Consider the following 288,358-nt stretch of genomic DNA (forward strand, 5'->3'; position numbering starts at 1 on the left):
CTGGTACTTCAAGATTTAACCTTGGAAGTTACCTGACCCTCATGTAATAGAGAGAAATCATTCCTTATGAATATAAGAATGAGAAGATGAAATATGTTTTAAACATAAAGCACCATATTATTTAAGAAATGAGAGAAAGAAAATGTGGCATCTTTGTTCAATGGAAGGACAAATATTTTATTTTATAGATTATTAGGGCCGGGCATGGTGGCTCCCAGAACTCTGTGAGGGCAAGGTGGGTGGATCACCTGAGGTCAGGAGTTTGGGGCCAGCCTGCCCAGCACAATGAAACTGTGTCTCTGCTAAAAATAGAATAAAATTAGCTGGGCATGCTGGCTCACGCTTGTAATCCCATCTACTTGGGAGGCTGAGGCATGAGAATCCCTTGAATTCGGGAGGCGGAGGTTGCAATGAGACAAGATCACGCCACTGCACTCCAGCCTGGGTGACAGAGAGAGACTCTGTCTCAAAAACAAAACAAAAAAAGATTGTTAAATGTAAGGAGAGCAGATAGATTAATTTATGTCTGGATCGCAATTTTCCTGTACCAGAAGATACTTAATCACCTTTAATGTAAGTAAAGCTTTGTGATATTCAAAGTCCCATGCTCTTTCAAGAAATAATTCAGTTTAACTTATGACTTAAAAAGAAGACTCACTAGCATTGTTGGAATAATTTGGCGAAGTGGTAGTTTCCAGTACAACTTTTATTTGGAGGACACCGAAAGGTCAGCTTGTTCCAAAATATTTCTGTATGTCATGGCAAAAAGGGATATTTCAGCAGAGCATGCCCGTCTCCTATTGTGATTATATAAATTATTTAATTATATGAGCTATTTATCATCTTGATTTCTGTAGAGACAAAAAATCTGACAGGTCTGTGGGTCAATAAAATTGAATGGAAACCAGCAGAGACAAGATCTTGATGGCAGTAGAATTTTTGATCATAAGATGACACAGTTGGGGCAATGTCACAGAAACCAGCTACTGTGGAAATCTCAACTTTTCAATTTTATTTGGTAAACATAAAATATGCCAGTGTGTTTTATGCATTAATTTTCTGGAGTTTTTGAAAGGTTTCAGATAGGGAATAAAATAATCAGTATTCTAGCTTTCCTAAATGCTATTTGATTTCTTTTTGAAATGGTAGCATTCCATTTAATTAAAGAAGTAGATTGTGGTTAAGGGAATCAGATGAAGCATGCATATTAAATATACAACTTCTATAATCTAGTGTAAATTTTTTCTCTTCAATTTGAAATACACTGGAGAAGTGCTTGAAATGGTTGTAAGAAAGAAAACCCAATTCAAACAGGCTGAAGAATGTATTGGCCTAGACAACCTAATTTCTTCAGGTTTGGCTTGATTCAAGGGCTAAAATAAATCAAGTTATCTTTTTCAACCATGCTGTCCACTGTGGGGCATCATTTTAAGGGCTCAAGCAGTGGTTTCTTGTATCTCCAGGCTTGTATCATCCCAGATTTAAACCTATGTAAAAAGGGAACATGTCTCTTACTGGTAACTCCAGCAGAATCTTAGATGCTATTTTTACTGGACCAACTGGGGTCATATTCCCATTCCAAATCAAATCATTCCCTAGGGGAAATTAGTAGTCTGATTGGCCAGGCCTGAGTCATATGCTTCATCCCTGGAACAAGAGATGAAATTGTACCTGAACCACATGGATGCAAGAGTTGCAGATAAATGGGAACCCAAAAGAAGTTCAAATACAAAACTGCTAGCAAAAGCAGGGTAATGACTTAAGAAAATCATTTGGAACCTACCCTTTGATTAACTTAACATCACTACACATCTTTCTTCATGTAGATAAGCTTCCAAACATGTCTTAATTTGCTGCGTAATGACACACTTTCATGTGTACTCATGCCTTCCCGCAAGGGAGACAACTCAGCATTTGGTACAATTACTGCATCTAACTATAAATCTATAATATCTGGGTTATGCATGTGTATTAGTTCATTCTTACAGTGCTATAAAGAAATACCTGAGACTGGGTAATTTATAAAGAAAAGAGGTTTAATTGGCTCACGGTTCTGCAGGCTGTACAGGAAGTATGGCAGCATCTGCTTCTAGGGAGGCCTCAGGGAACTTACAATCATGGGAAGGCAAAGGGGAAGCAGGCTCATCTTATGTGGCCGGAGCAGGAAGAAGAGAGAGAGAGGGGGAGGTGCTACATACTTTTAAACAACCAGATCTCACAAAAACTCACTCACTGTCACAAGAACAGCACCAGAGGGGAAACCTTCCCCCATGATCCAATTACCTCTAACCAGGCCCCACCTACAACATTGGGGATCACGATTCAACATGAGATTTGGGCAGGGACACAGATCCAAACCATATCAGCAGGTTTAGATCTTAATATAATTCTCATTGTCTAAGAACTTATAGATAAATGATAAATCTAATCCCTCCCAATACACTCAAAATGCAATTGTAGATAGAAATAGACTAGTATCAACTGAGAACTCTTTTAGAGAGGAGGATAGAATGGGAAACAACTTTAAGTGGTGACTGACTCAATATTATCTATCATGTCCTGCAGATGAGGAACTTTTTGACTGGGCGGTAAAAGAAAATTTTTGGACAGCGAATTTAGCTGCCTCTTTTCTTCCCTCTGGAAAGCTCTCCCAAGTCTGGTATCCTCCATAGATAATGAGTAATAGGAAGGAATCCCCTTGTGGTGGATGTACATCTTTACACCCCACTTCCTGGTACAGAGGAGACAGGAGTGTGAGAGCCAATTGTATACATCACTTCCCAACTCTGTATCCAGTGAAACATGTTAATAGCTTGAAATGGCCATGAAGGGACTATTTATACCACAGAAATCAGCAACTATGAATCAAATGCTCCCCATAGCCAGTATTACCATTCTACCAGGACATCACTGAGAGGAAGTGAAGGGATTACTTAGGACTTAGGGGTCTAGTAATTATCAACTTTTGTTTATTAATCTTGGAATTTCTTTGGCAGAGCAGTTTTTAAAAGAATTTAGTTAGCTCTGAGTCTGTAAATTCCATGGGTTAGTCACCAAATCTGTTGATGTAAAGTTAGAGTCTTTCAACATAGAATCTGGGCAGGGGATTTGTACTTCTTAGCAACTACCTTCAGTTCCTTCTTTATTTGCCTAGACCTCAGTTTCAGGACCTTTATCTTGGCCTTTGTCTCCCAGCACAGTGAACATATGGTCTGCCAGTGAAGAGGCAATGGCTAATCGACTTTTGGCCCCCAAGCTGCAAGCCCAATGAATATTTGCAATTAAAATAATTATCCCCTTTTGCAGGAAGAGAATTTGTAACAAGTGATGCTAGGTAGGAACCTGACCATCAGACTTCTTTTAAGTGCCAGTTTCATCTCATGCTAGGTTTCCCACCTCCTGCTTTGTTTATATTTCTCTAGTTTAGTGCAGATTATTTTATTTGTATAATATTGCAAACCTTCAGATCACTGAACCCTCAGCCATCTTGTATTATAGGGCATTGACAAAGAATGTCTTTCTGAGAATATTTTTAAAATCTTTCAAATGGGTCAATTTCTATGAAGTTGTTCTCTTTCTTGTAGGAGAAAAATCAAGAGACTATTGTATCTTGCAAGCCAAGTGAAGAATATGTATCAGAGTGAAAGAAATGCTCAACTGTGTCCATTGTCAAGACTGATTGGCCACAAAAGGGTAAAGAAAGACTGAGTACTGGATTTGGCAATCTGCAGACCTATGATGACCTTGAGCAGTTTCAAAGGTGTAATGGGGACAAAATGAGATGAGCTTAAGTGAAAATAGAGGAGAGAAATTGGAGAAAGTAAGTAAGTCTTTGACAGGGTTTTGGTGTGAAGAAGAGCTTCCAATATTATTTCTACCCCAATAAGCTTTTCACTGCATGCCCCTCCATATATTTCTTTCAAAGAGAAGGGTATTTTTCTGCTGTCACATTCCTGTAACTACTCTAATGAGCCTAACTTATTACCACCTTATGGAATCTATAGGTATTACAAAAATGAGGTTTGTTTTTGCTTTGTTTTGTTTTGTTTTTTTTAAAAAAAAACGCTTTTACCTTTTTGCAGTTAGTCAATAGTATAACAAGGATCACAGTTAGGGCCATTTGTTGAGAATTTATGACAGCTAATATATGTAGTGACTTGAATTACTCAGGATCCCTGAGTTCTTTTTACTTACCTAAAATGATCAAGAAACAGCTTCCCATATATATTTTTAGTTTTATTGTTAATAAAATGAAGATTAAAAAAATACAGATACAATACTGCAACATAAATAAAAAATAGACTTAAAAAGTAGTTTGAGGTATAATGAACAAAATTATACACATTCCAGGCATTATTAATCTATTTACATTTTTATCCACTATATTTAATTCCACTTATTAATACTTCCTGGGAAATCTCATTTTACTTTGTTAAAGTTAGAATAATGAATTTTAAAGCTATCATCTGCTGGAAGGTCTAAATTTGAGAATGAATGAATTTATGCAGGCTTTTCTAAGAGCCTTGAATTTTAAAAAGCCTTACAGTTTATATATAATGAGGATCAAACCCCTCCCCCACCGCTCATTTGTAGCTAGAATGTGCATTTGGAGGTAATACTATCCTGGCTATTTGCTTGACATTTCTGAACAGAGCTTAAGTACAGGAAGTAATGAAGAGCAGTGATAATGGAAGGAAATGCTGAACAATATTATTATTCAGCTCAGTTCCTACCTTCTGCCTTTCACATGCTGTTTTTCAGCAGTAGGGACTGTCTTTGGTGGGGTATTTTTGTTTTTTGTTTTTTTGCATTTTCATGTGGGGAGGAGGAAAATATCTCCAGTCCTTAGAAGACAAAGAGGTTGGCATGTTTGGGAGAGACAGGATTCATTTTTGCTGTGTTTCAGGAACACCCTCCAGTCCCCTGACTTCTGACTTTACTCCACACAGGCACTTGTCCTTCATTCAGCCACTGGTCCTATATTCAGGACTATGGCTTCAGGACATTGGCAGCTGATTATTATTACTGTCCAGGGCTATAAATAAGGTTAACCTATATCCAATCAGTTATCCAGACCAAATTTTTCCTTATAGCCTAGTTTGAAACTGCAAAAGCAAAATGTTTCAAGTTCCTTGTCCTGTAGCAGGAGACAAGTCTGATTCTACGCAGAGTTCCTTTGCCTTATGTGAGCCTGCAGATACATATTTTGGAATATGTGTGTATATATATATATGGGTGTGTGTGTGTATAAAAATATTTTTAAGTAAACTATTTGCCATGATTCCTATTTTTGCCATTAATCACCATCTCTAAAGATATTAAGTAATATATTTTGAATCTTTTATATATAATAAAACAATATTTGTTAGAATGGTAATAATGGGTCCATTTTCATATATAAATGTAAACATATTAATTTAAATGCATTCAATTAATTTAAATACACTTCATATTAACAAGGAAAAATTATGGGGAAATACATTTAGTGTAATTGATAACTATTATGATGATGGTCGCGATCATTTTGTAGTTTTGAAGATGCCCTGGGACAGATAAAGGTATCGACTCAAATGATGCCTCTAGGGATTTTTTTCATTGCTTCTTACGATGCATTGGTGATTTGTTTGGTAACATTCGAACATGTAAATGAAAAAGTACACGAAGTTCTTTTGATTTGTTTGGTAACATTCGAACATGTAAATGAAAAAGTACACAAAGTTCTTTTAATCTAGAAAGGATGAATGCTATCACTACACTAATTTCAGTCTGATCTAACCTGGCATAAACATTTCAAGTTAGTTAGATGATGATACACATTTATCACATTCAGTGATCTGTGTTTATTGAGTATTTGCTGTATAACGGACACTGTATGTGTATTTTATCTCATTTAATCCTCAAAGCAATCCTACCAAGATGGTCCATGAAAAGATAATGAGGGTTTAGAGAAGTTAAGTAGCTCTTCTGGTATCACACTGCCAATAAAAGATGGTGCCAAAATTCAAATCTGCGTGTCTAACTTTCAAGCTCTGTGACCAGGCTGAGTAGTAAAAGGATGAAATAATGGTTGCTGACGTTAAGCACCTCACACCTCAGAATTGAATGCATAAATACATAAATGATATCAATGTGGTACAGTGAGAACTGTAGAAAATGGATATACAAAATGGCATGTGACCATAGAAGCAGGAGGCAGCAATTGCATCTGGGTAAATCAGGCAAGGGTTCGCAGAAGTGATAGCTGAGGCACAAATGAGAAGAGCAGCATTCAAGACTAAGGACACAATCAGTAAAAAGCCACCAAAGAGGAAAAGGCATTAGCACATTATGGAAATCATGCAAAGTTCGATATTGGGGTAGAGGTGGTTGTGGCAGGAGCATTGGAATTAACTACGGCGATGCTCTGAATTTACTCTATTGAATAACTGAATATTAAAATAGTCTGCGAGGATTAGAGAGCATAAGTTAGAGGTTAAGTGACTAAGACAGGACTTATGACTTGCTAAGTTTTTAGCTAGGTCTATTTCTCTAGTTATTTTAATTACTTTGTCAGCATCCTTCAGAACACATCCTTTCTGTGGATTTTTTTGTTTTAGGTCAACAATTCCATGTGCATTTCAGCTAATGCCTCATTATTATGCTAACTGTATTTTCTTTGTTGAAATTCTATATTACTGTGTGTTACTATATATGGCAGGGTATGATTTGGCCTTGCCGAACTTTGGGCCATTACCAGTGGCTTCAGATTGAACAGGGTTATTTTGAGGTCATTCACTGATGCTATAAAGGATTGAATTATTTATGACTTTAATATTCACCAGTGTTTCTAGCTGAAGATCCAATATACCACTGAATATTATCTGTCAACAAAATGCTGCATCTGTTCCATTTGTTGATGACTGATAAAACAAAGCAGTTGAATTCTGCTTTGAACTAAATATGGGTAGAATTTCCACCCCAAGCATTTTAATAAAAATAATATTTATAATTAATAGTAATAATATTTATGTCTGATACTAACTGGCACCAATCATAATGCATAAAAGTAAACATATATATCACTATAATATTGCTTTATTACTATATTTACTATTTTTACTTTTGCATAACAGAGACTGATTGGGGTAAATAGGTATCTCACTCAAATACTAGCCATAAAACAGCTACATTTCTGTAACAAAAGTCTGGCATAAAAAATTATTTTTTAAGAATTAAAAAAGCAAACACCTCTATATCATTTGACCACATTTTCCTTTTATTTATTACCTTCAGCAAAGTAAGAAAGATAGATATTAGTTAATATGAGAGAAGAGGTAGAAGAAATATTTTAGAGTAGTGACTAACATTCCCTCTTTTTAAAAGGCATCTGAAAAATAAATATATTGATAATTTTATAGAATTAAACCTTAGAGATGGAAGGCAGTTTACAGTTCAATTTTAATCATTTTAAAAACAGGTTTTTTAAAATTGTCATTGTCAAAACATTTATCTGTAAGCATCAACCCTGAAGTAGGTCTTCATTACCTCATGGTAGTTTTTCCTCTGTACTAATCAGACAGTACCAGGCATTTCTGGGAACGGCACTAGGAAATTTTCCCAAGGGACAATGATATATCTGGGAGTTGCATTACTGACCAAAAACTTGGCATATAATAAATCAAGATATGTCCAATAATACAGCATAAAAGCAAATGTTGCGGCATAGTGCCGACTAAGGGAAATGATGCAAATAAAGGTCCAGCAAGAGTGCCTGGATATGGGAGCCAAACCAAACGTGTTAGTTTCTCATATCCCAGACTAAGGTTATTTTGGCTGCCTAAGAAATTTCCCCAAAACTTAATGGCTTTAAATAGTAATAATCACTTATTCCCTTTCACAGTTCCTGTGGGCCAGGAAATCAGACAGGGCACACAGACTCAGCTTTCCTCTGCTCCACAACATCTGAAGCCTCAGCTGGAATACTCAAAGGCTAATGGCTGCTTCATGTGAAGGCTCCTTCACGCACATGTCTGGCAGGTGATGGTGATTTTTGATTGGGGATCTAACTAGGGCTGCTGGCTGATACAACTACAGGTGGCCTCTCTGTGTCACCTGAGATTCCTTACAACATGGTGGTTGGAGTCTAAGGACAAGCATCAAGATGGCTTAATAGATGATAGATAGATAAGACAGAGAGAGAGAGAGAGACAGAGAGACACACTACACAGGAGTTGTTTTGCCTTTTATGATCTAGCCTCAGAAATCAAGCAGCCTTACCTCTGCCACATTCTTACGGTCAAGGAAATTACAATGATCCAAAAGGAGGAAATAGGAACTCCACCTTTCACTGGAGGCATGTGGATGCCACACTGTAAGTAGAGCATGGGAGGAGATATATATTGGTACAGCCATCTTCGGAAAATGCAATTGCCTAACCTATCAATAATATGAAATAATACAATTACACTTTTATTATTTAAAATCATAGAAAGTAGAAGGTTCTAGAGGATTTTTATTATCCACCTCTTCCAGCAGTTTAACCCCCTGAATGAAAAATAGAGTCTAAGAGAAATAGATTATCTGAATGGAATCATTCACCTGGTTATTCCAGTGTCAAGAGTTAAACCCAGGTTTGCTGAATCTCAATTTTATAGTGATTTACTTATAAATATCCTATAAAATATGTCTGAGTTTGTTCATTGATTTAAAAAATGGCTTAATGTATTTTAAACTATCCATTTGTATAAAAAACACAATCCTTATATGAAAAATCTGAATTACTAAAACTAATATTAGAGGAGGATATTCCCCAGCTGGGATTTTTAAAGATGTAGGTGTGATCTACAACCATCTGATCTTCAACAAGGTCAACAAAAGCAAACAATGGGGAAAGGACTCCATATTCTGTAAGTGATACTGGGATAACTAGCTAGCCATATGCAGAAGAATAACACTGGACCCTTATCTCTCACCACATACAAAAATTAACTCAAGATGGTTTAAATATTTAAATGTAAGACCTCAAAGTATAAAAATCCTAGAAGAAAACCTAGGACATACCCTTCTCACGATTGGCCTTGGCAAATAAATTTTTGGTTAAGATTCCAAAAGCAATTGCAACAAAAACAAAAATTGACAAGTGGAACCTAATTGAACTAAAAAGCTTCTGCACAGCAAAGGAAGCTATCAACAGAGTAAACAAATGACCTACAGAATGGGAGAAAATACTCACAAATTATGCATCTGACAAAATTGTAACTTAGAGGAATTAAATCAAGCAAAAAGTAACCTTATTAAAAAATACACAAAGGATATGAACAGACACTTCTCAAAAGAAGACATACAAGTGGCCAAGAAACATACAAAAAAGTGCTAAACATCACTAATCATCAGAGAAATGCAAATCAAAACTACAATAAGATACCATCTTGCACCAGTCAGAATGGCTATTATTTAAAAGTCAAAAACAACAGATGTTGATGAGGTTGAGAGAAAAGGAAATGCTTATGCGCTGTTGGTAGAAATGTCAATTAGTTCATTTTACTAATGAAATATAAAACAGTTTGGAGATCTCTCAAAGAACTTAAAACATATTTACCATTTGGCCCAGCAATTCCATTACTGGGTATGTACCCAAAGGAAAATAGATTATTATACCAAAAGGCACATGTACTTATTTGGTCATTGCGGCACTATTCACAATAGCAAAGACATGGAATCAACCTAGGTGCCCATCAGTGGTGGACTGGATAAAGAAAATGTGGTACATATACACCATGGAATACTACATAGCCATAAACAAGAATGAAATAGTGTCTTTATTATTAATGCAGGAAGAGAAAACCAAATACCACATGTTCTTACTTATAAGTGGGAGCTAAACATTGAGCACACACAGGCATAAATATGGCAACAACAGACACTGTGGACTACTGGAGAAGGGAGGTGGGGAGGTGGGTGTGGGTTGAAAAACTACCTACTGGGTACTATGCTCACTACCTAGGTGCAATATACAAAGGTAGCAAACCTGCACATGTACCCCTTGTTTCTAAAATAAAAGTTGAAATTTAAAATAAATAAAAATCCAGACTTAACTTGAAAAAAAAAATGTAGGTGTGTCTGACAAACAGCCTAGCTTGTGATCTCCCTGACATCTACTTGTATGAGCTGGATGTATGGGTCAGTTTCAGCAAGACCGAGGAGTGGAGAGGACAGTACGGTGTCTGTTCCTCAACCCTGTTCCATGCAGTTTCTTGTTTGGGTTGTAGGGAACCAGAGGGCTGAAGCAAAAGCTGTTCCAAAAGGAACTTGTGAGACCACAGAGTAAGATGAGCTGCCCTGGGTCCCAGGTGACTCAAATGCAACTGGGATTTGGAGAGGGGCAGTCCTCATTTCATGCACAGAAACAGGAGAGAACACATTGTCACTTGACATATTGAGATTGTGTCAGTAACAATCTTCTATGCAGAGAAACAGCATTTTCAAAGAAGTCACTGCAGCATGATAATATCCAGTTACTTCTCTTTCTCTCTCTCTTATTTTTATTTTTTTGAGACAGGGTCTTACTCTGTTGCCCAGGCTGGAGTGCAATGGTGGGATCACAGCTTACTGCAGACTTGATCTCTTGGTTTCAAGCAATCCTTCCATCTCGGCCTCCAGAGTAGCTGAGACCACAGGCATGCACCACCATGACTGGGTAATTTTTGTACTTTTTGTAGAGATGGGGTTTTGCTGTATTGCCCAGGCTGATCTTGAACTCCTGGGCTTAAGCGATCCACCCGCCGCGGCCTCCTAAAGTGTTGGGATTACAGGTGTGAGCCACTGTGCCTGGCACAGTTACTTTTCTCTAGTGGGTTTTGAACGGTGGATAGATACAAGGGGTTGGAGCAGAAGACAGTGGAGGACTGTTACTGTCCATGTTTACACAGCCCCTAAGGAATCCTTGCAAAACTATAATAAATTATTGTGAGAGAGCAGGGGTTAGGGGGATGATGTTTAAATCCTGCAGTTATGTTTTGAAGAGTGACAATAAAATTGAGTATAAATGCTTATGTAGCCTCAGTTGAACCTGCTGGCAGATACAGCCTGTGAATATTGGATCGCACTAATAAATTATAGTTAACACTTAATTAGCAATGATTTTATTTGATTTAGAATTCTGAAGGGTATTTGAGGAATCATTTGGGTAAGTTTTGTCTAAAAACACCTGAACTGTTACCTTTTCCTCCTTTCATTCTGAGTCAAGCTGAAGCATTATAAAATTACCCAATTTATCACCCTTTACAAAAACATTTACTGAAGAATCTATTTGAAATCATTCTTATAGGTTTCTTTCGTTGTTGTTGTTGTAATTTAGAGATCCTCAGCCTCTGTAATCTGGATGTCTTGTTTACTGTCTCAGTCTTTGCTGTTCCCAGAATCCTAATTTTCCCTAAGTTCCAAGTCTCCTCGTGCCACCTAAAATCCAGAGTGGTTTGGAAATTTACAAAAATCACAAAAGCGATGTTGGGATGGTTTGGAAATTTACAAAAATCACAAAAGCGATGTTGGGATGGTTTATGGAAGTGGAGACAGGGTTGAGTAGGTGGTTGGAGGGTGGATAATGTGTTATCCAAAGCTTAGGCTCAAACCCCAGCTCTGCCACTGACCAACTATGCATGCAAATTTGGGCCTTAGTTTCCTGATCTGCAAAATGAGGACTTTAGACACACACACACACAAACACACACACACACACGCATCTCTAATAGCTTTGTTGCTAGGATTAAATGATCTAATACATAAAAAGGTGTGGCTCTCATTGCAGGAACTTTCCTTATTTAGGTCATGGAAGAGCTATGTGCCAAGTTTTTTCAAAAAGTGCTAACTGGATAAAGCAATCTCCACCCAACACCTCCCTTAATCCCTGCTTACATGATACTCCTCTACATGAGCTGATTTGTTTTTAAAGGTCGTTCTCAAGAAGTAGAGCATAGATGTTAATTGGACAGTTTTGAATGTGCAGAGAGGTTTAAAAAAAAAAAGCTTTGAAAAGTAAAAATAGCGTTTATTTATTACTGAAACATTTTAGGCATAAAAGTGAATGTAAACCTGCTTCATTTCGTCTGTGCTTAGAAAATTTGCCCCTAAGTCCTTTATAGCAAAAATGAGCAGAAGTGACCCCTTGCTGGTGATTCAGAGGTCTCATATTTTTAGCCCTAAAAAGTAAGTGAAGAGAGTTGGACTGTGAGAGCAGGGTTTCAAAGCTCAGCTCTACTTTTTTGGCCTACAAACATCCCATCGAAGCTCAGTATGACAGCTAGTGCTCTGACAACTGGTGAATAGGGATTTTAAAAAAAGAAAGAGAGAGAGAGAAAAAAATCTACTATGTGAGAGAGATAATCACTTGGAAGGTATTACTTGGATCAGTGCTATAGTGAGTTATAGCAATGGAGAGTGGAAAATAAATAATTGATCTTTGGTACCAAGTTTATGATTAAGAATTTCACAGAAAGAAGGAAGATAGTTAAGATAGTGCAGTTTTCCCTAAATTTTAATTATCCACAAGCCTCCCTTACAATTTTGTCACATCCACACACTTCCTGTATTATCGTTTGCTTAATATGAGTTTTTGAACAGTTACTTTAAAAAATCTTATGTGTATTTATTATTATTGTTGTTATTTTAATTTAGAGACAGGCTCTCACTCTGTCACCCAGACTGGAGTGCAGTGGCATGATCATAGCTTACTGTAGCTTTGAACTCCTGGGCTCAAGTGAGCCTCCTGCCTTAGACTCCTGAGTAGCTAGAACTACGGGCATACAACACCATGCCTGACTAATTTTCAATTTTTTTGAAGAGATGGAGTCTCGCTATGTCGCCTAGGCTGGTCTTGAGCTTCTGGCCTCAAGTGATCCTTCTACCTCAGCCTCCCAAAATGCTAGGATTACAGATGTGAGCCGCTGCAACTGGCCTTGTGTGTATTTAAACAGAAAACTCTATTCACTACTGTTAATGAAATGTCAAAATAATGTGTCATAAGTATAAAACATAAATATAATAAAAATAAAATAATGTTATTAAATTATAGCTAGATATTGTAGTCTACAGAAGATTCTGACCTTGAGGCCTGCTATCTTTTTGTTAAAAATGGAGTTTGGCAAGTGTTAAAGGGATGTTAACTCACTCCAAACTGACACCTTCTCTTTGAGGCTGTTGGACAAGTGGAAGGGGAAATAGCTTTCTCATTATGGGATCGATCCAGCAATATTTATTGAGTCAATGTTATTTAATGTCATGTTACAAACACGTAGAAATGCTGTTTATCTCTACTTGTCCCACATTTTGGGAATAGTGTACTGGTTAAGAGTGTGGTATGAGTGTTGGACAGACATGAATTTAAATCCCAGCTTTGTCACTTAACGACAAAGCTACCTTAAGATGGTCATTTTACTGCTATCCTCTTTCTTCATTTTTATTTAGAAAATATTTAGCACATTGAATAAATTTTGTTGCAATCATGACGTTAATAATGTGAATATTGATGTGCAAGATAGGCTGAGGAGGCTTGGCTGTATACATAAATTGCCTTTTTATTAAGGCTTTGTCTATAGGTTGTCAAGCAAATACATTCTAACTAATTTAGCTTATTTGTTTTAAAAACCCAGTCATATTATTTGTCCTTCTAGCATTCTAGTTCTCCTTCTCGAAATCTGAGTATGGCTTTTCTATCTTTTTGTGGCTTCTTCTTCCTCCTGCTGTTTACTGTGGTTGTTCCTTAGGCTGCATCTTTGAGCCTCTTCTCCATTTTTATACAACTCCTCAGAAGCCTATTCATTTTTAAAGCTTTAGCAATGTCTTATAAAGTGACTCCTAAAATCTGCCCTTACCTCTTTCCAGCCCAAATCTCTATTTGATAATTGCCATGTCTTGTCACTTTAGATTCAGATTTAAAATCAGCACATTCATTTCATCCTCGGTTCCTTGCCGATGATCCTATCATATTTCCAGTTCCTTATGAATATAGGAGCTAAGTGCATGTGTTTTGGAGTCAGAATATTCTGGAGTCCTGTTTCTACCTTTTACCAATTTTAACAGAAAATTACTTATCAACAAGATGCCATTAAACATATGAGATCAAAACTTCCTCATACTTCAAGAGAAGTGGAGAGTGGCAGAAATAGCCTGTAAAGAAATAGAGCTAACATATTTTTTTAACCTTGAATTTCATTACTTTATTGACCACTCTAAAGGAAAATGTTAACGTTAGTTGAAAAAAGGTGAATAATAAAGCGTACATATTTTTTCTTTTACATAGTTCCTCGTGAAGTGTTAGTTCTAAAATTAATTCAAATTAGTTAGATAAGAATCCTTTCAGTGTGCTGAAAAGTGGCTTTGTACTAAAGACCATGGATAAGTGACAGTGGTTGAGCTCTTCAGGAGATCTGAAGAGGGGACTGCATGTTAGGCCAAGTGTTAATGGTAAGCTTCAGAGAGAGTAAGTGATTTGTAGCATATTTAGACTATGGTAATTTTGAGTGTGAGACATAAAGTCACCTGTCCAAATCCAAAGAATGGACTCAGAGACCTGGAGAACAGTGAAAGTGAGACTTTTAATGATAGTCTTGCAAGATTGAGTGTCTGATGAGCAGGCACACCCAGCACAGTTTTAACAAGCCGTTTATCCTCTAGTGCACAGGTCCTTCCCCCGGTTCCTCATAGGGTGAGTACTATGGGGTCACAATTTTCCTGGACATTGCATATTGATTGTTGGGTAGGGGCTTTAGGTGGTTTTTTTTTTTTTTTTTTTTTTTTTTTTACGGTTGTCTTGCTGCATTTTATTGCAGCCCACAATGCATTGCAATCTAGTTAGCTCAGAGGCTCTTCAAGTATTTGACTTAAGTAGCTGGGCAGGCTGATAAGAACAGAAAAAACGAGCTATTTTGCAGGCTAGTAAACTTTCGTCTTAGACTAAACTTCTTTGATTCAGGTGAGGGCAACTAAGTAGGGGTGGGGAAGGCGGGAGGGGAGGCCGACACGCAGGCATCAGCTATCCAAACAGGAGCTTAGTACATCCTGTTTCTTCTGTAGTTTGTTGACCTAAGCCAACTTAAGGCACTTTGTCTTGGAAATGGACCACTGTATATATTAGTTCCCCCATGAGGAGGGTGAGAAAATATGGGACATAATCTTGCAAATTTCATTAACTATGAAAATTACACCAAAAGTTTACAAAGTTTTTTGGGGGGTCATTTTCCACTTCTCTTTAAAAAACAGACATTCCTGCACACTGTATCATGCTGTAAACACAAAATAGACGTAGTCTTTCTTTATCCTAAATAGCTAAAATGGTAAGTTTAATGGCTTTAATATGGCAAAGTTTAGTGCTTGAAATGAATAACTAAAATATATACAGCTGTATCTTCTGATGTGAAAGCAAAAGAGGCCAATTCCTCTTGTATATACTTATGAAAAGACACATGGTAAAACTGTTGGAAAGTGACTGATTTTTACTGAAATCAAAGTGAATATAGGAAACTAAAATGTATCCAGAAGATACATTAAATTGTGATGTTTCATTTTATAAGTGAGTGCAACTAGCATTCTTTTAAATTACAGGTTCTTCAGGTGATTTCAAATATAATAGGGCCCTCTGGCACTGGCTCATCTGTCATTCATAGGTTATTTTAGTATTCTGTAGGATGCAAATGGCTTACAGTCACAAGATGTAATTTGCCTCAGAGGGCCAGGCACTCTTATCATCTCACTTTTTATTGTAGCTTCTATTCTTACTTATCCATATTCTTTTACCCTTTTCAGTCTAAGAACCTTTTCCTTTACTAAAATGATAGAGGCGAAACAGAGGAGAATGGATTTTCAGTCTCTCTCTTCTGTTAATTTATACCACAGACTCGAAATAGATTTAATTCCTTGTTTTTGTTTTCTTGGACCTAACAATTTTTTTTTTCCACCCTTAGGGTTTCCCCCAACTCATTGTAGACTTTCTATTTTCTGTAAATCAATGATTTATCTAATTAAAAATGGAAATTCATTTTATCTAGTCAGCTATTACCATTTTTCATGGCACTAAATTATCTATACAGAACGTAATTCCAATTTAAAATTTTGATGTGAAATTAGTGTAATCCACACTTCTTTTTATTTTGGAAAATTTCAAACCTAGAAAAAAAAATAAACATGTGGACCCTCCTCCAACTGATTCACCCATTTTTAATATTTTGCCATATTTACCTCCTTTCTCTTTTTTCTATATATTTTTTTTTTTTTTGAGACGGAGTCCCACTCTGTTGCCAGGCTGGAGCGCAGTGGCGTGATCAGGGCTCACTGCAACTTCCGCCGCCTGGGTTCAAGGGACTCTCCTGCCTCAGCCTCCTTTCTCTTTCTTACCTATATACATGTATCAATGTTTATATGTTTTATATATTTTACAAATGTATTTCCTACTCATTTACAAATCACTTGTAGACCCAATTCTTCTTCATCCATAAATGTTTTGACATAAAATTCTCAATTTAAGGACAATAACATTATCACATTTAAGAAAACCATATTCCATTATACTATCCAATATCCAGTCCAGATTCAAATTTCTGCAATTGGCCACCAGTAATTATTTTTTTCATTTTTATTTTTTAGATCCAGGATTGAATTTTGTTTTCACGTCTCTTGCATCTCTTAAATCTGAAATAATTCTTTTTTTTATTTTATTTTTTGAGACAGAGTCTCGCTCTGTCGCCTAGGCTGCAGTGCAATGGCGCGATCTCGGCTCACTGCCAGCTCCGCCTCCCGGGTTCACGCCATTCTCCTGCCTCAGCCTCCGGAGTAACTGGGACTACAGGAGCTCGCCACCGCGCCCGACTAATTTTTTATTTTATTTTTTTTATTTTTAGTGGAGTCGGGATTTCACCGTGTTAGCCAGGATGGTTTCGATCATCCCGACCTCGTGATCCGCCCGTCTCGGCCTCCCAAAGTGCTGCGATTACAGGCGTGAGCCCCCGCGCCCGGCCTTTTTTTTTTTCCTAAAGAATTATTTCTGGCCGGGCTCGGGGGCTCACGCCTGTAATCCCAGCACTTTGGGAGGCGAGGGGGGCGGATCACGAGGTCACAAGATCCAGACAATCCTGGCAAACACGGTGAAACCCGGTCTCTACTAAAAATACAAAAAATTAGCTAGGCGCCGTAGGAGGCACCTGTAGTCCCAGCCACTCGGGAAGCTGAGGCAGGAGAATCGCTTGAACCGGGAGGCGGAGGTTGCAGTGAGCCGAGATCGTGCCACTGCACTCCAGCCTGGGCGGCAGAGCGAGACGCCCGTCTCAAAAAAAAAAAAAAAGTCTTAAATTACATTTTAACAGTCTAGGCCAGAGGAGAATATGCCTCATTGTGGATTTATGTGCCTGCATCTTCATGTTTAACTTGCTCAAATATCACCTATACATCCTTTACATTTCTTCTTACATCTAGACCTTAGCATTACTGACATTCTGGGCCATATCATTCTTTGGAGTTCAGCGATGTCCTGTGCTTTGCAGGATATTTAGCAGCATTCCTGCTGCATCCCATGAGATGCATAACAACACTCCTACCTCCTCAGATTGTGACAACCCAGGCATTGCTAAATGAATTTGGGGGTGTGGGGGTTGGTTTAGGATCCACTGTCCAGAAGCTTGGTTAAATTCAGGTTAAATAATTTTGGCAAGAATACTTCTTAAGTGATGTGTATGTCTAGTTGCATTACATCAGTAAGCAGAATACATTAGATTGTCCCATTATTAGTGATTCTAGCTTTGATCTCTTAAGGCAGTGATTTTTTTTAAAGGTAAAGCTACATTTTCCCTTCTGTAATAAGTTATGGCTTGATACTTTGAGACCATGTGAAGATCCTGTACTCCTAGTCTTTTACCCTGTGGCTTTTAGTATCTTCTGATAAATTTTCCTGAATCAATTGTGGTTGACCTGGAAAATTGTGATTTTTCTAATTCTATCATTTGTTCTACATTTACTATCTTGTATTCCTCTGAAAGAAAAGGTTTTGTCCTCCTTACCTTTTATTTTTGGTGGCACTCCGAAGAAATTCAATGTGTTTCATCAATTATTGTCACCATTTTTTGGATGCTCATGTTGTCCCACATTTCTCCAGTAAAAAACCAATTCTTTAAGAGAATTTAGTGTTTTGTGGAGTATTTTATTATTGTAAGGACCATGCAGTGGTAAATCCTTACTGAATCACACGACATGTGAGAACAAATGACTTTATAACCAGTGAGAAATTCTGATGATTGGTACAACATATCATTTTCATAGTTAACAGGTGACACTAACAGAAAAATGTAAATAATTGGTAAGAGAAAATTCTAACCGCCAATAAAAATTATTGGCAATTTATTTTTGAGTCATCTATTTACCTTTAAAATGGCATATCTATTCCTGGTTCCTGGATATGATGGCCGATGACTATAAATTGAAATATACCTGTAGCATACGTATGACCTAAACACTGCATACTATACTGCACATTGCAGCGAAAAGGATGGAGCTACTTCTGATCTAAAATTATCTAAACAATATGCTTGGGAGCAAATCTCAATAGCATTCCATCTAACGAAAGCATCGCGATTTTATAACTATGACTTTTGGGAAGACCAAACGGAACACCCCTGCTGAAATGAGAAAAATCTGTATTAAGGAATTTTAGCTCCACCCAGGGCAATTATCCCCTTCCTTCCGTAACTGCCAATTTCCTCCCCAAGCCCAAGAGCGCCTCTGCCCAGTTCCGCAGTCTCTGCTCTAAGTCTGTTTTTGATGATGCCCTTAGAAGCAGCAGCAGCGGCAAGCGGCGGAGATACGGGTTAAGTTTCTAACAGTCTTCTTCCCCTGACCTGGCAGATGGGGACAGTGCCCCTTAGAAGCCTCTTTCCCCGCCCCACGGGACGCCGCAGAAGTGAAAGACCAAGAAGGTGGAGCAAACTTTCAGGGAGCGCCTTCTTCGGCCCGCGTACCCTTCCGCCTGTTCCTCTCTGATTGGCCAGCGTGAGTCACGGACGCCCAATCGCGCGGCAGCGTCCGCCGTGCCGCTCGGCGACGGCGGCGCGCATGCCCACTCAGGGACCCACCCCGCGCCCCAGCCCTCTACAGCGCGGGCGAAGAGCACCAGTGGGGAAGCGGCTGTGGTTACCGGGTCTGGCAGTACAGAGCCAAGGTGGCAGGGCCGCGCTGGGACACGGATGGTTCCAGGGGGAAGGCAACAGGAAAAACAAGCCCTGACACAACTGCCCCATTTCCCCATGTCCCCTAAGAGCAGGTTTTCTTGGGCTGACCAGTCATTTTCACTGTGGTGTACGACTTGGGCAACTCGATCTGTCCGCGGAGACTCAAAAAAGCCTGAGCTGCATTTATTCTTTGCGTCCGGGCGGACCAAAAGGCGAGGCGAGAGGAACGAGTCTTTATAAGAAAGTAAACTTTTGTGCAGAATGGGCTGGGGACACCTCTGAGTTTTGCTGCCCGCAACGTGACCTTTTTAGCGCCGTCCTGGACGCGCTCCCTCGCAGCCAACCCGTCAGTCTCCTCAGGCCTTATCCTGCCCTCTCTGAGGTGGCCGCCTGTGGGCGCTGCAAACGCCACACTTTCGCTCTACGAAGAACCTCCTCGCGACTTTCCAAGGTGTGCAACTCAGAAAAGTGCCCCCCAAAACAAGTAAAAGCCTTCGGGGAAGAGGCAAAGTCCCTGAACCGTCCTGACTCCAGCCGCCAGCCGGCGTTTGGTGGATCAGGCCCCGGAGCTCCGCAGCTTGGGAGCCCCACACCAGGCCGGCCCCTACGGCCGCTCAGAAAACGCGGCGAGCGGAACCCGCACGCGGAAGCGCCAGCCGCACTGAGCATGCCCAGTTGCAGAGCCGACCAGAGGAGTTTTTTCTTTTCTTTTCTTTTTTTTTTTTTTAGGGGGGGGGTCTCAAGTAGGAGGCCTCCCCACCACCCCCACCACCCCCGGCCTAAGCAGCTACCATGGCCCAGGTGGCCGACGCGGCGTTGTCCCAGGCGGGTTGGTAAGTGGCGAGTCCCGCCGGCTGCCGGGCCGCGGGCGCGGGCCGGGGCCCCAAGGAGGTTGGGTTGGGGGCGGCGGGGTGCGTGTCGGGGTAGGCGGAGGCTGCCGTCCGCCCCCGGCCTCTCCCCGGGCCCTCCGGGCCGGCTCCGCCCCCGGCGCCACGCGGAGCCCTGCGAGTCCCCCTAGGTCCCCTCGAGGCGGCGGCGGCGGCGGCCTGGGCCCCGGGCGGCGGGCGGCGGGCCTGGGGAGAGGCCGGGGGCCGCGAGCCGGGCGGGTGGCGGCCCAGACCCCGGCCGAGCGGAGCGCCGGGGAGGACCTGCAGCGCCGTCCGCGCCGCTGCTCCGGGGAGGGGGTGTTTCTGCGGCGGGATCAGGGGAGGCGAGGGCTGGGGCTGGGAACGAAGTGCGGCGGAGAGGGACGAAGGCGGCCGGAGCCTGCGGGCCCATAGGAAGTTGAGGGCAGAGCAGAGCACAGCCCGCGCTGCGGCCGGAGCCGCCTATTCTTGCCCCTTATTTCAAAGTACAGTGTGGACCAGTGTGAAGCTTCCCTCCGCGGCACACACACAACTTCTGGAGCTAAGAATGACCGCATTGTCAACTCGTGGGGGTGCTTGGTAGAACTTTTCTTGAAAGGATGGTGTTCTGATTTTAAGAGGCCTTTCGTGTCAAGATTTTCAGGATTTGAAAGCAATACAAAATTATGCGAAATTAGGCAGTTTCTGGAATTGCGGCCATTACGGTTGTAATCATCCCGTTTAATTCAGTAACGCTTTTCCCAGGCTTGAACAGGCACATTCTGGGACGAAGGGTAGGAACGGGGATGAAAAAGATTTGCCTCGGCTCTCTGCAATTACTGCTTTAGAAGAAAGAGTGAGGCATTAAAAGACCAAACAAAACCAGGGGGAATAGTGATAAACCGTACGTACAGAGAAACAGATGAGTGCACTGTGGAATGGGAGGGAGAGTTAATTTCCTAAAGTGGACTTGGAAAGATGGTAAGGAAAAGGCTTTCTAGCACAGAGCTGCTGGAGATGAGACAGGGAAGCGCTTATTGTTTTGCAGAACCTACACAAGATCTATATGGTTCTTGAAAGATGTGGATTTGATTTTGTGAATAAAGTTTTTCATCAGTAGAGGGATATAATCACAACTGTGCTTTGAAGAAGCCCCTCCTGGTTTTAAAGGCATTTGTGTTATTATACACCCCATTTTACAGGTGAGGAGACTGAGGCAAAGAGCTGTTAAGTAACTTTCCCAAAATGACGTAGCTAGAAAGTGGTGGAGTTAAATGTTGAGCACAGAGGGCCTGGCTCTGGGCCTGGTTCCTTTAACTCTTATGCGTTATTGTTCTTATAGTTTTTTCGCAGAACAGCATTGGCGTAAAAGATTGTAGAGTTAAAAACTCACTGTCTTCAGTTTTGTTTTTGTTCAATAGGAATCTCTTCTTTTAGTTTTTTTACCCACAAGGGTGTCCTGAATAATCTTGGATCACTCTTTTCATTTGCCTTTCTCCCCATTTCTCATTAGATTGAGCGTTGATCCTTCACACTAGTAATATTTTCATTTACAAACTCAGTATTTTACTGCTTTCCAACATGACCCCGCCTCCTTTGGAAAGATTAGTCTCATTATTTAGGTCCCGAACACATGTTGACTTTGTTTTCTCTGGCCTCTTATGCTCTTCCAGGGCAGGGAACTGAGTCTTATTTTTCTCCTTATCTGGGTTGTCAAGAAGTGCACCAGACTGTAGGTTCTCTGTAAAGTCTAATACAGTTGACCTTGGAATGCCCCCTGCCAGTCAGAATTCTCTGGGCAGGGCCTCTGCAGAAGCTTAGGTAGAGTCCCACCCTGCTTTATTATATTGTTATAAATCTTCAGCAATGTTATATTGTAGCATTTGCTACTTTGTATTGCAACTTAACTGTTTATGTTTCTCCCACCTGTCTGTGCTGCTTCTGTATGGCAGTGACTCATAAAGGCAGTAGTAATCTGCAGGGCTAATAAGACTATCTTTCTAGGAATTGTGAGTTTCATGTAATTCCTGCTGGGTCTTGAACAGACTAGGCATGAGGATCTCCTAGGCTTTCAGGTGGCTAGGTCTTTAATTGGGGACTTACTATGTTAAAATTTAGAATCACAAAGGTTTAAAGGCAGAAAAGAGCACTGGAAGGAAAATTTCTGACTGAAGGGCTTTCACCAACTCATTTTAGTTCTTACATCCTGAGTTTGCTCTTACACTTGGGGTTCTCTGTTACTGTCACTGACAAACCATTTTTCTTAGTATTGAAATCTATGTACTTAGTTACTTGTAGAAGCTAAAAAGAAGTAGATGCTAAAATATGCAAACACGATTGTTAAATCTGTTCTATAGGCTTCACCTAAAATAGATTAGGGAAATATTTAGTGCTGAAAAGTTTACAATTCTGAAAATGTGATCTTCAGGGGTGTACAGAAGATCTATGTAGACCAATCTGTTCAAATTTACATTATTTTTAAGTGCAGTTTTTTTCCTTCTTAAGGTTTTAATCTTCATTAGAACCCCTATACAAATCAATACTTTAAAATATAACTTCAAAAGTAGCTACCTGGTGGACTTACAATAATTTTTGCTCTTCAATGGCCAGTAGCACACAAACTATTAGATTTTGCTGATTTGAACTTAAATGTTCCAGGGCTTTCTACAGAGTAGTGATTATGTTTAAATAATGCACTAAATGGTACCTTGTAAGGCTTAATTATATGCATGGAATAACTTCATGGGGAGAAGAAATTTGACTCTGAATTTACCTAGATAACAATTTTACTCTGCATTTTTGTTTTCTCTCTTCAGAGATTCATTCTCCTTTAGGATGATATCCCTGATCACTGTGAGTGGAAATATAAAATTCTACTCACAGGAGAAAGATTCAAAAGGTTGATCTCTGAACATTTTGAATTTTTCTCTTCCATCTCCATCCTTTGTTTGTTTTTAACAGAAACCTGTCACGGGGTACCTAATCAGTTGTGTTTTTGTTTTTGAAAAGGTATCTTCTGGCTGGGTGCGGTGGTGGCTCATGCCTGTAATCCCAGCACTTTGGGAGGCTAAGGCGGGTGGTCAGGAGTTGGAGACCAGCCTGGCAAAAATGGTGAAACCCTGTCTGTACTAAAAATACAAAAAAATTAGCGGGGCGTGGTTGCAGGCTCCTGTAATCCCAGCTACTTGGTGAGGCTGAGGCAGGAGAATCGCTTGAACCCAGGAGGCGGTGGTTGCAGTGAGTCAAGATCACACCATTGCACTCCATCCTGGGCGACAGAGTAAGACTCTGTCTCAAAAAAAAAAAAAAAAAAAAGTGTCTTCTATGGAATTAGTGTTGCATAGCTTAACTCTCTCTTTGTGCATATGAAGAAACTGAACCACAGAGAGTTTCAATAATTTGCTCAGTTATAAATGGCAGAACCAAGAATAGAGCCCAGATGTCTAGAATAAAGATTCAGTACTCATTTCCACCAAAAATTAACAGAAGTGACCGCATCTAATTTAAATTATTGATCAAAAGTGGCACATTTAAAAATTGAAAATTGGGTTGAAGCATTTTGTGGTGTGTAAATTTACTTTCCTAGTCCAGGAAAGATAAAGGGTTTATTCTGAGGGGTGATCCTATTAGAATCAAATACATCTTTGCCTTGCAGTGAATCAACTAATTGCATACTAGGCTTATCTGAAAATCTGGTAAATTCTGTATTTTTTGAGGTTTAAGAATACAGTTGCCCGTCCATATCTGTGGGTTCTGCATCCTTGGATTCAACCAGTCACAGATCTAAAATCTTTGGAAAAATTAAAAAATAAAATCAAAATAACAATACAACAACAAAAATAATACGAATAAAAAATAAAATATAACTGTTTACATAGCATTTACACTGTATTAGGTATTTTAAGTAGTCCAGAGATGATTTCAGGTATACAGGAGGATGTGTGTAGGCTATATGCAAATACTACACTACACTATTTTGTGTCAGGGACTTGAGCATCGGTAGACTTTGTTATCTGTAGGGGCCCTGGGACCAGTCCCTTATGGATACTGAGGGATGACTATATCTGAAAAAGTGGGACACTATATTGTGTGTGTTTGCTTCTTTTACCCAGTAGTTTGAGTTGAAGATCATTTAAGGTAGCATATGAAATAGCATTTCCATTTTGTTCTGAAAAAACACGTAGTCTTAAGAAGCCCAGTTTTCTAACACCCAGGGGTTAGCCATGGAGTACTCCAGGTTTTGTTTTGTTTGTTTGTTTTGGGGGCAGAGATGGGATGGAGAGGATAAACAAAGGTCTCCTTCTTACCTCTTGAATTTCACTTTCCCCTTTGGGGTTATCTCCATTTGATTATTGGTGCTATCAGCATGCTGACATCCTCTGGCCCAAGTGCATACATAACTCCTTTCCCTTCATTTCACCTTTGAACAACTAAGAAAGGCTACAGCTTATTAAGGTCTTTATCAAAATGTAGAACTGGAAAACAACCATGGGATAAATAGAAAAAAAAAGAAGCATAATGACAGTATAGGTTATAAAGTGATTATTGCACTCTTGTATTCAAGGGCCCACTCTATTCCACATTACTTTGAAGATAGCTACTACAAAGATGTGGAACAACTTCAGGATATTTTGCTGGAATTTCTAATTCCTAGTTTTTGACCTGTCCACAGATGAAGGGCTTCTCTTCACATTCCATTACATAGAGGCTTCTTCTCAAACACATTAATGATCATGACTAAGAAATTCAGATGCCCAGCCTGCAGCCACTGCTGTGCCTTTGTTTGTTTGGTTCTAGTTTTCTTAGAGACACACCTTTTTTCCAGGAGATTGCTGGTGAATGATCTCACTCTTCAGATGAGAAACATTGTGTAGCAGCATCAGTACAACCTCTGCAGTAGCAGCAATGTAATTATACCTTCTTATACTAGTGGTAATAGACATAAAATATGAGTTTAAGCATATAATAAGAGGGTATTAGAAGTTTTGCTCCCTCACCATTCCAGTACATCTCTTAGAAATAGGTAAATATTTGTAGAGAATATTGGTAGTTCTTTAGAAGGTTTAATATTAAGTGCAGGGATTTTAAAATCTAGAATTATGATATACCTTTAATTACCATACTTCATGGCCTTTAAAGTAAGTCACATGTACAAGACAGGCAGATGTAAATAGCTTGGTATACTCTTTTGGAAAGGATTCAAATCATTAAAACACTTTTTTAGATGCTGAAGAACGTTAGAGGAAACCAATTGCTTTTTTTTTTGAGACGGAGTTTCACTCTTGTTGCCCAGGCTAGAGTGCAATGGCGCGATCTTGGTTCATCACAACCTCCACCTCCCAGGTTCAAGCGATTCTCCTGCCTCAGCCTCCCAAGTAGGTAGGATTACAGGCATGCGCCACCATGCCTGGCTAGCCAATTGCTTTTTAATCAGATTTTAGTGGAGCTTATTGGAGACATCCTTCTATTTTGAAATATTTTCTATTTCTTTAATGAACATTTGTAACTATCTCTTTGGCTTATATTGTTTGTGAAATTAAGATGTTCAAAGGTAATAAGCCTTGTTGACTTTCTGTCTCAAAATATGTTACATATTGCTTTACAGCTTCTACTGATACTGTAAACTGTGAAAAATGAGTGGATGTTCTGTTAAACTGTGCAAGTGTTCAGGTTTCAAGGTGCTGTTTGCAGTGATTTTTTTTTTTTTTTTTTTGGTGACTAACCTATAAATCTAGTTTCAACTGCCTGTAGACTTGACTGCTTTAAGCATAAAGGGGGTATAAAAAGAAACTTGCTACCTCAGCAGGTTGAAAATAATTTTCTCCTTTCATACAGCAACATTTGCTAAATCAACTAAAATTGCATAGTAACATTTTAAGAACCATAAAAATATGACGATATCAACTTTTTTGGCTTATATTTTCTCCTTTTGACAAAAGAATATTGGCGTTTTGACTTACCATGTTTCAGTTAAGTGCCATCAGTCTAGAAATTGATTCTTTCTGAAAGGTGTAGGATATAGAAGTAGCTGAAGAACAGTATTGCCAGATAAATTTTGGAAGAAGAATACTGAATGCCCAGAAATTTTCATGTAAAAATTTGAGAAACATTTGTGAAGTCATAGCACAACAAAGAAAAGCAAACAAGATGGGGCAAAAATATATGGTAATAATGTAAAGTATTAAGAAGGGTGTGAAATCAAAGACACTGATAGCAGAAAAGAAACAGGTTGGTGATGGACAAAAGGAGGAAAGAACTGCATGGTGCTCTAGGGCTAGACAGAGAGCCTGTATGTACCATAGCACTGGAACCCCGATGGGTTTCACATCTCTATTGGATGGGTGTGAGTGTGTGTATGTACTTCTCACATGTAGTGCAATTTTATGGCCTTAAAAGTAGAGACAAATAGCAGTATAGTGCTCTTGAATTATAATATCTTTTCAATAATAAGTGAGGCATATACAGAGAAATATGTAACTCTATGCAATAATATGTGCACTGAAATACATTTAGTAAATATTTATACCTCCTGTATACAAAGCACTGTGTTGCTGAGCTATGATGTACAAGACAGGCAGAATTTAAACATGATATACACTGTTATTTTACTTGCAAGGTTTTGTTGAAACACGTCTGAGAGCAATTAACCCAGACTTGGGAAGGTTGGAAGCCTTTCCAGTACTGATGATGTATAAGCAAGGTTTTTGTATATGTCTTCTTTAAATATCATGTCTTGTGCTCTTTGGCTAAGGAAAAAACAAGGCACTGTATATGTTTTCTTTAAATATTGTGTCTTCTGATATGTGGCTAAGGAAAAAACAAGGCACATTTGTCAATGCACTCATTCAACAAATAATTCGTTTTTGTTGTTGTTGTTGGTTTGTTTGCTTTTTGAGATAGAGTCTCACTCTGTTGCCCAGGCTGGAGTGCAGTGGCATGATCTTGGCTCACTGTAACCTCCACCTCCCAGGTTCAAGAGATTATCCTGCCTCAGCCTCCTGAGTAGCTGGGATTACAGGTGCCCACCACCACACCCAGCTAATTTTTGTATTCTTAGTTGATATGGTTTGGTTCTGCGTCCCCACCCAGATCTTATCTTGTAGCTCCCATAATTCCCACGTGCTGTGGGAAGGACCTGGTGGGAGATGATTGAACTATGGGGACGGGTCTTTCCCATGCTGTTCTCGTGATAGTGAATGGGTCTTACAAGATCTGATGGTTTTAAAAACGGGAGTTGCCCTGCACAAGCTCTCTTTTTGCCTGCTGCCATTCACATAAGATGTGACTTGCCCCTCTTGGCCATCTGCCATGATTGTGAGGCCTCCCCAGCCATGTGAAACTGTTAGGTCCAATAAATGTCTTTCTTTTGTAAATTGCCCAGTCTCAAGAATGTCTTTATCAGCAGCATGAAAAAGGACTATTAGAGACAGGATTTCACCATGTTGGCCAGGCTGGTCTTGAACTCCTGACCTCAAGTGATCTACCTGTCCTGGCCTCCCAGAGTCCTGGGATTACAGATGTGAGCCACAGTGTCCAGCCTCAACAAATAATTCTTAAACACCATATTGTGGCAGGCACTTTCTTAGTATAGTCAGATATAGTCTTATAGAAAAAAAAAACCATTAATTACATTTTCAAACATGCTGCGTCTGTAAAAAATACTAGACAGGAGAAGAGACATCATTCCAAATGCACATACTAAGGGGGAATTAGCCTTTTCATGGTGGTCAGAGAATAGCAGAATTACTGAAGGGGAATTAGTCTTTTCATGGTGGTCAGAGAATGCTACCCTGAGATCTGGACAATGAGTGGTAACTAACTAAGTAAGGGGAGCAGAGCATCTGCAGAAGTCATGGGGCACTAGGGAGCATGGTGAATACAAACATCTGAAGGACCTGGGTGGCTAGAGGGCAAGACAGAGGGACAGTGTAGTGAGATGGAATTAGGAGCTACTTAGGGACAGGTCACATAGCTTGGACCTTGTTGGCCATGTTAGGATTTATTTTTATTTTGAAGGCAATAGGAATCAGTTGAATAGTTTTAATCATGATGTGAGGGTTATGGTGGGGATAACATCATGGTTTTGAAGTATCCTTGGACTGAAGAAAATGGAGCTGGGCAGGACTATGAAATAGATGGTGATGGTTGAGATAGAGAGCAGCAGATCGACTTGACAGATATTTGGAAGGTAAATGGACAGGACTTCTTGACGGATTGGACATGAATGTGACACAGGAGTTGTCAAAGGCTTGATTTCTAGGTTTTGGGCTTGTATCCTCAAATCAATTACAATTCACTTAGATAGGGACTCTTAGAAGATGGTCGCATTTTTTGGGGTTGGGTCATGAGTTAAGTTGGTCATTACTTGAGTGTGAGTTCCCTTTAAGTCATCTAAAATAAGATGTCAGGCATTAAGAAATACCAGTCTTGCACTCAGAAGAGAAGACTGGGCTAGAGATAAATTTGGAGTCATTCCAGTATAGGTGGTGATTGAAATGGTGCATGGATAACATCATCTAAGGCTGCAGCTGTCCGGTATGGTGGACGTTAGACAAATATGGCTACTGATCACTTGAAATATGTCTAGTCTAAATTCACGTGTGCTATAAATGTAAAATACACACTAAATTTGGAAGACAGTACTAAAAATGAGTGTAAGGATCTCGGTAATTTTTATATTGATCATACTTTAAAATATATTTTGTTAAAATAATTATTAAATTAATTTCACCTGTTTTTACTTTTTAAAATATGGCTACAAGACAATTTAAAATTAAATATGTGGACATTATATTTGTTGGACAGTACTGATGTAAGAACCAAGCTTTGAGTAAGAGGCTAGGTTCAAGTACTGAGAAATTTTAGCATTTTTAGAGGAGAATTAGCCTTTAAGGAGCTGCTAGTTAGGGGAAAAAGCTTTAGAATGCATTATAAAGTCATTGAGTTTTCTAAGAACAGAAAATGGACATAACTTTTGGAGTTCTTTGATAAGACTATTTGATATGGTCAGTATTAGTTTATTGACTTGCTGATATTGGAGACTCAGAGCACCTTTTAAAACATTCTTTATAAATTTAGATATCTGAAAGTCTTTTTAAAAATTCCCCACAATCTTTCCCCAAATTCCTCTAAATATATAAAATACAAATAAAATTTAGCCGCAGCTTTTCAGAAGGCAGTCTGTCATGGATATTACATGAAGATGTTAAGAAAAAAAAAATTTAGTTTACTAAATTTCTAAGTGGGACCATGAAGAGTTTGAAAATTAATAAACGTGGATTTTGTAAAATACCTAATGTGAAACAATAAGTATTGATGGAAAAACTTGCTAAATAAATTAAGCCAGTATTTTATAATGAATTTGGAATTGACTCAGTTCAAGCTTTGTTTTGAGAGAGAAATAGGGACATATGTTAAGTTTAGGTGTCCATAACGTTGATAGTTTGATTGATGCCTTATGACTTTGTAAGCTTCTGTAAGGGAAAGATCAAGTCTTTTCATATTTTTGTAGTATTCCAAGCGTTTAGCAGGATGTAAGGTGCACAGTAGACACTTAAATACTTGTGGAATGAGTGTTACTCTAATCTTAGTTGGTCTTGCTATCATTCATCATTTTGCTTTTGTGTCCTCAAGGGACATGAAACAACTTCAAGCTTTTTGTAGAGTAGAAAATTGTTATTTCTGAAATGAATGTTGTGAAATTTAAACAAAATGTTATGAAAAATGTGATCTCCTCAGAAATGCAGGAAATAGCCTGTTACAGAAAGCTTTCTCTATTTGTTGATATTTTCTACCTTGTTTATAGAATTCAACTGTTAAGAGATATAACTAGTGATAATGAAGATAATACACTTAAAGGTATATGTTTGTATCTAGTTAGAAGAAAATTTTGAAATATGTTGGTAACATTTCTTTGCCTGAGACAACCAGCTGTTTCTTTAGGGTCTTTGAAATGTTCTCTCTCAAGGTAATATTAGTAGAAACTGTTTTCAGAACTATTTCTTTCACATTTGATGTTTTATGAGATAGCAACAAATTCTTTTCTTTTTGATATTTCAGAATTGCTTATAGCTTAGTACTTCAGTGATATGGTGTGGCTGTGTCCCCACCCAAATCTCAACTTGAATGGTTTCTCCCAGAATTCCCATGTGTTGTGGGAGGGACCCAGTGGGAGGTAATTGAATCATGGGGGCTGGTCTTTCCCATGCTATTCTTCTGATAGTGAATAAGTCTCGTGAGATCTGATGGGTTTTTCAGGGGTTTCCGCTTTTGTTTCTTCCTCATTTTCTCTTGCTGCTGCCATGTAAGAAGTGCCTTTCACTTCCCACCATGATTCTGAGGCCTCCCCACCCATGTGGAACTGTAAGTCCAAATAAGTCTCAGGAGGTCTGATGGGTTTATCAGGGGTTTCCACTTTTGCTTCTTCCTCATTTTCTCTTGCCAATGCCATGTAAAAAGTGCCTTTCACCTCCTGCCATGATTCTGAGGCCTCCCCAGCCATGTGGAACTGTAAGTCCAATTAAACCTCTTTTTCTTCCCAGTCCCAGGTATGTCTTTATCAGCAGCATGAAAAAGAACTAATATAGTAAATTAGTACCAGTAGAGTGGGGCATTGCTGAAAATATACCCAAAAATATGGAAGCAGCTTTGGAACTGGGTAACAGGCAGAGGTTGGAACAGTTTGGAGCACTCAGAAGAAGACAGGAAAATGTGGGAAAGTTTGGAACTTCCTGGAGACTTGTTGAATAGCTTTGCCCAAAATGCTGATAGTGATATGGACAATAAGATTCAGGCTGAGGTGGTCTCAGGTGGAGATGAAGAACTTGTTGGGAACTGGGTGACTCTTGTTATGTTTTAGCAAGGAGACTGACAGCATTTTGCCCCTGCCCTAGAGATTTGTGGAACTTTGCACTTGAGAGAGATGATTTAAGGTATCTAGCAGAAGAAATTTCTAAGCAGCAGAGCATTCAAAAGGTGACTTGGGTGCTGTTAAAAGCATTCTGTTTTAAAAGGGAAACAGAGCACAAAAGTTTGGAAAATTTGCAGCATGACTATGTGATAGAGAAGAAAAACCCATTTTCTAGGGAGAAATTCAAGCCAGCTGCAGAAATTTGCATAAGTAGCAGGGATCCTAATGTTAAACCCCAAGACCATGGAGAAAATGTCTCTCCAGGCCATGTCAGAGATCTTCACAGTAGCCCCTCTCATCACAGGCCTGGAGGTCCAGGAGGAAAAAGTGGTTTCGTGGGCTGGGCCCAGGGTCCCTGTGCTGTGTGCAGCCTAGGGATTTGGTGCCCTGTGTCCCAGCCACTCCAGCCTTGGCTGAAAGGGGCCAACATACAGCTTGGGCTGTGGCTTCAGAGGGTGGAAGCCCCAAGCCTTGGCAGCTTCGATGTGGTGTTGAGCCTGTGGGGACACAAAGTCAAGAACTGAGGTCTGAGAATCTCCACGTAGATTTCAGAGGATGTATGGAAATGCCTGGATGCCCAGGCAAAAGTTTGCTGCTGGGATAGAGCCCTCATGGGGAACCTCTGTTAGGGCAGTGCAGAAGGGAAATGTGGGGTTGGAGGCCCCACACAGAGTCCCTACTGGGGCACTGCCTAGTAGAGCTGTGAGAAGAAGGCCACCCTCCTCCAGACTTCAGAATGGTAGATCCACTGACAGCTTGCACTGTGCACCTGGAAAAGCTGCAGACATTCAATGCCAGCCCGTGAAAGCAGCTGGGAGGGAGGCTGTACCCTGCAAAGCCACAAGGGCGGAGCTGTCCAAGACCATGGGAACCCACCTCTTGCATCAGTGTGACCTGGATGTGAGACCTGGAGTCAAAAGAGACGATTTTGGAGCTTTAAAATTTGACTGTCCCACTGGATTTCAGACTTGCATGGGCCCTGTAACCCCTTTGTTTTGGCCAACCTATTTGGAACAACTGTATTTACCCAATACCTGTACCCTCATTGTCTCTAGGAAGTAACTAGCTTGCTTTTGATTGTACAGGCTCATAGGTGGAAGGGACTTGCCTTGTCTCAGATGAGACTTTGGACTGCGGACTTTGGGTTAATGCTGAAATGAGTTAAAACTTTGGTGGACTGTTGGGAAGGCATGATTAGTTTTGAAATGTGAGGACATGAGATTTGGAGGGGCCAGGGTTGGAATGATATGGTTTGGCTGTGTCTCCACCCAAACCTCTACTTGAATTGTATCTCCCAGAATTCCCACGTGTTGTGGGAGGGACCCAGGGGGAGGTAATTGAATCATGGGGGCCGGTCTTTCCTGTGCTAGTCTCATGGTAGTGAATAAGTCTCACAAGATCTGATGGGTTTATCAAGGGTTTCTGCTTTTGCTTCTTCCTCATTTTTCTCTTGCCATCGCCATGAAAGAAGTGCCTTTCACCTCCCGCCATGATTCTGAGGCCTCCCCAGCCATGTGGAACTGTAAGTCCTGTTAAACCTCTTTTTCTTCCTAGTCTCGGGTATGCCTTTATCAGTAGCATGAAAATGATCTAGTACATTCAGTTAGAAAGGAGTTAAGATGATGAGATTATATTTCATGCTAGGGCCTTTAATGAGGCAAAGAAGTAGGAATCTAGGTATCTTGCAGTCTAAGTTGTCATAGAGTGCAAGTCCACTGGGGTTTTACCTGAGGACTCTGCTAAACAGAGTTTACTCTTTTGTTATCTTGCAATTATGAGCACCAAAAAGGACGTGTATGTGTTACTGTTAGGACATAAAGCATGTAAAATGGGCTCCTCAGTATCCTTGCTCAGTTCACTGTACTCAGAATGGCAAGTACTGGCAACCCTTTGTGTCTGTGCTGAGAGCGCAAGTTGATATTCAGGGGCCTCTACTCCTAGGAATTGGTCACGATCTTTTCTCTAGGCTGCCTGCTGATTCCCTTAGTATGTTCTAATTTGAGTAATAATGAGATTTCTCAGGATTGTTTTGATTTGACTTCTTTCCTCAGTTTTGCTTCTTGGGGATGGATAGGGTAGGGTTAGTTCTCAGGCTACATGAGAATCTTCTTTGGTTGCTACATTTTGAAGTTGTACAACAGCTGGATGTACCTTTTCCCTTATTTTGGTTGCTGCTGATAAATTTTTTGACTCCCTTTTCTGGTTGTGGATTTTTTGCTTTGGTTTTATGTTTTTTCTCTGTTTAATTACTCATTCATCAAAAGTCTTTATAAACATATTAATTAGATGTTTCCCTGGTAAAGTTGATACATAATGAAAGTATTTATGTGCATATATTAAAAACATAATGGCTGTACAATATCATGAAATTTCAGTGACCATTTTTGTGCCTGTGTTTACATTGTTGTTAGTGCAAAATGGCCACCCAAAATATTTAACTTTGTTAATAAACATATCTAGCTGCTCTTTGCAACATAGACACCTGCCATAGTACTCATTAAATTTTCTACTAGTTATAAAGACTTACTTAGCTGTGATAGTTCACAATTAAAAGACACTCTCATATAATTAGATGTAGTTTCTTAACAAATTGAGAGTTTAGCAAGTTGAATTAAAAATTCATGAAGAAAAGAGTGCAGTGTAGTGGTATATACTTTTACAGTTACAGGGTAATGAGAATGGACTTAATACTTAAATAATACATGACAGAAATTATGGTGTGCCTACTGAAGTTTGATTATCTTGAAAGTGCAACAGAGCCTTGACATTTTTACCAGTTTCTACTTATGTGAATAAGCATTTATTTTGATATTATTTTAAGCAAAATGCAAAAGCAGATTAAATACAAAACTGGCCTGAGCTACATTTTTCTAATGCTTAAAAAAAATGCCCTGCCTTAATTAGGTTGAAGGCTAGGCTGATGTAAGAGAGGCCTGAAGAACATAGGTTTTTTTTGGTTTTTCTTTTTTTTTTTGGTCACAAAACAACCCAGAATAGTTAGACAGTTCTGCTTTGTGCTGTCATTTAAGGACCCAGGTTCCTTTCATATTATTGCTTTGATGTCCACTCACCCCTTGCTACTCCAAGTGTGGTCCACAGACCAGCAGCATTGACATCACCAGGTAGCTTTTTAAAAGTGTAAAATCTCAAACCTCACCAGCATCTTAATTTTAGTAAGATTCTTATTAAAGAATCCTATTGCACATTAAAGTGATTCTTTTGCACGTTAAGGTTTGAGGAGCAGTACTCTAGGGTATTGTCATTGTCTTCATGGTCATAGCAGAGTAGCTGTCAAATTTGGGTTTCCCTAGCTGGAGTGGGAAGAACAGCAGAGAGCCATAGAGTCAGTTCCCTGAGGAAGAGACATCATATCCTGGTTTCTAAGAACTTTAATCTGACATCTACCTGAAAGGGATTCTGAGAACTGTGGCCTAACTCAGTGATTCTCAAACAATCAACTAGTTAAATCTTATAAACTATAAAACTCTGTGGCAGTGTGAGATTGCTCCAGAAGTTTCTGTACATATCCAATCATGTGACAGTAACAGAGTTTGTGGATTGGCATTAATCCATGAACCACACTTGAAGTAGGTCATATCTGACATATTTGAATTTTTCATTCAGTGATATTGTTCAGCTTACGGTAAATTTGAGTGATTTGGTGTGAGTAAATGAGGCTCTATTTTTTTGGCCTTTGAAACTTTTTGATTTAGTTTACTTAATATTCTTCTACTTTTTTAAAAATAGTATTTTTAGTGATAATCTTATGTTTGTAAGGACTTTTCAGCTTGCAAAGCCCTTTTCCCTACATTATATGGCATTCTATAATAATAGGTAGTATGGACTGTATTTGCTTATAAAAAGCGATTACAAGCCTTGTTGGTTTAATCATGCTGATAACTAGTATGACACATCAAGAAATGGATGCTTTTTTTAATGAAATGATGCCTTCTTTTTATGTATCTTGTAACTTTCTTATACTTTTAATTATGGATTAATATTTGTTTTGAATTGGTGTTATGAAACTTATCTGGGCCATTATATTGGCCAACTGCTTGATTTTTTTTTTTTTTTATTATTCTTGCCTTGACATGTTTTCATGGAAAATAAAATTGAATTGGACTGTTGGTGGTCTTTTAAAATGGTTTACCTTATCACAGTAGCTTTCATTTCATGTGTAAATTAAATTGTTTATCGTTATTCGTAATGCTTTAAGCAAAAGTATATGTAAAATATGATTATAGATCTCTATATATCTAAGATGTGTACTTTAAAAGTTGAAAAATAGGCTCATGTTTGACTGAATGTTTTTGTTATTTTCAACTTGCTTTTTGCTGTTATGGCCTGCCTGGTATTCCCTGCAGTATCCCTGTACCCCCAATTTTTTTTTTTTTTTGCCTAAGTACCCAGTGTATATGAACTACTAGGTCAACAGGAAGTTAGCATGTGAAAATGCTGCCAAGGAATGGGCCCAAAAGCTTGAATCACTTTGTGTTTGAAACTGAGATGTGTGAATTAAATGATTTTGAATAAACATTTATATTAGAATTAATTTGTTAATTATAATTAATTAGAATTTCATCACAAAACTGAATTATTGTGAGAGATTACTGAGAAAAAGAAAATAGTTACAAAAACACTACCATGTACCTTTTATATTCAGTTAGATTTATGTCTGCTTGAGAAGCTGTATGGCTGGTGCTTACGAGCATGGGCTCTTGAAGACCAATTCTCCTGAGCTGATATTAGTCCTGGCTCTGCCACAGATTAGCTATAACCTTGGGCACATTTCTTAACTGCTCATGTCTCAGTTTGCTTATCTATAAAATGGTGTCAATATTATACCTACTTCATAGTATTGTTAGGAGGATTAATAAGTTAATATACACAAAGTGCTTAGAATACTGCTTGGCATATGCTGAATGCCCAGTAAATACTTAATGCTCTTGCTATCATATGTCAAGACTGGACTCACTTAAATTAGTGTTGTCAGTTAAATACATTCATGTTACTTGCACACATGAATTTCTGATCTTGTGTCACCTTTGGAAAAAGTTGATGCCCTTTACTCTGTTTTAGATTACCTTATATAGCCTGTGAGAGTGTTACTTCGATAAAAATAAAATCTTTATATCTTATGAATATTTAATCTCAAATATATATATCATACCATTAGCATTTTATAATCTTATAAATATTAGTATCTCAAATTAAAGATAAAAGGTACAGGTAGACAGAATATTTCATATAATATTACATTATTTCACTTGTACAGGAAGAATAGAAATTTGAGAGAGGAAACTGTCAATATTCAGTCTCTTAATATGGACATGAACTTAAGTCTCAGCTGAAGGGAGGTATTTTCATATTCTTGTTGAAATGTTGCATTGTTATTAAGTATTTGCCTTATATTTTTATAAATAAGGATTTCACTTAAAAAGTAATGTGTTGCCCTCCTCAAAAATTAAATGTGTGGAACCAGTTGTGCAATATGTAAATTTATGAGACAATGTACTTTTTTTTTTAAGTCCAAATACATTTTTTTTTTGAGAGAAGGACATGTCTTTTAAGTCTAGTTTTTGAAGAAAGAAAGATTATATAGCTTTATCCTAAGGAGTTGGCAGACTATGAGCAGTGGACCAAATCTGGCCTGCTACCAGTTTTTGTAAATAACGTTTTAGTAGAACACAGCCAGAACCACTCATACACCTACTGTCTGTGGCTGCTTTTGTGCTACAGGAGCAAAGAGTAGTTGTGACAGAAGTCAAATATTGTAGGAAAGCCTGCAATATTTACTATCTGGCTCTTTACAGGAAAAGTTTGCCAATCTCTGCCCTAAGTAATTAGTAAAGTAGATGTATTAATTCTTTATTACTTAGAAAAAACTGAAGTTGGAACAAGTAGCATAAGCTACTGGTACCAGAGTTTATCAAAAATAACTTGCCAAGAAAACCACAATCCTTGTTCTTATCCTTATTTGTAGTGACTAGTATGAATGGAGCTGCCTCATAAATTAGTAAATCCTAACTATTTGATAGGAATGTGTCAGTACATGCAGTGGGGGCTTTTTGTCAAATACAGAGTTATCAGGTGTTTTGAAATGGTCTACTAGTTTTAATAGAACTTTCCATTATATCCTAGGGCAGATAGAAATCCTTCATTGGTTTCAGTTGAGCATTCCTATCACACTTGGACAACTTTTGGATTCTGTAGAATACCTAGACAACAGACAGTGTTTTTTTTTCTGTTTTTGTTTTTAAAAAGTAAAATCAGTACTGCTTAAACAGAGGGAAAAGAGTGAATATGAGGTTGAAAAACCTGTTAAAACACATCAGTCTTGAGTAAAATATAGGAGGAGTTTGTTCTTAGATATCAAAATATATTTGGTAGCCAATCATATTTAAATTAAACTGATTGGTCATCAGCATACTGATTATTTTATATAAGAAATTGAACTTATGAAAAAAAAATTCATGTGTCGATTTGACCAAGATTGATGTTTTATAACAGTGTTTAGGGAACTAGGCATGAAGGGCCTAATGAGATCCTGTTTTACAATATTCATTGCCATTCTCATTCATATTTTTCCTTTTTAGATTTGTGTTCTGAAACTTTGAGAATTACCAATTCCACTCTGTGGACATTCATATTAACTGAGATCCAGTGCACAATTTTCATTTTTGACATTATTCTGATTATATTATTATTTTATTATCTGATTGTATTATTCTGATTACATTACTATTTCATCAGAATCTTTACACTTCATCCAACCACTTTGGTGTTTCAGGACTATAATTAACATATTGGTAATTAGCAAACATACTCATTTAACAAATGTAAGCAATAATAGGCAAATGCCATTATTGGGAAAACTAGGCCCTCAACGTTAGCTAACGAAACAGACCAATGCAATCTTTATTACTCATTCACACACTTAAAGAATATGAGAATTTTGAAGAGTACATTAATTTTTCTGTAAAACATGATTAATATTAAATTGTAAGATGTATGCAAATAAAATTGCTTTCTTTTCTCAAATGGGCAAGCTTTGTGCAGATGCCTTGATGGATCTTCCGGGAACTACCATGTCCAGAGATTTATTGAGTTTTAAATAAGAGCCATGAAAAGATCAGATTTGCCAAGTTTACAAAGATAGTTCTGGCCTTTATTTCAAGGATAGGTGAAGAGATCAAGGCTCAGGCAAAGACAATTTACAGAAAAACATTCTTTAGAGACAAACTTCATCAATATATCTTTTTCTTAAGGAAAATTGAAGAAAGGGAGAACTCTGGTTGGCTGTCAATGTCCTTGACTTGTCTCCTTCCCCTATTTAAAAATAGAATCAGTTAATAATGTTTATTAGTGTTAATGTTGGACATTTTAAAATACCCTTTGCTTAATAATTAATAACTTGGTTGGATGGCTCAAAAATTGTGTTTTGTAAGTTGATAAGATTGATTTTAGATTTAACATGGTACAATATCAAATCATGGCAAAAATGATCCACTTTATGATTTCACTGACTCTTTTCAATAATTAAGGTTTCTCTAAGTGTAAAGTGTAAAGATTTTTAGAGGAAGATGTGGAAGTACTCATAATATAGTTCTTAGTATAAATTTCTAACGAGATTTTTTTTTTTAACTAAGGAAGTTTTAAGAACAGATTTACAAAACAGTGATTATTGAAAGATGGTAATACTTGCTCTTACCTTTCCCATGATCAGTTGAGCTGATATGGTCAACTACGAATTCCATTCTTAGTGCAATTTCCAAAGCAGTATGTGAATGAAGCTGTATTTAAAACGTTCATTTACCAAGTAGATATTTATTAAGCAAGACTTTTTTCTCCAAAATCTGAGTTTCCTTTTTTAAGAAAATATTTTATGAATGCCTTTTCTCGTTGTTGTAATGTTTAGCACATGTATGACTGTGTTCATGTGCACATTTGTTTGCATTAGTCCTACTTATACCTACTGTTTCTTTGGGCTGTCTGCTACAGTCTGGCTTGTGCTTCTTCCACACTGCTGAAATGCTTTTGCTAAAGTACCAGTGACCTTCCAGTTGTGACATATCTTTCAGATTTTTCCTTACTGGCTCTGTTACTTTGGACGGTTTATGTCTATCTTGGAATTCACTGTTAAGACATTATACTGTCTTAAAGTTCACTATTCCTTGTCTCCCCTAACACTGTTCTCTTCATCTTGTTCTTGTTCTCTTCATTCCTTTCTTATTATTCATTTGTTGTCTTTTTATGATATTCTTATTGTACCTTTCCCTGGCTTTTCTTAGTTTCCTTATTGATACTAACAAAGTTCTATCTTTGGTCCACTTTCTTGTTCTTCTGACTTTAACTGATCAGTCTGTCTCTCTCTTTTTTTTTTTTTTTTTTTTTTTTTTTTTTTTTTTTTTTGAGTCCAGGTCTTATTCTGCTGCCCAGGCTGGAGTACAGTGGCATAATCATAGCTCACTGCAGCCTCAATCTCCTTGGGTCAAGTGATAAACCCATCTCAGCCTCCCAAGTAGCTAGGACTACAGGCACCCACCACCCCACATGGCCAATTTTTTATTTTAGTAGAGATGGGCTCTTGCTATGTTGCCTAGGCTGGTGTCAAACTCCTGGCCTCAAAGGGATTCTCCTGCCTCAGCCTCCCAAAGTGTTCGGATTACAGGTGTGAGCCATTGTACTTGACCCAGTCTCATTTGCTTTCATGATTTAAACTAATTTCTTTTTCTTTTTTTTTTTTTGAGATGGAGTCTCACTCTGTTGCCCAGGCTGGAGGCTATCCCAGCTCACTGCAACCTTTGCCTCCTGGATTCAAGTGATTCTCTTGCCTCAGCCTCCCAAGTAGCTGGGATTACAGGCTCCTGCCACCATGCCCAGCTAATTTTTGTATTTTTAGTAGAGATGGAGTTTCACCGTGTTGTCCAGGCTAGTCTTGAACTCCTGACTTCAGGTGATCCACCTGCCTCGGCCTCCCAAAGTGTTGGGATTACAGGTGTGAGCCACCACACCCGGCCGATTTAAACTAATTTCTATATACTGATGATTCCTAAATCTTCCTGGGCCTGAACTTCAAAATACAGCCTTATGTATGAAATACTCTGCACAATTCGAACTAGGTATCCCAGGGGCACCTCGAACTCCTTATGCCTCTCACTGTACTTCTCTTCCCTTCCATCTCCCAAGTTCTTCTTCTCTTACACTCTTGTTTTAGAGGTGGTACACTCATCTCACCATTCATGAGTAATTTTTTTCTTTTTCCTGTTCACTCATATTTAAATTAAGAATCAGACCTGCCAGTTTTACCTTCTAACTATTTTTCTACTTCAGGCCTTTATTCTTGAGAGTAGCCTCCTGATTGGTCTTCTTGCTTACTGTCTCAAATCTGTCTTTTCTATAGGTGTTAGAATGAGTTATCTACAAAGGTTGTCTAATCTTTAGATCTTTTGTCACCTACAGGATGAAGTCTGTCTTACAAAGGTATGCATAGCCTCTTGTTTCTTTGTGGCATCCATTTTTGCTCCTACCTCTCTAGTAGTTTATGCTCTAACAAGACCAACTTGCTTGTGGGTCTCTTATGTACATGGTATTTTATGTCCACTGTACCATTTCTGATCTTGTCCTTTCTGCTTGGATGTTTTTCTCCATTTAAGTTAGTTAATTCTTGTCCATCATTTTAAAACATAGCTGTCATCTGTTATAAGAAGTCTTCCCTGATAGAAAGTAGGTACCCTTCTTCTGAGGTCCTTTAACATTCTGTCTGTAGCTTATTGTGCTATAATTGTTTATATGTTTGTCTCCTCATGTAAACCAAGCTTCACTGGGACTAAACTTATTTGAGGTCAGTACCATGGTTTTTTCATCTTTGAATTCTTGGGACTAGTACAGTGTCTGCCACAGAGTAGATAGAGACTCAACAAATGTTTATTGAATAAATAAACTGAATGGACTTGTCTTTTTAAATTGCAGCACAATTAATATACATTAAAATGCACAGCTCTTAAGTGTTTAGCATGATAGGTTTTGATAGCTGTGTACGTTTAGGTAACCCACATTCTAAACGTGATACAGAATGTTTTCATCACCCAAGAAAGTTTTCTCCTGCTCTGTTCCTTCTGTGCCCACAGATAGTCTTTTTCTGACATCTGGCATCATGGATTCACTATCTTATAATTGGATATTATAGAAATGGAAACCTTATTTCTTCTGACATCTTAGAAGTGTAATGATTTTGAGATTCATTCATATTCTTGTCTGTATTGGTAGTTCATTTTTTATTGTTGAGTAGTAGTTCATGCTTGAGTATACCATAATTTGTTTGGTCATTCTCCTTTTGATAGACAATAACCAGTTTTTGGTTATTATGAATAAGGCTTGGAGCATTCATTTATAAGTATTTTTTGTGGACATATGTTTTCATTTCTGTTAGAGGATATCTAGGAGTGAAATTGCTGGGCCATAGGGCAGATTTTTGTTTATAGGAAACAGCCAAACGTTTACTTCCAAAGTGGGTGTGACATTTTATACTCCAACCAACAGTGTATGAGAGATCTGGTTTCTCCACTTCCTCACCAGTATTCTGTTTTCAGTCCTTTTGATTTTAGCCATTCATGCTGGTGTGAAATGGTATCTCATTGTGGTTTTAATGTATATTTTCTTGATGACTAAAGATGTTGAGTACTTTTTAATGTGATTATTAGCTCTTAATAAAGTATCTATTTGAGTCTTTTGTCCGTTAAGAATTTGGATTGTTGTACCCATCATTGATAGACTAGATAAAGAAAATGTGGAACATATACACCATGGAATACTATGCAGCCATAAAAAAGAATGAGTTCATGTCCTTTGTAGGGACATGGATGAAGCTGGAAACCATCATTCTCAGCAAACTAACATAGGAACAGCAAAACCAAACACCATGTGTTCTCACTCATAGGTGGGAGTTGAACAGTGAGAACACATGGACACAGAGAGGGGAACATCACACACCGAGGCCTGTTGTGGGGGCGGGGAGCAAAGGGAGGGAGAACATTAAGACAAATACCTAATGCATGTGGGGCTTAAAACCTAGATGACGGGTTGATAGATGCAGCAAACCACCATGGCACATGTATACCTATGTAACAAACCTGCACATTCTGCACATGTATTCCAGAACTTAAAGTAAAATAAAAGAAAGAAAGAATAGATGGATGAAAGGAGAAAGAAAGGAAGAAAAAGAATAATCTAAAGTAAATATGGTAAAATGCTAATATTTTAAAAATCTAGGTGGTGTGAGCAGGAATTTTTAAAAATTATTTTTAATGTTTTTCCTCTAAGTAAAAATATTTCATATTAAAAGACAAAAAGAGATGAAAAGGTATTTTCAGCTCTTTTGTAATTATTGTGATTATGTGTTTTATATGTAATACATCATGTAATGATAGATATACTAGATTGTTAATATCACAAATACAGACTTAGAAGAAAGATATCATTTACATCAAGTTAATCAGTGTATAAGAAGTATGATTTTTTCTACTTCTAATTATTTCCGTAAAGGTTAATGTTTTTTATCTAACAACAACAACAACAAAGAGAAATTGGATTGTTGGACTTCTTAATGTTGATTTGTAGGAGTTGATTATATATTCTAGATATGAGTCTTAAAATACATACACTATGAATGTTTTTTACAATCTGTGGCCTTTTTGTTTATTTTATTAATGGTATTTTTTGATGACTAAATATTTTTAATTTTGGTCAAGATCAGTTTTATCAGGTTTTTTTTTTCTTTTATAATGAGGGCTTTTAATGTCCTGTTCAAGAAGTGTTGCCTACTTCAAGTTTGTGAAGATACTTTCTTATGCTTGCTTCCAGAAGCTGTGGGATATGGGTTTTATATTTAAGTATATGATCAAATTATGTTGGTTTGTGCAGTGGGAAAGAAGCATGTTATTATTTTTATTTTTATACAGATATTCAGGTATTTCAGTAACATTTGTAAAAAACTTTTTCTTTATTGGATTGACTTGGCATTTTGATCGAAAATCTGTTGACCAGGCCGGGCGTGGTGGCTGATGCCTGTAATCCCAGCGCTTTGGGAGGCCGAGGTGGGCAAATCACAAGGTCAGGAGATCAAGACCATCCTGGCTAACACGGTGAAACCCTGTCTCTACTAAAAATACAAAAAAAATCAGCTGGGCATGATGGCGGGCGCCTGTCGTCCCAGCTACTCGGGAGGCTGAGACAGGAAAATGGCATGAACCTGGGAGGCGGAGCTTGCAGTGAGCCGAGATCACGCCACTGCGCTCCAACCTAAGTGACAGAGCGAGACTCTGTCTCAAAAAAAAAAAATGAAAATCTGTTGACTGTATTTTGTGGATCTATATTGTTTTATTATTCTATTTGACTGTCCTCATGCCAATATCACACTGTCTGGATTAATGAAGCTTTATGATAAGTACTGATAACAATTAGTGTGAGCCCTCATCTTTTCTTTCAGGTTAATTTGGGAATTCTTGAGCATTTGCATTTCCATATTGTATTAGTTCATTTTCATACTGCTGTGAAGAAATACCTGAGACTGGGTAATTAATAAAGAAAAAGAGGTTTAATGGACTCACAGTTCCATATGGCTCAGGAGGCCCCACAATCATGGCAGAAGGCAAAGGAGGAGCAAAGGCACATCCTACATGGTGGCAGGCAACAGAGCATGTGCACAGGAACTGCCCTTTATAAAACCATCGGATCTCATGAGACTTACTTACCATCATGAGAATAGCATAGGAAAAACGTGCCTTCTTGATTCGATTACTTCCCACCGGGTCCCTCCCATGACACATGGGGATTATGGGAGCTACAATTCAAGATGAGATTTGGGTGGGGACACAGCCAAACCGTATCACATATGAATTTTAAGATCAGTTTGTCTATTTGCTGAAGAAAATCCTACTAGGACTTATGATAACTAGAAAATGGTGGCAGTGTAGTAAATAACTATCCAAAATCTTTCCCCCAAACTATACGGATAACTTCACACCTAAGCAAAATCTGTGTAAAACGATGCTCTCAACCTTATGTGAGCACAGAGAATGTGGAAACTATCAAAGACCTGTGAGTAAAAAGAAAAAGTTAAAAGCCAGCCCCATGGTTCCACACACTCCTATGCCAATCTTGTCCCACTTGTGGGGCTTTGGTGACCCAAGGCAGACCTCGAAAAAAACTACAGAAAAGCAGAGGAGAGATGCAAATCAAGTGACTGGAGGGTGGTAGGAATGACCACCAGAAAGATCAAATCCACCCTAAATGTGAAAAATAAAAAAATTTGGCATATTAGGAAGATATTTCAAAGTAAGGACAGGTGCCAAGTAAAGGGCCAGAAAGAAACAGATGAAAAACAGTGGGTCAGACATGTAACTTAAAATAGACACATGCCATATAAAGGAATTGGTGTGTGAATTAAAGGGATAGATTCTATTTAAATGGGCAAGTCTGATTTCAAAGAATAGGTACGATTTAAAGGGTTCAATTTTTGAAATGCATAGCTTCTGGGAGAGAAAAAAACAAAAAGGAAGGAAGGCGTTTCCTTTGGCAGTTGGATAATGAAGAGGAAAAGAAGGAAAAGGGAAAAATTAAGGCCCTGTGAGACAAAATAGAACTACAAAGGTGGAGGATTCATAATATGCCCCCTAATGAAACCAACCACTTCATTAAAGTATATAGCATTGATTGACTGGTAGGAAAGGGTGACATTGAACGAGAAATACTGTAAAACAGCCCCATGTCACAAAAATGAACAAAAATATTTCTAAATCAGGAAACAAATTTGCACGCAAACCGAGGAAAATTCTTTTCCCCCAAAACAACCGTGAACTATAACTCTAAGTTCATACTCCAACAGAATTAAACTTAATCCAACAAGCATTTGGAAGTATGAAAAATCACTTGAGTCAGAAATTCAAAAACTGAAGACAGAAGTGGACAACAAACAGGGAAAATGGGGGAAAAATGTTGATGGAGCTTTGGAAAGAAATGGAAGAAGAGATCAGAATTATTTTAGAAATAATATATTGCAAGGTACCCAACGGAAAATGGACTAGAATGAAAATTTGATAAGGAGCATTGAAGAAAGAAAAACAACTATGAAAATTTAAATAAAGAAGAAATGTCAGAGAGAAAGTAGTTCAATATTATTCCTTTGGAATAATATTCAAGTCAAGGAAGGAATAATATTTGTTTTATTTGAGTCCCTAAGGGGAAAAAACCAAAACAATTGAAAAGAGCTGATATCTAAAACTATAATTCAAGAAAACTTTCCAGATAGAAAAAGATGTAAATCCACACATTGAAAGTATGCCAAGTGCAATGAAAGATTAATCCACAGTAATTAACTCCAAGACATATCCGAGTTAAAAATTATTAGATTATTAAGATAATAAAATCCTTAGGACCACCATGAAAAAAAGTCAAATAAAAGCAAAAGAATTATAGTAGCATCAAGCTTTTCAAAACCAATATATAAAGCAAGGCAAAAATAGAGCAGCATTCAAAGAAAAGTCAGTGGAAGTATGAATTTGGGATTTTATATCTAGCCAAGCTGCTTTTAAATATTAAGGCTATATAAAAATAGTTTTCATCATACCAGAACTTTTATGCATCAAGAAACAGAGCAACTGGCTTTCTGAAACAGAAACTTCAGGAGTTTGCAGGGACACATATATAGAAACATACCAGTAACAGGATACTTCATTATACTACTTTCATTACTAGTAATGATAGATTTAAGTGGACAAAATATAAGGAGGTAGAAGATGTAAACAATATAGCCAATAAGGTTGATCTTCTGGGTATACTGTATATTGAATGCTATACCTTGATAAGAGAAAATACTCATTTTCTTAAGTGCCTATGGCACATTCACAAAAACTGATTATATATTATGTCATAAGGAAAACATTAATAACTTCCATAAGTAGAACTATTATAAACACTCTGATTATAGTGGACTAAAACTAGGATTTACTAACAAAACCAAATACAAGCCCTTTCACCTAGAAATTAAAAAGTTTGACTAAACAGCTTTTTAAAAAGTATTTTAAAAAATCGTAAAAGGAGAAATACAATTAAATGTATTTAATTGTAAAAAAAAGTAATGACAGTGAAGACACTTTATATCATAATTTATGTGGTGTATTTAAAGCAGTGATTAGAGGAAAATTTATTTTACTGCTTTTATTAATACAATGAATAAATGATAAATGAACTAAATTTTCAGCGAAACTAAAAAAGATCAAGGTAAGTCAAAGGAAAGGAAGAAAAATAGTAACTATAAAAGCAGAAATTGATGAGCAAAAGAATAGAAAAACAGTAAATCTAGCAAATAAGCCAAAATCCTGATGTTTTCTCTCCCTGGCCATGCAGTGTTTTTTTGTTTGTTTGTTTTTGTTTTTTTGAGATGGAGTCTCGCTCTCTAGCCCACGCTGGAGTGCAATGGCGCCATCTCGGCTCACGGCAAGCCCGCCTCCCGGGTTCACGCCATTCTACTGCCTCAGCCTCCCGAGTAGCTGGGATTACAGGCGCCCGCCACCACGCCCGGCTAATTTTTTGTATTTTTGGTAGAGACGGGGTTTCACTGTGTTAGCCAGGATGGTCTGGATCTCCTGACCTCGTGATCCACCCACCTCGGCCTCCCAAAGCGCTGGGATTACAGGCGTGAGCCACCGCCCCCGGACAGTGGTTTTTAAAAAACAACTTTATTGAGTTATAAATCAGAAAAAAAAAAATTCACCCCTTTAAACTGTACAGTTCTGGCTGGGCGCAGTGGCTCACGCGTGTAATGCCAGCACTTTGGGAGGCTGAGGTTGGCAGATCACTTGAGGGAGGAGTTCGAGACCAGCCTGGCAAACATGGCAAAACCCCTTCTCTACTAAAAATACAAAAATTATCCGGGCATAGTGGGATGCTCCTGTAGTCCCAGCTACTCCGAAGGCTGAGGCAGGAGAATTGTTTGAACCCAGGAGGCAGAGGTTGCAGTGAGCAGAGATTGTGCCACTGCACCCCAGCTTGCGCGACAGAGGGCAACTCTGTCTCAAAAAATAAAAAATAAAAAAAAGATAAAGCATGTATAATTCAGTAGCTTTTCGTATATCCACAGAGATTTGTAATCATCACTACTATCTAATTCAAGAACATTTAACCCGATATGCATTGCCATCACTCCCCTTTCCTCCTAGACCCTGGCAACTTCTCATCTGCTTTCTGTCTCTGTGGATTTTTTTATATGACATTTCATATAAGTGGAATCATACAAAATGTGGCTTTTAATGTTTGGCCTCTTTCATTTAGCATAACATTTTTATGGTTCATTCGTGTTGCTGCATGTATCAATCCTTCACTTATTTTTATGACAATAATATTCCAATTTATGGAAATAGCACATTTTGTTTATATCCATCTATCAGATGAACAATCTTGGTGTTTTTGAAAAAGTTAACAAAATAGACAAACCATTAGCTAACTTATTCAAGGAAAAAAAGCATAACTATGTAAAATAAAAAATAACAAGGAGAAGTCATCTTTGAAACAGAATACATTAAAAATAACTTGATTAAAAAATGGGCAAAGGACCTGAATAAACTTTTCCCCAAAGAAGACATAAAAGTGGCTAAGAGGTGTATGAAAAGGTGCTCAAGATCACGAATGATCAGGGACATGCAAATTGAAACCACTATGATGTATCACCTCACACCTATAAGGATGGCTATTATCAAAAAAGATACGAGATAACAAATGTTGGCAGGGGTGTGGAGAAGCACCCTAGTACACTGTTGATGGGAATGTAGATGGGTACAGCCCTTATGGAAAACAGTATGAAAGCTCCTAAAGAAATTAAAAATAGAACTACAGTATGACCTAGCAATCCCTATTCTGAGTATATATCCAAAGAAGATGAAATCACTACCTCATAAAGATATTTGCACTCCCAAGTTTATTGCAGTATTAGTCACAGTACCCAAGCTATGGAAAAAATCTAAATGTCCATCGATGGAAAAATGGATAAAGAAAATGTGGTATATACAGTTGATCTTGAACAGTACGGATTTGAACTGTGTGAGTTCACTTATACGTGGATTTTCTTTGATTTCTACCATGCCACCACTGAGACAGCAAGACCAACCCCTCCTCTTCCTCCTCCTCCTCAGCCTACTCAACATGAAGACAATGAGGATGAAGACCTTAATGATGGTCTGTTTCCACATAATGAACAGTAAATATGTTTTCTCTTCCATATGGTTTTTGTAACATTTTATTTTTATTGTAGGAATATAGTACATTATACATATACAAAATATATATTATTGACTATGTTATTGGTAAGGCTTCTGGTCAGCAGTGGGCTATTAGTAGTTAAGTTTTTAGGGAGTCAGAATTTATACTCAGATTTTCAACTGCGCAGGGGTCGGTGCTGCTAACACCCGAGTTCAAGGGTGACTTGTATTTACAATGGGATATAACTGAGCCTTTAAAAAGAAGGAGATCGTGCCATTTCTCACCCACGAATGGACCTATAGGATGTTATGCTAAGTGAAATAAGCCAGACACAGAAAGAAAAGTATTATGTGATCTTACTTATATGTGGAATATTACAAACAAAAAAAAGAGCTCAAATATAGAGATAGAGAATGAAACAGTGGTTACCACAGGCAGCGGGGAGGGTAGAGGAAATGGGGAGATGTGGGTCCAAGGACACAAAATAGATATGTAGGACAAACAAGTTGAGAGATGGACAACATGAGGACTGAAGTTATTAAAATTAGAGATTTTTGTTAAATAAGTAGATATTAGCTGTCCTTGTCACACACAAAAAGTAACCGTGAGATGATAGATAATGTTAATAAGCTTCACTATGGTAACTATTTTACTATCTATATGTATCCTGTAACATGATGTTGTAAACCTTGAATATACACACAAAATTTTTTTTAAATGTCATGAGACACTTTGCAAATACTTCTAAAAACCTATATGAAATGGGTAATTTTCTAGGAAAGTACAGATGACCAAAGTTGCCCCTATTAGAGTTAGAAAGCTTAAGCAGACCAATGTTATAGAAGAAATGGAGAAAATTAAGGAGCGATTACTCCATAAAAGCACCAAGGGACAAATGGTTTCACAGAGGAATTCTATAAAACCTTCACATACCATATACTGTCATTCACTTTATGGGGTATGTTCTAGAAATGTGTTCTCAGGCAACTTTGTCATTGTGGGAACATCACAGAGTGTTCTTACACAAACCTTAATGGTATTGCCGACTACGCGCATAGGCTATATGGCATAGCCTGTTTCTCCTAGGCTACCAACCTGTACAGCATGTTATCGTACTGAATACTGTGGGCAGTTGTAACACAATTTAGTATTGTGTACGTATTTATGTATTTAAACATATTTGTATATTTAAAAATACGTAAACATAGAAAAGATACAGTAAAAATACAGTATTTTAATCTCAGAGGACCACAGTCATATATGTATCTGTCATTGACCAAAATGTTATGTGAAGTGTGACTGTATTGAAAACTTTTTTTTCTTAAGTGCAAATAGCTGTAATATCCACTTTAAATCTTTATTATTTTCAGCATCAGGTTCATCTTGGCATCAGACAGATTTGATTGATTTTATTTTTTCTGCAGAATGTGTTCCATTTTTTCGTTCTTTGTATGTTGGGTAATTTTGGATTTTGTACTGCATATTAATAGTGTTAAATTGTAAAGATTTTTGTTCTGTTGTTTTACACTGATGATTATTGTTTCCTGTGTTATTAAAGGTACTTTTTTTTGTGGGGAGGCTGGGTTTGAACTGCAGTTTCGTTTCTTATGCAGCAGCTCCATCCTCTTTTCAAATCTTTTGTCTTCAGCTGGGATGTTTGGAGTCGGCTTCACACGTGTCATTTGGAGGTCAGTCAGGTGTAGGTAGACAGAGTTTGGTGATCCCCTCTCTACATCTTTCCTTTGCCTGATCTCTCCACACTGTTCAGTGCTCCTGGTTTACCCGCTTTCCTTTTCTGTATAATAAGAAGGGCCACAGTCACTCTGTGTAATTTGTTTTTTCTTATTTATAGACTTAAACTAACCAATAAGGTTCACTGAAAGTATTCATTCAGGAGGAGATAATGAATCAAGGCATTTTAAGTTGAATAGAAAATGTCCTTCATAGATTCTAAGCTAAGGGATGGATGGCCTTTCAAAAGAATGTTTTTTATTTAATTAAATCAATACTTCTCAAGTAATTACTGGAATTTGTCATGGATATATTTATTTCCTGTGGCTGCGGTAACAAATTACCACAAGCTGGGTGGCTTAAAACAATTGAAATTTATTCACTTAACAGTTCTGGAGATCAGAAGTCTGAAATCAAAATGTCTTTGGAGCTGTTCTCCCTGCAGAGGCTCTATGGGAGAATCAGTAACTTACCTCTTCAGCCTCTATGGTTACTGACATTCCTTGGCTTGAGGCATCATCAGTCCAGTTTCTGCCTCCAGCTTCATATGGCCTTTGACTTTTCTGTGTGTCACTTTACCCTGTGTGTTTGTTTTTAAACTCCCTCTGCCTCTCTCCTATAAAAACACTTGTCGTTGGATTTAGGACCTGCCTGGATTATCTAGTATGATTTTCTTATTTCAAAGTTCTTAATTTAATTACTTCCGTAAAGACTGTCTCTAAATAAAGTAACATTCACAGATTCCCAGGCATTAGGACATAAGCATATCTTTTTGTGGGCCACCATTCAGGCTACTATGAAGAGGTATGGGGGATGTAGTCAAATTATGTTTTCTAAGTTAACATAGGGGCCAAGGGAAAACTTTCCCTTCTCCCTCTGAAGGTTTGCTGAAAATCAGCTGAAGAAAGGCCGATTAATAGCAGAGGCATACAAAATTAGTTTTATCGTGCATAGCACAAGGAATTACAAGAGAATGATTGTTTATACAATAGTGCAGTGGGGGTACAGAAGCTTATATACTCTTCACAGAGGAGAGGGAGTTGTGGATGATTTTAAGGGGGATAGTAAATGATTTTTAGGGGAATTCAGTGGGCTTGGAGAACATACATGCTCATGCATCCTGAGACAAAGCCTTGTGGGCCCACAGAGAAGACAGTGGTTCTGTCCAGGTGTGTTGACAGACTTCAGTCTTTATTCCTGCCATATGAGTTAATGAAAACTCAAGGAAAAGACCAGTGGTAATTTTCTTCTTTGAAGAGTCTAGAGTTTAAGCAGATAAGGGAGTATCAGAGTAAAGCTTCTTCTAGTATCTGCCAGTCTCCAAGGGCCTTTAATTTAAAATAATCAGCATACCAGGGTGCCGTATTTTGGGGTGAAATTTCCTGGTCTCCTTCAATAGAAAAAAAATATCTAATTTATTTGCAGCATTTCTATTTCAAAAATGTAAGCAACACTAAGCACTTTGTATTTAAGATGCATTTTAAAGAAATGGAAATGAGAATTACTAATTCATATTTATCAACTGACATACATGTGGGACTATTTCACTCTTTTGACAGAAAATTTATTTGTTTAGTATTTACCTGTTTAGTGACACATTTAAATGGCTGCCCTTTTTAATTGTAATATTGTGCTTTTTATATGCCTCTTTCATTTTTTACTTCATTTGAATGTACAGGGAATCGTTATGCTATTAGATTGTAAGACATATGATTGCATATACTAGAAACAAATAGGTATTTGTCTTAATTGCCTATGATAATTGAAGTAGATTTTCATTTTTAAGATTTTGAATGACATTAAATACATTTTAAATGTAAATTGTAAAATGACTAATTTTTCTCTGCAATATAATTTTAAACTTTATTGCTTACTAGCCCTTTCTCGACATTATTGTTTTAAATTTTGACATAAATGGCAGATTGAACAAAAACGATAGCAATTCATTTTGCATTAGAAATTCTGTTCCAGGCAGAAACAGTTGCACAGTCTAATGGAATAACTTATTTTCTTATTGTTAAAAAACTTTCAATTGTAAAACTGAATGATTTAAACAAAATCAATAATAAAAGTATTTCCTTCTTTCTGATACTTTTCTTTAGTTCTCAGTGAACTCCATGTGAGTAGCCTGCTAGAAATATGTAGTCAGGCTTACCAATAAGGAAGCATATACACTTTTGACTATTAGCTATAGCCTTTGAAGAAATTCCCTTTATCATTAGGTAAATTTTATTCTCTTTCTTTCTCATTAGAATCCAGATTTTTGAATATCATTATGTTTTGAAAATGTTTTGTAGAATAAACAAGGGCACCATGTTTAAGGAGGAAGAAAACTAATACTTATTTAGCATCTACTGTATTCCAAGCATATGCTAGGTATTACATGCTGTCTCCTCATTTATTCTTAGAAAAACTCTGTAGATAAGTATTTTCAGTACTGTCTTTTTTGGCAAGGGGAAACTGAGGCACAGAAAGATGAAGTAAGTTGACTAGGGTCCCACATGTATTAAAAGGTAAGGCTGAGATTTTCATCTAGTTTTCACTAGTTTCACTAAAAAGTGATAGTCTCTCCAGCTACTCATGAAAATGCCTTCCAATTTTTATAATACCTTACATTTATAAATAGCATTTCTTATGTAAACTTAACCAAGTATGTGATCTCTTTGGGGTTAATTCTGGAAGGCCTCACCTTGAAAGACCCTCAGCATGGACTTTGTAGGCACCCATGCTATGAGTGCAGTAGTGAGTGTAGTGTTTAGGGCATTAGGCTTCATGTAAGCCTTTTGACCTGATGTATGGTTTTATAGCCACTACCTTTGTGCTGAGAAAAAGAGGACAGAAATATTAAGTAGTCTCACATCTTAAAATCTGATTTATTAAAAAATAACCCCAGTTCTGCTTCTGAATTAGTGTATGAAGATACAGAATTAGAGGAAGGCTGTAAATTATAACCCCAATGAAAGTAAAAATATCTAGGCCTTCATTTTCTACTTTTAAATTTATGTGAAGTCATGGTTTACAAAGATGAATAACAACATAGTTAGGTTACTATTGCCACTGTACTTTGTAATATATCAATTATGGGATTTCAAGGGAATTATTTACAAATTTTTACTTGCTCAGCTGTTACAATTTTTTTAATACCAAATAAGCATTCTAGGGTGAATGCCTTCATGGATTGGTTTATGTATGGGGAAAATATTTTAATATTTTGAATATGAGTCATAAAAATAGAAGTTTGTTGTTTATTACCTATCATGATTATTTTAAAATTGTCATGCTTTATTTTGATGTCAGAGAAAAGCAATTATTGAAAGAATGTTGAAAATGCTTTTTGAAACTACAGCAAAAAAGCATTAGTCTGTAATAATTTATGTGTACTTTATTTTTATAAAATCATCTATTTCCAGAGGATATAGATGTAGAAGAGACGGGAAGAGAAAATTGTCTGAATATATCTAATGGTGAGGTATTTCTTGAATGCTTACTAAATGAGTTTTTTTTTTAAACCCTGAGTGATCTTTATATCAAACACAAATTCAAAATTATAATAGTCTATTTTATTTTCTTTGTTATCCCTACTCTCCAACAAAAAACAAATGTCAGAAACCTTTAAGCTAGTTTAGTATCTCTTCAGGGTCTTAGCTTCAACAGGAGTATAATATTTTACTTGTGAAACAAGGTTGTCATCTAGTGGTGCCTTCAAGTAGTACAGCTTTCACAATTAGCTACCTGATAGTCTTCAGCTTTTTAAAGGAAGTGCTTAACAAAAAGCTATCTAGGTTTAACTTTTCAGAATTTAAACACTTTTGAATACTGTTAAATTAGATATAAACTTACAAAGGACTTTCCCTAGAAATTTTTTAAATTTCCATCTCAATTTTTAAAATAAATTTTTTGTTTGGCTACTGAAATACTGATATTTGACCAGTGTGGATGTTAACCGTGATGTATATCAAGGCATTTCATATTGTTTTTACATCATCAGAAGTTGTTTATTTAGAAGAAGATTCTTAAATAGTGTTAAGTAATTAAAATTTTTTTTTGCATATTAATCCTTTCACCAGCCTGAGCAGCAAAGCAAGACTATCTTTACCAAAAAAAAAAAAAAAAAAAAAGGTGGAACTAATGTATATTTATGATTGCAAAGAAATCATAAAAACTAAAAACCTAAAAAATGATACATATCAATAGATAGTTTATTAATGAGTAAAATAAATCTTGTATTGAAAATAGTTTACTACATTAAGATTAACACTACATGCTGGTACTTAGAAGTACTTTAAATAGTACGTACCTTTATTTATCTGATCCATTTATATATAAGCCACAGAGAAAATTAAATTTTTAAGCTAGCATTGATTCAAGTCCTGGTTTAATTGTTGGAATACAGATTGTGGCATTCAATTTGGGATAGGAAGTGGCTACTTTGCCTAGACAAGAAAAGAAAATGTGGTAATATTAATAGAAGAGGTACTTAGTTGTTAAGGGAAACAAAATAAAAGACCTCTTTTTTCATTTTCCACCATTTTTCATAGTACTCACTCCTCTGAATTACCTTTTGTAGAATTCTGATCCTTCTGTTTATTATGCTTAATAGAGCTTTTGCCATGGAATTCATGGATTCATTTAACTAACTGCTGGTGTTCCATTTTATATTCTTATGTGCTATCCTTCCAATATATCTGTAAGCTGTATTGAATATATTGATTTTATTTTTAACAGGTTATCTGAAGAAAATCTTGTGCCCCAATTCTTACTAGCATTTTTACCTTACTAATCTTGTTATTCATTATGGCAAAATACTGTATTTTCCCAGGTTATATTCATAAACAAGAACTTGCAAGCCATTTCCTTCTGCCCTAGAGGAGGGAATCGGCAAGTTAATTCTTTCAGTGTCTCTGGCTAGGTGTAGTATAGTAAGAGTCTATAAGAATAATATATAAAATTTTTGACAGGTGTATTACAATCAGTTTACACTATGGAGAGAGAAACAGTTTAGGCAGAGTGAACAGAGAGATCTTTGTATGGGTAATTTTTAAAAAATATCTTTACAACATTAAAGTTTTGGGAATTTGCAGTAGGTCAGGAACTTCCATGTTTGCTAAGATCAAAAATATCCTTTAATAGAAGTTATTTTTTAATTATCTTTTATGTTTTTTCCCTCTCTTGTCCCACCTTAGCTTGGGTAATTGGGAATTAGTTATCTTTATTTTCTTTGTGGCTAAGCAAGAATTCATTTATCAAACTCCCATTTTGGTATTTGGATATCACGTGCGGGGGCTAGTAACCTCAGTGTGGTGGCAAATAATCAGGTGTAGGTTAGAACCCCAAAAACCACATGAAGCCATTTGATTTGGGTTTTATTCAGGGGCAATTAAGAACACCATGTACCAGTCACTGTCCAGATATCTTCTTATTTTTTTTGACATAGTCCCTATCCATTTGTGAAGAATGTTTTCACTCTTGGTTTTCTCATTGGCATTTTAAAGACTTTTCATGTGTCATCAGCCTAGTTTATATCAATGTGCAATAATTCTGTATTATTTTAGGAAGTCAAGTTGCAGTTCAGATTTGAATGGACATTCATTATTTCAATGGGTGGCAGTGGGTAAAAGAGAATAAAACTTTAGTGTTTGCTTTTATGGCTCACTTTCTGGCCAATTAAAACATTCTTCCTCCTTAAAAATATAAGTAGTCCTCAAAGTCTGAAGTAAGCATGGGTTCTTTATATGTCCAGTTTGTAAAATATTTATGTCAATGACCAGACTGAATGATTTGATACTTTTTAGTGTGATGTAAACAACTCACCAGAGAAGGTTTGTTACAGGCATAATTGTGTTCTTTGCTCTCCCAGTGTGTACAAAGTGACCTAAAAGATACTTGGTTCTTTTCTTGCTTGGAAAGGAAGTTGGCTATGAATGTTATACTATCTGAGGTACACTTACGGCACAACACTGTATGTCAAAGACAACTTGGAAGTGAACAGGAGCAAATAATTTAAATAAACTAATGTGTTTAGTGAGTACAAAGTGCATGTACCACATGCAGGCTGAGCCCTGTTTTGTTTGGCTTGTATACTGCTTTACAGAAATCTAAAAGCTAAAAATCAAATCTGACGCAGTAACTGCTTTACCAGTCCTCCTGCAGACATGGCTGCCCCCTTTAGCTCAGTCAGCTGATCTGTAGTTTGCCTTGCTCCTTTTCATTATCTATACGTTATAGCCAGTGAGTAAGTTAGATTTACCGACATTACCTGCTTTCAAAGAAATGGATCAAAAGAAAATTGGCCCTCTTTCCTTACTGATGGTAAAGGGTGGTAATGGAGATCTACTATCTGGGACAATGAGTTTAAAACAATAGTGTTTGTTTTATCACAGTTTTCTGCCAATTGAGATTCTTGAGCTATGGTTTGGACATGTCTGTTTTATATGCCAAATGACTTCTGAGCACGAGGTGAAGACAGTTAAGTGATTCTAAGACAGAATTTTGACATCTTCTCACAAATAGAAGCATTTACTAAAGGAAGCATTTTCTAAAATCCCTTTTTAAAAAGTTTTGAGCACTTAAGGCTGGGTGTGGTGGCTCATGCCTGCAATCCTAGCACTTTGGGAGGCCAAGGTGGGCGGATTGTTGGAGCTCAGGAGTTGGAGACCAGCCTCTGCAACATGGTGAAATTTCATCTCTATAAAATAAAATAATTAAGTGGGCATGGTGGCGAGTGCCTGTAATCCCAGCTATTTGGGGGACTGAGCCATGAGAACTGCTTGAGCCCAGGCAGTTGAGGCTCTAATGAGCTGCATTTGTGCCACTGCATTCCAGCCTGGTGAAAAGTGAGACCCTGTTTAAAAAAAAAAAAATTGAGCACTTACTAAACTGTGGTGACATAAAAATTGCATTATTTGAAGGTAAAATTAGTGAGAAATATTTGTCTGTTCTGTGAGTATCGTGCAGAAATTTAGCCTTTTAATGCCCTGCTTGTCAGTAAAATGTATTCAGATGTTGTCATAGTTTAGATTAGTAATAAGTGGTTTTATAATATTAATGTCCAAAATCTCCATTAGAGAGTGAAAAAAAAAAGTGTGCTTTTGCTGGCTGTTTTAGTAAACAAGAACCCTCTGGTGTCCGTTTCTTCTTTAGTATCAATGCCCTTGGGTTTTAGGTGTTCAAAGATGGCACATGGGAATTGATGATAATTCTCTTCTCTCAAGGTCCACCAGGTGGGTATGCACAGGGACTGTAACTGGAGTGCCTGCTCCACTTTTCAATTGCTTTCTTTCCTGATTACCACAATTAAGACTGGTGAATCCTGTGTTGTGTTGTTCTTCACTTACTGTGTTACTGAAGTTCTTGAAGCACATTTTGGTCTTTGAGTTTTTGTTTTTTATCACTTGTTTTATTCATTGGTAATATTGGAGTTTTAAATATTTATAAAAATGAAAAGATTAATTTGTAAATCCCAAATTATGGTTAATTTAGGCTCATTCCTTCTGTGACAATCGTCCAGTATTAACAAAAGGATCAGTAAGATATTATTCAGGGAGAGCTGTGAATGAGTGCCCTATTTCTTGAAAATTATGGAGTAAACCTATAAGGCTTAAGTTTTTTGGTTTTGTTATGTTCAGAAAACCTTTTATAGGCCTCACTATTTTCTTATTTCAATAGTTTTTTTGGGTACAGGTGGTTTTTGGTTACCTAGATAAGTTCTATAGTGGTGAATTCTGAGATTTTAGTGTACCCATCACTCAAGCAGTGTACACTGCACCCAATATGTAGTCTTTTATCCCTCACCCTCTCCCAACCTACCCCGGTAGAGTCCCCAAAGTCCATTATATCACTCTGTATGTATTTGCACCCTCATGTCTTAGCTCCCACTTACAAGTGAGAACATAAAGTATTTGGTTTTCCATTCCTGAGTTAGTTCATGTAGAATAATGGCCTCCAGCTCCATCCAAGTTGTTGCAAAAGACATTATTTCAATTCGTTTTTGTGGCTGAGTAGTATCCTATGGTGTATATATGCCACATTTTCTTTATTCACTCTTTGGTCGATGGACAATTAAGTTGGTTCCACATCTTTGCAATTGCGAATTGTGCTGCAGTAAACGTGTGCATGCATCTTTTCATATAATGACTTCTTTTCCTTTGGGTAGATACCCAGTAGTAGGATTGCTGGATCAAATGGTAGATCTACTTTTAGTTCTTTAAGGAATCTCCATACTGTTTTCCATAGTGGTTGTACCAATTTACATTTCTGCCAGCAGTATAAACCACATCACGACAACATCTATGGTTTCTTTGGTTTTTTTTTTTTTACTTTTTAATTATGGCCTTTCTTAGAGGAGTAAGGTGGTTTCTCATTGTGGTTTTGATTTGCGTTTGCCTGGTGATTAGTGATGCTGAGCATTTTGTCATATGTTCGTTGGCAGTTTTTGTATATCTTCTTTTGAGAAATGTCTGTTTCCATCCTTTTCCCACTTTTGGATGGGATTATTATTATTTTTTTTTTTTCTGGCTGATTTGTTTGACTTCCTTGTAGATTCTGGATTCTAGTCCTTTTTGCATAGTTTGCAGATATTTTCTCCTGCTCTGTGGGTTGTCTGTTTACTCTGCTGATGATTTCTTTTGCTGTGCAGAAGTTTTTAGTTTAATTAAGTTCTACTTACTTTTTATTTTTGTTGCATTCGTTTTTGGGGTCTTAGTCATGAATTCTTTGCCTATGCCAATGTCCGAAGAGTTTTCCAATGTTTAGAATTTCTAAACCATGAAAATGTTTAGAATTTTCATGATTTCAGGTCTTAGATTTAAATCTTTGATCAATCTTGAGTCGATTTTTGTATAAGGTAAGAGATGGGGATCCAGTTTCATTGTTCTACATGTGGCTTGCCAGTTTTCCCAGCACCATTTATTGAATAGGGTGTTCCTTCCCCAATTTATGTTTTTGTATGCTATGTTGAAGATCAGTTGGCTGTATTTGGCTTCATTTCGAGGTTGTCTATTCTGTTCCGTTGGTATCATTGCCTGTTTTTATGCCAGTACCATGCTGTTTTGGTAACTATAGCCTTGTAATATAATTTTAAGTCCAGCAATGTGTTGTATGGGCCTTGTTTGAAAGAAATCACATATTTGACTTATGTGGATAAAGGCAAGTTTCCAAACCCTTACACCTCTGCCTTTAGAATTTTTGTTAGACTTTACCTTTTAATATTTTGTAGGGATAGAATATCTTTATTCTTCTGAAAACTTGAATATCTAATAATTAGTTGATATTAGTTTCCTGATCTTCTATGATGCAGAAGGGAACAGCATGACTGCTTTTATCAACTGAGTTTTATACCTGTTCTTGTTTAATGTACTTTGGAGCTCACCAATTGAATTTGTCTAGTTCTGCTTTTGTCTGTGTGAGTTGCTGAAGTATCTAGCTGATTAGGAAACTGATTTGGATAGCTACTGGCTTTTTTTAATGAGATTATCATATCACTAGTATCAGCATTAATTGTCTGATAAATTTTTTTTTTTTTTTTTTGAGGCAGAGTTTTGCTCTTGTTGTCCAGGCTGGAGTGCAATGGCATGATCTCGGCTCACTGCAACCTCCGCCTCCTGAGTTCAAGCAATTCTCCTGCCTCAGCCTCCCAAGTAGCTGTGATTACAGGCATGTGCCACCACGCCTGGCTAATTTTGTATTTTTAGTAGAAACAGGGTTTCACCATGTTGCTCAGGCTGGTCTCGAACTCCTGACTTCAGGTGATCCACCTGCCTTGTCCTCCCAAAGTGCTGGGGTTACAGGCGTGAGCCACTGTGCCCAGCTGAAAATGGTATGTTGTAATGGAAAGAGTGCTGAATTGGGAGTTAGGAGTCATTCTTTTTTTTAACTTTGCGTCTTCTAAATTTCTATTTTTGGGGCAAGTTTAATTTTACATTTCTAGGACTCCTTCATCTGTAAAGTTGAAGAGGTGAATTTTGGTTATTTTTAAATTAAATTAATTTATTATAATATAATCTATTATAATTTAAATTAATTAATCTATTCTAGTTCATCTGACATCCTATAATTCTTTAATTCTACAGTTTCCTTTCTAGAAAACAAAATATTCTATTAGTCATTGCATACTATTTCCCTCTTGTGTAGGAGCTTGGAAAGCTGTGTTTTTGTAATCACTCAATCAGAATTTAATTTATCACCCATATCCTTTTATGTACTGTTGCTTTCTAAAATTGGTCTCAATATTTACCTCTTTTTTCTTCTCCATTTTCCAGCCAGAAAGCTCTAGGATATTATTCCTAGAAGGTGCTTCATGCTTACTCACTTCCGTGTTTTTGATTACACTATTCCTTTTCTGTTTTTCCCATCCCACAGCCACTTTGAGCCCCTGTAACATTTTTATGGCTATTTTGGCCTTGTATGATAGCTGTTTATGTATTGTGTTATGCTGTATAGGAGACTGTAAACTTCTTGAGGGCAGGTGTTTAGTTTTCATCATTTTACTAATCTTATTATTGATTTCACACAATACTTTTCACATAAGAGGGGTATAATATTTATGAAAGTGAATTTGTAAGATGATTGATTAGAGTTACAGATGCAGTTGGACAGTTTTTCACTATTCATAGCGAAATTTAACAGGATAATAAAGAAATTATTATAGCCATTTTGAGTTAAAGCAGTATTTTAACCATCGAAATTGACTGCAGATATTTGTATTCCATGGTCACTTACATACTGTCATTCCTGCCTACCATCTATTCATTCTTACTGACTCATCTATATATTTGTATTTTCTGTCACCCATTTAACTACTTGCCTTCATTTATCATTGTGGTTTAGCAGTGTCATAGTCTTAAGCTTTTTTTTTTAAGACAGTAAAATGATTATTTATTTAGTACAAGAAAAGAAATCATGTCAAATTATAAGTTCTATAAAGCTCACAAATATTGCAAACACCACAAAATCCAGAAAAAAAAAACCCTCTTTGATTGGTTAACTGCTTAGCCTATCCCTCTATAATACTTTTTGTTTTTTCTTTTTTTTTTTTGGAGATAAACACTTTTTTTTTAATGCTTTTATTTTTTTTAAGTATTTATTGATCATTCTTGGGTGTTTCTCGGAGAGGGGGATGTGGCAGGGTCATAGGATAATAGTGGAGAGAAGGTCAGCAGATAAACACATGAACAAACGTCTCTGGTTTTCCTAGGCAGTGTTTGTGTCCCTGGGTACTTGAGATTAGGGAGTGGTGATGACTCTTAAGGAGCATGCTGCCTTCAAGCATCTGTTTAACAAAGCACATCTTGCACCACCCTTAATCCATTTAACCCTGAGTTGACACAGCACATGTTTCATAGAGCACAGGACTGGGGGCAAGGCCATAGATCAACAGCATCCCAAGGCAGAAGAATTTCTCCTAGTACAGAACAAAATGGAGTCTCATATGCCTACTTCTTTCTACACAGACACAGTAACAATCTGATCTCTCTTTCTTTTCCTCACATTTCCCCCTTTTCTTTTCAACAAAACCGCCATCGTCATCATGGCCCGTTCTCAATGGTTGCTGCTCTTCGGAGCTGTTGGGTACACCTCCCAGACGGGGCGGCTGGGTAGAGGCGCTCCTCACATCCCAGACGATGGGCTGCCAGGCAGAGGTGCTCCTCACATCCCAGACGATGGGCGGCCGGGCAGAGGCGCTCCTCCCCTCCCAGATGGGCGGCTGGGCAGAGGCACTCCTCACTTCCCAGACGGGGCAGCCGGGCAGAGGCGCTCCTCACTTCCCAGATGGGGCGGCCAGGTAGAGGTGCTCCTCACTTCCCAGACGGGGCAGCCGGGCAGAGACGCTCCTCACTTCCTCCCAGACGGGGTGGCGACCGGGCAGAGGCGCTCCTCACCTCCCAGACGGGGCGACCGGGCAGAGGCGCTCCTCACTTCCCAGATGGGGGCAGCCGGGCAGAGGTGCTCCTCACTTCCCAGACGGGGCGGCCAGGTAGAGGTGCTCCTCACTTCCCAGACGGAGTGGCCGGGCAGAGGCGCTCCTCACTTTCTCCCAGAGGGGGTGGCCGCCGGGCAGAGGCGCTCTTCACCTCCCAGAGGGGGCGGCCAGGCAGAGGCGCTCCTCACTTCCCAGACGATGGGCGGCCGGGCAGAGGCGCTCCTCACTTCCCAGACGATGGGCGGCCGGGCAGAGGCGCTCCTCACTTCCTCCCAGACGGAGTGGCGGCCGGGCAGAGGCGCTCCTCACCTCCTAGATGGGGCGGCTGGGCAGAGGGGCTCCTAACATCCCAGATGATGGGCGGCCAGGCAAAGACACTCCTCACTTCCTAGACGGGGTGGCAGCTGGGCAGAGGCTGTAATCTTAGCACTTTGGGAGGCCAAGGCAGGCGGCTGGGAGGTGGAGGTTGTAGCGAGCCGAGCCGAGATCACGCCACTGCACTCCAGCCTGGGCAACATTGAGCATTGAGTGAGCGAGACTCCGTCTGCAATCCCAGCACCTTGGGAGGCCGAGGCGGGCAGATCACTCGAGGCCAGGAGCTGGAGACCAGCCCGGTCAACACGGGGAAACCCCGTCTTCACCAAAAATACAAAAAACAGTCAGGCGTGGCAGCGCGCGCCTGCAATCCCAGGCACTCGGCAGGCCAAGGCCGGAGTATCACAGGAGCCCGAGGCAGGGAGGTTGCAGCGAGCTGAGATCACGGCAGTACAGTCCAGCCTCGGCAACAGAGGGAGATCGAAGAAAGAAGTAGAGGGAGACTGAAAAAAGAAGGGGGGAGACGGAGAGGGAGAGGGAGAGGGAGAGGGAGAGCTAGTCTTAAACTTTTAATAGTACCTAATTTTGTTAACATTCTTGGTTTGATTTAAATATATATATTTTTGACTTTTATCTCCTTGGTCTTGCTCATTGGCTTATCTATTTTAATCTTCTATTGCTCCTCTGTACTGTTCTAACTATTCACGTTTCTTTTCACTTGCTTTTTTACTTTGGAGAAATTATTCTCTACTTCTTAAAGGCACTTTTTTTGGTTGCTGTTTCTGGGTAAGGTTTACTTTGGTAAGTATCTTAGAATCAGTCTAGTGTTGAGGGTTGATGGTGGAATTGCTGTTCCTCAAAAATGAGCTTGAGTTAGATCTCTTAGACTAGCAGTCTTGGATCCTTTTAACTGTGGAAGAATGTCTGCAATGGTGATGGTACCATCAGCCATTTGGTTAAAGGGGTTGATACTGATTATAAAAAATGTGAGATATTAATCGGGGTTTTTACAAGTGGATTTTTGATGGTTGATTCCAGAATTGTTGAGTTTATCAGAGTTTCAAAATGTCCATGGGTGTGGGTAGAGATGAATTTTTTTCCTTCAGATTCAGTAATCTCTTTACTCTTGAGTTAATTGTCTCTGACAGATGCATGGTTGATTTGGACTGGATAAAAGATAAAAGGGCAAATAAGACAATGAGTAAAAAAAACTGAAAAGAGATAGGAAAAGTAAAAGATGTATTGTAAAAAGTTGCCTATCTTTGTGTTATTTGGAATTAATAGCCTTTATTGAAGGATCCTTGAGAACATTATGTGAAAGAAAAGGGACTTGAGAAGATAATGTGAGAAAGTCCAGAGAGAAGTTCTGCTGTACTAAGTTTAAAACAGTGTTGATTTTAGTTTTATTTTTATAACACATCTCAATCTCTTTTTAAGAGCGTACTGTATTAGCAGATACTTAAGTCGAGATTAAGTTTGTATAATAGCAAAGAGTAGCTTATATATCCCTTAAGTATATTGACATTTAAATAGCTTTTCTCAGAAAGCATATGAATAATCTTATTGACACAATATCTCTTTAAGGGTATAAAAGAAAAGTATGCACTCTTCATCTCTTCTATAAGACATAGTAAATAAACAGGGAATCCATATCCAAGACTCTTTCCCTAGTATTTGTAGCAGAAGCACTTTATAGTAGAAAACAAAATTGCATGTAGACTTAAAAGAATTTTGGTTAATTTTGACTTTAGATAATATTAAGCCATTTATTTTATTTTAACAGGTATCTTTCAGATGAAGGCATTGAAGCTTGCACAAGCTCTCCAGACAAAGTCAATGTAAATGACATCATCCTGATTGCTCTCAATGTAGGTTATATTTATTAACTTGTAAACATTTGAAATCTGGAAGCTATATTCATAAAAAAGTGTCAGAATAAATTGGGTTATATGATAACAAATATAGAGAACATCTTTCTTATTTTGTCCATTTTAAGTTGTAGTGATGTTTGTTGAATTTGGTAATCTCATATTAGCAAGTTATTAATATCTATTATACAGAATCCAATGAAAAAGGAAAAAATGAAATTAACATCCCTTTTTTTCACCCACTGATCAGTTATAGACTTCTTTAACATTTACAGTAGCTATGTAATAGTAGTAAAAACTGACTTCATTAAAATGAATTGCCATTTAATTTACATAGAAACTCTAGCTAGGTTATAGCTTTTTGACAGTGGTATTTATTGTTTCAAAATAACTTTTCATGATGATAGAAATAATACTTATTGTGGAATATTTCAGAAAAAACAGAAAAGCAAAATAAGAAAATTAAATCTGCTTATAATTACTATTAATGTTTTAGTGTATATTTCTTTTCAGCTCTTCCTCCACCCAACCCTTTGACTGTTTTTTTTTTTTTCCCATAATTGGATTGGCTTTTGGTTTTTTTCAAGAGTTATAAAAATTGTTTGAAATAAAAATGTAAGTAAACAGGCTGGGCTCGGTGGCTCACGCCTGTAATCCGAGCATGTTGGGAGGCCAAGGCAGGAGGATCATGAGGTCAGGAGTTTGAGACCAGCCTGGTCAATATGGTGAAACCCCATTTCTAGTATAGATACAAAAATTAGCCGGGCGTGGTAGTGTGTGCCTGTAGTTCCAGCTGCTCGGGAGGCTGAGACAGAAGAATCACTTGAACCCAGGAGGTGGAGGTTGCAGTGAGCCGAGATCGTGCCACTACACCCCAGCCTGGGCAACAGAGCGAGACTCTGTCTCAAAAAAAAAAAAGTAAGTAAACAAATATTCTTTTCTCATCCTGCAGTTATCCTCTGATTGTTTTTCTATGTAGCTTTATAATAAGCTATAAACAATCAAATTTATGTACTACGATATATGGTCAATGAAATTCCTAAGAGAACTATAGTCTGACAAATCCATCATATCACTGCAAAATCAATGTAAAGCAGAAATGATGGGCACAAGGAACATTTAAAATATAAATAAATGTATAAATCTAACATAAAAAATTACTTAAATTTATATTTATAGAATTAAACTTGGGTTTAAACAGATAAAATTTATGTCGTATGCTGAGTCATCTTTTTTTCAGCTTCTTTGGATTTTACTTAACAAGTAAGATCATTTATTTTGGTTTCTGAGCTAAGTATTTAGGTTTTTAATAAATAAAAGACTAATTTTTTAATAATAAGCATTAGCTAGAAATTATGCATGTTATTTATGACTAAAAACTGTTTTTCTTTGTCTTGCACTGAAATTAGTTAATTCTATTGCTTAAAAATATTATAAAGGACTTTTGTTTAAGAAAAACTTTATAAAGATTCTAGGAAAGAGATTTTATGACAATTTGCTGGAGTTTTTTTATTTATATACTTAGGTAAATAGCAATAAACTATAATTGTTGTGAAAATTTGAATAAAATAAATCAGGATGAAGTATTTGTGCTGTGTTCATAAGAGGTGCATGCTAACTATTATCTGAATGAGTTAATTTGTCTTTTTTATTTTCCCTGAAATATGTGGTTAAATACTGCAGTCCAAAGCTATGATGCCATATGATAGGAAAAAAAACATTTTGATTAGGGTGAAGCCTATAACAGACAAATAATCTATTTTTCCAAATTTATCGTCTTTTAATGAAATTTAGGCATTTGTAGTATTCTGTTGAATTTTTTTCAACTTTTGAGTGATTGTGGGAAATTAACCACTGGTTGAGAAAGACATGTATTATTGATTCTTATTGTGCATATGTGTACGTACCCACACATGCATAGCTAATTATATATTAGGAGGATAATCCATGAACAAGTTTTCTTCTCTTCTTTCTATGGGGTACATGCTGAGCTTGTTCCTTTATCTAACAATGAACACTGCAGTAACGTCTATCGTGTTTCTCTCCAGGGAAGCCTTCTGGAGACTAATACCCAAGGCCTTTATTGGGCTGCCTGCAAAGGTACCAAAATTTCAGATTCCTCCCAGAAAACAGATGTCCACCATAAATCATATTGTTTATATGAATAATCCATGCAGTGAATTACATTTTTAGTTGGGGAGTGGTCCAAGTGCAGGGTCCCTAGCTGCCAGCCTAGGGCTAACCTTGTTAGCTGGCCTTTCTAAAGATAACTGCCTCAGATCTGCTATGTAACTTTTAGGCTTAGCTTTTTATGTTGAAAAGGAATGTTGTTAATTTTTGCTTTTTAAATTGGGGAGTAAGAATATTAAGAAATGACATTGAAGTCCAGCATGTAAGTTTTACTTTCAAATACTGGAATTATTCAGAAAAATATTTAATGATAGCCCAGTCTTAAATTACTGATCACTATCCATTAGTAAAAATTTAAAAACAAATTATATTTTTATTTCTTTTAAGATTTTGTATCATATAAAATGATTCACCAAGTAGATATTATCTTTTACTTAAGTAAGTAAGGATTGTGTGTGTGTGTGTGTGTATGTGTATTTATGTGTGCGTGTGTATGTGTGTGTGGGTAGGTAGATGCTTTGAAAATTATTTTTAAAGTTTTACGGGCTAAAAGTTTTCCTGTATTATTATTTTTTGTTGTTCAATATAACAGCATTCTTGGACCGAGTCATCATCCTAGCAATCCTGATATAATGGCATCTGAATAATAAAATTGTCTTTATAGTATGAATTTAGGGCATTTAAAAATTTGGTAGATCATTTTCATCTTGCTAAAAACACATCAAAATAACATTTGTATATTTAAGGACACATACTATATATATGTATGGCACTTTAAAAATTATGTAAACTTTGAGCATGTAGTCTTTTTTTAGCCTGACAACAACTTTGTGAGATAGGGTTGGTGGTGTTTTTCCATTTTATAGAGGAGTAAATTAACTGGGTTTAGAGAATTAGTGACAGTATCCTAGATCATATGATTCTTTAATTACAGTTGGGATGGATCAAAGTTTAGGATTTTTGTCTAGTGCTCATTTACTTTACAGTGATGGCTCATGTTCATTTGAATTAAATTTCATAATTATTGATGAAAACCAGAAATGAGGGACCGTGATATATTATAAAATTTGTATGTATTCTGTTTCTCATTCATATTTAAATATTTCAGCTTTTGGGTGACTTCAAAATAATGTAAATGTTTTCATGAACTGTTAGTTACATTATTGATATGATGGTTATGTATGTTCAGATGATTAAAAAAAGTACATGTTTTATACTCACTAAAATAAACAGAATGGCTAACATTTATTGAGTGCTTACTCTGTGCAAGTCATTATACTGAGTGCTTCACATCTATTAATATTTAATTTTAAAAACCATCTTAATATAGGGAAGGCTGGTGTAAGAAAGTATTTTTTTACACCTGTGTTATTCAGTACTTTCCAAGTGAAAAGGTGTACAACGTGAGGTACAGTTTATATTTCTTTTAATTTTGTTATTGGATTGAGGTTGCAAAAAGCATAAGTCTAAAGCATTGTTACACGTGAGTCTGGATTTGGCTCTTAATTTGCCATGCAGTTCTATTTAGTGAGTTTTACTTCGAGTGATCCCTGCATTACATTACGGAATAAATTATGACTCACAGTAGTAAAAAACTGGAAAGAATCTGTGGTGATTATACAACTTATATTCTCATTTCTTAAGCTGACTACATGTGGATATTTCAAATAGGAGGATATTCTATTATAGTAGGTGTTAAAAGAAGATGGTCCTGCCCCTCTGTATGTATTCATTTCACGTCACAGTAATTTTAATCATCTAGTGTTTTCTCCTTAAGTCTAACAAAAATTTTTCTCTTGTAATTTATGTGGTTAAATGCACTTTAAGTCTGTTTTCTTTTAACTTGTTCTTAAGGTGATGAAGAGCTACTGTTTACTATATTATAAGGAAAAATAAAACAATGTAACTTCAGTTATTATGCTAATCTCACTATCTCAACCATCAGGATAATTTATTAGTTTAAATAATTGGATCTTTTTATGAGTACTGACAGTTTTCCTCTGAACAAATTTCTTACCATTCCTTTATATTTTCACTTTCTAAAGAGGACACAGTCGTAAAATATTCTGCTTTTTATGTAGATTGTGTACTCAGAATTTTCTTATGTCATGAATGCTATAGCCTTGTTTATGTTAGTCGTTATATTTTCCTTGCTGAGTTACAGGTACTTCTGCATTTTCATAGTCATTTGTTTACCACCTTCTATTTCTGTAACTTGTTTAAGCAAATGAAATTACTATAGTAAAGGTTACTATAACTTCTTTGGTATTCCAGTGGTATTGTATCCTGGGATATTGTATGTTATGTAGCTTTATGTTACAGATATCATAGCCTATAGGGCGATATGTTTTTATGTAATGTCAAGGTTATATGGGATTCAGTTTTTAAAAATATACTATGTATATGTATTCAAAAGCTGTCATTTGATTTTGGAATGTGATATTTTTTAGTAAGATCACAATTTACATAAATTAAGTTTTGGATTTTAATAGAGAAGAGTTAGTAAGTAAAAAGGTTACCTAAAGAAATATGACCAGGATTAAGGCCTTATGTGTTACTGTTCATCTTACTGGTATACTTTAAACAACGTATTATGGGACACTGTTACTTGAAAGATTGATAATACGTGTAGATCTCATGACCAGTTAAACTGAATTTTTGTTTCACAAACCATAAGTAATTTCATCTTTTGTTCATTAGATTAGATTTAAATTTATTCTTTTCTATAATTCCATTTTAATAATAATATTTTTATTTTAGACAGATCTGAGAACAATTGGCAAGAAATTCCTCCCCAGTGACATCAATAGTGGAAAGGTAGAAAAGGTAAAGAAAATCAATAACTTCTTACGTTATGCTAACAACAATAAATATGAACTAAATTACTGGAATTACTTTTTGTCAATAAAGACTGCAATTGCAAAATACTCTGGAGGTGAACAGGTCACAAAGTCATTGTTATGGTGACTTCCATGGAAAATTATTAAGAGTTCAACTTTTGGTGACTTTTCAAACATTAAAAAAAAACATTTCAACATTAAAAAAAAAACAACCTTTTGTTTCAGGATTTGTAACTACGGTATGCTTACACGAACCGTGAGACTTACCAGATGTAATTGGCACTCATTACAATGACCTTTTCTTATCTTTCAATTTTATTTACCTTTTTATTTTAGTTACCTTAATAAACTGTTACGTTTATTTAATGAACTTATTATATACAAATATAAGATTAGGAAAGTATTAGGAGCAATTTGGTGAAGCTGTGCATTTGTTTATTACAATCATTTTGCAGTACACACATATGTATTCGTGTTATGAATTTTTTTGTGTCAGCAAACTCAGCAAACTTTAATTATATTTTTACCTAAACTTTTTTATGCTGCAAGTTAAAGTCCATGTCTTCTTTGTCTTTCGTCAGGAGAAATGGAGTACATCTGCTTACCTTCCTTTGTGAATAATTATATACGTGAAGACATAAATGTCGCTGCCACAGGTTTCTTTTTGCTAAAGCCATTCCTTTGTTTATTCTCAGTCTCAAGCTTTACTTTCATCTCTATTGTTCTTAGAATCCTCTCCAGTTTCTTTACATTTCTTTTTCTTTTGGTTATAGTGGCTATCTCAGACTTCAGTGTGCACCAGAATTTCCCAGAGGTCTGGCTAGAACACAGATTGCTGGACCTCAAACCACCTCTATTCCCGTCTGAGTTTCTGATTCAGTAGGACTAGGATGGAATCCAAGAATTTGCATTTTGAACAGTTTTCCAGGAGTTGTAGAATTCTAGGAAGCATACTTAGAAAAGTAGGCAACAATCTTGACTAGGTCTGTTGAATGCAACAGATCTCTATAGGAAAAGTAAATAATATCAAAGCAGTATCTGTACATCCTTACATTATTTTACTTAAAATTTTGAAGCTTTCTGATTCTTGGTTTTCTGCTTTCTCTGTGTGTCCTAAAAAGATGCTGAGAACTCACCTCTGCTACAAGCTCATAGAATAGTAGTACAGAGACTCTTGTCTGTTCCCTTCACTCTTTCAGAGCGTTTTTACTTTTAAAAGTTTTGCACAGTTGTCTCTTCAAGATTTCCTTTGAATGTAGCTAGCAAGAAGATAAATAACCTTAAAACTTTCTGATCTAGATTATTCTGTCAAATTTTATCTTTTAAAACATTCTTAATGCAAATGTAACTTTTCACATGAAACAAAAATTTGATATCTCTGCTTGCTCTTCCTCGTTGATTATATTTTTTCTTTTCATTACATACTTCCAACACAATATTAATAAACTAATAGTTCTCTAGAATTATTATTCACAGAATTATTATTTTTTTTTGAGACAGAGTCTTGCTCTGTTGCTCAGGCTGGAGTGCAGTGATATGATCTCAGCTCACTGCAACCTCCACCACCTGGTTTCAGGTGATTCTCCTGCCCCAGCCTCCCTAGTAGCTGGGACTACAGACAGGCGCATGCCACCACGCCTGGCTAATTTTTGTATTTTTTAGTAGAGATGAGATTTCTCCATGTTGGCCAGTCTGGTCTCAAACTCCTGACCTCAAGTCATCTGCCCACCTCAGCCTCCCAAAGTACTGGGATTACAGGTGTGAGCCACCATGCCTGGCCTTTTCACAGAATTATTCTTACATGTCATATAAGAATATATATTATTCTCACAGAATTAATAATTGTTTTCACCAGTATTAATGAAGATGTTTTGAAAAATAATTTAAATAAACATTTTAGAAGTTGGCACACAGAAATTACTCATTTGGTTTGTCTTAACTAAAAATCCATGTGTTATATAAAAATGTAACTATCTTAAACCAAAGTACATATTCAAGGGATATATTTTTGATGTGAATTGAATTATTTTGGTTTCTTTGTTAGTAAAATAAGACTAATATAGTAAAAGCTCCTTATTTATGTCTTCATTGGAATGCTTTTATTAACCAACATTTTACCATTAATGATGACTATAAATGCATGACTCTAGAATCAGTCACTACTGATCAGTTACTTACTAACATTATGTAAATTATAGTTCTTGTTTAAATCAACTTTGTTTGAATCTGTGCATAAGATATAGGACAACAGTTGGCAAACAGTATTTGAATAAGTAATCTGCCTATCTCTTGACCATGCCAGATTTTGGTATAAAATGATATTTTCTAGTTTTCTTTTTACATTAGAAAAGAGTGAAAGAAAGAAAGAGCTGGGTTATCTAGTGGTCTTTCAAATAGGGCGTACTAAAAACCAATGTTCCAGAAACTAACTTAGAAAACTTAAAATATACAATAGACTATTTCAAGAAGCAGAAGAGTCATGGTTGTAGCATGTTTCTGATTGAGGGTGGAGGGGCATTAAATGATGGGGACCAGGAACAGATTGGAGACATCCAGACATAGGGTCATTGCCCTGGATTTAAATCTTCTTTCTCCTGCTTATTGGTTTTTGTGACTTTTCATAAGTTAGTTAATCTCGCCAGATTTTAATTTCCTTATCATTTAAATACTACTCCCTTACAACGTTGAAGACATAAATGAGATAATGCTAAATCCAGTACAATGCATATGGCAAGCTTCAAGAATTATGAGCAATTTAGGATGGTATTTTTGTCTTGAAAGTCTAAGAATATGTGAATCCTTATTATGTCAGCTAGGTATCTTGTTACTGAGAGATCTTCAAGGGGATTCAATGAATCAGGTAAGGCAAATTGGTAAATCATTATTGTCTGGGTTTTGGCCCCAAATCCCATGCAGAATTCTACTGCTTGAGGTAGGTTGGTCTCTGGTAGAACGAAAGCAAGCTAAAACCCCTGCTCTGTTTCTACTAAGTTCCAAGCCCATCTGATATTACCATTTCTGAGAGAGGAAGCCAAAGGAGAGTGAGGATTGGAGAGAATTTGGCCCAATATTTAAGAAGCAAAGAGTTAAAAAGCAACATGTTGCGGGGAGGAGGGTGTCATCTTAGTAGAAACTGCCTCCATTAACCTTGTGTGGTCCCTTTGAAAGGGCCTCACCCATGTGTTTTCCAACCACCTTGGAATCTCATTCACTAGGCCTGAGGCTCACTACAATGCATTGGAGCTTCCCCAAGACATATCAGTAATCTTTTTTGGAAGTAGATTAAAGGAGTGTAGAGACGAATTTTCAAACTTCATCTCCTGAAAGCCCAAAGTAAATGATCACACAGTGTGTATTATTATTTTTGTAATTAATAAGACTTAGATAATGCTGTTTTCAGCATTTGGGAACTTGAGAATGGAAAGGGAGAATGGAGAGCTGATAGATCTGTGATCAGGTAAGAAAGATTGTAAGTCTGCAGTTGGAAGACAGCTAATCCTGGACATATTGAATTTACAGTTCTTATTCTAAGACGCATCAGAGGCCTTCAGAAAGGCGTCGTCCTGAAGCTTTGAAACTGAAGTCTTAATAATTGCTACTATCGTTGATTATTTTGGGAGAAGATAGAATGGCAAAAAGTAGAAGTAGCTTTATTACTAATTAATATAGTAGTTTTGCTCAGGTTCTTTTCTCTTTCTTCCATTCTGTTCTTAACATACTTTTCAATTTCTGTCTTTTCTCCACAAAGTTTCCCAGAACCTTGATGCAAAAGTTTCAGAAAAATTTAAAAAGTGGTGAGAGTTGGACGATGACAGTTTTTTCCAGGCTTCCAGATTTTCTTATAGGCACTTCATATTTGATTCAAAAGCTGTAAAAATTGTGACTGGAGGGAAGTGTGGTAGGGAAGCCATATTATGCAACTTATTTTCTGAGTTTTTCAGGGCATGCTTTGTTTTTCTTGGATATTAAAAAGTCCTAGGACTGCTGTAGCAGTTTGTAAGCTAAAAATTATGGAAAAAGTCATGACAAAAAGGAAGTATAACTGTTTAATATTCTTCCCCAATTTTAATATTTTGCTGTAGCTTTTTAAACCTAGGCGTAAAAGTTAATTATAAAATACAGATTAGTTTCAAAATACTTTTTTACCAATTCAGCTACTTGAGGACCTTATGTACTGCTATGGAGTCCTAACTGTACAGTCTTTCAGTTCTGTGTTTATTTTTTCTAAGTTCTAAGAATGACAGGTTGTATATACCTTTTTAAATGTAAAACTATGATTAAGACCTAATTTTCCCAAGTAGGAGTTACTGGTCTCAAAACCTCAGCAATACTGACATCAACCACAAGATGGCTTCACTGCCTTAAAATTCAAAGTGAAGGTTCTCTTGCCCTTGGATAGTCTAGAAATCGGATGTTTTTAAAAAGAAAAGGAATTGAAAAAAGTTTTAACTTTTGATTTAATAAAATAATATGTTTCCTATATGTTAGTCTGTGTTAAGTAATACAATTTGTTTCTTTTAGTGAGCTGTATATTAAACATCTGCTTGTATTAGAAAAAATGGATTACTAAAACTCTTATGCTTTATTTACAAGTCCTTATTGGTAATTACTAATAGGACTTCTGTGGAGTTTAAATAGATAATTGAAAAATAAACTATTCGACTTACCTTTTCCTTTTTTTGGTTCCAAGGAACAAAAAGTTAGAGAAGTGAAGAATAGAAATGTGGAAATTGTCAAATGATACACTGGGAAAAGTGTTACTTTTGGCTGGTAGTCCCACATACTTTCCTTGTATTCATTTGCTATAATTACTTTATGATTGAATACGAGCAACTTATGTGCCCTACTGTTATTTTGAGGGTTAAATTGAGGCTTTTTACTTTCAGGGAATCTTAAGTTTGCAAAAACCTATTCAAGATTATGTTGTCAATTTCTTAATTATAAGGAATTTATTAAATGTTTTAAAAATTCCTAAGGGGTAGATCTTCTAGTAAATATACCACTATATTTATAATTCAGAAAGTTTTAATTTTATTATTTACTTTCCACTTAAACTCCTTTGCTGCATATGAATATCATTTGAAAAATTTGAGATTAGGATTAGGTACTCCCTTCCCTAAAGCTATTTCTTTCAATATTCTTGATGCTTTTTTCATCTGCTTCCCTCTTGATCTTTTTTGGCACAAGCACCTACCTTACCTAGGAGAACGCTGGTTTTTAGTGAATTCTAATAATTCTTGTTTTTGTTTTTCTTCTGTCATTTGTTGAGGACCTATTCTATCCTAGGTCCCATGTTAAATAATTTATGTGTATTATCTATACGATATTCAGAACAACACAGAAAATATAAACTGTTACAGCCTTCCCTTTTACTTTAGAGATAAGAGAATTGCACCTTCCCTAAGATCACAGTTTTTTGTTGCTATAGCACCTGAGTGTCCTTCCCTCAGCTGTCAGACAAACTGCTATTTATTTTTCAGATTCCAACTGAGGTGTGACCCTTCTCTTCTAATTTTCTTGACCTCTTTTGAGCAGAATTAATTTTTAAATATGAATATTCCCATTGCCCTTTATACCTACATCTGTTTTTAGCATGTAACATATTATCATACTTTGAGAATATGCACTACAAAGACAGGCTTTAGCATGAGATAGATCCGAATTGGACTAATTTGCCTCTTACTGACTGAGTGACCACTGGTAAAGTACTTTACCCTCTGTCCTTAATTTTCTTCTTTAGTATATACAAATGATCCTAGGGTACTTTATATTTCTGGAGGTAAGTTAAAGAACTTATGTAAAGATCCTGCTATATTTTCTGGTATGTATCTAGGAAGTGCTAAGTAAATTATAGTTAAAGCACTACAAAATATATTTTTTTAATCAGACGGTGTCTGAATGTGTATTTGTGCCAAGAGATAGGGATGTAGAGATCAAGATAGCCTCTGTCTTATTGGAGCACATAGCCTAATGAGAGATTGAGAAACCAGCCGTGTCAATGTAGTGAAACAAATGCTATGTCAAAGGTGTGTACAATAAAGGGGCAGCTGTTTCAGTTCAGTGAGGGTATTAGGTTGCTTTTCTTGCTAGACTGTTAGCTTTTAGAGATGTGATTTTCAATGAAGGAATAGTGGGTAGATGCCCCATATCGGGCATATTTAAAATCTTAGGTTATAGCTGTACGGTACATACACACACAGATCACACATACACACACAATATATTTAATGTTTTCTATTACACAAAAAGCTCTTTTGTAGTGGAAACTAAAGAATAGAAAATAAAGCTTGACAGATCTTGACTGGTAACAATACATGGAAGATAAGTATAGTGGATATTTGTAATTTCTAAAACTGAATTATCTCCCTGTGTTTGGGGGAATTTCCCATTTTAAGAGTTTTGGTGGTAGAGAAGAAGAAAATGCCAGATACTTTTCTCCCAGCCTCCTTTGCAGCTATGCTAGTCAGGTGTAGCTGCCTTGGAGTTGGGCCAGTTACACACAAAAAAGCGAGACCTGTGGAGAATCCTGTCAGTAATAGTTGAAGCTGCAGCAAGATTGTTTCTGGAGTAGTAGCTGCAGGAGTGCCAGAGTAAGTGTACAGAGCCATTGAGATCACTGGTACAAGGAATAGTGTTAGATGCTTGCCGTGTGCTGAATCCAGCTTGTTCCAGCTCATAAAGTTGATTGTCGGCATCTTTTTCCAATTTAGAGTGCAATAACATCCAGTTGACGGTTGTGGTTGGCCATGGAAATTGGCACAAATTACAGATTACAGTGGCTTTTCCCCTGTCCCTCTACCAGAATTATTTTACCAACACACCTCTGCACACATATAACAGTTTCCCTCAGGAATATAAACAGGAATGGAACTCTACTGCATTGTGGAATTAAGCCAGTATTCAACTTTACAAGATAATGCCAAATTATCTTGCAAAGCACTGTATCAACTATGTTACCTTCAGTAATGTATATGAGATTCAATTGAGCCATATCTTTTGTGGCACTTGAAATGATCAAAATTTTCTAATCTTGTGATTGTAAAATACATTATTCTTCTCTAGTCTATTCTCTCCGCTGCCTATACAGATTTTAGAATCAAATGATTAAGACTCTTAAAAATATCATGTTGGAGTTTTGATTGAAATTGCATTGAATCTGCGCATTAGCTTAAAAACAATTGACATCTTTATAGATATGATATTACCAGTGAAATGCTGGTAAAATGCTTCTCTGAAGAGCAAAAAAGAGCCCTGACACATAGCATTTGCCACTTTCTATGGTATAAATATTCCCTGTTTGGCTGATTATAAGCTATGTTATAAAATCACTGAACTGGGAATTAGGAAGAAATGTACATAAAAAGTTATTGTGAGCTTGTATGAGCTGGCTCCAGCACAACCCTGGGTATGTCTCTTCATTTATTTTTCCCACGAAGTTTTATAATTTATTGGAAGTATATGGGCTGTGCATCTTTTGTAAGCTTTATTCCTGGACCTGTCTATTTTTGTTATTGTAAATGGTGTTTAAAAAATTTTTTAATTAGTATTTCCTCTGTTACTGGTACATGGAAAGGCAGCTGATATTTGCATATTGATTGTAATTCTGTCACCTGCCAGTTATTCTTATTATTCTTATATATTCTATTCTTCTTCTTATTCTAGATATAATTTTTAAAACACCATTTACAGTAAGAATAATATAGTCTTACATTATTCTGTATATTCTTTTAAGTTTTCTCTATAAATTTGCCTTTTCTTGGTATTTCACGTGAATGGAATCACATGATATATAGCCTGTTGTATCTGGCTTCTTTCATTTAGTGTAATATTTTGTAGGTTAATCTATAACATAGCATATGTCGATAGTTTTTCCTGTTTATTGGTGATTAATGTTCCATTGTATGGATATACCACATTTTGTCCTTCCACTTACTATTAGGTTGGTGCAAAAGTAATTGTGGTTTTTTCCATTGAAAGTAATGGCAAAAACCACAGTTATTTTTGCACCAACCTAATAATTTATGGACATTTTGATCGCTGTCCTTAGTTCTTTTTTTTTTATTACTAAATGTATATGTCTCTTATTACTGTTACCAGTTCTTAAATTGTTGGTTTGTGCCTTTACCCTTTGCTTCTTAATCACTCTTGTCAGTTATCAATTTCATTAGTCTTTCTTACAATAGACTTTGTTAATGTTGTTATTGTATTTTTAGTTTGATTCATTTATTTTTCTTCTACCTGATTTGAACTCACTGCTTTTTTTCCTCAGCTTCTTAGTTCAACTCATTAGTTTTATTTTTTGAAAAATAGGTTTTAAGATACACCAAAGAAACTATGCAATACAAAAGTTTAACGATGAAGTTAAAATAGATAGCAAAAGCCAAATATGACAATACACATGAATAATGTATATAATAAGCCTTTCAATCCTAGAAAACTAAAATGGGAAGAACTTACTGAAGGGTAACATACATAAAATGAGGACTAATAGCAAGAAACAATCCTAAACATTTTCCCATTGACTGACTAAGCCTCAAAAAGACAGCTTAGGAAAACGAGTAACATGTCGTTTTTCTTTTCTTAGCCAATTCAGTTCTGCTTGGATAAATCTGGTTACCAATCAATATGTATATAAATTAGAGTAATTGTTTTTCTACTGAATTAGTACCAGTTTTTCTTTTTCACCTTTTCCCTAATTTTCTCTAGCAACACTTTTCCTTAGATTTGATCAGTTGGACTCAAAAGGTTTGGTACATAAAATGAATATCAGCTCTTATTGGAATAGCACTTGGGAAGTGCAATTCTAGAAAAGGCAAATGTTTAACCGAGGTGCTTGACAAAGTTAAGCATCCCATTCTCCATAAGACAATGTCTCCCATGTTAGTCACTAGGTTAATGGCTGCTCTTGGCTAGATCACAAGACCCTGCAGGATACTGGAATGCTCTCTGGTGAGGTACTATAGAGCTATGTGAACAAACACCCACGCATTTAAGCTTTCAATAAATACAAAGCATTTTAAACCATTTCAGTAGAATAAATTAAAAATACAGCATTTCTATTGGTCTGCTTTGCTTCTTGAGCTGGCTTGGAGTGCTGTTCATGATATAAAAGATGACTTCTTAATTCAACTCATTAGTTTTGTTTTTTTTTTTTTCCAGTTTTCTTTAAGGCTATTAATTTTTCTTCTAACACTGATTTAACTATACTCCTATATTTACATAGGAAATATATGTGTATTTACATATTTACAAACGTAACTTTATATTCAGGTATAAAGGTTTTATACATGGTACTTTCATTATTCAGCTCTAAATATTTTTCAGTTAACCTTATGATTACTTCTTTCGCTATTTTGATTACAGAATATTAGGTTTGTTTTGGTTATGGATTTCTAATTCAGTTACGTTGTGATCAGAATTTGGACTGAATGATAGCTGTATTTTGAAATTTGTTGAGTCTTTATGGCTTGATATGTATTGGTAAATGTCACATGTGTGCTTGAGAAGATACTTGTTCCTATTGGGTTTAAAGTTTTGTATAAATTTTCTAGTTTAGGCTTATTATTTTGTAGTCTGTGTTTGATACTTACAAATTCTTAAGTCCTTAGGGGCTTAAAATTTTTTTAAATATTTTTTTTAATGTTTCTCAGTCTTCGTAGCTTGTTTCTTTGTAAGTCTCATAATAGTTTGTTATGATTTCATTTTTCTTGATCTTTCTCTGTGAGAATCCTGGCCACTTGAATCAGAAATGCTTTTTTTTTTAGAAGGAATATGTGCTTGTTTCTGCCTTGAGCTAGTGGGGGTGCTACTGACTTACAGTGAGTTAAAGTGCTGGCTAAGGTTAACTTTGCCGCTTAGCCACCAGCCCAAAGTCGAAACTCTTAGGTGCAGTGTTGTTACTGCCAGAAGCAAACATCTTCTCTGGAGGGAAATGTAGCCCAAACTGGGGTTCACCCTAGATGCGTACATGGATGACATTGGGAATGTTTCTGAAATTTCTAACAATGTATATTTCTTTTTTTTTTATTTTTGTTTTCTTGGGTCTGATACCATACTTAGAATGGTACAGGGTGTATGTGACAAATCAGACTTTATTTTTTTCTCTCTTCCTATCCCACCTCTATTGATTGATTGGTTGATTGATTGATTGAGACGGAGTCTTGCTCTTGTTGCCCAGGCTAGAGTGCAGTGGCGCAATCTTGGCTCAACTGCAACTCCTTCCCGGATTTAAGCAATTCTCCTGCCTCAGCCTCCCAAGTAGCTGGGATTACAGGCACCTGCCACCACGCCTGGCTACTTTTGTATTTTTAGTAGAGACGGGGTTTCACCATGTTAGTCAGGCTAGTCTAGAACTCCTGACCTCAGGTGATCTGCCCACCTCAGCCTCCCAAAGTGCTGGGATTAGAGGCGTGTGCCACCACACCTGGCTTATATTTATTTATTAAAGTCAAATTGTGTTGAAATGATACCAAGAGATGTTTTGACGGAGAAAGTAGGTAAAAAAGAGGTTGTCATAAGTGCTATTTAAAGCTTATCTTTCAGGCTTTTAAAGCAGCTATAGGCAGAATTAGTATTTCTTCTTCCAAGGCAGCTTTCTTGAAACATTGCCCTGTTAAGGGCAATGGGCCTTAAGGTAAAGATGTGAATAATTTAGTCAAAAACCTCCCTTGAAATAAAATAATGGATGAAAAAATGATCCCTAGGAAATCTCCCCTGAAGCCACTGGAAATGCTTTTGGAAGTAGTGATAGGGTAGAAAAGGAAATGAATTATGACTTCAAGTAGATAAAAGAACTATGGAAGATGAAACTATTTCATTTTCTCTTAATTTTAATCTACTTTGCAATAATGGTGGAACATTGATTGGAACTGAATCATACTCATATATTCCTTTTGGGTATATGGTTTGTTTCTAGGGTTGATGGAGAATGTGATGCTTACGTTGTTAGGTATACAGATTGAGAAATTTCTTTCTCCGGAGAATTAATAAGATTACAAAAACAGGCCAGGTATGGTTGCCCACGCCTGTAATCCTAGCACTTTAGAAGGCCAAGGTGGGTGGATCACCTGAGGTCCAGAGTTCGAGACCAGCCTGGCCAACATGGCGAAACCCATCTCTACTAAAAAAGATAGAAAAATTAGCTGGGTGTGGTTGCTCACACCTGTAATCCCAGCTACTAGGGAGGCTGAGGAAGGAGAATCACTTGAACCTGGGAGGCTGAGGTTGCAGTGAGCTGAGATCAAGCCATTGCACTTCAGCCCGGGTGACAGAGTGAGACTACGTCTCAAAAAAAAAAAAAAAAAAAGATTACAAAAATAAATGGCTGGCGTGTATTTTCAGGTTAAGTGTCTTAAATGGTTTCTAGAGTTAAGAAAAAAAATTGTTTTAAATGTTTATCCAGATGCGATTATACTGTAGAGAATTAGTCCCTTGTCATCCAAACTTTGGAGAGTCTGTTGATACACAAGAATGTTATTTAGTATGATCAATAAATTAATAAATTAACACAACCATTTAAATATGATATTTCATATCAGTTGGTATGACTAGTTAGGAGTTTAGATGACAGAGGTATTCATCTACCTCAGGAGAAGAAGGAATGATGCCTGGATTAATGGCCTGAGAGAATATTTCTAGCAGATACTTAATATTATTTATTAGAGTTAGACATGCTTACCTGGAGGTGCAATGATACATCATTCTGAGCCATTAAAATTTTTTAGAGTAATTTATTTTGATTGTTTCTTATTACTAATACAAAAGAGAAAATCAGAAATTAAAGAAAACTTGGGTGATCAAGATTAATCCTTTTTATTATTTTCATTTGAAATTGGTATTTTTTCTTACTTTGAAGTTGCTCTTAACAGTAGTTGAAGAAAGGTTTAGAAATTAATTCTTGTCTATTTTTGTGGATGTTTTAGATGATTTTTTTTGAGACATCTTGTGTGTGTGTGTGTGTGTGTGTGTGTGTGTGTCACCTGGGCCGGAGTGCAGTGGCACAATCATGGCTCACTGTACCCTCCACCTCCCAGGCTCAAGAGATCCTGCCATCTCAGCCTCCCAAGTAGCTGCGGCTACAAGCACACACCACCACGCTTGGCTGATTTTTGTATTTTTTGTAGAAATGGGGGTCTCCCTATGTTGCCCAGGCTGGTCTCAAACTCCTGGGTTCAAGCGAGCCACCCACCTCCATCCTCCAAAGTGCTGAGATTACAGGTGTGAGTCATCGCACCCAGCCTTAAGATGATTTTAGATTCAGGATTTAGGATCTTAGAACCGTAACATTTAAAAAATTTTATTATGTATATTTTATCTAGGTCCATTACTTCCCTATGTTTTAACTACAGAGTATAAGAAACTGAATATTGTAAGCAGAATAATGAAAAAAATCGTTATATGTACTGGTTTACTCATAGAATATTTCTGAATTGTGGAACCACTAACTTAAGGCTTGATGATTCAAATTAAGAAGTGACAAGAGATTCTGTAAAATCTGTGGGTTTCTCAGGAGGATCTAATAAATAATACCTCCTTTTCTACTTTGCTTTTGAACCAGTTAAGAAGTACAAGAATGGCATATGTGGACCAAAATAACTTTATTACTGATTAAAACGTATTTTGAAGATGTGGCTTAGTGGGACAGCCAAATGGTTGCATTAACTGAACCACAGAACATGTAGGCTTGTACACTCACTCATGGAAGTGCCAATCCAGTGAGGAGGCTGAATAAGCGCCCCCTCTCTCATGTTCCCTAGCTAGGCTAGATCTCAAGAGGAAGATGAGTGAGGCTGAGGCCAATATACAGTAGTTTCTTCGCAATCAGGTAACTCATTCCATAAGTGGGTATAGTAGTTATCTGAGGGTGCTGTAACAAATTACCACAAACTTGGTGGCTTAAAACAATGGAAATTTATTTTCTCACAGTTTTGTGGGCCAGAAGTTTAAAATTAAAGTGTCAGCAGGGTTGGTTCCTTTTGGAGGCTCTGAGGGAGTATCAGTTCCATGCTTCTCACCTAGCTTTTGGTAGCTGTAGCAGTCCTTGGCCTTTTTTGGCTTGTAGATGCATAACTTTAATTTCTGCCTTCATTTTCAAATGGTCTTTATACTCTGTCTCTCTGTGTTTGTTTCCCCTTCTCTTCTAAGGACACTCATCATTGGCTTTAGGGCCCACTGTAATTCACAGTGTTCTCATCTTTAGAACCTTACCTTAATTACATCTGAAAAGAGCCTTGTTCCCAAACGAGGTCACATTTATAGGTTCTAGGTGGACTTGTCTTTTGGTGGAGCCACTATTTAACCCACTAAAAGAGGTGGAGAGGCCAGGAGTTGGATTAATTAAATAAGTAAACTTGCTGCTTGCTTGGAAATCAGCATTTGGGGGCAGGTGTTCCTCCTTATCCTTCATTCCCCAGATCTTTGTTCTCATAGTCAACCAGATGTACGCAATCACCAAAATAGTCCTATTCCTGCCCTGTGTTTGCATCAATGGCATTGTCTTCAATTTGTGTTCCTTTGACAGAATCTTTTAAAGTGACGTGTCCATTTTGTGAGCAATAGTGAGTAAAACTAGGTAATACAATACATATGTCCATTTAACTGTACAAAGAAAAGGCAGTTTGTCACAACACATTGAAAGCAAACAAGAGAAGGTGTCATGCCAACACCCGGGGGACGTAGAACTCCCAAAATTCCATGAAGATGCCTAGTAACCTGTGTTGTATGGATTGAATAAGGGTGTCATTGTTGCTCCAGATATCGAATATTGGTAAAGTTGGATTTTTTTGACTACTAAACATTAAATAAAAACAAATGTTTCCCTCCTACATTTGAATGGAAGTGCGGTGCCTAGGATGCATGAGTCTCATTTTGGAACACATAGGCCTAGATCATCACCAACTGTGTGATGGTTTTTTTGCAGTGATGAAAGTGGTCTAACTCTGTGCTCTCCATATATAGAACACATGAAATATGGCTAGTGCGATTGAACAATTTTTAATTTCACTTAATTTTAATTTAAGTGAAAATTTAAATAGCTACATGTGGCTGGAGGATTGTATTGGACAGCATAGGCTAGATATTTGTCAATGCCTAGGCTAAAAATATGGGATACCAAAATAAACAGAATTATGAGCTATAATAACCATAACATGCCTATGATTTAATTTAAATGTCCTTATTTTAATGGCATTAACAAAAGCCAAAGAAAAAGTTCATCCTGAATTAGCAGCTTATCTATATTTGTTAAGAGTTTTGGACTTGCTTCAACTTGGAATTTTTTTTCATAAGTGAAAATTAGATGAAATTTTAGATTATCTTTTCCAATTATATTCTCTAGGCCTAGATTTATAATAACAAAATTACTCCATGGTAAATATGGAGTAGAAATTTTTCAACTTAGTAACATCCTTGCTCAGGAAATGTAGTGTAAATATTTGTCAATCATTTCACATTTCTCTTTGCTGAAAATATAAATTAATATGCACAGAAAGATTTTACTTAAAAGCCTATTTTTAAAACAGCCTTTTTCCCCTAAGGTATGATACTACTTAAAGATATAGAAGTTGTTACTTTAGTTAAATTTATTTTTCAGACACGTAAGCAGATTTTACTGTTATTTCTCAACTTTGCTCTATTTGTTTTATTTTTATCTTTGATTGAAATTTGGCCAACACATATAATACAGCATTAGATTTAATATCGAAGTTGAATTAAAATTTTTATTTTAAGAAGGATAATGTGAAAATATGTCAGTTACAACTCATACTTCTTGAACTTTTTATAGTTTTGGTGGTATTGTATGCTTCATGTATACCAGGAGAGGGAGCACTTTAAACTTGATGTCTTTGAACAGAAAACACTCTTTTGTTGTTATTTTGAGACAGAGTCTCGCTCTGTCATTCATGCTGCAGTGCAATGGCTTGATCTCAGCTCACTGCAACTTCCATTTCCCGGATTTAAGTGATTCTTCTGCCTCAGCCTCCCAAGTAGCTGGGATTACAGGTGCATGCCACCATACCCAGCTAATTTTTGTATTTTTAGTAGAGATGGAGATTCACCATGTTGGCCCGGCTGGTCACAAGCTCCTGACCTCAGGTAATCCACCTGCCTTGGCCTCCCAAAGTGCTGGGATTACAGGTGTGAGCTACCACACCCCGTCCAGAAAGCATTCTTTTGGACTGCTGCCATAAATTTGATTCCCTTAAAAAACTGCAAAGTTCTTTATTTTCAAAATGTCCCTTAATGTAAAAGGAGGGAGAAGCGGGATTTATGGGTATGATTTAGAGTGCATAAGACTAACAACAGCAATAAATATATCCTTCATCCAGAAATATAACTGTTTTCCTAGGGTTTCCTTTTCTCATTACCTTCTGAAAATGAATTCAGAATTATTAAAACAAAATTGTTCTTCAGGAGACCTTTTTGAAGTTTTCTCTTTCAATACCAAAACAAAGAAAAAACTTGATAATATATAATTTCAGTTTCAATCTTAATTGAAGTTATTATAAATCATAAAGCATGACTGTTAAGGAAAAGAGAAACACTATAAATGAAAACACAGCCCTGAATAGAGTTTCATGACTAGAAAGTGATTTTTATTCTTTTCTGTTTTGACAGCTCGAAGGTCCATGTGTTTTGCAAATTCAAAAAATTCGCAATGTTGCTGCACCAAAGGATAATGAAGAATCTCAGGCTGCACCAAGGATGCTACGATTACAGATGACTGATGGTCATATAAGTTGCACAGCAGTAGAATTTAGTTATATGTCAGAAATAAGGTGATTGGCACTTTATATTGTGTATTTGTTACAGAATGTTGAAGGTGCTATTCAATTGGAATAATTTAAGAATTTTGAAAAGGAGGAATGGACCCTTAATTGTGTGTTACAATTTTTCAGATGAAATTATAGAGCTTTTCTGCATTTCTGCTTCACTTGTATAAAAATAGTTAAGAATATATGGCCAGGCGTGGTGGCTCAAGCCTGTAATCCCAGCACTTTGGGAGGCCAAGGGAGGCGGATCACCCGAGGTCAGGAGTTCAAGACCAGCCTGGCCAACGTGCTGAAACCCTGTCTCTACAAAATACAAGAATTAGCCAGGCATGGTGGCGGGTGCCTGTAATCCCAGCTACTTGGGAGGCTGAGGTGGGAGAATAGGTTGAACCTGGTAGGCGGAGGTTGCAGTGAGCTGAGATCATGCCATTGCACTCCAGCCTGGGTGACAGAGTGGGACTGTGTCTCAAAAACATATATATATATAGAATAAAAATAAATGTAAAAATAGTTAAGTATATAGTTACTTCTTGATTGAATGTTAATTATAAAAACAAATTTACGTTGTTCTTAAAGTAATCTTTTCAGTTTTTTCAGATATTTTAGGTCACTCAATTGTTAGAACAAACAGAATTTTTAAAAATATAGTTTCATCCTTGACAGTTCAGTAGCTGTGTGTATAATAGTGTGTTCATTACACTGTTTAATGTTCTTGCAGAGTTTTATAGGCTAATGAATTTTTCTAGGAAATGATTGAAGTCAGGGAGGTTTGTGATTGACTTTAGTCATTTCCTAGGAAATCATTGGGAATGATTTTCCAAACCCTTCGTTTGGTTATTTTAATAAGAAACTTTTAGAGCCATGCCTAATGGAATGGAAGAAAACAATGAGAAGGAAGGGAAATTGTCCCCTCTATTCTCGATATTTCCATTTGGCCATTCTGAGCTCTGTTTTCTGAGGTGGAAACTTTCACTAGACATTTGCAGCCCTCCTACCACCTGCCTTTTTTGGTCTTCTTTGTCATTTTATACACTCATGTTTGCAGCTCGGGCTCCTCTGAGCTTTTTCACTTAATGTAAACTCGTATACCATACTTTTCTCTTGAGCAGGCATTTATCAGGTGTTCCAGCCCTTTAATCCAGTACTGGAGGTACAAAGGTAAATGAGGTTTAGATTTCAGCCTGTTAGTAGCTCATATGCTAATGAAGTAGGCACATAGGCATACAAATATTGTAAGACATATATAAACTGAAAGGACTAAGAGTCTCGAAAATTACTTCTGCCTGGGGTAACCAGGAGTGGGGTTAAAATATGAGTAGGTATTTTAAGGTGCAGGGAGGGAATAGCACATGCAGAGACACAGTGTTCTGACAACAGAAAGAGTGAGAAGTTACATTTGGTGGAGCTTAGGTGATTTAGAATAGTGGATATGTGAGAGGAAATGTGGTAGGTTGAGGCCTTGTATGACCTTTTCAGTGATTTCCCTTCTTTTTTCTTCTTTCATCTGGTATCTGCCTCTGGTAAATGAGGCCCCCTCCTCAGTAGATATGTTTGTCTAAAATGTTGATTTCTATACACAAAGGGAGATTTGTTGACATTGTGATTATGTTGTCTTCTTTTTGAAGAGTAGGATTCGTACTTTTGTGTAGAAACAGCTTTTCAAATTCCTATGACGAATTCAGGCACACCCCTTGCAAGGGAGCTCACAGATGACTCAGAAGAAAGACTTGCCATGTAATGGCTCATTCTCTGATTTTATGGCTGTATATTTCTCTGAGGAATAAAAACACAAGGTCAGCCCTGAGTGTCACTGCCCAATCTGCCCAGTGCTGTCTCCTGTCATCCCTTGTTGAATTTATTGCAGCTTGAAAACTGAAAAAATTATCGTCATATGCTCTTCACTCATCATTGAAGCAGCATGCCTACTTTTGGTGCCATAAAAATGGCAGCTGACAAAATAGTTCTTACAGGTAAACAATTTGGAAGACATTATACAAAATAAGTTTATAGTTATCTTAGAAGGAAGGTGAAACAACTCTCTAGATGGGATAAACCAGGTGCTAATACGGATGTGTTACCTTACATGGGCTTTGCATTTCTCTGAGGTGCTTGTTTCCACTCTTCTGTCCACCTCCTGCCTTGCCCCTTGCTAGGTTTTTTTTTTTATTATTATTGCAATGAAGTGAGATTAAAGGAACCTTTGTGTGCCAATGAAAATATTAACTAAACCAAAATATACTTTCTGAATAAGAATTAATTATGGTTCTGAAGGTGATAGTAAAAATTGTATTAAAATTTTAGTCCCTGAGTAAAAAGAACAAAGCTGGAGGTATCACGTTACTTGATTTCAAACTACACTACAAATCTATAGTAACCAAAACAGCATGGTACTGGCATAAAAACAGACACATAGACCAATGGAACAGAATAGAGAACCCAGAAATAAATCCACATACTTAACAGCCAACTCATTTTCAACAAAGGCATCAAGAACATACATTGGCAAAAGGATAGTCTCTTTAATAAATGCTGCTAGGAAAACTAGCATATGTAGAAGAATGAAATTCCCATCTCTCACCATATACAAAAATCAACCTAAATGTGGCTGGGCATGGTGACTCATGCCTGTAATCCCAGCACTTTGGGAAGTCAAGGCAGGCGGATCACCTGAGGTCAAGAGTTCAAGACTAGCTGGGCCAACATGGTGAAACATGGTGGCACACACCTGTAATCTCAGATACTTGGGAGGCCGAAGCAGGAGAATTGCTTGAACCCAGGAGGCAGAGTTTGCAGTGAGCTGAGATCACACCATTGCACTCCAGTCTGTGTGACGAGCAAAATTCTGGCTCAAAAACAAAAAAAAGACTTAAAATTTAAGACCTAAAACTATGAAATTACTAGAAGAAAACATTGGGAAATGCTTGAAGACATTGGTCTGGGCAAAAATTTTTTGGATAAGACCTCAAAAACATAGGCAACGTAAGTAAAAATAGAAAATTGGGATTAAATCAAACTAAAAAGCTTCTGCACAGTAGTGGAAACGATGAACAAAGTAAGGAGACTACCTACAGAATGGGAGAAAATATTTGCAAACTATCCATTTGACAAGGTATTAATATCCAGAATATATAAGGAGCTCGAATAACTCAATAGCAAAAAACAAAAACAAAAACAAACAAAAAATCCAATTAAAAATTGACAAAAGACCTGAATAGACATTTCTCAAAAGAAGACATACACATGGCCAACAGGCATATGAAAAAATGCTCAGCATCACTAAAACTACAATGAGAGATCATCTCACACAGTTAGAATGCCTATTATCAAAAAGACAGAAAATAACTGCTATAGTTTGGATATTTGACCCTCTAAACCCTATATTGGAATTTGATCCCCAGTGTTGGAGGTGGGGCCTAGTGGGAAGTATTTAGGTCATGGAGGGGCAGAGCCCTCATGAATGGCTTGGTGCCATCCTTGCAGTGAGTGAGTTCTTACTTTATTACTTCCTGCGGGCGCTGGTTGTTAAAAAGAGCCTGGCACCTCCCTCTATTCTCTTTTGCTACTCTTTTCATGTGATCTGCATATACCCCTTTGCCTTCTGCCATGAGTGGAAGCAACCTGAAACCTTCACCTGAATTGGATGCTGATGCCATGCTGCTTGTACAGCCTGCAGAACTATGAGCCAAATAAACCTTTCTTTATAAATTACCCAGCCTCAGGTATTCCTTTATAGCAACACAAATAGACTAAGACAATAGCAAATGCTATTAAGGATGCAGAGAAAGGGGAATGCTCAAACACCACTGATCGGAATGTAAATTAGTGCAACCACCATGGAAAACAGTATGGCGGTTCCTAAGGAAACTAAAAATAGAAATACCATATGACACAGCAGTCCGACTGCTGGATATATATTCAAAAGAAAGGAAGTCAGTATATTGAGGAAGCATCTGCACTCCCTTTTTTATTGTAGCACTATTCACAATACCCAAGATATGGAATCAACCTAAGTGTGCATCATTGGTTGAATGGATAAAGAAAACGTGATATGTATGTATGTATATTGTTTGTATGTATGTATATATATATACATACACACACAATGGAATATTATTCTGCCATAAAAAAGAATGAAATCTTGTCATTTGCAACAACAGGGATAGAACTGGAGAGAATTGTATTAAGTGAAATAAACCAGGCACAGAAAGACAAATATTGCATGTTCTCATTCATGTGGGAACTAAAAAAATTGATCTCCTGGAGATAGTAAAATGGCAGCCAGGAAGGATAGTGGGGAATGAATGATAAGGAGGGGATGGTTAATGAGCACAAAAATACAGTTAGATAAAAGGAATAAGATTTAGTGTTCAGTGGACTATAGTTAACAGTAATTTATTGAATATTTCAAAATAATTAGAAGAGTAGATTCGTAATGTTCTCGCAAAGATAAATGTTTGAGGTAATAGATATTTACCCTGATTTGATCATTACACATTGTATATATGTGTCAAAATATCACACGTACCCCCAAAGTGTGTATAATTATGACAACACAAAAATAAAAATTTAGCCCCAAATTCCTTTTGTGGGAATAGAACTTGAATTTAATCTGGTCAGACTATCAATTGTTCCAGTGAAATTGTAGGTCCAGCTTCAAATAACTTGACTACATGGGTCTTAGGTAAATGATCTAATTCATTAGCAATTTCTTTGGAGGTAAAGAGTACAGTAGCTTGGTGTCCTTGGTGCTTATTTTTATTTATCCTTGTACATTGACTGTAAGAGTTATGAAAATCTGAATTTGCTGATTGTCTGGAATTCGGAACGCTTCTTCACTATTGTAATTGTATTGAGCTGTTGCTGATCTTGAACGGTAATAGATGGTTCTAAGTTTACTGCATTTACCACCATAGCTCTCTACTTAAGGGTTAGGTTAGGCAAGGCTGTTCATGACCATTCGTTTTGTCAGTTGTGATTGATCACTAAAAATGATTAAGCTTGGGGCCCTCAAAATAATTTTTTAATGGCTTTATTGAGATAGCATTGATGTATAAAAATTGTGTATATGCAAGATGTACGGAATAATTTTTAATATATAATCTATCTTACTCTGTATGGGCTCTTTGACGCTTTAAAATCAGACATCCTCTATTTCTTCTTCTTGTTAATAATTATTTTATTAATTATCTTTCTCCAAAAAAGGCCAGTGATAATATTAGCATTCTTACTGATTTGCTCTTGCATATATTAGCATGTGGTGAATTTTATGAGGTTTTAAGATGTGAACAACGCAAAGCCATTTCAGAATAATTTTCTAATTTATCCTAAGTATTTATCTTAGAAGTACTATTTGCAGTACTTCTTGCTGTATGTGAGAAGAGATGGGGTGGGGCTTGGTGTGTATGCTTTTATTTTAGAACAGACCTAAGTGACAGAATGTATTTCTTTCCTTGTTTTCCTTTGCCAGAGGGTTAAGAGGGTAAACATTTTGTCTCTGGTTTTCTATAAGAGGAGTCATGGTGTAATGTTTGCCCCAAATCTGATACTGTTAGCCTACTATAGAAATGTTCTTTTAAAGTTAGTGTATAAATAGCTTAAAAATTAGCGTATAAAAATCCTTTTAAAGTTAGTGCATAAATAACTTTCATTTGATCTTTGACTTGATGGTGAACAAAAAAAGAGCATTATTTTGTATAAATCACTATGGCTCATATAGATGTTAAATTTTTAGGTTTATTACTGGTCAGATATCTTCTGTATTGAAATTCAACTTTGTAACAAAAAAACAGTATTTTTTCTCTGCACAGCTAAAGCTCAGAGGAAAAAAAAGTCAAATCTTATATAGCACAGCATAGTTGAAAAAGTATTTTATATTTTTATTCTATTTATCATGTCTTTATCACAACTTAGTGACATGTGGTTATTGTCCACCTTATTTTTTCTTTTGCAAGTGGAGACTAAAGCTCATTTCTTTGTCATTGAGATAGAAAATGACAATCTTGGCCAGGTGCAGTGGCTCATGCATATAATCCTAGCACTTTAGGAGGCTGAGGCGGGTGGATCACCTGAGGTCGTGAGTTGGAGACCAGTCTGGCCAACATAATAAAACCCTGTCTCTCCTAAAAATACAAAAATTAGCTGGTCGTGGTGGCGCATGCCTGTAATCCCAGCTACTCGAAAGGCTGAGACAGGAGAATCACTTGAACTCGGGAGACAGAGGTTTCAGTGAGTCAAGATTGTGCCACTGCCCACTGCACTTGAGTAGCTTGGGTGATGGAGGCTCTGTCTTTAAAAAAAAAAAAAAAAAAAAAATCTTGTTCCTGGTCTTCTAACTTCCTCTCTGGTGGTCTATTCATATGATATAGTCAACCTCCTGAAAAATTAGTTTTGGTGTTAGTGCATTTTGAAGAACCTGATTAGGTCATAATATGAGACTGAATTCCAGTTTTGGGAAAGAGCTTCAAACGTGTGTGTGTGTGTGTGTGTGTGTGTGTGTGTTTTTAAGTTTCAGGGTACATGTGTAGGATGTGCAGATTTGTTACATAAGTAATATGTGCCATGGTGGTTTTCTGCACCTATCGACCCATCACCTAGCTGTTAAGCCCAGCATGCATTAGCTGGTTTTCCTAATGCTCTCCCTCCCACTACCTCACTGCCCAACAGGCCCCAGTGTGTGTTGTTTCCCACCCTGTGTCCGTGTGTTCTCAGCTTCGATATGTTTTTAACACTTTTCTCTTTGCTTTAGCCTCAACACACCACCTGGAACTAAAGTTAAGCTCTCAGGCATTGTTGACATAAAAAATGGATTCCTGCTCTTGAATGACTCTAACACCACAGTTCTTGGTGGTGAAGTGGAACACCTTATTGAGAAATGGGAGTTACAGAGAGTAAGTGTAAACTATGGCTTGAACTTTTGAAACATTACACTCTTTTTTATTGCATTAAAGAGCTCTTTCAATGAGTAAAATTAGTTCTTTGCGTCAGAGTTGAATAGAATGGAATATGATTATCTATAGAGAAACTATCTGTCTAAGCATATTGTTTCTCTAAAGTAGATACACTTTTTCAGTATTTGTTACATTTTATTACTTATGTTTAAACATTCTTTCCTGACAAGTTTCAAAACTGTCAAGATACCAGTTATAAGCGATGTACAATTTATTTGTGTATAATTCTTTCTGCAAAAAACAAAAGTGCATCTATGTGAATATATATATACCTGTCTTATCTACAGACACACATACGTGCAAGTAAAAGTAAGTAGAATTTCACTATAATGAAGGAGTTCTTGTTGCACTTGACTTCCTAGTCTCATTAGCTGATATTTTTCCCCATTTATATTAACAATATCTTCATCCTTCCAGTCATGTAGGTTATCTTGTAATTGTTCCTTTACTTTGCTTCCAACAACCATGTCTGTTGATCCATTGCAGTCAAATCTCGTATCACTTCCTTGCTCTCCAGTTCTTATTATTACTTTAGTTTAGGTCTTTAGTATCTCTTGCCTGGACTGCTGTATTAGCCTTCTGACTGTCTATCCATATATCCTTTCTCCATCTTCTAATTTATTTTATGTACTTTCACCAGGTTTTCTTCCTTCAGCATAGTTGAGATGCTTTTATTTCAAATGCCTTAATTTGAGATTGAACGCCATTTATAATCTAGCCCTAGTTCCAGTTTACGTTTAATTTTCAACTTTCTAAATTCTTCCACGTAGATCTTGTTGTAGCCAAATGGAGTTGCTTCGTCTTTCTTTGATGCTCTATGATTTCCTCAGTTATACATTTTTAATAAAATGTTTTTCCATTTTTACATTATTCATCTTGTTTTTTCTCTCCTGATCCCCGCATAGCCAAATCATCCCTGTGCTTTTAGACCCAGATCAAATGATTGCTTCTTCTCAAGGTGAAGTACTTGTTTCCTTATTGAATTCTTTAAACATTTTATTCTTTTTAACAGTGTATTGCTTTTTACCTAGCACTAAAATTATGTTCATTTCTCATCTCCTGTAACAGATAGTATGCTTTTGAGGCCAGAATTTTTGTTTGTATCATCTTTCTTAAGTTCTGCACGTATCTGTTGAACAATGTGTAGATACTGTGCTGGGATCTTGCATCCGTATCTCAAGTTATCCTCCTAGTAGTCTTTATAAGGGTTGTTAAATAACTTACTTTATGATTAGACAGATGATGGATCTGAGCACAATCCAAGACCATTTTTTTTCTGTTATACCAGAGTAGCCTTTTCGCAATCTCCAAAGCAGTAGCGCTGAACTTTACATGTAATAGACATTATCAAAAATACTTGTGGTATAAATGAATTACAAAGCACATAAAAATATTTGTGGAATGAATGAATAGCAAAACTGATTACTCCTCGAGCTGAAATGTATTCTTGTGACACCCTCAAATCTTGCCTGTTTTGTAAAGTCAGCCAAAGGCCTAAGCAATATTTCAAGCTTTTGGTATTTTATGATATACTACTCTCTCCTATTTTCTTACTTGGGAAGTACCTGTTTTTGGGAGGTAAATAGATAAGGACATTAGGCACATTTTTATTCCTTAGTACTAATTTCTTATGATACGAATGTACTGTGATTTGGGCCGCTGTACTATGCAATATAAAGTAATGTTCCACAACTGCATTGTTTAATTGAAAATGTCACAAAAAAGTAATTCAGAAGTAGCTTAATAGTTCTACATAAACAGCCAAGTTTGTGAACTTTGCATTTCCTAGAGAAACTTCACCCATTTCATGTGACCTTTTCATATGTTGATATAATTGTGTTTTTTTTAATCAGTAGAGATTTTTTAAAGTGTGGTAAAATGTTCTCAAGTCTAATACCTTATATAATTTTCCCACAACCCAGTCCCATAGCCAGGACCACTTTGCTAACAACTTTAAACATTCCTAGTAACCTTCTCACCAACACACACACACACACACACACACACACACACACGGACAGAGTTTAGTAGTAGTTTAATAGTTGCCCTTGAAGTGTTTAATTATATGTCTCTGCACTTGACTTCCTGCAAGCCACATTAGTATTTCTTGTTAGGGAGTGATAAAAATTTACATTTAAAATCATTTAAAAACATTTTAATATGATTATAGTTCTTTTTGGTTTTATAGTTTTTGATTTGGTAGCCACAGCAGTGTAGGAAACAGGGAAAGTGCAGTTACTTGAGCAGCTGGCAGTGGTATACATAGAAATTATAAACCATAAAGCTAATGTTGGAAGTGAAGAAGCACTAAACATTCAGTAAACTATATGCAGGCATTGTAACTGTAGCAAGTTGATACCAGATGTAATTTACAAAATACTGTAGTTCTATAAGTTTTAGTGCCCCCAAACTCTAGATTAAAAAAATTTTTTATTGTGGCAAAGTATACATAACATAAAATTTAACATTTTAACCGTTTTTTAAGTGTAAATTTCAGTGGCATTAAGAACATTCGCATTGTTGCACAGCTGGTACCACCATCCACTTCCCTAACTTTTTCATCTTCCCAAACTTAAACTCTGTACCCATTAAACAGTAACTCTGCATTCCTTCCTCCTCTCAGTCTTGGGCAACCACCATTCTGCTTTCTGTCTCTGAATTTGACTAAGTAACTCATATGTGTGGAATCATACAGTATATGTCTTTTTTGTGCCTGGGTTGTTTCACTTAGCATAGTATTTTCAATGTTCATCTGTGTTGCAGCATGTGTCAGAATTTCCTTCCTTTTTAAGGTTGGATAGTACTCTATATCTATACCATCTTTTGCTCATTTATCCATCAATAGATATTAGGGTTGTTTTCACTTTTTGAGTCTTATGAATAATGCTGTTATGAACATGGGTACACAAATACCTCTTTGAGACCCAGCTTTCAATTCTTTTGTGTGATCTAGAAGTGGGATTGCTGGACCATATAATTGTATTTTTAATTTTTTGAAGAATTGCCATACTGTTTTATATTTACTTTACACTCATTTCCACCAGGATATTACAGGGGTTCCAGTTTTTTACATCCTTACCAACGGTTGCTATTTTGTGTCTTTTTGTTAGTAGCCGTTGTAACATGGATAAAATAGAATATCATTGTAGTTGGTTTTTTGTTTTTTTTTTTTTTTTGATATGGAGTGTTGCCCAGGCTGGAGTGCAATGGCGCGATTTCGGCTTACTGCAACCTCTGCCTCCCAGGTTCAAGCAATCTCCTGTCTCAGCCTCCCGAGTAGCTGGGATTACAGGTATGTACCACCATGCCCGGATAATTTTTGTATTTTTAGTAGAGACAGGGTTTCACTATGTTGGCCACGCTGGTCTCCAACTCCTGACCTCAGATGATCTGCTGGTCTCAGCCTCTAAAAGTGCTGGGATTATAGGTGTAAGCCACCATGCCCGGCCTTCGTTATAGTTTTGATTTGTATTTCCCTAATGCTTAGTAATATTGAGCATCTTTTTGTGTGCTTATTGGCCATTCGTATATCTTCTTTGGAGAAATTTCTATTCAAGTCCTTTGCCCATTTTTAATCAGGTCGGTGATTGTTGTTGTTGTTGTATGAGTTATTTATAGATTCTAGATATCAATTCCTACTAAGATAATATGTTTTGCAAATATTTTTCCCGTCCCATGTGTTGCCTTTTCACTGTGTTGGTAGTGTCTTTTGATGCACAGAATTGTTGAAGAGTTTTTATAGGTTTAGCTTTTATGCTTAGATCTTTGATCCATTTTGAGTTAATTTTTGTATTAGTAAAGGGTCCAAATTCATACTTTTGCATGTGAATATCCAGTTTTCCCAGCACTACTTTTTGAAAATAGTGTTCTTAATGAATGATCTTGTCAGCCTCATCAAAAATTATTTGGCCATATATGAACAAATTTATTTCTAGGTTATCTGTTCTGTTTCACTGGTCTAAATGTCTGTCTTTATGCCACACTGTTTTGATTACTGTAACTTTTTATTAAGTTTCATAATTGGAAAGTGAGACCTTTTTCAGGATTGTTTTGGCTATTCAGCATTGAGATTCCTTATGAATTATAGGATAGATTTTTCTATTTCTGCAAAAAAAAAATCATTGGGGTTTTGATAAGGATTATGTTGACTCTGTTGACCACTTTGGGTAGTATTGATATCTTAACAATATTAAATTTTTCAGTTCATGACCATGAGAAGTCGTTTTCACATTGTTCTAAATTGTTAGTGTAGAGAAACACAACTGATTTCTCTGTGTTGATTTTGCGTACTCCAACTTTATTGAATTTATTATTCTAACAGTTTTTTTTTTCTTTTTAATGTGATATGTTTGGAGTTTTCTACATATAAGATCACATTATCTGTGAAGAGTTAATTTTATTTCTTCCTTCTCAATTTGAATACCTTTATTTATTTTTCTTGCCTTATTTAGCCCTGGCTAAAACTTTTAATACAGTGTTGAATGGAAGTGATGAAAATGACATCCTTCTCTTGTTCTTGATCTTAAAGGAAACACCTTCAATCCTTCACTATTGAATGTGATGTTAGTGGTGGGTTTTTTAAATATGGCTTTTATTAGATTTTAGTAGTTCCTTTCTATTTTTAGTTTGTTGTATATTTTTATTATAAAAGTGTGTTGGGTTTTATACGATGCTTCCTCTGCGTCAGTTGAGATGATCATGTGTTTTTCCCCTGCTTCATTCTGTTAATGCATTACATTGATTGATTTTTATGTCGAAGCATTCTTGTATTTTCGGAATAAATCACATTTGGTCGTGGTCTATAATGCTTTTTATATGGTGTGGGATTCTGATTACTGGTTTTTCATTGAGGATAGATTACTTTTTTCCTAATTTCTAAAATTTTGGTAAAATACACATAACATAAAATTTACCATCTTAACCATCTTAGATGTACAGTAGTTTAAAACACATTCACAAATGTTCAACATCACTAATCAAAATGTAAATCAAATACAGTGAGATATACTACCCTACAGCCATTATCCATTACAATGTCTACTGTAAAACAAACAAACAAACAAAAAAAACCCCCAGAAAATAGCAAGTGTTGGTGAAGATGTGGAAAAATTGGAACTAAGCCTTGTGAACTCTTGGTGGGAATATAAAATGGCATAGTTGCTACAGAAAACAGTATGGCAGTTCCTCAAAAAATTAAAAATGGAATTACCATATGATCCATCAATTCCACTTCTGGCTATAAACCCAAAAGAATGGAAAACAGATCTTGAAGAAATATTTGTGTACCCATGTTTACAGTGGCAGAGGGCATTAGGCTAAGTGAAATAAGCTGGGTATAAAAAGAGAAATACCGTGTGATTCTACTTATGTGAGGTACTGAAAGTAGCAAAAATTAGAGAGAGAGAGTACAATGGTGATTTCCAGGGACTGGGAGAGGAGAGAATGGGGGAGTTATTGTTTAATGAGTATAGAGTTTCAGCATTAGTAGACCATTTACTTTTAATGGAACTCAGTATGGAAAGTTTTAATTCTACTATCTTGCTATTTCTTTTGTTGTTGTTTTGCTTTTTGTTTCCTGTTTTACTCCATTTTCTGCTGCTATAACAGAATACCACAGACTGGGTAATTTATGAAGAAAAGAAATTTATTTCTCACAGTTCCAGAGGCCCGGAAGTACAATAACATGGCTTTGGTATCTCACCAGGGCCTTCCTGCTGCATCATAACATGGTGGAAGGACAAGTAAGCATGTGAGATAGAGAAAGGCTGGGAGATAAACTTCATCTTTCATCAGGATCCCACTCCCAAGATAACTAACCCATTCCTGTGATAACAGCATTAATCTATTCATGAGAGAAAAATATTCATAATCTTATCACCTCTTAACACTGTTACAATAGCAATTACATTTCAACGTAAGTTTTGGAGGGACATTCATATCATAGCACTTCCTTTTAAATGAATTGCATTTTTTAAATGATTCTGTTATCTGCATTATTTGCTTATCAGCTATATTGTGGGCGGCAAGCCACCCAGGTGTCAAGGCAAGAGACCGAGGGCACAAGCTGTTCCAGCATAATAAAGAAAACATATAGAATAAGAATAGTTATACTAGAAATAAATTATAGATATGATTATATATGAATATCATTAATTATTAGCTTGTAGTATTACTCTTTATTCCAATATTATAATAATTTTTGTTTTATAATTATAACCTAGGAAAAACCAGGCCATACAGAGATAGGAGCTGAAGGGACACGGTGAGAAGTGACCAGAAGACAAGAATGTGAGCCCTCTGTTACGCCCGGACAGGGCCACTAGAGGGCTCCCTGGTCTAGCAGTAACGCCAGCGCCTAGGAAGGTGCCGGTTACCTAGTGGACCTTGGTCTAGCGGTAGCGTCAGTGCCTGGGGAAGGCATCTGTTACTTAACAGACCAGGAAAGGGAGTCTCCCTTTCCCTGGGGGAGTTAGAGAAGACTCTGCTCCACCACCTCTTGTGAAAGGCCTGACTGATGGCAGGCTTGTCCTCAGCCATCCAGAGGCCTGACCGTCTCCCTGTGATGCTGTGCTTCAGCGGTCACGCTCCTGATCCGCTTTCATGTTCCACCCTGTACACCTGGCTCCACCTTTTAGATAGCAGTAGCAGAATTAGTGAAAGTATTAAAAGTCTTTGAAATGCATAGAAGAAATAATGGCATAAGCTGTCCTCTCTCTCTCTGCCTTGGCTGCCAAACAGGGAAGGGCCCCCTGTCCAGTGGACATGTGACTCGCATGACCTTACCTATTGTTGTAGATGGCTCACACTCCTTACCCTGCCCCCTTGTCTTATATCCAATAAATAACAGCATAGCTAGGCATTCGGGGTCACTACCGGTCTCCGTGCCTTGGTGGTAGTGGCCCCCCGGGCCCAGCTGTCTTTTCTTCTATCTCTTTGTCTTGTGTCTTTATTTCTACAATCTCTCATCTCTACACATGAGGAGAAAAAACCCACAGACCTTGTAGGGCTGGGCCCTACACTATATGACTGTGTTTTTGTTTTTAAGTGGTTGCTCTAAGGTTTAAGATGTGTACCCTTAACTTCTTTCTTTCTACCTTCAATAATATATATACCACTTTATGCATATTGTAAGACCCATACAATTATATGCTTTCATGTACCTGGTTTTGTCTCTATGCTGGTTTTGTCATATACTTTACATTCGTTACGAAGGTCACAACACATGTTTTAATTTTTTTTCCCGTAAATGGTTTTTTAAAACAATGAAACAATTTTTAAAAGATATTTTTGTCTTTCTACACATTTACCATTTCTGTCCCTCTCTCTTTTCTTTGGTAAAGATCAAGTTCCTGCGTGGTGTGTCTTTTAGTTCAGGTTAGCTGATGATGAAGTGTTTTAGTTTTGGTTTGTCAGAATGTTTTTTTTTCTTTACTTTTTAAGGATATTTTCTCTGAATGTATGTTTCTACATTGAAAGATTTTTAAAATTTTTCTTAAGTGTTTTAAGGACATCATCTCATTGTCAATTACCTGCTATACTATCTATAGTCTGTAGTAATCTTTTTTTATGTAATGTATCTTTTCTTTATCTACTTTTAAGCCTTTTCCTTTCTTTTCTTCCTATTTTTATTTTAGGTTAAGGAGGTGCAGGCTTCTTACATGGGTAAATTGTGTGTCACTGAGGCTTGGTGTATGAAAGATCCCATCACCCAAGTAATGAGCATAGTACCCTATAGGTAGCCTTCCAACTTATTTCCTCCTCCCACCCTTCTCCCTTAAGCAGTCCCCAGTGTCTCTTGTTCCCATCTTTGTGTCCATGTGTACTCAGTGTTTAGCTCCCACTTATAAGTGAGAACATGTGGTATTTGGTTTTCTGTTCCTGTCCTAGTTTGCTTACAATGATGGCCTCCAGCTGCATCCATATTGCTGCAAAGGACATTATTTCATTCTTATTTATGGCTGTGTAGTATTCTATCATGTATATCTACCACGTTTTCTTTATCCAGTTGTGTGTTCATGGACCTCTTCGTTGATTCCATGTCTTTGCTATTGTGAATGGTGCTGCAATGAACAAACAAGTGCATGTGTCTTATGTGCAGTAATAGTAGTTCAACTCTTAGTTCTTTGAGGAATCTCCAAACTGTTTTCCACAGTGGCTGGACTAGTTTACATTCCCACCAACAGTGTATATGTATTTTCCTTTCTTGGCAACCTTGCCAGCATTGGTTGTTTTTTGACTTTTTAATAATAGCCATTCTGTTATGAGATGGTATCACATTGTGGTTTTGATTTACATTTCTCTAATGATTAGTGATAATGAGCATTTTTTTCATATATATTTTTGGCCATTTGTATGTCTTCTTTTGAGAAGTGTTTGTTCATGTCCTTTGCCTATTCTTTAATGAGGTTGTTTTTTGCTTGCTGATTTGTTTAAATTCCTTATAGATTCTGGATAGTAGACCTTTGTTGGATGTACAGTTGACAAATATTTTTTCCCATTCTGTAGGTTTTCTGTGTACCCTGTTTATAGTTTCTTTTGCTGTGCAGAAGCTGTTTAGTTTAATTGGGTCCCACTTGTTATTTCTGTTTTTTGTTACAATTGCTCTTGAGGACTTGGTTGTAAATTCTTTGCCAAGGCTAGTCTCAAGAAGGGTATTTCCTAGGATTTCTTCTAGGGTTTTTATTGTTTTAGATGTTACATTAAAGTCTTTAATTCTTCCTGAGTTAATGTTTGTGTATGATGACTGGAAGGGGTCCAGTTTCAATCTTCTGCATATTGGCTAGCCAGTTATCCCAGCATCATTTATTGAATAGGAATTCCTTTTCTCATTGTTTGTTATTGTCAGCTGTGTCAAAGATCAGGTATTTGTAGTTGTGTCACTTTATTTCTAGGTTCTTTATCCTGTTCATTGGTCCGTGAGTCTGTTTTTGTACCCAGTACTCATTGTTATATTTTTGTACCAATACCATTCTGTTTTGGTTATTGTAGCCTTGTAGTATAGTTTGAAGTTGGACAGCTTTGTTCTTTTGGCTTAGGATTGTATTGGTGATATGGGCTCATTTTTGGTTCCATATGAATTTTGGAATAGTTTTTTTTCTAATTCTGTGAAGAATAACATTGATAGTTTGATAGGAATAGTGTTGAATCTCTAAATGGCTTTGGATAGTGTGACCATTTTAATGATATTGGTTCTTGCCAATATCTGTGGGCAGGGAACGTTTCCATTTGTTTGTGTTGACTCTGATTTCTTTGAGCAATGTTTTGTAATTCTCATTGTAGAGATCTTTCGCCTCTTTGTTAAGCTGTATTCCTAGGTATTTTCTTCTTTTTGTGGCCATTGTAAATGGGTTTGCATTCTTGATTTGAGTCTGGGTGCTATTGCCATATAGAAATGCAACTGATTTTTATACATTGATTTTGTATGCTGAAACTTTACTGAATTTGTTTATCGGTTCTAGAAGCCTTCTGGTGGAGTCTGTGGGGTTTTCTAGATATAGAATGATATCATCAGCAAAGAGAGATAGTTTGACTTTTTTTTATTTGGATGTCATATATTTCTTTCTCGTTCATAATTCCTCTGGCAAAGACTTCTAGTACTATCTTGAATAGAAGTAGTAAAAGTGGGCATCCTTGTCTTGTTCCAATTATCAAGGAGAATGCTTCAGCTTTTGCCTGTTGAGTATGATGTTGGCTATACGTTTGTTATAGATGGCTCTTATTATTATTATTATTATTATTATTATTATTATTGAGACAGAATCTTGCTCTGTCACACAGGCTGAAGCACAATGGCACAATCATAGTTCAATACAACCTTGAACTCAAGGGATCCTCTTGCCTCAGTCTCCTGAGTAGCTGACACTACAGGTGCATACCACCAAGTCTGGCTAATTTTTAAATTTTTTGTAGAGATGAGGTCTTACTTTGTTGCCCAAGCTGGTCTCAAACTCCTAGCCTCAAGCAATCCTCCTTGTTTGGCCTCCCAAAGTGTTGTGATTACAGCCCTGAGTCACTGTGCTCAGCTCGATGGCTCTTATTATTTTGAGATATGTTTCTTAGATGCCTAGTTTGTTGAGAGTTTTTAACATGAAGGAATGTTGAATTTTATTGAAGGCCTTTTCTGCGTCTATTAAGATGATTATGTGGTTTTTGTTGTTAATTCTGTTTATGTGGTGAATCACATGTATTGATTTGCCTATGTTGAACCAACATTGCATCCCAGGGATAAAGACCAGTTGATTATATTGAATTAACTTTTTGATGTGCTGCTGGATTAGTTTGCTAGTATTTTATTGAAGATTTTCTCATCTACGTGCATCAGGAATACTGGCCTGAAGTTTTTTGTTGTTGCATCTTTGCCAGATTTTGACATCAGGATGATGCTGGCTTTGTACAAAGAAGTAGGGAGAATTTCCTCCTTCTTGATATTTATGGAACAGTTTCGGTAGGATTGGTATCAGTTCTTCTTTGTATGTCTTAAAGAATTTGGCTGTGAATGTATCTGGTCTAGGATGTTTTTTGGTTAAGAGATTTTTTTTTTTATTAATGATTCAACTTCAAAACTTGTTATTGGTCTGGTCAGGTTTTCAATCCCTTCCTGGTTCATTCAGTCTTTGGAGATTGCTTCTAGGAATGTATGCATTTCCTCTAGATTTTCTAGTCTGTGTTCATAGAGATGTTCATAGTTTCTGAGGATCTTTTGTATTTCTGTGGGATTGGTTGTAATATCATATTTGTGATTTCTGATTGTACTGATTTGGATCTTCTCTCTTTTCTTGTTGATGTAGCTAGCAGTCTATCAATCTTTTTTTCTTTTTTCTTTTTTTTTTTTTTGAGACAGAGTCTCGCTGTGTCTCCCAGGCTGGAGTAGTGCAGTGATGCAATCTCGGCTCACTGCAGCCTTCACCTCTGGAGTTCAAGCAATTCTTGTGCCTCAGCCTCCCAAGTAGCTGGGGTTGCAAGCCCGTGCCACCACATGTGGCTAATTTTGGCATTTTTAGTAGAGGTGGGGTTTCAGAATGTTGGCCAGGGTGGTCTCAAACTCCTGACCAGAAGTGATCTGCCCACCTTGTTCTCCCAAAGTGCTGGGGTTACAGGCGTGAGCTATCGTGCCTGGTCCACAGTCTATCAATCTTAGTTTATTCTTTCAAAGAACCATCTTTTGGTTCCATTGATCTTTTATTTGGATTTTGGCATCTCATTTTCACTTAGTTCTCTGATTTTAGTTATTTCTTTTCTTCTGCTAGCTTCAGGGTTAGTTTGTTCTTTTTATTCTTGTTCTTCTAGGTGCAACATTAGATTGTTAATTTGAGAGCTTCTTTTTTTTTTTTTTTTTTTTTTGAGATGGAGTCACACTCTGTCATCCAGGCCAGAGTGCAGTGGTGCAATCTTGGCTCACTGCAACCTCTGCTTCTGGGGTTCAAGCAATTCTCCTGCCTCAGCCTCCTGAGTAGCTGGAACTACAGGCACACACCACCATGCCCAGCTGATTTTTTTTTTTTTTTTTTGTATTTTTAGTAGAGACAGGGTGTCACCATCTTGGCCAGGCTTGTCTTGAACTCCTGACCTCAAGTGATCTGACTGCCCGCCTTGGCCTCTCAAAGAGCTGGGATTAGAGGCATGAGCCACCACACCCAGCCAATTTGAGAACTTTCTAACTTATTGATGTAGGTGGTTAGCACTAAAAGCTTTCCTGTTATCACTGCTTTAGCAGCATCTCAAAGATTTATGTCTCTTTTTTCATTAATTTCAGATAATTTTTTGATTTCTGCCTTGATTTCATTGTTCACCCAGAAGTTATTCAGGAGTAAGTTTTAAAATTTACATGTAATTGTGTGGTTTTGAGAGATCTTGCTGTTGATTTCTATTTTTAATGCACTGTGGTCCAAATGTGTGCTTGGTATGATTTTGATTTTTTTGAATTAATTGAAACTTGCTCTGTGGCCAAGCATGTGGTCAATCTTAGACTACGTTCTGTGTGCAGATGAGAAGAATGTATATTCTGTGGTTGTTGGGAAGAGGATTCTGCATATGTTTATTAGGTCCAATTGATTGGGCGTTGAGTTTCAGTCCAGAATTTTTGTGTTATGTTTCTGCCTTGATGATTTGTCTGATGCTTTCAGTGGGGTGTTGAAGTCTCTCACTATTATTGTGTTTGTCTAAGTCTTTTCATAGGTAAAGAAGAACTTATTTTATAAATCTGGGTGCTCCAGTGTTGGGTATATACATATTTAGGATAGCTAAGTCTTCTTGTTTAGTTGAATTCTTCATTATTATGTATGTCATGCCTTTCCTTGTGCTTCTTAATTATTGTTGGTTTAAAGTCTGTCTTAGTTGAGAGAAAATAGTGACCCCTGCTCTTTTTTGTTTTCTGTTTGCCTGAAAGATGTTTCTCCATCCCTTTACCTTGAGCCTCTGGGTATCATTACTTGTGAGATGGGTCCCTTGGAGACAGCAAACAGTTGAGTCTTGCTTCTTTATCCAACTTGCCACCCTATTCCTTTTAAGTGTGTCATTTAACCAGTTTACATTCAGAGTCAATATTGATGTGTTAGGGTTTGATTTTGTCATCATATTGCTAGGTGGTTGTTAGGTAGACGTGATTGCATAGCTTATAGTGTCACTGGAATATGTGTTTAAGTGTGCTTTGTGATGACAGGTATCATTTCTTCATTTCCATGTTTAGCACTCCCTTTAGGAGCTCTTGTAAGGCAGGTCTGGTGGTAATAAATCCCCTTAGCATTTGCATGTCTGAAAAGGAATTCATTTTTCCTTTGCTTATGAAGCTTAATTTGGTAGGATATGAAATTCTTGGTTGGAATTTCTTTTCTTTAAGGATATTGAAAATAGGCCCTACTCTCTTTTGGCTTGTGAGGTTTAAGCTGAAAGGTGTGCTGTTAGCTGAGTGGGATTCTTTTTGTAAGTGCCCGTTTTCTCTAGCTACCTGTATGATTTTTTTCTTTTGCATTGACCTTGGAGAATCTGATGACTATGTGTCTTGGGGATAGTCATCTTGCATAGTATGTCACAGAGGTTCTTTGAATTTCTTCAATTTGCGTGTTGACCTGTCTAGTGAGATTCGGAAAAGTTATGTGGACTATATCTTCAAATATGTTTTCCAAGTTGCTTGTTCTCTCTTCTTCTCTTTCTGGAATGTCAGAGTTGTATGTTTGGTCTCTTTACATAACCCCATATTTCTTAGAGGTTTTGTTCATTTTCTAAATTATTATTTACCTCAGGTTGGGGGTGTTGTCACAGGGGAATGCCATGGGTGTGGGGTGCTGCAAGTGGGAGTGCTCCAGTGAGGAGGGCCCCACAGGCAGGGGGTATTATAGCCAGCATGATGGGGAGTGCTGCAAGCGAGGGGGCCACATGCAGGAAATGCTCCTTTGGTAGCAGCTGGGGCACTTTCGGTGGGAAGTGCCCCAGCAAGGGGCACTGCAGGCAGGGAGCCATATGGGATGGGGGTGTACTCTGGTAGGAAGCACTCTGGTATTGGTAGTTGGGTTGCCTTGAGTGGGTAGCTCTGGTGAGGGGCACCACAGGAGGGGGGCATTCTAATAGGGTGGCAGGGACTCAGCAGGTGGGAAGTTTTCTGAAGGGGTGGCAGCGAGGTCACAGGCAAACAAATTCTGGCAGGAGGCTGTCAGCAAAAGTGCTCTGGTGGGGCAGTGGGGGCTGCACTGCTTGCAGGCATGGCCAGGCAGGGACTCTTAGAGGAGTGTTTTCTTTATTACTGATTTCAACAATTCGATTGTTTAATTATGATGTACCTAACATGGTTGGTGTGTGTTTTATCCTGTTTGGTTTTCAGTGAACTTTTTTGATCTATGAGTTTATTGTTTTCATCACATTTAGAAAATGTGATTTGGCCATTATTTCTTCATATGTATTTTTTCTCTTCCCTCTTCGTGGTTTTTTTTTTATTATTATTATATCTTCAATTACACATACATTAGACTGCTGGTAATTTTCCAACTAGTCACTGAAGATCTATTCATTTTTTTTACCCTAGCTTTTTCCTTTGGCCTCTTTTTGGTAGATTATATTACTATACCTTTAAATTCACTGATCTTTTCTTTTGTCTTATTTTATTTACTCTTAAGCCCATCCAATGAGTTTTCATTGTTGGTGGTTTTTTCTTTTATAGAAGTTCCATTTGGTTCTTTTTTTGCATTTTTCTTTTCTAGTTGAATTTATGTTTTCTTTTAAATACTTACACACAGTTTTAATAGCTGTTTAACATCCTATTTGCTAGTTCATCATCTTTGTCATCTATGGCCCTGTTTCTCTTGAGTAAATTTTCACATGGTTATGGTCACATTTTTCTGTCTTGACATGCCTTGTAGTTTTTGCTGAGATGCTGGACATTGTGATGTTGGTAGTTGTTGAGAGCCTGGATTTTGCTATTTTCCTTTAATGAGTATAAGAATTAGTTTTGGTCAACAGTTAATTTACTTTTGATCAGTTTGACCCCTTCAAGATATGTATTCAAGCTTTGAAAGGAGTATCTAGCGTAGCCTTTGTTCCAAATATTTTTTAGCTCTCTGGATTTCTACTCCCTGTTCTGAATGAATGTCCACAGTTTTTAGTCTGCATGGTCTGATCTGGCTGGATTGTCTGTATACCCTTTATGAGTTCTGGGAATTGTTCAGCTTACAACCCTTAGTTGTTTTTTGCTCAGCCTTGTTCTCAGCAGTGACTCAAGGGAACTCCTATGACGGTTTCTGGAGCTTCTTTATTATGCAGGTTCTTCTTTCTGAAACAGCCCCACAACTTCCAGTTGCATCAACCTGCTTGAGCTGTGAGACTGATATTCTAAACTCAGCTCCCTCTGACCTCTGTCTGCATCATGGCTACAAGCAGAAAGCCATAGCTCACCTGTTTTTTTTTCTCTTTCTCTCAGGGATAATAGTCTTGCATTATCTGTTATCCTATGTCTTACAACAGTTGTTTCTTACACATTGTCAAGATTGTTAGTTGTTTTTAAAGAGAGAGTAAGGATTGCTCATGTACCTTTATCAGGTCCTGTAATATGTTTTTAATTATGTAACGTTATTGAGCTATGGTATTATTTGCAATTCGTGAACTTTTAAAGGAAATGATAGTATAAGTTGAAATGATTTATAGCTGTTTGAATAGTCTTTGTTTAATATTTAAATTAAGGAAAGGGCCTCTTGATAATTTTATGCATTTGTTGTTGTGAAAAATTAGATTAATATCTTAAATATAGGTTTTTAAAGAAACGTGGCACTCATATACACTTTATTATTTGCTCAATAAACTGAATGTTGTGCTTGTCATTACTCTTAATTATCTTTATAAAATATACAGTGTTTACATGATTCAGGAACTCTGGAATATGCTTGAAAGTGCACATGGTGGTTTTTTTTTTTTAAACTTTGTCACCTGCTATTTTACATCATATTTTAATCATGATGGTTTCTGTAGTGATAATGATTAAAATGCACAAAAAGTTTAAAGTTGAGATGTATTAACAACTAGTAAGACAGATGTATGTATATATTAATACCTCAAAACCAAAATAAATCAGAGGAGGAGATAACTGAAGAGAGTCCTGGAGACTCCTTATGGGATTTTAGAAAGACTTCATCATGTGAGAAATTGCCTTTGCCAGAAGATTTTCTTTCTATTTTCATAATACATTGTTATCTCTCTAGCTTTATGAGATTTCAGGAAAAAAGAAAACTAAAATTAGTTGGATTTGGAAGCTTATTTTTAGTTAATGAACAATTTGTTGAATACTTTTTCAAAATATGAATTGTTTTGCAAAACAAAACAGGAAAATTTAGTATAAGGAAAGTTAAGGAAATTTTAGTATAATTAAAAGAACCTCCATATTATACACTATAACAATCTGTTCTCTTTAAGTAATTAGAAATCACCCTTATGTTAACTAATAAATTTTGTGTCTAAAAAATTTATTTTTGAAGATAATTTCCAGGTAATATTTGTCTCTCATAGCTTTATGCTTTAAAATGGAATTCTGTTACCAAAGTTTGTTATTTATGGATTTGCTTATTAAGAAGACTGTTTTCTCCTTAGGGGAATGGCTTGATAAATATTTCTGAAAGTTATATGTGAATATGTGTTTTGGTAAGGGGAGGTGAGGAGAATCTTTGCCTAATTATTGAAGTTAAGAATAATTTTTTTTTTGTGGTTTGAAATACTTTATGGAAGGCCTTTTTTTTTCCCTATTTCTTATAAGAATCTACTCAAATAGGTAGATTCCTGTTACATTATAAATGCTGGAAATATATTTTTTATGTATAACTGCTCTTTTGTGACTGGATTTTTTCCACAGAGCTTATCAAAACACAATAGAAGCAATATTGGAACTGAAGGTGGACCACCTCCTTTTGTGCCTTTTGGACAGGTAATGACTTTTGTGTTGGCAGATGAATTTAAATTAGGAAAAAGTGTTTTTCATTAGCATTCAAGCTGTGTTTCATTATGTGCTGAACTATTTATTAAGAGGTTATGGAGTTATTTGGAAATACGAAGTTCAAGGAATTTAATAATTTTGAGGTTTTTTCCTTCACTGTAGTTATATTGTTGACATTTGGGAGAGCTGTTGACCCAAAGATTGAAGCAATTAAGAGCCATATCTGAAGAGTAACTTCTAACTAATTAAAATAGGATGGGAGAGGGTTTTTTTTTTTTTAAGGGAAATTCAAAAGTAAGAAGACAAAAATATGTCATAATTTCTCACTTGTTCATTAAAAACATTAGAGGGGGAGAGAAAAATAAAGCCACACAGAGTGATCAAAGTGCTACTTTGAAGTAGCTCCCATTCTGACCAGTATCTTGTAACTTCAGTTGTTCTTCAGCATCAAATTGATTCTCAACAATCTTCTCTAGCCTGTTTTTGCTTTATCCCTGACAATTCTAAGAATAATTCTTGTGGCAGCTTGCTCTTCTCCTGATGATGCCATCAAAATTTAGCTGTTGGTAATCTGTCTTGCGTTTGCTCTTTAATTTTATTCAAGAGTGCTGGGCTGACTAAGAGTAGCAATGAGTTGTGGACATAATAGGTAGGCAACAGATCTGCGTTTCCATAATAAGGTTTATCGTGTGTGTGTGTGTGTCTAAATTTTGGTATTTAATAAGATCATTTGACTGTCACCCTCTTTAAAAGCCTTTTGTAAGATATACTCTCACTTAAGTAAGTCATTTTTGCATCAAACCTGTTTGAAGCATTTAAAAAATAATGTTTTTTTTTTTGTTTTTTGTTTTTTTTTTTACTGAGTTTGGAAGAAGAAATAGCCAAGATAAAAGAAAGTATGAAGTCCTATGGTGTGATCCATGCTGATGGTTGATATTCTCCCAGTGTAATGAAAACCTCCATAGGGAAAACAGTATAAACATTCTAATAACTTATATTTGAAAATAATAGTATATTTGTAAAAATTTACCCTTAAACATTTTGGTGATAATATTTCTCTTCCAGAGACTTATGATCTAATTATTCTTAAGACTTTGAAGTGTGTTTTATAGCTTCTTAGGGGTTAGAGAATATAATAAAAGCTATAATTTCAATAATATTATTTGGTTATAAAGTTCATTCTGAAAAAATTCTTGTATAGCATCTTGCAGCCTTGTATGTGGGTTGAAGATAGGTAATGCTGACTGTGTATTTATTGGTGTCAATATGATATGTTTATATTACTGAAATTTTTCTGTATTTGTGGAACACATTTCTTTGAGATCTTCCCATTTTCCTTTTTATTAATGAGTTGAGAAAAAGTTCATTGTATATGATTTTTACTGGTAAGATTGGACTGGAGATCAGAATTGAGGACTTCTTTTTAGGCAGTGATGCCTTTCTTTTTACTTTATGAGACAAAAATATAAAAACTTTGAAGTCTGATATGGGGGGCGGGTATGTTTTTAGAGTGTGGTCTATAAGTACAGAGACATCTTTTTATATGTTAATATAATTGTACTAACCAATCCACATATGTATATTGTGGTATAATATGGAAATTAAGCTCTTAATTACAAAACCAAATTTATGTCTTATTGTGCATTAGTCAAGATTGTTTGAAATCTAAAATTATTTATTACCCTAAAATGAAAGCTCTCTTGATCCAGTGTATGTTTTAAATATGTGCCCTGTTTAGATGGCCACATATTTGTATAGCTTTTAATTTTATTTACTAGTTATGTTTATTGAAAAGTTACTTTTCCAGTTTTCTACTTTCACTTTTAAATATATGGGATAGAATTTTATTTGTGTAGGCTTTTAGCTATTGTAAAAGATACAAGATACTTTTGAAGAAGTATTACTTCTAATGAAAACTTGAATCTCTTTTGGAACTACTAAGTTGACTTATTCTTACTTGTTTTACTAGAAGTGTGTATCTCATGTCCAAGTGGATAGCAGAGAACTTGATCGAAGAAAAACATTGCAAGTTACAATGCCTGTCAAACCTACAAATGATAATGATGAATTTGAAAAGCAAAGGACGGCTGCTATTGCTGAAGTTGCAAAGAGCAAGGAAGTAAGAAATCAAATCATTACACGTTTTATTTCTTATCATTATGTTCTATTTAGATTATTTGTGATCGTTATTGTCTTTTCATATAAGCTAACTAATTCAACAAATGCTTAACCTTATTCTTCTTGCATATTCCATAACTAGGAATGCCCTGCCACTTCATGGGATCTTACATATTTTATTCATGTGTTCTTTTTCCAGATCTCCATGGTAGTTCCAGTAAGTTACTCTTGCTGGCAAATTACCCTCCTTTTCTCCTTCCTTTTTTTTAAACAATGTAGCAACTGAACACACTTTTTATTCTGGCAGGGAGTTTCCTATTAGTAGTTGGGCTAGTTGCCACTTTTTTGGGGATAATTTCCCCTTATTAATAGCAACTTATGAGAAATAGCAGCTTCTGAGAGATGAATAAAAATCAACGGATCTGTCACTGCATCAGGATTAACATTTTTGTCTTTATACTTAATTTTATTTAGTGTATAGTAAATAATTTTATCTTTACATTATATGTCTATTTACACACACACAACTCCTTTTTAACTGACAAATAATTACACATATATATGAGGTTCATGTGATATTTTGATACATATATACAATGTGTAATGATCAAATCAGGGTAATTATATCTATCACCTCAAACATTTACCATCTTTGTGTTGAGAACATTCAAAACTCTCATCTAGCTATTTTGAAATATACAATAAATTATTGTTAATTATAATCACCCTAGTGTTTTATTGAACACTAGAACTTATTCCTCCTAACTGTAATTTAATTCCCATTAATCAACCTCTCCCACTCTCCCTTAAAACTTCACCCTTCCCAGCCTCTAGTAACTACTATGCTGCTCTTCTATGAGACAACTTTTTTATCTCTCACATATGAGTGAGAATATGCAGTATTTGTCTTTCTGTGGTTGGCTTATGTCACTTAATGTAATGTCCTTCAGGCTCATCCATGTTGCTGAGAATGGCAGGATTTCTTTCTTTTATATAACTGAATAATCCATTATGTATAGACAGTCAGTTCTCCGTATTTGTGGATTCAACTCTTCATAACTATGGATTCAACCAACAGTGGATCAAAAATATTTTGGGGTGGGGGAAGGATGGTTGCATCTGTACTGAATGTGTACAAACTTTTTTTTTTGTCTTGTGATTATTTCCTAATGATATGGTATAGCAGCTATTTATATAACATTTATACCATATAAGGAATTATAAGTAATCTAGAGATGATTTAAATATACAAGAATGGCCAGGCGTGGTGGCTTATGCCTGTAACCCCAGCACTTTGGGAGGCTGAGGCAGGTGTATCACCTCAGCCTGACCAACCTAGCAAAACTCTGTCTCCACTAAAATTACAAAATTAGCTGGGTATGCTGGCGCATGCCTGTAATCCCAGCTACTCAAGAGGCGGAGGCAAGAGAATCGCTTGAACTCGGAAGGTGGAGGTTGCAGTGAGCCAAGATTGCGCCATTGCGCTCCAGCCTGGGCAACAAGAGTGAAACTCCATCTCAAAAAATAAAAATTAAAAAAAAAAAAGTGTACAAGAGGATGTGCATAGGTTGTATGCAAATGCTATATCATTTTATGTAAGGGACTTGAGCATCCATGTTTTTTGAAATCTGCTGGGAGTCGGAGAGTGGTGGGAGTCCTAGAACCAATCCCTCACGGATACCAAAGGATGACTGTATACCACGTTTTCTTTATCCCTTCATCTGATGGTGGGCACTTAGGTTGATTTCATAAGTTGGCTATTGTGACTAGTGCTGCAGTAAATATGGGAGATACCTCTTTGACCTACTGCTTTCCTTTCCTTTGGATAAGTACCCAGTAGTGGGATTGCTCAATCATATGCTAGTTCTGTTTTTAGTTTTTGTGAGCAACCTCCATATTGTTTTCTGTAATGGCTGCACTAATTTACATTCCCACCAACGGTACATAAGAGTTCTTTCTTCACATCCTCACTGGTATTTGTTATTTTTTTGTCTTTTTGATTATAGCAGTTTTAACTGGGTTGAGATAATATCTCATTTTGTTTTGATGTGCATTTCTCTGATGATGTTACTGAGACACCCAGGGTTCAGTCTAGATCCTGCTGCTCACTGCACAGTAAGCCAATCACTTGAGACAATGAGTGTTGCCAGGAAAGAAGGCTTTATTTGGGTGCTACAGCTGAAGAGATGGGTCGTCAGTCTCAAATCCATCTCCCTGATGGGCTAAAATTAGGGGTTTATATAGCAGAGAAGAAATCTACGTGCAGGAAAATAGGAACTAAGGAGGGGTAAGGAAGCAATTATGATGAATGAGGGGTGTGGCATCTCATTGTCTGGATGTGGTGATCTGGTGAATTTTAGTTCTTTGATACTTTTTGAAAGGCCTGAGTGTCATTTCCTGAGGAAAGAACTCAGATAAAGATAAATCAAATGAAAGTTTCAGATTTTAAGATCAGAAGGGTCAATTTCTGTTTATACAAAAAAACTGTCTATGGGACTATTGGGCTGATTTCAATGGTAAATGATGTTGACATTTTTTCATATACCTGTTGACCATTTGTATGGTCTTTTGAAAAATGATATTCAAATAATTTGCCCATTTTTAAATTGGATTGTTTGGGTTTTTTTTTTTTTTTGACAGAGTCTCGCTCTGTCACCCAGGCTGGAGTACAGTGGCACGATCTTGGCTCACTGTAACCTCTCCCTCCCAGGTTCAAGCTATTCTCCAGCCTCAGCCTCCCAGGTAGCTGGGATTACAGGTGTGCACCACCGTGTCTGGCTAATTCTTTTTTTGTATTTTTAGTAGAGACGGGGTTTCACCATGTTGGCCAGGCTGGTCTTGAACTCCTGACCTCAGGTGATCCGCTCACTTTGGCCTTCCAAAGTGCTGGGATTACAAGCGTGAGATACCATGCCTGGCCAGATTTATTTTTTGTTTTGCTTAGTTTTGTTTTGCTTTTGAATTGTTATGTTCCTTATATATTCTAGATATTAACTGCTTGTCAGATGGATAGTTTGCAATTATTTTCTTTCATTCTGTAGGTTGTCTCTTCACTCTGTTGATTGAATTCTTAGCTATGCAGAAGCTTTTTAGTTTGATATAATCTCATTTGTCTATTTTTACTTGTGTGCCTGTGTTTTTGAGGTCTTATCCAAAAAATCTTTGCCCAGACCAACATCCTGAACAACAAACCCCTCCCTCTTATATTATTGATAGCCAAAGTTCTCTTTTCAATTATTTTCAATTATTTGCTTATTTGTAATAGGTGTTTTTCCTAGTTATTTATTGGTTTCTTTTAGACTGATAAGAAATTTTAGGTCATAAATTAGTTGCTACATAGACATTTCTTAACCAGTGAGATTGAAATTGTTTCCTTTATTCAAAACCCGTAATGAAGCTTAGCTTACAATTGCTTTCCTATTTAATTTTGAAGTGTAAGTAGTAGTGTTCTTGAATTTTGGTTGTTCTTCCTGCAATGTCTTTCTGTTGTCAGTCTAGTAGAGGGGCCAGAAGCACAAGCTCTGGAATCACAGGCTGGAAGCATATCCTGCTGACACCTTTGAATGGTTATTCAGCTTTTTTGTATCCCTGTTTTTTTATTTTTTTCATCTGTGAAACTCGGAGGTAATAGTGGTACCTATTTCATATGTGAGAATTAAAACATTTAGAGCTAATACTACTGCTACTTGGCACAAATCATAACACTCTTGCTCAAAGCTCTCAGTAAACACTATTGCTATTCTTTACTTTTTCCTCTATCCAAGGCATACTTTTAAAAAAACAGTCTTACCATTTCTTAAATTAATACATTTTATATAATTTGCATGAAATATATTTATTTTTTTCCAGAAATACATAAAATTATGGAGTTTCAGAAGATATTGAGAATATATATTTTTAAAATTATAGAAAGATGTTCTTTTGATTTACATTTATCTCAAATGAACTTTTCTACCAAGGATTTTGTTGGATGCAGTTACAGCTGTCTATTTATTGGAGCATAGTTAACCTATTATAATGTGCTTCTTTTTGTTGTCACAATTGATATTATATTTTCCCATAAATATTTGATAATTAAAGCATCTTAGTTTTTTTTTTTTTTTTACAGCAGACATCAAAACATCTCAATTTATATATGAGAGAATTTATGGAGGCTCAAAACTGACAAACAAACTTGGGACTTGTCCAAAGTTATCCAGTGATAATTGTAGGACTCAATCGATGTAACTTAGAAGATCTCAATCATAATAGTATAAGCATACTAAATAAGCAGATTGCAATTTTAAATATAATAGTCTGTTTAGTCCTCAAGATAGTGAGAGCTGAGCCAAGACTTAAAGGAGGTACGAGAATTAACTACTTGGTTATCTGAGCAAGAGTATTCCAGGCAGAAGGAAAAGCCATGGAAAAGGCTCTAAAGCAGGAGCACAGAGAAACAGCAGAGTGGCCAGTGGAAGCAGAGAGAACAGAGGGACAAGTAGTAGAAGATAAAGTCAAGAGAGGTAATGGAGGTTACCTTATGTAGGGCCCTGTAAACTATTGTAAAGACATTGTACTTCATTCAAGGAGAAATGGGAGCCTTTGGAATGTTTTGAGCACAGCAATAACCTCAGCTGACCTATATTCTAAAAGAGTAATTGTAGCTGCTGTGTTCAGACTTGGTTGCAGAGAAGGAAAATTAGAAACCAACAAGTAGAGAATTATTGAAGTAATCTAGGATTTAAAAAAAATGATGATGGCTTGGACAAATATAGCAGTTGTGTAGGTAGTACAGAGTGGTCAGATTCTGGAATTTAGAAGAAGCCATTAGGGTTACTGAGATTGGATATAGGGTACAAGAGAAGATGTGGTATCAAGAATGAATCTAGCCAGGCGTAGTGGCTCACGCCTGTAATCCCAGCACTTCGGGAGGCTGAGGTGGGCAGATCACCTGAGGTCAGGAGTTTGAGACCAGCCTGACCAACATGGAGAAACCCCGTCTCTACTAAAAATACAAAATTAGCTGGGCGTGGTGGCGCATGCCTATAATCCCAGCTACTCGGGAGGCTGAGGCAGGAGAATCGCTTGAACCCAGGAGGCAGAGGTTGCGGTGAGCCGAGATTGTGCTATTGCACTCTAGCCTGGGCAACAAGAGCAAAACTCCATCTCAAAAAAAAAAAAAAAAAAAAAAAAGAATGAATCTAAGAGTTTTACCCAGAGAAATTGGCAGGTTAGAGTTGCTTGCCTTGAAATGAAGAAGCCTGGAGTGGAGCAGGTGTGAGGGGAGGAAGATCTGGTGCTCCACTTTGAACATGTGAATATTGAGGTACTTATCAGACATGCATGTAGTAATAATGTTTAATAGACAGTAAGACTGAAGAGTGAGCTTTAAAATAGATACATGCACTTGAGAGTTGTAGACATATGGATGGTATTGAAAATTATGAGGCCAAATGAGATCACCAAAGGAATGAGTGTTGATAGAGAACAGAAGAAGCTAAGGAATGAACCCTGTAACACTTCAATTTGAACTTAGAGCCTAGATGGCAGAAGTGGAACCAGCCAAGGTGTGACCAGTAACAGGATAAAAACAGACAATGCAGAAAATACATTATGGAGAAGGAAGTGTTAAACTTATCAAGGGCAATTGAAAAGTTATATAAGATGAGGACTTAGAATTAATATAGAATCGAGGAAGTTGTTTATTCCATCCTCATTCCTCCTAACATGCATATGGTTGGTGGTATGATAAACCATATGGGGTTAAGATAAAGTATAACCATGCATGTACCAACAGTGTCTGGGTTGATGTGGTCAGAATCTATGTGAGTCCTTTAATGATTATTTCATTTTTTTTTTTTTTTTTTAATAAAGAAGTCAGCATGGTCAACAGTGACATGAGAAGGAGGTTTGAGAAGTAAGGAGAATGTGTAAAATAGTGGTCTATAAGATTAGGTATATGTGTGCACTAGGGAAATATGGTAAGATTGCTAGACAGCATTAAGGCCCACTTGAGTTTCACAGTCATGATGATCTCATGGATGCCTAATTCATATAATATAAGCAAAAAGATGTGGCTCATAAAGGGCAACACCATTTACCTTATGGGTAATGTTTAGGTTGTGATGATTCTAGATATTTATATGAGTGAGTAGTAACTATTTTAGAGCAGTAAAAAGCAACTCTGAAAATGCTGCTTATCCTATTCCTTAATCCATAAAATGGAAAGAAAATTATAAGTATATGCATCCAGAAGATGGGACTATTTCACTGGCACCAAAGGAAAAAGCACTTTTGGAATTATGGGATGTAAATTTTGGAAATATATTTAATTTGGAACAGGTGAGATTCCAAACTTTTCAGATAATTTTGTTCTAGTATATTAACCAAAATAGTAAATACCATCTGTTATTGAGTGTTTGCCATGTGCCAGCTACTGAGATAATCACTTCATATCAATGATGTCATTTAATTCTCCAAATATCCCAATGAGGTAGGTTTTCTAACCCCAGTTTTAAAGATGAAAAACCTGAGGCTCTGAGGAAGGTGCAAGTTAAGTGACTTGCCTGAAGGCTTAAGATAGTGGCTGGGCCAAGATAAGTCCCAGCCTTGTCTAGTTACAAAGCCTATGTGCTTAACTGTGCTACCTTGCCTCCTAGTCTAATAAATTTTGTATCACATTAATAAATATGTTTTTCTAGTTATACAAGTAATGACTATGAAGGCATTTCAAATATTTTTTTTTTTGCTGGGATTCCATAAACCCAAAATTGAATGAATCTAGTAATGAATCTTTGGTAATTGAAGATGTGGTTTTAATTTTGATTTGAGTTAAATGTAAATACTGTAGTTTATCAGCTATCTAATAGAGATACTTAATATGTTATCCATTAGTGCTCATCCAACATTTAAAAAAAGTTTTCATGTATACTTCCTTGTATTTTCTTCTGTTTCAAATAATTTTCTAATGTTATTATATTATATATAATTTATATCTAAGATGTTTCCTTACTGTAATCATTTTAAAACATATTTAAAAATATTGGTCATTGTCTCTAATAAAAATTGTTTTAGTTTCTTCTTTTATTATATCCATGAGAACTATAAAAATATTTGCTGGGCACGGTGGCTCATGCCTGTAACCTCAGCACTTTGGGAGGGCAAGGTGGGTGGATCATCTCAGGTCAGGAGTTCGAGACCAGCCTGGCCAACATGGCGAAACCCTATCTCTACTAAAAATACAAAAATTAGCTGGGTGGTAGTGGCACATGCCTGTAATCCCAGCTACTGAGGAGGGTGAGGCAGGATAATCACTTGAGCCTGGGAGGCAGAGGTTGTGGTGAGCTGAGATTGCACCACTGCACTCCAGTCTAGGTGACAGAATGAGACCCTGTCTCAAAAAACAAAAACAAAAACTATAAAAATATTGTATAACCAAACGTTTCATACTGTACAGGTAACAACTGGCGATGCTTTTCAGTTATGAATTTGTGTCTTTCCAAACCAACATTATTTATGTCCTAATCTTTTGCTAATAGTTTTGAAAAACAAAAACAAGATAAAATCAAATTTTCAAATTTACTGTCACGTATATATTTATTCAAAAAAGACAGGCCAAATAAGAAATACAGACTTAAAAGCTTTTATATGCAGTTGGTAAGAAATGACATATTACATGATTAATGTAAATAATAAATTGGTAATGAGTTTTAATCTAATGTTCAAACTTGTTTACTAAGATTATGCAATCATAATACTGAACTATGGACATAATTTTAATGATTCTAAAGATAACCTTGCCTGGTAGCTGGATTTAGAACGCAACTCTCAAGACAGTAGTTAAGTATTTTACCCTAAAATCATTTTAACAAGTAGTCTTCATAATGCTTGTAGTATTTTCTTCTCTATAGTTGTACACTCATTTTCATGACTTCCCTTTTATTCACAAATCATGTAATTATTTTTATTGCCTGGCCTGGATTTGTGAATAAAAGAGATTGTGACTAGTAGATATTTTTGCCATTCAAAAGGAATAAGTTAATATTTTATTTTTTCATGTAAAACATAATTAGGAAACTTTTAATTACTTCAGTTGTTTTTAGTCATAGCTTAGTTTTTAGATCTATTTTAAAATGCTGTTTACATACCTCTCTTTTATCTTTCTCTTATCTAAAGACCAAGACATTTGGAGGAGGTGGTGGTGGTGCTAGAAGTAATCTCAATATGAATGCTGCTGGTAACCGAAATAGGGAAGTTTTACAGAAAGAAAAGTCAACCAAATCAGAGGGAAAACATGAAGGTGTCTATAGAGAACTGGTAAGGCTAAAGAACTAACCACAGATTTAAAGTGTTATTTCTTTAAATGATTCTTTTATTCTTTCTTACCACCACCACTGGCTTTGTGCAATGTATTATGGATAGATGTTATAACTCTTGAAGGCTTTCATTAAGGATTACAATTAAATCATGAGAAATTTGGATTGTTTGAAAAATAATTTACTTAAAACTTCTATCTCACTTAAATTACTAATGTCCTAATAATATATTTTGGAATGGATTGATAAAAAGCCATCAAAAGATGATGCATCAAAAACATACATTTTTCTGTGCTTCCCGACCTTCCCCACATCTTTTGTCAAATTTTGTCTAAATGATTTTGTTTTGTTTTCTACTACTCTTTGGGAAGAATATTGTGAAACAAGCATATGTATTGTGTGGACCCAATTGCAAAATATTCTTGAATTTTTAAGATAAATGAGTGGAGTCAAACATATTTCTGGCATGCTGCAGTGTTCTCAGATCTAAGGATGTTTGCAAAAATTCATTTTCCTCTGCCTTTAGAGGTTGAATGACTTTGGTTGATTTTTGTCTTTAGGGTACAGAATATCCAAAAACAGCTTAAACCATGGAGGTTTATTATTTCATGTAACAAGTTCAGAAGTAGATGGTTACAAGTGTTGGTAAATTCAGCAGTATAACAATATTAGAGCATTTGTGGGTATTTCCATGATTTCTTGGCTTTCTCCTTAGTGTTATGTAACTGCTCAATGGATTCACCTTACCCACTGCCTAAATAGAGCTGATTTATCAAGACAGGGGAATTGCAATAGAGAAAGAGTAATTCATGCAGAGCCAGCTATCGTGAGAGACTGGAGTTTTATTATTACTCAAATCAGTCTCAGTGATCATTCAGGGATCAGAGGTTTTTTTTTTGAGATGGCATTTCACTCTTGTTTCCCAGGCTGGAGTGCAATGGCTCAATCTTGGCTCACTGCAGCCTCTGCCTCCTGGATTCAAGTGATTCTCCTCTCTCAGCCTCTTGAATAGCTGGGATTATAGGCACCTGCCACCATACCCAGCTAATTTTTTGTATTTTTAGTAGAGACAGGGTTTCACCATATTAGTGAAACTGGTCTCGAACTCCTGACCTCAGGTGATCCACCCGCTTCTTCGGCCTCCCAAGGTGCTGGGATTACAGGCGTGAGCCACCATGCCCAGTGGGATAAAAGTTTTTAAGGACAAGTTGGTGGGTGGGGGAAGCCAGTGAGCCAAGAGCACTGATCTTAGGAGCAGTTTGTGGAGGGTCAGAATCTTGTAGCCTCCAGCTGCATAACTCCTAAACCATAATTTCTAATCTTGTGGCTGTGATGGCTAATATGGAGTGTCAACTTGATTGGATTGAAGAATACAAAGTATTGATCCTGAGTGTGTCTGTGAGGGTGTTGCCAAAGGAGATTAACATTTGAGTCAGTGACCTGGGAAAGGCAGACCCACCCTTAATCTGGGTGGGCACAATCTAATCACCTGCCAATATGGCTACAAGATAAACAGGTAGAAAAATGTGAAAAGACAGACTGGCCTAGCCTCCCAGCCTACATCTTTCTCCCATACTGGATGCTTCCTAACCTCAAACATCAGACTCCAAGTTCTTCAGTTTTGGAACTTGGACTGGCTCTCCTTGCTCCGCAGCCTGCAGATGGTCTATTGTGGGACCTTGTGATTTAATACTTAATAAACTCCCCTTTATATATATATATTCCATTAGTTTTGTCCCTCTAGAGAACCCTAATACAGATTTTGGTACGAGGAGTGGTTCTAGAGGAAAAAAATATTAAGGATGTATTTCTTTCATTAGATTTTGGATTTTTGGAGTTGGTTGTTTAATATGATTAGATCCAAAACGTGTGGAGAACATTGATAGTCCTTCACATGAACTTTTTAGAGAGTTATGCAAAATAAATGCATTTGCCATTTTTGATTCATCACTTGTGAGAGGCAAGGAGTTTAGTGACTCTATACATAATACCTTTGACCATATGTGGAGAACCAAGGAACATAATGAAGCTGGTTGGTTGCTTCTAAGTTCGGTGGACAAAGTGATGAAAGAAAATGATGAACTCAGGCATCCTGTCTCCTGGCTTCAGAAGCAGATACTGAGCCTCAAATCTGCTAAGATTGCCCTGAATAAGAGTCTTATTGTTACTGGAGGGTCCTTTTTCTTAGAGCTCCCAAGATGGTGGCGGGCTGCTTCCAAGATGGCAGCAAGCTGCTTGTTCTCTGACCTGGCATTCTTGGCCTCATGGATTCTAAGGAATGGAACCTTGGGCCATGCGGTGTTATAGCTCTATTAGAAGCGGTGGGTCATGGAAGAAAACCGTGGAACCCAGCAACTAGTGTTCAGCTCAATTAGGACGAACTGGGGACTTAGCCATACAGGAACAATGGCAAGTCTTTAGCCTGATTGGGAGCGGCAGCTGGCACCCCGCTGGATCAGAAATGCAGCGGACACCCTGCTGGATCTGGAGGGGTGGAAGTCAATGGCGGGTCTGGGATGGCAGTGAACAGCAGTGGTGGACAGCAAGCGAAAGCTCAGCTTGAGCCGTAACAAACATGGACCAGAAGAGTGTGCAGTTGCAAGATTTAATAGAGTGAAAACAGAGCTCCCATAAAATGGGAGAGGACCCAAAGGGGGTTGTCGTTGCCAGCTCGAATGCCTGGGTTTAGGTCCCAATCATTGTCCCTCCTGCTGTGCTCTCAGGTGATAGATGATTGGCTATTTCTTTACTTCCTGTTTTTGCCTAATTAGCATTTTAGTGAGCTTTCTTTACTACCGGGTGTGAGCTAAGCTCCATGTTTAAAGGTGGGTGCAGTCACCTTCCCCAGCTAGACTTAGGAATTCTTAGTCGGCCTAGGAAATCCAGCTAGTCCTGTCTCTCATTATCTCCTGTGGAGAAAAAGCTGAAATTGTGGAAAAACAGACACAAGCTCTTATCATGCGAGTGGCTGACATGAAATGAAGGGTGCATGCACAGCCTTGCCAGGTGTCTACTTTTAAAGTGAGAGCATTGATTGGAAAAGAGTAGGACCTTGTAGCTTGGAATGGGGATGTGTGGGTGGACCCTGATGAAGCTGGGGACACTGAGTTTGTAAACTCTGATGAATTTTTTTTTGCTAGAAGAAACAGCTTCCCCATCCCCAGTAATGGCTTGAGTTTTCTAATTTATATAAACAGAAATCTGAAGAGCGGACATGGGAATGTATATTAAGGGTGTGGGATAATGGTGGAAGCAACATAGAGTTGGGTCAGGCTGAATTTATTGATTCAGGCCTGCTAAGTAGGGACTCTGCATTTAATATTGCAGCTCGGGGGATTAAAAAAAAAGGCTAATAGTTTATTTGCTTGGTTAGCTGAAATGTGGATTAAAAGATGGCCCACTGTGAGTGAGCTGGAAATGCCTGATCTCCCTTGGCTTAAGGTAGAGGAAGGGATACAATGGCTTAGGGAGATTGGGATGGTGGAGTGGATTAGTCTCTTTAGACCTACTCATTCCAGCTGGGAGGGTCCAGAAGATATACCCTTGACCAACGCCTTGCAAAATAGATTTGTGAGGGCAGCACAGGCATCTTTGAAGATGCCCTGTAATTGCTCTTCTCTGTATGTCAGAGCTAACAGTGTGAACTGTAGTCACTCAACTACAAAATTTAACTACAATGGGAATAATTGGATCCCAAGGTGGCAGGGGCCAAGTGGTGGCACTCAACCATCAAAGGCAAGGTTAAGTGTCGCTACTGTAATGGACGGTAGAGGCAAAACAGCAATCAGAATATTCTGACTTGTGTAGAGCTCTGGCATTGGCTAATTAATCATGGTGTTCCTAGATGTGAAATTGATAGGAAGCCTACTGCATTCCTACTTAGTTTAGACGAGCAGAAAGCTTCTAGGTCTAATGGACAAAAGACTAATTTGAATTATGAAAGTAGAGACTTGTGGCCCCTCAATCAATTTTCAGCCAGTTTACAGACCCAGAATCCCTTGAATGAAGGGGAGGCTGGGTCCCCTTGAGGAAAGACCCCACTGACAATTTATGCAGTGAATCTTTCTCCTATCATTCCCCATGGAGACCTCCAGCCTTTTACCAGGGTAACTGTGCATTGGGGAAAGAGAAATGATCAAACGTTTTGGGAACTACTGGAAACTGGCTCAGCTGATGTTGATTCCAGGGGACCCAAAATGTCATTGTGATCCTCCAGTTAAAGTAGGGGCTTATGGAGGTCAGGAAATTAATGGAGTTTTAGCTCAGGTCCAAATTACAGTGGGTCCAGTGGGTACCCGGACTCATCCTGTGGTCATTTCCCCAGTGCCAGAATGCATAATTGGAATAGACATACTTAGCAGCTGGCAGAACCCTCACACTGGCTCCCTGACTGGTAGGGTGAGGGTGATTATGGTGGAAAAGGCCAAATGGAAGCCATTAGAGCTGCCTCTACCTAGAAAAATAGTAAATCAAAAACAATATTGCATCCCTGGAGGGATTGCAGAGATTAGTGCCACCATCAAGGACCTGAAAGACACAGGGGTGGTGATTCCCACCACATCCCCGTTCAACTCTTCCATTTGGCCTGTGCAGAAGACACGTGGATCTTGGAGAATTACAGTGGATTATCAAGTGGTGACTCCAATTGCAGCTGCTGTACAAGATGTGGTTTCATTGCTTGAGCAAATTAACACATCTCCTGGTACCTGGTATGTAGTCATTGACTTGGCAAATGCCTTTTTCTCCATTCTGGTCCATAAGGTCCACCCGAAGCAATTTGCCTTCAGCTGGCAAGGCCAGAAATATACCTTTACTGTCCTTCCTCAGGGGTATATCAACTTGCTGGCTTTGTGTCATAATTGTATTCAGAGAGAACTTGATCACTTTTCACTTCCACAAGATATCACACTGGTCTGTTACAGTGATGACATATGCTGATTGGATCCAGTAAGCACAAAGTAGCAAACACAGTGGGCTTATTCAGGAGATATTTGCATGCCAGAGGATGGGAAATAAATCTGACTAAAATTCAGGGATGTTCTGCCTCAGTAAAATTTCTAGGGGTCCAGTGGTGTGAGGCATGTTGAGATATTCGTTCTAAGGTGAAGGATAAGTTGCTGCATTTGGCCCCTCCTATAACCAAGAAAGAGGCACAATGCCTAGTGGGCCTATTTGGATTTTGGAGGCAACACATTCCTCATTTGGATGTGTTACTCTGGCGGATTTATTGAGTGACCCAAAAGGCTGCCAGTTTTGAGTGGGGTCCAGAACAGGAGAAGGCTCTGCAACAGGTCCAGGCTGCTGTGCGAGCTGCTCTGCCACTTGGGCCATATGACCCAGCAGATCCAATGGTGTTTGAGGTGTCAGTGGCACAGTTGCTAGTTGGAGCCTTTTGCAGGCCCCCATAGGTGAATCACAGCAGAAGCCTCTAGGATTTTGGAGCAAGGCCCTGCCATCTTCTGCGGATAACTGCTCTTTTTTTGAGAGATGGCTTTTGGCCTGTTACTGGGTTTTGGTGGAAACTAAACATTTGACTATGGGTCATCAAGTCACCATGCAACCTGAACTGCCTATCATGAACTGGGTGCTTTCTGACCTATCTCACCATAAAATGGCTCATGCACAGCAGCATTCCATCATCAAATGGAAGTGGTATACGTGATTGGGCTCGAGCAGGTCCTGAAGGCACAAGTAAGTTACATGAGGAAGTGGCTCAAATGTCCATGGTCTCCACTCCTGCCACCCTGCCTTGTCTCCCCGAGCCTACACCAGTGGCCTCTTGGGGAGTCCCTATGATCAGTTGACAGAGGAAGAGAAGACTGGGGCCTGGTTCACAGAGGGTTCTGCACAATATGCAGGCACCACCCAAAAGTGGACAGCCGCAGCCTACAGCCCCTTTCTAAGACATTTCTGAAGGATAGCAGTGAAGGGTAATCTTCCCAGTGGGCAGAACTTCAAGCAGTGCACCTAGTTGTGCACTTTGCATTTAAGGAGAAATGGCGAGGTGTGCGATTATACACTGATTCATGGGCTGTAGCCAATGGTTTGGCTGGATGATCAGGGACTTGGAAGAAGCATGATTGGAAAATTGGTGACAAAGAAATTTGGGAAAGAGGTATGTTGATGGACCACTCTGAGTGGTCAAAAACTGTGAAGATGTTTGTATCCCATGTGAGTGCTAACCAATGGGTGACCTCAGCAGAGGAGGATTTTAGTAATCAAGTGGATAGGATGACCCATTCTGTGGACACCACCTCAGCCTCTGTTCCAGCCACACCTGTTATATCCCAATGTGCCCATGAACAAAGTGGCCATGGTGGAGGGAGGGAGGTTACGCATGGGCTCAGCAACATGGACCTCCACTCACCAAGGCTGACCTGGCTATGGCCACTGACTATTCCTTGGGGTGATCAGCTAGCTACCTGTTGGCAGGTTGATTATATTGCACATTTTCCATCATGGATAGGGCAGAGATTTGTTCTCATTGGAATAGACACTCACTATCTGCCTAAGTAATTTCTTCTTAACTCCTGTATCATTCCCTCCTCTGGAGTGATAACTCTCACTGCTGTTAGGGGGTGTTGGACGATGACTCTTTTGGCTACTTCCTGCTGAAAAGAGGCATTGTGTGGGGAAAAACAGCTAGGGCTCCTCCTAGGGTCAATCTAAAGGTCCTCAGAAGAAAGGTGTGTCCATGTGTTGTTCTGTCTACAGCACCATTTGGAGTTTGATTGCTGTCAGCCATTCTGATGGCTTGTAATACTGGTTTGCCTCCACCAGATGTTGCTGAAACACTAATATAAATGGAACATTCCTTTTGGGATAAGTGGCATTGGATTTGGATGGCTAGAGTAACTTCAGTGTTAACCTTGGCTAAATCTTTTCTGCAATTATTAATCCCTCCATGACTTCCACAGACCATCTAAGACATGCTTAAACTTTCCTACTTGTCCTAAACATCCTTCTTTTTAAACAACCAAAGATTCTTTTTAGGACAAGTGTTTACCATCCATAAAATCATTTTATGACTTCCCCAAACCATCCACAAAATGCTTAAACCTTCTGACTTGTCCTGAACATCCCTCTTTTAAACAACCAACTATTCTCTTTAGGACAAGTACTTACTATACAAGATCCTTTCTTATATAAAATCTCTTTCCTTTATAACCTTATTTGCATAGCCAGGGTGTGACATGTTACCAAACCCAATAAAGTTCTAGCAGACTCAGTGATAGTAAAATTTTCATGCTTCTTTTTTGTTGGTAACTATTATTCTTGCTATCAGGATAATAATTACACACAATACTATAGCAATGGAAACTCTGTCTGATATTCCAGTTAGAAGGTGGTAACGTGTATAACCCTACTGCAAATAGTAGAGTGAGTATAGCAAGTCCCGCAAGTGTTGTGTAGTACATAATTTCCATCTAGAATTTTACTTGCTAAGATACAGAATTTCCTTTTGTGGTTCTATGAAGATCCTTAGTTTTATCTTCCCAAATGAACGTCTGGGTTATGGGCACTCTACTCACTTTCATTACCTGACAGAATTTGCAGGATAATTGTCCAGAACTAGGATATTGATCCAGATTTTTACATTACCTGTGCCTTTTTGTTTCTTCCAAGCTGCAAGAGATCACCACTTGATTCACAGGAATAAGCAAGGTTAGTCTAAAATGTCAGCAAAATAAACTAAAAAACAATGAGACTGGAATTTAATGACAAATGTATAAGCTTTGGATCATAATTTCTCTCTCTCTAGTCCTTATTTTTGGTAAAAACAAATTATGATAGGACTGTGTTTTTTGTAGAATAAACTTTGGTCTTATACTTGGCCTGATTATTTGCATAAAGTGCAGCAAGAATGATTATTTCTATATAGGCCTTTTGGATTGTCTTTGATGGAACTCTGTTCCACAAGGAACCTCAGATAAGATCTTTTAAAGCTGAGCTCAGCCATGGATTTGTATCTTCAAATACCTGTGAGTTGGGTGATCTTCTCCTCTAAAGGCCCCAAGATAAACTGGGAGCTCCTGGTCCTGTTAGAAAGTGACATTCTTTACTGACCACAGGTCAGGAACCCTGTACAGGATTATATATATAGGTATGAGGCCAGTTCTCTCCATTGGAATTTTATTGTCTCTGCAAGTTGAGATTGGCTTCTTAAAGGGAAGCATATCCTTCCAGTCAAAGCCTTGATAAAATAACCAGTTTTTCTAATTGTGTCCTGTTGCAAAAGGAAAATGGATTCTTATTGAACTGTTGCAAACTACTATATTGTGATAAATTAAGAGTACTCAGAGATAGTTTTGAAATTCTAGAGGAACCAGGCAGAGAGAAACAAACATGCTGCAAACTTTCTTCACAGGAGTATACCTTATTCAATTATTAAAGGCCGTAAATAGTTCAAAATAAGTTTCCTTGACTCTGAAAGACAAACAAGGATCATCAATATTCTAAGAAAAATAAAAAAGTTTCCTTTAGCTTTCTGAGTTTAGTCCATTTAGTTAACTTCTGTTTTGCTTGCTACTTGTGAACATTTCAGTTCTTCTTGAGTCCTGTACCTTTTTCTCCATTCCAGTGTTACCATCTTCAAAGCTATTAGTATCCTGCATTTGAGAGCACCTGTTAAAGTTGTATAGCTTGATTGTAACCTATCTTTTGAGAAGGAACAAAGCAAGACAATAATTGTCTGCAAATGACATTTCCAGGGTAGTTACAGTAAAAAACATGACTGATAAAGTTTAGTTATCTGTGGTTTACAATAACTTGACAACCTTAATTATGATTAATAGGATATAATTAGACATTTGACTTTTAGAAATTCCATACAATATTGGAGCATATATTAGTATTATTCACCAAAATATAACTTAAAGAAGATTGCACATCATTTCGGCAATCTAATGTGACTAAACATGCCAAACAATCCTGTTTACCTCTTCTCTGGATGTTTCAGGGGCCCTCTGAACCATCCAGAAAGCAAGGTATCAGGAAAGAAAATTTTGAAACTTGAAGTTTGATTTTGGGAAGGCTGCTAAATGTTGGAGGGCTTAAAACACTTGGTGTTATGAAATAGAATTCCATATTGCTACAAATTATTTATTTTGCCAAAATGATAACTCAAAAGGCAAAAGCCTTTCATTAGCCTTTACTATTACATGAAAATCCTGTTGAAAGCCAAATTGTACCCTTGCATTAGTTTATTAATGTTAACCCCAATTGGTTTAAACGAAACCTTATAGACAATTTCATCTAATCTTACCCAGTTTGACCATAAATGAAATCTTTACAAACCTTTTATAATGCTTTTTGCTAAAGGGCAGATTGGCATCAGAAGAAAACCTTGCTGTGCTTTTATTTCAATGCTCAATTTATGAAAAGATCATATAATACTTTTTTGAATTTAGTTAATGTTTGTGCATTTTTGCAAGATTAATTTTTACAATTTTAGAATTTTTAAAATCTTTTTATAACTTGCTTAATTACCTCTAGCTTTATCTTATCAAGTCTGAGATAATCACTCATCCCTGGGCAAAATTTACATTTTCATGCTTTCTTATAATCTTTTACTAAAAAAAGTTACTGTTTTTATACACCTTGCTTGTAAAACTGTTTAGTGGTCTCAAATACATGTTGCAATGTAAACTCTCAGCAACTTTTACTTTTGGTGAAAAACCTGGTTAGTAAGCAGTTTTAATTGTGTACCAGGTATGGAGCCTAGGACCCAGACAGAAGTGCAGATAAGGTCTGACTTTCCAGCATCTAACTCCATGTGTCCCAGGCCTTGCCTGTCTATAAAGCAGGCCGTTTACAACCTTGAAACATTTAGCAAACCTAGTATCTGACTTGTATGATTTAGACCACATATTTGCATTTTGATGACACTTGCATTTTACCATCCTTAAGACATTTTGTTTCTTAAAGATTAAAGTCACATGAACTAAAATGCATTACAGCTTTTATCTTTCCTTAAAAAAATATTTGATTTGGTGGTGGCTGGCAAGATGGCTGAATAGGAACAGCTCCGGCCTGCAGCTCCTAGCGAGATTAAGGCAGAAGGCAGGTGATTTCTGCATTTCCAACTGAGGTACCCGGCTCATCTCATTGGAACTGGTTAGAGAGTGTGTGCAGCCCATGGAGGGCAAGCAGAAGCAGGGTGGGGTGTTGCCTCACCTGGGAAGCACAAGGGGTTGGGGAACTCTCTCCCATAGCCAAAATAAGCCATGAGGTATTGTGCCGTGAGGAATAGTGCACTTCGGCCCAGATACTATGCTTTTCCCACAGTCTTCACAACCTGCAGACCAGGAGATTCCCTTGGGTGCTCATGCCACCAGGACCCTGGGTTTCTAGCACAAAACTGATGGCCTTTTGGGCAGACACTAAGCTAGCTGCAGGAGTTATTTTTTCATACCCCAGTGACGCCTGGAATGCCAGTGAGACAGAACTGTTCACTCTGCTGGAAAGTGGGCTGAAGCCAGGGTGCCAAGTGGTCTAGCTCAGCGGATCCCACCCCCATAGAGCCCAACAAGCTAAGGTCCACTGGCTTGAAATTCTCGCTGCCAGCACCACAGTCTGAAGTTGACCTGGGATGCTTGAGCTTGGTTGGGGAGAGGGGTGTCTGCCATTACTGAGGCTTTAGTAGGCAGTTTTCCCCTCACAGTGTAAACAAAGCCACTGGGAAGTTCCCACTGGGCAGAGTCCAGCGCAGCTTGGCAAATCTGCTGTAGCCAGACTGCCTCTCTAGATTCTTCCTCTCTGGGGAGGGCATTGTGAAAGAAAGGCAGCAGCCTCTGTCAAGGGATTATAGATAAAACTCCCATCTCCCTGGGACAGAGCAACTGGGAGAAGGGACGGCTGTGGGCACAGCTTCAGCAGACATAAACATTCCTGCCTGCCGGCTCTGAAGCAAGCAGCAGATCTCAGCACAGTGCTTCTTAACTAAAGGAGCGTGTTCTAACCCAATGCAAGGAAGCTAAGAACCTTGAAAAAAGGTTAGAGGAATTGCTAACTGGAATAACTAGTTTAGAGAAGAACATAAGTGACCTGATGGAATTGAAAAACACAGCATGAAAACTTCGTGAAGCATACATGAGTATCAATAGCCGAATTGATAAAGTGGAAGAAAGGATATCAGAGATTGAAGATCATCTTAATGAAATAAAGTGGGAAGACAAGATTAGAGAAAAAAGAATGAAAAGGAACAATGAAAGCCTCCAAGAAATATGGGACTATGTGAAAAGACCAAACCTACATTTGATTGGTGTACCTGAAAGTGACAGGGAGAATGGAACCAAGTTGGAAAACACACTTCAGGATATTATCCAGGAGAACTTCCCCAACCTAGCAAGACAGGCCAACATTCAAATTCAGAAAATACAGAGAACACCACAAAAATACTCCTCAAGAAGAGCAACCCCAAGACACATAATCATCAGATTCACCAAGGTTGAAATGAAGGAAGAAATGTTAAGGGAAGCCAGAGAGAAAGGTCGGGTTACCCTCAAAGGGAAACCCATCAGACTAATAGTACATCTCTCTGCGGAAACCCTACAAGCCAGAAGAGTGGGGGCCACTATTCAACATTCTTAAAGAAGAGTTTTCTTTAAGAATTTCATATCCAGATTTTCATACCAGCCAAACTAAGCTTCAAAAGCAAAGGACAAATAAAATCCTGTACAGACAAGAAAATGCTGAGAGATTTATCACCACCAGGCCTGCCTTACAAGAGTTCCTGAAGGAAGCACTATATATGGAAAGGAACAACCAGTACCAACCACTGCAAAAACATACCAAATTGTAAAGAACATTGACACTGGCCGAGCGCAGTCGCTCATGCCTATAATCCCAGCACTTTTGGAGGCCAGGGTGGGCGGATCACAAGGTCAGGATCAAGTTTGAGGAGTTTGAGACCAGCCTGGCTAACATGGTGAAAGCCTGTCTCTACTAAAAATACAATAGCCGGGCGTTGTGATGCATGCTTATAATCCCAGCTACTTGAGAGGCTGAGGCAGGATAATCACTGGAACCTGGGAGGCAGAGATTGCAGGGAACTGAGATTGCACCACTGCACTCCAGCCTGGGTGACAGAATGAGACAAAAAAAAAAAAAGAACATTGACACTATGAAGGAAGAAACTGCATCAACTAAAGGGCAAAATAACCAGCTAGCATCATAATGACAGGATCACATTCACACATAACAATATTAACCTTAAATGTAAATGGGCTAAATGCCCCAATTAAAAGGCACAGACTGGCAAATTGGATAAAGAGTCAAGACCCATCAGTGTGCTGTATTCAGGAGACCCATCTCACGTGCAAAGACACACAGGCTCAAAATATGGGGATGGAGGAATATTTACCAAGCAAATGGCAAGCAAAAAAAAATGCAGGGGTTGCAATCCTAGTGTCTGATGAAACAGGCTTTAAACCAACAAAGATCAAAAGAGACAAGGGCATTACATAATGGTAAAAGGATCAATGCAAGAAGAGCTAACTATCCTAAATATATATGCACCCAATACAGGAGCACCCAGATTCATAAAGCAAGTTCTTAGAGACCTACAAAGAGATCTTAGACTCCCACACAATAATAGTGGGAGACTTTAACACCCCACTGTCAATATGAGATCATCAAGACAAAATTAACAAGGATACTCAGGACTTGAACTCAGCTCTGGACCAAGCGGACCTAATAGACATCTACAGAACTCTCCACCTCTAATCAAGAGCATATACATTCTTCTCAGCACTACATCATACTTTAAAATTGACCACATAATTGGAAGTAAAACACCTCTCAGCCAATGCGAAAGAACGAAAATAATAACAGTCTGTCAGACCACAGTGCAATGAAATTAAAACTCAGGATTAAGAAACTCACTCAGAACGGCACAAATATGTGGAAACTGAACAACCTGCTCCTGAATGACTACTGGGTAAATGAAAAAATTAAGGCAAAAGTAAATAAGTTCTTTGAAACCAATGAGAACAAAGACAAAAAGTACCAGAATCTCTGGGACACATTTAAAGCAATGTGTAGAGGGAAAGACTGGCACAAGACAAGGATGCCCTCTCTCACCACTCCTATTCAACATAGTATTGGATGTTCTGGCCAGGGCATTCAGGCAACAGAAAGAAATAAAGGGTATTCACATAGGAAGAGAGGAAGTCAAATTGTCTCTGTTTGCAGATGACATGTTTGTATATTTAGAAAACCCCATTGTCTCAGTTCAAAATCTCCTTAAGCTGATAAGCAACTTTAGCAAACTCTCAGGATACAAAGCCAATGTGCCAAAATCACAAGCATTCCTATACACCGGTAATATACAAACAGAGAGCCAAATCATGAGTGAACTGCCATTCACAATTGCTACAAAGAGAATACCTAGGAATACAACTTACAAGGGATGTGAAGGACCTCTTCAAGGAGAACTACAAACCATTGCTCAAGGAAATAAGAGAGAATACAAACAAATGGAAAAATATTCCATGCTCACAGATAGGAAGAATCAGTATCATGAAAATGGCCATACTGCCCAAAGTAATATATAGATTCCGTGCTATCCCCATCAAGCTACCATTGGTTTTCTTCACAGAATTAGAAAAAACTACTTTAAATTTCAAATGGGACCAAAAAGGAGCCCATATAGCAAAGACAATCCTAAGCAAAAAGAACAAAGCTGGAGGCATCATGCTGCGTGACTTCAAACTATACTAAAAGGCTACAGTAACCCAAACAGCATGATATTGGTACCAAAACAGATATATAGACCAATGGAACAGAACAGAGGCCTCATAAATAACACCACACATCTGCAACCATATGATCTTTGACAAACCTGACAAAAACAAGCAATGGGGAAAGGATTTCCTATTTAATAAATTTTGTTGGGAAAACTGGCTAGCCATATGCAGAAAACTGAAACTGGATCACTTCCTTACACCTTATACAAAAATTAACTCAAGATGGATTAAAGACTTAAATGTAAGACCTAAAACCATAAAAATCCTAGAAGAAAACCTAGGCAATACCATTCAGGACATAGGCATGGGCAATATATTGCTTGTGAAAAAAGTTTAGAAAAGTCACTAAGCAAACTGATGACTGTAACCTTCATCAAGTTAACAGTAGTGGTCTTGGGGAGGAGGCACAATCTGACTTTCAGTTACCTAATTACAGGATTCAAAATGTCCAGTTCCCAACAAAAAATTACAAAGCCTACAAAGAAGCAGGAAAGTTTAGCCCATTCACAAGAAAAAGAGAAATCCATAGAAACCACACCTCAAATAGCCCATGCATTGGACTTAACTAGAGAAAGACTTTAAATGAACTGTCTTATATATGCTCAAAAGTCTGAGAGAAACCATTGACAAAGAACTAAAGAAATCAGGAAAACAATGTATGAACATGTTAACTGTTAGATGTATAAAAGTTAAAGTTGTGTTTTTCTCAGCTGGCTTGGTTCAAGAAATTTCTTCGTAGGATATGTTTATACTCCTTAAGTGGTTCTTGAATTCTGTTCAGGTCTAGATTTTTAAAAGAGATTTGGATTCTGGCACTTGTAAAGTAGATTTTCCTATTGGGCTATAGCTGTCAAAGCATCATAGATAGTATTGCTAATGAATATAGCTAGAATACTCAAGTACTAGTTTAAAAAAAAAAGCTACTGGGGGTATCATTTTGTTAGCTTCAATACTTCACATTTTTGGAGAGGTGCTGTATGAATTACATTTCCCTTCTAGTATGGAGAAGTATCAAAAAATTTCCATTTTTTACCATGAAAAATTTTCATTAAGTAGTTTTCTCCTCACTGTCTATATTATTTTCAAAGGCCATATTCTAACATACCATAAAATTTATTTTTTGTGCGTTCGGAGAATACTCAAGGCACAACCCCACATATACAGATTCTTCCTTGCCTCTTGTAAAAAATCAGCAAGAGAATGTTGTATTAGAATGACATTTTTACATAAGTATGAGATGTAATTTTTAGTTAAAAGACAGTAAATAGTTAAAAGTTTATGCCTTGCCTTATCTGTGGGCTGTCAGCTAGCTTTTCTCTTTATTTCTTCCAGGTTGATGAGAAAGCTCTGAAGCACATAACGGAAATGGGCTTCAGTAAGGAAGCATCGAGGCAAGCTCTTATGGATAATGGCAACAACTTAGAAGCAGCATTGAACGTACTTCTTACAAGCAATAAACAGAAACCTGTTACGGGTCCTCCTCTGAGAGGTATAATTTATTAAGCAGTGTGCCAAATAGTATTGTTTGCTTTTCAGAGGAATATATGTTATTGACAGAGGCTGTTATTTCTGTGAGGGCTGTAATTTTATTTAACATTATGGTAAGTGGAAAGAACAGCAGTTTGGGAACCATAGAGACATTTGTAGTCTCAGTCTCATTGTCTTCATCTTTGTACAAAATGGGTCTAACAACAACAACAAAACAAAAACAAAATGGGCCTAACAATACCTTATTTAACAAGGTTGTCATGAGTAATAGAGAAAATATGTGACTGGTTCTATTATTTCTAGAACTCTGCCACCTGAGTAAACGACTAAGCTTTTAAAAATTAACAAAAATATTACATTTACTTGGTGTTATTCTTTAATCATTGCATGGTCAATTTATGTTGTTTTTCAAGTCCCAGTCCTATATTCTTTTAAAAATATCTGTGGTTAAAGAATAAATTATGATTTTTCCTTAAAAGATAGTTTATATGATCAAATTCAGACTTCTGAATAGATCATTTATTTAGAGGATTAAATGTGCCACTTAATATAATTACTTAAAAACCTAAAAAAATTACTTAAAAGATGTAGACTATACAAAAAATATGAAAAGAAATTAAAATCCTTATTTAAAATTATTGTTGGTTATATATTAGTATATATTCTCTTTTTGTTTTTGCATATACAGTACATATTTCTTGCTTTTACATCTAAAGGTAGAGGAAAAGGCAGGGGGCGAATAAGATCTGAAGATGAAGAGGACCTGGGAAATGCAAGGCCATCAGCACCAAGCACATTATTTGATTTCTTGGAATCTAAAATGGGAACTTTGAATGTGGAAGGTAGGCTAATTTAAAGTTGATTCCTTTTTTTTTTCTTTCTTTTCTTTCTTTTTTTTTTTTAGCGTATTTCTTTTTAAAAGACCAAACTTTATTTGGAATTGTAGTGTAAAACAACTATAATATGAACATATATCCTGAGTGTTTGTTTATAAATTTACTTAATCTGAAAACATAATGGCAGCTTATTTTGCCCCCTAACTGGGATTAGTAATCTCACCAAACCACTTTTGCCAAATTTGCTCGTATCTAGATGACAGAGATAACTGTGTAAACAGGTTGTTGTGTTGGAAAATTTATTATATAATCTTATATAACTTATTTTGCTTGTGAAATTGGTGTATCTCTTCTTTCTTCCCATATTACATAGTTTGAAAATGTTCACACAATGAGTGAAAATGCTTTCACAATGTGGTATATTTTTTATATACTTTAGTGATTAACATATTGAAAAGAGAAGCAAGTATGGTAAATATGCAGACTTCTTCTAAGCACATAATATAGTAAATATTTTCTAAAATGGTAAGTTTTCAAAATATGATCCAAAAAGTTAAGGAAATATACTTTTAAATTCAGTTTCTCATTCAGATACATCTTGAATCTAGCCAAATAAGCTCAGAGATAAAATGCTTTTATAACAAATATGAAATGTTCAGATTTCATAAAAATTGAAGCATGTTTGCTAGAGTATATAGAAAAGGCAGTGTAGCATTTGAGAAAACAAATGTTTGATGTGGGCAAGATTTATAAGCATGATGTATTAGTTTTCTATTTCTGTGTAACAAATTACCACAAAGTCAGTGGCTTAAAACAATGTAACTTTATTACCTTATAGTTTCTTTGTGTCAGGAGTCTAGGCACAGCTTCATTGGGGCCTCTGTTTAAAGTCTCAGATGCTGATGTTAAGATTTTGGTTGGAGCGGTGATGTTATCAGAGACTTGAGTTCCTCTTACAGGCTCACCCATTCTTGCAGAATTCATTTCCTTGTGGATGCAGGACTGAAGTCCCGTTTTTTGCCCAGTGTTGCCTGGAGACTGGTTTATCTCCTAAAAGCTGCCTTCAGATTATTGCCACATGGGCCACCCCATAGGCAATTTACATAATGTTTGCTTCTGCAAAGCCAGCAGGAGAGTCTCTGCTGCTGCTTCAGATCTTTCTTTTTCCTGACTCTGACTTAATGAGTACTTTTGTCCCAACCTCTCTTCATACTGTCCCACTGAGAGATCCTTTGATTTCCTTTCATCCTCCTGTCCCTACATTTGCTTTTGACTCCTTTATTAGTTTGTTTTCACGTAGCTGATAAAGATATACCTGAGACTGGGTAACTTATACAGGAAAAAGTATTGGATTTACAGTTCCACATGGCTGGGGAAGCCTCACAATCACAGTGGAAGGCAAGGAGGAACAAGTCACATCTTACGTAGATGGCAGCAGGCAAAGAGAGAGCTTGTACAGAGAAACCCTTATAAAGCCATCAGATCTCGTGAGACTTATTCACTGTCACGAGAACAGCACGGGAAAGACCTACCCCCATGATTTAATTACCTCCCACTGGGTCCCTCCCACAACATATGGGCATTCAAGATGAGATTTGGGTGGGGACACAGCCAAACCATGTAATTCCACCCCTGGCCCCTCCCAAATATCATGTCCTCACATTTCGAAACCAATCATGCCTTCACAACAGTCCCTGAAAGTCTTAACTCGTTTCAGCATTAACTTAAAAGTCCACAGTCCAAAGTCTCATCTGAGACAAGGCAAATCTCTTCTGCCTAAGAGCCTGAAAAATCAAAAGCAAGTTAGTTACTTCCTAGATACAATGGGGGTACAGGCATTAGGTAAATACAGCCATTCCAAATGGGAGAAATTGGCCAAAACAAAGGGGCTACAGGCCCCATGCAAGTCCGAAATCCAGCATGTTAGTCAAATCTTAAAAGCTCCAAAATGATCTCCTTTGACTCCATGTCTCACGTCTAGGTTATACTGATGAAAGAGGAGAGCTCCCATGGTCTTGGGCTGCTCTGCCTCTGTGACTTTGCAGGGTATGGCCTCCCTCCCAGCTGCTTTAACGGGCTGGCGAGGAGTGTCTGTGGCTTTTCCAGGTGAATGGTGCAAGCTGTTGGTGGATCTACCATTCTAGGGTCTGGAGGATGGTGGCCCTCTTCTTACAGCTCCACTGAGCAGTGCCCCAGTGGTGAACTCTGTGTGGGGACTCTGACTCCACCTTTCCCTTCTGCACTGCCCTAGCAGAGGTTCTCTTTGAAGGGCCCACCCCTGCAGCAAACTTCTGCCTTGGCATTGAGGCGTTTTCTTATATCCTCTGAAATCTGGGTGAAGGTTCCCAGTCCCCAATTCTTAACTTCTGTGCACTCATAGGCTCAACATCATGTGGAAGCTGCCAAGGCTTGAGGCATGCACCATCTGCAGTCACGGCCGCAGCTCTACATTTGTCCCTTTCAGCAATGGCTAGAGTGCCTGGGATGCAGGGCACCAAGTCCCTAGGCTACACACAGCATGCGGACCCTGGGCCCAGCCCATGAAACCATTTTTTCCTCCTAGGCCTCCTGGCTTGTGATGGGAGGGGTTCCGTGAAGATCTCTGATGTGCCCTGAAGACATTTTCCCCATTGTCTTGGGGATTAACATTCAGCTCCTTGTTACTTATGCATATTTTTGCAGCTGACTTGGATTTCTCAGAAAATGGGATTTTCTTTTCTATCACATTGTCAGTCTGCAAATTTTCCAGACTTTTATGCTATATTTTCCCATAACTTCATGATTTAGGAGACACTATAGAAGTTGATATGGTTTGGCTGTGTCCCCACCCAAATCTCATCTTGAATTCTCACATGTTGTGGGAGGGACTTGGTGAGAGGTAATTGAATCATGAGGGAAAGTCTTTCCCGAGATGTTCTTGTGATAGTGTAAGTCTCATGAGATCTGATGGCTTTTTATTAAAGTGGAATTTCCCTGAACAAGCTCTTTGCCTGCTGCCATCCACATAAGATGTGACTTGCTGCTCCTTGCCTTCTGCCATGATTGTGAGGCTTCCCTAGTCACATGGAACTGTAAGTCCAATAAACCCTTTTTCCTGTATAAATTACCCAGTCTCAGGTATGTCTTTATCAGCAGCATGAAAATGAAGTAATATAGTAAATTGGTACCAGCAGAGTAGGGCGCTGCAGAAAAGATAACCTGAAAATGTGGAAGTGACTTGGGAACTGGGTAACAGGCAGAGGTTGGAATGGTTTGGAGGGCTTAGAAGAAGACAAGAAAATGCGGGAAAGTTCGGAACTCCCTAGAGACTTGTTGAATGGCTTTGAACAAAATGCTGATAATGATATGGACAATGAAATCCAGGCTGAGGTGGTCTCAGATGGAGATGAGGAATTTGTTGGGAACTGGAGCAAAGGTGTTATGTTTTAGCAAAGAGACTGGCAGCATTTTGCCTCGGCCCTAGTGATTTTGTGGGTCTTTAAACTTGAGAGAGATGATTTAGGGTATCTGGCAGAAGAAATTTCTAAGCAGCAAAGCATTCAAGATGTGACCTGGTTGCTGTTAAAGGCATTCAGTTTTAAAGGGAAAACACATCATAAAAGTTTGGAAAATTTATATTTGGGTTCTCAGGGACACCTGCTCCTTGGATGAGCACCATGACCTTGGCTCATAGTCTTGCCTTCAAGGTTTAGTAACCTTGTTGGGGACCTATCACACTACATACAGGAAGCAAAATTTTTAATCTCTCCTAGATGTACTGTGTGGGGAGGGCACACTGACTGATTCAGGAAATGGGCAGAAGGCTTCTTAGGGGAGATGACATCTAGTTAAGACGGAGGAAAAGTGTTGGGGCAGTCCAAGTAGAGGGAGCACTATGTATACAGGCATGGAGGCATCAGAGCACCAATTCCCTGTGCCTGGGAACGTATGGTAGAGGCAGTGCTGTGAGGAGAGACATGGAATTGGTAGGCTAGAGCCAGATCACAAGGATTTTGTCCTAAGGAGTTTTATTTCTGTCCAAATGTGATACAAAGGCATTAAAGGGTTTTTGGCATAAGAGCCATGAGGTTTATTTTGGTGCTTTAAGAAAAAATTTCCTGTTTGCAAAATGGAAAATAGGGTAAGATGGGATTGAGATTGAAAACAGACAATAGTTGTATGTGTTGTGGGGAATTATTCATTCAATAAATGCAGTATTTTGTTTAGTATTTAAAATACCTCATTCAGAAAACACAGGGAAGTAGATTGATTTTGTAGCTCTTGTCCCGAAGAAGCTCACTGTCTAGTGTGTGAGACAGAAGAAATCATAAACTAAAGGGACATAGGAATGCTTACTTTCAAAGGATTTCATCATTTACTTAATGTAAAACAAAACAGTACTGAACAAAATATAAGTGCTTAGCAGAAGTTATTTTGAAAACAGTAATCAGATTTGATCTGGTATATTTGTAACCTGTAATAATATTTAGTCTTTTATTTCGAAGTTTTATTGCCAAAATAAGACCTACCCGTTGTTTTGAATGGCTACTAAATGCTTTAATCAGTCAGACTTGAAAACACTATTTGGTTTGCTGTTTCATTGCTTTAAAGGTTTACCTTACCAGGACCTGATTGCACCATTACTAGTAGCTTTTCTGACCCTAAACTCTCTTTGATGATGTTGGCATCACACAGAAGAGATTCATGATAACACACATAAGTACAAATAGCTAGACAATAAAGTGATACACATACACACATATATATATGGAAGATTATTTGCTTGTAGCTATTTCTTATATTCTCTTGGTTCTGTCTTCATGGGTACAATGAAGATAACAGGATTGATGGGAAAGCTGTGTGTTGGTTGCCCTCAGGTATCTTTAGCAGGTATCGTGTTACTTTCTCTTGTGGACCTGCTCACACTACTAAGTGCCAGTATTCTTAGGTGAGCTGGGGTATATTGTAAAACAAACAAACAAACAAACAGACACAAAAACAGTTGAGGCAAGCTACTGAATTGTTTTTCAGCTTATTTTAAGATAGCATGTATTTTTAATTGGAGTTAAAGCCCAGAGTAAATTTTTACTTTTATAAAGTTGAATCTCCACTTTGGTGGAAAATTTGGTTATTTTCTGTAAATCTCTTGTTCTAAAATTAACTTCATTGATGGGAGAGAATGTTGGACATTTTTCTAAGATAAATCTAGAAAGTGTTTCAGGATAACATCTTCATAATGTTTAATGGTTAAATGCATTATGGACAGCTAATGAAGAGAGTTAAGATCTTATTTATGTTCATATTAGCAGCATCATTATTTGGGTCTGTTATAGACTCAAATTGACATTACAAAGAAGTAATTGTGATTCAGTGGTACGCATATATTTAGGGTTTAAAAAGTTTGTTTTTCTAATACAGTTGCATAATGAAACCTTTCTTGCTTCTGTGTTTTGTATCAGTATAAGCTGTCTGAGGATTTTGTTTAGTTTTAGTACCTCTAGAAGTCAGAATTTAGCGGAGTAAGCCTTGGCTTGGATGGACTTGTTATGTCATATCAGATTCTGGACAGTAATTTGTCAGGCTGTTTGGAAAAAAAATATATTCTGATTTTTAAAAGTTTCATTAGAAATAATTGATTATCACATTTACTTTTCTTAGAAATTTTTCTCAGCATTGACTTTTTGTTGTTATATCTTTAAATTGGAATAAAACATAATTCTAGTTGACATTTTTATTAATATTCTGAAAGAAGTGAGGTTGGATTGCATTGTTTTCTGTTATCTAATGAAAAGGACAGTGTACTGGAGCAGATACATACAACTAATTCCACCACTAGACTCACAGCTCTTGTGTGCTAGTTGTATGTCTTTGGGCAAGATATAGAACCATTAACCTTAATTTTCTCATCAGGAAATGGAGAAGTAGTGACAGCACCTATTGTAGGGCTACAAGGTCGTTGGGAAGATCAAATTAGATAATGTATATGAAGTGCTAAGCATAGTGCTTGGCATCAGCAACAGCAGCAGATGCAACAGCATCTTCCACTCATCATATATCATCTCCACCTTCACTGCCCTACTTCAGGCCTTCATCAAGGCTTTCATCAGGCTTTCACTGTTTTTTGCAGAACCTTATTATCCCATTCTCCATATTGTAGTCAGTGACCTTTCAAACCACAGATTTGATCACACTACTTGCTAGCTTAAAATGCTCCATTGACACTTCTCATTGGCAGGATAAAATTCAGACTACATTATGTATATTGTCTTTATGGTGTTCCATTACTCTTATTTTCTGTCGATTTTGTGAAAATTAGTATTTATATTGGTTAACAGGATATATAGATGTAAATAATCTGTTTAGATATTAGCAGATATAAGGATAACATTAATGGTTGATGGGCACTTCACATCAAGTTGCAGGTCTTTGATAGTTCATGGAAGGTGTGTTTTTGGCTTTGTTTTTGCTTTATTTTTTTTATTCAAGTTTCTGGTCACTTTGGATAGTTTGCCTTGTAGATTTACTGCTTGAACTTTGAAGACTGAAGAATAGGGACCTCACAAAGGGAATGTAATATAATGGTAATAGCTTAATTGGAAAGGAAGGAAACTAGGTCAAGATGAGAGAGAATATGTATGTATTAGGCTAGATGTTATTGTGAGGGATTTCCTCAAGAAGCATCTATGTGTTGACTATTATGTATATTTATATCTTATTGCATCAAACAGCATTACTGCATATTGATGGAAATCTGTGGTAGAGTGCATGTTTGGAAACCAGGGATAAATGGTTGCTATGTGAGTAAAGTCATCAACTGCCAGCACAGCAGAAAGCAGAAGAAATGTGTAGTTATCTACCCACAGCCTATCACTTTGTTTCTATTCCTAGCCATCTCTATGGGCTTCCCAGCCCTTGACTTTTTCTTCCTGTAAAGCTGATTCCTTTTTACCATTCCATTCTTTTTGAAGTGCAAATGTACCCCAAATTTCTAGATAGTACTTTAAACTTAACTTGAATTAATTATTTCCAATTCTATTTGTTGACAACTTGTTACCTTTAATAGTTAATAGTCTGTGCCAGAGCCACGTAATATCTAGTCAACAAAAAAGTACAGATTCAGTGCTGAAATTGAGAGTGTTTAGAAACCGCTTTAGCAATTTGACAGTACCTAAACATTTGTTACTGCATTTTACAAAAGTAACAGTCAGCAGCAGATTGGAAATTAAAACCAGAACCTGCAGCTAAAACAAAAACCCTGGTCTTTCACTACAGTAAGTTTGAAATGTTCTGGTTTATGTTGTTAGGACATTGCAGTCTCTGGATTTACCTGCATTCTGACAACATGACACCTTTTGTCAGAGTAACAAGGCCAGGCAGGTAGTTTAAGATGGCAGGCACAGTACCAGGTGGGAAGTGAAAATATACTACACTGCTGCCTCCTCTGAGACAGCCATGCAGTGAGGCACCCAAGCTTCATGGAGAGGCCGCCTCCAGTCCTCAGTCCTAGTCTTTAAATGCTCCAAGCCCTGGCCCTGGACCTGTGTGGTATGTGAATCTTTAGGTAATTCTGGTGCTGGCTGTTGAGCCCCTTTCAAGCTGTGCATCTTAACACTGGAGGCTCCACATCCGAGAGGGACACGCTGTCCCCACTGTGCCTTTTCTGAATTCCTGGCCCACAGGATCTGTGAGCATAATAAAGTGAATGTTCTTTTATGCCACTAAGTTTGAGTAATGGTTTGTTACGTAACTGTAGTATTGGGGAAAAATCCCTAAAAATTGGCCTCACCTAGAATTGTGAATTAAAAAAAAACTGGTGAGTGAAAAAAACCTTATCCTGCCATTGATGTGTTGCTTTTTAAGTCGTTATAGTATTTTGACTTTGTAAATACATGTAAAAAGGTAGTTAATAATTTCAGTGTCATATTTAATTGCCTAGGTACGTGCGAGTTCTAGGCTTCATCTTTTATGAACCTTAAATTATGCTTAATGCATTATATACATGGATGCTTTCTTAGACTAATAATGTATCCAGCACTAAGCTACAAACATCTCCAGACTTTACTAAGAGCCAAACCCAAAGGACCTGATTTTTCAGAACTAGTCTCTGTAAAATACCATGAAAAGAGGCTGTGTAGGTTCCTTTTAGCCCACAGTTTTATTAGAATATTATTAGGGGCATTTCTAAATTCAGATGATCCTGATATACTCTGCTCTGAATTTTTGAAATGTTAGATGTTATATCTAATATAATTGAGCATTAGTAAACTGAAGAAGTTTCATCTGTTGTAGGGTTTGCATATTAAATCTACATTGTTTTAAATTAATTTAATTTCTTTGCATATGATAATATTATTACTTTTTTTGGTACTTGGATCTATAGAAGATGGATATAGCTTTTCTTAGAATACTAGAACACATGAGCCTCTTTTTCATTTTTGCCATTATTTTCTTCCTCCTCAATTAATTGTCCGTTCGTTTATACATTTATTAACCATAAAATAAAATAATAAGTGTCATTTATTGAGCATCTGTTATGTGCCAGGGACTATGCTAGGTGCTTTGCATACTTTTAATTCATTTTATCATCTGCAGACACAAAATATATATTATTTCCATTTGACAGATAAGGAAATAGGTTTGTATATTAATATTTGAATTAAAGCAAAAATAACATAAGGTTGTTATTTCTAAATGGTTTTTGACCCACAAGTCTAGTGCCTCGTATATAAATACCTGTTTATCAACAAGAGAGCCATATCTGACTTTACCCAAGTAGCTAAATTACTCAGATACATGTATTTTCATTTAATGGATCAATTTGTCCATTAGTACTTTTTTTTAACCCTGGCAGAAAAATATTTTTATAGTAATCCTAACCTGAGTTTCACGTTGAAATACTGAAAGTAACTCATGGTTATTAATGATTTAATGCCAGTAGTATAATGGTAGCTTCGTTGAGGTTTAAGAGGGAGGTTAATACTGGGGTCTGGAATCTACTCAGTTAATCCCCCAGCTCTACTCTGTGCTAGTTGTGTGACCTTGTCAAGCCTCTTCAGCTTCCTTATCTGTGAAATAGGGATGTTATAACTGTACTCTGAGGTAAGCTCATTTGGTTTTTTAATTATGTGAGAAATTTTACTGAACTAGAAATTTGTTTCTTTTTTGTATTTGTAAGGACTAGTTTGGGCTTTGCATGCATTTTACATGGGACTAAACAGGTCAATCTTTGCAGTTGTACGGTTGGTGTGTGTGGCACTTTTTCTTAGAATTCTCATGATTTGTTCATTTATAACAGCAGTAGTCTTATGTTTATGCCAACTTTTTAAAAATTGGCTTTTCTCAGTTTTTTTTTAAAAGGGGCTTTGAAACACCAAAAAATTAGTTCTTTGAACATTGGGCATCATAAATATGTTTATTTTGAGCTTAGTCTTCAGTTTAACATGTGTCGTATCTATAAAGATTTTAATGAGAACAGGAAAACAATTGTATATATTTGAATAATTATACAAATTATAATTGAAAGAAAAATACCATGCCAGATTAAAACTAATGTTAATTCTTGTGATCATTTTTTCTGGGATCTGGTGTTTTTGTTTAGCATAATGGACATCAACTTTGTGATATTGGAATATACAATAATTTTTCCTTTGAAATTAGTAATTAATGTTGATTATGGCTTTACTTAGAAGTTAAGCAGGTTTCTAGCCCAAGATCTTTGTATGTGTTGTTCTCTCCTCTTGGACGACTCTTCCCTACTTTCATCGCATTTCTTCTCATTAGGGCTCACCTAAACCCCATTTCTCCACAGACGTTTTCCCTCTACATTGCTGTACTCCCCACTCCTCCTAGTTTTTTCTTAAGTCGATCTCTTTCATAGATTTTATTACAGCTTTAAGCTACATTATTTGTTCTTTTTACCTATTTGTTGTCTGCCTCTGCCCATTATAACTAAGCTCCACAGGATAGAGGGCAATGGGTCTTGCCTACTGTTTTCATGTAGAGTGACTAGGAGAGCGTTGACGACGCCACCAGCAGTCAATGCTCAGTAACTATGATGAGTAACAGTGAAGGAAAGAGGTAAGTAGCAACATCCCAATTTTACAAGGTCACACAGCTGCTCAGTGGTAGGACTGGAATTTAATTTCAGTAGTCAGTCTAATTCCAAACACTTCATTTGGACCCAGGAGAAAGCAGTTTTATATATATTTTCAAATTGAATCGTTACCATAATCCTATGATAAGAATCATTACTGATATTTTACAAATGAGGAAACTGGGGTTCTTTGTGACTTTGTCAAGGTGCATTACTGCAAAACTAGAAAAGCAGTTTATTTGGTCTCAAGCTCAGTGTTCTCTAGTGCAAATCAGAGATGGCTTTTATAAGCTTACTTTTTGTGTGTTGTGCAATCTTTTTCTGTGATCATTTGAACTCAATCTAAATCTACCCTAATGTGCTTTGCTGCAAACTTCTCCTAAAGAAGGAAAAGTAAAGGAGTACATTTTCTATTTCAATCTTGCACCCTTAGCTAAGCCCAGGTAATGGTGTTAAACAGAGAGCAATTTTGAACTTGGAGGCTTGTTTCATTCCCAGTGTTTTCAGTAATTCTGTCTTTCTTTCAGCAAATATTTACTGAGTGCCACCTATTTGCCTGATTCTGCCGTAGCTAAGCACTGGAGAAAACAATGCTGAGCAAGACTCAGACCCTACTCTCAATGTAGTAACTATGTAAAAATATTTAAAGCAGCCTTTTCTTAAAAAAAAAAAAAAAAGTAATATAGAAATGAATGAGATACCTGTAGTCACTAAACTGGAAGGATGCCCACGAGATACTGTTCATTTTAAAACTGAATTGCAGCCCATGAGATGTAGCATGAGTCTACTTTTTGTTAAAAATGAAAGTGTATGGGCCGGGTGCGGTGGCTCACGCCTGTAATCCCAGCACTTTGGGAGGCCGAGGCGGGCAGATCATCTGAGGTCAGGAGTTCGAGACCAGCCTGACCAACATGGAGAAACCCCGTCTCTACTAAAAATACAAAAAATTGGCCGGGCATGGCAGCACATGCCTGTAATCCCAGCCACTCAGGAGGCTGAGGCAGGAGAATCGCTTGAACCCGAGAGGTGGAGGTTGCGGTGAGCCGAGATCGCGCCATTGCACTCCAGCCTGGGCAACAAGAGTGAAACTCCATTTCAAAAAAAAAAGAAAGTGTATGAATTATATAAAAAAGAGTAACCTCCAAAACTGAATAATTACTATATCTGGAAGTGGGATTTGATAAGCAGAAGGTGGAACTTTCTTCTATACATTTTTCTAATGATAGGATCAAGAGTAATTGTTTTACTTTTTAAATATTTCTTAGCATTTTTAGTATAGAAAAAAAAGGATGTAGAGAATATTTTTATATGGAGAACGTTTATAGATATACTATATTTTAAGTGAAAAACAGTATTAGAGTATGATTTTGATTTTCTGATGTATCTAAATTTTCTCTGTAATATGACTTTTATAATATGAGAATAAAGAAGTTTTTATTAAAGCATTCTTCCTGCTCTGTTTTCATTAAGAATCAAATAAAAACAAATAAACAAGAAAACTAAAGCAAGATAAAGATCCTAACTAAAAATGGGAGTTGGTGGTAGTGGGAATGTATAAATAGGGAAGCACCTTATTTTCTGATTTTTGGTCTTTCCTGATGTGTCATCAATTAAGTTTATTTGCTTAATTTTAATGCTGATAATGACAGCTAACATTTATTGGGTGCTTATTAAAGCCAGATACTGTTCTAAGTACTTTACATATGTTAATCCTCCGAGGTGTGCTCTATTATTACCCCTATCTTAAAGATGAGGCTCAGAAAAGTTAAATATTTTGCCTAAGGTTACAGAACTAGTAAGTGGCACCCCTGTGATAAAAAGCTATGTAGTCTTTCTTTTGCTATTTCTAAGTGCCAGTTTGTGAGCTCTAAATACCAATCCAATTTTCAATAGAAGTTTAGGTTTTTCTGTATTAATAGAAAGAGATTATTAATTTTAGGTCAGGATTCTGGCAGTCCTAGTGTCCAAATATATTTTTCAGCCCCATCAGGGATTGTGAAAGAGCCTTTGTGATTTCCACATCTCACCAGAAATGAACAGATACAGGTGATAAAATTGAAGCTAACATGTTGTTGGTTACATTCTGTTTTTTTTCATCTGGGTGGGCAGCTTGGCATAATGGAAAAATCATGGGTTTTAGCTTCAGTTAGATTTCAGTTTAATTCTGGCTTCAGCATTTTCTAGCACAAGCCTTTAGTTGAGGCACATTACTTTGTTTCTTCACTTACAAAATAAAGATGATAATACTGCCCTTTTAGGATGGTTGTGAGGATTACATGAAATTATGTAGGCAAAAGACCTTTAACATAGAGTCAGGCATATATTAGGATCTTAATAAATATTAAGGCATTTCTTCAGGTAGGTGTATCAGAATAAAATGAGGATTAGTCTTGGAAAACAAATTCTACCTGATTTTCTACTATAAAATGCAGGTACAACTGCTGCTGGAGAATATTCTGCAAAAAAGTATTAACATTTTAAGATGTCTGATTAATTTAGTACATCCTTATATGTAGATTTAAATGGTTTGTGACAATTAATAAGTTTATTCTTAATTATTCTTGTATTTCAAATCATGGTGATGTAAAACATTGTAGTCAATTATCTCACAAACATACATTTTGAAATCAAAATCTAATAATAATAGGAATGTTTTCTCTCAAATCATACTAAACTCATGTACATTCTTTGATTAGTTTTCTCATATGAGCTTTCCCCACCTTGGTCTTTTAGATCTTTTAGGTGTTTTCACAGTTTTGTCTATTTTGCAATACATTTTTCTTTTCTTTTCTTTTTTTTTTTTTTTTTTTGAGACAGAGTCCTGCTCTGTTGCCCAGGCTAGAATGCAGAGGTGCCATCTTCCCTCACTGCAGCCTCCACCTCCCAGGTTCAAGCACTTCTCCTGCCTCAGCCTCCCTAATAGCTGGGACTACAGGTGCATGCCACCACGCCCAGCTAATTTTTGTATTTTTAGTAGAGATGGGGTTTCACCATGTTGGCGAGGCTAGTTTTGAACTCCTGACCTCAAGTGATCCACCTGCCTTGGCATCCCAGAGTGCTGGGATTACAGGTATGAGCCATAGCACCGGTCCTGTAGTACATTTTTCTATCACTTTTTGCCAATCTTTTCTTTTTTCTGCTATTTGATATTAAATGTTACCCATTTCTACTTGTGCTTTTTTTTTTTTTCCCACCTTTTCCTTTGGGGTGATTTAAAAAAATGTGATGCATTTTACTCTGCTGCCTATACAGAAAAATATCTTAGTATATTTATTAGAGTGATGGCAGACCTGACCTGTGCTGCCCGTTGGTATCTAATGTAGTTTAGAATCATGATGCCTTCTCAAAAAGGGGGGATGAAAACTTAGATTCTGACTGGGGAACCAAGGAGCTGCCTTTTCAGTTGATTTGGGATATATTTCTTAGTTTATTTAAAATTGCTTTTCTGGCCGAGCACGGGGCTCATGGTAATCCCAGCACTTAGGGAGACCGAGGGTGGGTGGATCACTTGAGGTCAGGAATTCGAGACCAGCCTGGCCAATATGGTGAAACCCCGTCTCTACTAAAAATACAAAAATTAGCCGGGCGTGGTGGTCTGCGCCTATAATCCCAGCTACTTGGGAGGCTGAGGCAGGATAATCACTTGAACCCGGGAGGCGGAGGTTGCACTGAGCCGAGACTGCACCACTGTACTCCAGCCTGGGCCACAGAGTGAGGTTCCATCTCAAAAAAAATAAATAAAAAAAAAAAAGAAAGAGAAAAGAAAAGAAAAGAAAGATTGCCTCTCCCACAATTTAATAATTGAATATATTTGTTATGTGTTTAATAGATGAGCTCAGTTTCAAAATACTAACTTTATATATGACTTTATGATTTAACTAACCGAAGATAAAAGGTATTGGGCTTAAGGAAATCCAAGAATGATTGGATGATGAATCCAAAAATGATTGGAAATCCAAGAATGACTTCTTAGGTATTATTTCATTTTGAATGAAATAGATATATATGAAAACTAACTTCTTTTAAAAACACAATTTTCGGCCAGGCACAGTGGCTCACACCTGTAATCCCAGCACTTTGGGAGGCCTAGGCGGGTAGATCATGAGGTCAGGAGTTTGAGACCAGTCTGGCCAACATGGTGAAACCCTGTCTCTACTAAAAATACAAAAATTAGCCAGACGTGGTGGCAGGTGCCTGTAATCCCAGGTACTCTGGAGGCTGAGGCAGGAGAATCACTTGAACCCGGGAGGTGGAGGTTGCAGTGAGCCAAGATCATGCCACTGTACTCCAGCCTGGGCAGCAGAGCAAGATTTTCTTTCAAAAAAAAAAAACCACAATTTTCACTTTCTACCTCTGTGAGTTTATTTTACTATATTAAGGGAATTCTTTTTTTTTTTTTTTTTTTTGTTTGAGACGGGATCTCTCTCTGTTGCCCAGGCTGGAGTTCAGTGGTGCAATCTTGGCTTACTGCATCTTCCACCTCCTGGGTTCAAGCAATTTTCCCACTTCACCCTCCCGAGTAGCTGGGATCACAGGGCCGCGCCACCAAGCCTGGCTAATTTTTGCGTTTTTAGTAGAGACAGGGTTTCACCATGTTGGCCAGGCTGGTCTCAAACTCCTGACCTCAGGTGATCCACCTGCTTTGGCCTCCCAAAGTGCTGGGATTACAGGGGTGAGCCACCGCACCTGGCCAGGAAGTCTTATTTTTAAAAAATAATTTTCTTTATAAATTTTACTCTCACTATATTATCTCAGCATAGTAATGGATATGAAGTATGTTCATTATTAACAAAATTACTTGTTTTATTCTACATATTTTATTCTATATATTACTTGTTTTATTCTATAGTCTAATGTACATCATCATCAATTCAGTAACTGAAAATAATATTTTAAGTACTAAGTGTAATGACTTTTCCTCTTTACTATCAGCAGTTTCCTAAGTTTGTTTATTTGTTAAATAATAAGCTGTTCAGGAATTTGTCATTCTCTTTTCTAGGATAGTACTTTTGATGTAAGAAGGCTGGTGCATGAGAGTGCTTGAGTACATAAATGAAAGTGTTAATTGCTAGTGAAAACAATAATAAAACAGTGAAAACAATAATAAAAAATCAGAAATTCTTTAAGAATTTCTTAAAGATCTGGAACAAAGTGAAAAGATTTTATATTTTACTATTAATAGTTCTCCAGTATAGTTCCATAGACCCATAGTACCCCTTAATTCTAAATTGTAGATTAGGAAATTTTTTGTATTTTCCTTTTAGAAGAATTGAAATCAAATTCTGCCACATCTGCCAAGCCTGGCTGAACTTTCATTCTGTATGCATCGTTATTCATCCTTCATCTGTAGTCCAGGATACTTAGTTACTCTCGTGATGACTTAATTTTTTCTCTTCCTCCTGATTATCATAGATATTAGGGGCCCTCACTGGAATAATTTAAGAAAAATTCTTCCCTAAACAGCAGATCTGAAAAGCTTACTCCCCAAATACTTATTTATTCAATGTACTATACAAGGGACCTTAGTTTACATCTCTGTTAAGCCTCATAACACCTGTATCATAAAACTATCTTGGAGACTATTGATAATGTATAGAAAGTGCTAGTGTGGGCTATCTAATACATAGCATATAATCAACAGAAGGCAAATGCTGCTTTTATAAAAATGTCTGAAACAAAAGCCAATACATGCCTTCTGCTGAAAGTGCTCATTTGTGTCCTGATTATGGTCACTGCTATTCTTCCTGAAATCTTTACTCCTGGGCAGTAAACAATGCCAGCAGAAACTAAAAGTGACCATTTTTCTTCTCTCTAAAGAAAATTTAATATTGACTGCATTTGTTAAAATAAGACATTGTGTTTTGTTTATTAGGCAGATATTCTTGGGGGAAAGTATTTTTTTTTTTAAGATCTCTCTTATGGCCTTGGCTAATATTTGAAATCTTATATCTTAGAAAAATCTTCATTCTTTGTCACAGTTAAGGGGTGGTTTGACTGGATTAATTTTTTCCTTAGAAAATTTTCCATAATTTTAAAAGTATTTAAAGCCTTTTGGCTTCTAGCTTCCATTGGTTTGGTTGAGAATCGGTTTTTTTGGACCACTTAGAGTCCTTTTTTTTCTTCGAGACGGAGTCTTGCTCTCTGTCTGCTGGAGAGCAGTGGCACAATCTCGTCTCACTGCAACCTCCATCTCCCAGGTTTAAGCGATTCTCTTGCCTCAGCTTCCCAGGTAGCTGAGATTACAGGTATGCACCACCACACCGAGCTAATTTTTGTATTTTTAGTAGAGACGAGGTTTCGCCATGTTGCCCAGGTTGGTCTTGAACACCTGGCCTCAAGCGATACACCTGCCTCAGCCTTCCAAAGTGCTTGGATTACAGGTGTGAGCCACCATGCCTGGCCTGACCACTTTGAGTCATGATCTTTAATCAGTGACCTGTTTTGTCTCTCAGTAACATTTAAACCTTTATTCCTGTTGTTTTAAACAATTTACCAGATACCTTTTGGCCTCCAGTGGCTGTTTGGAAATGTTTGGGGAAAGTTTTGATAGTCAGCATGCCTGGGGATGCTGGGGGAGGGTCCTTTTGGCGTTTCGTATCTGTAGGCCAATGAAGTTAATTTTCTTGCAGTTAATTTCCTTGCAACAGAGGGAACAGTCTCACCCAAGATGTCAGTGGAGGCCCTCTTTGGAAGAGTTGTAACCTTGGGGAAATATAAGAATAATTACAGCTGCATGTTGATTATGATGTATGACAAAGGAAACAAGACACATACACCAAAGACCAATGAGTATGTTTGGTAATCATGTTATAGACATGCTATGTGAAATTACAGAGGAAGAAAGTATAAATGACATGGTACAAATTGAAACAGAATAAAAATCAGTATGTGAAATACAGCCATTAAAAATTATCTTTCTATATTTATCATGTTATTTCTTGGACATTATAGGCACTATTATGCTTAGTAATGTTTCTGACACTTTTTCGGTATTTCCACTTTTGACACTTTTCGGTATTTCCAAGTAGTACCTACTCTTAATTACTTTAACAGATCAAGAAAATTAACCCTTTTGTATAGTAGGATATCTATTTGTAGCATAAACACTTTTTTTTATAGTAGAATATCTGTTTGGAACATAAACACTTAGCAATTCCAGATCCAGAAAGATTTGAAAAGAAACATTTTTGCAAAGGCTAGAACATGACTGATAATAATAACTATCTATTTCTAAATTAGAGTGGCATTCAGAAAGAGTTGATCAGGGTTATACTTGTGCAGTTTCATAGCAGTTTCTGAGTTAGCAGTTTGCAGTTCTATTTCATTAATGTTTTAGGAAATGATTTACCAGAATAGCATATGTAGGTAGCTGTATTATAAGAATTTGGATTATCCATCATTTTTCTGTGGTCCATTTTACTACTTTACTTTATTAATGTTGCTGACTAAGAAAACTGTACATTAGAAATGCAGGACTCCAAGGAAGCAGAGAAGGAGTAAGATAATGAGGTAGGAAGATGGAAGAAGATTTTAGAATAGTAGTTTGATAATTTTGTATTAATAGAATAAAGCATTTTAAAATAATTATTAATGCAGAGTCTTCATCTTAATTTGCATATGGTGTACTTTTACCTTTCAGAACCTAAATCACAGCCACAGCAGCTTCATCAGGGACAATACAGATCATCAAATACTGAGCAAAATGGAGTAAAAGATAATAATCATCTGAGACATCCTCCTCGAAATGATACCAGGCAGCCAAGAAATGAAAAACCGCCTCGTTTTCAAAGAGACTCCCAAAATTCAAAGTCAGTTTTAGAAGGCAGTGGATTACCTAGAAATAGAGGTTCTGAAAGACCAAGTACTTCTTCAGTATCTGAAGTATGGGCTGAAGACAGAATCAAATGTGATAGACCGTATTCCAGATATAACAGAACTAAAGATACTTCATATCCTTTAGGTTCTCAGCATAGTGATGGTGCTTTTAAAAAAAGAGATAACTCTATGCAAAGCAGATCAGGAAAGGGTCCCTCCTTTGCAGAGGCAAAAGAAAATCCACTTCCTCAAGGATCTGTAGATTATAATAATCAAAAACGTGGAAAAAGAGAAAGCCAAACATCTATTCCTGATTATTTTTATGACAGGAAATCACAAACAATAAATAATGAAGCTTTCAGTGGTATAAAAATTGAAAAACATTTTAATGTAAACACTGATTATCAGAATCCAGTTCGAAGTAATAGTTTCATTGGTGTTCCAAATGGAGAAGTAGAAATGCCACTGAAAGGAAGACGAATAGGACCTATTAAGCCAGCAGGACCTGTCACAGCTGTACCCTATGATGATAAAATATTTTACAATAGTGGGCCCAAACGAAGATCTGGGCCAATTAAGCCAGAAAAAATACTAGAATCATCTATTCCTATGGAGTATGCAAAAATGTGGAAACCTGGAGATGAATGTTTTGCACTTTATTGGGAAGACAACAAGGTATGGATGCTTTAAAGATATTATACACTAATATTACTAAATGTAACATTCTAGTGGGACTTTATAGAAGCTGTCACTTTGGAACCATGAGTCTTTTTCTACTATTGTACCTGTTTAAAATCTTTGAACAGATTTATAGATATATAAAGGATAAACAAAATATTTAATATTCTTATGGATGCCTAGGGACAATCTGTCCCATAAGATTTGGTTAAGTTCGGTTTGGTTTTAGCTTACATGCCAGAAAAGTATTGTAAAAGTAATTATGTGAAGTTGAACTTTATTTTACTTATCATCAACTGAATTATATATGTTTGCTTTTCACTCTGGTAAAATTACACTGATTCCCAAGGAAGAAAATCAGTTGAGTGGCACAAAATGAAATTCTGCAGATTTTCAGTTAAAGAAAATAGTACACATTCAGCCTACTTTTTAAAAAAGTTAACATATAAGTTTATTTATTTTATAATAATTTAAAAATTATTAAACCATTGCTTCTCGGCCTTTTGGCTAAGATCAAGTGTAAAAATTATTAAACCAATTGTTAGTTTTATATTATATGGTGGCTAAAGGGAAAGAAAGAAATTGTAGGGGAAAGAAGGAAGGAAAGACAGACGATGAGGGCAAGAAAGAGTACAGTGGGTCAACTAAAAGCCTAACCAAGAGATAGAAGACCAGCACAGTGAGAGCAAGAAAGAGAAAGGGACAGAGGGACCATCAGAGAGAAGGGGACTTTGCACATTTTTTTCCTTCTGCCCAACATGCTCTTCTATCAGCTACTCTTCTCATCCTTGAGGGCTTGGCTTAAACATCACCTCCTAGAAGAAGCCTTCTTTGACCTGCCCCATCCTCCTACTTACATTATTCTCTTAATCAGTGCCTTAATTACTTTTTTAAATTTATGACAACTTGTAAATATTTTTTGTTTTGGTTCTTGAATTGGTATCTTTTTGCACTACCATGATATTAAGTTCCTTGAAGGCTGGACTGTGCCTCTCTGGTTTTCATCTGTAGTCTTGCTTCTTTCACAGTATAGGGACTTCATAATTATTTGTTAACTCTGTTAATTAGTTAATTCTGGAGAGAGCAATTATATATGAGAAAAGTAGGATGGTGAGGGGATGGAAACAATAGCAAGGTAATAAAAACATATGTAAGGGAGTTACAGAGCGAAGGGTCTGGGAGGATATGAGAAGCAACTCAAAAGAGGAAACATATTTTAAATAATTTTTTTTTTTTTTTTTGAGACGGAGTTTCACTCTTGTTGCCCAGGCTGGAATGCAATGGCGTGATGTCAGCTCACTGTAACCTCCACCTCCCAGGTTCAAGCAATTCTCCTGCCTCAGCCTTCCGAGTAGCTGGGACTACAGGCATGCGCTACCATGCCCAGCTAATTTTTTTTTGTTTTGGTTTTTTTTTAGTAGAGACAGGGTTTCACCATGTTGGCCAGGCTGGTTTCGAACTCCTGACCTCAGGTGATCCACCCACCTCGGCCTCCCAAAGTGCTGGGATTACAGGTGTGAGCCACCATGCCTGGCCCAAAATAAATATTTTATAGGTTGCAGTTGATACAGTAAGGATGTGCCCATGAGAGTGTGTGGCTAAAGGGAATGGTGTAAGTTAAGGTAACTGAAGATTTCAAGGAATTGAAATTAACACTAGGGATTTGGGTGGATCCTTTATTAAGGATGCTATAGGATTTGGGGTCAAGAACCAGGCCTTTTTGTGTTCATTAAATAATGAGGTATAAGCAGAGTGTTAGATGTTGCCTGATGATAGAATAAGGAGGAGTACAGAGTGAAACAGCTAGATGGCATTGGCTTTTAAGATTTTTGTGTGACTGGGATGATGATTATTTAGAAACAGCATCTCTGTCACATCTTTACTTAAGCCTGGAAGGAAGGGAGGAGACAGCACTGGGTGTCTTTTCTTTTTCTCTGGAAAAGCAAAAGCCTTCCCAGGAATACCAGCAGATTTGGAACTATTTCACATGGCCACTTCCTGGCTATTAGGAAGGCTTGAAAAGCAGATGCAGGTGGTCTTCACTATCCAGATTCTTATTCTTCCAACTCAGACTACTTTCCAAAATTCAGGAACTATTTGTTTTGAGTAGTGGGAGATTCATTATATTTAGATATTTCTCCTTCATGGTGGAGGCAAGAAAAAGTGAAGTAATTGGAAATCAGTGTTTATTGAGCCAACAGTAGCTACCTTAGAAATAATAGTCACTGTATCTGATGCTCCTGTGAAAGGTTAAGGTGAGGATGGAAAAGTGTTTTCTGTATTGGATAATGTGGGGTTACTGGTGACCTTGACAACAGCAGAAGTAAGAGATTGGAATTCATCTTCAAAATGTTTGAAAGGCTTGGTAAGTGACTCAGGCTTTCCATTGAAATCCCACAAAGATCATACCCTGAGTAGTAACTGCAAAATTAAAACAGACAACCCTTACAGAGTCAAAAGCAACTCTCTACAGGATCAGGGATATCTGCTTATATTCTCTCTGCCAGTAGAAAATATAACTGTTTTACTGGGAAAAAATAACGTCTTCTAGAACCTTTCCAGTACTTATCTGCAGTGTCTAACATCCTTTAAAAAGTTATGAGCCATGATTAAAAAAACAAAGAACGATTTAATGACTATAAATGATTATCAAAAACAAAAAAGAATAGGCCTACAGATAATTAGATTGAGTAGAGTTCTTTAACAAATATTAATTGAATATTCAACAAATCATAATTGAGTAGCTGCTGCTATGTGCCAGGTGATTGGGGCATATCAGATAGTTATGGCTGTGCTGTACTAAAAGGCCTCCAAATACCTGTTACGATTGTTAATAAAGGTCTAATGTTAATTGTAATTGTATAAAAAAATTAATAATGTCCATCAGTAATAGCTGTGGTGAAAAAAGTAAATTAAAAAAATCAAAGTACCAAATTTATTGCCTCTGCTGAATATGTTCAAAATGTCATGTAGCATCTAAAAAACAGTAACTAACAATTCAGTTCCTAACAAAACAGTACCCAAAGTGTTTTGAGTGATTGGAGCATTCTTAGAGTAATTGAATGATCTTCTAAGATGGCTACTTTGATTCAGATTAGATGTGTACTTTCAGTTGTAGTGAGGAACTGTGGGCTGTAAATAGATTACACCACCCTTAACCGTTGGGAAAAAGGTAAAGAATACCCTGTGAAAGAGATGGAATTAGTTAATCTTCTGAAACCACTAATTGAAGAGGTAGCTTCTAAATGTCTTGTCAAGAATGGACAGCTTTCCAGTGTTTTTTAGGCAGAGACAAGGGTAGACATTTAAGAAAAGGAATTGAGTGTAACTATCATTAAGATACCATAATCTTCTTAATTGCATTGTAATGATATTTTGGAGATAATTAATACATTAGTATACATATTGCTTAAAAAATTTCCTCACAATATCTTGCCTTCTTTCTAGCTTCATTTCCATAGGAGAATTTGGGAATTTCTGGAAAGTTCTTCCTAGAGACTGCTAAACTAGTTCAGCTGTTTTTTTCCTCAACTGGAATATTACAACAACCTCCATATTAGTTTCCTTGCCTGAAACTTTATTCCTTTTAAATTTGTCCTCAGTATTGCCACCACTGTGATCCTGGTCTTAGACCATGTCATTCCTTCTAGTTAAAGTCTTCACTGGTAGAATAAATATAGATTTTAGCATTTTTATTGGGTTTATATCCCAATAAACCCATCATAAGTTGAAAATATGATAAGTCAAAAATACATATATCTTAGTCATGCTAAGATATAGCATGATTCAGTGTTTGTTTAATTTACCTGAACTGGCATAATTTGGCAACTCAGAACAATTCACAGAACACAAAAGTGTGGGGCTAAGAAATAAAGGAAGAGGGGAGAGATAGGAAGGTATAACAAGAATTCTAAGATGAGGAAAAGTACAGCAGCATGTCTCTAAACTTGCTAACATTCAGACCTGGAAAGGAAACACCGTGGATTCACTTAATACCTTTGTAATATTAAATATACTAATTAAAAACCAACTATTTTGAGGGTAACTCATTTTTTAGAAGGATGTGAAAAATATTAATTTTTGTTGCCTTTAGCATTTTCTAATTTTAGTGAACCTCTTAAGAGATACTATTATTGGCTGGGCACAGTGGCTCATGTCTGTAATCCCAGCACTTTGGAAGGCAGAGGCGGGCAGATCACTTGAGGTCAGGAGTTCGAGACCAGCCTGGTCAACCTGGTAAAACCCTGTCTTTACTAAAAATACAAAAATTAGCCAGGTGTGGTAGCATGTGCCTGTAATCCCAGCTACTCGGGAGCCTGAGGCAGGAGAATCATTGGAACCCGGGAGGCAGAGGTTGCAGTGAGCTGAGATTGCACCACTGCACTCCAGCCTGGGTGACAAAGGAAGGCTCTGTCTCAAAAAAAAAAAAAAAAAAAAGAGAGATGCTATTAGAGTAGAAAGTGTTATACTATAACAGAGTATTCAGAGTATTCAAATACCCTAGCTTGAAGAAAACATTAAGAGCAATTTGTTTTTTGTGTCCATTTCACATTTACTAAGCAACATTCAGACCTACAATTTCTGTCCTGAATGGGATGATCTGTACTGAAAGATTGCTCCAATCAGATGACCTATTCCCAGTTAATTTAACAGATAAATTTTAAAATTGTAGTTATTGGCCAGACATAGTGGCTCATGCTTGTAATCCCAACACTTTGGGAGGCCAAGTAGAGAGGATCACTTGAGGCCAAGAGTTTGAGACCAGCTTGGGCAACCTAGCAATACCCTGTCTCTATGAAAAATTTTTTAAAATTAGCCAGGCATGGTTGTATGCACCTGTAGACCCAGCTACTCGGGAGGTTGCAGCAAGAGGACAACTTAAGCCCAGGAGTTTGAGGTTTCAGTGAGCTATGATCACACCACTGCATTCCAGCCTGGGCAACAGAGTGAGAACTTGTCTCTAGAAATAAATAGAAATAAATAAGTAGATAAAATTATAGTTATTAAGTAAATCAGTTCCTTATGAGTTTGTTAATATGCATCAGTTCTTAGAGCTGGCTAACACTAAGGAAACTGATAAGCCTCCGGACTTGCAATGTCTTTAATCCTATAAATACTGGATCTAAGTGATGGGCTTAGCTTCTTGACTGACATTCCTACTTCATTCTAGCCGCTTGTGATGACTGAAGCAATGAGCCGCCTTTTTTGCAATTTTTTTTTTAGTCAGATATTTCTGTTTTTAAAATAAATTACTCTGTAGTTATATATTCTGATTAGTATATAAGAATTGTTGGCTGGGCGCAGTGGCTCACACCTTTTATCCCAGTACTGTGGGAGGCCAAGGCAGGCAGATCACTTGAGCTCACGAGTTTGAGACCAGCCTGGGCAACATGGTGAAACCCCCATCTCTACAAAAAATACCAAAAAATTAGCCAGGTGTGGTGGCACACACCTGTAGTCCCAGCTTCTCGAGAGGTTGAGATGGGAGGATCGCTTGGGCTGGGGAGGCGGAGGTTGCAGTGAGCCAAGATCTTGCTACTGCACTCCAGCCTGGGCGACAGAGCAAGACCCTGTCTCAAAAATAAAAAAAGAATTGTCTTACTAATGTTAGTCAAAAGGGTTCCAAAGGTAAGTTTCCTTCTAAAGAATATTACACATTGGAACACTTTAAGAATTTACATTTCCCTCAAATATTGCCCTTTATAGACAATACCAATTGTCATATTTAAAACTCCTTTTGCCTCCTCAGTTTTACCGGGCAGAAGTTGAAGCCCTCCATTCTTCGGGTATGACAGCAGTTGTTAAATTCATTGACTACGGAAACTATGAAGAGGTGCTACTGAGCAATATCAAGCCCATTCAAACAGAGGCATGGGTACGTGATACATATTCTGTACAAAGGCATAAACTATTTTGAAGAAAATATATAGCTCTAAAGAATTAGATAGCCTTACAAAATGTGCAAGTGGAATAATATTTTGAATTTACTTATAACTGGCTACCCCTAAAGTAAGATTTTAATTCAATGCTTACACTGAACTACAATAAAAATGAATGCATTGAATTACTTTTCTTGTATAATGTTTTGTTGTCTTACGCTTTGGAAATAGGTGCCCTTATTTACATGTTTGCCAAAAATTTGTACATGTGAAATGGGTTTTTATGCATATTTTGTTTTTTTCCCAGTTTGTTACTTTGAATTTTACTAAATTATGTCCAGCAGCTGTCAAATTCAAATCTCTGTTGGATGTGCATATATCATTTATTATTTTAGTTACAGGTAAAATTTAAAAAAACACTTTAAGTTATATATGACTTTACACTGCATTTACTGCATATATATTGACGTATATATGTACAGATTAACTATAAATTATCTGTTTGCTAATTATTGGAGTAGTTTTGTTACCAAATGTTATGTCAAAGCTGTGTGATAACTTTGATGATGTAACTTAGAACTTACTGACTCATGGAGTCCATTTTATAAAGAACTTATGTGATTTTATATAGATTGATTCTTACATTTAGGCAAAACAGAAATACAAGACATTAGAATTAGCTCTGAAGTTTTTCGTACTTCTTTCATTTCTTTAATTTGTGAGTAGCTGTTAATAAATTTATTGTTATAAGCCAATATCAACAAATATGTTGGTATTTTCCTAAAATAGCAAAATATTCTAGAAAATTATATCATCCAGAGTAACCTTCATCATTGAAGGGTACATTGTTTTCTCATGAACTGCTTTTAGTTTTGGTCTTTTAAAATTTTTCTGTCATATCTTCAGTGGTACCCCTTCTCTACCTTCCAAAAAGAGAAATAAAATGACAACAGAAAAACAAAAAACCTAATAGTAGTAATAATGTTTTGGGCCATGGATCTTTATTTTTTGCCTTTTTGATCTAGAGAAATTATTTTCTGGATAATTTATTATTCCAACTTTTACAACATAAGATTACTAATGGCTCATATGTTTAATTAAGAGATCGTTTCCCTAACTCTTATCCTCTAAACTTTAATTGCTCTTTGCCTAACTCCAAATCATCAATATCTAATTTACATCTTTCTTTTCTTGGAGAAAGTTGGTGTGACTATATTTTTACTCTTCTGAGAGGTTCTCATATGATGGCTATTTTCATTCTCTCTTTTCCATTAATACACACATTTTAATCTAGTTTTGATGATGAAAGTAATTATTTATTGAATCTGTATTTCTAGAAGTTGAGTCCTGGTTTGCTGTTTATTATGTTCCCAGTTGTTTTTAGCCATAGCAGTCAAAGATTCAAAATACAGTTCTTATGTTATTTACTTCTTACTTTTTAGAAGACTTAATAAGAGATTAATTTTCTCTCCCTAAAGAAAAATTTAGTTTTCTTACATGGTTTCTTCTCTCCTTCCTTTTGCTGTTCCAGGGTGGCCATAGCTGATGAGCACATTTCTTATTCCTCACTGTAGCCCTTCTATTCAGAGGTGTTTGGTCCTGAAGTGATCATTTTCTTTCTACAGTCAGTGACTTTTCCTATTTCTCCCTTAAGAGTCCTCATTGCTTTATCCTTGATTTTAGGTCTGTATAAACTTAGCTGGACAATAAATTTATCAGGTGTACAACTCATTTAATGATTCTGTTCTGAACTACAGCAATACTTTCATATTCTTGCTACTTATTTGTGAATATTTATCCTTTATTATGTCATTTATTAACCTATTTTCTTTTTCTGTAGTCAACTTAGAAATCTTTTATAAAATATTTGAAATACTTTACAGAAAGAAGCAGGATAGAATCACTAAATCTTTTGGAGATTCTGGTATTTCTTTTCTCCTACTTTTATAATCAAGTGGTTGTTGATGTTTTATGAATTTGCATAAGTTACTATAACAGACATCTCTGGATCATGCACATTATGATCAGCCTTTCTTCTTTATCTGCATAAATAATCAACTTAGTTGAGAGAAATATCTCCTCGAAATATAGAGGCCACCAGCTTAACATATCTCGACCTATTTCTATTTTAAAAGCTATTTGTGTGCATATAGATGTAAAAAAACCCTGAAGAAATATAGTCTGTGTTGCTGTCAGTACATGCAATGTAGAGTTAATATAGAATTCTCTTAGCCCCTGAGAGTATTGAAAGTGTTAACGTTGGGGTCTTTGAGTACTTTTTAAAAATTTTGGTAAGAGGAAACTGTAACAAGTTTTAAGTCAAAAATGTACAAAATTATCAAAAAACAAAACATTCACTGTACCAATAAGAAGGTAACTGTAACTGATAACTCATACTAGAAAAATTAAAGGGCTGCAAAGCTGCAGGGAAATGGTTAGAGAGGCCTTAGCACAATTACACTATGGATTGTGGAGTTTTTAATTTTTTAACTTGTGCACTGTATATGTGCACTACAATTTTTTTTATTGTGAAATGGTATTGTATCTTTCATTAAGATTTATGTTTGTATTGCCACAAGATTTTGGAAAACTCTTGTTTTCCTAAATGTAGCAGTGATCATTTAGTGAATATTTTTTTAAACTAGTTTGCAGAAAAACAGTCAAAAAAGCCTGCATATAAGCCAAAAGCCTTTGTAAAAAATTAGTTGCTTGTGTTGTCTTTTAAAAGTATAAGCATAAATCATTAAATAAAAAGCATGATATATGAAGTGACTCGATGACTAAGTTAATAGCTTGTTGTATGGAAAATTAAAATAAAAATCAAGTTAATACTTTAAGTGTTAATGTTTTTCTCATGAAATTTAGAAATTATTTGCCTTAAATTTGTCAGTAGAACAAATATTTATTTCTCCTTTTCGTGTGGATATGTATTTTTACTTCCAGAACATACTCGGGGAGTATATTTTTGAAATATTTTGAAAGTATTAATGTTGGGGTCTTTGAGTACACATTTATATGGCCAAAATGTGTGTTTTGATTATGATTAAATACTAATTATCTTCAAAATGATTCATTAAACTTTTGTTGTCATCCCTGGTTTATTTGTTCTAGCTAGATTTCACCTGTATTTTTTTTTTTTTTTTGGCTATCTTAAGGTATTCTATCTTAATTTGATGTCTTTATTACAGTGAACTTTCTAGTTAACACACATGAGATGCACAGCTCATTATTAACTGGATAAATGCTCTTATTTATCTCAAAAAATGAGTTCTTTGAACATTGTAGGATTTTTTTTATTTTAGCAAAGTAAATGAAGCATTATGGAGTCTCATGTTTTACTAGTAAAATTATATATGGAAAAAAACAGATTATTTTCTATTTCCTACCACTGTATGAGAAAACATTAGGGGCAAAGAAAACCTGCTACTTGTGTTTCCCACAGGCTCTTTCCAAATTGCTTCCTTTAAACTCTAAAAGAATTCCTGGAAACCGGTAAAAAGATGCCACAGGCAATTTGGTGCTGCTGGTCAGGCAAACTTTTTGTGTTGTTGCTTCTGAATTGCTCTCCTAAACCTGGGAAAACATTGTTGGGTCCTCATTTTCCATATATATTAATGACCTGAATTATATTGAGACTTTTATATCCTAAGAAGTGTTTCACAGTGTGCTGATATCTAAACTTTCTTTTTAAAAGTTCATAGTATCTGCTTCTTGGTATCAGGAAATGATCATTGTTCAGCTATTATTTCAACTAGAAAAATGATTATTGTGTAGGTAGTTGTTAGTTCTAAGACCTTAACATACAATATACATCATCTTGGCCAGTAATTCTGGAAGGTGATAGGCAAATTGTTATTGTCTTTTAGGTGATCATCCTATCTTAAGTGTTTTTCTGTAGAATACTCATTTTTTCAACAAATCTTCATTATGTATCTAGTACATCTCTTAGGTGTTGGGCACTGTTCTAGGTGAGGGTATATGTAAGTCTATAAAACACAAAAATCCCTGCCCTCTGCACAAAGATAAGAAAGTCATAGTTTTTATTATATGAAACAAACTGAAATATCTAATTAGGGTCTGAATTCTTCTTGAAGCTTTAAACAAAATACGAGCAGAGAAAATCTTACTTACTGAAGTTTTAATTTAAATAATTATAGGTTATTATTCCATATTAGTTTAAAGATAAAATTAATGTGGAAGAAGAAAGCATAACTTAAAGAATTGTATCTCTTTAAAAAGTTCTTATATATTTTATCTATTTAAAAAGTAAAATTTGTTTTTAGGAGGGTTTGCATTCTTTTTTTATGATAATTATATATATTTTCATGTTAGCATACTTTAAAATGAAGAACTATCAATCTCAAGTTTTAGTTTTGAAGTAACTTTGTATACAATTTATTTTATAATGTCATCCTGGGAAGCACATTTGAAAGTTACCTTTTCGAATTCCAATAATATTAAGAAGAAGCTATAAATTATTCCATCACTATTATAATATTAAAAAGAAAAATAGAACCTTCCATAATTCTAATGAGGAGGGTGATGGAGAGTTGTGATACATATAGTAATGAGTTTAAAATGAGTCCTAGATATAGGTCGTGTTAGTAATTTTAATGGCATAGTTATAAAATTAGGCTCCATCTAATTTTATTTGATAATAAAATATCATAGTAGATATTAAAAAGGATAATTCTTATAAAAACCATTGACCTCAAAGGAGGATTAGAATTATGTAACAGTGTGGTTTTGCCAATTAGTATTTAGTAAACAATACAAGCACCTATGTGACCCTAGTCCAGAAGATTTTTCATTTTTACTGATAAGTTCTTAAATAAGTTAGCAGTTATAATTTTTCATACTTACTGGTTAAGGTCACTGAAATACATCTTCTTCTACCACACATATTTTGGGAAACTTTCAGAGATCGCCATGTGAGCAGTGCTCATTTTCTTTGCAATATAAACAACAGTAAACCAGAAGGAAACCGTATGGCTAGTTTAGCCCCATTTAAGAACATAATTTTCAAATCATGGTTCATGGAACTTAGGGATTGCATGCAGTATGTTTAAGCTTTCTTTTAGTAAAGTTTGGTTGTGTTAGATGGAGCTTTATTTATTTCTTCCTCATCTGTCACCCAGCCTTTTACCACTTTTGTGGGAGGTTGCGGATTATACAAAAACACTTTGCTGGAGATATAAAAACTGCTGACACAGAAGGACAGAGCATTTATTCATAAATGTATTCCATATGCATAAATGTTACCTTAAAATTTGTTCATTTCTAACCCTTAAATCCAAATTCAGTTTGTGATAGCTAAGCCTAATGGAATATTATGAAAAACTTGAGGTTTAGTTTTGATCTAGCTATATTATTCAATGGGGACATTTTAATTGACCATTTAAATTAATACTAAGAAAATAATATGCTATTTTAATAATCTGTACAAAGTATTGTTTGAACTCTAATATCTGATAATAACATATTATGATCTATTTAAACTATATGTAAAAACATATTTAAAAGGTTTCTGGGTATTCTGAGTTTTCCTTTATTGAGTAATGAAAGTATAGATTATGTTATTATTTCATGTTTCATTTTTCTGATGGTGAAGTAAATCCCAAAGTGAAATAACATGACAGGATATTACCTAACACATGCCGTCACTCTTTTTAAAGTTATTTTAATAATAATGCATCTGTTTCTAACTTTAATTACAATTCATAAAATAATTTAAGCCTTAAATTATTTAACTATTACTAAGTGGACATTAGTTCCACTTCACGGTTAAACAAATTTGGAAAATGCTAGATTAAAAATATTAAATATTAGGTTAGCATAACTATTTGAAAAATCTACAGCATTCTTTTTGTTTTTGTTTTTCTTTTTTTTTTTTTTGAGATGGAGCCTTGCTCTTGTCACCCAGGCTGGAGGGCAGTGGCACGATCTTGGCTCACTGCAACCTCTGCCTCCTGGGTTCAAGCGATTCTCCTGCCTCAGCCTCCCTAGTAGCTGGGATTACAGGCACCCGCCACTATCCAGGCTAATTTTTGTATTTTTAGTAGAAACAGGGTTTCACCATGTTGGCCAGGCCGGTCTTGAACTCCTGACCTCCGCTGATCCGCCTGCTTAGGCCTCCAAAAGTGCTGGGATTATGGGTGTGAGCCACCTTGCTCAGTCCACAGCATTCTTTTTTTTTTTTTTTTTTTGGTATACGCGAATAATACCAGAAGCTATTATATTAATCTTTTATCACCTAAATCTCCCCTTTATTAATGGTAACCTAAAGTATGGACTTCTGAATATATGGCATTGGTTAATTAAGAAGTATATTTATGATACTTTACCTGTATATCCAATATTATATAATAGATTGATTTTTCATTCATGTATATCCAATATTATAGAATAGATTGATTTTTCATTCATGTATATCCAATATTATATAATAGATTGATTTTTCCTTCAGCATAGTCTTTTTTTTTTGAGACGGAGTTTTGCTCTTGTTGCCCAGGATGGAGTGCAATGGCGCGATCTCGGCTCACCACAACCTCTGCCTCCTGGGTTCAAGCAATTATCTTGCCTCAACCTCCTGAGTAGCTAGGATTACAGGCATGCGCTACCATGCCCGGCTAGTTTTGTATTTTTAGTAGAGACAGGGTTTCTCCATGTTGGTCAGGCTGGTCTCGAACTCCGGACCTCAGGTGATCCACCTGCCTCAGCCTCCCAAAGTGCTGGAATTACAGTCGTGAGCCACCGCACCTGGCCTCCTTCAGCATAGTCTTAAGGAAGCATCATGGGTGAGAGCCACAACTGAATGGGGCTGGAATTGTTCAGGTGATCTTATTTTTTTCCCTTTGATACTTTTGGTTCAGTAGTCCTAAAACTTGTTCTCCTGGAAGTGCAAATTTTATCTTTTCATTTACTTTACTTATAGATAATTTTAAAGCTTTAATTTTAGACTGTACTGAATTTTACCATTCTTTTGCAAATATATGTAGAAGACTTGCTAATATACTCAGTGCACAGGAAATAAAGTAGTAAAATAAGTGGATCTGAAGGATATTTTTGTTTTGTCTTATTTCTGTGGTCTCAGAGATGTTAGTCTTCTATTGGGCATGTATCTTGACACTCATGTAAATATATTTTAAAGATTTTGTACAAATTGAAAAGGCATCCTTGTTGAATACACACACCTGTTTCAGTTTCTGATGAATTTCTGAGCTTCTTTCATCTGCATCTAGAAAAGCAGAAAAATAATATTGCTCATTTTACCATAGACTTTATTCCCTTTCAGATGGAACTCCCTCAGTGCAGCTTCTCTCTTTTATAGTCAGTGATGGTGAACCTTGATGGTGATGGACTAAAAGTGGACTTATGATACATATTTGATTGCATACCATAATGAGTTGTCAGTTGTTCATTCTCTTTTTAAATCCTATGTATGTCTCTACTTAATACTATTTCTCTTTAGTCTTACTTTTAGCGTCTTATGAGTCATCTCTCAATTTCCATTGTTTCCTAAACATTATATCCTTTTGGCCTTTTAATTTTTAGATTTCTTTTTCTTTTTACCTCTGGTGAGTGGTATCTTTTGATGTATATGGGCTACCCTTACTACTGATCTTAATTTATTGAACTTTACTGGACCTGTGCTGTTTATTCTAGAATCGTGTATAATGGGTTTCACTGTCATACCTCTAGTAAAAGAGTGGAGTTGTTCTGTTTCCCTGTGAGAAATATTCTGGTATTATAGAGCTTCCAGCTCCATTAAACTTGGGAACCACTGGCAAGAGTTTTACATTTTGGCTTGAAATAACTCTTTTAGTAGCCTGTCATTGGCTGAGAGCTCCATTCAGAAGGGAAAGGAAGTACTACAACAGTGAGTACATTTTATTTGCCTTAAAAAACTCATATAGTTTAATAAGAGTAAACATAATGAAGAGGTTCTAGTAAACAACCCAGACCATCATAAGAATACAAAAGTTATTTTTTTTTGTACATAATTATTCTTGCCTCATCCACCCTGCTTGGGGTTTTCTAAAGTATGTTCTGAGGACATTAGTTCCACTTCATGGTTAAACAAATTTGGAAAATCTAGATTTAAAAAAATTTAAGTACATTTTTTGATTACAGGACTTCTTTGAGTCAATAACAAGTTAATATGTATTTTAAATCTCCAAGGGAGATATATAATGTATGTGTTTCACAAAGTTATTTTCTCATGGAATTTTTTTTTCCTGTATAGAACCTATTATATAATGTCTACAGGAAGTACTTGGAAACCATCTTAATTATTTGTTTTTATCTTTCTAGTTTTTAAATTTCTCATCCATAACATGGGTAAAGATTTATCTCTGGAATACATTGTTTTAGAATTTCCAAACCTCTAATAATATGGTATTTTTATGTTATTAATAGAGATTAAATATATAAATAGCAATTTTTCCTCAATCACATTCCAAGCCTCTTCCTTTCTGTGAGTAGAAGACAAAATATATTCCTGAAATTCTGTCCGTTTTAAGTACTTGTGCCATTAGTAATACTATTTTATTGCATACAAATAAAGATTTTATTTTACATATAATTATATACAACTCACTGATCTTTTAATTTTATTTTAACTAATTCTGGAAACTTTTATGTATTAACTTTCAGAAATTGTTATTTATGAAGACTCCCATTATCGTTTTTGTAATATTGCTGGTTTTTTTTGTGATTCTTACCTGATAACCTACATGAAGTTTATATGTCCCAGCAGTGAGGTATTTTCATCATTTCTTTGGGTTTTGTATTTGTTATTCCACAATAATCTAGTCTAAGCCAAAACCTGAAATTCCTTTTTTTTTTTTTTCTGTCGTTAAGCTAGCATTGGCTACTAAATCAAAAAAAGTGTTGGGTTGGGCATGGGGGCTCATGCCTATAATCCCAACACTTTGGGAGGCCGAGACAGGAGGATCATTTGAGACCAGCTTGGGCAAACATAGCAAGACCCTGACTTTACAAAAATAAAATAAAAAAAAAAATTAGCCAGGTGAGGTGGTACGAACCTATAGTCCCAGCTACTCAGGAGTCTGAGATGGGAGGATTGCCTGAGCTCAGGACTTCAAGCTTGCAGTGAGCTATGACTGTACTACTCCACTCCAGCCTGGTCAACAAAGCAAGACCATATCTCTTAAAAAAAAAAAAAAAAAAGAAAGGAAAAAAAGAAAAGAAAAAATTGTCAAAACTAGTAAATTCCATTATGTATGTGTACATTTTTAAATGGAGAAGAGGCCTCCTAAAAGACCACAATTTCTACTTTGTATCAACATTTATATTGCTCTTTTATTAATAGGCTACTGTGTTGTCTCTGAAGCCTTTGAATAGTATATTAATTCATTAAAAGCTTGTTATTCAGAACCTTCTATAAAACAAACTCTTATTAGTACTTAACTGCTCTTGATCTCCTATTCTTACTTTCCTGATACCAGTTGATAAATCAGATGAGCTGTGATACTCCATATCAAACTCCAGAGCTCACTTGAGAGATCGCAAAGTGAGTTCATGCAAAGGAACTCTATAAATAATCAACAGATGTATACTATTAGTACCTTCTCTTTTAAATCTTGATATTATCAGAATTTTAAGTTAGTATATGAACTGGGTTGTTAGCTAAAACAGTGGAAGGAGATCAGTAATTATTTATTGAATGATGGTATACTCCTGGTGGTCACCTTTATTACTGAAAAGTCCTTCTTCAGACACCAAGCCTGTACATGACAGTTTAATATGATAGCTTTTCAACAAATATTCTTTGAGTTCTTTTGGTACCAAAGCTACTTTAGAAAAAGAGATTGGTCTATATGCTCAAGGGATTAAAAGGATATAAGAGAAGTAGAAGATATGTTTTCTTCCCTTCAGAAGCCACCTAATATTGTTAAGGCTACCATGACACTGAGATGATACCAGTCTGGGAACCATTGCTGGCATGGGTCTTGATTATAGTTTTACATGATAACAGCATGTTAAGTAAATGAGATAATTTAGGAAGTAATTTGGGAAGCCCAATATTGACTTTTCAAAAACTTCTATTTAACAACCTTTTATTCGCATCTTTTATCATGTCTGATTATGCTCACTTTTCCCAGATTGTGTAATTAGGAAATTAGGGTCAACCCTCTTGGTCATGATTATTAAAGAGTTTATTATACAAAACAAGATATTAGAAGTCAGTTTAATTTTAGTTCAGTATGATTCAAACCGTAAAATTTAGGGACATGTAATTTTAAGTGTTGGTAACCATTTTTTTGGTACCACTTAATGAATGACTTAGGACACTAGTGGACCATCTTATCTTGAAAAGACTTAATAAGGCTGAAAATAATGTGGAGAATGTACACAAATGTATCTTTTTCTCTTAAGGTGATCAGATAATATAACTATTATTATTAGAAAATCATGAATTTGACCATCAGTACCCAAAAGAATGTTAGACTTGATTAGATTCTTAGAATATGAAGTTGAAGTATTAAAGCAAATGGAAAAAGGAGACATATCAAGGGGTTGAGAGTATTGGTACTTACTCTAAATTTTCAGTCTATTTTAGGTGAACTGTTTATTCTCTTTTTGTTCTCCCTCTGTTTCTCTCTTTCTCTTTATCTAAGCTCCTCCTCCTCATTCTCTTCCTCCTTTATTTTGTTTTCTATGTGAGTGTTTACCTTTTTATTCATCTTATGCGTGTCATGTGGCTTTTATATAGGTTGCATATTTTCCAACTCAAACAGGACTAGTGCTCAAATGAAGTCTGAATAAATAGAGCATCATTTAAAGTTTAGAAAGCCTCTAAAAGCTTTGGGCACAAATACATTGACATACCTGGTTGATCTTTTGTATGCCCTGATTATTGTAAATGCTTGCTTTGTACTTGGCCATACTGGTGGTGGTTCTCATAAATGGAAAGACTTTTAGAGACTGACTTGTATTGGAACTTATTACAAAAAGATCTAGAAATGATAAAATATTGATCATATGCCCAGTCCATTTATATTGTATTCTTTAGAAATTAGCAAGGGAAATAAAATTTCTCATTAAATACATTTAAAACTCGTTAGAAACATAAGTAATTAAGATGGGAAATTAAAATATATAATTCATTTAAGAAAAAGTAAGGAACTAGAGACTAGAAAGTCTAAATTTTGTTATAGAAGTTTAATTATAAAAGGCTACATTAAAAAATTTTAGGCATAATTTAGAAATAAATAAAAAATTTACATCTCAAGGTGGTGATGATACACTTTCCTATGTGTTGAAAATATTTAAAGTGGTCATGAAAAGACTGAATATGTGAATTTCCTATCTATTCTAATGACTATACTTACATTCATGAAATAGTCATTGAGAGAACATGATTAAGATAGGAAAAAAGTGGTCATACCGGGCTACAGGTAGATTTGGTGTCTTGATTCTTAGGCAGTTTTCAAAATAATTTCAAAGTTTTGGCAGAAACTGCTAAGCAAAATTTTTAAGCAAACTGCTTTAAATAATTTTCATTATAAAAAATGTTTTATATTCTGAAATGAGAATTACTATACTTTGAGGTTCCAATGAATTTCACATAAATGGCAAAGTATAACCAAAAAAAATCTCATGACATTGTTCACCACTTTTGCCATTCTTGGACCCAAGGCTGGAAAACATTTTCAGATACTGTGCTTTATCCTGAAAGGATTTGGTGAAAAGGGATCTCTGAGGTGAATATCTGCTCTGCTTGGCCTTTGAGAGAAGGGGAGAGGGCAAGGCTGGTCTTGGGCAAATTACTTCCACCTCCCTTTTTGCCCTTGCTTCAGCTCCAGGGGAGCTGGAAATGCACAGGAGGAGTCAGAAGACCTGGGTTCGAGTCCTGGCTCTGCCACTTACTACTTATGTGACTTTGGGTAAGTTACCTAATATCTCTGGGTCCCAGTTTCAGTACAGGATTGTTGTGAGAATTAAACGATCTATGTAAATGTGCTCTATAACCTCCCAAGAGCTGTAGAAATATAAATTCTTATTATCATGGGCTTAGCCTTCTTCTCCCCTATTCTGTAGTCTATTGTCCTCAAATATCCCTTTTTAAAGCAAGCCAGAATGACTTAACTACTTTTGTTTCTCCCTATCTCCTCTTCATATTGAAAATATTATTTCTATCCTCTGTCTGATTAACAGTTAAGTATTCTAAGAATGTAAAACCCAGTTGATTAAATTAATCTTCACTATAGAGAGTGGATTATTATGACCCCTTCTTAACCTTCCCACTCTCACCTTTCTTCTTTAATATTCTCAGAATTATGTGCTTAGAAACATCAAAGAATCTCTAATGCATGAAAATTCAGACAGTGTTGAGGAGAAAGATTTTGGCAGAGGGAAGTGCCTTGAATCCTGTTTCTTAGCTCACTGCTCCATTAGTTAGTAAGGTTGACTGGGAAGATGGTTATATAAATGTGCCTCTAGTCCATTCATTTTCTCTGTGGGAAAGGAAATGGAAATAGTTCAGAGTTAAAAGTTCTTCAGAGGTCTCACTGAAAGGTTAACCTGAGGAGTATAGCAGAGAGAAGAGATAAGGAATTTGGTGGCTATTTGTTTGGTCAGTGCTTTGAGTATTATCTGATTTGCCTCAGCTTCTCAGAAATTAAGTCCTAGCCCACCCTCAGCCAAACTAAACTTAAAATGCTGTCTTTATTGGGTGCTCGGTTTATAGAGGGTGCTTGCAGCTAAGGAAGAAAGAGCACTTGCCTTCTGGATCACACCTGGGTTCTGATCAAGGAATTTTTATGAGGGCATAAGAAGAGCTTGTCGCTCTACTTGTTCCAATCCTCTCCAACAATCTAAGAATGCTTGGTCTGACTATCTGTAAATAATAGTAATAATAGCCACTTACATGAGCTGCTTGCCATTAATGCCTAATTACCATGGAGCATAATAACAGTTACTCATATCATGATTAGATTACATTATTAAAGATTTTTTTATTTTGTTTTTTTAAGCCTTGAACCATTCACTTATGCTCAATATGGTTTCTTGCTGAAGTAGCAGTGTCATCTTTCATAACTAAAAATTAGAGGAAAATATGGTAGAAATCAAATGCAAATTGAAACAGTAAAATACACTTTTAAGTTTACCAATTAGTGGAAAAAATGAAATTATAATACTTATGCTGGCAAGGATGCAGTGATATGGATACTCTTATACATTGCTGATGGTGCTGAAAATTAGTATGATCCTTTTGATTATTTTTTCCCAACACTTAAAAATGTTCATAACTTTTAAACCAGTAATTCCATAGTTGCTAATGTCTCCTAGGGAAATAGTAGAAGAAAAAAGCTAATTGCTGGGAGATTATCATTGTAGGATTATCATGGTAGTGAAAAACCAGAAGCTACTTAAGCATCCAACAGTAGGAGAATAGTAAATTGTCATTCATCTGCTGGATGAACTATTATACACCTGTGATAAAAAAGATCATTACAAAGGCTGTATGAGAAATATATATAAGTGATTAAAAGCAATTTATAGCTTGAATGAGAAGACACTCAAGGTAGTGGTTGTTTTAGAGTCAAGTCTCTGGGTATGTGTATTCAATTTTATAAATGTTCTGTAATTTTGGATTACATTTTACTTTTAAAAAGTAAAAGGAAACAAAATTAAAATAGAAACATGTTGTGACAGATCATTATTAGTTTCTAGCTGCAAGAAAAGTTTGGTAACAGTTAACCCCCTCAGCCCATTTTCAGTAGAGGTTCTCATTAAGAACCTGCCATTTGAAAATCTGTGTCATAATAGTGACTACATTATTGCCCTAGGATGTCAGCAAAATTCAGTATTGGAAAATGCCCTATAAAGCTGGTTTTAGCTTCTGCTGGTAACATTAATATAATCCTAAAAATATTGACAATGTTTCAGGCCTTCTAGAGCCATCTTTCTGCCAGATATTAATACGTTAAATAGATTGAAATGTTAATTATATACTTGAGCATTCTAAGACACGTGTGTGTGTGCACGTGTATGTGTACATGGACAAACGTGAGAGATATCAGTGTTTAAAAAGTTGTGATATTTACTAAATTTTTCCTTTGGGGGCTTATCTCAGTAAAGAAAGTAAGAAAAGGTAGAAAATAATTTTGTTTAAACTTTTGTTTAATCTCATGAGGCTTAACCTATTGACTTATCTGTCTATTATTGACCATTTTATGAAAAGAGATTTTTCTAACATGGAGCACACTTTTAAATGAGAAAAATTTTTTTTAGTGCTCATCGTATTTTTTTATGACAGTTATAAAGTGTTGTCCACTATAGCTGTGGAATTATAAAACAAAATCCAAATAGGGAACCAAGTAATCCTATTAAGAACATACTCTTATGATAATATAATTAATTTGTAAACTACCATATAATAATCTTCTTGTGGCATTGAATAGTATGCCTGCATCATGAACACTTGATCTCTTTCTAATTGGTACCATGCCAAAATATTGGTAAATGTTCAAAAAAGAACCTAAACAATTTATAGTGTGTCACTAAGAGTAGAGAGAGCTTAGAAAAATAGTCTGTTTCAAAGTTTATGCCACTGCATGTTATAACACTCATTAAATGAAGAAACACAATACTATGAGGTTTATCAAATTATGAAATTGATGAACATCTCATTTGAAAAATGTATTCTAGTGATAAATTCTTTGGTAAATTTAGGAAATTGCCAATGAAGTATACAGAACAGAATTATTTGTATTCATCTAAGCCTTTGAGGATAAATGTCTCAGAACATGTAGTAATGTGAAGAATTTGGTGTGAAAATATTTGTATTAGTGAATTTTACTGCTTTATTACACTTTTCTTCTAAATAGTCATGTTCTTGGAGGAGTTAATGCTCCGTGTCTGTAGATACGAAAAGAGTGAAAAACTTTATCTTGCATGAATTTTATAAAAATGATGACTGTATTTGATAAACTGGTAGGATTTGTCTTAGTAAATAGATTGCCTCTGGGTTCCTTTCTTCATTGGAAGAAAAATGAACATTTTGTGAATGACAAGATTCTTAGTCTCTTTTCAGTATTACATTAGTCAAGTAATCTAGATGAATTGTAAAATCACTTTGTAAAGTGCCAGTTAAGAGCTAGTTTTGCATTTTGTGTTAGGTTAACTCACTGCGATAAAATAGTCAAATTGCTTTACTCAAACCAATAAAAGAAAAACTGTTTATGTTGTTACCTGGCATTATAAAAAATAAAACTTTACATTTGTGAAGTAATAGTAAAAGCTCACTTTATTGAACTATTGAACACTCAACTTTGTACCAGACATTATTCTAAGCTCTTTTACTTACATTAATTCATTTAAGTATAGGAGCTGCTTATGGATACTGCAGCCATTTCAGGATAGCTCTTTCTGTCTGTTGAGAGTAGAAAGTATTGTGGTTAATTTGTGTTTGACAGTAAGAACTGTAGCATATAAATTATATCTACTTTGTTTTACTAATTTCATTATGTATTTAAAATGCGAGTGAGATGGAAAACCCTTCCTTTTGGTCTACTTATATAAACCTTTAAGAGTTTAATGTGGTCAGTCTAATTCTCTTCTCTAGCCTCTGTATCCACTGGGATATGTGGAAAGAGCATGAATTTTAGAGTCCACATACCTTGGGAAAGATATAGAATATTTGTTAACTTTAGATTTGTTTTCTTCTATGGAAAATACCTATAAAAACATGTAACCTCACAGGATTATTGTGAGGAACATAAGAATTATTCAGTAAATATTTTGTTAGGTCATTGGATGATTGAAATGCTTGGCACACAGGTTGTTAATTAATGCTGGTTCCATTTCTCTTGTTTTCCTTTAAGGCTTTGGAAAGAACAGTCTCTTTTATTGTTCACCTCCTGAAAGTAATGCTTGTTGCCCCTTAATTGCAGCAGCAGCCACTGATTGAAATTTCCAGATCAGGAGTTGAGTATCCATTCCAAATTACCTCTCTAGAAAGTAAACCCAAACTGCTTCTTTGCACCACCCTTTTCTTTAGACTAATTCCTTTTCCTTTTATTTTTTCTGTTAAAATTTTCTTTTCTGTTTCAATGTGTATTAATCCATTTTCACACTGCTGTCAACATAAAGATACTACCTGAGACTGCGTAATTTATTTTAAGAAGAGGTTTAATTGACTCACAGTTCTGCATAGCTGGGGAGGCCTCAGGAAACTTACAAAATGGTAAAAGGCGAAGGAGAAACAAGCACCTTCTTCACGAGGCAGCAGGAAAGACAGTGAATGAGGAACTGCAAACACTTTTAAAACCATCAGTTCTCCTGAGAACTCACTCGCTATCATGAGAACAGCATGGGGGAAGCCGTCCCCATGATTCAGTCATGTCCCGCCAGGTCTCTCCCTCGACATGTGGGGATTACAATTTGAGATGAGATTTGGGTGGGGACACAGAGCCAAACTATATCTTTCTGCCCCTGGCTTCTCCAAAATCTCATATCCTTTTCACATTTCAAAACCAATCATGCCTTCCCAACATTTCCCCAAAGTCTTAACTCATTCCAGCATTAACTTAAAATTCCAAGTCGAAAGTCTCAACTGAGACAAGGCAAGTCCCATCTGCCTTTGAGCCTGTAAAATCAAAAGCAACTTAGTTACTTTCAAGATATAATGGAGGTACAGGCAGTGGGTAAATGTTCCTATTCCAAATGGGAGAAATCAGCCAAAACAAAGGGGCCACAGGCCCCATGCAAGTCTGAAACCTGGCAGGGCACTCATGAAATTTTACAGCTCCAAAATAATCTCCTTTGACTCCATGTCTTACATCCAGGGCATGCTAATGCAAGGGATAGGCTCCTAAGGCCTTGAGCAGCTCCACCCCTGTGGCTCTGCAGGGTACAGCCCTTATGACTGCTTTCACAGGCTGGTGTTGAGTGCCTGTGGCTTTTCCAAGCACACGATGCAAGCTATAGGTGGATCTACCATTCTGGGGTCCAGAGGATGGCAGCCCTTTTCTCACAGCTTCACTAGGCAGTGCCCCAGTGGGGACTCTGTGTGTGGGCTCCAGCCCCACATTTCCCCTCTGATTTGCCCTAGTAGAGGTTCTCCATGAGGGCTCTGTCCCTGCAGCAGACTTCTGCCTGGATATCCAGGCTTTCCCATACATCCTCTGAAATCTAAGTGGAGGCTCTCAAAGCTCAACTCTTGTCTTCTGTACACTTGTAGGACCAACACCACGTGGAAGCTGCTAAGGCTTGGGTCTTGCACCCTTTGAAGCTACAGCCCAAGTTGCATCTTGGCCCCTTTTAGTCATGGCTGGAGCTGGGGTGGCTGGGATGCAGGACACCAAGTTCTGGGGCTGCACAGAGCAGCAGGGCCCTCCAGCCACAAACCATTTTTCCCTCCCAGACCTTCGGGCCTGTGATGGAAGGGGCTGTCTCAAAGATCTCTGAAATGCCCTAGAGACATTTTCCCCATTGTCTTGGCTGTTAACAAGTTACTTATGCAAATTTCTGCAGCTGGCTTGAACTCTTCCCCAGAAAATGGGTTTTTCTTTTCTACCCCATGCTCACATTGCAAATTTTCCAAACCTTTATGCTCTGCTTCCCTTTTAAACATAAATTCCAATTTCAAACCATATCTTTGTGAATGTAGATCACTGAACGCTTTCAGGATAAGCCAGGTCACCTCTTGAATGCTTTGCTGCTTAGAAATTTCTTCAGCCAGATACCCTAAATCATCATTCACTATCAGCATTTTGGTCAACACCATTCAACAAGTCTCTAGGAAGTTCCAGACTTACCCACATCCTCCTGTATTCTTCTGAGCCCTCCAAACTGTTGTATCCTCTGCCTGTTACCCAGTTCCAAAGTCGCTTCCACATTTTCAGGTTATCTTTATAGCAGTATTCCACTCTGCTGGTACCAATTCTCTGTATTAGTCCATTCTTACACTGCTCTAGAGATACTACCTGAGACTGGGTAATTTATTTTTTTTAAATAAAAAAAAAAAGAGAGATTTAATTGACTCACGGTTCTGCATGGCTGGAGAGGTCTCTGGAAACTTAAAATCATGGCAGAAGGCAAAGGAGAACCAAGCACCTTCTTCACAAGGTGGCAGTAGAGAGGGCAAAAGGGGAACTGCTAAAACCATCAGCTCTCACGAGAACTCACTCACTATCACGAGAACAACATGGGGGAAACCGACCCCATGATCCAATCACCTCCCACCAGGTCCCTCCATTGACATGTGGGGAATAAGATTTGGGAAAAGATTTTGGTGGTGACACAGAGTCAAACTATATCACAATGTTACTAATATAATGAGGTTTTATATTAGAAATCTTAAAATGTAGTTTTAATATAAAAATCTACAACTCTTTTTAAAGTAAACTAGTTTTTCTCACAGAATGAAAGAACCATGCTCCTTTAAGATAACAATATTGGTTGCAAAGTTATAAAGATTTCAGGTTTTTCTTTATGAAAACCATTTTCCTTCACACTTTTGAAATCCTACAGTTTGTAACAGCCTTCATAAATCAGTGATTTTCGTTTTAGCTCTGGCACAAAGCTTTTCAGCCAGTCCTGCTGTCTGTACCTGCTGCTTGACATCAGCAGGATTCTTGTCAAAACCTGGGTTTTGCATAAATTAGTGTTTAACCCTGGACAGGCTTTTCCTCCTCACTTCAGAGCAGCTTTTAAAAGACTGTCATGCCCTTATTCAAAGATAATGAAAGTGAATTTGACTATTGTACCATGCATTTTGTACTCTGAAGAATGTAGCTTATCAACACTGTTAGAATAACTTGAACTTTCCTAGTCTTTTTTATTTCTCTTTGAGCCTTAATTAATAATCTCCAGTCTTACACATTGCTTTACAATAGAGACATCATCATTGATACTCCAGTGTACCTTTCTGTTTGTCCGGAGGATCTGTTTGCTCTACTTTTTAATAAACAATTTACATTGGGGGCAGGGGCACAACAAAGGGGGGGCACACTTTAAATAATCTTATGGATAAACTTAGAATTTTTAAAAAGTTGATTGTCTTAATACTTTTCAGGAAGATACTATTTGAAAACCCAAGAAAATATGTGACTCTAATAACAGAGACTTCGTGCTTTCCTAACTTGTTCTTGCTGTCACTGTTTCAGTTACGGCTGAATAGCAAAGGAGAAATAGCTTCATCCTTGAACGAGAAGAATATAACACATATTTGATATGATCATACATTTATTATGTTCTTCCTTTGTGTAAGATGATAAGCAAATTACTCTCCAGATTGTAATCAGTTCCCCCAACCTCTGTTGAACATCTCAGATGTTTCAGATGTGGAATTACAGGTTACTAAAATACGGTTTATGAATTTCAATAAACCTAGAAATAGAATCATTACACTAAAATGTAATATATCTAGTAGTCCTAGTTGAATCAGGTGATACATGTCATCCAATTTTCCTTTACCTAAGTTGACAGAAATAAGTTCATCTCTCTTATTGTTCTTGTAGAAAATCTTGGGGATACTTTTTCTTTCTTCAACCATACTACCGTCAAAAATGACTGAGAAGGTTTTCTAAGCTTGGAAAGAGAATAATTCTTTTTAAAAGAGAGCTAATTACTAATATGCTGAACCTTTTGAAATCTCAGTGTAAGCAAAAATTCATACATTTAAGCATATTGCGCAAAATCAGCATTTATATAACAAGATGATATATTCTCTACTAACTTACTGAGGTAAAGTAGTATAAATGGTTGATAATGTGAGGATTAGAGTTTCAAAACATGATTACCATTGGAATGCTTATTGTGTGCTCGACACCGTGTATAACTCTTGATGTACATTAACTGATTTAATATCTATAGGATCTCTATAAAACAAATACTAATATGTTTACTTTACACACTAGGAAAACTACAAATATAGGTTCAGAGCTGTTAAGTAACTTGCCTAAAATCTTTGAGCTAGTAAGTTGCAGAGCTGATAGTCAGGTTTAGGACTTGGTGACACCATAGAGCATGAACCTTCACTTTATCTGTAAATGGAGGTAAATGATACAAACCTACTTGAGAATTTTTGTATGAATTTAATGAAATAATGTTTATTAAAATGTTTAGCATATTAATTGGTTCTCAATATGTGATAAATTGTTCTGATGAGTATTATTTAGTTCATTCAATCTTAGTTCTCACAAACTATAAGGGTGAGAACAGAAAATGTAGTGGTTAGAGGTATCAGCTGGTACTTTTCAAGGTGATAGAAGTATTTTACATAGGGCAGGAAAAAAAACCAACATATTTCTTTTAACCTATTATTCCATTGCTAAAAGAACTTAATTTTACACTAAGACTATCTTTATTGTCTTCTAAAATTCAATAGGATCTTGGTTCAAGATTAAGGTACATTTCAGCTGTCCATTTAGATGTTACCCTTTTAGATGGTAGTCTTCTAACTTCCACTCAGTTTGTAAAAATAAAGGCCGACAAGTCACCAAAATAACTTTTCAGAAATACCTGATGTAATATTACATAGTTAATTTCAGAATATACCAACAATAATACTGTGCCAAAATAATATCTTTCATTAACACATGGACTTTAACTATACTTAAATTTAAAACTTTGTATTTAGGTTGGGAAAATAATTCTCTATAAATTTAGAATAAAATAGATCTGGGAATAGATTGTAAGCATTTCATTTGATGGCAAGCACAATATGAGTGACCAGTAATTGAGCACCTACTAAAAATATTAAAGCAAGATTAGATATCAGATTGCCTAATAGATTTGTATATTGCCTAATAGAGTACCTTCATGAGAAATAATAGCATTGTATTCCAAGTAAGCCATACTTGGAATGTTATTCTTAGTACTAGGTTATGCAGAATGGTAACTATGAAAATGTGTAAAGGAAAAGATGATCAAGATGGTGGAGATTCTGGAAATAATGGTATTTGACCAAGAATTCTTATTAATAGAATAAGGAGAAGTAGAATATTTATTTTTAAATAATATCTTTCATATAGCAAAGGAAACAGACTTAAGAAAATATAAATAGAAGTTCCAGAGGCCAGGTGCAGTGGCTCACGCCTGTAATCCCAACACTTTAGGAGGCTGAGGCAGGTGGATCACCTGAGGTCGGGAGTTCGATACCAGCCTGACCAACATGGAGAAGCCCTGTCTCTACTAAAAATACAAAAAATTAGCCGGGCATGGTGGCGCATGCCTGTAATCCCAGCTACTCGGGAGGCTGAGGCAGGAGAATTGCTTGAACCCAGGAGGCGGAGGTTGCGGTGAGCCGAGATTGTGCCATCGCACTCCAGCTTGGGCAGCAAGAGCGAAACTCTGTCTCAAAAAAAAAAAAAAAAAAAAGTAGTTCCTGAAGTTCAGATTTGCACTTTCTAGTGAAGGATGCAAAGCAGTGGAGTTGGCTGCCTGAGGAAGCCAGAGCTCCCTTCACCAGAGTTATTTGCAAGAGGCAGAGCCACCATTTGAGTGAAATGCCATGGATGAATTTTGTGCTAAAGGGAAGATCAGAGCAGTGACTCCTGGAGTACCTCACATTTCTGAAACTATAGCTTTAGTACTCAGCCTGATAATTGATAAAGGTTTGTAAACCATAGTTTTCTTTATATTTCACTGAAGAGAAATAACAAACTATGGGTTGTTGGACATGAATAGGGAGTTAAATGTGATAATGGTGTTTGGTACATTGGGCCCTGCCTGCTTTAAGGCTTAAATTTTTCATTCTTTTCCTGTCATTTTTATATTTCTTAACTCTCATTAAGAGGGTGAAAACATCAGCAAACAACTATTTTTGTATCATTTGGTATAAAAATTTTTTCTTACAATTATATCAAGCATTTATTATAATTATCTCTCCTACCACTCCAAGTTTTAGTACTTTTTTGTGGCATTGATCTGGCCTGTATTTTATCAATTTGGCATGAAGGATTTTTTTTTTTTCTGATTTTTTTTTTTTTTTTTTCTTTTTTGAGACAGAGTCTCGCTTTGTCACCAGGCTGGAGTGCAGTGTGCAATCTCGGCTCACTGCAACCTCCACCTCCCGGGTTCAAGTGATTCTTCTGCCTCAGCCTCCCGAGTAGCTGGGACTACAGGCATGCGCCACCACGCCCAGCTAATTTTTGTATTTTAAGTAGAGATGGGGTTTCACCGTGTTGGCCAGGATGGTCTTGATCTTTTGACCTCATGATCTGCCCACCTCACCCTCCCAAAGTGCTGGGATTACTGGCGTGAGCCACTGCACCTGACCCTTTTTTTCTGATTTTTAAAAATCTGTATTATAGGTGTCCGTGGCATACTGTATCTGTCTGTATTGTTGGCCAGTCACATATATAAAATACATTGGCCTGTTTTAGCATTAAAAGCATTCTGGCATTATGATATAATCATTGCTCTCAGAGAAAGAATTCGTTAACTCATCTTATATTAGCCTACCAATTTAAGATGTAAAAATGACATAAACTATGAGAGAGTGAAATAGTTAACCACTTGTGATTAGTGCTCATATGTCTTAACCATAAAATATTCTAAAACATACTCAGTTAGCATATTTGGGAAAGTAGTTGCTTTTGCAAAAATAATTTACAGGCATTGACCTGAAAACATATCAATAGGCATAGATAGGCATATGCATTTTTCATTATTAATCATAATTGCTGTACTTCTACCTTTAAAATTTTGTTTCTAACTGGTTTCTTTTTATGGGATATCTTAAAATTTTAAGGGTGTAGGCTAAAGGCAATATGTTCAAAGACGTTAATCATGTTAATTTATTTTTTGCTTTCTCTTAAAATACTCAGATTTTATAGAGTGTCTGTAACTTTTGATTGATCATTTTCAGTAATGCACCTTTGCTAATTTCTTTCCTCCTTTTGTTCTATTTGCCCTTTTTTCTTTATACATTAAAAAAGAAGAAAAAGAGGCCACCCCACCTCTCCCCAAAACAAAAAAATGGTAACAATAAAATGAATTATATGAAATTATTAGTTTTAGTGAATAGTTTTTGAACCTCTGAAGAAATAAAAGTTAAGCTGGTGGCAAGAACCTTTCTGCTTGCATTGGCTCTTTCATTTTTTTCCAAAGACATTTTTGCTTTTTTTTTTTTTTTTCTGTTGAAAGCAATTTGAAGAATACACTTACAACAAGCTAAGTTCCTAATTTTCAGCAAAATCTATCAGTCTTATTTAGTTTAATTGAAGTGAGTAAACAAACTCATGTGTTTTGAATAGAAGTATATTTTATTAACTTAGAGTTATTTCATTGAGACTAATAGCCAACACTGCCTATTTGTGAAGCTCTTTTTAGGTATTTCTCATAGAATTCTCCTGATAAACCTCTGAGGTCATTACTTTAATCTATATGAGAAAACGAAGATGTAGAAAAGATGAGTAACATGCCTATGATGTGGTAGAATCTAAACCCAGACTCAGATCTGACTTAAGAGGTTGAGCTCTTACATGCCAATGCTGTGATATAGTATCTCTCAAGGAAATCTTTGAGCCAACTGACACATTTTGGAGCAGAAATATGTTCCCTACTCTGATTTCTGGACAAGCTTTTGGAATCTATTTAATCTTTAGCAATGGGTTTCAGAGAGGTACACATTTTTAAAAATTATATATTCGTTCTTGTACTTTACTATTTCAACAAAGACAATAACCATTACATGATGTTTATAGTAGCTTCAGGGCTGAAGCCATCTATTTAGTTAAAATTAACTATAGAACTTGGAGGATATTGTGCTAAATGAAATAAGCCAGACACAGAAAGACAGACACTACATGATCTCACTTATATGTGGAATCTAAAATAGTCAGACTCATAGAAACAGAGTAGTATGGTGGTTGCCAGGAGCAGAGGGTGAGGGAAATGAGGAGATGTTGGTCAAAGGTTACGAAGTTTCAGTTATGCCAGATGAATGGGTTCTGAATATTTAATGTGCAAAACAGTGACTACAATTAACAGTAGTGTATTGTATGCTTGAAATTTGCCAAGGTAGATCTTGTGTTCTTTTCCACAAAAACGGAGAAAGAATAAAGAAAATGGAACCTGTGAGGTGATGGATATGTTAACCTTGATTGTGATTATTTCACAGTGTATACATATATCAAAACATTAAGTTGTACATCTTAAATATATATGATTCCTGTGTATCTATACCTCAATAAAGCAGAAAAAATTCAGGAATAACATTGACTGTAGAAAAAAGTTCCTGATGGAAAACTATGTGAAGCAAGAAATGGAAATATGTACTGTATGATGCAATGAAAAGAACTTCAGGTGTACAGCCTAAAGGTCTCACTGAAGCATGGCCATTTACACAACTTTGAGCTAAGTACTCTGAGCCTTAGTTTTTTCATCTATAAAATGATGAGATTAATTCAAAACCTTTTTATAAGGATTAAATAAGATAACATGCAAAATGCCAGGCACACAATGGAATAAGCATTCATACTCCTTTTTTCTGTTTCAAGTTGTAAACTCATGTGGTTTCAAATGGAAGAGGATCCATAACTTTTATCATTTGGAATTTAATAAGGGTGTCTTCTCTCCTACTGTCTTTTTTGTACTATATTCTGATTAAAATATGGATGCAGCTTTTTTATGTTTTCACTGAATTTTCACAAGTGCTTAACCTGCCAAAAATAGCTTGTTTACATTATATTAATGTGTAGATCTTAGTGATGTTAGAGGAAGGACAATGATGAATAGTACTGTATTTGCTTCTACTGTCATTTAAAAATTAGTTTTTCATTTATGTTAAAGTTTAGATGTCTTGTTTAGATTGTGCTTTACTAAGAAGAGCTTATAATAAAACCCTTGAGTTAGGTATTCAGATGATTTCGTGATATCCTGTAGAATCATAAACAATTTTAATATAACTTTAGAAAATATAGTATTTAAAGAAAAAAGATTAGAACCACAATGGGATGTCCCACAGTCCTCCTGAAATTTTCTATGATACTGGAATGAAAATATTATGTTATGTCAGCCATGCATTTTGAAACAGTTGTTTAGTAATAAGGTTTTGGATCTGATTTTTCTTTCGTCTTCAATTAGCATTTTTTTCTCTTCTGCCATAAAATGTTTTGTTTAAATAAAATGCGCTGGATGAGGTACATAAAAAGAGATTATCTTAGAGCTGCTCTGGAGGTATGGGAGACTATAATTCTCCAATATATTTTCTTCTAAAGGGGAATTGTTTTACTCAGAGCTTCAGAAACCAAGATAATCTGTTATAAAACTTACTATATTTGGTTATATATCATAATAATTTTCTCATGTGTTAATGAAACCTGAGGGGTTTTTTCCATTTAGGTATATGAGGTGAGTTTTTAATTATAAAATGAGACATTTAATTTATAGGAGTCAAGTATAGGGTTTAAATTTTCTCTGTGATAGAAGGCAAAGAGAGAAAGGCTCTGAACTCAGAGCCAGAGACCTGCATTCCAGTTCTGGCTCTTCCACTAGCTCATTTTATTAATCAAGTCACTCCACCCAATTGGTTGTCAGTGAGTAGCAAAGGTTGAACTAGGTTGGGTTTTCAATTTCTGTGGCTTGAGGGCTACAGAGGTTGAAGAAAGTAAGGAAGAGAAAGCCAAAGGGGTACTGCTCACAAATGTGTAAAAACACCCACTTTAACCTGGGCCCATATATTTTATATAGGAATTCTACATAAGATTTCATTTGAAACAAGAATGCTGAATTTACCCTCAAAATAAATAATAAAAAAATATAAATCTGCTCTGTTAGATTTATCTCCAGTTCCCCTGCAGTTCTGAGATTTATGATACCTGTATTCCTTACCCTCATTACTAGGTACCACAGTGAGGAGCAGTCGGGCTTGGTAATCAGACCTGTGTTCTAGCTCAAGTAGTGGCACTAGTTACTTGAGCAAGTGATAGCCTCTTAGTTTGACTAACTGGTCTTTACAAAATCTTCCTGTTTTATAATCTGTGGTTCCAGGCTACTATGGGCCCAGGTTTTTGTTGTTGTTGTTGTTTGTAGTAGAACTACAAATATTAAAGTGGAACTTTTTTTAAACAAGGATAATTGGTAAAGTTCAGTATTGATAATAATACATGACTCCCATGGGCACCAAGGTTGTCTGTAATCTTCATAGAAAATAAGGGCTGAGGCTGGGCGCAGTGGCTCATGCCTGTAATCCCAGCACTTTGAGAGGCCAGGGTGTGTGGATCACTTGAGATCAGGAGTTCGAGACCAGCCTGGCTAACATGGTGAAACCCCGTCTCTACTGAAAATATAAAAAAATTATCTGGGCTTGATGGCGCATGCCTGTAATTCCAGCTACTCGGGAGGCTGAGGCAGGAGAATAGCTTGAACCTGGGAGGTGGAGGTTGCAGCGAGCCAAGATTGCGCCACCACATTCCAGCCTGGGTGACAGAGCAAGACTCAGTCCCTCCCCCCGCCAAAAAAAGAAAAGAAGAGCTGATTCAGCTTTTAATTTTTAGCTACTCTAATATAGAAGAATATTAGTATAGTTAATCTAAAAACAGACTTGTGTTTAAAGATATTTTAAGTTTTATTAAAGTCCATTACATGTTTTGGGAGAGCAGATTTGTCTTTATGATGACTACTTAGGTTTTATATAAAAATCAGTTTACACTTCCATAAATACAAGCTAAACACCTCAGGCAAAAGGTGGCTTGGAAATTCATAGAATAAGTGGTTCATGTATGAATCACTGAAGGAGACATGTACTTAGTAACATTTCATGGTTCAAAATATCCTCAATTTCAAGGACTACTGCAGAGTATATTGAATTTCATATGCTGATGTATGTAGTGTGACTACTATACAAATTCTGTTAAAAGAAACAAATGATTAAATTTTATTCAATTATACATAACATAGCTATTAGGTGACAATATTAAGTTTTTCTAAGTTTTTACTTTTTTTTCATTGAAGAGAATAATTGCCATTCCCATTTCCCACCTCCACCAACCAAATAATGTATCACTGGCTCTTCACAAAGTTATGACTTGGGAAAATGCTGAAGGAATGGTAATATAAGATAAAGTGGGCTAGGCATGGTGGCTCACACCTGTAATCGCAGCACTTTGAGAAGCCAAGGTGGGTGGATTACCTGAGGTCAGGAGCTCAAGACCACCCTGGATAACATGATGAAACCCCATCTCTACAAAAATACAAAAAATTAGCTGGGCATGATGGCTGGTACCTGTAATCCCAGCTGCTCAGGAGGCTGAGAGGGGAGAATCACTTGAACCTGGAAGGCGGAGGTTGCCTTGAGCCAAGATTGCGCCATTGCACTCCAGCCTGGGTGACAGAGCAAGACTCCGTATCAATTTTTTTTTAAAAAAAAGGCAAGGCGATTCATTAAGTTAAGTAAAAATGAACATATAGCTGGAGCTGAGGTAAGTATTTAAGTATTCTGAGCAAATAGAGCTCCCCCCCAAAATTTCCATAGAGAGTTGGGTCAGCATTTACATCTTAGGGGTAGAAGCAGAGGAAGAAATGTCCCAAATTTCCAAACTCAAACTTCCTGAGGTTAGAATTCTTTTCCAGGCTGCTCTGATACTTACGAGTAGGAAGTGTCATTTGCCTAGCCTAGGGTTTCTCAACTTCAACACTGCTGGCATTAGGACTGGATAATTTTTTGTTGTGTGGGCTGTCCTGTGCATTGTAGGATATTTAGTAGCATCCTTGGCCTCTACCCATTAGAGAGAATAACAACTCCTTCCAGGCATTGCCTGGTGCCCCCAGCCGAGGCAGAATAGCTCTCACTTGAGAACTCCTTCCTTAAAGGACTGGTTTGTATGCTTAGCTGCATTTCACCTTACTATTTGTGGAACAGAGAACCTGACTTCTATTTAAGTGTGTTTCATACCTCCTTCTGAAGTGTGTTCCAAGTGACCAATTTATGATGAACTTTTATAACACGGCTCATTTATAAATGGGGAATATGTAGTTTGTCTGTGTTCTCACTCCAGATACAGTATACAGTAATGCGAGATTGAAGATGATATGCAGGAGATTGAAGATGATATGCATATCATTGAAGATGATATGCAGTTGTAACTTGTCAAATGCACATTATAGATGAAGTTGTATATCTCCTTTTTGCATTGGTTTTTGTCTTTTGTTGTATTAAAAATACCACTTAATTTATGTTTGGTGTCAATGATTATTGCAGTTTTGTATCTTTTCATTAAGAAGGAGCAATAAACTAGTAAATATTAGTATAAAAGAGCTCATATTGAATATTAGTTATTTAGTTTTATAAAACCTATCTGATAACATGGCTGAGGTAAAGCAAAAGTCTTTTTTTTTAATATTTGAAGAGATTTATTCTCAGTCAAATATGAGTGACCATGGCCCATGACACAGCCTTCAGGAGGTCCTGAGAAAAATGTGCCCAAGGTGGTCGGGGTGCAGCTTGGTTTTATATATTTTAGGGAGACGTGAGACTTCAATCAAATACATTTAAGAAATACATTGGTTTGGTCAAGACGGGACAACTTGACGCGGGGGCTTCTAGCTTACAGGTAGATTTTTAAAAATTTTCGGTGCAAAAATCTGAGTCCCAATAAAATGGTTCTGAATCACAGAATCTTAGGCGAAGATGACATTGGACAGTTCCTATTTATGAAAATTATTGCAGATCTTGTAAAGAATCTTGCCTGTGAGTCAGAAAGAAAATGGCCCTGGTTTGGACTCTTCCTCTAATTAGCTCTGTGACTTGGGAAAATCACTTCACCTCTGTTGGTTTATAGACTCATCTGTTGAATCTAGAAGGATGGATTAGATGGCCTTCCAGAACTGTGCCAGCAATAATGTAGTGTCAGATTTTTAAAAAAATGTTTGTAAACTATGAAATTAAAATTATTTTTTTTGAGTTGTAAATCTCTTACAGAGTACTGAGACCTAAAGGAAGAAGATAGGCTAGAAGAGGAATAAAGTATAAATTTCATTCAAAGATGGCTGAAAATAAACTGATCTATTAAATCAAGCTGTGTGTTATATAAAGAGGAAAGAAGTACCCATTCTGTGCTAAAAATTACTAGCCATATACTATAAGAAGTGACTGTTATGGGTAACCAGATTTGCTCTCAACAGCTCTGCAGGACGAGTATTTAAAAGTTAAAAAGCACAGATTGTGCCTCTGACAATACTGGAACTGAAAACGAAACTATCAATATCTTTTTTTTTGTTTTGTTTTGTTTGAGAAGGAGTCTTGCTCTTTCGCCCAGGCCGGGGTGCAGTGGCGCCATCTCGGCTCACTGCAAGCTCCGCCTCCCGGGTTCACGCCATTCTCCTGCCTCAGTCTCCTGAGTAGCTGGGACTACAGGCGCCCGCCACCTCGCCCGGCTAATTTTTTGTATTTTTAGTAGAGACAGGGTTTCACCATGTTAGCCAGGATGCTCTCGATCTCCAGACCTCGTGATCCGCCCGCCTCGGCCTCCCAAAGTGCTGGGATTACAGACGTGAGCCACCGCTCCCGGCCATCAGTATCTTTTTTACTTTTTTTTAGCTTCTACTTTATATAGACAGATTAAAGACATCAAGTTATGGGTTATGTGAAAGAAATCTCATGGTTGGTCATCTCTGTAAAACCATTTACTTGGATCTGGTTAGTTCAGTTCGTGAATTCTTTAAACACAATAGATAGAAATAGATTTTCAAATAGCATTGTCGTTTTTATTATGTAAATCCAGCTCTCAGCAAATACAGTGTCCTATCTCTGTGTATTTTATTAATAAAATACAGATTTTTAGATGTTCTCCAGCCAATTCTGCAGCCAAGTGTGGAGAAAAGTAGTGTTCCATTCTAATTCCTGAAATAATTACTTCATCTCCTACAGTACCAAATATATTTTCATAGTTTTCAGTTAATATGCAGAGTTTCAAATGTTGTCATGTCTTAAAATAGCTACTTTTCACATTTAGCTATAATACTTGAAAATCATTCAGAACACTGACCAGAATAATAAAAAATAACTTCTTTCCTGAATACTTTTATATTTTTCTTTTAATTGCTTTGCTTAATTACAGATTTAATATCTGATACTTCTAACCATTTTGAGATTGATTGTTAATGAAAGGGATATAGGGAAAGGAAAACTCATCTGGAAGTTGATCTCTAAAAGGCAGTTATTTAATTATACCAGATATATTGTCAGATTTCTGCATTCTCTTCTTTCAGTGATGATAGGCCCCTCAGGATAATCATTAATTTTTGGCTATTGGCTTCTTTCTTTTACATGCAGACTGAGACTTAAAGATTTAAACAGCAGTGTTAGAATGCAAAACCGAAAGATACTACTGTCTTAGAAGTATTAGGGCAAAGTCACAAAGCTTTCCCAAGCTTCAGTATTCTTTATATAAAGTGGAAATAATAGTTCTTTTTTTTTTTTTTTTAAGAACACTTTGGAGGATGTCTAAAATGAGAATTATGTTCATGCCAAATTTAAAAATCATTGCTAAATAATAGGATTTGACCAAATTATCTTACCATCTTTGTTTCCATTAGGTAAAATTGCAGTAATTGGATCTATAAAGATTTAAAGAATAGAACTCAGTCTTTTCTATGTTATTAATAAGATCAAAGGAAAGCAATATTTTGAGAAAGAAGATTCAAAGATAAAGTAAGGAAGAGAAAAAATAGGATTAATTTCCAAAATCATGCAAATTATTGTGCTTTGATAATTCAGTTGGAATTTAAACTCCCTGCTTAGTGAAATAGATGCTTGCTTTTTCATAAGCAAAACTGAGAGCTAATTTTTTCTCTCTCTAATAGGGCACATACTTCATAGCTGTGTTAATTCAAAAACATTAAAATAACAGGGTGGCAGGACTCAGTAAGAAACCAGTGTGGCTTTGACTATATTTTGTTGCTTCTAAGTCCTTTTCAAATATTATCATTAACTATACTCTTTATGCTATTTAATCTGCTTATCCTAATTTCCCTATGCTACTCCTTGAGCTGGTAGATATACCCATTCAGTAAGAAAGCAAATAAAAATAAAATAGTTTGAGTCTTACTCTGGTGATCTCTCTATCATGCATGAAGCTTTCTTTATATGTAAATTGTATTCCTCCCCTATTCCAAACCATTATTTTTTTCTGTCTCTAGATGTAAGGTTCTTAACAGTGTTGGAGATTTCATCAGATGGGGACAGACAGCTGGTGAACATTCTTTGGCTCTTCAACCCCTTTTCTTTATTCTACCAAAACCCTTTTCCATGATAAATACCTAGAAACATTTAGAAGCCCAAATATTCAAGAAAATTGTCATTATAATGCTTGCTTTTCTGTATGTTTTTACCACATTGTGTCAAGCCATTTGATGAGATGATCTTGCTATTATTTGGAAATAGTTTCCTTTTCTAGAATAAAATTCAATTCTAATCTTACCACTATAAACGATGTTTTTCTATTACCAAGGATCAAAAGAGTTTTAACAGTATCCCTGCCTTTTTCTTTTCTTTTCTTTTTTTTTCCCTTCCCCTTGCCTCCCTCTGTTGTAAAAGTTGACGTGTGAATTCCAGGGCAGCTTAAGAGACATATTATTAAAATAGGGACCATAAAATTTTTTTTACTTAAGAAACTTGGAGCCATTTTGAACATGTAAAATCACTACTCTTTGCAAATAGGAGGAAGAAGGCACCTACGATCAAACTCTGGAGTTCCGTAGGGGAGGTGATGGCCAGCCAAGACGATCCACTCGGCCAACCCAACAGTTTTACCAACCACCCCGGGCTCGGAACTAATAGGAAAAGGTAAACTTAACATTGTGAAGTGATTTTCATATAAAGAAAGATGAAGTTCATGTTAAGCATATAAGTCCAATTAGTGATTTTTTTTTCTTTGAGACAAAAGTTTCACTCTTGTTGCCCAGGCTGGAGTGCAGTGGCGTGATCTCGGCTCACTGCAACTTCTGCCTCCCAGGTTCAAGCGATTCTCCTGCCTCAGCTTCCCGAGTAGCTGGGATTACAGGCATCCACCACCATGCCCAGCTGATTTTTTTTTTTTTTTTTTGGTAGAAATGGGGTTTCACCATGTTGGCCAGGCTGGTCTTGAACTCTTGACCTCAGGTGATCCACCTGCATCAGCCTCCCAAAGTGCTGGGATTACAGGAGTGAGCCACCATGCCTTTTAATGTGCCTACTAGAAAATTTAAAATTACATATGTCTTGTGATATTTCTGCTGGGCAGTACTGTCCTAGAATGTGATATATCTTTATCTTCCCCAGAGTTCCTTCACTGGTTAAAAATTAGTTCTGCCATCCTAAGTGAAGAAATTTTTTTCATCTGTTCTAACCCTCAGCTTCTCATGTAGTAGTAGTCTGCCTAGAGTGGAAGTCTAATGCTAATTGACTTCTGAATTACTGTAGCAAGCCAATGTAGCACCTTTTTCCCTTTATCACTGGCTTTTTTTGTGTGCCTAATGCAAGGTCATCAAGTAAACAGTCCTGACCTACTGTCCATAGTGTCACAGAAGAGCTACTTCTTGACTCTAGGCATTTTTCTTACGGCATGGAATAACTGGTTTATCATTTAGTGCCCGTGTCTGCTTTTAAGCAGAATCAAAAGAATATGTAAGGACTTCAGCAACTTTGTGTTGTATAAGACAGAACATACACTTATAAAATAAGCTCAGTGTGCTTATAATTAAATCACACTGAGAAAGGTGAATGAAAACTGAGAATTCTCTCTTAGCTTTGCCATATATGACAAACCCACAGCTAGACTTATACTGAACAGGGGAAAAACTGCAAGCCTTTCCTCTAAGATCTGGAACAAGACAAAGATGTCCATTTTTACCACTTGTATTCAACATAGTTGAATAAAATAGAAGTACTAGCTAGAGCAATTAAGAGAAAGAAATAAAGAACATCTGAATTGGAAAGAAAGAGTCAAATTATTCTTGTTTGCAGAGGATATGATCTTATATTTAGAAAAACCTAGAGTCTACCAAAAAAACTATTAAAACTGACAAATTCAGCAAAGTTGCAGGATACAAAATCAACATACAAAAATGCTACTATTTCTATATGTCAACCGCAATTGGTTTTTTTCCCCCTTTTCTTCTTCTTTTTTGAGACAGAGTCTGGCTCTGTCACTCAGGCTGGAGTGCAGTGGCACCATCTCAGCTCACTCCAGCCTCTGCCTTCTGGGCTCAAGACGTCCTGCCATCTCAGCCTCCCTAGTAGCTGGGACCACAGGTGCACACCACCATGCCTAGCTGATTTTTGTATTTTTTGTGGAGATGGGGTTTTGCCATGTTGCCCAGGTTGGTCTCAAACTCCTGAGCTCAAGCAATCTGCCTGCCTCAGCCTCCCAAAGTGCTGTAATTAAAGGCATGAGAGCCACTGTGCCCGGCCTCAACAGCAAACAATCTGAAAAGGAAACCAAGAAAGTAATCCCAATTAAAATAGCTACAAATACAATAAAATACCTAGGAATAAATTTAACCAAAGAAGTGAAAGATCTCTACAATGAAAACTGTAAAACATTGATAAAAGAAATTGAAGAGGACACACAAAGAAACTGAAAAGATACTCCATGTTCATGGATTAGAAGAATCGATAGTGTTAAAATGACAGTACTACCCAAAGCAATCTACAGATTTAATGAAATCTCTATTAAAATACTAAGGACATCCTTCATATAAATAGAAAAAATAATTCTAAAATTTATATGGAACCACAAAAGTCCCAGAGAAGCCAAAGTTATCCTGAGCAAAAAGAAGAAAGCTGGAGGCATCAGACTACCTAATTTCAGATTATACTACAAAGCCATAGTAAACAAAATAGCATAGTACTGACATAAAAACAAACAGACCAATGGAACAGAATGGAGAACCCAGAAATAAAGCTCTATATTTGCAGTCAACTCATTTTTGACATAGGTGCCAAGAACATACATTGGAGAGATGATAGTCTCTCCAATAAATGATCCTGGGAAAACTGGATATCCATATGTGGACGAATGAAACTAGATTCCTACTCTCATCATAAGCAAAAATCAAAATGGATTAAATACTTAAATCTAAGACTTGAAACTATGACACTCGTAGATGACAACACTGGAGAAACACTCTAGGACATTGGTCTGGGCAAAAACTTTTTGAGTAAGACCTCAAAAGCACAGACAACCAAAGCAAAAATGAACAAATGGAATAACATCAGTTAAAAAGATCCTGCATAGCAAAGGAAACAGTCAACAAAGAGACCACCCACAGAATGGGAGAAGATATTTTCAAACTATCCATCTGACAAGCACTTAATAACCAGAATATATAAGCTCAAACAACTCAAGAAAAAAAATAATAATCTGATTTTTTAAATGGGCAAAAGACTTGAATAGGCATTTCTCAATAGAAGACATACAGATGGCCAACAGGTATATGAAAAAATACTCAACATCATTAATCATCAGAGAAATGCGAATCAAATACAATGAGATATCACCTTACCTCAGTTAAAATGACTTTTATCCAAAAGAAAGGCAGTAATGAATGCTAGCAAGGATGTGGAGAAAGGAGAACCCTTTTACATTGTTGGTGGAGATGTAAATTAGCACAGCCACTATGGAGAACAGTAAGGTGGTTCCTAAAAAAACTGAAAATAGAACCACCATATGATCCAGCAATCCCACTACTGTGTATTTATCCAAAGGAAAGGAAATCAGGGTATTTTATTTCTTTTTAATTGCTTAAAACAAAGTTTTAAATTGTGGCCAAAGATTGTCAATTCCCTCATTGCTGGAAGGCAGCCATTGTTTAACAGTGGACTCAATTTCTTCAGGGCTGTTGAAGGCAGGTAGGATCTAGCAGAGCTAGAAGTAGAGAGGAGGCAGTGAACATGAATGAGGGTGCAGCCAGATGAGGGGAACTCTTAGTCCCCTTGACCCTTCTTTAGTTTCTTTCATATATTTTATATACTAGGGTTCCATGGGAAATTTCCTTTGAAAAATAATATATTGCTTAAAAGTAAATTGTAAACCATTACCATATGGTAACTGTAGCTTATCCATATCAAATAACAACGCACACAGTTCCTAATCAACTTAAACATCACAATCTTAGTGGTTTTCTGTGTTCCCTGAGTTAAAACTTCCATCTTGACAAAGTGCTTGCTTTGGATTGTACTGTTAACAGGAAATACATGATGCAGATATTTTGGATTCCTGACATCGATAAAAAAAATTGGTGGGGGACAGTGCCGTGATGGTATCATTTGAAAACTCTCACTACAAAATTCACCCTAAAAAATAAGACATGTGATCTTGTTTGAAGAAAATTTTACTTAGTTTTGCATTGTAATTCAAGCATATGTTATGAAAGACTATGAAGTAGAATGAAATACCTCTTTGACATAGTATCTTTGAATGGGAGGTTCAAAAATAATAATGTTCTGCTCTTGTTACATAATGGAATATATTCTTGAGATAAAAGATATTTGTTTCCTCATTCCTGGTTTGTATTAACTTAAACATCTAAAAAGAAGATAAACATTGTAGCCAGCCATTTGACTTCCAGAAAATATAAGCATGAATTCTAATATATGCTGAAATTTTCTAAGGTTTTGTTATCTGAAATTATGAAGGTAGTGAAGAAAGCACTTAAGGTGCTTTCTATTATCACTTTTAAAAAACATAATTTCACAGTCAAAGGTTTTCTTTTTATGTTTTGAGTACTTTACTAGGTGATGAATGACACATGGTAGCTGTTCAGTAAGTGTTTATTAAATCAGTATGTTTTGATAAAGTTTTAGATTTGTAATTTGCACATTCTTTGATTATCCTAAAACTTTTTTTCAAGGCCCCCACAGACCCCCTTCCCCCGACCCTCTACACACATACACTTCCTCATTGTGGTGAGAGAATTGGATTCCACTTGAGCCGAATACTAAGGACAGCTTCAATGACAGAGCAGGAGATACCTAGGAATCAGGGCTAGGTGAGGGAAGGTCTCGGGGAGCATGTGGAAAAATAGGCCCAAGTCTGAGAAAAAGTGGTGACAAGTCAGATATGAGACTTTAGGGGAGATAGAGCCCAAAACTCCAAACTTCTAGTTCCTGGACACTGTCATAACTGTTAGCTTGGAAATATGAGCAGATATAAAATAGAGAAATTATACATAGTTCTTTAGTCCAACCAAAACTTTGTGCGTTTGGAGAGGTTTCTGACATGAGTGGAGTCCTAGGAACTAGATACTAATTAGTAGGAGCAGCCCTTAGACATGAAGTTTAAGCTTCACATTCCTGGTGGGGTGGAGTCCTCTGAAGACACTGTATAGGCAGAGGAAAGTTTAAACGAGGGAAGCAGAGTCCATAGCAAGTGGCTCTCAGTGGCTACAATAGAGAATATGAACCAAAACAATGGGTGTTAGAAATATTTTTCGGTGATGAAAACAGCATGGCTTCAAATACATAAGAGTTTGAATTTGTTGTGTTTGATGTGTCATGAACTTTTGATTAAGAGAGTGATATTAAGTGATCAAAATTAAGCTTAGGAAATATTGCAGCTGGATGTAGGATGGATTATAGCACCAGGAGGGAAAGAACCTAAGAAGCTATTGCACTGGTCCACTCAAACATTGGTTAGAGTTGCATGTCCTGCTGTGAAAAGAGAGATGACAGAGACCTGTGCAGGAAGCTTTTGTAAGACAGATCAGCAGGAAGCTCCTGCTGCCATTGAGGTCAAGGCTCAATGTGTAAAGCAGTTAAATAAACGCTGACCCACTTGGAACTTCCAGTTTCTTCTTTGTTTGATGAAAGAATGGTATTCCCAGTTTCACGTACTAGTCAGAATCCCTAAAACCAATAGCTAAGCATAGACTACTACATAGGTACTGTAAACTTATTTTCAAAGTCCTGGTTTTTAACACCATTTTTAACTACTAAAAGATGTATTTTTAAATGTTGAAATTTTTTTTGACAATCTGGTCCAGCATCAATGTCAGGAAAATGATCACTATAAAGATAACTGTTACAGAACTCCATGATGCCAGCAGAACAGGCAGCAGGTGAGGATTATAGTACCCGATGCTCTTTATTTTCTAAGCAGGAGACTGTTTACTTCCCAAGACTTATGAGCTGTTTGTATGCAGCCGCAGGAACTCCACTAGTCCCTGCCTAAGCACGCTGTCATGCATGAGGCTAAAATAGGCCTGGAGCATACAAGTCTTCTCTCGCCATTTATCTCAGCTCTTTCTCTTGTCACCACCCAAAGTGGTTTTAACTAGAGTGGTGCCTAATAAATGTGGGGAGCAGGCAGGGGGAGGTGACAGACCAAAATAAATCACCTGTGTGGAGCAACTCAATTCAGAGGTGTTCACAGAAGAACTGGAGGCGGTTAAGATAGGGAAAGACGTGGTTCATTGGCAGACTGCATCTGTTTTCGGTAATCCTCTGTTACAAACAGTTCAGTTAATCCAAATTCCTGAAATCAACATGCCAGCAATAAATGGTATAACAGTGGCAGAGATGTACTTTAACAAAGTCTAAAAGAAAAATTTATTTTCAAAAAAATTTTGCTTTTTTCTTTCATATTGCTTTATAAAGATTATGTTTACAAATTAGCAGTATCCAAAATTCTAGTCAAGATCTATTTATATTTATACAAACACTTCACATTTACAGATAAGTTTCAGCAGAAATTTATCTTGACAAAGTATAGAAAAGTTAATTTGAGGCTTCAATTTCATTTTGTTCATTTCTTTTTAAAGTAGACTCTTTGTGAAGAAACGAGCCGGTGACTGAAACATCCTGGTGGAAACCTGTTGACAGACCTTCCACTTTCTCTTCAGAATAAGTAGCAGCTGTGGTGGATATTATTATTTGAAGAAAGAAAAAGCAGATTTTAGGGTGGAAAAAACAGTCAACTCACACAAAGAATGGGAAAAAATACTGAGTTAAATAAAGCAAATACCTTTTACAAGTGAAAGGAAGAATTTTTCTTCTGCCATCAATAAAACCATTGTGCTATTATTGTTTTACTGTGTGTTTTATTTGCCTGATGTTATCTTTCTTGTTCATCTGGTATTAACCCCATACTAATTGCCTTTCTATGGGATAGCAATTTAAGCATACTGAAGCCTCCCCCTATAATTACAGAATAAACTGACACAGCTTGCCGCATTTCTTAAAAAAACAGCCTGAAGCCAAATAGCAGTTCTTAGTATGGTAATACCTGCTAAATATGACGGCAAAAAGTATTTAAAACTTGAATATGTTGTTTATAACACTCTGGTAGCTTTTCCAAATGTAATTCAATTTTAAAAAACAGGTATTCCCTTCCTCATAAAATGTGCAGTGGATCTTTAAGGATGCAGCTGGTTGCAAGTGCCAGAAAACCCATCTCAAACCAGCTTAAACATTAAAGGGAATTTATTGGCTCACTTCACTGCCAGAAGCATAGTAGGTTTCAGGATTGGTCTAATTCAGTGTCTCGGAGATGTCATGAAAGACAATCTTTTTTTTGAGACGGAGTCTCGCTCTGTCGCCTAGGCTGGAGTGCAGTGGCGCAATCTCGGCTCACTGCAAGCTCCGCCTTCCGGGTTCACGCCATTCTCCTGCCTCAGCCTCCCGAGTAGCTGGGACTACAAGCGCCCGCCACCACGCCCGGCTAATTTTTTTTGTATTTTTAGTAGAGACGGGGTTTCACCGTGTTAGCCAAGATGGTCTCGATCTTCTGACCTCGTGATTCTCACGCCTTGGCCTCCCAAAGTGCTGGGATTACAGGCGTGAGCCACCGCGTCCGGCAGAAAGACTGATTCTTTTCATCTCTCATTTCTGCTTTCTCTGGAACCAGCTTCATTCTACAGCAGGTTACCTACCCCATGCGACGACAAGATGGCTTCCAGCAACTCCCAGAGCCTAGGGGGGCTGCTTCCAGAAATGCACTCACAAGAGAACAACGTTTCTCCTTAGACCGCATTTAGCTCTTTTGGGCTACTTTTCTATCTGTGAACCATTAACTCCAGCAGGGTCTGGAGATTACATTAGGCCTGATCTGTGTGCCCCAGGCTTAGAAATGGGGCTGGATTGGAGGCAGAGGATATGCATCTGAAAGTCAAAATACTTGCCAAGAGGAGAGGGAGAAGGTGTTGGTGATGCAACCAGAATGTCCATTACAGTAAACCAACTGTCAGAGCTACAAATTCTTCTTTTAATAGTCTTCCTGTAGCCTCAGTCTTGTGGAGCCAGAAGTGAACAATTAAATAAATAGAAGAAAGAAGGGAGGCAGAGGAGGAAGGAAGAAGAGAAAGAGAAGCCGGAGTGAACAATTAAAAACAGAAGAAGGAAGGAGGAGGAAGGGAGGGAGGAAGAAGAGAGAGGGAACACTGAGCAAAAGAATTGATAAAATTTGCTTTGAAGGAGAGGTCCTCAGGCATTCCCTCAGGGCCTATTATGTAAATTTTCATTATTAGCCCACAGATGTTAATAGTTGGGTCTAGCAGTGGTGTTTTGGTTTTTGTATTTGTCAGGCCTCCCATGCTGTGCATCATAATTAACTAGAAGTGGGTGAGTCTGGGCATTGTTATTTTTTTAAAGATCCCCAGATGATTCTAATGTGTGTCTTAGGTTGAGAAACAGAGGAAGGCCCATGGCAGTTTTGATGAGTTTGACAGCTGATAATAAGGGAAGAGGCAGCAGAACTGAAACGGAGTCCTGAGCGTAGTTTAAAGTGTGGGCTGTTGGCACTTATTTGTTAGATGGGGACAATAATACCTAATATAGCATTAAGCCTAAAATGGACACTCAATAAATACTAGTGTTGGTTAGGAGTTATTACTCAACCGTCCTTAAGAACAGTTCCATATGGTAATGTGTTTATACAAAATGATAGATATCTAGATCATATATGTTAAAATGACATATGGATCATATATGTTATCTAGATATCTATAGATTTATAAATCTATAAATTTGACCTGAAGACATCAAGAAAAGTTTAAATTGGACAGTAATGAAGTGGACAGTAAGTGAAGCCAACCCATCTGTTCTGATTGCTGGTGGTAACTGGGCACTAAAGGGTGAGGAGTTCATTTCTGCCAGAGCAAGATATAGTTGGCTAAATATATCAAAAACTGTTTCACTGTGGCTTTCTATTATTAAGGGCAGCTGCAGGCCTAGATGCGGATGGGGTATGTAATAATAAAATAATTGTTAGTATTTGCCAAGGTTTTCCTATGTGCCCAGCACTGTACTAAAACATTTACGAGTCATTATTTCGTATAATCTTCACACAGCTCTGTAAGGTAGGCACCACTATCTCCATTCTACAACCAAAGTAGCTGATGTCCTTCAGAAAGGTTGGTCACTTTGCTCACAAAGCAGAAGTGTCTTGTTCACTGAAGAGTATGTAGTTTACTTGACCCTCCAGGCTTAGGCCATAAAGACAACACTCCAGCCTCATGTGATTCTCTATTTCTATATAGTTACATCTCTCTCATGCACCTTTCTTTGTAGCTCATAGCTAACATCATGGCTAAGCCCATGCCTAGTTCAGCTGACTGCAAGGAATAAGCATGGGAATAAAGAAAACATGACTGGCAGTGTCAGAGTTATGCTCCCACGGTGACTGGGCCACAGTGGCCATCAGTCTTGCCAACACAGACCCTTGACTAGCTTAGCACACACAGGAAAACAAAATCTAGTTCTGTGTGTGAGTGACTTAGAATGTCAGTGCACGGCCTGGAGAACCTTTACTAGGCCCCATCTGTTGTCCCCTTCTGGGATGGATAGATCTATTTTATGCCGTTTTTCAAAAGTAAAAAGTGCTGGGATGTCTATCGTTCTTCCCTGTCTCCCATTCCAGTAACACTTCTAGAGGTAAAATACTAAAGATAAAAATATTCATGAAGACAATATGTTTACATAAAAAGACAAGGCCACAGATTTAAAAAAAATGGTTTTATATAAATAGGAAAGAGAACAGGACTAGCTCAATTTCTTTGTTAATTACAAAAGGGAAACCTTGAGTTTTATGTCCTAGAGCTTACATATGATGGGAGAGATAAAGTTCTGTTAAGAGAGATAGGTGGATCTTCTCAGCCACAGGAATAGATTCCTCATGTGCAGGACAGGTTTTCCTCCTAGGGTAGAGGTGGACTTGGGAGCCTCTGCTGCTCATTGCCTGATTGATAGCAGTGGGTAGCAGTGCAGACCTGGCTCTGGAGAGATGACAGGAGGTGCCGTGCCCACACCAAGAGATCCAGCACCAGGAAAAAGGTAGGCTTGTCTGGAACTAAGGCAGTTGCACCTCAAGGTGGGCATGGTTTCAGGGTGCAGACTTGGTGGGGTCACCCACAAGAGCTCAATCCTCTAGGCTTCCTTTCTATTGCCTGGTTTGTCAGCCAGTGTGGAAGGAGGGCCTGGTATGTGACTTAAATAGGGTCACAATCCACTGTTTTGGTCAAAGAAGCTGGTGAAAGAGGTATTTGGGCCCCCATTCTAGAAGCAAAGCTGACTAATGCTTAAGCATTTCAAAATATGAGAAATGACAGGCTTGATAAAGAGAAGCATTTGTCAGATATTTGTTTTCCTTTCAGCCTTTGAGAACACAGGTATGAAACACTAGTAGTACAGTGCCTACTACGAAAAACATGGGATCTTCCTGGGCTAGAGAAACAGAGAAAAGCTACGGTTGTTACTTGGAGAATAGGGCCTTAGAGAGATGCTCATTATAAATATCAGATTCTGCTCACAAGAGGATGGAACTGTTTCTCTTGACTGGACCCAGTGGTGCCAGGAACCCAATAGTCAAAGGGGAAATGAAAAGTAATTAAGAAATACCAAAGAAAAGAAGGGCTTTTCAGGAAATACCTGAAAACCGAGAGGAGTCTTTTACATCTCACTCTCGAAGAGAGGACTCCCACTCCTACTCAGGATGTGGAAATCTTAATGGTAGAACCTGTTAAGAGATCTCTCCTGAGTTTTAATTCACTGGAGGTGGTCTCTGGACAGTAGTGTGGATTTTGCTGGCATCCTGTGACTCTTTTCTCTATTTCTTGCTAATTTTCCCATCTGCCTTCTTTCTAAGTAACACAGAGTAAACAGAGTCTTTTATGACCATGGGTAGATCAACAATGTAGGTCAAAAATCTCAAAGCACTGCCTGCTGAATTGTCAGGTGCACATCATTTATATAATCCAAGGTAGTGAACATTATGACTTGAGAAAATCATGATGACCTGATATTTAGTTTCACATTGGGATGGCCTTAATTGAAGTAATATACTAATTCAATTCAGGGCCTGCTGAGGCTAACCTCGAGAGACAGTTATAAAAGGCTGTGAGAGGCTAGCTGCCCATTTCGTAAGGCTAGTTCTTTAAAAAATAATAAATTATAGAAGAGCTATGGTAAGGAAAAATGCCCCTATGAAAGGGCAGGCAGAACTTTTAAAAAAACCTGTTTTTATGTCAGCGAGTTTAACAGTGTACAGAAATATTCATAGTTATCACAGGCTGTTAAATGCTTTGAGGTTTTTAGGAAAAGAACAAAATTTAGAGGAATGTGGTGACATTCTAACTTCAGGTAGCAAGGTCTCACCCACTGCTGAAGAAAGGCAATTTTGTTCAAGTTCAGGAATTCACAGGACTTCTGCTTATGGTTAGGATAGAGCATCGGGGGATGGATTTACCTTCTTTCCTGAAACAATTGAACAACTAGACAAAATATACAATATGTTGGCACTCCAGACATTGGACACCAGGCCAGGAAGTGCAGTGACCCTGGAGAGGTAGGAAGCAGGTTAGATGAGCTCTACAGTTTGTCCAGGTTACTGCTTGGCGAAACTTTCAAGGCCATGATATAGAGGAACCCAGGCAGTGCCTGTCAGTCTCTGAGTAGGGAGATGGGGGAGTTTAGGAAAGGCTAGGTAAGTAGATGTTGCAAGGCAGAATACCAGATAAATGGTTCATAAACCTAATCTAATACCAAAAACTTTAAATCATCTGAGAGAAACAAATTCTTTGTTACCCTGTGTTAGACAAGAGTTCTTAGATCTAACACCAATATAATTTAGATTAAGTGCAATTTATAAATTTGTTATTCATAAAAGAACAAATTTATAAATTGCACTTAATCAAAGTTAAGAACTTATGCTCCTTGAAGACACTGTTAGGGAAATAAAAAGACAAGCTACAGACTTGGAAAAAATATTTGCAAATATTTGCAGATCTGATGGAGGACTTACAGAATATTTAAAGAATTATTCAAAACTCAATAGGAAAACATCCTAATTTTTAAAAAATAGGCAAAAGATTCAAATAGACAGTTGACCAAAGAAGATATAAAGAAGGCAAATGAGTACATGAATATGACATTCAACGTCATTATGCATTTTAAGAAAGTGTAAATTAAAACCATAATGAATTAGCTACTACACATCTATTGCCAAGACCACAATTTAAAGGAGCCATTATACCAAGGGTTGGAGAGAATGTAGAGGAACTGGAAGTCTCATACAGTGTTGGTGGGAATGTAACATGGTACAAACTGCCTGGAAAATAGTTGGCAGTTTCTTAAAGAAACATACGCCTAGTATATTACTCAGTCATTCCACTTCTAGTTCTTTATCCACGATAAATGAAAGGATATATTCATAGTTAGAATTGTCCACGAATGTTTATTTGTAATAGCCCCAAACTGGAAACAACCGAACTGTCCATCTTCATGTGAATGGGGGCCAGGTGTGGTATAATCCCAGTGCTTTCGAGGCCAAGGTGGGAGGATATTTGAGGCTAGGAGTTTGAGACCAGCCTGGGAAACATAGGGAGACCTCACCTCTACAAAAAATACATTTAAAAAAAATTAGACTGGGCCAGGTGCGGTGGCTCACGCCTGTAATCCCTGCACTTTGGGAGGCCGAGGCGGGCGGATCACAAGGTCAGGAGATCGAGACCATCCTGGCTAACACGGCGAAACCCCGTCTCTACTAAAAATACAAAAAAATTAGCTGAGCCTGGTGGCGGGTGCCTGTAGTCCCAGCTACTCGGGAGGCTGAGGCAGGAGAATGGCATGAACCTAGGAGGCAGAGCTTGCAGTGAGCCAAGATCACGCCACTGCACTCCAGCCTGGGTGACAGAGCGAGACTCCATCTCAAAAAAAAAAAAAAAATTAGACTGAAGTGGTGGCATGGGCCTGTAGTCCTAGCTACTTGGGAGGTTCAAGAGGAGGATCCCTTGAGTCCAGGAATTTGAAACTGGGCAGCATAGTGAGACCGTGTCTCCAAAAACAAAACTAAATAAGCATGTGAATGCATAAACATAATGTGGCATATTCATAAATGAAATACTATTCAGCAGTAAAAAGGAATGAACTATTGATACATGCAACACAGGGATGACTCTCAAAATAATTATGCTGAGTAAAAGAAGGCAGAAACTTCCGGAGGGAGGACATACTGTGTGATTTCATTTATAGAAAACTATAGAAAATGCAATGTAACCTATAGTGACAGAAACCAGATCAATCAGTGGTTGTCTAAAGATGGGGAGGTAGGGAGGGAAAGGAGAGAGGAATTACCTAGCAGCATGAAAAGACTTTCTGGGGCATGTACGTTCATTGTCTGGATTGTAGTGATGGTTTCCCTATTATACCTATGCCAATATTTATCAAGTTGTTCCATCTCTATGTGCACTTTTCTGTATGCCAATTATACCTCAATAAAGCTGCTTTTTCTTGCTCTTTACTTAACCCATTGAAATAATGTCAAACATGGCTGGGCATGGTGGCTTATGCCTGTAATCCCAGCACTTTGGGAGGTTGAAGCAGGTGGATCGTTTTAGCTCAGGAGTTTGAGACCAGCCTGGCCAACATGGTGAAACCCCATCTCTACAAAAAGTATGAAAAATTAGCCGGGCATTGTGGCACACACCTATGGTCCCAGCTACTTGGGAGGCTGAGGTGAGAGGATGGCTTGAACCTGGGAGGTCTAGGCTGCAATGAGCCAAGATCGCACCACTGCACTCCAGTCTGGGCAACAGAGTGAGAACTTGTCTCAAAAAACAAACAAAAAACAAAACAAAACAGAAAGAAAGAATATCAGACATAACTGCTGCATTCAATGAAAAAGTCACATTATAGCTATCCTCTCTTCACTAGGTTGTGGTAGAAATATATTGACAGTTATAACTGCCTTTGTTAGAGAATATTTAACACCAAAAATATTACCAGCTTTGTAATCATTTTAGAGATCAGGAGTCTTTAAATTCTTACTATTATTTGTAAAGCTCTTAATTCTTAGAGGGCACATAAGTTGTTATAAATATTATATTGTTATGTGTCCCTATGTGTGTGTGCCTAGCTTTGCTATTGTTAAACTTTCATGTATCTGAAGTCCCAGTCGTTTATTTAACAGGACTAGGGTTTTCAATAGGAAACATTTGGCCACGTGTGCCCTTTCTATCTGCTTCTTTGTGTTTACTGTGCAATTTTCGAGTGTTGACAGTAATAACTCTGCTACCTAATTTGCCACTTTAAAAGTACTTGTTTTAACTTCGTACATACTTTCAATCTCTTGGGAAAGTATGGCTCATAGATTATTAGCTTTGGTATTTTTACCATACTCTGAATTCTTCTAAACTTTACACGTCATTTTTGAAACATAAAATAATTTTCCCCCACCTATTTTGTAATAGATCTATGTGACATAAACATGCTAAAGTAAATACACTTATATGGAAGTATTTTGATACGATTATAACCGTTCTGTTCTGCGGGGCACAGTGGCTCACACCTGTAATCCCAGCACTTTGGGAGGCTGAGGTGGGTGGATCACAAGGTCAAGAGATCGAGACCATCCTGGCCAACATGCTGAAACCCTGTCTCTACTAAAAATACAAAAATTAGCTAGGCATGGTGGCACGTGCCTGTAGTCCCAGCTACTCGGGAGACTGAGGCAGGAGAACTGCTTGAACCCGGGAGGCAGAGGTTGCCGTGAGCCCAGATCGCGCCACTGCGCTCCAACCTGGTGACAGAGTGAGACTCCATCTCAAAAACAACAACGAATAACTCTAATGTTCTGTGGACTCAGGTTTATGTGTATGAATATGTGTCCATTTTGTCCTAACCTGTGGCACTGAGTTTCTAACATGCTGAAACTCATACATTCAATAGAGACATCTAGATACGTGTGATTATCATAAAGTTGAAGATTTTCATAACCATTTTATGTGAAACACTCCATTCTGACATGAACCATAGTAGTTTTTTGTTGTTTGTTCATTTGTTTGTTTTTCTCAAGATGGAGTCTTGCTCTGTCGCCCAGGCTGGAGTCCAGTGGCACGATCTTGGCTCACAGCAACCTCCACCTCCTGAGTTCAAGCAATTCTCCTGCCTCAGCCTCCCGAATAGCTGGGATTACAGGCTCATGCTACCATGCCTGGCTAATTTTTGTATTTTTAGTAGAGACAGGGTTCCACCATGTTGGTCAGGCTGGTCTCGAACTCTTGACCTCGTGATCTGCATGCCTCGGCCTCTCAAAGTGCTGGGATTACAGGTGTAAGCCACTGTGCCTGGCCCAATCATAGTAGTTTTTTCATGTCTTCATGTTATTAGCAAAACAATACCCTTTTTATACAACTGTCTCCGTCTAAGCTTTTTGTATCCCTTTAAAAAGTTTTAGGAAGTCATTTGAGTAACAAGGCCCAGGAACTCAGGTCATTTACCATTTGCTTGTTCAAGAACGACCTGAGAAGAAACAGATCTTGGGCTGGCTAGATTATAGTTTACTTATTTCCTAAAAGAATTTTTTCCATGAATGAACTTGAGTGATTTAGTACAAGAAAATTGTGCCATATGTTGCAAATAAGCTGCTTATATGAAACCAGCTTATCCCAACAGGAATTGCTCTTTTCAAGTGCCATTTATACTGCTTCTTGGAACCTAATTCTTGGAGTCTTCGTGGCAAATAGTTCCTACTTAGGTATCAAGGTCATGTCCAGTAGCTCAGTCGGGCTTTCCCGTGCTGAAGTGTTTCTACAACCTTTGAATCCATTATTTACTTAGATTTTTAGACATCAATAAAAGGAAGTTATTTATATTATCAATGTCACACTACAAACAAGGCACCAGTGGAATTACTTATTAAATTACTTAAACACACTTGTAGTATGGTGGACATCTGAATTGTTTATTCATCCCCCTTTTGCTCAGTGTAGCTTTTCCTCCTATCTTCAGCCATACAGTTTCAGAAGGAACCTTTATAGCAGAGAGGAAGTAGAATCATGAAGTAGCTGGGAACAAAGCATCTACTTGTGGCTTTGTGACCTTAGTCAAGGAGCTTAATTTTTCTGAGCCTCAGTTTCCCCATTTGGGAAACAGGAATAATAGTATTACTTACACTGTAGGACTATTAAGTGACAAAGAAAGAAGTAGCCCTGACATCTAGAAGCTGGCCTGGAACTCAACCCAACTCTCTTGTGGCCCATAAACAATTTCACAGAACACAACATCAGACAGGGTCACGTGACCATGATGAAGCAAGAAAAGGAAAAATGCCAAAACCAAAATAAGAATATTGTCCAAACCACAAAAATGATGAAACCCCTCCCTTTTCCGGCTAATTTGAATGGCTGCTGCTTCTTTACCTCTTACGGCTTTCACTCTGCTTTGTTCATCCCACCATTCAGATAGACATTATCAAGATACCTACTCAGAGAATCATCTTGTGTCTTGACAACATTCAATGCTGAGCACCCACTTTCCTTGAGCCATCCCGAATTCCTCCAACACGAGATCAAATCCTATTGTATTAACCACATTTTCTAGTTTCTCTATCTGATGTTTTGACATCTGGGGCCTTGCTGTCTAGGGAGAGACTGCTTCTCCTAGAGACTGAAAGGGAATGACTGCCTTTCAAATGCAAACTAACCAATCCGGAGCCCACTTATGCTTCTGAGACATTAACCCGCTGTCATAATTGCCCTGAGCCAGGCTTCAGAAAACTAGGGACATCCCCTGCACCCCAGAGCCACTGAAATGATTCAAACTTGCTGGGCCTAAACCTGGTCAACCCACTCACCCTGCCTCACCCATTCCTGGAAAATAAAACAATAAAAATTTTTATTCCCCTGATTTCCTGTTCCCGCTCTGCCTGTGACCAACCTGATTCAGTAATCTCTACTCTGGTCCTACATGGCAGGGTATCCGCCCCTCCTCTTGAAAACTATGAGTAATAAACTATATCTCTCCCCTCCCCTCCCCTCCACTGACCAAGACAGTGAAAGAGATCTAATCTCACTGACTCCATCTTGCTTCTAACCTTTAAGCTGTCTTTTTTCCTTCCTGGGTGTAGGCTGAACTAACTTTGAGAGGAACTTAGTTTATATAGTTAAAACAAAGACGATAACAGCTCTTTCCCAAAACAAACCTCCTTCTTGCCTGGGGACTAGACTGCCTTAGTAGGACTAACAAATTAGCCACAAGATTAGAAATTATGGTTTAGGAGTCAGGCAGCTGAGGATACAAGATTCTGACCCTCCCTAAACTGCTCCTAAGATCAGTACTTGAGATATTTTGCAGACCCTGCACTTGATGGATCAGCTGGCACCGCCCAGATGGATAAACTGGCTCATCTAATCTTGTGGCTTCCACTCAGGAACTGACTCAGCACAAGAGGAGGGCTTCAACTTCCCATGATTCATCTCTCACCCAACCAATCAGCACTCTCCACTCACTGGCCTTCCCACACCCACCAAATTATCATTAGAAACTCTGCTTCCCAAATGCTCAGGGAGACTGATTTGAGTAACAATAAAACTCTGGTCTCTCCACACACTGGGCTCTGCGTGAATGACTTCCTGTTTCTCTGTTGCAATTCCCCTGTTGTGATAAATCGGCTCTGTCTAGGCAGCGCCCTACTGGGCGGTTACACTGAGTTGTATCTGCTTGCCTATATAAAAGGGTGAAATGTCTTCCTTTCTCTGCGATCTCTTTGCAGATTGCCTGTGATGTGCCTCACATTCTGGTTTAATGTTTATTACATAATAAAACTGTTTTCTGTCTCTATTACCTTTGAGGAGAGGTTTTCTGGATTGACAGAAGATTTTAATGTTATTCCCCCAATAGGTGCAAATATTTATCATAGGTTCCCCAGGAGAAGTAGTGAGCCTACCCCCTCTGCAGAAACCACAGATTCAGGGGAGCTTATTCCCTTGTCTCCAGGGCCATGTGATCAGCCTGTGAGGGTCCCTTAGGACCACAGGGCACATTCTCCCGCCCATGCCCTGTGCTAACCTTGGCTGCACTGTCCAGGCACCAGACCATGACATGAGTTAGCAAAGCGCAAGGCCGGCACTGGGCTTGCACAGGTCTCTTGTGCTTACAGCCTGCCTGCCAGGCTCTACTCTGACCATCGCTTTCTTCAGCCTCTGGCTGGGCCCTGTATTTCCAAGAGGCTGCATCCTGGTTGCCTCCAGCGCTGCTTTGCACAGGCTCTGCGATGAGGAATGCTTCTCAGAATGCTGAGGAAACAAGCACTAGGACAACTCTTTGCTCTGTGATATTTCTCTCTATCTTTCTTCCTCTTCAGACTTTGCCTTTGCCTTTTATAGCCGATGGGGTTTGAAATTTTATCTCAGTTGGCTTTAAAAGCTAGAACAATCCTCCCAATGTTTTAAACTTCCTTTGCTCACTCATGTTCCCCTCCCTGCCTCGCTCCTCACGACTCCACTTACTTCCTGGGCTCTGTGTGTCCCTGGTAAGTAGGATGGAGCCTGGGTGTTGACAAGGGGCACGGATGCACTGAGATTTGAGGAGGGTGGAAATATCCCCTCCCCAACACCAAAACCCTAAATTCAGTGGGACTGATTAAGCCATTTGCCTTTTAGCACAGAGAGGACATAGGATGAATGAGCAGATCTGAGACTGTGGGGAGAAACAGGTTCTGCTGTAGGCCATCCTATTTGCCCATTGTGGCACATTTTCTTTTCTTCTTTTAATTTTAATTTTTTTTTTATTTTAAAAAAACACCTCTATTTTCTTCATTTCTAAAATGGACAGGAGTTACCCATCTTACTTGTTGTAAGCCCCTAATTGATGCTTTTAGAATAACCAGAATATTGTGAAGGCTCAAACTATACTGCATGAATTTGCTTCTCCTTAGGCAAGTAGCAGGACCTTGAGGGTACCCACAAAATATGTACAACTATTATGTTTCAAGGCTCATAATTCTTCTACCATAATTGGTACACTCAAGTAGCGCAGCAACAGCACAAAAGAAGGTAGAACAAATATGCAGTGTGTATTCTAGGATAGGTCTTCATTACAGGATTTTTTGCCTTATCTCCATTCCTATTCCACTAAACTATCTAGACAACCTAGAAGAAACTCAGTGTACTTGTAAGTCTTAATAGTAGGGTGGATCCTTGTAGAAGATACCTCATGGTATGGCAGAACTGGGTGTAGTAGAATTTTTAACGTACACCTCAGTGATGTGATGAAACTTGGTAGACTACACCATAGAGGTGGAATGCAGCTTTGGAGCTAGCAGTTGGGGGTTTGAATCTCAAGTCTGCCACTCCTGGTGAGACCCGGGTCATTTCAGTTCACCTCTGTGAGCCTCAGTTCACAGAGCACAAAATGAACATACCCACCTGAGAGAGTGGGTGTGAGGTTTAAATGAGATAATGTGAGCACAGCATCCAGTCTGGGCTGCACTTACATGGATCCACGTCAGATAGTGGCTCCTCTTGCAAGAAATGAGGCTAGTTATCTAGGGCTTGGCATTCTGGACACTGAAATGGGCACTCTCACCTGTGTATTATCAATGGGGCTCCATAGGTGACAACTATCCCATATGCAAGGACCACAAAGTTCACTATCTACAGCATCTAATCTGGCCCAGCATGGTGGCTCACGCCTGTAATCCTAGCACTTTGGAAGGCCAAGATAGGTGGATTGCTTGAGGTCAGGATTTCAAGGCCAGCTGGCCAACATGGTGAAACCCTGTCTCTACTAAAAATACAAAAATTAGCCGGAAATCACTTGAACCTGGGGGATGGAAGTTGCAGTGAGCTGAGATCACCACACTACACTCCAGCATGGGCAACAGAGCAAGACTCTGTCTCACATAAATCAACAAATAAAGCATCTGGTCTGGGACCTACTCATATGGATCCACTTCAGATAGTGGCTGCTCTTGCAAGAACCGAAGCTAGTGATACAGGCAAGAGACAGGGAAATACTGGGTAGGAGAGGGCAGTTCACCAGCAAAAGCCCCACCTTCAAGCCTGGAAACCATGGCCATAGATGGGAACAGGCATTCCTGTTTTTGCACCCAAATGTTGCTTTCTGGCCTGCCATGCCCCTCTATCCTGTACCCATATAAACCCCAAGCCCCAGGCTCCAAGAGCAGACAAGCAGACAAATGGAAGAGAAATGCAGCAGAGAAAGAAAGAAGAGAAGGAGTGTCTGAATGTCAAGAGGAGTTTGGCTGGGGATTGTTGGAGAGGTGATCAGTTGCAGGACAGCTGAACTCCAGGGGAAGATCATCTTCCCATTCCATCCCCTTTCCAGCTCCCCATCCATCCCACTGAGAGCCACCTCTATCACCCAATAAAATCCCTGCATTCACCATCCTTCAAGTCTGTGTGTGACCTGATTCTTCCTGGATGTTGGACAAGAACTTAGGTGCCAAGACGGCACTGAGCTGGTTAACACTTAAGCTATCTGCAGATGGCAGAGCTAAAAGAGTATGCAGCACACCCACTGAGGCTTCAGGAGCCACAGGCACCCACCCCTAGATGCCACCCTGGTGCCAGAGCCCAAAAGCGCTCATCCCGGTTCCTGCACCTGACTGTCTGCATGCTCCCCTTCCCATAAGGGATTTGAGCAACAGCAGTGGCCAGACAAGCCACACCCCATCACACGTCCTGCAAGGGGGGTCAGGGAACCCTCCCGTTTCACTAGTTATACAAGGCTTGGCATTCTGGACCTTAAAATGGGCACTCTCACCTAATACCAATGGTGCTCCATAGGTGGCAACTATCTATCCCATGTGCAAGAACCATAAATTTCACTATCTCCCTTAAAATGTCCTGTCTGTCATGCTTTAGGCTCCATGAATCACATTTTATCTGTGCTCCCAGTCCTTTGCTATCTGAATGATCAACTTGTCTTCTATTGTCAATGACACCTTCCCTGCTCTGTATCTTTACTCACTGAGTGTTCTTCATCTTCTCCCTAGTGAGCGTCAGAGGAAGACCTAATAAAATTTACTGAGCAAATTACAGAAGAAAAATCTTAATGCTGCTTTACAAGGCAAAATTGAAATTCTCAAAAGTGTATTGTGTATTCTAAAGTACAGTTTAATGAATAGCAGGGTAGAAGTTGTCAGGTTTTTTTTTGAAGTACTAAATAGCAACCTACTTCTTCTGAGAATTCATTTAACATAGCATTTTCAAACACAATGCATGAAAATTGTGGTTTTTATTATTAAACTCAGTCACAATTTCATTTAAAATCATGACATTTTGAATGAACTGTTTTAAAGTGGCCAAATGTGCAATTTAAATTTCTTATAAACTCTCTCTAATTACATTTTAAGGTGTATAGAGACAAAAATAGATTTTACTTCCATGTATACTATAAGGTCAATTAAAGAAATTCAAAAATTCTAATAAAAACTTTACAGATATTATGCTTGGACAAATATAGACTCAAATCCATGCTATATGGCTAAAAGTTTAATCCCTAGTTTTTGCATTAACATTGTTATATTAATAAGGATAAGAGAGGTGTTAGTTCATCCATCCATTAATTCATCCATCCATTTATCCATCCTTTTATTCATTCAGTCCGCCACTAATTTAAAGTTTATACCACCTACTTTTGAGGCTTTGTTAGATTCTAAAAGGATTAACATTATGAGACTGTCCTTAAAATGCTTAAGTGAAGATGAGACATGATGCAACCAATAAGGAAGACATTTCTTTGAACTTGAAACCACCTTTGCAAAATTATAATTAAGGAAATTATGACAGTGAAAGATATCAGACCTACTCAACTCCATCTTGCTTCTAACCTCCAAACTGTCATTGTCCATTCCTGGGTGTAGGCTGAACTAGCCTTGGGAAGCAATTTAGTTTATAGTTTAAATACAATAATAGCCCTTCTCAAAAGCTAAACTGTTCTTGTAAAATGAATGAAAGGCTACCAGCCACTAAGTTAGAATGAGAAGGGCTGGAATTCTAAATATTACCAGCCTTTATTCTGGAAGTCATAAGATTTGCAACTTCCTCAATTACTCTTAAGGGTAATATCACTATTTTGAGTCTTTTGAGATGTCTTTTCAGGTTTTTGCATTTCTAAAAACCATACAGCCCCACCTGGACCTGCCAACCGGGAACTGACTCAGCGTAAGACGACAGCTTTGACTCCCTATGATCTCATCCCTGAGCCAACCAATCAGCACTCCCGATTCACTGGCCCCTTACCCACCAAATTATCCTTAAAAACTCTGATCCCTGAGTTTTCAGGGAGACTGATTTGAGTAATAATAAAATTTTGGTCTCCCACACAGTCAGCTCTGGGTGAATTACTCTTTCTCTATAGCAATTCCCCTGTCTTGATAAATTCAGCTCTGTCTAGACAGGTGTCGAGGTGAAACTCATTGGGCAGTTACAAATTTGGAGGTAGCATTTTACTTTAAAGGAAATAGAAAGACAGAGAGAAAAAAGCTTGAGCTCTGAAAGCAGAATACCTGGGTTCAAATAGTAGTGCCTGGTGTTACTCTGTACTATCTTTGAGTCCCAGGGCAACCTACTTAAACCTCCCATGCGTTAATGTCCTTGCCTATAATATGGAACATATTATATTACTTATATGTTATATTAATATGGAACATGTTGTATTACTTCACAAGTTTGTTCTGAGAATTCATCAAGTTAAAATAAGCAAATCACAGTACTTTGCACATGGTAGGTAGTCCAATTCATCTGATTTATTTTAGTTCTGATCTAATTTTTTAATATCTGTGAAAGGAAAATAAATCTTGGGGCCCCCAAATCACATAGCTATAGGGAAAAGTCAAGTTGGGAACTGCTCAGGGTAAACCTGCCTCCCATTTGATTCAAAGTCACCCCTCTGCTCACTGAGACAAATGCATATCTGATTGCCTCCTTTGGAGAGGCTAATCAGAAACTAAAAAGAAGGCAACCATTTGTCTTATCTACCTATGCCCTGGAAGCCCCTTCCCCACTTCAAGTTGTTCCCCCTTTGTTTCCAGGTGTCCTGCCTTTCCAGACCAAAACAGTGTTCATCTTACATATGCTGATTGATGTCTCATGTCTCTCTAAAATGTATAAAACCAAACTCTGCCCTGACCACCTTGGGCACATGTCACCAGGACCTCCTGAGGCTGTGTCACGGCCATGCATCCTCAACCTTGGCAAAATAAACTTTCTAGAACAACTGAGACCTGTCTCAGATATTCAGGGTTCACGTATTCAAGTCTCTGGTTTATTCATGTAATTTCAAGTAAAATCACGTATATCAAATGCAACCTGCACTGAAGCCGCATGTGTAAACAATTTGCTGTTTTTTTAAAAAAAAAAATTAAATTGGCCAGGCTCAGTGGCTTATGCCTGTAATCCCGTAACTTTGGGAGGCTGAGGCGGGCAGATCACCTGAGGTCAGGAGTTCAAGACCAGCCTGTCCAACATGGTGAAACCCGGTGTCTACTAAAAATACAAAAAAATTAGCCAGGAGTGGTGGCAGTCATCTGTAATCTCAGCTACTTGGGAGGCTGAGGCAAGAGAATCACTTGAACCCAGGAGCTGGAGGTTGCGGTGAGCTGAGATCGCGCCATTGTACTACAGCCTGGGCGACCGAGTGAGATTGTCTCAAAAAAAAAAAAAAAAATTAAATCACTTTTTAAGTTGAAAGCGTTTATGTGCAAACAGTTCAGTCCCTGGTCACTACTGGGTATTTGGTTACCTGGCTTTGTTTTCGCATTCCCTGTAACCCGGACACAGACACAGACACAGACATAGACACACAGCTACTTGTTTTCTGTTATTCTACTAGCACCTACTGCTTGAGGTTGAGGTTTGGCTTTCTATGTCACAAAGTCCTCTTCAAGGTTGTGGTATGACTCTCCGAACTCACAGGCAATAGAGACAGATGCCAAAATCTAAACCCACATAATTGTCTGCTTCCTTCTCTCAGGAGCATGCATAATTAATGGATTTAGAGAGGCCTGCCACACCTTTCAGCTGTGCTATTCGGCTATAATTCATCTTTGGAGCAAAGGGATTCCAAATGGAAAGGTCAAACCACTCAGAAGCTGCACTGGCATCTAACGGAGTGATTCTGTGTCCTGGGACATCTACCAAACCCTCCAGGTGAGGCTGAGCAAGCTGGATAAAATTCCACCTCCGCTTCTCAAAATTTTAGTGAATAGTATTACAAACTCTCACAGGCTGTCAAATGCAGATTGGGCTTGACGTGCTTTCAAAGGAGAGAGAGGACTTTGACTCAGTATAATTATTGCATCTTACTAACCACCCCTCACCCACCCCACCGGAGCCCTCCAGGCTAAGAACCCTTTTGGTCCCTGACTGCACAGGCTTTTCTTGGCATGGATGAGCACCTGCTCCGGGGTGCTTTCCATTTGTCACTTGCCAAAAGGCTGCAGCCAATGTGCAGTCGAAGTGCCTGGCTTGAAAGTGTTCCAGTGCAATGTTTTGTGGGTTTGAGGTTTGTCTTCACTCGTACGCATCGTGTGCGGTAAGTTCCCTGGGGAAGTGAGGCAGTGGCTTGGCACGCTAGACTTATCGATGATCTTCCATTGTGTGTGTCTGAGGCCAGCTCCACCAGCAACTGGAAAGCATCCAGGCTCTCTGAGGAGGCTAACAATTTGTCAGTGATTTTCAAATGCATTGTGGTGTATTGCTTTCTTCCAATTCTCAATGCTGAATGTGGAAAGTTGTTTTTCTTTTTCTTTTTTTCCTTTTGTTTTAGGCCACAGAATTTTAAGTCTCAATTCTGCATTTCCTGATTATATTTCCTTTGTAAATTTTGTAATATAACCTTTCAGATCTGGCAGCATAATCTGTTAGAAATCTCCTGAGGAGTAAATACTTGTTAACTGACTCCATTCCCCACTCCCCTTCCTTTCCATGATATTATTTCTACTTAGCATTTAGTCCATAATGTGTTTCATTAAGATCAGAAATTTAATTATGTACATATTTAAAACCTGAACTCATTAAGTCTGTAGATCTCTTGAAAATGCTGTTTTCCAGGTGTACAGTCGCGGTGAGTATGCAAAAATGTCATGAAACAATGAGGTTTTAAAGCTTACTTAAAACAGGCCAAGGGACTAGCTTTTTAGATAGAGAAAAATGGCTCCATAAACATTAGAAGAAATCAGGAAAATGCATGAAATCAGTGAGAAATGAAATTAAGAGGATTGTATTCATGTGAAAGTTATTGGTGGAGAAAGAAAGAGAGATGTTAAATGGGAAGAAGGAATGAAGACTTTACCGTGTAAATCGGAGCTGGTTGCTCTTGCTAAAGGCAAGGGCCACTCAGCTCTGGGCCCTCTCCAGTGTCTCCCTGCGTCCTCCCCATACAGAGTCAGGCACTCCTTCCTCTTCGTGTCTGTATGTAAATCTCATCATTCTTGTGTGTCTGTTTACCTTTATGTGTATAATTTTGTGCTTCTCATTATCATCATGATGTATTGTGTCTTCCACCAGACTATAGGCTCCTCAAGGGCAGGGATCATGAGAAGTGTCTAGGATAATGCCTCACAGAGCAAGCTGTCAGTAAGTGTGAGTTCTTGCAGAGAAGGGGCATCACAGTGTCTGATGGGTGTGGCGATGCATCCTCCAGATCCCTCTTCAAGGAAGGCTTGTTACTTGGGCTGCCAGGCTTGTCAGTGGATAGCCTTCAGCTCTCAGCCCATCCAGGGATAGTCTCAGCCATAGAGAGCTACCTCAGCCCAGAGTCACAATCTTTTGGGGGTGGCCACACCCAAGGACTGGGCCAGCCATCTCTGCCTGGCTAGGGGGCAACTCTGAAGGGCCATTCTAGCTCCAGAGCTTCTCTGTGGGCTTGGCCAAAACTCTCTGGGGTCTGCATTGCAAGTTAACTTTTCTCTCTGCCCATTTCTTTTTTGAAACATTCTCGTTCTGTCATCTAGGCTGAAGTGCAGTGGAGTGATCTCTGCTTACTGCAAGCTCCGCCTCCCGGGTTCAAGCCATTCTCCTGCCTCAGCCTCCTGAGTAGCTGGGATTACAGGCGCTCACAACCACACCTGGATAATTTTTACTTTATTTATTTATTTATTTTGAGATGGAGTCTCGCTCTGTCGCCCAGGCTGAAGTGCAGTGGTGTGATCTCGGCTCACTGCAACCTCCGCCTCCCAGGTTCAAGCAGTTCTCTGCCTCAGCCTCCTGAGTAGCTGGGACTACAGGAATGCGCCACCATGCCCAGCTAATTTTTGTATTTTTAGAAGAGACAGGGTTTCACCATCTTGGCCAGGCTGGTCTTGAACTCCTGACCTCGTGATCTACCCGCCTCGGCCTCCCAAAGTGCTGGGATTATAGGCGTGAGCCACTGCACCCAGCCTAATTTTTATATTTTTAGTACAGATGGGGTTTCACCATGTTGGACAAGCTGGTTTCAAACTCCTGACCTCAAGTGATCTGCCTTCCTCGGCCTCTTAAAGTGCTGGGATTACAGGCGTGAGCCACTGCGCCTGGCCTCTCTGTCCATTTTTGTTTTCACCCCTTGCTTCCACAAGTGGTTGTCCCAAGGCCCTCCCTAATGAACACTGTGTATTAAATCCCAGCTCAGGTCTGTTTCCAGGAGAAGCCTACCTGTAACACCTTTTAGCAGGGGTTAAAAAATAATAAGACTGGAGGAAGGGACTGGAGGAAGAATATTTAAGAGAAAGTACTTTCATATCTTAAAGGACGTAGGGTTCTAGAGGAGAATCAACAAAGGTAAAAATTAAGAAACCAGAGTAGTCTGGTGGAAAGATTAAAAGCTGGGAAATCCGTGGACCAGGCACTCATGCCAGCTATGCTGACAGCCTGGTGCATGACCTTGGAGCAGTCACATCACCCTGAGCCTCCTGTCCTCTTCCACAAAGGGAAGGAGGCGGAAGATAATATCTCCAAAGTTCCTCTCACCTCTAACCTTCTATCAGGCTGAATTAGGAGCTCGAGGAACATTTACAGACAACTTCGCTGTGAACAAAGGTTTCTAAATATGACCTTAAAACTGTAAATCTAGGAGACAAACCTGGAAGAAAAGAAAATGCACTATTTGGAGTTGCAGGCGGTGATATAACATCCCTCAGAGACTCATTCTGACAACTCACAAAGACTTGTGTGAAAAAGAAATTCCTTTGATAACTGCTTGTCTGGAGATGACTGACACCTTTCAAAGGAAATGAGGTAAGAGGACAAAGAGGGCATGGTCTCAGCAGACAGGGGAAATTGGGATAGAAACACTGTGAGAGATTAAATCACATCTAGAAAAGTATAATCACTGATACTTAAGATAAAGAGATCGGCAAAGAGGAACATTTTGTAGTCTCAGAAGTAAAACTTACATAAACCAGTAAGTTTGGCCAGAAATGAAAGTTGGAATCTTACTTATTTTGTTATTTCATTTTGGTTTCAGGATTCTCTGGTTTATATTTTACTTTTAGTTAAAACAATAGTCATTCAACAAATTATTATTAAATACCCACTTGTGTCAGGCTTCTTTGGTGCAGTCATAAAAGGAATAGAATGATTTTTAAAATGTATGGTAAAGGGACTGGGCATGGTGGCTCACATCTGTAATCCCAGCACTTTGGGAGGCCCAGGCAGGAGAGTTGCTTGAGGCCAGGAGTTCAAGACCAGCCTGGGCAACATAGTGAGACCCTCTCGCTCCAAGAAAAAAAAAAAAGTGAACTGAACATGGTGGCACACACCTGTAGTCCCACCTACTTGAGAAGCTGAGGTGGGAGGACCGCTTGAGCCCAGGAGTTCTTGGTTGCAGTAAGCTATGATTGTGCCACTGCCCTCCAGCCTAGTCAATAGAATGGGACTGTGTTCCTTAAAAAACCAAACACTATGAACATATTCAGACTGTAAAATATAAAAAAGAAAAAAAAAGAAAACACACACACATACAAAAAAAATACAAATAAAAAAATGTGATGGTAAAGGTATGAATAACAGAAAAGAAAGAAAAGCTGAACCAAGGTGACTACCAGGAGAAGAACCAGGAAAGCTCCAGGCATTTAGCAGTGGGAACAACAGAGAGTCTTTCCGGGCTTCCAACTCTTTTCATCCTTTTTCCTGCTTCTTCTTTTTTTTAAATTTTACTTTAAGTTCTGGGATACATGTGCAGAACGTGCAGGTTTGTTACATAGGTATACGTGTGCCATTGCTGCACCTATCAACCCATCATCTAGGTTTTAAGCCCCGTGTGCATTAGGAATTTGTCCTAACGCTCTCCCTCCCCTTGCTGCCCACCCCCTGACAGGCTCCGGTGTGTGATGTTCCCTCCCTGTGTCCATGTGTTCTCATTGTTCAACTCCCACTTATGAGTGAGAACACATGGTGTTTGGTTTTCTGTTCCTGTGTTAGTTTGCTGAGAATGATGGCTTCCAGCTTCATCCATGTCCCTGCAAAGTGCAAGAATTCTTTTTTATGGGTACATAGTATTCCATGGTGTATATGTGCCACATTTTCTTAATCAAGTCTATCATTGATGGACATTTGGGTTGGTTCCAAGTCTTTGCTATTGTAAATAGTGCTGCAATAAACATACGTGTGCATGTGTCTTTATAGTAGAATGATTTATAATCCTTTGGGTATATCCCTGTAATGGGATCGCTAGGTCAAATGGTATTTCCGGTTCTAGATCCTTGAGGAATGACCACACTGTCTTCCACATTGGTTGAACTAATTTACACTCCCACCAACAGTGTAAAAGCATTCCTATTTCTCCACATCCTCTTCAGCATCTGTTGTTTCCTGGCTTTTTAATAATCACCATTTTGACTGGCATAAGACAGTATCTCATTGTGGTTCTGATTTGCATTTCTCTAATGACCAGTGATGATGAGCTTTTTTCATAAGTTTGTTGGCTGCATCAATGTCTTCTTTTGAGAAATGTCTGTTCGTATCCTTTGCCCACTTTTTGATGGGGTTGTTTTTTTCTTTTAAATTTGCTTAAGTTCCTTGTAGATTCTGGATATTAGACCTTTGTCCGATGGTTATCAGCTTCTTAAGATTCAATTTTTCAAGAGACAAGAGAATGGACTAACTTGAGTCCCTTCCCACAACTCAGCTGGAAGAACAGGACATCTTGACTGATGGTCCTACCAAGAATTGCATGCACTGGGGGAGGGGCCATGCCCTGAAGGAAAATCAAGGGTCTGATGCCAAAAGAAGGGGAACAGGAGCCATGCTTGACCAGCAAAATTTCAGATGTCTCCCATACCTACTATATTGTTTGACAAACTGAAGTACTCAGTTTCTCTGGCCCCTTAGTGGCAAAGAATGGCCAAATGACATGTTTTTGGCTGCTATCTTCAAGCAGAAGTCTGCTAGAGAGTTCAGGGAAAAAAAAATTGTGCTTTCTCTGATAAAAAGGACAGATGCATCTGGCACTGTCTTTTCCCCTTTCTTCCTGCTTGTTGATATAGCAGTCCTATTGTGACCATGAGGATGAAACATCAAGCAAAAATAGTGGAGGAGAAGAAAGGAGCAAGCTTAGAGCCTTAGTATCTTTATTAACGGGCATTCTTGTTGTTTGTCAGCTGCTGTTACTGAATGTTTTTGCTACTTGGCAGCTGAATGCATTTCTAACTGTTATACATTGAATCTTAATTAAAACTATGGATTCTGGAATGCCCTTTGAGGAAGTGAATGAAATATAAACAGGTATTACCTAAGTGGCAGGTGAGATTGAAGGGAGGGAGGATCATTCCAGGTGGCCTAGTAGTCAGAACATCTGTGTCCAGTTTCTGCATGATGCATGTGGCTTGGGCCAGGCTAACTTTTCTGAGCCTAGTTCCATTCCACAGAATCCACCTTCACCTCCTTTCCTTTAAATGTAAGGAAAGATGGTCTTTTTACTTTTTTAATAGCAAAAAAGACACCTCCACTCTGATCAGATGCAATTCAATTCCCTCTCACCTATTCCAGGAATTTATAGATTATTCTGTTTTACAATTTCTCCCTCTCTCCTGTCTTCACCCCATAGCCTGCTTACATTCTCAAGTTTCTCTCATTTATATATTTAAAGTCCTTTAGCCATAGCACTGTGGTTTTTCTTCCCCTTGAAAATTTCACTCTACCTTTTTGATTTATTTCCTCACCCCCCAGTAACTCTATCTCCAACAGCTGTTAGACAGTTATGCTTCACAATGAACTGAAACTCTTTTTGACAAAGGTATCTGTGTCACTAGAAGGCAGCTTGTATGAAGGTAGGGATTTTGTCTGTTTTGCTCACCCTTGTGTGCCCAGTCCCCAGAGCAGTGCCAAGAACATAATACCTGCTCAAGAAATGAATAATTGTCTTCTAAATCATCAAAGCAAATGAACTCTGCCTATCTGACTTCAGTTTTCAGTAGCTTTGTCATTTTTGATCATTTCCTTTTTGAAACTCACTCATCTTTTGGTCTTTATAACAATTGTTTTTCCTTCTCTTTTAACTTTTTATTATGGAAAATTTTAAACATGCATAAAAGTAGGAAAAAAAAACAATAAAGGCTAAGGCACCCATCACCCAGCTTCAGTGTCTGGCCAACTGTGTTTCATCTAAACCTTCATTGACTCCCCACTTGTATTAACTTGAAGCAATTCCAGATAGCATATCATTTCACTCACAAATATTTCAGTCTGTATTACGAAAAAAGGAACTCTTTAAAAAGCATAACCCTAATACTGTAATTGGCAAAATTATTAGTAATAATTTCTTTTTTAAAAAACTTCCATTTTAGATTCAAGGGTACATGCACAGGTTTGTTATATCAGTAAACTCGTGTCACAGGGGTTTTACAGATTATTTCATCACTCAGGTACTATGCCTAGTGTAGCCAATAGTTATTTTTTCTGGTTCTCTCCCTCCTCCCACCCTCCACCCTCAGGTCGGCCCCAGTGTCTGTTGTTCCCCTGCTTTGTGGTCACGTGTTCTCATCATTAGACCCCGCTTATAAGTGAGAACATGGTGTATTTGATTTCTTTCTTCCTGCATTAGTTTGCTAAGGGGAGTGGCCTCCAGCTGATCTCATTCTTTTTTATGGCTTCATAGTATTCCGTGGTATATATGTACCACATTTTCTTTATCTAATCTGTCATTGATGGGCATCTAGGTTGATTCCATGTCTTTGCTATTGTGAATCATGCTTCAATAAACATATGAGTGCATGTGTCTTTATGGTAGAATGATTTTTATTCCTTCGTGTATATATCCAGCAATGGGATTGCTGGTAGTTCTGTTTTTAGCTCTTTGAGAAACCACCACCCTACTCTCCAGAATGGTGGAACTAATTTACATTCCCACCAACAGTGTATGAGGGCTCCCTTTTCTCTGCAACCTCAACAGCATCTGTTATTTTTTAACATTTTAATAATAGCCACTCTGGGGTGAGATGGTATCTCATTGTGATTTTGATTTGCATTTCTTTAATGATCAGTAATGTTCACAATTGCAACAGAAAGAGTAAAATAGGGATCTAATCAGGAAGGTAAAAGATCTCTATGATGAGAATTACAAAACACTGCACAAAGAAATCAGAGATGACACAAGCAAATGCAGAAACATTTCATGTTCATGGATAGGAAGAATCAATATTGTTAAAACGGCCATACTGTCCAAAGAAATTTACAGGTTCAATGCTACTCCTATTAAACTACCAATGACATTCTTCATAGAACTAGAAAAAACTATTTTAAAATTCACATGGAACCTAAAAAGAGATTGAATAGCTAAGGCAATCCTAAGCAAAAAGAACAAAGCTAGAGGCATCCCTTTACCTGACTTCAAACTTCACTGCGGGGCCAACAGCATGGTATAGCACAAAAACTGACACATACACCAATGGAACAGAACAGAAAGCCCAGAAATAAGGCCACACACCTACAACCATCTCAGCTACAACAAAGCTGACAAAAACAAGCAATGGGGAAAGGACTACCTATTCAATAAGTGGTGCTGGGATAACTGGCTATCCATGTGCAGAAGATTGGAACTGGACCCCTTCCTTACACAATATAAAAAAATGAACTTAGGGTGGATTAAATACTTGAATGTAAAATCCAAAACTATAAAAACCCCTGGAAGACAATCTAGGCAATATTATTCTGAACGTAGGACCTAGCAAAAATTTTATAACAAACATGCCAAAAGCAATTGCAACAAAGGCAAAAATTGACAAATAGAATCCAACTAAACCTAACAGCTGCTGCTCAGTAAAGGAAACTATCAACAGAGTAAACAGACAACCTACAGAATGGGAGAAAATATTTGCAAACTATGCATCTGACAAAGGTCTAATATCCAGCATCTATAAGGAACCTGAAAAAATTTACAAGAAAAAAACAACCCCATTCAAAAGTGGGCAAAGGACATGAACAGACTTTCCAAAAGAAGACATACATGTGGCCAACTAGCATATAAATAATTTCTTAATATAGTCAATTTCCTTTTTTTTGGTTTTGTTTTTGATCTTTTTGCTTGTTTTTTAGAGGGTGGGATGGATCTCTTTCTGTCTCTATTTCCTCTACCTTATCTGACTAGCAAATTGGGACATAGGAGCTAAGCCTGGTCAGGCCCTTCTGAACGCTTTTCAGGGCAAGCAGGCTGCAGGAGTCCCGTACCTCTGCTGTTGCTACAGGGAAGCTCTCAGGGTCCTGCTCTACCTGCAGTTTTTCGATTTCTGTTGTGCCTGGGCAGGTCAGTTAAATTCAACGTGAGCTCTTAGGAAACCCATCTGCTTTGGCCAAAACTCAAGCTGATGCTTTGATCTTCAACCATCTGACCTCCCAAGCCTGCCTCCCAATATGTTCTGAACTTGGGAAGAGTGCTGTTAAGCTCCATCAGCAGAGTATGAATATTGTTGAGAAAGAGGGAGGTAAATGTCAGATGAATGAGCTAAAAGTTAAAAGTGGTTGCTTCTGGGGAAAAGAAAAGGCACAGAGGGTGGGTGGGGGAAGCAATGGTTTTCCTTTTGATTTAAGCCTCTTAACAGTAAATAACCCTGTAAGATGTATACATATAATATGTGGATAAACATCTTAAAAACAATGAAAACCTATCATATCAAAATATTTCACCTCCTCACACGTGCACCACACCCTCTCAGACTCCCAGACACCTGGGAGTCCTTCTCCCGCTTCCTGCCTCCGAAATGTGTGCTATGCTCCTCAGCACCCCGCATCCTCACTGCTCCTGCAGTGCTACATATCCTTCCTCATCTCTCGCCTGGCCCACTGCAGCAGCCCCTACCTACTCTACATGTTGTGGGCTGAATTGTGTCCCCCCAGTTCATAGTTGAAGCCCTAACCCCCAGTACTTCAGAATCTGACTGCATTTAGAGATAGGGCATTTAATAATGTAATTAGGGTAAAATGAAATCATGTGGGTGGGCCCTCATCCAATGTGACTGGTGTCCTTCTAAGAAGAGGAATTTAAGACACAGACCTACATACAGAGGGAAAACGATGTGAAGACAGAGGAGAGGATGGCCACCTGCAAGCCCAGGTGAGAGGCCTCAGAAGAAACTGCTTCCAACTCAGTCTCAGATTCCAGCCTTCACAACTGTGCAAAAACACATTTCTGCAGTTTAAGGCCCCCAGGCTGGGGTACTTTGTTATAACAGCCATAAAAAACTAATACACCATCTCCCCGCCTTCCTTGCCAGGATCTGATCCACCTTGCAAAACACTGTTAGAAGCTTTCAGAAATGTGTGCCTGATGAAGCTTCTCTCCTTTCAGAAATGTGTGCCTGATGAAGCTTCTCTCCTGCTTAAAATCCTTACAGGATCCCTCATTGCTGCTGGATAAAACTCCTTAGCACGAGATACAAAGTCTGCTCCTACTTTCTCTCACCTGGCTCTCCTTATACCTAAGCCCAAGCTGTAGTGAATTATAGTGGACCCTTGAGCAACACGGGCTTGACCTGGGCGGGTCCACTTGTACGTGAAAATTTTTCAATAAAAGTTACACCTAGTGCGCCTGCCTCTCCTGCCTCTCCTGCCACTGTCCCCTCGAGACAAAGACCAACCCCTCCTCGTCCTCCTCCTCAGCCTACTCAACATGAAGATGATGAGGATGAAGACGTTTAAGATCCACTTTAATGCAACGAACAGTAAATATATTTTCTCTTATGATTTTTAAAATAACATTTTCTCTATTTTTGTAAGAATACAGTACGTAATACATATACAAAATGTATGAGTTAACTGTTTATGTTATCAGTGAGGCTTCCTGTCAACAGTAGGCTATTGGTAGCTTTTTTTTTTTTTTTTTTTTTTGCATGGAGTCTCACTCTGTCACCCAGGCTGGAGTGCAATGGTGTGATCTTGGGTCACTGCAACCTCCACTTCCCAGGTTCAAGCGACTCTCCTGCCTCAGCCTCCCGAGTAGCTGGGATTGCAGGAATGCACCACCATGCCTGGCTAATTTTTGTATTTTTAGTAGAGATGGGGTTTCACCATGTTGGCCAGGCTGGTCTTGAACCTGACCTCAAGTGATCCGCCTGCCTCAGCCTCCCAAAGTGCTAGGATTACAGGTGTGAGCCACTGCACCTGGCTAGTAATTATGTTCTTAAAGCATCAAAACACATAGGCAAATTTTTGACTATGCTGGGGATTAGTGCCCCTAACCGCCATGTTGTTTAAGGGTCGGCTGTAGTTGCATCCCCCAAAGGTAACACCTTTGCTCATGCTTTACTATCTCTGGCCATGTATCCCTTGCCTAGAATACCTTCATTTTTCCTATTATGCCATCCACCTGTGGAACAGCTACTCCTTTTTTCAGTGTCAGGGCAAGCTCCAATTCCTTTGGGAAAAATTTCTTAGCCCCACCCTCTGGACAGAATTGACTTTTTCCCTTTGAATCTGTTTTGTACCCTATATGGAAATCTGCTCTATATTTGCTGCATTTTTATTGCCGTTATTTTATATCGTATTCATCTAATGCTTAAAGGTAGAGAGTACATTGTAACTTTGCGTGCTCAGAGCCTAACATAATACCCAGCACCTAGTAGGTGTTCAAAAAAGGATGACCAATTGACCGATCAAATGAATTAGTCTATGAAATTGGAAACATTATATTAGTTTAGCATATCTCAAGAGACTATTGTCAGGTAATATATGTGGCAATTTTAAACATATATGTGTGTAATTTTAAACATACATATGTAATTATTTTGAACTCTTAAAGATGAATTGAAATTGCAATTTAGTACTTGATCTTGAGTTTGAATGTGCACTAATACTCATTTCCAATTCTTAAGATTGGGTTGTTTCTTCTTTAATCGTGGGATCATGAAAATGTATTGCTGGAAAAGGTATTGGAGATGATGTGATTCAACCACTTTATTTTTTGGACAGGGAAATTGAGTAAAAGCATTACCATCACACCCCACTGCTACCAGAGCCAGTCAGACACACTTAAACTGCCTTTGATGAAAACAGAAATATTGAAGTTAGAATAGTTTGAAGAAAAGAGAATTTAAATGTAATTCAACAAAAAAGCTACCAAATTTACATTTATAAAAATAATAGAGTCTGACTCTTAAATTGTTTCTAAATAAAACATTGTGAATGAACTTCATCTAATATTGATATATCCTTTGGCTCTGGGCATTCTAGAGAATTTATTTGTTATTGTGAAAAATTGCATCTGAATAATGTATAACAAGATGTATATTCAAATTGCCTTTGAATAATATATAACAAGAAAGGTTTTCTTTATTGATTTAGTGCCTTTCAAGGAACTACAAGTACCTTGTGCACTTTAGGTTAGGCGTGGTGTATTGCATACATGCTTTTTCACCTAACCTAAACATTTTGGATACAGCAGTACCAATTTGAGCCTATAAGAGTAGCCCTTAATAACCAGAGAGACACCTTGACAAAGTGACAAATTTGCGTGGTCCACTCCATTCATCAGCATAACTTGGAAGCACAATCTTGGAAGTGAAGAATGTGAACTTGTGGTGGAGGGATCTTTGTTTGGCCCTAAGTAGCATCTATTGGTAGAATTCAGACATTGCTGGGCTTTCAGAGGAGTCTGTAGGGCCAGTAGTTCAGAGGCTTCAGTATGCAGGCCTATTGTGGTGGTGTCCTAGTAACAAAGCAGGGTCACAAACTGGAAAGATGAGCACTCTCTCTGCTGCTTCCAGAACACAGTGTGCAGCTCAGTGAGGGTTACAGGAAGCGTGGCAAGCTTTGTTGCTTTGGGACTTCAGGAGCCTTCCTCCTTGGGACAGGCAGGGAGTAGTTATAGTGATCATGGGTCTGGCAGCAGAGGTGGGTGGGAGGTTTCCTCAAGAATCATCATGAACAGCAAGGCAAAGATCTGAAGGACTATTCATGAACTCATGGGAGACACTCCTGGAGACTCTCCCAAACTCCTGGGCAAGACTTTGAGGGGGTGCAGAAGTTCCCATGTTGGGCAATAGAATTGATTCAATCATTAACAAACTTGTGCCAAGCACTCTTCTTGGAGATGGAGAAAAGGCAGCTTCCTGACCTTGTAGAGCTTACAAAAAGTGCCTGTGTGAGCAGGATGATAAATAATATGTCATATAAGTTTCCTAGCATGTTTATAGCATGTATGCTATAAAATTTTAAAAAGAGGAGCTGAATAAATGGATTAGGAGTGTAGGGTGGAAGAAGGTAGTCTGACTAGGACTTATTAAAAAGGTGATCTCTTGTTCTACCAAAAAGACACATGCACATGTATGTTCATTGAAGCACTATTCACAATAGCAAAGATGTGGAATCAACATAGATGCCCATCAATGGTGGATTGGATAAAGAAAATGTGGCACAATATACACCATGGGATACTATGCAGTCATAAAAAGAACAAAATCATTTCCTTTACAGCAACATGGATGTAGCTGGAGACCATTATCCTAAGTGAATTAACGCTGAAACAAAACCACATACTGTATTTTCTCACTTACACGTGGCAGTTAAACATTGGGTACTCATGGACATTAACATGGCAACAATAGACACTGTGGACTACTAGAGGGGGAAGGAGGGAGGGGCAAGGGTTGAAAAACTACTGGGTAATATACTCACTACCTGTGTGACAGGAATCAATCACACCCTAAACCTCAGCATCATGAAATGTATCCAGGTAACAAACCTGTGCATATACCCCCTGAATCTAAAGTAATAGTTGAGGCGGGGCACAGTGGCTTAGGCTGGGTGTAGTGGCTCACGCCTGTAATACCAGTACTTTGGGAGGCTGAGGCAGGTGAATCACTTGAGGTCAGGAGTTCGAGACCAGCCTGGCTATTAAAAATACAAAAATTAGCTGAGCATGGAGGTGGGTGTCTGTAATCCCAGCTACTCGGGAGGCTGAGGCAAGAGAATCGCTTGAACCTGGGAGGCGGAGGTTGCAGTGAGTCAAGATAGCGCCATTGCACTCCAGCCTGGGCAACAAGAGCAAAACTCCATCTCAAAAAATAAATAAATGAAAGTTGAAATTATATGTATACATATATATGTGTGTATATATAGATATGTTTTCTAGCATGCTAGGAGTGATGTATGCTACATATATACATATGATGCTGTCTGAACAAAGAATTGAAGTAGGTAAGGGAATTAGCTAAGCAGATGGCTAAAGAAATTGTGCCCCAGGCAGAAGGTATAGCTACAGCAATGGTCCTAAAGTGGGAATGTGGTTGGCATATTCTAGTAACCCGAAGGAGGCCAGTGTGGCTGGTGGGGACTAAGCGGGGGAGCAAGTAGTAGGACTTGAGTTTAGAAAAATGATCTGAGGCCAGATCACAAAGGGCCTTGTACTGAGTCAAATGGAGAAAGATTCTGGGGTTTTGAGTAAGAAATGACGTGATCACACTTAACTTTAAAAGGATCTCTTGGGTGGCTGCTGAGGATAGTGTAGAATCTGAGAAGTCTACTAAAGAAATATTGCAGTAATGTAGGTGAAAGCTTGGGCCAGATGTTAGTAATGTTAAGACGTGGTTAGAATCTGCATATATTCTGCAAGTAAAGCTAACAGCATTTGTTGTGTTAGAGAGAAGGTGGCATTAGGGATAACTGACTTCAGCAACAGGAAAGATGGAGTTGCCGTCAAAGAAATAGGAAAGTGGGCCTGGCATGGTGTCTCACACAAAATTAGCCAGGCATGGTGGCGGGTGCCTGCAATCCCAACTCCTGGGGAGCGATGAGGCACAAGAATCGTTTGAACCTGGGAGGCAGAGGTTGCAGTGAGGCAAGATTGCGCCACTGCATTCCAGCCTGGGCAACAGAGCGAGACTCCGTCTTAAAAAAAAAAAAAAAAAAGGGGGAAGTGGAAGTGGTGCAGATTTGTGCGGCTCAGGAGTTGGGTTTGGCCGTATTGACTTCAGGATGTCTATTGGTCATCCAAGTGGAGATGTCAAAACTTTAATCGTTTCCAGTAATGTGACCTCATGATTACTGCAAGTGATGAATCCTGGGGAAATCTGGGTTACAATCAACACATGCCCTTGAGGTAGAAAGTTTTGAGGAGATATTTGCAAAAGTAGCCATTATGACTTGTTAGAAGTTGGATGTGTCCGTGAGAGAGTTTGGTAAGTGGCTGGATTTTTAGCACAGGGGAATACCATCTCTCTCTACAATCTAAAATCTTTGTGAAAAGATTTGAATGCTTCCAGATAAAACTAATTTGGGGCCCATCAATTTCTTTTAATAAAAGTAATGATCTATTTGTGTGGTTGTCTCTACTGCCTGATTTTTGTGCTGCTTGAAGTCAGATACTGTGCTCTCTTTATCCCTGTATTCCAAGCAATTGGCAACCTAGTGTCTAGAGACAACAAATAAATGCTTTTATAATGAATAAGCAAATAACTTTTTTCTACGTAAAAGTCAGCCTAATTATTTTCCTTGAGTAAACTATTTTTAAATGTTTAAAGCCATCTATCTCCCACTTAATATACTTAATTCATTCCAATAAAAAAGGAATAAAGTAAAAAACCATTAAGCAAAAGTCATATTATCATAATGCATATGTGTTGTGGATGAACATAATATATTTTTATCTCCTGGTAAGGTCTATTCCATGAGTCTCTAATCTAAATATTATGTGGCTAATCAGTGCTCTACCTTGCTACTCAAAGTGTTGTCCTCAGACCAGTAGCAATAGCATCACCTGGGAGCTTGCTAGAAATGCAGAATCTCAGGCTACGGTGCACATTTACCGAATCAGAGTCTGCTTTCTAGCAAACTCTGTGTGATTCATAAGCACATTAAAATATGAGCACTGCTCTAAAGCAGAGAGTGGCAAACTACCACCTGTTTTTGTAAATAAAGTTTTACTGGAACACAGCCATGTCCACGTGTTTACATATTGTTTGTGGCTGTTTTGGTGCTACAACGGCAAGTTTGAATATTTTTGACAGAGAATGTGTGGCCTTCAGAGCCTTAACTGTTTACTCTCCGGTCCTTTAAGAAACAGTTTGCAGACTCAGCTGTCAAGTTCCAGCATTATTATTGGTATACTTTCTTGAGGGCCACATAACAGGTGTGAATACTTTGGCCTACGTATAAATGTAAACATTTATTTTTAATTCTTTTTTTTTTTTTTTTTTTTGAGACAGAATCTCACTCTGTTGCCCAGGCTGGAGTACAATGGCATGATCTTGGCTCACTGCAACATCTGCCTCCCCAGTTCACATGATTCTTCAGCCTCAGCCTCCTGAGTAGCAGGGTCTATAGGAACCCACCACCATGCCCGGCTAATTTTTGTATTTTTAGTAGAGATGGGGTTTCACCAAGTTGGCCAGGCTGATCTCAAACTCCTGACCTCAAGTGATCCACCCACCTCAACCTCCCAAAGTGCTGGGATTCCAGGCATGAGCCACCACACCTGGTCTAAATTTTATTCTTTTTAAATGTGAAATTTTATTCAATGATTTAGAATGTATAAAATCTTCCAAAGTAGTATTGCAAAAATGAGTAATGTGAATATCATTAATCTTCCAAAATTTTAAAAATAAGTTTATCTTTTTCTGATAATTATTTTTTACTGTAAAAATATTTAAAAATTTTATACACGTGCTAATAATTGGAACTTTGAAAGGCACAGAAAGGATGAACAAGAAAATGAAACATCAGATTTTAACATATATTTATATTATTACAATACTATATCTGAATTTTGTATACTGATTACTTATATTGTCTTTCCCCAGGATATGAAAAATTATTTTTGAGCATCATGCTTATTCATTCCCAATCTTCCATCATGTGGCAAGTGTATAGTTTTTTTAATGATTCTCCTATGGTTTGCTATTTAGATCAATAACTATTAAGTGTGAAAATTAGTGCTTATTATATATATGACCAGCAAATGATGTTCTTTGGCCGTTTTACTAAAAAGAATAGGGAAGAAGCACGAGATGAAAGTCACAATTAGCCCTTTTTTCTTGATGTGCCTTTGTATATCTAGGAGAAAGAAATGATTTCAGAGGCTTATAACTGATTGAACATGATGGAAAATAAAGATGCAAGTTGTAATATCCTAATGAAAAAGTATGTGATCTGTGAAAAATAGAGAAAGCATCACAAACAATGTGATGAGGATAGTTTTGACATGACACAAATGAAAAGGCATTAAGCCCTAAATTGAAGATAAAAAGCCAGGCTAGACTATCAACAGGCAATTAAAACATCATCTTCCTGAACCACATGGCATTTACGGACAAAATATGCTGTTTCTTCCTCTTGACAATACAGTATCTCCATGGTTTAGGTACTTGACTCAGATCTGCTCATATCACTGTGCCGTGACCTTTCTCAGAGGCAGCACCCAAGTGGAGGCACCAGGTGCCAAAGACCACCTGTGGATACGCCGTCTAGGGCTCCCCAAACAATTGCTGGGGGTGGTCAGGCCCATTACTCTCAGCTGAGACCTAGCAGGTCTATCCCTGCAGAGGGCAGCAGATCTCTGTCCTGGAATAAATTGTCATCATCCACTGTGTTCCTTATGTGGATTTACTTCTTCATTCTGAGACTGAGACCACACTCCCATCCATGCTTTCTGGAATGATCTTTTTGTTCATGCCCTTCTGTTTGGATTTTAACCCTAGCTGGCTTACCTGGAATCTGCTCCCTCCTGGCTGCTCAGAACTCAACTCTGAGGTTGCTTTGTCTTTGTGAAATGTGTTCACATGCCCCTCTTTGGAGAATCCAGTTCCCTAATGGGAGTGTGGTTTGTGTAGCATTTGGTGACCTAGAATGACTGCAGTCTAATGCCCTCCTGAGCTAACTGGTAATGAATTGTTCATGACTTGCCAATTGACATCAGGATCAGAATGATTTTGCAGTCTGCTGTATCACCATTACATATGTAATGTAATGAAGAAAGTCTTCACTCAAAGAGACAAATGTAGAACTTGAGTAAAGAGGTTTTCTTTTCTTTTCTTTCTTTCTTTTTTTTTTTGAGATGGAGTCTCGCTCTGTTGCCCAGGCTGGAGTGCAGTGGCGTGATTTCTGTTCACTGCAACCTCCGCTTCCCCAGTTCTAGTGATTCTCCTGCCTCTGCCTCCTGAGTAGCTGGGATTACAGGTACCCGCCACATGCCCTGCTAATTTTTGTGTTTTTAGTAGGAAAGGGGTTTCACCATGTTGCCCAGGCTAGTCTCAAACTCTTGATCTCAGGTGATCCACCTACCCTGGGCTCCCAAAGTGCTGGGAGTAAGGAGTTTTGTAGTGTTCTCGCCCAGTTCTGTTCAGAAATGCTCCATATTAGGAGTAAGAGGCTTTGATCCTATAGGGATTAGGAAGTATATCAGTAAGATGCTGTAACAAAGCACAACAATCTGAGTGACTTTACACAACAGAAATGTATTCCCTCACAGATCTGGAAGCTAGAAGTCTGAAATCAAGTTGTTGGCAAGAACATGCTTTCTCTGAAGGCTGTAAGGGAGGAAACTTTCAGCTTCTCACAGCCCCAAGCATACATTGGCTGGAGGTGGCAAAAATCCAATCTCTGCCTCCACGGCCTCCATGGCATTTCTCTATTAAAGACCCACCCTACTCCAGTACAATCTCATCTTAACTAATTACATTTAAAAGAACATTATTTCCAAATAAGGTCACTTATTGAGTTACCGGGGATAAGGACTCCACATATTTTTGGGGAACACAATTCAAATCACAAAAGCAAAGTAAAGCAAATGAGGTAAAACCAATGCTTTGTTGGCAGACTAAATACACAGGAGTATTCTTGACTTCTATAATACAAGATTCATTCCATTTATCTTGAGACACTTATTTCTCATTCTATTTTTCTTTTCTACGTGTATAGAGAAATATTTCATGTTATTTTTATTGCTACTATTAAAAATACTATGCTACAAAAAATTGCAAGTGCCATAATGAATGGCAACTAACATTTGGTCTGGTGTTAGGGAGATGTTAGGGTGAAGATTTTAGCAAATTGAAGTATGCATATGTATTTAACGGTCTAATTGCTACTTATCTCCTGAAGATTTCTGCTAAAAATAAACATGGGCCCAGTGGATTCCCCCTCCTGTAAATGTATTACATAATCCTACTCTGATGAACTCAGAGGCTGGCTCTGTTGCCCAGGCTGGAGTGCTGTGGCACGATCTTGTCTCACTTCAACCTCCATCTCTCAGGTTCAAGCAATTCTACTGCTTCAGCCTCCCAAGTAGCTGGGATTACAGGCACCTGTCACCATGCCTGGCTAATTTTTGTATTTTTAGTAGAGACGGGTTTCACCATGTTGGCCAGGCTGGTCTCAAACTCCTGACCTCAGATGATCCGCCCACCTCAGTCTCCCAAAGTGCTGCATTTACAGGCATGAGCCATGGCGCCCAGCTCCATACAGAAGCTTTAAGAAGCAGTGCATGGTGCTCTATGCTTTCCTTTCCTTCCTTTCAAATCATGGGAACAGATTTTTAGGAGAGAACCTCTGATAGTTTTCTTTAGTGACTTGATAATAAGCAGAGGCCTTTTCAGCAGACGATGGACAAATAGCGTAAGAAATACATTTAAAAAAAAAAGTTGAGAGGTTTTTTGGTCATTTGTGCCTCAAAATAGCCCACCTAGACTAATACAAACCATATATGTGGAATTTGTGTAAAATCTCCTAATTTTCAGACATTCCAATCAATTAAACATTTAAAAAATGATATTTTAAAAATCGAAGTAACACATACCGGCTAAAAATGAGAGTACAGAAAATGTATAATCAAATGGAGAAATGTCTTAGCCATTCCCTCCCACTCCTGAATCTTCCTCCCTAACATGGATCATTTTCAACAAGTTCATTGTACCCCGTACTCCCAGAGTTGCCCCTGGGATCATCCTGGGTTAAGCGTCTCTGACCTATGTGCCATTTCCTTCTGGGTCAGGTCTCCCCATTTGCTGTGCAGTGGTACAGCTGCCACTAGCTTCTGAACAGTGTGTGGAAGGTAAAATTTTTGTCTTTGCATGTTTGAAAATTCCTGCTTTCACACTTATTTAATAGTTTTGCTTGGTAAAGAACTTGAGTGTGAAAAATAATTTTCACTCAGAATTTTGAAGGCATTTCTCCCCTGGATTTTAGCACCCAATATTGTCATTAGAACTCCAAAATGATTCTGATTACTTATCCTTTAAGTAGTTTTAGCTTCTCATCTCTAAATGAGTTTTAACATCTCATCTTTATTCTGGATGTTCTGAAAGTTCATGATGAAATGTCTGGGACTTGGAACTTTTTCATTTATTGTGTTGGGCACTTGGGGCCTTCATTTGAAGAGTCTTGAATAGAAAAATTTTCTATATACCTTGAGAGTAATTTCTCTCCCTCCCTCCCTCCCTCTCTTTCACTTTATTCTCTGGAATGTCTATTGGTTGCATGTAGAATCTTCTTGACTGAGTTGCTGATTTTCTTATTTCTCACCTGTTCCCTATCTCTGTATATTTTTGTTCTGCTTTCTGGGAGATTTCCTGGCTTTATTTTCCATCTCTTCTATAGATTTAAAAATAACTTCTCACATTTTAAACTTCTGATCTCTTCTTTGATCTCTGAATTTCTATTTTTACAGCAATTTCTCTTCTGTTTCTTTAAAGTTTTCTTCTGTTCCTTTCCTTGAAATTGTGTTTTAGAGTTTTAAATTTCTTTTATATGCATTTTTTTGGGGTTTTGGTCTCTTGCATGTTGAAGGATTTATCAAATAACCTGGTGCTTCTTGGCTGTCTAATAATACACAGAGGGAGGTGCTAAACGGTTGTTTGCAAGCTCTGTGTGCAAGAGTGGGTTTGCTGTGGGGTTATTGGGCAGTAACTGTGTTTTCTTTGGAGTGCTCAAATATCAGTATAATTAGTTTCTTCTGTGGGATAGTTTCAGTTTTCAGAAAAGATATCCTAGCCGTATGAGTCTGGCTTTTGGTGCTCTAGGGGCTGGGGAGCAGAAGGGGGCATTGGGCTTCTCAGTAGTTCTGTATGTAGACTTCCAATTAGGCCTCCTGCCTCAGTCCTCTACTGTATGAGATGTCTCTGAGTCTGGAGTGGCTCAGGTTCAGTCCCTCAAAAGAGTAAACATCTGGTCTCCTTGGAGGTGAGCATAAGGGGAATTGCCTAACCACACAGACTGGGAACAGGGACTTGACAGTCCAACTGCCCCTTGAAAAGGCTTTTATACCTATCCTGGTATTTGCACTGCAAGTGTACTCTGAAATCTGTTACTTCTGAGTTATAAGACTTTAGCTCCAAAGGGTAGATTACACAGCTCCTTGTTATTATTGCCCTCTGAAGGTATTTAAATTTCACTTTTTTCTTTGCTAAATTAGTCACCACTTCTTAATTCACTCTGTCTTCCAAAATTTTGTTTGCATCTCTTGCACTCTGCTGCCTCTGTTCCCACTCTCTTCATCATTGGGAGTGCATACTAGTTTTATTACTTTACTGTTTAGTGACGTTTCAGGAGAGAGAGAAGATAAACATGTGTTTGATCTGCCATGTTTAACCCTAATTGAATTAAAAATGAAACAACCACAAACTGGGCCTCTTTGTCTTGTGAGCTGCTAGTTTGTGATATCAGGTCTAAATTAATCTTGTTTTGACTAAAGCTTATCTCTGATAAACATGATTCTAGGCAAGTAACACAAATTTGAGTCCAGAGCTTTTGATATTCTTGAATATTTATTTATATGGGTTGTTTGCCTATTTTCTCCACTAATTTCATTTTAATTTCTTACACAAATACACCAACCAGGTAAATGAACCTTCAATCATGACATCACTGTCTTAGCATCCAGAAACAAATCAACAATGTATTAGCATCACTTGTGTGTGTGGCATAATTGGGACCAATTGGATCCCATAGCAACGACTGCTTTCATGTTGAAAATCTCTGTACACCCAAGTGATTAAAAGGCTTAGCTAACATTCTTCTTGTTTCTGTGTTGGTGGAAGTTCACAGTAATGGAATCTGACCAGTTTAATGAATTACACTCTGACTAGGTGGCTGCTTTTTGTCTTAGACTCCAAAGGCAGACTTACAGCTCTGTTTACTGTTAAACAGATGCTTTGCCTCACCACTTGTCTTTCAGTTGCAGAAGGTATCTGTTTTATTGCAAAATTAAATTGGTATGGCTGTCTAATTAACTGTATCTAGACAAATTATTTCCCCATCTTCTCGTTTTGTTCCATAATCCTATTCAAAACCAGATCCCAGGAGGAGAAACAGCATGTCCTCACTAGCTTAGCAAATACTTATGAGGCAATGCTTCTTGCATTCCAGGCTTTGCTGCCTTAACAAAGAGGCAAGGATGTGAATGGTGACTGTTCAGTGGCCGAAGGAGTCAAATCTGCTCTCAGGTCCCAACATGTGAGGTCCCAGGGATCCCATGTCATCAGGATTCTGTCTAAGGAGAGGTCCTTGAATACACTATGTTGTAGAGTATGAACAACTATCCCAGTTTGCCTGAGACTGAGAGGTTTCTCAGGACCCAGTGCTAGAAGTAGGAAAGTCTTGGGCAAATGGGAAGTTAGTCACGCTGGCTATCAGAGGACAGGGATCATGTGAAACCCCATAGAATTAAGACTTACCTGAGCTACAAACTAAATGGGGAAGTGCTGTTTATAACTAAAGAGATCAGCATAGGGATGCTGAAGACCAAGCTGGCCATTGCCGAATGTGCCATCCAATCTGGACAGCTGGTCAACCCTGGATTATTGGCTAACTCCAGCACTTCTCTATGATGAGAGAGCTCTGCATCCCAACAACTCTTGCTCATTCTAGCTTCCCACACTGCTCTCTCTTTACAGAATGTGCTTGATGGCTATGATTATCTTTCAAAGAAAGAGATGTAGCACCAACATCAGGAGGAGGAGCAAAGAGTTAAAGCAGCCTATTATAAATTCTCATCCATATGTTTTGATAGATTTGGGCACTTTGACAACCACACACTTACTGAGAAAGAAAAAAAGTACAAGTCTGTAACCATACCATCCTGGATGTGTCTGATCTTGTCTGATCTCAGAAGCTAAGCAGGGTTGATCCTGGTTAGGATTTGAATGGGAAAAAGAAGCAAATAAAAAAGTGGCATGGCTCTCCTACTCCTGGCTTCTTCCTTTTCACCAATCCCACCTGCCTGTTCTGCCTGATCCAAGGCAAGAAATTGTCAGTTTGTGTCTTTCCCCAGGGTGGATGTGGCTCCCCGCCATGTCAGCTAATTGACCACCTTGAACTCCCCATTTTCAACAGCTTGTTCTGGCCAAGGGGAAGTCCTAGAGATCAGGTTGGGACTCCAAGCACCCTCTCAGCGTGTACTCCTACCTGAGGCCAGGTCTACACATCATGTATCCTCAGCTCAGCTTCTGTCCATCAGAGCAGGGTATCACTTCTGACCAATGGTTTTGCTCTCATCAGTCTCTCCTAAGACGCACTCAGAGACAAGGACTTTATTATTGCTTCAATTACTCTATCTTACAGGACACATCTAAGAATTAAAATATTCTGATGACCAGGTTATGTTAACCACTCCAAAATACTCTCTGATTTACTGTAACAATCCAAAACAAAACAACCCAAACATAATGAACAGGAGTTTCATTCCTTCTTATTCTAATGTGTAATAATTACAGAACTTTAATGAATCATCTATATAGAGATAAACCATATCCTAATCTTGTATGAGCAGTTGAGTGATGTGCCTTAGATCACATACCTAGTAAGAGAAGAGCTGTGCTTCCGCTTTGGGCTAACCCAAAGCTCATGATCTTTCACCCACAACACGCTGAGTGGTGCTAGCCCTCCTTTTTGTCTTTTTACATGGCCCCAACCCATGTTATGTAAGAAGGGTAGGGTCCTTCTCAAACAGAGGTATGAGAGAAAGGAGGAAGGGAGCAAAAGGGAGATGGTAACCATCTCTTCTGCTGTTGTTGATCCCTTAAGTCAATCAGTAAATGTTTCTTTCTGTTTCTCTCTTTGTCTTTCTGATATCTGAGTCTTTTTTGGTGTTTTATTCAAAGTCAAGCTTTCTGGCTTGATATGAATCCTGTCTAGACTATAAATAGTCATCTCCTCTAATTTCTTCATATTTTCTTAATGCTTTCTCTTGCTCATGTTGTGGTTCGCAGGTTTGTACAGTTTCTTCTATGCTGGGCTAACAGTTCGCATAGGGAGTTTTGGCTTTCCCCAGAATCCCTAAAAAACTCTCTGGTCCTCTCCCTTGTTTGCGTACAAATCAACTAGCATTTTAATTTTTTTTAAACCTCACCTAGGTGTAAATTCTATCCAGACTCCCATTCAGGAGCACCTCTTTCTACCCAGGACCCTAACAGTATTTTGTTTGGATCATGGAGCCTTTTCAAAACTTCTTTCTGGGTGTCTGGAATTTAAAAGTAGCCTGATGGTTACCCTTTCATATTTTAAAATTTTGTCTAATTTGTGCAGTTCTCATTCTATTTTCTCTTTTCCAGTGTGTGATTATTCCCTAATATATGTTAATTCATATGCTTGTAATTTGGGTGTTATTTTATTATTTGAATTCATATGCCTGCCATTTAGAATTTATCTTCTGTCATTCTGAGGTCTTTGCACATTATTCCAGTTTATTGCAATGTACAAATTTCATCAAATATGTTATATATTCCTTTTCCATTATTAGTATTCAGTGTTTTTGGGTCTTTGAGAGGCTCAATGCCAGGAAAATCCCAGGGGAAGACAAAACGCATGTGCCCAGTAGGACTTGTTGAAAATGATTTCAGATGAGTAACGTTGTTGTTTTTTTTTTCTTTGACATGGAGTCTTGCTCTGTCACCCAGGCTGGAGTGCAGTGGCACAATCTCTGCTCACTGCAACCTCTGCCTCCCAGGTTCAAGCGATTCTCCTCCCTCAGCCTCCTGAGTAGCTGGGATTACAGGTGACTGCCACCACGCCCGGCTAATTTTTGTATTTTTAGTAAAGATGGGGTTTCACCATGTTGTTCAGTCTGGTCTCGAACTCCTAACCTCGTGATCCACCCACCTCAGCCTCCCAAAGTGCTGGGATTACAGGCGTGAGCCACCGCGCCCGGCTCAAAGCAACTCTTAGAGGAGAAAGGAGGATAAAGGCATAAGGAGTTGGGGGTGGTAGTGTGTGACTTGTGAAATTGAGAATCACTAAAAGCTGTAGGTGAAGGGGAAGGTCCTCAGTGCATTTCAAGATGACAGAAATAAAAGGCGGCTCCATTGGTCAATGTTACATCTTGGAAGTCAAGAGGCTAAATCTGCTCATGGTATTTAGTTGTGCATATTGATTATTAACAAAATAATACATGTAATTCTTAACAAAATATTAGAAGCCTCAATAGCAGAAAAATAACAAAATCTATTTTAGAAAAACTTAAATCTTGAGACGGGAAAAAAAATAAAGCGATAGACAAGTTTTTACACAGAACAGACATGAACACGTTATCTTAATCTCCCGGAGGCTTTGGGCCATTTTAATTCTTTTCCAACTTACAAATTACCTTAACATTTCTAAGGGACACAGATGTCTTACATTGATAAGTAGAATGTCAAGCATCACTTCCAGTAACAGGAAAAGAATCCACCGCCTTTAATTTTTACATCTAATTGACTTCAGTTCAGGTGTAGTCAAATGTATATTATTTCTTAAATTGACACCTTCCATTTAAGAGGTCTTATTTTATATGTGTCAGAGTCACAGGTGTGAAATTAGTCACTGGGAAGGCTAACTGTTCCAGATTCTTTTGACCTTATGGCTGGAGGGAATTTAATTGTAACCTCCTAAAAAGAAAGGAATTCTGGCCACTAGGGAAGATGATTACATGGTCATTGACAATGTGAACTTGAATGGCTACATTAGCTCTTTAATTATAATGAATCAAGAAGAAACATTAAAGGTTGGAAAGGAGGCACCTGGTAGGGGATAATGACAGGTAGTTATGCAAATGGTATCAACACTTACAGAATGAAGAGACTGGAGCTTCTTTGAGCCAGTTTGAAGATTTCAGCCAAGAGAAGTGCAAAACTCACAAAAGGTTCAGTGTCATTAAAACTACTCTGTCAAGTGGCACACTTCTATTCAGTAAACTGCAAGCTGGGGTTTTTCTTGGCTAGGAAGGTGGCTCTGTTGTCTTGTCTCCCTTGAATTTTTCATGCTAATTTTTTTCCTTCTTTTTTTTTCTTCCTTTTTTTTCTTTTTTTCTTTTTTAGTCTGTGTCTTTCTATGTTGCCCAGGCTGGGCTTGAGCTTCTGAGCTCATGTGATCCTCCTGCCTCTGCATCCCGAATAGCTGAGATCACAGGCATATGCTCTTCATGATAATTTAGTATTAGTTCCCTTAAATGTGAATGGAGGGGGAAAGGAAAATAAAATAGCTGAAATCAATTGAGTATATCAAAAGCTCGCAGTAACCAAGTTTTCTTCATATAAGTTCTCACAATTAAAAAAAATTGTTTTGTTTTTGTTTTTTAGTCTTAGCTCTGGCTTTAACTTCTATCATCTCAAAGCACCTAGGGCTCTTCTTAATGCACAGAACACACTCATTAAGACTAAATAAATAAATTAATGATAGAAGGAATGGATAATTATGTGAACATGAATGTTAGAAAGGAGAAATAAAAGCAACTCAAAATGAAATTAAAGGAAACAGATTCAGTATTAGATCTCAATTTACGTACCTTTTATAACACTAAAAGTAGATGTATTTCTTGGAATTCTTTAAAGAAAATCTGTTGAGAACAATTGTGAGATCATCATTTTTAGTCAGAGATGACTTAATTAAGGTAAGGATATATAAACAGCTTTTACCACCCACAGGCAAAGTACTGTTGTTTGTCAGAATAATGAAACTGGTTTCTGTTTATAGAAAACCAGACGGTCCTCATTGGAGTTCCTTCTTCTAAACAATGAAAAAACATGCCCCTGTGAAAAAATACGTTTTCTTAGGATGTTGAATCATTACCTTGGGTGGTATGTTTAGGGAGAGAACAGTTATTCCTCACTGCTAATGCTTCCTTCCATGTGGCTAGAACTTCTGTTAGAATCATTTCCCTCTGCCTCCCTTGTTACTTCTCTCCGGGGAAAGATGTTTTATTTGATATGAAAATTTGGGAGAAGACACTGAGCCTCACCCTCTTCTCCAGTGCCATCCTGCCCGTAAGAAGCCCACATTATTGGTTCCTCTAGGCCAGTCTTCTCAAAATGTGTTCTTGGGCCAACAGTACCAGCACCTGGAGACATGAGAATTTGTTACATAAATGCCAAAGATGGCCTGTGTATATTGGGCCTATTATTTACTCCCTCACAGGAGGCTGGGAGCAGTGAGCTCAAAAGCCCAGCAGTGCCAAACTCAATGTTTCCACACCCAGTTGTTTTAAACGTAGCCCAGATAAGTAGGTTCTTAGCCATTTAGATACTTTTTGTTTTGCCTACCCTGTGAAACTGCACCTGACATCTGCTAGCCGTTGATAGGAGAAATCCTGCATCTATACCAAGACTCCTAACTCTGCTACCCTTGGGAGCTCATTGACCCAGAGACTCTGCCGGGCTGCTGAGGGTACCACTTAGTAATTGTAGTTCTCCCCTCTGATTCCCTTTCTCTCGGGAGTTCCCTTGTCCTCCTTCTCTTCAGAATGGTCTCATGCTCTGAGAAACTTCCGCCAGGAGCAGACTTCTCAGTGTCACCCAAATAAAGCTTGCTGTGCGTTACTGCCCCCTCATGGTCACATCATTTCATCAGCCCCCAAACCCCTGGAACTCACTCCAGAATTCCACATTTTCTGATTTTACCTCAGATCTATCGGATCAGAAACTCTTGGGTCGGGCCCAGTAATCTGTATTTTAATAAGCCTGGCAGATGATTCTGTTGCCTATGGGAGTCTGAGAACAACTGCCTCAAGTTTTATAGGGGAGGGCCCCAGTGGGGAGGCCTACAGCTCTTCAGTATATGTGCTGTGACCTGACAGGTAAGTTTCTGTATTACTTATCTGTTGCTGTGTAACAAATTGCCCCCAAAACTTAGTGGCTTAAAACCACAAACATTTACTATCTCACAGTTTTTGTGGGTTGAGAATTTAGAAGCAGTTTAGAGAAGTGGTTCTGCTCAGGCTTTCTCATGTGGGTATAGTCAAGGGGGTTGGGGCTTCAGTCATCTGGGGGCTTGCGGGCTGGATGATCTGCTTCCAAGGTGTCTCAGTCACGTGGCTGTTGGCAGGAGGCCTCAGTTCCTCATCATAAGAGTGCCTCCACAGGGCTGCTTGGGTAACCTCATGACCTGGCAGCTGGCTTCCCTCAGAGAGAGAGAGATCCATAAGAGAGCAAGACAAGTCATAATGTCTTTTGTGACCTAGCCTTAGAAGTCACATTTGTCATTTTCACAGTATCCTATTAGTCCTATGAGTCAGCCATATATAGCATGGAACAGGGCTACACAAGGACATGAATACCAGGTGGCAGGCATCACTGGGCCGTCTCTCTAAATCAGGAATGAAACATTGGCAACCTGTGTCTCCCAAACATGATATGTCTCAATCATCAAAAGTTAATATTTTACTTCTGTTTATGCCCATGCCTCATTTGATTGGGGAAAAGCAATGTTTTTTACTAACCACCTCAAAATCCAACATATAAAAATTATAAATCATGGTGACCTCTTTTTGAATAAACTGTTGATAACTAATAACATATATAATCTTTAATATATATCTTTAATCTTTTATATCTATCTTTATATATCTCAATATATCTTTAATCTTTATATATATGAATAAACTATATATCTTTTTGAATAAACTATATATCTTTACCGGGATGTCCCACAGCACCTCAAGGACAAAAACTCCTGATCTATCCCACTGTGTTAGTCTACTTTGAATTGCTATACAGGGATATATGAGGCTGGGCAATTTATAAAGAGAAGAGGTTTATTTGGCTTACAATTCTGTAGGCTGTACAAGAAGCATGGTACTAGCATCTGCTCAGCTTCTGGTGAGGCCTCAGGAAGCTCACAATCAAGATGGAAAGTGAAGGGTGAGCAGCGTGTCACATGGTGAGAGGGAGCAAGAGAGGAAAGGGGAGGGGCCAGGCTCCTTTAAACAACCAGATCTCCTGTGAATTAACAGCAAAACTCACTCATTACTGGGAGGAGGGCACCAAGCCATTCATGAGGGATCCACTTCCATAACCCAAACACCTCCCACTAGGCCCATCTCTAACAGTGGGGATCACATTTCAACATGAGATTGGGAGGAGATGAATATCTAAACCATACCACCTGGTAAACCTATTTTTTCTTTATTTCTTTTTAAAGTAAAGAGCACCACCATCCACCAAGCTGCCCAAGTCAGAAACCTGGAAACCTGACTCCTTTGCCCCAAGTCCTGTTACTCACTGAGCCCTGCTTATTCGATCTCCTGAATGGCTCTCAGATTGGACCACCTCTCTTCTTCACCAAAGCAGTCTCTCAACAGGATTGTTGCAATAATCTCCCCAGCTGTTCTCCTTGCCTTCCATGTGAAAAATAGTGTAGAGGCAGGACAGAGTGGAGGCAAGGAGGCCAGCTGGAGATGTCATGTCAATCCAGTTGAGAGAGAAAGTCATGATGATGGAGAGGGCTAGACCAGTCTGAGAGTGATTCAGGAGATAAAATGAACAGGACTCCCTGATTTCTCTAAAGTGATATCTTCTTTCAATTCTTTGATGGTTCTCCTTTGCCCTCAAAGTGTCAATTCTGAGAAGGCTATGCGAGACCTTCATGGCCTGGCTTGACTTACATCTCCAGCTTTCTCTTTTAGACACTATCCTGAGCCAGTCAGAACTTGTTAAATCCATCATTGCCTATTTCCGCTCAACACCAAACCCTTTTTATATACTTTCTCCTCCACCTGAAATGCCCTTTGCCCCACCCTGTTCACTCAAGGAGCTTTTATTTGTTCTTCAGGTCTTGGTTTAGATGTTTCTTTTTTTGGGGGTGTGACCTTTTGGGACTTACAAGTTTGGATTAGAAGCCTTTCTATGATCTCCCTCAGCATGGGGTAGTTAATCATAGCATTTGCTAATATTGAAATGTCAATTTACTTGACTCTCTCCTCTACAAAACTGTACAGTGCTTGAGGCAGGGACCATGTCTTACAGACTTTTTTATGCCAAGTCCCTGCCATATGTTTGGCACTTGATATCATTTGTTGAGGGAATGAATGCTTTTATACTTATTATTTAATGTCTTTTGCTTATTATCTCAGTGGGGGGTTGTCTTATTGGTTGTCGTCTCATTATTTGGTTTATGTTCTCTCCTCCCTCCTTCTCACCCCCATACTTCCTTTCCTCTTTCTACTTCATTTCTTTTCTTCATACATTCCCAAACATTTGTTGAGCTCCTACTGTATACCAGCAAGTGCTTTTGTAACTTCTACTATTTCTTCACACCTTCTGTACTGGATTTCTCTACTTGCTGTTGTTTTTAATTTTTACTATGAAAGGGGATAATTTTTAAGATCCTTCTAACCTATGTCTAACCTCGTAATGAAGATAGTGGACAATGCTTGAGATGCCTGAAATACTACTCTAAATGCTCAGGGATGTGGTCACTTGACCCATGGTGATGCACAAGTCTGACTATCTTCTTAAACACATAAAAATACTTGGGTGAGCATGTTTACTGGGTTCCTTCTAGAGGAACGTATTTGTGAAGAAAGGACACCAAGGTTATCTGCAGTACTTCACAGTGTGTGGGTGGATGTTAATGTGGCTGTCTCCAATCACAAATTATAGGGGACTTATCTGACAGTGATGTGCTGGTAAATTGGCTGTCTGAAAAAAAAAAAAAGCCCTGATGTGTAGCATTTGCCAGTTTTCATGATATAAATACTCCCCTCCTGGCTGATTTCAGGCTACTAATATGACATCACTGAATATGGAGTTGGGAAGTGATAGGGAGAATCGGCTCATCGCTGCTGAATCAGGGGCATGGGTTTCCAGGAAGAGAGTGCTGGACAACTATTGTGAGGTTGTCTAGTGTTTTGTCTCCTTTTCTGAAACTCGTCCTAACCATGGCACCGTTGACACACAGATTATTCTGACGGGAATAATTGGAATAATCAGAATGATGGGAATAATCAGCTCAACTGGGCTGAGGAAAGTACTTTCTAGATTTGGAATTGGTTTGGCTAGTTTCATGAATAGAGAAGATATAAATTGGGAATTAGTACTGAGACCATTTCCTTCGAATGGGCTTAGAACAGAATAAACCCACCTGCAGCAAGAAAGAAGCAGCAACAGGAGATGGAGAGAAGGGAATGTCTGGGTTTGTACAGCTTTCAAGCAGTGCCTCTGTCTATGGAGCTGTGGGACTCCCTTGGCCTCTTGGCTTATGCTAGCTCCATCTTATTTGAAAATCTAGATCTTAATAGTACAAAGAATCTGGCTGAAAAACAACAATCAACAATATCTTTTCTAATTTATCTCCCAACCACCTATCCAGAAATTAACCTCTGAAATAATAAATCCTTGATTATAGGTTTAAAAGAAATGGTTCTTACAGATGAGAAAATCTCTTTCACAAGAGCAACTTCCAATAGGCCAGTGGTTTTCAAAGCATCTTTCCTGGACCCTTAGGGTCCAAGAAACCCTAGAACTCTGTGATGTCTTGGGGACTAGAAAAACTAGTACAGTGGACAGAGGTCCAGACTCCAATTGTAACGTCACCTGAAGCAGCTCTGGGCTTATGTACTTTAGAAAGATGTTCCATTTGCAATTGTATTCATACAGTTTTCCCTGCTGAAGCCTTAGGTAAAATTGAGAAGAGGTTGGCTTGCTTTCTGTGTCCTTAGTTCTCCCTTTCTGCTGCTGCTTTCCTCCTAGGCACCTGGCCTCACCCTCTCTTAGAATATTCCTGTCACTGCCTCTTGCAGAAGCAGCTCTCACGAAAGGGCAGATAACTTACAGTACATGAGGATGAAACTAACTGATAAGTCTAAAGGTGTTAACTTTCTAATACTATCTGCATCTCAGTGGAGGACAATGTAAAGCCCAGGGCAGAAGCCATAGTAATAAAATTTCGACCATCGTCCAAGAGGTGGATGTGGAAATGAGATGTGGGTAAGATGGAAATATTTTCCTGCAACTTCGGAATTTTCCTAGTAGACAATGAACTCTTTGCGTCAGTCATGAGGTGCATTTCAGAGTCAAGGGCATGAATCCTCCTTACTCAGGAAATGGATATGAGATGGAGTGATTTTCAGTTTTTTACTCTGGTTTTGCTTAGACAAAGTACTTGCATTCCTGGTAGTAGCATTTTATTTTTTAAGTTTTGCTTTTCAATAGCAAATATAAATGAATGCACTGAGCTGGGGTATGTCCGCTTACTTTTTTGAAAAACAAAACTAGTCCTTAATGATAGTTAGTACTTTTCTTGGCTCAAGATTTTAGATTGTTTTTTAATAGATCTCATAGTTCTCTAAGTGGAGGTGGCACACCTAAGTCACAGCACTAGGGAGATAATCAACAGGAAGATGGACATATGAATTTGGAAAAAATCCAAAACTCAAAACAATACCTGAGGACACCTCTGAGCATAATCATTGATATAAATTTGTGAAGCATGGTACCTCAATGTGGAGGGCAGAATAAGGTGTAGAATACACTTTGGCTGAGGAGTTCTAACATGCCTGAGGCTTCAGATGGAATAAAACACATCCTCAGAAACCTCCAGGAGAGGAGGAAGTGTGACATTTTCCGCCCATGTCTAAAATGTGGAAATTACCTGGATTCCCATAGGTTTTCTTACTGACGTTAGGGACTGTAACAACATGTAATAGGATTTTATAATGAGCACATTCCCTTTGAATGTGTTCACTGTAACCCCTAGATTATATTATGTATAACCTAATTAACAGGACATCGAGTAGATTTTCAGTTAGTACACTAAAGGCAATTACTACTTAAATACTCAACAGTTTTAGGGAAAAATAGAAAAGGTGATTTCATTGCTACATAAATATATAACATAAAATAACATGCACTCTTTCTTGTGTCCTGTCTTTTGTTTTTCATTTGCCATGGAATCATTTGGCTCTGACATTTTGCTATGAATCTTGTTTAGCTCATAATTGCTTTCACTCAAATGGGCAATTTATATATGAATTTCATTTTAATAAAATTTTCTCTCTGATAAAAGTCTCTTGTTTGCCTATCTTAAATTTATAGGCCAAATTTTGTTCAATTAATAATCTTTTTTTTTCACATTTCTTTAAGGCTTTCTTATAGATTTCCCTTTTTTTTTTTTTTTTTTTTTTTGCGTGGAGTCTCGCTCTGTCGCCCAGGCTGGAGTGCAGTGGTGCAGTGGCATGATCTCAGCTCACTGCAAGCTCCGCCTCCCGGGTTCATGCCATTCTCCTGCCTCAGCCTCCTGAGTTCATGCCATTCTCCTGCCTCAGCCTCCCGAGTAGCTGGGACTACAGGCACCCGCCACCACGCCCGGCTAATTTTTTTTGTATTTTTAGTAGAGACGGGGTTTCACTGTGTTAGCCAGGATGGTCTTGATCTCCTGACCTTGTGATCCACCCGCCTTGGCCTCCCAAAGTGCTGGGATTACAGGTGTGAGCCACTGTACCTGGACATAGATTTTCTTTTATAGCTTTTTAGTGTCATGTTATTTGGTGGTGTGATTTGATCTTTTTTTATAAAGTTTTTTTTTCTTTGCAATGATGGGATTTTCCATCATTCTGTTTATCTTTCCTGTTTCCCTGCCACTGAGTGCAATTTTTTCATACCTGTACAACTACATGTTTTAGAATTTGACACTACCTCTCATAAGATTTTGGAAGACTACAAGAGCGAAGATTGCCTAACATAAAATGTTTGTCATGGTCAGAGCTTTCTTTTTTAATAAGGTCAACGAACATGTCAATTAAGCCTTTGCTACTCTTCTTCCCCATGCCAATGGGATGGAAATAGCCACCAAGATGAGCCAGAATGGGCAATTTTCTGAATATCTACTAAGTGCTGCTGGAATAGAAAACCCATATGCCATTTCCTTTACTCTTTATAATAATCTCCAATGTGAAGTAGGAATATCTTCAGTTCATTCATGAGTGGTCTCACATGGGTATCAAGAGGATCACACAAATTTCCTGGTGCTGGGCATTTTCTTGCATGTTTCTATATACATCTTAAAAGCTGTCATAGCCGGGCACGGTGGCTCATGCCTATGATCCCAGTACTTTGGGAGGCCGAGGTGGGCGGATCATATGAGGTCGTGAGTTCGAGACCAGCCTGACCAACATGGAGAAACCCTGTCTCTACTAAAAATACAAAATTAGCCGGGCGTGGTGGCATATGCCTGTAATCCCAGCTACTCAGGAAGGCTGAGGCAGGAGAATATCTTGAAATCGGGAGGCAGAGGTTGTGGTGAGCTGAGATCACGCCATTGCACTCAGCCTGGGCAACAAGAGCGAAACTCCATCTCAAAAAAAAAAAGCTGTCATAGATGTAAGCTTTAGGCAAACTCACAGTACTTCGGACAGCCTGATGTTCTGGCTGCTGCACTATTTCTCAAATGATTTCTAAATATTGGTGGCATCTTTGATTTGTTCCTTTCTTTTTGTGAAGGGGGGCTTGAATAAATTGAATTAAAAGGAATTTGTCATAAACAGCTGCTATTTGTTAATATTTCCCAACTGATTTTGCCCAGTAGTAGAGATTTCTAGAATTAAATATTTAGGATCTACTGGCCTTGATTTGTTTTACAGGTGGATCAATTGTTTATTCATGTAACAAATATTTATAGAGAACTGACTGTGTGAAGTTATTTGTTATTTCTAACTGTTGTCATCAAAAGAGGATGAATCCCAACTGGAAAGACTAACAGATAGGCACATTTCTCTAAAAAGAAAGAAGATAGGGAGATGAGGTTATGGATGAGGGTAGTAAGATGAAGATTGGAGGGTGCATGGGGGGAAATGGTCAAGAGGTTGTTGGCTAGAGGTTGCCAGGGATTTATGGAGGAAAATATATGTTTAATTTTCATGGAAACATCCAGGCTAGGTATTATTAGCCCTTTTTATAGTTGAGGAAATTGAGGCTGCTCAAGGGACACAGTTACATCTGTATAAAACCCTGTGCCATCATGGTAGGGTGTCTGGGAAGGGGGGGCACAAAGGTGAATGTGGGATAGAGATGTCCTCTTCTGAGCCACAATATGACATGTTTCAGGAGTATTTATAAAGTTGTATCACATACAGCATAAACCCTCTTTTGTGTCACCACAAAATCAATAATGAAATATTGTGACTGAGAAAAGCTATTCTATGGGGTATACGAATATAATTCTTGTGAATAAATTGAGTTTGGGCGTTTTGGATTATGCCAAAGGTCCTTAGTCTTGCATGAGGATGGTACTGGAGGAAAAATGAAGCTTTGAGAAATAAAATGTTTGCCAGAGCTTGAACTCACATCTGCTGAGTTGGAGGCTGCTGTTTGTAATGCCGGTGTTTAGTCCAGAATATGTTAATAGAGTTTACCCACAGGTTTCCCCAGAAGTATCCCAATCATGGGCTGGGCACTGTGTCTCATACCTGTAATCCAGCACTTTGGGAGGCTGATGCAGGTGGATCACCTGAGGTCAGGAGTTTAAGACCAGCCCCGCCAACATGGTGAAATCCTGTCTCAAAATACAAAAATTAGCTGGGCGTAGTGGTGCATGACCGTAGTCCCAGCTACTCGGGAGGCTGAGGCAGGAGAATCGCTTGAACCTGGGAGGCAGAGGTTGCAGTGAGCTGAGATTGCGCCATTGCACTCCATCCTGGGTGACGAGAGCGAGATGCTCTCAAAAGAAGAAGAAGAAAAAAAGTATCCCAATCACTCTGGGAGCTCCAAGGACGCCGTGACCACACATGAGGAGGTCCCAGGGCTTACAGGAGCAATTGTGGAAGGAATAGACTGCTATCCTTAATTAAAAACAAAACAAAACATTGACCAACCAGTTAATGTTCTTTTGTGTTATTCATGAGAAATTCAACTGTATTTTGTACATGCTTTCTTTTCACGTTGAGATGTCCTACCTATCAAATAACCAATCTTCAAAGATTCATTGAACAGGAAAGGGATGACTGTAGAGTCTTGATAGTTGCATGCAGCACCGAGGCACCTTTTAAAAAAAATGATTGAAATATGTGGTGAAACCTCATTTAACAAGCCACACCCATAGCTGCTTGTTCCTCAAGACTAGTTTAAAAAACCCCATTTATGTGGAATAATTGCCTTCTTTTTATTCACGGTAGGAATTCTCACCAGTACCATTGGCATCCCCTGACTGCTTGTTAGAGATGGAGGATCTCAGGCCCCACCCAAACCTTCTGAATTAGAATCTGCAGTTTAACAAGGTCCGCAGGTGATTCATATGTACATTACAGTTTGAGAAGCACTGCTCTAAGGCAATTTTAGGCTCTGAGGTAGATTAAAAAATACCAGGAATATCTTTGCCCTGCCTGAGCTTGCGTATAATGGCAATTAGTTGAAAGCACATGAATTAGCAATTAACAAAAGGCAGTAAGAGTTCCGTGCCAAGCCAGTGGTACCCACAGCAAAGGCTGTAAGTGTTGGGAGAAAGAGCAATCACATCCAATTAGGTCTACCAGGGAAGATTTCTTTTTTTTTTTTTTTTTTTATGTACAAGGTATTATTTTATTAATAAATGTGTGCTAGGACATTAAAGGAAACATGCATATAAGGAGATTCCAATAAAGTGTGATTGAGTGCTATGATTAAAAGATATATAGGGAGGTTATCACACTGTGCCCCATAAATATGTACAATTATTATGTGCCAATTTTTTTTTTGGCTTATTTTTTTTTCTTTATTATTATTATTATTATTATTATTATACTTTAGGTTTTATGGTACATGTGCGCAATGTGCAGGTAAGTTACATATGTATACATGTGCCATGCTGGTGCGCTGCACCCACCAACTCGTCATCTAGCATTAGGTATATCTCCCAATGCTATCCCTCCCCCCTCCCCCCACCCCACAACAGTCCCCGAAGTGTGATGTTCCCCTTCCTGTGTCCATGTGTTCTCATTGTTCAGTTCCCACCTATGAGTGAGAATATGCGGTGTTTGGTTTTTTGTTCTTGCGATAGTTTACTGAGAATGATGATTTCAAGCCGTCTGCTGCCTTCTGGTATTTCAAATGCTTTTAACTTCCAGCACGTGCCATAGACCCCTGTAGCCCTAGGGGGCAGTGTGGTATAGTAAAAAGCAGTCTGTGTCACCTCCCCAGTGTTGTTACTCTGTGGTAGCCCTGGGATCTTGGAAGACCACTCAATCCCCACTGAACCTCAGTTTCCTGAGGAATAAAATAAAATGCACTTTCCTTATAGGATTTTTGTAAAGATTCAAAGCCAAATGCACATAATGTCTAGCACATATCAGGCCCTCAATTTCTCCCTTTCCCATCTTCTCTTTTGTCTAATCCATAGTTAACCTAATTCATAGTTACAGTGAAGAAAGCTGTGCTATTTAGTGCTGTCCAAGCATGTTCACATGTTATGTTAAAGCAAATACATCTGAAAGAAGCTGTCAACGGTGGCTGGCTCGCTAGATAGCTAAGTTTCCTAATGGGTAGTGCTTGCAGAAGAAGTAATCTAACCCAACTGCTCATGATGGTTTATAGGAATTCAGAAGATGACTTCAGCCTTTTGTTTATTTTCTTACCTTTCAAGGTAGTGTTAAGCCCAGAGCATGGGTATGTTGCAGTGGTGAGAACCTCCACAGGCCTAGATCTAAAGCAGTGGTTCTCAAGCTTTGATTGTATGTTGGAATTTCCTGGGGATTTATAAAAACTTCTGGTGCCTCAGATCGCTTCCAGACCAACAGAATAGACTTTCAGGGGTTGGAAAGTTAGTTAAGAAAGCATGCCAGGTGATTTTAATGTGTTGTCAAGGTTGAAAACCATTATAACCCGTGCATTACAGGCTTAGTACCACTATAAACCATTCATTACAGGCTTAGTACTTAAGTGTAAGCAAGTAAGAGGCTTCTGCCCCAGTGGTGTGGCTTCCCTGTCAACAAACACATGAGGTTCTTGTGGCTTCTGAGAAAATTTTAAGTTTAATCTGTTTAGAGTGTGACAGTTGAAAAAGAAAATCAAGCTCAGCATTATGTATCCCGATGTTACATATTTTTTTTTCCAGCTTTAAATGGGGTCCTTGGGTCCTTGCTGGTTTCATTCTATATTTTTTATAACATTTGGAATACTTGGTACTATCAAGTTTATTTGCTTAGAAATTTGCTTGCATTTCTAGTTTCTCTTTATCTCTTTATGATAGAGACATTGCTTATCCTCAATCTTTGGGGAGGGACTGATTTGTTTTTTCAACATTTGTATGTTTTCTAAATTTTTATGAATCTTCCTTGGGTATTTTCAACAAAATTAATCAGTAAAGACACTTAAGATCCATCAAGTGCAACTTGGGCATGTTAAAACACACAGTTTGGTGTCAGTGAGACTCCGAGCTCCTTCTGTAACTTAAAGTCTGGGAAGCAATAAACATGTTTGATTCACGTGCAGTGAATGGAGATAATGAGACTCACTTCCTCCCAGGACTGAAGTGAGGACTAAACCAGTTAATTCTCACAAGAGTTACAAACAGTGCCTGGTGCCTGGCAAGCACTCAGTAAGCATTTGTGTATTTTATTATTCCAGGAAGCAGGGTCAGAATGTAACCAATATATTTGGAAATGGGGTCATATGGTAGCTGGCTATGATAGCAAAAGGCTTTAATTCTTTATCTTTATAAAAATATGAGAATGTTAAAGAATAAAATAGTGTGTCACAATTTATTATCAATAATTGAAAGAGTTTGTGGCAGTTCTGACACCTTCTGGTGGGTCCACATATTTTCCCTGGTGGAAGGTATATGCATGGACGTGGCATGAGCCGTGCTGCCAGTGTTAACGATTAGCCAAGAGATATTTATTTTTATTTTTTAATTTCTGTAGAACTTATGAAGACAACAGAGAAATCTGTTGAAGTAACTAAAGCATCTTTAGAGAATGAGAACTATAGATATTTTGACTTATTACTATTTTCTAAGGTTATCTCCACATCTAATTCATCAACATCATATTCTACCTTCAAAACAGACTTTAAATCTGTTGACTTTGTTGCTGCAAACACTGCTCAATTCTAGTTCTACCCTCTGCTTCTGTTCCAATCTAGGACTACCAGTAATTAACTCCCTGTTTCTACAGTGTACTAAATAGCAGTCCAAGTGGTCTTTTAAAGCACAAATTGAATCCTGTGGCTTCCAGGATTAAACCCTTTCCAGTTCTTTGGAGTGCTAATTGCCACCTGCTATGTGGAAGAGGACACCCGTGACAGCTCCATCTTCCTTCTAGTACCCTAGCAGTAAATGGTGTTCAGTGCAAATTTTTACACGTATGCTAAAATGACCATAATAATTCTTTAATTGTGTTGGGGGTTTTACAGAGGGTATATATTTTCCTATATAATTATATTTATTTTTGTTCATGTTAGGATCTGAGCTAGTTTTAATAAATATAGATGATACACATGAAAGGTACAAAGCAAATAGTATGTGTTTTCAGATGGTCCGTGTTTTAATTTTAGTTTTAGAGAAATAGACCATACACACAGAATATTTAATATTATTTATACAGTTTAAAAGTAACAAAACAAAATACAATAATAGAGCAAAATATCAATTTTGAATGCCCTTGTAAATACCTCCATAATCTCATCCCTTTCTTCTCCCCTTTACAAGGTAACTGCAATTCAGAATTTTGTATTTATTATTGGCTTGCTTTTTTTCTCTTTTGGTTTTTGAGTGAATATACTTTTTTCCTTTTTCTCTTTTTTACTTAAATTTTTAAAAATTGTATACAATACAATTATAAATATATACAATGCAATTATAAATATATACATCATGTACAACATGATGCTTTGAAAGATGTGTATGTTGTAGAATAGCTAGATCAAACTAACATAGTGCCTTTCATCATTTTTTGGGGATGAGAACACTTAAAATCTCTTAGTGACGTTTAAGAATACAATGCATTATCATTATAGTCACCAGGTTGTACAACAGCTCTCTTGAACTTATTCCTCCTATCTAACTGAAATTTTGTATCCTTTGACCAACATCTTCCAAACCTCTCCTTCCCTCCACTTCAGCCCCTGGTAACCACCATTTTACTCTCTGCTTCTGTGAGTTCAACTTTTTTAGATTCTACAATTGAGAACATGCAATATTTGTTTTTCTGTATCTGGCTTATTTTGCTTAACAGGATGTCCTCCAAATTTATTCAAGTTGTTGCAAATGATAGAATTTCCTTCTTTTTAAAGACTGAGTAGTATTCCATTGTGTACATATACAACATATTCTCTTTATCCATTCATCCACTGATGGACACTTAGATTGCTTTTGTATCTTGGCTATGAACACTGGGGTGCAGATATCTCTGACATATTTTATATCCTTTAGATGTATACCCAGAAGTGAAATTGCTAGATCAAATGGGTAGTTCTATTTTCAGTTTTTGGAGCAACCTTCATACTATTTTTCATAATGGCTGTACTAATTGACATACCTACAAACAGTGTACCATGGTCCTTTTTCTCCACATCCTTATCGACACTTGTTATCTTTTTTGTGTGTGTTTTGTTAGAATAGTCATCCTAACAGATTTGAAGTGATACCTCATTGTGGTTTTAATTTATATTTCCCTGATAGGGTGATATTGAGCATTTTTTCATATGCCTGTTGGCCATTTGTGTATCTTCTTTTGAGAAATGTGTATTCTGTTTTTTTTTCCTGTTTTTAAAATTGTGTTATTTGTTTCCTTGTATTGAGTTGTTTGAGTTCTTCATATCTGTTTGATATGAACCCCTTATCAGATGTTTGCAAAAATTTTCTCCCATTCCATAGGTGTTCTCTTCACTCTGTTGATTGTTTCTTTGCCTGTGCAGAGCTTTTTAGTTTGATGTAATCCCATTTGTCTATTTTTGTTTTTGTTGCCTGTGCTTTTTGGGTCATATCCAAAAAACCAATATTATGAATCATTACCCTTATGACTCGTAGTAGTTTTACAGTTTCAGGTCTCACAGTTAAGTCTGTAATCCATTTTGAATTGTTATTTGTATATGGTATAAGATAAGGGTACTATTTCATTGTTTTGCATACAGACTTCTAGCTTTCTCAACTCCATTTGTTAAGACTATCCTTTCATTGGCCCGGTACAGTGGCTCACACCTGTAATTCCAGCACTTTGGGAGGCTGAGGCGGGCAGATCACCTAAGGTCGAGAGTTTTGACCAGCCAAGCCAACATGGAGAAACCCCGTCTCTACTAAAAATACAAAAAAATTAGCCAGGCGTGGTGGTGCATGCCTGTAATCCCAGCTACTCGGGAGGCTGAGGCAGGAGAATCGCTTGAATCTGGGAGGCAGAGGTTGCGGCGCACCGAGATCGCGCCATTGCACTCCAGCCTGGGCAACAAGAGCAAAACTCCATCTTAAAAAAATCCTTTTCCCATTATGCATTCTTAGCTCTTTTGTTGAAGGTCAGTTGACAATATCTATGTGGATTTATTTCTGGGTGCTGTCTTCTGTTTCATTGGTCTATGTGTCTGTCTGTATGTCAGTACCATACTTTGAAAAATAACTGTAGCTTTGTTGCATATTTTGAAATCAGGAAGTATGATTTCTCCAGCTTTGTTCTTTTTCAAGATTGTTTTGGCTACTCATTTGTGGTTCCATAAGGATTTTAGATTTTTTTTTTTCTATTTCTATGAAAACTACCATTGAGATTTTGATATAGATTACATTGAATCTGTAGATTGCTTTGGTTAATATGAACATTTAAATTAAGTCTTCCAGTCCGTGAACACAGAACGTCTTTTCATTTTTTGTCTTCCTTAATTTATCTCATCAATGTTTTGTAGTCAGTATATAAGTCTTTCAACTCTTTAAATTTATTCCTATTTTATTCCATTAATGCTATTGTAAATGGGATTGTTTCCATCATTTCTCTTGCGGTTCATTGTTACTATATAGAAACACAACTGATTTTTATATATTGATTTTATACCTTGCAACTTTACTGAGTTCACTTATGGGTTATAACGTGTGTGTGTGTGTGTGTGTGTGTATGTGTGTGAGCATGTGTATGTGTATATGAAGTCTCTGGGGTTTCCTATATATAAGATCATGTCATCTGCAAACAGGAACAATTCTATTCCTTCGTTTCTGATTTAGATGGTTTTTATTACTTTCTTGTGTAATTACTCTGGCGAAGACTTCTAATACTATGTTGACTATAAGTGGTAAGAGTGGGCATCCTTGCTTTGTTCTTGATCCTTGGCTTTTCTTTATTGGGAGTTTTTTTTTTTTTTTTTTAATTACAGATACAATCTCCTTACTAGTTATAGATCTGTTCAGATTTTCTATCATGATTCAGTATTGGTAGGTTGTATGTTTCTAAGAATTTACCATTTCTTCTAGATTATCCAGTCATTTGGCATATAATTGTTCATAGTAGTTTCTTTTTATTTCTGTAACATAAGTTGTAATGTCTCCTGTCTTATATCTGATTTTATTTGAATTTTTTCTCCTAGTCTAGCTAAAGATTTGTCAATTTTGTTCATCTTTTCAAAAAACTTAGTTTCATTGATTTTTTTTCTATTGTTTTTCTACTCTCATTAATTCCTGTCTAATATTTATTATTTTTCTATCTGCTGCTTTTGGGCTTAGTTTGTTCTTTCTCCCTGCCTAGTTCCCTCAAGCATAAAGTTAGGTTATTTATTTGCAGATCATTTTTTTTTTAAATGGACATCTAGTTTTTCCAGCTTCCTTCATTGAGAAGACTGTCCTTTTCCCATTTTATATTCTTGGCTCTTTCATTGAAAATCAGTTGACTATATATGTGGATTTATTCCTGGGCTGTTTCTTCCATTTCATTGTCTATATGTACATTTATTGCTATAAACTTCTCTCTTAGACTGTTTTGCTGCATCCCATAGGTTTTGGTATGTTGTGATTTGTTTGTCTCAAGATATTTTCTAATTTTCCTTTTGATTTATTTTCTGACCCACTGGTAGTTTGGGTGTGTGTTGTTCTATTTCCACATATTTTTGCATTTTTCAGTTTTTCTTCTATTGATTTGTAGTTTTATTCCATTGTGGGTAAGAAGAGATCCTTGGTATTTTAATATTCTTAAGTTTGTTAAGATATATTTGAGACATAATTTTTCCTAGAGAAAGATCCATGTGCACTTGAGAAGAAAGTGTGTCTGCTGCTGTTGAGTGGAATGCACTATATAAGTCTATTAGATTCCTTTGGTCTAAAGCAGTAGTTCAAGTGTGCTGTTTCCTTACTGGTTTTTTTGACTGGATGTTTTTATTGAAATTGGGGTATTGAAGTCTCTCACTATTTTTATATTGTCATCTATTTTCCCCTTCATTTCTGCCAGTGTTTTCTTTGTACATTTAAGTGTGTTAATGTTGGGTTTCTATATATTTATAATTGTAATGTTATCCTAGGAAACTGACCATTTTATCATTATATAATATCCTTCTTTGTCTGTGACAGTTTCTGACTTAAAGTCTATTTTTTTCTGATACTAATATAATCAATCCTGCTAAATTTTAGATAATTTGCATGAAACATCTTTTTCCATCCCTTTATTTTCATCCTGTATTGGTCCATAAATCTAAAGTGAGTCTCTCATAGATAGTATATAGTTGGATCTTGTTTTTTTTTTTAATCATTCACCTGTTCTACATGATTTCAGAATTTAAGTTATTTATATTTAAAGTCATTATTTATAGGAAAGAACTGAACTTAAAATAGAATAGTCTATTTTAAGCTGATAACTTCAATTGCATACAGTAACTCTATATTTTTACTTCTCACCCCACTACACTTTGTTATTGATGTCTCTATTTACATTTATTTATGCTTTGTATTCATTAACATATTTTACAATTATAGTTATTTTAATAAGTTTATCTTTGCCTTTTATACTAGAATTAAAAGTGACTTGGTTAGGCATAGTGGCCCACGCCTATAATCCCAGCACTTTGGGGGGTCGAGGTAGGTGGATCACCTGAGGTCTGGGGTTTGAGACCAGCCTGGCCAACATGGTGAAACTCCATCTCTACTAAAAATACAAGCGATTAGCTGTGTTGGTCGTGGGCGCCTGTAATCCCAGCTACTTGGGAGGCTGAGGCAGGAGAATCACTTGAACCCGGGAGGCGGTGGTTGCAGTGAGCTGAGATCGCACCACTGTACTCCAGCCTGGACAACAAGAGCAGAACTGTCTCAAATTAAAAAAAAGTGACTTATTCACTACTGTTACATTAATATAGCATTCTGTATAGGTTTATATATTTGCTTTTACAATGTATTTTATACATTCTTGTGTTACTGTGTTTCTGCTTAATGATTGTTCCATGTTGAACTCCCTAGTATTTCTTACAAGGCGGGTCTAGTGGTGATGCATTTCCTCAGCTTTTGTTTGGCAAAGTCTTTACATCTCTTTCATTTTTAAAGGATAGTTTTGCCAGGTATATTCTTTTTGATTGGCAGTTTTTTTCAAGCATTTAAAATATATCATCCCGCTGTCTTATGGACTGCAAGGTTTCCGCTGAAAAGTTTGTTGATATCCTTTTGGGGGTTCTCATGGATGTAAAAGTTGCTTTTCTATTGCTTCCTTCAAAATTCTTTGTGTTTGACTTTTGATAATTCAATTATAACATGTTTTGGTGTGGATTTCTTTAGATTTATCTCATTTTGGATACTTTGGGCTTCATAAATCTGGATCAATTTCTTTCTCAAGATTTGGGGTGTCTTCAGCCATTATTTCTTTGAATAAGCTTTCAGGTTCATTCTCTTTTCTCTTTCTGAAACTCCTGTACTTCTAATGGTCCAGTTGATGATGTCCTGTAAGTCCCTCAAGTTCTTTTGCTCCTCTGACTAGATAATTTTAAATGACCCATCTTTTAGTTTGATGATTCTTTCTTTTGTTTGTTCTAATTTGAAGCTTGCTGTAGTGTCAATTAGCTTCTTGATTTCTCACAATGGGAATTGATCCATGTATAGCTTTTAAATTGATGTGTCTATGGGGAAAAGGAAAATTTAGAGCTTCCTATTCTGCAATTTTGCTAATATCTTGGCTTGCTTTTTAAAAATGCATTTACTACATAGGTATGATTTCCTGAGTAATATATTAGGCTGATTATACTTTTGACCTGTGTATAAATGGAATCACACTGTATATATTCTTATGTGTCTAGCTTTCTTCCCTCAACATAACTTTTGAGATTTTTACCTATATTGATGAATGTAGGTGTAATTTATTTACTTTTACTGCTGTGTCATATACTGTTACATAAATGTAACAATTCATTTTTGCATTCTACTCTTGTACAGTTGTGTTTTCAGTTTTTTGGTATTGCAAATAATACTCTTATGAACATTTTTAGGTACATCTTGGTGGACATATATAACAGCTTCTCTAAGATTCATATGCAAATAAAATGGCAGGGTCATGAGGCATGCATATATTCAACTTTAAAAGATAATGCCTAAATATTTTACAAATTGTATTAATCTAAACTTGAGCTAATAATGTCTTCAAATTTCTTTTGTTTTACATCTTAGCCAATGCATTTACATTTTTATCTCATTAGAATAAAATGATGTACTATAGTGGTTTTACTTTTTCTTGATTAATAAAGAGCGTGAATTTCTTTTACATGTTTAATGGCCACTTGTGCTTCCTTCTTTCTGATATGCCTGTTAATATATTTTGACCATTTTAATATAGGGTAATTTGTCTTATTCTTAGTAATTTATAGGCATTCTGTATATATTCTGGACACTAACCTTTTAACAATTACAGATGTTGCAAATATCTCATAGTCTGTGGCTTGTCTTTCACCGCCTTTATGGGGTTTGTTTGTGTGTGTGTGTGTGTGTGTGTGTGTCTGCGTGTTGTCAGCTTTTTGGAATGAAATTCTTACTTTAAATGCAGTTTGATTCGCTCATCTTTTTCTTTACAGTTTGCATTTTTGAGTCTTTTAAACAAAATTCTATCTTACACTGAAGCCATAAGATATTCTCTCATATTTTTTCCTAAAAGTTGTACCTCTTATGTTTAAGTTCTTGATCCACCTGGAATTGATTTTTGTGAATAGTAAAGTGGGTATTTGAATCAATTTTTTCCCCATATGAGTTACAATCATTTGTTTTTCAGTCCATTCTTTCCTCATTAGCTATAGTGGGTAGCACTGTTTTATATCAGGTATTAACATACACATGGCCTATTTCTGGGCTCTCTATTCAGTTTTGTTAGTTTGTTTCTTGTGTCAGTATCATGGTGACTAAATTACTACAGGTTTATACTAAATAAATATCCAGGGGGGACAAACATTTCAAATTTTATTTTTCTGTTAGGAGTGTTTTAGATAGTTTTAGATCATTGATCATTTATATAAATTTCAGAATCACATTTGCAAACTTCAGAAAATACACTGGTAGACTTTTACTGCAATTGCAATGAATCTACAGAATATGTTGGAAAGATTAATTTTTATAATATGGTTTATTTTTGTCCACAAATATGGTTATAAATTTGTGTTTAAGTTTTAAAACTTTTTTTCTTTTGCCTCAAAAAGTGACATTTATTCAAAGAAAAAAAATGACAAGATGTCCATCCCTTGGCTCCCTTCCCTACACCCTCCTGCTGCTTCTCAGCCCCCCAAGATTGAACGCTGGCTGGGGCTAGGTAGCAGGACAGCCCCTCAGATGAGGTCAGCAACATTAAGGGGCATTTCCTCAGTGGAGGTGTTGTAGAAGGTCCTGATGTCTCGAAGAGTCCTCTTGTCTTCTTCTGTCACCATGTTAATATCCGCATCCTTAAGGTCAAACCATCTACCTCGACTGATTCTGTGGATATAGGTTTCCCTGTTGGTGGGAAGGTCGTATTTGATGACTAAAGTAAGTCGTTGCATATCAGTAGTTCTGGGCAGCAGGTCAGTGGTAATCAATATTCTGCTAGAGCCAGAATGAAACTCCCTCTGATCACATCGTGTTTCTTTTGGTCCATATCTCCATGCATGGCAGAGATGGTGAAATCTCGAGCATGCATCTTCTCAGTGAGCCAGTCCACCTTCCTTCAGGTGTTAATGAAGATGATTGCCTGGGTGGCAGTCAGGGTTTTATACAAGTCACACAGTGTGTCCAGCTTCTACCTCTTATTCCATGTTGATGTAGAATGGGCAGATACCCTCCAAGGTCAACTCTTCTTTCTTGACAAGAATCCGAATGGGGTCCCTCATGAACTTCTTGGTCGCTTCAAGCACATCAGAAGGCATTATAGCTGACAGCAAAACAACCTAGGTGCTGCTGTTGAGCTTTTGGAATATGTCGTAGATCTGGTCCTTGAATCCATGGCTTAACATTTCTCAGCTTTGTCCAGTACAAACATCTTGATCTATTTGGGAGACAGGTATCTCCGGTTAAGCATATCAAACACACGGCCAGGGGTACCCACGATGATATGGGGAGCTTCCATCTGCTGTTTCTATACTTCAGCACACACATTGGTGCCCCCAATACAGGCGTGACAGGAGGCACCCATGTAGTCTCCTAGTGCCATGACCACCTTCTGTATCTGCTGAGCCAATTCTCAACTGGGTGCTAGGACCAAGGCCTGGGTGGCCTTTAGATCTAATTCAATCTGCTGCAGAATTGATATGGCAAATGTGGCCATTTTCCCAGTCCCAGATTGAGCTTGAGCGACCACATCATAATCCTTGATACAAGGTAGGATGGCTCACTGCTGGATGACAGAGGGCTTCTCAAAACCATAGGCGTAGATGACATGGAGGAGGGACTCCGAGAGGTTCATGTCATCAAAGCTGTCAACAACCTCATTCCAGTTACTCTCAATGACGTCTCCAGGCTCCATCCCATCAGGGCCATGGTCTCTGGAATCCTGACTCACAGACATAATCCTTAGAAACTCTAAAACTATTTTTATAATTGTCTAAATAAGGATCTTCCACAACTTCTGTTAGATTTATTAGTAGGCATCTTTTTGTTGCTGTTTTAAATAGCATTGTTTTAAAAGTAGAGTTTTCAGCCAGGTGTGGGGGCTCATGCCTGTAATCCCAGAATTTTGCGAGGCCAAGGCAGGCGGATCACGAGGTCAGGAGTTCAAGACCAGCTTGGTCAATAGGGTGAAACCCTGTCTGTACTAAAAAAAATACAAAAATTAGCCAGGCATAGTGGCCCACAACTGTAGTCCCACGTACTCAGGAGGCTGAGGCAGGAGAATTGCTTGAACCCGGGAGGCGGATGTTGCAATGAGCCGAGATCGCGCCACTACACTCCAGCCTGGTGACAGAGTAAGATTCCATCTCTTAAAAAAAAAAAAAAAAAAAAAAAAAAAAAAGAGAGTTTTCAAACTGTTACTAGTTTACTGAAATGCAATAGAATTTTATATATTGATTTTATATCTAGCAACTTTGCTAAATTATATTAGTACATTAGTAGGGTGGGAGAGTATAAGGTAGTGGTTAAAAGCACAAATTCTGGAGTTGGACTGTCTGGGTCTATCTTCTGCTACCAACTTGTTATATAATCTTGGACAAGCTATATAGCTTGAGTTTTCTCATCTGCAAAAATGGATAACAGTATACATACCTTATAAGATATTGTATTAAGTCCTGTAAAGTGCTCACAACAGTGCCTGATACATGGTCGTATCTAATAAATGTTAACTGTTAAATAGGACCTCCAGTATGATGTTGAAATGGCATTTAGTGGGTTTTATTTATATTTAATACAGCTTGAAATATTTGGCCTTTTAACTGTACAGTTTCTTTCAATTAAAAAAAACTTCATGAGGTGAGGAAGCTATATACTGCATTTCTCTTCTTTTAGTGTTTCAATAAAAATTTTTCTTTCAATTAAAAAAAATTCATGAGATGAAGCTATATACTGCATTTCTCTTCTTTTACATTTCAATAAAAATTTTAAAGTACTTTTTAAACTTAGCAATGACTAAAGTTAACATCTTTACTTTTATCCTAAAAAACATTAATGTTAATAACTCCCCACTCTTAAACCATTGCAGTATTTCAGTTCTATCTTTATTTAAAAAATCCAAAAAATAAGATATTATTTTGATTAATATATTCTACAGTTGATGTTTGTTTACATTTACCTCATGTTTATTATTTTCTTGGCTCACAGTTTCTTTTTGCATTTTAGGCATTCCCTCTGAGATAATTTTTCTTCTTAGTAGTAGTCCTCTTTTGGAAATTTCTTTGGTGTTTCTGTTGGCATGAACACTCTCAATTTTTTCTCATCTGACTTTTTTGAAAAAGTTTTCTTACCTTAACAATTATTTTATTTTTAGTTATGAATCTATAAGAGCTGTATAGTTTTCTTATTATAATTCTTTGTTATTTTCATCTAGCATTAAAATACGTAATTCCCCTCTCCTCTCTGGCTTCCATTGTTGTTGAAATTTTAAAGATAGTCTTGTTGTCTCTGATGTTCTGCAGTTACAATATAATATAGATTTATTTCTACTTATTTTTGCTTGCGATTACATTGTTTCTGAATCTGAGGATTCATCCTATCAATTATGGGAAATTTCCAGTCATTTTCTCTTTGAATATTGTCAGTGTCCATTTCCTTTTATTCTTTCCATCTGAAATTTTATACTTTCTACTTCTTTGGTTGTCTATATTAAGTTCTGGGTAATTTTTTCAGATCTATGTTTCAGTTCATTAAATAGTTTTTATGCTGCTTCTCCTCTATTTAATTCGTAATGATATTTTTTTTCATTTTCGTTTTAGATTTTCACTTCTAGCAGTAAAAATTTGTGTTCTTTCAAAAGTCTGGGCATTTCTGTAGTGTCTTTTTCTACTGTCATACTTTTAATACCTCTAATTTTTAAAATGAATTTATTTTAACAAGCTTATTGAATTTATTTTAACAAGTTTTGTGAGTCTGATTCTGTAGCTGGTTGTTTTGGTTGACTTCTGTCTATGTTTCCATGGCCCTTATGTATTTTATTAGTTTTGATTGTGAATTAATGTTCCATGGAATCTTTAGGAATTTTTTGAAGTATGGACTTAATGTGCCTTCCCTTCCGTAGGATCGTATTTGCCTCTGCCAGATGCTAGAGGATGCTACTAACTTGAGTTCATTTTCTTTTTTTTTTTGACTTTCTCTCCCTTGAACAAGATTTTCTTTCTTTTTTTTTTTTTTCTTTTATTATTATTATTATTATTATTATTATACTTTAGGTTTTATGGTACATGTGCGCAATGTGCAGGTAAGTTACATATGTATACATGTGCCATGCTGGTGCGCTGCACCCACCAACTCATCATCTAGCATTAGGTATATCTCCCAATGCTATCCCTCCCCCCTCCCCCCACCCCACAACAGTCCCCAGAGTGTGATGTTCCCCTTCCTGTGTCCATGTGTTCTCATTGTTCAATTCCCACCTATGAGTGAGAATATGCGGTGTTTGGTTCTTTGTTCTTGCGATAGTTTACTGAGAATGATGATTTCCAATTTCATCCATGTCCCTACAAAGGACGTGAACTCATCATTTTTTATGGCTGCATAGTATTCCATGGTGTATATGTGCCACATTTTCTTAATCCAGTCTATCATTGTTGGACATTTGGGTTGGTTCCAAGTCTTTGCTATTGTGAATAATGCCGCAATAAACATACGTGTGCATGTGTCTTTATAGCAGCATGATTTATAGTCCTTTGGGTATATACCCAGTAATGGGATGGCTGGGTCGAATGGAATTTCTAGTTCTAGATCCCTGAGGAATCGCCACACTGACTTCCACAAGGGTTGAACTAGTTTACAGTCCCACCAACAGTGTAAAAGTGTTCCTATTTCTCCACATCCTCTCCAGCACCTGTTGTTTCCTGACTTTTTAATGATTGCCATTCTAACTGGTGTGAGATGGTATCTCATTGTGGTTTTGATTTGCATTTCTCTGATGGCCAGTGATGGTGAGCATTTTTTCATGTGTTTTTTGGCTGCATAAATGTCTTCTTTTGAGAAGTGTCTGTTCATGTCCTTTGCCCACTTTTTGATGGGGTTGTTTGTTTTATTCTTGTAAATTTGTTGGAGTTCATTGTAGATTCTGGATATTAGCCCTTTGTCAGATGAGTAGGTTGCGAAAATTTTCTCCCATTTTGTAGGTTGCCTGTTCACTCTGATGGTAGTTTCTTTTGCTGTGCAGAAGCTCTTGAGTTTAATTAGATCCCATTTGTCAATTTTGGCTTTTGTTGCCATTGCTTTTGGTGTTTTAGACATGAAGTCCTTGCCCATGCCTATGTCCTGAATGGTAATGCCTAGGTTTTCTTCTAGGGTTTTTATGGTTTTAGGTCTAACATTTAAGTCTTTAATCCATCTTGAATTGATTTTTGTATAAGGTGTAAGGAAGGGATCCAGTTTCAGCTTTCTACATATGGCTAGCCAGTTTTCCCAGCACCATTTATTAAATAGGGAATCCTTTCCCCATTTCTTGTTTTTGTCAGGTTTGTCAAAGATCAGATACTTGTAGATATGTGGCATTATTTCTGACGGCTCTGTTCTGTTCCATTGATCTATATCTCTGTTTTGGTACCAGTACCATGCTGTTTTGGTTACTGTAGCCTTGTAGTATAGTTTGAAGTCAGGTAGCGTGATGCCTCCAGCTTTGTTCTTTTGGCTTAGGATTGACTTGGCGATGCGGGCTCTTTTTTGGTTCCATATGAACTTTAAAGTAGTTTTTTCCAATTCTGTGAAGAAAGTCATTGGTAGCTTGATGGGGATGGCATTGAATCTGTAAATTACCTTGGGAAGGATGGCCATTTTCATGATATTGATTCTTCCTACCCATGAGCATGGAATGTTCTTCCATTTGTTTGTATCCTCTTTTATTTCCTTGAGCAGTGGTTTGTAGTTCTCCTTGAAGAGGTCTTTCACATCCCTTGTAAGTTGGATTCCTAGGTATTTTATTCTCTTTGAAGCAATTGTGAATGGGAGTTCACTCATGATTTGGCTCTCTGTTTGTCTGTTATTGATGTATAAGAATGCTTGTGATTTTTGCACATTGATTTTGTATCCTGAGACTTTGCTGAAGTTGCTTATCAGCTTAAGGAGATTTTGGGCTGAGACAATGGGGTTTTCTAGATATACTATCATGTCATCTGCAAACAGAGACAATTTGACTTCCTCTTTTCCTAATTGAATACCCTTGATTTCCTTCTCCTGCCTAATTGCCCTGGCCAGAACTTCCAACACTATGTTGAATAGAAGTGGTGGGAGAGGGCATCCCTGTCTTGTGCCAGTTTTCAAAGGGAATGCTTCCAGTTTTTGCCCATTCAGTATGATATTGGCTGTGGGTTTGTCATAAATAGCTCTTATTATTTTGAGATACGTCCCATCAATTCCTAATTTATTGAGAGTTTTTAGCATGAAGGGTTGTTGAATTTTGTCAAAGGCCTTTTCTGCATCTATTGAGATAATCATGTGGTTTTTGTCTTTCGTTCTGTTTATATGCTGGATTACATTTATTGATTTGCGTATATTGAACCAGCCTTGCATCCCAGGGATGAAGCCCACTTGATCATGGTGGATAAGCTTTTTGATGTGCTGCTGGATTCTGTTTGCCAGTATTTTATTGAGGATTTTTGCATCAATGTTCATCAAGGATATTGGTCTAAAATTCTCTTTTTTTGTTGTGTCTCTGCCAGGCTTTGGTATCAGGATGATGCTGGCCTCATAAAATGAGTTAGGGAGGATTCCCTCTTTTTCTATTGATTGGAATAGTTTCAGAAGGAATGGTACCAGCTCCTCCTTGTACCTCTGGTAGAATTCGGCTGTGAATCCATCTGGACCTGGACTTTTTTTGGTTGGTAAGCTATTGATTATTGCCACAATTTCAGCTCCTGTTATTGGTCTATTCAGAGATTCAACTTCTTCCTGGTTTAGTCTTGGGAGGGTGTATGTGTTGAGGAATTTATCCATTTCTTCTAGATTTTCTAGTTTATTTGCATAGAGGTGTTTGTAATATTCTCTGATGGTAGTTTGTATTTCTGTGGGATCGGTGGTGATATCCCCTTTATCATTTTTTATTGCATCTATTTGATTCTTCTCTCTTTTTTTCTTTATTAATCTTGCTAGCGGTCTATCAATTTTGTTGATCCTTTCAAAAAACCAGCTCCTGGATTCATTTATTTTTTGAAGGGTTTTTTGTGTCTCTATTTCCTTCAGTTCTGCTCTGATTTTAGTTATTTCTTGCCTTCTGCTAGCTTTTGAATGTGTTTGCTCTTGCTTTTCTAGTTCTTTTAATTGTGATGTTAGGGTGTCAATTTTGGATCTTTCCTGCTTTCTCTTGTGGGCATTTAGTGCTATAAATTTCCCTCTACACACTGCTTTGAATGCATCCCAGAGATTCTGGTATGTTGTGTCTTGGTTCTCGTTGGTTTCAAAGAACATCTTTATTTCTGCCTTCATTTCGTTATGTACCCAGTAGTCATTCAGGAGCAGATTGTTCAGTTTCCACGTAGTTGAGCGGTTTTGAGTGAGATTCTTAATCCTGAGTTCTAGCTTGATTGCACTGTGATCTGAGAGACAGTTTGTTACAATTTCTGTTCTTTTACATTTATTGAGGAGAGCTTTACTTCCAAGTATATGGTCAATTTTGGAATAGGTGTGGTGTGGTGCTGAAAAAAATGTATATTCTGTTGATTTGGGGTGGAGAGTTCTGTAGATGTCTATTAGGTCCGCTTGGTGCAGAGCTGAGTTCAATTCCTGGGTATCCTTGTTGACTTTCTGTCTCGTTGATCTGTCTAATGTTGATAGTGGGGTGTTAAAGTCTCCCATTATTAATGTGTGGGAGTGTAAGTCTCTTTGTAGGTCACTCAGGACTTGCTTTATGAATCTGGGTGCTCCTGTATTGGGTGCATATATATTTAGGATAGTTAGCTCTTCTTGTTGAATTAATCCCTTTACCATTATGTAATGGCCTTCTTTGTCTCTTTTGATCTTTGTTGGTTTAAAGTCTGTTTTATCAGAGACTAGGATTGCAACCCCTGCCTTTTTTTGTTTTCCATTTGCTTGGTAGATCTTCCTCCATCCTTTTATTTTGAGCCTATGTGTGTCTCTGCACGTGAGATGGGTTTCCTGAATACAGCACACTGATGGGTCTTGAGTCTTTATCCAGTTTGCCAGTCTGTGTCTTTTAATTGGAGCATTTAGTCCATTTACATTTAAAGTTAATATTGTTATGTGTGAATTTGATCCTGTCATTATGATGTTAGCTGGATATTTTGCTCGTTAGTTGATGCAGTCTCTTCCTAGTCTCGATGTTCTTTACATTTCGGTATGATTTTGCAGTGGCTGGTATCGGTTGTGCCTTTCCATGTTTAGCGCTTCCTTCAGGAGCTCTTTTAGGGCAGGCCTGGTGGTGACAAAATCTCTCAGCATTTGCTTGTCTGTAAAGTATTTTATTTCTCCTTCACTTATGAAGCTTAGTTTGGCAGGATATGAAATTCTGGGTTGAAAATTCTTTTCTTTAAGAATGTTGAATATTGGCCCCCACTCTCTTCTGGCTTGTAGGGTTTCTGCCGAGAGATCCGCTGTTAGTCTGATGGGCTTCCCTTTGATGGTAACCCGACCTTTCTCTCTGGCTGCCCTTAACATTTTTTCCTTCATTTCAACTTTGGTGAATCTGACAATTATGTGTCTTGGAGTTGCTCTTCTCGAGGAGTATCTTTGTGGCGTTCTCTGTATTTCCTCAATCTGAATGTTGGCCTGCCTTGCTAGATTGGGGAAGTTCTCCTGGATAATATCCTGCAGAGTGTTTTCCAACTTGTTTCCATTCTCCCCGTCACTTTCAGGTACACCAATCAGACGTAGATTTGGTCTTTTCACATAGTCCCACATTTCTTGGAGGCTTTGCTCATTTCTTTTTATTCTTTTTTCTCTAAACTTCCCTTCTCGCTTCATTTCATTCATTTCATCTTCCAGGGCTGATACCCTTTCTTCCATTTGATCGCATCGGCTCCTGAGGCTTCTGCATTCTTCACGTAGTTCTCGAGCCTTGGTTTTCAGCTCCATCAGCTCCTTTAAGCACTTCTCTGTATTGGTTATTCTAGTTATACATTCTTCTAAATTTTTTTCAAAGTTTTCAACTTCTTTGCCTTTGGTTTGAATATCCTCCCGTAGCTCGGAGTAATTTGATCGTCTGAAGCCTTCTTCTCTCAGCTCGTCAAAGTCATTCTCCGTCCAGCTTTGTTCCGTTGCTGGTGAGGAACTGCGTTCCTTTGGAGGAGGAGAGGTACTCTGCTTTTTAGAGTTTCCAGTTTTTCTGCTCTGTTTTTTCCCCATCTTTGTGGTTTTATCTACTTTTGGTCTTTGATGATGGTGATGTACAGATGGGTTTTTGGTGTGGATGTCCTTTCTGCTAGTTTTCCTTCTAACAGACAGAACCCTCAGCTGCAGGTCTGTTGGAGTACCTGGCCGGCCGTGTGAGGTGTCAGTCTGCCCCTGCTGGGGGGTGCCTCCCAGTTAGGCTGCTCGGGGGTCAGGGGTCAGGGACCCACTTGAGGAGGCAGTCAGCCCGTTCTCAGATCTCCAGCTGTGTGCTGGGAGAACCACTGCTCTCCTCACAGCTGTCAGACAGGGACATTTAAGTCTGCAGAGGTTACTGCTGTCTTTTTGTTTGTCTGTGTCCTGCCCCCAGAGGTGGAGCCTAGAGAGGCAGGCAGGCCTCCTTGAGCTGTGGTGGGCTCCACCCAGTTCAAGCTTCCAGGCTGCTTTGTTTACCTAAGCGAGCCTGGGCAATGGCGGGCGCCCCTCCCCCAGCCTTGCTGCCGACTTGCTGTTTGATCTCAGACTGCTGTGCTAGCAATCAGCGAGACTCCATGGGCGTAGGACCCTCTGAGCCAGGTGCGGGCTATACTCTCCTGGGGCACCGTTTCCTAAGCCCGTCGGAAAAGCACAGTATTCGGGTGGGAGTGGCCCGATTTTCCAGGTGCCGTCCGTCACCCCTGGAAGGGGAACTCCCTGACCCCTTGAGCTTCCCGAGTGAGGCAATGCCTCGCCCCTGCTTCGGCTGGCGCACGGTGCACTCACCCACTGACCTGCGCCCACTGTCTGGCACTCCCTAGTGAGATGAACACGGTACCTCAGATGGAAATGCAGAAATCACCCGTCTTCTGCGTCGCTCGCGCTGGGAGCTGTAGACCGGAGCTGTTCCTATTCGGCCATCTTGGCTCCTCCCCCCTTGAGTTCATTTTCAAATAAATTTTCAACTATACAGAAATAAAACTTCTGGTTCTAACTGCCTGTGAATGTGGGCTCCACCCAGAGCCTCACTTAACTCACTAGGTAGGCGGATATAAGCAAGAATCTTCCCCATCTCCCATTGTCCAACAGGGCTTTTCTTTAGATCGCTTATTGATGATGTCGTTTTACAAAAGCCCCAGCTTCCTTCAGTTGTCTTTAATCTAAAATTTTGTACTCTCTAAGCCCCAAGCTTGGTCTCTTGTCCTCCCTAGCCATGGGACCCTTAGAACTGTGGATTAAAACCACCAGAGATTGGTATATGCCCTCAGAGCCATACTGCTCCAAAGCTTGCCTACCTCTCGGGAAACACACTTCCTACTATTCCTGGAAATGCCATCTTCCTGATGTCCATATTTTAAATTCTACATCATTTCACAGAATTTTTGTTTGAGACAGAGTCTTGTTTTGTCACCCAGGCTAGAGTGCAGTGGCATGATCTCAGCTCACTGCAACCTCTGCCTCCTGGGTTCAAGCGATTCTCCTGCCTCAGCCCCCCAAGTAGCTGGGACTACAGGTGCCCACCACCACGACCGGCTAATTTTTGTATTTTTAGTAGAGATGGGGTTTCACCTGTTGGCCAGGCTGGTCTCAAACTCCTGACCTTGTGAGCCACCTGCCTCAGCCTCCCAAAGTGCTGGGGTTATAGGCGTGAGCCACCATGCCCAGCTGAAGTATTCTTTTACAGATAAAATAATAGTAGTTAATATTTGTTTTATTCTTCTAAGCATCAGGACTGTGTTACATGTTTTACATGAATTATCTAATTTAATGTGCAGAAGAACCCACTCTGGCATGTAAAATCTCATTTAGCAATGAGAAGATTGAGATCTTGGGAGGTTAATAACTCGTATGAGGTCCAGCTCATACTGCTGGACAGTTCTGGAACCAGACCGTAACCCAGAGTGATCTGACTCCATTGAGCCTTTTGTTCATTTCCTCCACTTTTTATAAGAAAATATTTCAAACATACAGAAAAATTGAAGTAATAAAACAATGAACTTATATTTGTTGCATTTAACTGTTATACATTTTCTTTGCTTTCTCTCCCTGTGTATAAATACATAAGTTTTTTGCTATACTATTTGAAGGTAAGTTTTAGATATCCTAGCACTTTACCCTCGATACTAAGACTTCATTCACAAAGTGAGCTTATAACTATCTTCAAAGTGGTTGCTTTGGATTTTTTTTTATTGCTTTCCTGAAAATGGGGAAAATTCTTTGCTTGAAGGTAGGACTCTTTTATCTTTGAAATCTGAGCTTTAGCAAAGTGTCTGGTACGTACCAATTGAATCAATGAAAAGTTTGTTTAAAAGAAGACCTAGGTTAATAAGAGAGGAAGTAAAAGTTATCCAAGAAAAGAAACTTGCTCCAGTTTAGACGGTAAGAAAAAGGGAAACGTTGAAAAGGCTAGTTGTATTTCCCAGAAAATTATGGTGGAACATTTTACGTTGACAAGAAACAAAGAGAAAACATTCAGGTAAATCCATGTGTACAAACATTTATCCCATGTCATGCAATATGTTTTTCCCCAGCTAGGTGATGACCCTCCCTACCTGGGGTAGTAATTCTGTCTTCTCTCTGTGTATCTAGCCAATTATGTGGTTTCTGGTACAGTGGAATGAATGAATCAATGAATCTATTCCAATATAATGTTTATAGTAAAAATAATTTCCACTTATTACTACTGTTCCTGCTACTGAAGCCAATTCTACAGATATAATTACTGTTACTGAAACTGCTACTATTACTATCACGGAGATCTCTGTGGGGAAAATAGAGCCAAGTGAGGGAATATTATTCCCACCTTACAGTTCAGAAAGATTTGAAGGGAATTAGTCCAAACTTGAATGTAGGTATTCTATCTGCAAGTCTAGTGTTTCCTTTATGCCATTCCTTTTGATCTAGTGTTTCTTGAGCTTTCACTTTGTGCCAGCCACTCTTCTGCAGGTAAAGTAGCCATGAAACTAACAGCAGAAACAGCATGTTTGCAGAACTGCTGACTTTACTAATACCTGACATTCTGAAAAGAACATGACAGGTATTAGCTGCTTTTTAAACTCAGTCTATTATAATGATGCACATGTTAACTGAATACTAAAATATACTTTTAGGTGAATATATACTTAGATATTTATAGGTATCACTTCTAAAATAGCATTATTTATAAGATGTATTTTATATGGATATACATAAATACACACACACACACACACACACACACACACACACATATATAAATATATATGTATCTTTATATACTGTAGGGACTTCTGCCTAATTCTGCATCCGTGACTAAGGAAGCAGGAGGTAAGGAAGTTAATGGACTAAGGCAGGCCTGAAATTCCTTAGGGTTGCACATGAGAGATGAAGGCAAGGGAGGAGCTAAGTGATTGCCTTGAATGTCAGCTGGAGTTGGGTTCTGAGTTTCGTGGCCACTGGCTGCCCAGTGTATGAGTTAATTGTCCCAAAATATAGACCTTGGTTGTTTGCATACTTTTTGCCTCAATGAATCAGCTTCCAGGGCATGCTCATATTGAGGCATGTAAAAAATTTCTGGAGGTGGCACATGACTGGCTTTCCCAGAAAAGCTTTTATTGCTTTTATTCAACTCCCGAGTCAATTTCTGTTTATATATTATCTTTCCTTCTAAGAGCTTTCTGCAAATGCACTAACTGCTACTAATCCACTCAGACTTTTGAAATGATTTTCAAGTTTTTAAAGAAAAGTAAACATTGCTAATTTCAGGATGAATCTCTTGTGTGACAAGTAGGTGTTCACTGGTGATGATCTGGTATGTTGGTTCAACATATTCTCCTGAAGACAGGATTTGTCCAGTTCTTAAGTCTTTATACTAATTCTTTAAAAAAAATTTAATTTTACTTTAAGTTCCAGGATACACGTGAAGGACATGCAGGTTTGTTTCATAGGTAAACATGTGCTGTGGTGATTTGCTGCACTCATCAACCCATCACCCAGGTATTAAACCTTACATTCATTAGCTATTTATCATGATGTTCACCCTCCCCTGCCCATCTGACAGGGCCCAGTGTGTGTTGTTCCCCTCCCAGTGTTCATGTGTTCTCATCGTTCAGCTCTCACTTATAAGTGAGAACATGCAGTGTTTGGTTTTTGGTTCCTGCATTGGTTTGCTGAGGATAATGGCTTCCAGCTCCAACCATGTCCCTGCTAAGAACATGATCTCATTCCTTTTTAATGGCTGCATAGTATTCCATGGTGTTTATGTACCACATTTTTTTTTATCCAGTCTATCATCGATGGGCATTTGGGTTGATTCCATGTCTTTGGTATTGTGAATAGTGCTGTATATACTAATTCTTAAGCAACAATTTTTATCCCTCTGGTATTCAGTAATAATTTATCTGATGTTTATGATGCTTATCATCATCATCATCATCCATAAATCTATTACACAGGAGCAATGGAATACATTTTAAATATCAGGTATCAAGTATAGAAACATGATGCAACTACTAAAAATCAACTGCAAATTGACATTTTCCTTTTATGTAACATTCAGCCTTTTTGTAATAACTATATAATCTCCAGTTTCTCTGCATTGTAAGATGTGTTTCTGGCAAAAACATTGTGAATAATATAAATGCAATCTTTAAAAATAACTTGGTAATGTCTATAATCCTTTGTATTCGAGGCTTCAGACTTGTTAGGGGAATATAAAATACGGTTGTAGCAAGAAGTGCATTCTTAATGGCATCCTTAAACTCAAGTTCAGACCTTAAAGGTATTAACATAGAAATGGCATGGGTACTTTAGATATTGGACAAACAAACCAAGTGTTAAAAAAAAAATCAGAAAAGAGTGAGGAAACAAGACAAATGGATAAATTTTTATTTAGATTTTATTCATGTAGGGACCTTTGGATCTCATGGAAGGTAAGAGTAATTGCATACCCTTTGTAGGCTGAATCAAGTGGCCACATGGTGAAAAGTGGCTTCTTGATAGATAGAGCCAGACGAGAAAACATGCATGCACATCTATCTGCTACATTTTATAACCATCTATTCTGTGAAAGGCAGTTAAAATGGAAAGTGGACTCAGACCAAAGCCTTGCTCCTCACTGAATGCAGGCAAGAGAAGAGAAGACCAGGGAGTGAGGGAGGAAAAAATAATAAACAAATCATTATTATTTAGTTTTTGAATGTTTAAGGTATAAGTTGGGAGCTGACAGAGGCTGGAAATATGGGTCTTAAATAAAGGAGAACTTTTAATGATGTTGTATTACTACTTTTAAAAACACTTTCAGACTCTTTCACACCCTAGTGTTGAAGGCAGAAAGCTTAAGTTTGAATATTTACCCTGCCACTTAATAGCTCTGTGATACTGGGTGATTTTATGAACCCTAGATTTCTTATCTAAAATATGGGGTTATTGACATCTATCATAGGGTTGTTTCGAAGGTTAATATATGTACAAAAAAGTCTGCTACAATGACTAATACTGGCCAGGCACATAATACTGGCGTCTTAGTTTGTTTTGTGCTGATATTACAGAATAACAGGCACTAGGTAATTTATAAAGAAAATAAATTCATTTCTCACAGTTCTGGAGGCTGGGAAGTCCAAGACTGAGGGGCTAGCCAGCATCTGGTGAGGGCCTTCTTGCTGTGTCATAACATGGAAAAAGCCATCACAGGGGTGAGGGAGGGTGAGAGAAGGTGAGAGAGGTCAAGAGGGGGTTGAACCTACTTTTGTTTATTTTTTATTATTTTATTTTTTTGGTCTGAGTCACTCTGTCACCCAGGCTGGAGTGCAATGGCCTGATCTAGGCTCACTGCAACCTCCGCCTCCTGGGTTCAAGTGATTCTCTTGCCTCACCTCCCGAGTAGCTGGGATTACAGTCATGCACCACCATGCCCGGCTAATTTTTATATTTTTAGTAGAGATGGGGTTTCACTAGGCTGGTCTCAAACTCCTGACCTCAAGTGATCTGACTGCCTCAGCCTCCAAAAGTGCCAGGATTACAGGTGTGATTCACCTTGCACGGTCTGAACCTGGTTTTAGAACAAACCCACTCTTGTGGTAAAAAACCCCACAGTGTGGTAGTAACATGAATTCATTCTAAGGGAAGATCCCTTGTGATGTAGTCTCCTCTTAAAGTTCCTACCTCTCAACACTGTTGCATTGGGGATTAAGTTTCTAGCTCGTGAACTTTGGGGGACACAATCATAGCAAATGGTAATTTTGTGCTAAATTCAAATTTCTTTCATGTGTTTTGTCTCTTATAGTATGAGCACCCTCCTGTCAAAATCATAGCCCTGACAGGTACACGGCTGGAAGGGGAGGTGATGTTTAACAGAAGCTCGTGGCAGCCCTCCCTCTTGTCATTTCCTTCACTCCCTAGGTGCTGTTCTCTGGGCACAGCTGCCAATGGAGTCCCAGGGTGGCCACAACAGTGCTGTCTGTGCCCAGGGCAGTGTTCCAGCTGCTCACAGTGCTGCATGCCTTGATTACTCTGTGAATCACAGCCACACTGGTTCCACGTGGAAGGGCTCCATGCCCCCTCCCTCACTCTGAGTCTCCCTCTTCTAATGTGGCACCCAAGCAGTGCCAGTCACATTGCTGCTAAGAAGCTAAGATTCTATATACCAACAAATTTTTCTATCATCTCTGACTCATTTGGGCAACTTTAGTGTTTTCACTTCCTTTTTCAATCCAGAGGGGCCAAGCTTGGCACACCAGAGCCCTGCTCCAGGACTGATACTGCAGTAGACATTTTTGTACATATATTTACCTTCAAAACAGCTCTACGACAGATATCACCCCTGTATCTTAAGAAATCTGGATTTTTTAAAACCATTCGATGTCACAGAGGTAGTAAGTGGCAGAGTGCCTCTCCTTAGGGTTCAGTGGTGAGTCTCTGGGCTCTTGCAGAAAACATGCACCTCCCTGTCTCCCACATTTATTTCTTTCCCCTAGTTACCAAGGGGAAAACGTGTTCTCATAGATCCCTTCCCATATGAAATCAGGTCATGAGAAAAGATAACTTCTAGGCCCCCTGCCTGCTAACAGCTTGAAACTCAGGATGGAAGCAACCCACGAGCAGAGCTCTGTATGGGTGCAGGCCTCATTCTCCATCATAGCACCTTACTTTCTTCATTGGTTTCTCTTTAATCCAAAATAACCTTGTTTATCAATTTAATTGTTTATTTTCTATTTCTGCACCTAGACTATAAATCCCCTGATGGCAACATCATGTTTTTATTCCTCTGCTATTATATTCCTAATACCAAGTCTCTGATACATAGAAATCGAATAAACAGAGGAACAAATCTTTTCTATTAACCATGCCTCATTTGGTCAACTTACTTTAATATTTTCACTTCCTTTTTCAATCCAGAGGTGCCAAGTTTTGTCACACCACAGCCCTGCCCCAGGACTGATTAATCTCTCACCTGTGCTCTTATTTCAACTTGTAAATGTCGCATGCATGCCCTGAGCTCTGCGGGGGAGTGTATGGGAACTGAGATTGAGCTGGCTGATTGTGATGCGACACCCCAGTGTTCCCTGAGAGGCTCTTCCTTTATGTGGACAGAGTTGCTAGGGATGCTTCAGTGGCTCTTCTCATCTTGGCAAGGAAATGGATTTAGCTCTTTCCTGGGTCAATGCTAGCTCCAATCTCCATGTTTGTATTAAAAGGTTAATTGCTTTACACCTACACATTCCCAGCCTGGCTTTTCTAAGGAAGAAAAACAGTCACAACCAGAGCTGCGTTTCTACTCTAATATAATTTGCTGCATCAAGTACACAGAATCTCTTTATTGGAGGCCAAATGCACATTCCCATTTGAGAGGCGGTTGCTGCTGGCTGGCTGGATAACTGCTCGTTCTGAAACTCTTGAAGACATTGCTTGGTCTTTCTATTTGCTGTGGGCTGGTGGAGAATGGTTTCTTATTTTCTAAGGGCAGCCTTTAATGAGCACCCACTGGCTTTTTGATGTTGCCCTCCCACAGACTGTGGGTAGAGGCAGTGCTAGGAATCATACATTTTCATTTGTGGAAGTATTTTGTATTGAACCCTGTCAAAAATAACACTGCCTTTGGGAGGCAGAAAATCCAATTTGATAGCTATGTTTCTGCTTTTTTTTTTTTCTCTTAGATACATTCTATCAGTTAGGGTAGTTAGGGTATAGTCTTTGGACCTCAGCTATTTTTCACCTGGAAAGTAATTTAGGATGGAGCCCTGTGCTGTTGTTAGTGATGACTTGGATAACTATATTTGCAAGCAGTTCTCTCCTAAACCCAAATTAATACCTGTAAAGAGTGGGGAGAAGAAAGGAGTAAAGTGATTTGTCCCTATGCTTTCCCTGGGAACTCTCCATATGCATAAGGTACTCAGGAATGCTAATTTCATGAGGATTCTCCTCTCCCAACTGTTTTCTTCCACTAAACATCCTGTGAGAAAGCAAAAGAGGAATTTTGGGGCTGACAGTGGGAGGCTTCTGGGACCTGAAATGACTCCTTTCTAAATGGAGAAGAGTGTAGGATGGGGATTGTTTTCCCAGAAAGACAAAGATCTCATCCTAAGTTTGCAAATAGTCTTTCATATGATTTATTCATTTATTTATTCAACATGTATCTACTGTGTTTCAGGCAGGGCTATAAATAATAACACCTGGATCTTGACTTCAACATCTTAAAAGTGTAGTGGGAGGTAGAGACATGCAAATGAACAAATACAATAAAGCATGAGAAGGACTGAAATTTAGGCATGTACAGACACAATGTCAGCTTGGGGCAGTGTTTCTTAATCTATTTTCTCCATTACCACCTTTTATATGAGCCTTTTAAGACTCTTTTTCCCCCAATCATCCCCCTTCTTTAAATTTATTACCACATGTATACTATATATTTATGTTCTAGTAGGTCTATTTGTGTTTTATTGCAAAAAAGAGTAAGATTTTTGTTCCCCTAAACTTTGGAGGCTGTTATGGACTGAATATTTGTCTTCCCCCATACACAAATTCATATGTTGAAATCCTAACCCCCAATGTGATAATACTAGGATGTGGGGCCTTTGGGATGTAATTAGGTCAGGAAGGAGGAACTCCCATAATGGGAATCTTACTCTTATAAGAAGAGACATGAGAGCTGGCTCTTGCTCTTTCTTGTCTCTGCTTTGTGAAGATACAAGAAAATGGCTGCCTGCAAACCAGGAAGTATGCCCCCACTAGACACCAGATCTCCTGCGGCCTTGATCTTGGACTTCCCAACTTCCAGAATGATGAGGAATAGATTTCTCTTGTTTATAATCTATCCAGTTTATGCTATTCTGTTATAGTACACAAACTGACTAATACAGAGGTGCTGTCACCTCCATTAAAAACGTATCACCTAAAGGAAGAAAGTCTTTCTCACTCAGGAGAGTCCAGTAGGACCTAGTAGAAGAGGGAGTATTAAAGGATGAGTAGGCAACCTCTCAGGGAGAAAAAAATGAATAGTTGCATAAGAATAGGAAATAACATGTGCAAAAGTTCAGGGGTATGAAGGTGTTGGGGCTCAATATCCCAAAATGAAGGCCTTAGAAGCAGCCTCAGAAGCAAAAGTTTCTCCTTGACCTTTTACTTCTCTCCTGTCTCTCAGTCCCATTCTTCCCCAAGGTTTGTCATAGAAACTAGAATCCCTCTTCTCCAAGGTAGGTCATAGAAAGAAGAACCCCTAGCCAGGCACGGTGGCTCATACCTGTAATCCCAGCACTTTGGGAGGCCGAGGTAGGCGGACCACGAGGTCAGGAGTTTGAGACCAGCCTGACCAACATGGTGAAACCCCATCTCTACTAAAAATACAAAAATTAGCCAGGCATGATGGCATGTGCCTGTAATCCCAGCTGCTCAGGAGCCTGAGGCAGGAGAATTGCTTGAACCTGGGAAGTGGAGGTTGCAGTGAGCCAAGATCACCACTGCACTCCAGCCTGGGTGACAGAGCGAGACTCTGTCTCAAAAAAGAACCCCTTTGCCCTAAAGCCAGCCATAAAACCTAAATATATTACTCTAATTTTCCCTCTGCCTTTCTGTATAAAAATTGGTCATAAATTTTCTGACCTACCTTGTTTGTAGGTCATAAGACCCCCACTTCAGAAAGGGACCTGCCTCCACACAAAAGGAAGGAATATGTGCTCAAAGAGGCCAAGAAGAATCTAGAGAGACAAGTCTTGCTGGGTTTCCCAGCTCAGTCTATTAACATTAGATTGTACCCTTTTTTCTCAATCGTATTTCTACGTGGCTGTCCCTATGTCCATATGTTGTTGAACCTCAGCAAAAAAATGGACAATTTCCCCTGAATCTTCAGGTCTTTGTTCTGAAGGCTTCTGTTTATACATATTAAATACATTCATATGCCTTTTCTATAATTTATCCACCTTTGTGAGTTGATTTTTCAGCAAACCTTCAGAGGACCAAGGGGAAAGCTCTCCCTTGGGCCCTAGAAAGGGAACAGTTTAGCATATCGCATGCACAGGTAGAAATAAACCTCTTTAGGCTGAGTTCTGTTCAAGGTGCTGCTTACCTGGTTTGCCTATCAAATGCACCAACATATTGATTCTAATGGGCAAGTTCTACCTAGTTCAAATAGGTATCCATGAATATTTGAAAAGATTCTTACTCATATGACTTTATTGGCACAACAAAGAATTTGTCAGAAATGTTTGAGTTAACAATCTGTAATAAAAATATTTATTATATAAAAACCTATAAAAGGTATGCAGTAGAATCTGGTCTTAAGCACCATTTTATCTTCACTTAGTAACTGGAGTAAACTTATAATTTGTGCTGTAAGGGTTGAATTAAGAGAAGTATGAGTTTGGGGTTAAACTGAATTAGTGCTCAAATTCTGAATCTATTGATTAATTGAATGGCTTTGACTAAACACATCCCTGAATTTCCCCAACTGTGAAACGGGGAAGAATATCTATATCATGGGTATACTGTAAAGATTCACTCACCCATCCTTTAAAAATCTACCTGGGAGAGGATAGTCCAGAAGGCACTCAATTTACCAAATTTTATGGACTGAAGGTGTCCCCACAAAGCTCATATATTAAAACCCTATCCCAATGTGATGGTAGTTAGAGGTAGGGCCTTTGGGAGGTGCTGTCGTTCGAATGTCCCCTCCAAAACTTATGTTGAAATTTAATTGCATTGTGATAATATTAAAAAGTGGGACCATTATGAGGTGATTAGACCATGAGGGCTATTCTCATTGATGGATTATATCTCATTATTGCAGGAGTGGGTTAGATATCGCCAGAGTGGGTTGTTATAAAAGTGAGTTTGGCACTCTGTTGCCCTCTTGCTCTCAGGCATGCTCTCTTTCCCTTCCACCTGATGCCATGGGATGATGCAGCAAGAAGGTGCTGGCCAGATGCTGGCACCTTGATGTTGGACTTCTCAGCCTCCAGATCTGTGAGAAATACATTTTATTTCCTTATAAATTACCTGGTATGTGGTATTCTGTTAAACAACACAACATAGGTTATGAGGATGAAGCTATCATGAATGGGATTAGTGCTCTTATAAGAGGCCAGAGAGCAAACTAGCTCTGTTTCTGCCATGTGAGGACCCAAAGAGGAGCCAGCTGCCTGCAGCTGGCAAGAGGGCCCTCACCAGAACCTGACCATGCTGGCACCGTGATCTAAACTTCCAACTTCCAGAACTGTGCAAAATAAATGTTTGTTGTTTAAACCACACAATCTATGGTAATTTGTTTTAGCAGCCTGAACTAAGACACCAGGGGACTAAGAAAACAGTAAGGGGTGCACCAGCATCTTTAAAGAGCTTTGTGGTAGTTATTCTCTGTAGGTCAGAAAAGAGAGTGGGAAATACATTGAAATGAACTCCCTGAATTCAGAAAGGGTAAGAGGAATTCAGGGAGTCTCTTCTGAAGCCAGTGGGGATAATGGAAATTTGATGGGGATAATGGTCAAGAGTTAGATGGTGGTCAGGTAGTAAGATGAGGCAAAGTAAGCATGTTATTGTAATGAACAGCAGAGCTAAAATTTGACCATTCTGATTTGACATCAGAATGGTTTGACATGGATATTTTTGGTGTTGACTAATTGATCATGGTATCCCTAGGACTAAGATAGACAAGCAGTCTACTAACACTTTACTTGATTTGAATAAGTAGGAAAGCTCTAGGTCTTGTGAGCAGTTGACTAACTCTAATCACCACAAAAAGTGTTGTAGCCCCTCAATCTGTTCCTGGATTGACCCAGCTCACACAGTCCCTTAAGTGAAGAGAAGCCTGGGTCTCTTTGAGGAAGACTCCTGCTACTTTGCCAGAAATTATACTGTAAATCTTTTTCTCTACTTTCTTTAAAAGGACCTGTGGTTACTTACCTGGGTGTCTGTGAATTGGGAAAGGAGAACTAATTAGACATTTTGGCTCTGAAGTGACACTAATTGTTGGAGACTCATAACATCTCAGTGGTCTACCCATAAGAATAAGGACTTAAGGAAATGAGATAATTAATGGAATTTTGGCTTGTATCCATCTCAAAGTGGCTCAATTGGTCCCCAAAGCTATTCAATGTTTATTTTCTCAGGTCAGAAATTTATAGTTGGAGGAGACATACTTAGCCGCTGGGAGAACCCTCACTGATTCCCTCACCCATGGAGAGAGGGCTGTTTTGTAGGAAAAGCTGTGTGGAAGCCACTAGGATGGCTCTGTTCTAAAAGTCTTACACTAAAAGCTATGTTGTATTCCTGGAGGGATTTTTCAGATCTCTGCCAGTATCAAGGACTTGAAGGATATGGGAGTGGTGATTCCTACCATATCCTAATTCAACTCACCTATTTGGCCTTTGCAGAGAGTAGATGGATCTTAGAGAACAACAGTAGTATTTTTGAAAACTTAACCAAGTGATGAATCTTATTACAACTGTTATTCTAGATGGGGTTTATTTATTGGAGAAAACATCGATACGCCTGGTACCTGCTATACAACTTGAATAGGTTGTAATCCCTGGTTACTCACCCAAATATGAATCTAGGTGGTGCTACAAAGGTGTTTTGTAAATTTGATCAAACTCTATAACCAGTTGGTGTTAAGTAAGGGAGATTATTCTAGGTGGTTTGGGAGCAGCTGATTCACTCAGTTGAAACATCTGAATAGCAGAGCTGATGCTTCCCTGAAGAAGCAGAAATTCCATCTGTGAACAGCAGCATGCACCCATGTCTGAGTGTTCCAGCCTGTCCTTCCTGACAGGCTGTCCTGTGGATTTCAGACTTGCCCAGCCAGCCTCTACAATTCCATAAACCAATTCCCTGCCATCAATCATATATATATATATATATATATTTATATTGGTTCTATTTCAACCGTGATACAGTGATTATTTTTTCTCTATTCTTGTTAACAGACATTATCAGAAGCTGTTTGCTTTTAATAAGCAAAGCCAGCAACACTTCTTCAGTATCCTACCTCAGGATTAAAATTCCTCTCCAATTCTCTTACAATCTTGTCCATAGGAAACCTGATTACCGCTTCACTCCATAAGACATTGTGCTGTACCACTAATTTAATGATGTTGAGCTAATTGAACCAGTGAGCAGAAAGTAGCAACTACTCTAGATATCTTGGTAAAACACATGCAAAATAGAGGGTAGAAAATGACTAAGCCCCCCTACTCACCAAACAAATGTAGAGACCTTTCACTTTGTTAAATTTCTAGGCAATCTCATGGTACATTGACATATTCCTTCCAAATTGAAGAATAAAGTTGCTGCATGTAAACTCTTTTACAACAAAGATAGTGGCATAGCACTGATCTCTGCCACTAAGCAGTATAACCCAACAGATCGATTTGATGGTACTTGCAGTGACAGAAATGCTCTATGGGACCTTTAGCGGACTGTAATATGTGAACGATATCACTAACCTTTAGAATTTTGGAGTGAAGCTATGTGACCTTTTTCAGATAACTATTTTGAGAAACAACTTCAGGCTTACTATTAGGCCCTACACATGACATCATCAACTTATTATAACTATCACAATGTATTTGTTATCTGATTCAATAGTACGCTGTAGCATGTGTGTAGCAGCATTCTATCAAGTGTAGGTGGTATATGTGAGACTAAGTTTGAATAGATCTTGAAGTCTCAGATAAGTTGCACAGGCAAGTAGTACAGATGTCCATGGTCACTCCTCTGGCCACATTGCTTTCTCCTTCCCAGTCTGTACCCATGGCCTTAGGCGAAGTTCTCTCATTACTTGATGGCTAACGAAGACAAAATAGGGCCTACTCTACAGATGATTTTGCATAATGTGCTGGCATCACCAGAAAGTGTACAGAGACAGCACTGGAACCCTACTGTGGGGTATTTTTGAAAAATAGTGGTGGACATGGAATACTATGCAGCCATAAAAAAGGATGAGTTCATGTCCTTTGTAGCAACATGGATGAAGCTGTAAACCATCATTCTGAGCAAACTATCGCAAGGACAGAAAATCAAACACTGCATGTTCTCACTCATAGGTGGGAACTGAACAATGAGAACACTTGGACACAGGTTGGGGAACATCACACACCGGGGCCTGTTGTGGGATGGGGGGATGGGGGAGGGATAGCATTAGGAGAAATACCTAATGTAAATGATGAGTTCTAATGGGTGCAGCAAACCAACACGACACACATATGCATATGTAACCTGCACGTTGTGCACATGTACCCTAGAACTTAAAATATAAAAAAAAAATATTTAAAAAAATGATGGTGGAGAGAAATTCTCTCAAGAGAGGCAGTACTTTGAGCACTATTTTTTTCCATTTTTCGTTGAAGGAGAGAGATAATCAGAGGTAGGTAGAGATCTGCATTATTTCATGGTAAGTAGATAACAGTTTGGCTTGATGGTCAGGGACTTGGAAGGAACAAGATTGCAAAGTTAATAACTAGGAGGTCTGGGAAGAAGTACGTAGATGAATCTCTCCAAAAGAGTATAGATTGTCCATATATTGGTGTCCCATGTTAATGCTTGCCAAAGAAAAATCTCAGCAGAGAAATTATCAGGCAGATGAAATGACCCATTTTGTAGATGTTGGTCAGTCTCTTTCCCCAGACACCTATGTCCTTTCTAGTGGACTCAGGAACAAATGACCATGGTGGCAGGGATGAAAGTTATGCCCAGGTTCATTCAGCAATATGGACTTCTACTCACCAGGGCTGATTGTCCATAGCCACTGCTGAGTGTGCAATATGCCAAGAGAAGAGATCAACACTGAGCCCTGAATTTGGCTCCACTTTCTGGGATAACCAGCCAGCCACTGGGCGGCAGTGTGATTATGTTGCACTAAATTAACTTGGAAGAGACAGAACTTTGTTCTTACTGAAATAGATACTGTGCATGTGTATTTGCCTTCTCTGTTATATTTCTTCTGACAAATCTACCATCCATGGATTTACAGAATGTTATATTCACTGTCATGGTATTCCACACAGCATTGCTTCTGTCAAAGCAACTCATTTTATAGAAGATGGGCTCATGCTCATGGAATTCACTGTTTTTTTTTTTTTTTTTAGAGGGAGTGATTGGGATACTTTCTTCTTCTTCTTTTTTTGAGAGTGACTCACTCTTGTCACCCAGGCTGGAGTGCAATGGCGCGATCTCGGCTCACTGCAACCTCTGCCTCCCAGGTTCAAGCAATTCTCCTGCCTCAGCCTCCCGAGTAGCTGGGACTACAGGTATGCACTACCATACCCAGCTAATTTTTGTATTTTTAGCAGAGATGGGCTTTCACTGTGTTGGCCAGGATGGTCTTGATTTCTTGACTTCGTGATCCTGACCACCTTGTCCTACCAAAGTGCTGAGATTACAAGCATGAGCCACCGTGCCCAGCTAAATTCACTGCTCTTATCATCATCTCCCTTATCCTGAGAGGATGGTGGAATGTCTTTGAAGACTGAGTTAGAGCACCATCTGGGTGGGAATGCCATGTGGGGCTATAGTGATGTCCTCCAGGATGAAGCAGTCTCTGAATTGTTGACCATTATATGGTCCTGTTTCTCTCATTCTGAATTAAGCGATGGTTGGTTTATTGCCAGTCACCTGGCAACTTAGTGTTTCTCATGCTAGTAAAACAACAGGCAAAAAGAAGCAATTACCATACTGGGTGATTTATCCCAACTGTCAAGAGACTAGCTATTACACAATTGGGCCAGAGAAGACTGTATGTGGAGTGCTAGAGATATGTGTGTGGGGAGGTACTTTTTTAGTATTCTCATGTTCTGTGACAGAAGTAATAGAAAACCACCCCAAACCAGCAGGGCCTTTAGGAATGAAGCCGTGTGTGACTCCACATTGACTGAAGTCAATATAGAATAGGTAGGTGACAGCAAAGTCAATATAGAAGAGGAAGTAGAGAAAGGACATTATAAATACTTCTATAACTATGCAACCAGTTACAGAATTTTTAGCATTTATATATTTTCTTCCTTGCTTTTATATGGATATGTTTGTATATAATATATATTAACAAATTTTAAAATTTCTTTCCCCCTCTTTCCTTTTCCTACCAACTAATATAAGACTAATAGTGTGTACATTTGGGGGCTGTGTATGGTAGCACATGCCTGTAGACCCACTTATTTGGGAGGCTGAGGTGGTATGATCACTTGAGCCCAGGAGTTTGAGGTTACAGTGAGCTATGATTATGCCACTGCACCCCAGTCTGGGTGACAGAATGAGACCCCATCTCTTTAAAAAAAAAAAAGAGTAATAGTGATTATATGTTATTTAAGTTCCAAGATATCAAAGCAAGCATGTAACTCAGGGAGAAGAGTAATAAATATCACCTGAAGATGTATTAAGTATGTGTATCCTTTTTTTAGGGAGAGCATTAGCAGTTTCTTGTTGTATGATACAAATTGAGCATCCCTAATTCAAAAATACAAAATACAAAATGCTCAAAAATCCAAAACTTTTGACCACTAACATGACACAAAAAATATGCTCACTGGAGCATTTTGAATTTTGGATTTGGGATGCTCAACTGGTAAGTATTTGCAAATATTTCAAAATTTGAAATCTGAAACACTTGTGGGGCAAGCATTTTGGATAACCTGTCACTGCATCATATTAAGTAGAAGCATCCTTTTACTATTATCTTCATTTGACAGTTAAGGACGGTTAAATGAGGTATTGTGGCTGCTAGGTTGAAAGGGTTGCAAAGTCCTAGATTGTGCTATTGTCAATTTAGAAACTGTATTTTCTAGAATCCCTTATAAGATTAGGTTAGAAGTAGCTGATAGAGGAAATTGCACAAGGCTTAGGAGGGAGAGTAAATCAGTAGCTATTATTTTTGGAAGGTTGTAGTGCTCAGAGAGTGTGGTGGTCAGGTGCAGAGGTGTCTGTGAGGTCTCAGCTGGTCCTTGCTCTCCTCTGCTCCGTGTCTAGCTCATCTTTCTGTTATAACTGCCGGCCCTGCTGACCAATGGTGGTCCCAAGCCTACCAACAGATGTTTGGCTGTGAACCTGCACAGGTGGTAGCTACACAAATCCAACTTCCCATAGATAACCTCTATGTGCCCCATCATTGTGTTCCCAATTTGGAGGCTAGAAATGCTTGGCTTCTTGGATTTCCCTGCACGCTCCAAATTATCCACCGAGGCCAGCTAGGCAGGCAGATTTAGTAACTCTCATTTTTTATTGTGGCTTTGCAAATTCCTCTTGAAGACCTTTACTTCCCCAGCATCTCCCTCACAAGTTTAAATTTTAATCTCTATAACAAATTCCTTATTTCCATACTAGTAATTGTAATATGCTCTGCTTCACTGACTGAATCCTGAATAATGATCTTACTCAAGGACATTGGCACTGTAGTTGTTCCCCCTTTCTTCTGCATCATAAATTATCTCCTCTTTAGCAGATCATTCATTCCCACCAGGTAAACATGGTATAGTTTTCTCCAATTTAAACAGGTAAATACTCTCTTAATCTCACATCTTTTTTTCAGCACCAATTATTTGTTTCCAGTTATAGCAAAGCTTCTTAGGACATTTGTCTATCATCAGTGTGTCCAATTCCTACCCTTCTTTTTCTCTTTTGAATTTATTGCAACCAAGTTTCTCCCCATCACCTTTCACAAAAATGGTGCTTCCCTATTGCTGTTTTCAATAGACAATTCTAATTCCTTATTTTACTTCACTCCTCAGTTGATCATTCATTCCTTCTTGCAACCCTTTCTTCACTTGGCCAAGGATGTTCTCTCTCTTTTTTCTGTAGCACAACTGTTTCTTACCTCTTTGTAGCAATTGTGAATGAGAGTTCCTTCATGATTTGGCTCTATGCTTTATTATTGGTGTTTAGGAATGCTTGTGATTTTCACACATTGATTTTGTATCCTGAGCTTTGCTGAAGTTGCTTATCAGCTTAAGGAGATTTGGTCTGAGATGATTCTATATTTCTAAATATAGAATCATGGCTCTGCCAACAGAGACAATTTGACTTCCTCTTTTCCTTTTTCAATATCTTTTATTTGTTTCTCTTGCCTGATTGCCCTGGCCAGAACTTGAGAAGGCAGCACTCTTGTCTTGTGCCGGTTTTCAAAGGGAATGCTTCCGGCTTTTGCCCATTCAGTATGATATTGGTTGTGGGTTTGTCATAAACAGCTCTTATTATTTTGAGATATGTCCCATCAATACCTAGTTTATCGAGAGTTTTTAACATGAAGGGACGTTGAATTTTATTGAAGGCCTCTTCTGCATCTATTGAGATAATCATGTGGTTTTTGTCATTGGTTCTGTTTATGTGATCGATTATGTTTATTGATTTGTATATGTTGAATCAGCCTTGCATCTGAGGGATGAAGCCAACTGGATTGTGCTGGGTAAGCTTTTTGATGTGCTGCTGGATTCAGTTTGCCAGTATTTTATTGAAGATTTCCGCATCGATATTCATCAGGGATATTGGCCTGAAGTTTTCCTTTTTTGTTGTTGTGTCCCTGCCAAGTTTTGGTATCAGGATGAAGCTGGCTTCGTAAAATGAGCTAGGGAGGAGTGGCTCCTTTTCAATTGTTTGGAATAGTTTCAGAAGGAATGGTACCAACTCCTTTGTACCTCTGGTAGAATTTGGCTGTGAATCTGTCTGGTCCTGGGCTTTTTTTTTGGTTGGTAAGCGATTACTGCCTCAATTTCAGAACTTGTTATTGGTCTATTTGGGCATTTGACTCCTTCTTGGTTTAATCTTGGGAGGGTCTATGTGTCCAGAAATT

General features: G+C 37.8%; 1 protein-coding gene, 1 long non-coding RNA gene and 2 pseudogenes across 17 annotated transcripts; 2 read left to right on the forward strand and 2 right to left on the reverse strand.

Annotated features, from left to right (window-relative positions):
* Positions 1–18,716: 18,716 nt before the first annotated feature.
* TDRD3 (tudor domain containing 3) lies at positions 18,717–197,023 on the forward strand. Of its 16 annotated transcripts, none has more exons than XM_063650914.1 (15): positions 18,717–20,017; positions 63,938–64,022; positions 68,913–68,978; positions 84,608–84,768; positions 91,508–91,649; positions 108,034–108,105; positions 110,084–110,233; positions 118,387–118,527; positions 133,607–133,763; positions 134,479–134,604; positions 152,310–153,160; positions 158,913–159,038; positions 187,485–187,574; positions 190,682–190,807; positions 196,762–197,023. In XM_063650914.1, the coding sequence occupies exons 1-14, from the start codon at positions 19,977–19,979 to the stop codon at positions 190,796–190,798; spliced, it is 2,325 nt and encodes a 774-aa protein (XP_063506984.1). In that variant the 5' UTR covers positions 18,717–19,976; the 3' UTR covers positions 190,799–190,807; positions 196,762–197,023. The 16 variants fall into 16 exon arrangements, with proteins under 16 accessions (XP_063506984.1, XP_054302105.1, XP_054302106.1 ...); XM_063650915.1 differs by having other exon boundaries at positions 18,877–20,017; positions 110,087–110,233; XM_063650918.1 differs by having other exon boundaries at positions 19,514–19,635.
* Positions 153,651–153,721, forward strand: LOC129012044 (U2 spliceosomal RNA; annotated as a pseudogene).
* A 42,534-nt stretch (positions 197,024–239,557) lies between the features above and the next one.
* Positions 239,558–242,005, reverse strand: LOC129011287 (uncharacterized). The gene is made up of 4 exons (XR_008493306.2): positions 241,767–242,005; positions 240,845–240,943; positions 240,392–240,442; positions 239,558–240,050 (listed from the first exon to the last, which is right to left on the reverse strand). It is a non-coding gene; the product is annotated as an uncharacterized LOC129011287 (long non-coding RNA).
* Positions 242,006–260,527: 18,522 nt separating this feature from the next.
* On the reverse strand, positions 260,528–261,745 carry LOC129011286 (eukaryotic initiation factor 4A-I-like; annotated as a pseudogene).
* Positions 261,746–288,358: the final 26,613 nt, after the last annotated feature.

This window comes from Pongo pygmaeus, chromosome 14, assembly GCF_028885625.2.
Source record: "Pongo pygmaeus isolate AG05252 chromosome 14, NHGRI_mPonPyg2-v2.0_pri, whole genome shotgun sequence".
Lineage (NCBI taxonomy): Eukaryota > Metazoa > Chordata > Mammalia > Primates > Hominidae > Pongo > Pongo pygmaeus.

Coding starts and splice junctions, on each gene's coding strand:
- TDRD3 (XM_063650911.1), top strand. CDS start 25,334: ATGGCGCGATCTTGGTTCATCACAACCTCCACCTCCCAGGTTCAAGCG. Junction 64,023..68,912: donor TCATCCTGATTGCTCTCAAT/GTAGGTTATATT, acceptor TTTTTATTTTAG/ACAGATCTGAGAACAATTGG. Junction 108,106..110,083: donor CTTTTGTGCCTTTTGGACAG/GTAATGACTTTT, acceptor TTGTTTTACTAG/AAGTGTGTATCTCATGTCCA.